The 288,358-nt window shown below is 44.5% G+C and overlaps 5 protein-coding genes, 1 long non-coding RNA gene and 1 other non-coding gene across 27 annotated transcripts; 1 reads left to right on the top strand and 6 right to left on the bottom strand.

The window, feature by feature from the left end:
- Positions 1 to 12,806: 12,806 nt before the first annotated feature.
- Positions 12,807 to 14,161, bottom strand: CITED4 (Cbp/p300 interacting transactivator with Glu/Asp rich carboxy-terminal domain 4). Its single transcript, XM_036351251.1, has one exon. The coding sequence runs from the start codon at positions 13,880 to 13,882 to the stop codon at positions 13,331 to 13,333; it is 552 nt and encodes a 183-aa protein (XP_036207144.1). The 5' UTR covers positions 13,883 to 14,161; the 3' UTR covers positions 12,807 to 13,330.
- A 12,313-nt stretch (positions 14,162 to 26,474) lies between these two features.
- LOC118677688 lies at positions 26,475 to 31,974 on the bottom strand. The gene is made up of 3 exons (XR_004974472.1): positions 31,200 to 31,974; positions 28,003 to 28,167; positions 26,475 to 27,258 (listed from the first exon to the last, which is right to left on the bottom strand). It is a non-coding gene; the product is annotated as an uncharacterized LOC118677688 (long non-coding RNA).
- Positions 31,975 to 90,640: 58,666 nt separating this feature from the next.
- Positions 90,641 to 90,764, bottom strand: LOC118678049. The gene has a single exon (XR_004974723.1). It is a non-coding gene; the product is annotated as a small nucleolar RNA SNORA11 (small nucleolar RNA).
- Positions 90,765 to 92,827: 2,063 nt separating this feature from the next.
- CTPS1 (CTP synthase 1) lies at positions 92,828 to 123,030 on the top strand. 4 transcript variants are annotated; one of them, XM_036349318.1, is made up of 20 exons: positions 92,828 to 92,964; positions 95,277 to 95,339; positions 95,558 to 95,634; positions 96,168 to 96,346; positions 98,580 to 98,750; positions 101,016 to 101,116; positions 102,009 to 102,125; positions 104,517 to 104,600; positions 105,055 to 105,135; positions 110,029 to 110,180; positions 111,246 to 111,378; positions 112,627 to 112,715; positions 113,510 to 113,604; positions 114,279 to 114,341; positions 116,225 to 116,268; positions 117,719 to 117,815; positions 118,883 to 118,938; positions 119,031 to 119,127; positions 119,683 to 119,827; positions 120,343 to 120,427. In XM_036349318.1, exons 4-20 carry the CDS (start codon positions 96,181 to 96,183, stop codon positions 120,425 to 120,427), a joined length of 1,776 nt encoding a protein of 591 aa, XP_036205211.1. In that variant the 5' UTR covers positions 92,828 to 92,964; positions 95,277 to 95,339; positions 95,558 to 95,634; positions 96,168 to 96,180. The 4 variants fall into 4 exon arrangements, with proteins under 4 accessions (XP_036205211.1, XP_036205210.1, XP_036205208.1 ...); XM_036349317.1 differs by lacking the exon at positions 95,558 to 95,634; XM_036349315.1 differs by lacking the exons at positions 95,277 to 95,339; positions 95,558 to 95,634 and adding an exon at positions 122,160 to 123,030 and having other exon boundaries at positions 92,837 to 92,964; positions 120,343 to 120,429.
- A 2,947-nt stretch (positions 123,031 to 125,977) lies between these two features.
- Positions 125,978 to 131,705, bottom strand: SLFNL1 (schlafen like 1). Its single transcript, XM_036347245.1, has 4 exons — positions 130,489 to 131,705; positions 127,473 to 127,982; positions 127,055 to 127,198; positions 125,978 to 126,402 (listed from the first exon to the last, which is right to left on the bottom strand). Exons 1-4 carry the CDS (start codon positions 130,873 to 130,875, stop codon positions 126,280 to 126,282), a joined length of 1,164 nt encoding a protein of 387 aa, XP_036203138.1. The 5' UTR covers positions 130,876 to 131,705; the 3' UTR covers positions 125,978 to 126,279.
- A 1,761-nt stretch (positions 131,706 to 133,466) lies between these two features.
- On the bottom strand, positions 133,467 to 279,799 carry SCMH1 (Scm polycomb group protein homolog 1). Of its 17 annotated transcripts, XM_036347225.1 has the most exons (17): positions 279,676 to 279,736; positions 246,219 to 246,299; positions 240,627 to 240,756; positions 231,125 to 231,193; positions 230,675 to 230,698; positions 220,969 to 221,039; positions 208,557 to 208,791; positions 192,914 to 193,002; positions 185,551 to 185,794; positions 158,145 to 158,377; positions 153,859 to 153,985; positions 150,364 to 150,564; positions 148,091 to 148,282; positions 142,476 to 142,670; positions 139,291 to 139,356; positions 135,767 to 135,909; positions 133,467 to 134,579 (listed from the first exon to the last, which is right to left on the bottom strand). In XM_036347225.1, exons 3-17 carry the CDS (start codon positions 240,637 to 240,639, stop codon positions 134,454 to 134,456), a joined length of 2,028 nt encoding a protein of 675 aa, XP_036203118.1. In that variant the 5' UTR covers positions 240,640 to 240,756; positions 246,219 to 246,299; positions 279,676 to 279,736; the 3' UTR covers positions 133,467 to 134,453. The 17 variants fall into 17 exon arrangements, with proteins under 17 accessions (XP_036203118.1, XP_036203117.1, XP_036203120.1 ...); XM_036347224.1 differs by lacking the exon at positions 240,627 to 240,756 and having other exon boundaries at positions 279,676 to 279,799; XM_036347227.1 differs by lacking the exon at positions 230,675 to 230,698.
- Positions 262,760 to 265,876, bottom strand: LOC118675076 (polyadenylate-binding protein 4). 2 transcript variants are annotated; one of them, XM_036347244.1, is made up of 2 exons: positions 263,610 to 265,876; positions 262,760 to 263,522 (listed from the first exon to the last, which is right to left on the bottom strand). In XM_036347244.1, exons 1-2 carry the CDS (start codon positions 265,013 to 265,015, stop codon positions 263,081 to 263,083), a joined length of 1,848 nt encoding a protein of 615 aa, XP_036203137.1. In that variant the 5' UTR covers positions 265,016 to 265,876; the 3' UTR covers positions 262,760 to 263,080. The 2 variants fall into 2 exon arrangements, with proteins under 2 accessions (XP_036203137.1, XP_036203136.1); XM_036347243.1 differs by having other exon boundaries at positions 262,760 to 265,876.
- Positions 279,800 to 288,358: the final 8,559 nt, after the last annotated feature.

Here is a 288,358-nt window from a genome sequence, read left to right as displayed (position 1 = left end):
CTTCTTTAAAGGCCATTTCTCTAAATTGTCACATTTTGAAGTACTGGGGGTTAGGGCTTCAATAGATGAATTTTGGGAGTCACAGTTCAGCCCATAACACCTGGAGTGGAGTTTGACCCGCCATCCTGGCCGCTGTTCTGCTGTAAACACGCAGGGCTGAGAAGCCTTTCTGTGTCTTGCTCAATCTCAGCTGGACAGACCTAAACACCTGTCTAGATATAATGGAACCAGGTGGTTTAGAAACCTGTTTCTAGCCCCACAACCTTTGCTACAACATAAGAAAAGATAAAATCATCCCAACCAAAAACTGGTGGACTACATTCTCACCGCACCCATGTTGAGCATGTGCCTAGCACTTCGTTGCAGCCAAAATAAGTCAGATCTGTCTCCACGATACATTCTTTAATGATGGTATTGGATTGTATTATTTGTCTGAAAGCCTTCTTTCCTCATCGTTACCATGGCTACCTTTGGGCAGAGTGTAATTTCCTACCTGTCTCACAATGGGTTTCCTACAGACAGACTCTGAGACAGAGCGTCACGTGCAGGTGCATTGGGGAGCGCTCTCAGGATGCTGTAAGGCTGTCAGGAAGGCAGGCCTGGCAGAGGGAGAGGGGGATCTGTAAAGTGATTTCAACTGAGGTATCTGCTGGTCTTCAGGAGCTCGGGAGCTCAGATAGCCCTGCAGAGTTGTACCAAAGTGAGGGAAGGAGGCGGGTCTTTGTTTCTATGCATCAGCTAATCACTGGCCATGGGATGACCCTGACTTTGGCAGTTCCCTATGGCCAAGCTCAGTTCCCAGACTGGTGAGTCAGCAGCTGAGATTCCCTGCGTGTGGGGAGGGGAATGGGTGCACTGGCCCTGAAGGGGACCTCTCAGAACCACAGCATCTATTCCCCACTGACTGTGGGGTTGGCCATGGGATTTGCCCTCGCCCGCGGAATGTGTGGAGAAAAGCAGTGTGCTTATTCTAAGGTAAGGTCATAAGGGGCACGGCAGGTTCTGCCAGACCTCTCGGTGCTTCCGTCCTCCAACATGAGAAGACTCAGCTGTTGTTCCTTCATCCTGGGTCCAGAATGTCGTCATGTGCAGTAGACCTGAGCCAGACGGGAAGTCAGGAGGCCAGCCGGGCCCAGCCAGCATCAGCTGGACTGCAGTTGACTTAGAGACTTAGCAGCGTGCAATCGTATTTCATTTTCTTGGCCACTGAGACTTGGGGCTTGCTTGTTTCATAGTATTATCACAGCAAGACCTGACTCACACAGCTAGTCAGGTGGATTTTACTGGAAGCAGTGGGGTCGTACATTACAAAGCAGAACATTCTTTATACCTTCCTGAAACATCTTTGTTTTTGTCCCAAATGGCTTCTCTGGCACCAGACACCTTCTCGTCTCCTCCCCCAGCCCCTTCGACTTCCTAACAGCCTCTAAAGTTGGTGGGAGATGTGAACGATTACTAGGAGGGAGCAAAAATTACTTTGGGGAGGACCCTGAGGCCTGAGCCCCAGGCTGCCCTGCCTGCTCAGAACCTGGGTGGCTCTGCCCTTTCCTTTTACCCTTACTCTCACCACACTCCTCCTCAGTTCCTGTCCTGGACCTTAATGGCTTGCCACGTCCCCTACCCAGGTGTCGCTTCAGCTCCTGGGGGGGCACGAAGCACCACCCTCTGCACATGGCTGGGCACAAAGGTGACTAACTACTGCTGGTTGGCAGGACCAGAGGAAAGCGGGGCCACCTGGGATCTCACCTCCCACCTGGGAATCCTCCTGGCACCTGTTATGTGAGCCCACAGCCACCAGGCGTCAGTAAAGACCTTGGCTTGGTGTTGTGGGCCAGCCTGGAGCCAGGCTAGCCGCCTCTCAAACTCACAAAGTCCCTGTTCACAAGGAGTAGACAGTGCATTACTGTCTAGACAGAAAATAAACAAAAAACAAGATAATTTCAGAGAGTGATACGTGCTGTGAAGAAAACAGAATGGAAGTGGGATAGTGACAGCATTGGGCGGCAACTTTACTGGAGGGTGGGATCAGGGAAGCTCAAGGAAAAGCAAAAGCTCTTATAATGGTCTGAGCTGCTGGGCTCCCAGGGTCTGGCTGTTCCAACAGCCACATTTTGCAGATGGGGAAACTGAGTCCCAGTAAGCCAGGCCAGAGCCCAGAGCTGAGCCCACGTCTCTTGATCGTTAGACTTATCCTTGGGTGACCTTCCTCCTCTCAGCTCCTTAACCTGCCTCTGTGATCTCCGGGGGAAAGGAGAAAATTTGGGGGCACTCTCAGAATGTGTGGGCAAAATAGGGACCAGAGGAGAGGGACACCTTCAGAAGTCCTAAGTGCAGACAACACAAAGCCACACTGTAGTGGCAAAGAAGTCCCACAGAGTTCTGATTTTCCCATGATGCAATCTCAATACTTCAAAAAAAAAAAATGAAGCATCAAATTCTTTTCAAAATTTTGGTTTTGATGCCTTTGCCTGTTTGAGGGGTGTGATCCTGGGAAAATCATGTCCCCTCTCTGTGGGCCTCAGTTCCCTCAGCTGCAAAATCTGAACCCAGCTTTCCTGACTCCAAAACCACTGCTCCATCCAACACCTCCCTCCCCCCAGGGAAAAAAAAGAAATTAAAAAAAATACTGCTCCATAAAAACAAAAAAAAAAAAAAAAAGGAAAAGAAAAGCAAGCACTGCTTTGTCTAGTCCTTGTGAGACCACAGGCAGCCCCCTGGGCTCCTCGGGTCTGGACCCCCTCCCTCTGCTTCCAAGCCTGTCCCTGCCACTCACCTCTGCCCTAAATATGCCCACAAGACCACCAGACACAACCACACTCGATTAGAGAATCCCAGTGACCTGAGAGGTAGGTTAGGGCTTGTTATCCTCGGTTTGCCAACCAGGAAGCAGGACTTGCTCAAGGTCACTCAGCCAGTAGCAGCAGAGCCAAGATCTGAATCAAAAGCTACATTCCGTTTCCTCTGCCCAAGGCTCTCATGCAAGATTGTGACTCCCCCACAAAAAGTTTTTTTTAAGAGCCAACAAAGTGTCAAATGAAGGGCTGATCACAATATAGCGCATTAGCTCTTTTTTTAAAAAAAAATTTTTATTGATTTTAGAGAGGATGGGAGAGGGAGAGAGAGAGAGAAATATCAATGATGAGAGAGAATCATTGATTGGCTGCTTCCTGCACGCCCCCTACTGGGGGATCGAGCCTGCAATCCAGCATGTGCCCTTGGCCTTGGAATCGAACCTGGGACCCTTCAGTCCGCAGACCGACGCTCTCTCCATTGAGCCAAACCAGCTAGGGCCACAAGAAGTTTTTATGTTGGGGAAACTAAGCTTCATTTCCCTGAAAATATATTTATGTGCATTAGCTTGGTCCAGGAGGTGTCACTTAGTGTGGTGCTGCCACCTCCTGAGCAAAGGGAGGTGTTGCACCCCATCTCTGGCTGGCACTATCTGGGCCAAACCCAGGGGTAACATCCCGCTCAAAGAAGTCCCAGACATGGGTCACTCCACCCGCAAAAACATGGAGGTCCCAAAGACGGCTTAAACAAGCCACTTACATTTGATGGCCCTTTTTCTCTTTTCCCACCTCCCGCTGATCCCTGCAGGTGGACCCACGCCCTGTTCTCCCCAGAACTGCTCTGCATTGCATGGTGGCCAAATTGAACAGCCTCTTTTCAGCCCTCATTTTACTTGACTTTTCAGCAGCATTAGACACTGCTGACCACACCTCCTTCAGGAAACACCTCCCGGGGCTTTCACAGCATCTTCTTTGCTGGTTCTCCTCCCGCCTTCCCAGATGCTCCTTCTCAGCCTCTGTCCTTCCTTCTCTTCAATGTCTGCTCCCCCAAGGTGCTGTCCTTGCCCCCTTTCATCATTCCCATGGCAACCATAGATATGCTAATAACCCCACAACATGTTTATTCTCAGTCCAGACCTCACTACTGAGTGCTTGGCCCATTTACCTGGCTTGCCTCCACCTGGACATCAACCCCAGATGACCAACATATTACTTCTGTTTTTATAATCTCTCCCATCTGCCTCACCTTGTCACCACTTATCCTAGGCCCCTCATTGCTACCTGAATCAATGTGACAGTCTTCTCCATTTCTCCAATGTCTCAAATCCATTCTACTCCCAGCAGTCAGAGTGATTTTTCCTAAACACAAATCTAATTCTTTTCCCATCCTGCTCATTACTTCATGGCTCTCCATTACCAACAGGATCAAGTTCAAGCTCCTCAACCTGCCACTCAAGGGTCATCATCTTTGATCCTTGCCTAATTCAAATATATCCTTTGCCCCTCTGAACATCCACCCTACATGCTAACCACACTGGACTTGTTGCCTTTCCCAGTCAAGCCTTATTCATTCATGCCACTTGGCCATTGCACACATTGTCACCTCCCCTGTAATTTCCTTCTTTCGTGTGCTCAAGTCCAAAGTCTACCCCCTCCATTCCATCATATGAGTGCCTAGTATGTGTCACAAACTTTGGTACATGCTTTCGCAGCAGCAGCCCATGGGTAAGTCCCATTGTTATCTCCATTTTACAGATAAAGAAACTGACACTCAAAGAAGGGAAGTGAATTACTCAAGGTGCGCATTCACAGTGATGAATGACTCATACCAATTTTTCTAAGTTACAACCGTTCTCTTTATATAGGACTCAGACCTCTGACATCTTCCCCACCCCTACCAAATACCCAGAGGCATAGGAGACTTGAGTTCTAATTTCAAGTGAGCCACTTATTACTACCACTCACTGTGGTAGAGACTGCTGATTGTCCACCAAATCCAGCCTTCCCATCTTCCATGGTATCTGAGTTGTTGATGAATTCATGGTTGCCAGCTAGAAACCATATTTCTCAGCCTCTCTTTGCAGCTAAGTGTGGTCATGTGATTAAATTCTTGTCAAGAGAATCTGAATGGAAGCTATGTGCATATTTGGTCCTAAAAATACTGGGTGTGCTCACCTCCTCATTCCCCTCTCCCTAAGAGCTGGATGCGTAGGTTCCATGACCCAACTTTCAGTCCATAGAAAGACGGTTTAAAAAGCCAACTCAGACTTTGAGCATGATGTTGGCTCATGAGGTCAGGGTCATGAATGGCAGAGCAACAAGAAGGAAGGAGTCTGGGTCTGGGTGAGACTAGAAAAAAAATACTTTTTGCTCTTTAAGACACTTTTTACATTTTCTGGTTCCCTTTGTTACAGCAGCTGAGCTAATACTTAAATATCTCTTGCTGTGTGTGCTATCCTAAGTACATTAAATATTTTAACTCAGTGAATTACTGGCTCTGTGGTAGTAGGCAAGTCACTTTACTTCTGTGAGCCTTGGTTTCCTTGCCTCTACATAACATGAAATAATAATATATTAAGTCAGATCATTGAGAGTATTAGGCAAGATACTATAAGTCAGTCCTGAATAACATACCTAGCAGACAGCTCAGGTAATTAGGACACTAGCTGAAAATTTGAAAAATTTGAGGTGAAGAAGAAGAGGAAGAGGAGGAAGAAGTAAAGCATGGCTATTTCAAAATACTCATGGAAAACTGAAGATTTTGGGGGATTTCTTACATTAATTTTATAGTTTACTATTATTTTATTTTGAATCGCATATAGGGGAACAGGCAAAGTTACCCAAATTAAATGAGGGAGAGGTGGTTCCCCAAAGGAAAATTGGGAAATCTCTCACCAGGAGAAGGGCGATTGGATCGTGGAAGGCACGAGCAGCAGTTGTCCACTTCTACCTTTGGGTCTCCCCCTGCAAGCTGAAGAGCCCCAGCCTTCTGCCACTTACAGGGGACGTGCTTTGAAGTCACCCCCCCAATCTGGACCCCTTTCTGGACACTTTTAATAGCTTTCTCAACACTGATGGTATTAACGTTGGAAACAACTATCACTTATTGGGAACTTACAGTGTGTCAGGCACTGTGCTGAGCTCGTCAGCTCATTTGATCTGACCAGTTGGGTGTGCGCGTAATGGTATACATTTTAGATTAGAATGAAAAACAGAAACAGGGGCTCAGAGTGTAAAGTGGCTTTGACAGATGTCATATGTGTAGGCTGAGGCCAGAATTTAAACCCAGGTCTGTATGACCCCCAGATCTGGGCTTGTCCTTCAACCCCTGTGGCCAGTCTATTGGCCTTGCTCTGAGTGCAGATCCCACGTAGAAGCACACTCCGCTCATGTCTCCAACTAGCTCTGATGTGAGCCAAACCATTCCTGCCCTTAATTTAAACCCAGAAGCCATGGAGGGGAAAAATAGAGAGATCTGATGACATAAAATTGTTAACTTCCAAAAGGCAAAAGGTAGCATAAACATCAAATAACCAGCAAGGGTTCGGGAGAGAATATTTGCAACATCTACAAAAGACAAAGGTTTACCATTCACAATAGAATACGAACTCTTATCAATCAATAACAAAAAGACAACCCAGTAGAAACATGGGCCTGGGCCAGGACATGGACAAGTAATTCTTAGAAGAAATATAAATAGGCAGTTAATGTCTTTATTGATAATCAAAGAAATAGAAATCTTTTTTCATTTGTAGAGGCAAAAATTGAAGACATTGCTAATGTCTAGCATAGTCAAGGGTGTGAGCCAACAGCGCTGGCAGGAAGGTGAATGAATCAGCCACTCAGAGAACTATTGGGCAGTGACTACCACAATTATATTTGCTCATGTCTTCTAATCCAGTAATTCCCCTTCTAGGAATCATTCTACAGAGCTACCCCCACAGGCGTCTAAAGGTAAATATACAAGGAAGCTTTACCCATGACAGTGGAGTTTGGGAAACAAGCTAAAGTTCCATCAATAGGAGACTGGTTAAGTAGATTATACACAATTCCGTCATTAAAAAGATTAAGGTAGAGCCACATTTACTGATGTGGGAAGATTTCCAAAATATAATGGGTGAAATAAGTCCAATTAGATAAAATAATATAATCTCATTTATGTAAAAAAAAGAGGTGTATATTATGTATATGCATATAATGTATGGTACATAATGTACACATCATATATGTATGTGTAAAAAAACTTGGGGCCCTAACTGGTTTGGCTCAGTGGATAGAGCATCAGCCTGGGGACTAACGGGTCCCACGTTCGATTCGGTCAGGGGCATGTACCTTGGTTGTGGGCACATTCCCAGTGGGGGGTGTGCAAGAGGCAGCTGATCGATGTTTCTAACTCTCGATCCCTCTCCCTTCCTCTCTGTAAAAAAATCAATAAAATATACTAAAAAAAACAACTGGGGGGGGGGGGCTCTGAAGCATGTATTTTATTTTATTATTTTTAAAAATATGTATATTTTTATTGATTTCAGAGAGGAAGGGTGAGGGAGAGAAAAATAGAAACATCAACGATGAGAGAGAATCGTTAATCAGCTGCCTCCTACATGCCCCACCCACTGGGAATTGAGCCCGCAACCCAGGCATATGGCCTGGCCGGGAATTGAACCATGGTCTCCTGGTTCATAGGTTGATGCTTAATCACTGAGCCACGCCAGTCCGGCTCAAGCATGTATTTTAAAAACAAACAAATAATAATTGGCTCATATTCTCTGTCGGCCAGAGTAGGCTGAGGTGCCAAGGGGGAGGGTCCTGCTGCCTGGATGTGCCAATTCATGGCAGAGCCCCCAGCTATAGCTGCTCACTAGGAAGAGGCAAAGGAGAAAGTCCTTCTGGACACCACCTTCTAATGAGCTGTGCAGGACTCCCTGTCCTGGCCGTACCCCTGCTCTTTGTGGCATATCTGCACCTCTCTCCATCCTGCAAATAAGAACAACCTCTTCAGAAGAGCCCTGTGTGTGGCTGAGTAGGTTGCTTCGCCTCCATAGAATGAGGCCAAAACCTACACCCAACTCCCAGAGCTACAGTGAGGATTGAAGGAGAAAGTGTGTGTCAGGCCTGCTGTCCTCACAGTGCTGGCCCACGACGTTCTTGGGAAGAGCTGTGTTTCCCTGCCCCCTCCCTCGGCCCAGCCTCACTGCCCCCCAGCACCTGTGAGGTGTGAGGGGTGAGGAATGTGGTCCTGTCTACAAAGTTTAGAGAGCTCACAAGTTCATGGTTGAACTGGGACAAGAGCTCAGAGCTCCCAACTCCAACTCAGACTCCAGCCCAGGGCCATCTGTCAGCCGCAGCTCCCAGCTCAGGGCCGGGAGCAGCCACTCGCTCTGGCGCTTTCTAACACCCACACGGAGCCCATGTAGGATGGAGGTGGGGACAAGGAGAAATCAGGTTCTATTCTCAAAACCTCACAGTCTAGGGGTAAAGACTCCTCATCAGCCCCAATATGTGATGAAATGGGCCTTTTCACAGGTGGAAAAGGGCCTGGGGAGGGCAGAGGCCCAGGAGCTGAGGCATAAGGAACACTGTGTGTCGGTGGTGGCTGGAGTGGAGGCTGGGAAGGCCCTGGAGGCTGGCGGGGACAAGGCGCTCTCCTCCTCGTCCCTGTGGTCATGTTTCCCAACAACAGCTCCTATATTTCCTGTATTTCCTCTATCTGCAGGGCACACTGCAGGCCTTGAGCCTCTTTACCTGGATGTCCTCCCCACGTTGACTCACAGCCTCCCTTTCATTACCACCAGCTCTCAGGGCTCCTCAGACCTGAGCTACTTGATGCTTAATCACTGAGCCACGCCAGTCCGGCTCAAGCATGTATTTTAAAAACAAACAGCACGTGTCTCTACATTGCACACTCCAGGCAGGCCCAGATCTCAAGTCCCAAAGCATGTGTCTGTCTCCTCTCCCCAGTTCAGTGGCCTAGGGATGGAAGGCATGGCTATTCACCGCAACTCACCCCAACCAAATAGCACTGCACTGTTTGCACTGCGCTCTCAGAAACCGGTCTCACTTGCCTCCTTGCGCACACAGCTCTGAAGTTGGGATTACTATTCCCCATTGTACAGAGGAAGAAACTGAGGCCTAAAGAGCTCAGTGACTTACTCTGTCCCCATGGCCACAAAGTGGCAAAATCCGGTCCGGGACCCTGCTCTTGTTCCACTCAGACTCAGATCCTTGGGCAGCCTCAGCTTGGGAAGGGAAAGGTCCTGGATATACTAGAGTGGGCATGTTCACCCCACTTGGAGGAGTAATTCACTGTCCGAGCCCCAATTTTCTGACTTCTGGGATGGGGATGAAACTACCTAGCAGTGCTAATTTACAGGGCTGGGTGGCGGTTAAAGGAGAGGTTGCATGAGAAAAAGCACCTACTGGGTGCTGTTAGGTCCCATCAGACCTGCAAACAGTAGGACTCAACAAATTCTGACTTAGTACTGAAATGAGCAGTAATCCTCACCCAGCATTTCTAACAGCAGGGCATAGCATTAGGCAAGAATGGATTAAGAAATTCAAGAGGATTACTTAATAATCAGCTAAATGATCTAAGTAGCCTGGGAAAAGTCTAGGACCAGACTGTTCATGTAATTTGTTCAACCAATGATTGTTGAACACTGAGCTGAGCTGGAATGGTGATGGTGATGATGACGGTGGTGGTGGTGATGGTGATGATTATAGCAGCTGCTCTCAATTATTAAGAATCTACCATGTACCAGGTACTTTATAGAGAATCTTATTATATCAACCTATAAGGTTGATATTCCCTAGAAAGCATTTATTTTTTCTAATAGGGAGGTGCTAGTTAGGACAAGGGGGAGGCAAACAAGGCAGCCACAGCACAAGTTTAAGGAGGCACTTGTTATGACTCTAATGAGACCTGCCTTACCCTAGTCCAGTGATGGCGAACCTATGACACGCGTGTCAGAGGTGACACGCGATCTCATTTTTTTGGTTGGATTTTCTTTGTTAAATGGCATTTAAATATATAAAATAAATATCAAAAATATAAGTCTTTGTTTTACTGTGGTTGCCAATATAAAAAAATTTCTATATGTGACACGGCACCAGAGTTAAGTTAGGGTTTTTCAAAATGCTGACACGCCGAGCTCAAAAGGTTCGCCATCACTGCCCTAGTCCCTAGCCCTTGCTTGTGCTGGACACTACGATGTGCCTCCCAGGCCCAAAGACCCAGCCAAGGTATGAGAGTGAGATCAACAGGACTGAGGGAGGCAGGCTGCTTTAAGGAGGTGGCCCCAGGGAAGAGGTGAGAACTACCTGTTGAATCCACAGGAAGCTGGTGTGAGTACAGGCATGCCCCGATTTATGACACTTTGCTTTCTTGCATTTCATAGATGTTACATTTTTTACAAATGGAAGGCAAGCAAAACGATTACGACTCCCTTTATTGCAGTGATCTACTGGACCTGCAGTATGCCTGTACAGTAGGAGAACCAAGGCTCAGAGGTAAGTTGACTTGCTTGAGGTCAGGCAGCTAGTACGAGCTGCTTCTGGAGCTGGACCCTGAGGCTGCCAGAATATAAGCCTCTACATCAAGCACGTCCAACTCAAAGGCTAACTAACACGGGCCAAATAGACAAGGTTTAAGTTTATGTGGGCCACAAAAACACAAAAACTTCCATTTTCAAAGAAACATAGGTTTATTTCGATAGAAACGTGCTGAATACGAAGGGCTGAAATAAATGAGTAATCGTTAACATAAAATAATAGAACATTTTAATAAAAATTAATATTTTTCTTAAACATTAACTTACCAGACACTGAATAACTGCACAAATTGATAAGCGTAACGCAAATAAACCAATTTTTCTTGTTCTCCGAAAGCGAAATATTTCCTGTTGCGCACACCAAACAAGTCAGTCCAAGACTAATGACGTGGCAACTGGCTGCTAAAATATTCACTGCTAGTGTTATGGAGAGGAATGGCTGCGTGTAAGGCGCATAAGAGCAACGAATGCAACATGATTATAGTAATCAGTCATGAGCAAACAAACGTTGTAGTTCGTTATTAATAATTATGTATAACAGGATATTGCAAAAATCAAGTTACAAAATTTTTATTAAAGCATTTCTTACATACCGTTATATTGGTTGGGCAACAAAAATATTCGTTGTGGGCTGCAAGTTTGACATGATTGCTCTACATTCTGGCAGAGTCACTTCATCCTTCCCTCCAGCTGGGAGGGTCAGAACCCTCCATAGGTCAGGGATTTGGGGATCCAGGTGGTGGGCTGCTCCAGCCTTACCTTCTCCTCTTCCACGTGTCTGCTGTCCAACTTGTCAGCCGCCCTTTTGGGAGGGGAAGGAGGTGGGAAGTCACTCAGCAGCTAGACTCCCTCTTCTACCTCCCCTCTGAACTCTAGAAAGAGGCAGATGTTGGGTTTTCATTGGAATCCCTTCCATATGGAGAGGACTTGTTCTACTCAGGCTCAAGTCAAGAGGAGAGAACACAGTTTATCAATTGCTTATCAGCCCATCCGAAAATCTGCTGCTCACTTATTGTGAGGCTTAATGCCTTGTGAAATAGCAGGTGAGGGATATTAGCCCCATTTCACTAGTGGAGAAACTGAGGCCCAGAGAGAAGAGAATCAGAACAGTGTCTAGACCAGGGCTAGATCCCGCCCCCCACCCCCACCCCCACTGCAATCCAGCCCTCCAGCTTCCGTCTGGGGTCCTGGGCAAACACTGGCCTTTGTCAGCCCAGAGCTCAGGCCAGTCCCTTTCCAGAGGCTTCTCAACCCTTCCCCCCATCCTGTCCCAGAAAGCCCCATTATCTTAGGGGAGACCTTTATTCATTTGCCAAACACTCCTGTCACCCATACCTGAACTGCTGGCTCCAGAGCTGGCGCTGGCTGGCCTCCTTCCTGCCTCAGTCTCTCTTCCAGCCTTTTTTCCTACATGTTGGAAACACCTCAGGATCTTTCCAGAGTCAACAGCAGAGGGTGGCCAGGAGCTCACAATGGTGATCAGGACTGAGGCCAAATCCTGCCAGGCCTGAGCAAGCTCCATGTCCCTCATCTGTTGTTTGGGACTGTGCCTACATCACAATGTTGCTGCAAAGCCATTAGACCTTTTTGCTTCTAGACATGCCTCCTCTGTACATGCCCTGTACTCGCATACCTCCCTGCCTTAGAACGGGCTCTTCCCTTGCATGTCACCTCCTCCAAGTCCTCAAGATGTACTCATCCCTCTGTTCACCATATCAAATGTCACCACCTCCCTAAAGCTTGAACTGACCCCATGCCCAACCAGCTGAGACCATTCCCTCCTTTGAGTTTCCCTGCTGGAATGTCCTGTTTTCTAGTCCTTATCACACTCTTGTACCAACATGAGTTGATGTCTAGACCTATCATCTCCTAGTCCTACCTGAACTGTGACCCCATAAGGGCATGTAACAGTTGGCCCAGGGACTGGAATAAAGGTAGCACCAACTTGGAGAATAACCATCACTATCATTTATTGAGGTCTGCCTAAGTGTCAGGCATGCGCTGAAGGTCTCACATTGCATTTGATCCTCATAACCACCTGAGACTGGGGCCATCTCTCCCTGAGGACAAAGCCTCAGAAATCTAAATGTATGGACAAGAGAGCACCATGGCTCAAAGCCAGGGTTTTCTGAATCCTCATGTCCCATCCACCTCCCCTCTAACCTTCTGTGCTGTCTTCTTCCAGCAACAGGTGGGGGCAGCACCACCAAGCTCCCCCTCCCAGGAGCTGGGAAATCCAACATGGGTGCCCGTGGCTTACCCTGCCATCTGGCGGTGTCAGCGTCTGCCTTCCAGATTATGACATAACAATTGCACAACTCAGATATTTTGAAAGAAACTGTCAATTTCCTCTCCTGGGCACTGCCAGGGGTTGTGGCCTCCATCCCACCCCAAGTCCCTAACAGCCTCAGGACTCTAGAAGCCAAATATAGTCAAGGGTTGGACTGATAAGGAAATGAAAATGCAAGACTGTAAAGTGACCCAGTTTTATTTTGTTTTTTGGAGGCCAGATGGGGCATCGCTCCACTCTGCAGGGGCTGTATGTACAATCTTCCCCTCCCCAAGGCGGGAGGCCCATAGACCTCAGGGCCCAGGCAGCGGGAGTAGAGGTCCCAGTAAATGCGCAGCTCCAGGGACCCAGTGACCCAAAGGAGAGAGGGGGAACCAGGCAGAGGCCTGGAATGGCTCAGATTGGGGGAGAGAGGGGGGACAGTCGAGAGGAGAGGACACAGAATCCAAGAACATGGAGTCCGAAGGGGATCCAGTGCCCTTTTTACCGATGAGGCTCCTGGTCAGAGAAGCGATGCCAAACTCTCATCCAGCAGGAGGCAGGGCGGGAGTGGCGCCAGGTGTCCCAGCCGGCGTTAACTCCGTGCACTGGCCCGCTGCCTCCACCCTCACGGAGGGTGCGTGCGAGCCCAGACGCTGGGTGAGCAGTCTGGCGGGCAGGCTCCCTTCTCCTCTCGGGCGCACCAAGGAAGCGGTGGGCCGCGCTCAGCAGCTCACAGAGCCGGCGGGCGGCCCAGACCCCAAGTCCGAGAAGCAGTCGAACTCGCTCTGGCCCAGGAAGAGCTCGGGCAGCTCGCGCACGCGGTGCAATCCGAGTTCGAGCTCCAGCGACGTCAGCGCCTCCTCGTCGATGAGTTCGGCGTCCATGCCGCCCAGGGCGTGCACGGGCGGCGGCGGGGCCGGGGATCCCGGCGCCGGCTGCAGGCCCGGGGGACATCCCGGAGCGCCGGAGGGCGCGGTCGCGCGGCCGGGGTACATCGTCGTCACGGGCTGCAGGTGCGCGCTGCCGGCGGCCGCTGGCGGCCCAGCCGCAAAGGGCTGAAAGGCAGGCGGCGGCCCGAAAGCCCCGTACGGCAGGGCCCCCGGTTGGGGCGGCGGCGGGCCCAACGGAGCCCCCCGTGGCCGCAACCCGCTGTCCAAGCCCGCGCCCGCATACGGCTGCAGCGTCCGGAGCGCCTGGGGGCCGTGGGCGGGCACGGCGGGCGGCGGTCGCTGCACCAGGCGGTAACCTTCGGCGAGCATCAGGTGGTCGGTCATGACGGCGGGCTGGCTGCCTGCGGCGACGACGGGCGGACGGTCAGCGCAGGCGGCCGCCGGACCCGGCCAGCTGTTCTATTGCAACAAGAAATCCGGGTCCCTTGCTCTCCCCGCAACCCAGCCGGACAAAAGAAAACAGAACCGGACCACTGCTCTGCCTCTGCCCGGACGCACGAACTCAGAGCTCCCGTGCGCCCGTGGCCGCAACTCGCGGCGGCGAGGAGAACGCACCGCCCAGGGGTTCACGTTCAGAGACCTCTGCGCCGCGCCGGGTCCTCCGCGCCTTATATCCAGAGGCGGGGCTGCCGCGCTCCCGCGCGCTCATTGGCTGGATGAGGCGCGCCAGGGAAGACCGCGCCACCCCTCCGGGCGGTCTCAGCACCGCCCCCGTCGGAGCTCCGCCCTTTGGACCCCCAGCCGCGCTGCAGGCCAGAAGTGCTGCTCTGTGCTGGGTGTTCAGCACCTTTCGAGGGTCTTGGCCTGAATGTCCCAGGCTCAGCCTCGGTACTAGCTGGGCCCAAGCTGACCGGACCAGAGGTGTGGGCTCCCAGCTGCAGGATCACAAACCCAATCTCCTGATTTTTCAGGTGGAAGCCCAGGCTCAGTAGCAGAAGGGGTTTCCTTGGGAATACATAGCAGAGCCTTGACAGAAGTGACACCTGAACCCAGGCCTGGTGATTGCCATCACGGCTACCTTAGCAGTGCAGGGTCCTGCGGAAGGTCAGCTGCCTTCCCCATAACCCCAGGGAGCCAGTTGCCCCTTCTCTGGCTCTCACTGTCTGTGGAAGCATGTACTGAGTTGTTATTAAAGTAATTTATGGGCATGTCTCCTTGAAGGACTAGTTCATCTTCGTGACCTCAGCACTTGGCCCAGAGCCTGGCCCAGAGCAGGCTTTTGTAAAAGTTGCGTGAATAAACAAAACGATGGAATGAATTGCAGCTCATTCTCCTGAACTTCAGTCTCTTCATCTGTAAAATGGGGACGACAGCGGCTCCAGCCCCACTGGGCTGTTGGAGGGTTCAATGAGGCCATGTATGTGCAGTGCCCAGCACAGTGCCTAATACATAGCATCTCAAATGAATGAAAAGCCGGGTGTAGTTCTGTCCCTGGAGATCTGAGAGGGGGATGTTGCACCTTTCCTACATAATATAATAATAACTGAAATGTTTAGAGTGCTTTATATTCTACAAGCTTCTTGCTGGGAGCAGGGCATGGATTATCAACCCCATTTTGCAGATAAGGAGACGGAGTTAGCACGTGAATGCCTGTGTTCTTAAAGCAGCTGGAGTCTCTCCCAGTGAGTGGCCAGGAGACAGCCTCCCTGAACCTTGCTCTCCAGTTTGCCACTCTACCCCTCCCTCAGTTGCTCCCCTTCCCTGGTAGTGGCCTTGGACTTCCTGGAACTTGGGTTTATCCAGTTGGTGCAGCGGGGAGAGCCCTAGAGTGAGAGTCCAGAGGCCCTAGTTCTAATCATATCTCCACCACCTGCAGACAGTATGACCTTTGTGTGTTGGGAGGAGGGTGTCATGTGGTTCCCAGGGCCTCAGCTTTCTGTTTAGGGAAAGGGAGATTGCAATCCCTGCCTTGTCACCCCGAGACTTTGTGAGAAGGTCACAAGTGACTATAGGTGTGATCACATTTTTTGCGAAGTGTAAAAGTTGCAAACCAGGATTGATTGTCCTGAGTCTCTCTCCAGTTAAGGCCTCCCACAGAAATTCCTAAACCTGGCCACACCTCAGACTCACCTGGGATGTATGAGAGTGGAAGGGGAGGGGGCTTTGAAAAGTACCGAATCTCTGGCCCCACCCCACCTCACTCTCCTGACTCAGACTTTCTGAGGGTATTTTGAATAATAAGAATTTATACTTTTCAACAACAAGTAACCTTGTTGTTCTGACATAGTTGGTCCACTGACACCAACATTTGGGAGCCATTATACCACTATACAGTTTTCCTTGTTTAAAAAAAGTGTGTGTGAATAATGTTAAAAAAGCTCTTTAATTTAGTCAACAAATATTTTTTTTGAACAACTGTTTTATGCCAAGCATTGATCTGTTAGTGGTTTTTAAGGTTTCAGGATCAAGTAATTCTTTGAGAATCCAATGAAAGCTACAGACATCATGGTCACAAACTATTACATAGAAATTTGACTGGTTAGTAGCTCTCTGTGGGGTCATGGGACGGCTCAGAGATTCATGGAGTCTGGGTTAAGAACCCTTCTTAGGTACTTGGGGACATATAGTTAGCAAGGATATAAAAAAAATAATTATCCACATGTTTGAAAGGTGCAGGTACTATGGAAAAAAAAGGAGAAGTAGAGTAGGGAAGAGATTGGGGGTACAGGAGGTGGGTTGCAGTATTGCACAGGATGGTCAGAGTAGGCCTCACGGAGACCGTTTGGTTTGAGCAAAGACTTGAAGGAGGAGGAGGTATTAGTCACATGGTGTTTGGGCCAGAGTGGTCCTAGCAGAGGGAACACTGGACTGTGCTTGTCAAATTGTAGTACCAAGGACCTTGTTAGAAATGGGCATTCTGGGACCCCACCCCAGAATGAATCAACTTCTGGATCAGTAGCTGGGCTGAGGCTCAGCTATCTGCGCTTTAATAAGCCCTGCAGGTGATTCTGAGTTAGAGTAACGTCTCAAGGCAGGTGTAACAGCCATGGGGGAGTGTGGCTGGAGAAGGGGGAGCTTGGAAGTGGTGGAGGTGTGTGTGTGTGTGTAGGAGGAGTGAGGAGCATCAGGAGGGGCCTTATAGGGCCCTGTAGGAACTTTGGCAGAGGAATGGCATGGTCTAAGTCAGTGGTTCTCAACCTTCTGGCCCTTTAAATATAGTTCCTCATGTTGTGACCCCAACCATAAAATTATTTTCGTTGCTACTTCATAACCGTAATGTTGCTACTGTTATGAATCATAATGGAAATTTCTGATATGCAGGATGGTCTTAGGCGACCCCTGTGAAAGGGTCGTTCCACTGCCAAAGGGGTCACGACCCACAGGTTGAGAACCACTGGCTAAGTTATGCTGTGCCAGAATTGCTCAGATTGGATCCTACCTGTTCCTAGCATTTCCGGGACTGTTTCCTTACTCAGCCTGAACTGCCCAGGCACATTCATTTCTCGGGGCTCCTGCTGTTTCCTTGCTTGGAATGCTCTTTCCCAAACATCCACATGATTCACCCCTTCCTTTGTTCAGAACTCTATCTAAAAGTCACGTCCTCAGAGCGACCTTCCCTGACCAGCCCTCTCTGTCCCTTCACCCTGCTCCGCTTTCCCTCCACCGCTGTTATTTCAAAGAATGTCTCCTCACGAGCAGCTCAGGTCCCTGAGAACAGAGGCCTTGACTGCCATGCACAAGTGTTTTGCACGGTATTTCTAAGGCATCAGAACAGTGCTGGCACATGCTAGGGACTTTACGCATCTGTTGATGAATAAATTAGGCAGAGTAGAAGTTATTATCCTTTTTGACAAAAAGCAAACCAAGGTCTTGAAAACAATTCAGGAAGTTGGCTGAGGTCACAAGGTGTGTGGTGGAGCAGGATCAAACCCAGCGTTTATAGTTCTAGGGACACAGTGCTGCCCACTGACCCAAGCTGCTTTCGCCTGGACCCAAGTCTTTATGAGCCCATTGGGTTGGCGAGGGGTGATGCCCTTGAGTCCGCCTGGCATCACTTGACAGGGCCACACTAGTGCGTGGACCAGGTGACACTGAGAGGTCCTAGGGACAGTTTTGTGCCACCGCCTGAGGATGCAGTACTTCCTGCCCCTTTCTGATGTCCAGTCCCCTTTCTTGAGGACAAACAGAAGGATCCACCCCAAGTGGCTTCTGCCTCTCCCACAGATCCTGGTTGGCAGGATCTCTTGGGTTTCACTCTTGCTGACAGGCCCATTTCCAGTAACCAATACAAAACAAGGCTCACACAGGGCTCAGCAAATACTCGTCCATGGATTGACTGGGACTGAGCAGTCAGAAGAGGTACCTGGGAAGACCTAGCTCTAGAAACTCTGAGCTGGCTCCCCAGTCCCTGGTTGAGCCTCACCTACCCTAGCAGCTTGGCAGACTTGACACTTAAACCTGGGACTTGAACCTGAGGCCCAGGCTCTGACCGGCAGGCAAAGTTTGTCTCTCTGCAGCTTTTTCTTTAGATTACAGAGGAGGCAAGAAGTTTCTACCAGATCCCTGAAGGGCCATGCCCTCCAGCAGCCCCCAGCTGATGATTTGCAGCAATGTACGTGATGCCCAGATGGCAAACGTGAGGCTACTGTCTGGATTGTAATAAGAATATTAACTAATGTTTTATTGAATATTTACTATGTACCAGCCACGGGCTGGGTGATTTACATGTATTATCTTATTTGATCCTCATAAGAAAACTGTGAGTAGTTACGTCTATCATTCCTATTTCACAGACAAGGGAAACCAGAACTCTGAGAGGGAAGTGACTTGCCCAAGGTCATGCAGCTGGGAATGGAGGAAGGGAGTGTAGTAGCCCCGCTAGTTGTTCCCAGTGTTCCCGCTCTCCTTCGTCTTTACCAGCGTGCCAGGTAAGCTCTACTTCAAGGGCTCCAGCTGCTTCCCTTGCCCAGAACACCCTCCTCTCCACCACTATATCTGCTTGGCTGATTCCCTCACCTCCTTCAAGTCTTTGCTTAAGTAGGACCTTTCTTTTATCTTGACTCTCCTATTTCATTGTAGTGGTTTCCAAAAATATCCTCAAATTCTTTCATACTCATTCTTAAACTCTCTTCTCCTTAAATGTGGGCTGGACATAGTGACTCACTTTGAACAAATGGAATATAGCAGAAGTGATAGTGTCATTTCCAAGACTAGGTCATAAAAGGTAGTGTGAGTTTCTCCTTGCTCTCTCTCTCTTGAATCATTTGCTCTGGTGAAGCGAAGACACTCAAGGATCCCTATGGAGGTGCCCACATGGCAAGAAACCAAGCCTCTTGCCAACAGCCAGTGAGAAACTAAGGCCTTTTGCCAATAGCCGTATGTGTGAGCCATCTCAGAAGCAGACTTTCCAGCCCCGGTCAAGCTTTCAGATGACCATGCACCAGCTGGCATCTGCTTTGCAACTTTGTGAGTGACCTTGAGCCAGAATGACCTAACTAAGGCATTCTTAGATTCCTGACCCACAGAAACTGAGATATAAATACTTGTTGTTTTAAGCTGCTAAGTTTTGTAGTGATTTGTTACACAGCAATAGATAACTAATACATTAATACAGCAACCGGTCTCCGTTTCATCCCCCATATGGGCCTTCCTTTGCTCTACTTTTGTTTCTTCTAAACATTTATTGTTTTCTAAGACATTAAGCAATTCACTATGTGTACTTATCTCCCTACCAATAGAATGTCAGCTCCATGAGGGCAGGGGCCTGTGCCTGTTTCATTTATTAATTTATCCCCGGCATCTAGAACAGTGCCTGACACATACCATGGTTCATTAAAAATGAGATAGTATCCACATAAGATGATTTTTATTTGGAAAAGTTAAAATGTAAGTGTAAAAAGGAATTCATGGGCCTGATAATCAGTAAAATATGGTTGCAGGAGCTCAGTAAGAATTCGAATATAGAATGACAGAAGCCTGATTGTGTTGAGGATGGCAGTGTGCTCAGACAAAGATCAGACACATTCCTGGCCAATGAGACGTGAGCCGAAGAGTTGGGAGGAGCTTCCTGGAAAGCTCTTTAAAAATAGATGGGATTATGCAGAATAAGGAAATCCACAGAGACAACACAAAGGTTGGTGGTTTCCAAGGGAGAGTGGGAGCAACTGCTTAATGGGTAAGGGCTCCTTTTGCGTGGTAAATATGGTTTGGAACTTGACAGTTGGTGGTTGCTCAACATTGACTGTGTTAAATGCCACTGAATTGTTAGTTTTTAAATGGCTAATTTTATGTTATATGAATTTCACCTCTATTGAAAACAAAAACAACAGATGGATTTGGCCAGCACTCACTTTTAGTGCTTTGCCTCTTTTCCTTTCCTGCCAAGGATGAGACTGTGATGCCTAGAGGGACAGCAGCTATTTTTTCACCATAAGAAAATAATAATAACTAACATTTCTAGAGAACAACATGTGCCGATACTGTTTTAAGCTCTTTATCAACCCACTTAACCTTTATTTATTGTATCTTCCTTATAAGGGAGGTAGTTATTCCCAATTTCTAGATGAGAGAACGGGTACAGAGAACAAAAATAATGGTACATGCTGAGGATGGCCGAGTGGGATCTGGGAGGAGCCTTGGCCCTCCATGCATCATGGCAGCCCTAGAAGGCCTACTTTGGTCTTCTTACTACTTAAACACACACACACACACACACACTTGCCCTATTTAGTTAAGTAGTTAGGTTTCTATTCCATGCATCTTGAGTTTGATTCAAAGCCAGGTGTGTGTAACTTTAGTGCAAGCGCACTTACCCATTGTGCTCTCCTCGCCTGCAAATCAGTTACCAAGTGGTCTTTGGTCCCTATGATCCCAAGATAGTGATCATCGTGGGGGTAGAAATGGGGTCTCCTTCCACGCTGAAGCCGCATTGCCCACATGGGGTCTGGCCTGTACTAAACAGCAGTGTGATGTCGGGATTAGCAGTGGGAATCAGGGAAAGGAGCTTGCATGCAGGAGAGATACATGCCCAGGAGTGACACAGACATCAAAGATGCAATGAGCCCGAGCCCGCAGGTGGAGGAAGAGGTCACGGAGGAGTGAGCCTTCTCAAATGGGCAGGATCTGGACAGATGAAGTCAGGGAAACGGGCTTTCTCGACAAAGAGCACAGCTTTGAAATGAAAGCACCAAGGCGTAACTTACGGGGTGAAGTTCAGGAATTACCAGGGAGCTGGGTGGGGCAGAATAATGATCATTTGCATCTGGGGAGGGAGAGATCAGGCCTGGGATATGAAGGCTCTTGACTATTAGTCCTCAAAAACACGGAAAAACATCTGTGCAGCGTTTCTACATCTTCTCATATCAACCCAAGAAAAAGAGAAGCCAGGAAGTGTTTCACCCATTTTACAGAAAGCAATTGAGAGAGAGGGAAGTAGATCATTTGGCTAATGTTGCATAGTGAGCAAGTGGCAAGGGTAGACTTGAACCTGGGTCTTTTAACTTCGTGTCCTACACTTGCCTGTTGCTAGTGACTGTGGGCAGGGGAGGGCCATGGGAGGGAGAATGATAGTTCTTTTTTTGGAACTTTCTCTCCTGCCAGTGGAAAGGACAGGATGGATTTGAGAGGTAAACTGCTGAGGCATGGCAGCAGACCCACTCATTCGTTCATTCATTCATTCATTCATTCATTCAACAAATAATTACTGAGCTCCTACTGTGCGCCAGGCACTTCCTGACATCATTATAATTTATAATTTCGTGACAACAGAGACAAGAACCAAGTGAAAAACAATTACAAACCGTCAAGGCTAGGAAGGAAACAAGCAAGGTGACTGGAACTCACTTTAGCAAGAGGGGTCAGAGCTGGCCTCCCAGACAGGGGGCGTTAGGTCGAACCTGATGGAGACGAGGAGCCAATTCTGTAAAGAGCAGGGGAAGATGTTCTGGGCAAGAGGCAGCATTACAAAGACTCCGGAGGGAAAGAGCTGGTGGGTTTGAGGAACGAACTAAAGGCCCTGAGGCTGGAGGTTGGTGAGCTTCGGTCAACAGTCAGACAGGTAGGCATGGGTCAGGTCATGTGGGCATTGAGGGGCTGAGTCAAGGGGTTGGATGTGTTTCAAGTGGGATGAGAAGCACCAGGAGCAGGAGGTTCGTTCCGCTTGGTGCCCTGGTCAGGATGGGAACCCCGTGACCCTGCGGAAGAGGGAGGTTAGGAGAGATGGAGACGCTCAGCCGTTACAGTGGAGTCATATTGAATAAGGATGAGTGCATCATGTTCTACAATCAGCATGTAAGGCAAAAAGCACGCATAGTCCTTAAGAATCCCTTATGGGACTTACTACATTTATATCTTTATAGTAATAGGTATTTGTATGTACTCTATAGGGTGATATACAGTATATGAAAAAGCAGACATTATATAAAAAGCACATACCCAATATATAACTTAGTATTACTCTTAAACATATAAAAGGGAGAGGTAAGGGCAAGAGCCAACTAGTGTCCATATGTGTTTGTGTGAGGTTTCCTATAATGGATGATGTCGGTGTCTCCCCTGAACCCCCTTTCCTGGCTGGCACTCCTGCCTCCCAGCTGCTGAGATGATGGCTGTTAACATTCACAGCTGCCCCCCCCCCTTTTTTTAAAAAATTATTTTTATTGATTCCAGAAAGGAAGGGAGAGAGAGAGAGAAACATCAATGATGAGAGAGAATCATCAATCAGCTGCGTCCTGCACGTCCCCCACTGGGGATCGAGCCAGCAACCCGGGCATGTGACCTTGACCAAAATCGAACCCGGGACCCTTCAGTCTGCAGGCTGAAGCTCTATCCACTGAGTCAAACCGGCTAGTCAGCCCCATTGCCAACTCTTAAAGCAGCGTGAGGGCAGGGCCAACCTTTACTCTGTGATGTGGGAAGGGCCAGGATGAGGCCCTTCTCTTGACACTTGCCCTCAGCCAGAGGGAAGCCTCCCTTCCTCCCTCCCCAGCTGCTACCAGTCCTGGGGTCAGATTGGTGAGGGCACAATAGACTAGTCCCCCTGCCTCAATGTGAGACTGATTTTGTGGGGTAAGTGGTGCTCCAGAGCTCCCCGTGGGCCAGGCTCAGACTGCACCCTCTCAACGACCCCCCTTCTCTTCCTCACTTCTTTTCTGAGAGTTCTGCATCTAGGTGCAGTGGTTCTCAACCTTCTGGCCCTTTAAATACAGTTCCTCATGTTGTGACCCAACCATAAAATTATTTTCGTTGCTACTTCATAACTGTAATGTTGCTACTGTTATGAATTGTAATGTAAATATCTGATATGCAGGATGGTCTTAGGCGACCCCTGTGAAAGGGTCGTTTGACCACCAAAGGGGTCGCGACCCACAGGTTGAGAACCGCTGGTCTAGGGCATCTGACCTGAGACCCTCCCTTGGAAGGCATGCCTTCCAGGTGCCAGGCTGTTGGTGTTTGTTGACTTATTTAATCCTCACAGTAACTCCTGGGGGCAGGGGAGGGGGGATCTGTCTGGGTCATGGCGACATTCCTTCTTTGAGAAGTCCCCCCTTCCTTACTTTACTGGTGGGGGTCCCCAGGTGTGCTCTGTGACCCACCTTTGCTAGACATAGTCCCCTGGGCCATGGACCATGCTGGGCCAGATGTTTTTTTCTCCTAAGAGTTTGAAATTGAGACGGAAAGACAGCAGCCAGACTTAATGAGGCTGGGACTGTCACACATAAACCTATGTGCGAGCCATGGGGCAGCCAACTTTTGCCACAGGCCCCAGGTAAATGGAAGAAGCCTGTCTGCAGAGGGAACAGGATGAGGCAAGGATGGCAGGCAAAGAAATGAGAAGGGAGGTAGAGGGGGAGTCCTGACTGAATTTTTGGTGGCTTTTCAAAGTGCTGTGCCAGGCTCACTTGGCCTTCTGCCCTGGAGTTTCAGGAGATGCCCTGGTCTCCTCCCGAGACTGATTTTGCTTACGCTGGCCCGAGACACAGAGTGTTGGCTAAGAAGGGGATTTTGTTCCCATTTGACAGATGATGAGAAGGATGCCCAGGAAGGGTAACTCACCAGCTCATGGGAGCACAGCCAGAAACGGATGCAGCTGAGCTCCCAGCTCACCCTGCCTTTCCAGTGCTCATGCCTGCCCTTTGGGGCCAGGGCTCTGGGCATGTGGCTGCTGCATCTCAGAGCATCCCACCTCGGGGCTGGCAGAAATTCCTTCCTTGGACTCAGGAATTCCCGAGCTCCCTCCGAAGATGGCAAGGGTGTCACCCCACCCTGCCGGCTGCTACTTCTGACCTGACATCCACAGGTATCCTGCAAACAAGTAACTTGTACCGAGCTTTGTAGCCAGGCTCCAAGGGTGGCCCGAGAGCCCTTGACCCTCCCCCTGAGGATGGCCTTGACCTTTGATTGCTGTGTAACTGCGACTCTGAGACCCTGCACATTTGAGGGAAGGGGAGTTTAGCTCGAACTGCATTTCCTCACCAGCATCACCCATCCCTTAAGATGCAAGCTGATAAACGAGTCAACGCTGAGCCCAAACCAGGCATGATTAATCATTTCCTCCTCCATGCTGCTGCTGCATCCTGTGTCTGAGTCATTTCCACATCCCTACTACCTAGCACGGTGCCTAGCACAAAATAGGCATCGGGCACATTAGCGAGTGGCACTGAATCTTACATTGCTGGATGTTGTGTCCACTCAGTCCCATGGCCAACTCTTAAAGCAGCGTGAGGGTAGTAAAGCCAACCTTTACTCTGTGATGTGGGAAGGGCCAGGAGGAGGCCGTGCAAGTGTGGGTTCTGCAGGCACTCGGGAGTCCTTGGCTTGAATCCTAACTCTGTCCCTTTGGGTTTTGAAATCTTCGGCAGGTTATTCCTCTTTTCTCTGCCTCTGTTTCCTCATCTGTAAAATGGAGGTGATCATAGTAACAACTACCTGGCCACGTCATCAGGAGAATTTCCATCACTGGCCTCACACAAAGTAGGATGTCAGTAAGTATTAGTTCTCTCCACTCAGGTCTTTCCCACAGTGCCTGGCATACGGCAGACATTCAGTAAGTGCTCGGTCACCTTCAGGCTACTCTGGACGAAGCAGCCCAGGACAAGCAACCAGCTGACTGCAACTGCATGGATGGGCCCAAGGAATACCAGCCCAGACCAGCACGATTCCAAAATCAGGAGCTAATAAGTGATTGCTGCTTTAAGCCCGAAGTTGTTTTTATTTTTTTCATTGATTTTTAGAGAGAGGAAGGAAAAGGGAGAGAGAGAAACATCAATGCAAGAGGGAAACACCCATTGGCTGCCTCCTGCATGCCCCCTATTGGGGATTAAGCCTGAAACTCGGGCATGGGCCCTGACCAGGAATTGAACCGGCAACTTTTGGTGCATGGGACGATGCCCAACCAACTGAGCCACACTGGCCAGGGCTAAGCCCTAAGTTTTGAGGTAGTTGTTACACAGCAAAAGCTTACTGAGACAAACAATGACGTTATAAGAAGGGCTGGGATGGAGCTGGTCTTTGGGAGAAACTGAAACCAGAACTCTTTCTTGTCTTTGCTTTTTTCTGAGCAATACTTTTTTTCTATGTCACAGCACACTAAATTTCTTCATGGTATAGAAAACACGGCTGTGTTTTACACCTTGCACCTTCAGCTAATGTGAAAAATGAACTCCTTTCTCTACCTCCCAGGTCTAAAATCCCCTGGGAAAAGGCTCATTGGCCCAGCTTGGGTCAGGTATTCACCAGCCCTCCCCCAGTCAACTGGGGATGGGTGGAGGAGGCAGGATCACAAAACACGTCCTAGATGACACATGCTGAGCACAGCATTGCCAAGCACTGTTTTAAGGCTTAATGTGTGTTAACTGATGTCATCCTCATAACAACAATCCTATCTGAGCTGTTATTATCTCTGCTTTGAGGTGAGGAAACTGAAAACTGAGGCACCCAGAGCTGAAGTAACATGTTACAGCCAGAAAGAAGTGTGGCCTGGAATACTATCAGGACTCCCTGCCTCTAGAGCTCTCACCCGTACCAGCCACACTCTGCTCCTGGAAGGAATCTAAGGACGGAGGGGCAGGCAGGGTGGAGGCCCTCTAAGGAAGGAACTGGATTGTTTAGCCCAGAGAAGGGAAGCCTCCAGGGGCCCTTAAATCATGCTGCCTTCAGATCTCTCAATGCCTGTCCTTGGCAATGAGAGTGCAAGGTTCTGGGTGACCCCTGAAAATGAACCCAGGGCCAGAGGGGAGTGGGTAGACATCGCCAGGTGGTGGGTTTCAGTTCAACGGAGGGAAGTTCTTCAGAGTCGGAGGTGTGTGAGGATGGTATGGGAGCCTTGGAAATGTGAGTGCCTCGTTGCCAGGAGTTGGAGGAGCCCCCTTGTGGGGTGGGGATTGTGGTTGTGGGAGTTCCTGCAGTCCCTGTCTCTGAGGGTACGTAAAGCCAGGGCAGGACAAGGAAGGAGCTCAGCGGCTGGAGGCTGGACGGGGGCAGAGGTCCCAGATCTTTGGATCAGTAAACCATCCCCTTTCAAATTTCAGGAACAGATGTAAGGTGGCCAGTTTTTTCTTTTCTAAACAGCTAGACAAACTAACCTAAAGCAACTATCAGACACTTCACCACTTCATAGAAGGAAAGTCCTTTTTTTAAATCTTTGCTCGAGAATATTTTCCCATTGATTTTTTTTTTTAGAGAGAGGGAAAGAGAGGGAAAGACAGAAAGAAACATCAATGTGAAAGAAGCACATCGATGAGTTGCCTCCTGCACTCACCCTGATCAGGGCCCTGGCCAGGGAGGAGCCTACTACCGAAGTATATGCCCTTGACTAGAATCGAATCCGGAACCCTTGGGTCTGCAGGCCGATGCTCTATCCACTGAGCAAAACCAGCTAGGGCAGGAAAGGCCATTTTTAACACCAAAAAATCCAAATGGGCAATAGCTCAGAATAAACTATTGTTTCTGTCAAGGAAGAGCAGTTGACAAGGGTACATCAACATAACAAAAAAGGTTATATTAAAAACCAATTTGGAGGCATAAAAATTAGGGCATAACATTTTGTTTTACGTGATTATGTGCTAATATGAGTAGTTTCTGTGTGTGTGTGTGTGTGTGTGTGTGTTTAATATTTAATAGCACAACCAACCAAGGATCCAGCTGTGAAGTTATCATGTTCAAGTAATGGGGTGGGCCCAGCCAGCATGGCTGAGTGGTTGAGCGTCGACCTATGAACCAGGAGGTCATGGTTCGATTCCCAGTCAGGGCACATGCCTGGGTTGCGGGCTCAGTTCCCAGTGTGGGGCAGGCAGGAAGCAGCCAATCAATGTTTCTCTCTCATCATTGATGTTCTCTCTCTCTCTCTCTTCCTCTCTGAAATAAATTTAAAAATATACATTTTTAAAAAGAAACAGGGTGAGAGAGACTCACTCTATAAACTATATAGTATATGATAAGGAGAATGCACACTTATAACACTGTCTACACATAGTAGTTAGTTGCAAAAAAAGCCATTTGGTCTTCTCGTGGCTTGTAAGCACAATGTCCCAGATTTCAGTGTACATTAGCAACTGCTAACTCCTTTGTGTAACCACGGTCTTGTTTTCAGCTTCCAGTTCCTCCACCCCAGCCTGTCATGAGTTCTGCAGTGTGTTTCTCCAGGTCATCAAGGCGACTGCTCAGGTCTCAGTTCTTCCAGCAATCCGGGCGGACATGGCCTGACATTGGTCTTGCACCTGCTGCAGGAGTGTCTGCACCACCGAGGTGAGGTCCTGCTGGGTCTTGTTTAAAATATTGATTTCTTAATTTTGGGTTGGAAAAGTGGGGGGCGTCTTATACATGGGGGCGTCTTATACACGGAAAAATACTGCATGTGAATGAGGACAGATTCTGTTATTAATGATAGTCATAGGAACTGGTGTTTGGTGAGCACTTTCCCTGTCAGGCAGCGTACATGCATTATTAGCTCACTGAATTATTACAATAGCCCTGCAAAGTGTGTGCTCTGTTGCCATTTTACAGTTGAGGAGACTAAGGCCCAGGGAGGTTAACACTCAAGGTCATACAGCAAGCAGCTGGTCAAACTGAGGTTTACACTTATGCCCGAAGGAGTGCTAAGCGTTCACTATTAACTGCTGTGTCATATTCTTTACTTGCTTCTCAAAATGTAGAGAGGAATATTGGTGGGGGTGAGGCCTGTATCTACTCATATCTCATTAGAGATCTGCTGTTTCCCAGCAGATGCAGGCTGCTGTGTGATCCTCTCCAGTTACTCTGTGAGTGTGACCTGCTTCCTTGGTGTGTAAATTCCCTGGGGGAGAGTCATGCGCCCCTTGAATGCCCAGCTTGGTGCTGTCCTGGCTGGGGACTAGGGGAGGGGGGTGCCCCCTGAGCCTGGCTGAGACTTAAGGAGCAGGGTTGGGCCAGGCAGGAAGAGGCAGCCAGGGGTTTCCTCTGGGTGGGCCAGCCTGGCTCTTGCTGGGCTAGAAGCCAGCCTCGAAAGGAATTTCCCAGCCACGTCTTACCTGTGTCTTCTTTGTGGAAGGAGCATAGCATTGGAGGACGGGCTCTGCTCTTCACTCCCCCAGAACCCGGCCAGTCAAGGGGAAAGAGGAGACCCCGCGGGGTGCCTTCATTTGGGGGGAGGAGGAAGCACTTCCTCTTAAAGCATCAAGGTCTGGTTCTTCTCTCTAAGGAAAAGAGCTCATTGGTGTCCAGGGAAGAAGGCTTGGCTTAGCTGGGTGACCACCTGCTCTTTAGCCATTGCTGTGTAATAGAAACAGAATGTGAGACACATATGAAATTGTAGATGGTCTAGAACCATGTGCGTGTGTTTTTAAAGTAAAAGAAACAAGTGAAATTAATTCTAATAACAAATTTATTTAACCCAGTATACATAAAATTGTATCACTGCAACACATAATATAAAAATTAATGAGATATTTCACATTTTTTGTATTAAGTCTTTGGAATCTGGGGTGTATTTTATACTTATGGCCCAATTGGGAGTAGCCACATATCAAGAGCTCAGTAGCCACATGTGGCCAGTGGCTACCATATCAGACAGAGGAGCTTTACACCATGGATGCTGGAGACAAAGAACCAAAAGTCTCAGAATTTCTGCAAGGACTTGGGAAGGACTTTAAGGTCATCTGGTCAAGCCCCTCACACAGAAGGAACTGACTTTCCTCAAGGAGATCCACTGCTCTCAGTAAGGCTGACGTCTGTACCTGGGAGTCCATGTCCCTGCGGCCCCTTCCCAGTGGAGATGGGTTGCTGACAGCCACTGTCAAGGTATATAACAGAGGCAAGAGGAAGACCCTGGAAGGAGGTCGTAAGTACCCTACCCTAGTAGACATCCTCCCATCTGTCCCCTTCTCCCTTTCTGGAGGGGAATGTCACAGTCTGGGCACAGGGTGGGCAGGAATCCCTATGCTAACTTCCCAAACCTGAACAGACTCGGGCCTTCTGATTCTCTTCTTTCCATATTCATTGCCGCTTAAGGTGAGCTTGGGTGCAGATAAAGGCAGGTCAGACTTCCTTGGGGAAGAAGCAGTTAAATGCCTGGGCAACCGGGGCAGGCTTCCCTGCTGCGTAGAGACAGAGGGGCAGGGGAGCTGGTGGTGTGGCCATGGGGGTGGAAGATGAAGGGGAAGGGTGACCAGGCAGAGGGTGACAGAGAGTGGGGACGAGCGAAGGAACTGGCCTCCTATTTTCCCAGGACCCTCAGCTGCCGCGACTCTTTCTCCTCCCCACATCCTAGGGTGTCCGAGTCACCATGGCCCCCCCCCCCACACACACACACAAAATCTCATGTTTTATATGTCTGCCCCCTGAGGTCCTGAGAAGACCAGCACATGGTGGGAACCCAGTGAGTGGAAGTAAGAGGGGAAGCAGAGGGCGCGTGCAGGCCAGATGGGCAGGGGAACACCGGGACCGACAAAGGGGCAGGAAGGGAACTGGTGTGGCTGGAGCACCGGCTTGCCCCGTTGTCTCCCGTATCTCATTCACGACCCCAGCAGTGGGAGACGGCATTGCTCCCAAGCTACAGGCCAGGAAGACAAGGCTCCGACAGGTCCAGTTGCGTGCTGGGGTTAATGTCCATTCTGTCTCCTTCCAAAGGATGATCTTTCTAGGTTCTCTCTGGCACGTTCTCACCTGGCTACTGCCAAGAACCCAGCAGTGACCAAGTTCTTGGCAGGCACCCCCGCCTTTGCGGAGACCTGCTTCGTTGGGCGTTCCTGGTGAAGTGGAGGGTTCCTGGAAAGGCCTCCTGTGACGGCAGGTACTACCCCACCAGGTTTGGAGGTCACCCAGTCACCACCGCACTCCCACCCCTGTGCTTCCCTCGGTCAGAATTGGAGGCAGTTCTGAGAGGTAGAGTGGCTTGCTCAAGGCCATAGAGCAAGGGGGTGGGATTGGCCACGCCTGCCCCTGGGCACTGACTCATGGCAGCTGCTGTGGGAAAGCCACCACCAGCCTTGGCTTTCCCAGCCGGGCAATGGGCAGGCTTGCTTTGACATAGCTGCCTGGGCCTGGAGCCAGGGAACTGGGGAAGAGCTGAGCATCGCGCTTGCCCTGTTCCAGTGCCAACATTCCCATGGGGCATCCCTCCCTGTGGGCAGGAGTCTTTCCAGTTCTCAGATGGGCCAGGCCAGGCTCTGGTGTGGCTCAAATCCAGCACCCAGCTCAGGTGGGGTGACAGCATCCTGGTTTGCTATCGCAGCCTTAGCACCCCAAGTCCCGCATCCTGGGAACCCCTCAGGCCTGGACAAACAATTGGTCACCCTCGTTCTGGCACCAAGTTCACAGCTGGCGCTCAGGTGAATGAACACAGTCAGCGAACGAAAGGACAATGAAAGAGCAACAGGCCGGGAGGGAGTCAGAGGGGACTGCTGTCCCCATTTCATAGATGAACGGAGGCACAGAGAGCTTAAACCTTCAGGTTGCCTGTATTTTTTAAAAATTGATTTTAGAGAGAGCGGGAAGGACAGAGAAAAACCACCGATTTGCTGTCCCACTTACTTATGCATTCGCTGACTGATTCTTATTGTCCCCTGACCAGGAATGGAACCTGGAACCTTGCTGTATCATCCCAGGGTGCTTGTGTGCCACCTCAGGCCTTTCCGCAGCACCAGGTCTCTGTACTGTCCCCTGAGCGAGGGGGCGAACAAGGGCATGGCGCGTGGGAACCTCCCCCGCCCCGAGCTTGGCCACTCGGTTCCGTACCCCCCGCCTCGCCCCACCCCCCGCTGCTCCCACCCATGCTCCCGCCCAGGAGTGGGACCGGGGACTGGTGGGCGCGGGGCGCTTGGAGAAGGTAGATGAAAGGGGCCGCGATCGCCCCGTAATTAGCCGGCGGGCTGGCTTATCAGCCATCGCGGGCTCCCGGGCTGGCTCCCCACGCGGCCGCCACCGCCTCCCGGGGCGGAGAGCGCGGCGGTTCCCACGCTCGGCGGGGCCGGGGGCGTTCTCCGCTCGGCGTGGCCGCGCTCGCCACCGCCGCGAAGGCCGGGCTATAATTATGGTAATTGCGCGGCTCCCCGCCCGCCCGCGGCAGCTCAGGACCCCCGCTGGCCCGAGCTGTCCCGGGAGGGGCCGGGGGCGCCCCAGACGCTGCCCCCACTTTTCCAGACGAGTGAGTCAGCACTCTGGGCGGCCTGAGAGAAGGGGCTCCTGGAGTGGGCTTTGTGGGGAGGTGAGGGAAGGGGAGAGAGCTAACCTTGATGGAGCACCTACTGTATTCAGGTGGCTGGCCAGGCTGTTCCATTCCTGCTCAACACTAGGGTGGTGTCTGGAGCAGATGCGAACATCTGGACCGCCCGCGGTGCCTGGCCCAAGAAGATGCTGACGATATAGAACAGCATCCTATTCCGCCCAGGGGTTTAACCAGTGGGCTTGAAGGCCCATCAGGGTTTAGTGGGCGTGCCCACCACCACACAGGGAGAACCTCCCCGCTTCCAGGCGGGAAAGGCAGGCCCCACGCAGCAAATACTGGTTTTGCTTCCTCCAGAACTTTGATTTTACTGCGCCTGGAGTCTCAACCCTAAAGCCAGTCCCTGATCCTTAGGTTCTTGGCAGCCCTAACCCCAGGTGCTTATCACTGAGACGGGCCAGGTGAAATCCTTCTGGAAAAGGCAGGTGAAAACGAAATGATTGGATTTCAAGCTCCAATCTCTCATCCTAAACCCAATCCAAACTTTAACCCTGCTCCACACCGAATTCCTAAATCAATCTCGACTTTGACCCCCTGCCCATGTCTCTAACCTTCTCCCGCGGTGACCCCCCACCATTCGTCTCATCCTTGTAGGTACCCTCCTTCTGAAAGGTCTGTGTAAGGTCTCCAGCAGCTCTTTGAGTTTCTGGGCCTTTCCACATCCTGCAGTCTCAGGTGCGGTATCCTTTTCCCAGGGCCACCTGGTAAACGGCTCTCACCTTTCAGGAGCCACGGCGAGCCCTTGGGGTTCCACGCCCTGCCCTGTGCCACCCTGTGTCCTGGCCAGGCTCTCTGAGTTCTTATGTAGGCTCTGAGTCTGCTGGGAGTAGAAATTGGAAGTAGAAACAACTAGTTGATTGTGAATGAATGAGTGAATGAGAGTGAGTCAGAGAATGGGGGAGTAAATGAAGAATGAGTGAATGAATTATTGCATATCCTCGGCCTAAATCTTTAACCCTGTCCCTAGCCTGGATGCCTTCCTGAGTAAGGAACAAGTGAAAGACTAAGGGACTCCCCCATCCTAGGTGCCCTGAGATTGTTAAGTGTGTGTGTGTGTGTGTCTATGCGCAAGTGTGTCTGTGCACTTGTGTGCATATGCATTTGCACCCAGTACTTTGAACAGACAAGCCTGAAGTGCACCCCTGGCCCCAGTGTTACCAGCTGAGTGACTTGGGCGAGTGACTTCACCTCCCTGGGCCTCTGTTTGCTGATATAAAATATAGTAACAATAATAAAGTCTGTCATAGAGAATCACCTTCCCCCAAGCCCTTGCCCGTGACAGGCTCAGTGTTCAATGCTGCAGGAATAGGAATAGAAGGAACACAATCTTTCTTTCTCCCCACCCTCCCCCAATATTTCTCTCTCTCTCTCTCATCTTTATTCTCAGTTCCTTGCTGTTATCCAGATAATTAATAAAAATCAACCATGAAAAACTGAATCCCACCCTCTCCTTTTGCTCCCAGTCCCTCTCTGTTCTGGGCACAGGTCTGAGATGGGAGGTAGGGAGTGGCTAATGCCACAGGAAGGAAATGAAAACTGGCTCAGAGGGGGAAAACCTCAAAAGAAAGAGAAATAAATTAAAAGCCCTCCCATCTCCTCCAGCCAGGGTTCAGAGTCCTCCTCCCCACCCCCCCCCCCCCCCCCCCCCCCCCCCCCAGGGAGCAGTGAGTGCAGCAGCTCAATGGAAAGGTAGGAGGTAGAGCCACAAGAAAGGGTACAGTGGGACAGCCCCCTAGATGGCAGGGGAGGCCCTGGAGTGGGGCGGGGAGGCCTCGTGGAGGATGTGAGAATCAGCTGGAGTTTGCTGCTGGACAAGTCACAGCAGAGGCAGCTGCATGTTCAAAGACACTAAGCTGTCAACAAAGGGTTCCTATTATTGCGGGAGGTGGGTGGTGGAGGTAGAAATCGGGCTGGTGAGGGTGGCTGTGGCTATTGTACTTTACCTTGTAGGTTATAGGGAGCCATTGCAGGTTTGAGCAGGGAGGGATGGTCAAATATGGGCTTTAGAAAGATCACTGACCAGCAGTGTGGAGGTCGGCATGGAGGTGGCCCTGGGCAGAAGCAGGGAGGCCAGTTGGGAAGCTAGTGGGGGAGTCTCAGTGACTTAAAATGATATTGGTGATTAGTTAGCCTTTATTGAGTGCCGACTATGTGCCAGGCACTGTTCTAACTGCTTATGTTTTAATTCATTTAATCCCCTCAACACCCATACAAAGTAGGTGCTCGCATGATCTTTTAGAAATTCCACCCATCCCCTAGACCAGTGGTTCTCAACCTGTGGGTCGCGGCCCCTTTGGCGGAACGACCCTTTCACAGGCGTCGCCTAAGACCATCCTGCATATCAGATATTTACATTACGATTCATAAGAGCAGCAACATTACAGTTATGAAGTAGCAACGAAAATAATTTTATGGTTGGGTCACAACATGAGGAACTGTATTTAAAGGGCCAGAAGGTTGAGAACCACTGCAAAGTCTCCCCCATGCAACTCCAGCCTCACCTCCCCTCTCTTGGACCTCTGCGTCTCACGGCCCACTGGCTTCTCCACTGGATGTCTAAGGGGCATCTTAACCTTCGTCTAGAAATCATTTTTCCCAAACCTGCTCCTCCCTCTGCCTTTCCCGTATCAGGAAGCAGCAATTTCATCCTTGCATTTGCTCAGGCTGAAAACGTAGCAGTCATCCCTGTGTAACCTCTCCCTCTACCACCCACCCCCAACTTCAGCTCCCTTTCTCACTCCCTACATCTAGTCTATCTGTGAATCTGATTGATTCTGACTTCAGCAGCATTCTCAACCTGACCTCTTCTCGCCTCCCCACTGCGGCCAACTGGGCCAGACCCCACTGTTTCTTGCCTGGCTTACTGCAGCGGCCCATTTCTGACTGCTGTCCCTGCCTCTATTCTTGCTCCAGCCAGTGTGACCTTAAAACATAAAGTCAGATCGAGTCTCTCCTCTGCTCAAATCTGCCTCATCTCCCTAGAGTCAAAGTCAAGGTACTCACAATAGCAGATAGATCCCTACATGATCTATCCAGTACCTCTCTCTCCAGCTCCTTATCAGACTTCCATATTTCGCCTCCATCACTCTACTCCAGCCACACTGACCTCTTTGTCAATCCTTCAAGATTCCAAGTAGCCATCCGGCTCAGAATTTTTGCTCTTGCCGTTCCCTCCCCCTGGAGTGCCGTCTCCCCAGATATCCATGTAGTTTGCTCCTTCCATTTTCTGCTCAAGTGTCACCTTATTCGTGGGACCTTCCTTAGCCCCCCTGTTTAAAATGACAACACTCCTTTCTACCCCCGTCTCACCAGAATGTCTCCAAGAGGACAGGATTTTTGTTTGTTTCGCTGCCATAAGCCCAGTGCCTAGAATATCGTAGGTGCCCAAGAAACTGTTTTCAAAACTGAATGTGGAATCCCCATTTTATAGACGAGGAAACTGAGTACTGCCCACGATTGCACACTTGTAAGCGCTTGGGCTGGGGTGATGAGACCAGCACATGGGCAGTGGCTTCAGTAAGGGTGGAGAGGAGGGATGGATGAAATGACACTACAGATGGGCCAGCGGACTGGGTCCAGAATCTATGGGCTGACTGCTGCTCCAGGGGGTGAACTTGTTATTGTGGGACCTCTTGGGGTTGACGTGAAGGTGAAATCAGTCTGGAATCGAAAACACATTGTCTATATAGTGAAAAGGATTTTTGAGAAGCTATCCCATGACCTTTTAATTCCCAGCAGCTTTTCTCTCCTTCCTCACCCTTGACACCGAGGCATCTATTGCTTCTGGAGAAGCAGGTTCAGCCGCCAACAAGAAGCTGACCCTCGGGCCTGGCTGGTGTGGCTCAGTTGGTTGGGGCATCATCCTGTGCACCAAAGGGTCGCCGGTTCAATTTCCAGTCAGGGAACATGCCCAGGTTTCTGGCTCATCCCCAGTCAGGGGCTTGTGGAAGGCAACTGATGGATGCTTCTCTCTCTCTCTCTCCTCTCTCTCTCTCTCTCCCTCTCTCTCTCTCTCTCTGTCTCTCTCTCTCTTTCTCTAAAATAAATAAAAACATATACTTAAAAAAAAAGAAGCCGAGTCTCGGCTTTGACTTACTAAATAGACATTTTGAAAGTTGAGCAGTCATAACAGTTTCAGAATCCAGAATTTCAATTTCAAGACCTACACACTCGGGAGGGATAAAGAGTTTTTCTGAACCCCCAAACTTCCTCTACACCTCAAGGCCTGGAGTCCAGCCACGTTGGAGCATGGACTTCTCACTATGAGCCCTGTGGGAGGGAAGCCATGAGGTGGGGCAGTGCCTCACATTTGTGTGTGCGGCCGAATCACCCGGAAGGCTTGTTCCAGCGTGGATGGCTAGCTGGCCCCAAGCCCAGAGTTGCTGATTCAGTAGCTCTGGGTCAGGCCTGAGAATTTGCATTTCTGACAAGTCCCCAGGTCATGCTGACCACACTTTGAATAGCCCTGACATAGGGGCTCTCAGCTACGTAGGGCAACCTTGTGGAGCCCACTCCTCCAAGATGGAGAGATGCAGAGGGGAAGGCAACATAGGACTCCTGGGACCCGGAGAGACGGGGATGTAGAAATGCTTAGGAAGATTTTGGACCAGAGGGAGCCAGGGTCCAAAAAGAGGGTGCGGAAGCTGTGGCCAGAAGCAGTCATGGGCGGTGGATGCCAGGGGACCTGCCTAGAGGACAGATGGGATGTATATACCAGAGCAGCTGTAGAGGGTGGACACCCTAGGGAAGAGACAAAGCTGGAGGCAACACTGGGACCACAGACAGCTCCCCCCGCTGGGGTTATCCAAGTCCTTCTTCCATCCTCCCCCGCTTCAGATAAATGTTGCCCAAGAGAATGACAGGGAGTGAAGAACGCTGAAAGATTGAGCATTTTATCCCCCAAAGAACCCGAATGCCCCAGGAGTGGCACAATTTAAAATTTCTTGCCAAACTGTGTTGATTAATCCCTCAGCTCCTCTGGGAGCATGGGGAAGTGGCCCATGGTTGTCACGTGATGGTTCAGAACACAGGCTGTGGAGTCATTCACTCTTTATGCAACACTGGGCAGAAGACACCCTCTTCAAACCTTAGACTCCTCTAATATAAACTGAAGATGAAACTATTCATCTTATGGGATTGAGAGGCTTAAGGCAGATGGCGCGTGCATTCGAATGCAGAGCCAGTGCCTGGCACAGGGCAAACATTTAGTAAATGGTATTTATTGTATAATTCTTTCCTCCAATTTTTCCTTCTCTCTTCCTCCTTCCTTAACCACTTACTGGCACCTACTAAACCCCTGACATAGATCTTGCCTTCTAAGAGGGAAGCAGACAGGTCAACAGGCAATTGCAAGCAGCAGGCTGGTGCGGTGTTGGGGTTGGCCCAGGGACAGGGAACCAGGGTGGGCTTCCTGGGGAGGGGGACAGAATGCTTATGTAGCTGGCTTTGTAGAAGCTGGTAACATAGCAAAAAAGGTTTTTTAAAAAATATAATCACATCTGGGAAGGAAGGAGTAAAGGTTATGAAATTTCTCCCTTAGTCAAGGTTCAGAAATATAATTCTAACGTGCAGCAGTTTATAATGGAAGACAGAAGAGCATGGCAGAATTTGGAAGTCGACAGGCTAAGTTGGGATGCAGACTCTGAGGTTTAATAAACTGTATGACCTTGGGCTCATTACTTAACCTCTCTGTGCCTCCGTTTTCCTTGCCTGTAAAATGAGATTAAAGGTATCTCATGGAAATATGGGTTTGCCTTAAGAATGAAAGGAGGCAGACTCTGTCAGGCTCCTGGCATGTAGCTATGTGCTCATTAATTCCGAGCCCAGGGCTGGAGAGTGTTGCAGAGCTGTTTGCTCTCCATTCGGCACCAAAGCAGGGCTGTCGCTTGGCACTTTGAATCATGATGAACTGATGATCACCTGTCTTCCTCCCCCTCGCCCCAAATGCTCCTTGAGGCCAGGGTCTGATTCAGACTCTATTTAGTGTGTCCTCTTTGGGGAATAGTTTGGCATTATTAGTAAAGCTGAAGACCACTTGCCTCATCATTCAGCAATTCCCTACCGTAATATTTACTTTAGAGAAACTCTCATACTGGGAGGTATGTGCAAAAATGTTCATAGCAGCCTGTTTGTAAGAGCAAAAAACTGGAACATCTCAAATACTAACCACCAGCAGACTGTGTAAATGACTGTGGTATATTCTGCAGTGAGTGATACACCCCAGCCATGAGAATAGAGGACTTACATACAGCTCATGACGTCCAGAAACCCCAGAATGATAATGCTGAACCAATAAGGCCAGTCACAGCAGAATACCTTCAGTGTGATTCCCATATACACATGGCAAATATGTGAAACTAAACCGTATATGTTTAGGGCTATACACACATAGGGGAAAATATCTATAATAATAAAAATAGCATAATATGCTAATTGGACCAGATGGCTGAACAGCAGAACAACTGTCCGGGGCTGCGAGGGAAGCCTGGGTCTGGGTGCCAGAGGTTAAGCTGATGCCGGCAGCCGGGGGGAGGAAGGCCTACTCTTGCATGAATTTCGTGCATCGGGCCTCTACTTTTTAAATAAGGGACTGACAAACACAATTGAAGATAGTGGTTTCCTTATCCTAAAGGAGGGAGAGCCCAGAGCAGAAGGACACACAGGTGACATGAGGGTAGCTGGGCTGGGGGAGGGGTGCAGGAGTCACCTCAGTTTCTCTCATCTTTATAACATGCACGCATATTATAAAAAATATTTTTCCATACTTACCTAATATGTAATAGAACAGTGTGAAACCTCAACTAAGAAGCTTTGCGGTGGCGGGTGGGGCGGTGGCACTGGGCGAGGGAAGATGCAAGTGGCTCAGAGCACAGAAGGAGCCGCTTGGGTCTGTAGAACTTTGGGTCTATAAGATCTGCCTTACAAGGAAGAGCGGGGGATGTTTCTTTGAAGATGACCCTTCCCTTTGCTATAATTCCTTTATCCATTATTGTCATGGAACTCTCAGATTTCCCTTCCCAAGACCCTGGATCCAGAAAAATGGAGGGCCCTAGGTCAGGGAGAGAAGGAAAAGGGTGTCCTCCCTGAGAAGAGGCTTCTGAGTTTTCCATCCGGGTCCTGTGGCTTTCCCTGCTTTCTGGCTGTGACAGGGCTGTTGGGAAGAGTTAAGGAGATAAGCCTTGCAGTGGCCCAGTGGAGTGCCTGGTGCACAGTGGGTGGGTGCTCAATAAATGTCAGTTCAGAAAAAGGAACTGTGCCTTTGCACGATTCCCTGCTGTCTCTGCTCCCAGCAGCATGAAGGGGAAGTGATTGCTGCTTTATGACCCCAGAATCCGGAGGGAGCATGGTAGGAATGCGTAAGCAGGGAGCAGCTGAAAGTGCAGGTCTTTAATTTCAGAAACCCCTGCTCTTGCTGGTTATGGGGCCCAGTCAGATCTCCTTCACACTGAGCCTCAAATTCATCAATGATAAAATGGGGGGAGCAATGCCTGCTCCTCACAGGGAAGCCTTGAGGGATGAAAATGTCCACAAAGTGCTGAGGACAGTGCCAGCTCAGGCAGAGGCTCATCAAAGAGTGCCCCACCCCTTCCCTCACTCCAGGCTGGAGAGATGGAGCCCAGAAGTTTCTCAGTTAGAACCAATGAGGAGGCTCAAGAATTGACCCTTGAACCTGTAACTGGAACCCAAGTTTTGCTGCCTGCTGCCACAAAACCAAACTCATGAGGCAGATGCTGGTGAAAAAGGAAAGTGGTTTATTCAAGTGCCAGTCGCCTGAGGAGAGGGGGGACTCTTGTTGGAAAGCCCATCTCAACATTTCAGTGCAGGCAGAGGTTTGATTTTTTTTTAATGTTGTATGTGTTGTTGTTGTTGTTTTTTAATTAATTTCAGAGAGGGGTAAGGAAAGGGAGAGGGAGATAGAAACATTAATGAGAGTGAAACATTGATTGGCTGCCTCTGCATGCCCCCTACTGGGGATGGAGCCTGCAACCTGGGCATGTGCCCTGACCAGGAATGGAACCAGCAACCTTCTGGTGCATGGAATGACACTCTAACCAACTGAGCCACACTAGCTGGGTCCAGGCAGAGATTTCTATAAGAAGGGAGACGGCAGAACAAGGTCCATTTCGAAAAAGACCTTGAAATCAGTCAAGGGGTGGTCTGGTGTGCATCACCCTGGTCTTTCTCATCCTGGTTCTACATCATCCTGGTTCTATGGTTGAAGGTCAGCAAACCTCCGGGAACTGGGATGACTGAAGGTCAGAGTCTGTATCTTCTGAAGTTAGTGCTTAAGATTCTTATATAAACACTAGAGGCCTGCTGTATGAAATTCATGCACGGGGGTGGGGGGAGAGGTCCCTCAGACCGGCCTGCACCCTCTCCAATCTTGGACCCCTCGGGGGATGTCTGACTGCCTCTTGCAATCTGGGACTGCTGGTTCCTAACTGTTCACCTGCCTGCCTGCCTCATCGCCCCTAACCCCTCTGTCTGCCTGCCTGATTGCCCCTAACCATCTCTGCCTGCCTGCCTTATCGCCCCTAACTGCTCCCCTGCTGGCCTGATCACCCCTAACAGCCTATGCCTTGCCCCACACCCAGGACCCAGAATTCCCTCCTCTGGCCAGTCGCAGGCACCTGGGACCCTGGCTTCCCTCCCTCTGGCCGACCCTAGGCATCCAGGACCTGGGCTGGCTTCACCTGGGCCGGCTTCACCTGGGCCAGCTGCAGTCACAGGGGACCGTGGGCAGGAGGCTTTGCCCAGGCTGCAGCTGCAGGCGCCCAGGACTGCGGGGCAGGTGGCTTGTCCCTCTCCCAGGCTGCAGCCTGGCTGGTCCCTATTCTTCTCTCATGAGCTCATTTGTGCCTGGCTGGTTGCCATTCCTCTCTCCCCAGTGTTGAGTATCTGAGCCGTTAGAGCAGCGGTTTTCAACCTGTGGGTCGTGACCCCTTTGGGGGTCAAATGACCCTTTCACAGGGGTTGCCTAAGACAATCAGAAAACACATATATAATTACATATTGTTTTTGTGATTAATCACTATGCTTTAATTATGTTCAATTTGTAACAATGAAAATACATCCTGCATATCAGATATTTACATTATGATTCATAACAGTAGCAAAATTACAGTTATGAAGTAGCAACGAAAATAATCTTATGGTTGGGGGTCACCACAACAGGAGGAACTGTATTAAAGGGTCGCAGCATTAGGAAGGTTGAGAACCGCTGCGTTAGAGCATGACAGCATGAGGGCGTGACGACCATTGGCATATTAGCTCTTTATTATATAGGATGCTGTTCATCTACAACCTGCATATTAGTCAGAGTCAGTATCTACAGAAACAATGTCAGAAGAATGGTGGACTGGGTTACAATTCCCACTGTTACAAACCTTCCTCTCTCTTCCTTCAACACCATCCATTCTCATTTCAGCTCCCCTTTCACCTTCTCTCATTCTTTATCTTGTCCTTCCTCCCTAGCTTCTCCTGTTTGGTGGCTGTGGGGGACATACTTTTGTCCTCGAGTAGGTCATACTGGTGCACCAGCTTAATGACATTATGCAAATAAGACTCAGTAGGCAGGAAGTAGCAGACACCCTAAACCCCCCTGGTAAGATACATGCTTGCTGGAGGTAGGAGATCAATGCCACAGAATTTTAGGGACCGGTACCTCAGTGATATTTCTGGAGGTCTAGAGGTCTAGGGCATGTCATGTTGTCTCCTCCAAAATAAAAGGCAAGTTGCTATATTATTAGCCCAGTACTAAAAGAGAAGCATGGATTTGGAGGCATGGAGTTCCATATTTGGGTGTGTTATTCCTACCCATTTACCAAGTTACCCACAAGGCTTCTATTTGGAGAAGGGCCCAGAGAAAGAAGATTCTAGGTGGTACAGGCTGCAGGCAGGCAGCTCAGTCAGTTGGGCCTTTTGACCCAGGAGAAGCAACCGTGCTCAATTAGATGGGTGTGTTAGGATGTTGTATGAAACTTGTGGCAAGCCCTGGATAGATGACTCATGGGGAAGGCCCTTGGTTGTTGTGTGTTGCTGTTTTTTTTAAAGCAGCTTTACTGAGGTTTAATATACACATGCAATAAACTGCATGTGTTTAAAGTATAGAAATTTATATTATGATATATACCTGTGAAGCCATCACCATAATGAACATATTCATTGCTCCCAAAAGATTCCTTGTGTCCTTCTGTAATCCCTCCCTCCAACCATTTTCCCCTGTCCTCAGGCAACCACCAATCTGATCTCCATTTTTGAGACATTTATGTAAATACTAGAGGCCTGGTGCACAAAATTAATGAACTGGTTGGGGGGGGGGGTGTCCCTCAGCCTGGCCTGTGCCCTCTTGCAGCCTGGGAGCCCTTGGGGAATTGGCCTGAGCCATCAGTCGGACATCCTTAGTGTTACCGCGGAGGCAGGAGAGGCTCCTGCCACTGCCACTGCGTTCCCCAGCCGTGAGCCCAGGTTCTGGCTGAGCAGCACTCCCTCAGTTGGAGCACACTGACCACCAAGGGGCAGCTTCTGCATTGAGCGTCTGCCCCCTGGTGGTCAATGCATGCCATAGCAACCGGTCGGTCCATGGTTCAGTTGATTTGCATATTAGCCTTTTAATATGGTAGGATAATCATGCAATAAGTACTCTTTATGTGTGGGTGTTTTCATTCAGCATAATTGTGTTGAGGTTTATTCATCTGGTTGCATCTATCAATAACTCATTCTTTCTTTTTATTGCTGAGTAGTATGCTCTGTGTGGACATGCCACAGTTTGTTTATCCACTTATCTGTTGATGGACAGTTGGGTTTCCAGCTTTTGACTATTACAAATGAAGCTACTGTGAACATTCATATACAAGTCACTGCATGGATATATGCTTTCACTTCTCTCAAGTATATCCCTAGGATGGGAATGACCAAGTCATGTGTATGTTTAAGTTTTTAAGAAACTGCCAAACTGTTTTCCAAAGTGGCTGTACCATTTTATATCCCCACCAGCGATGGATGAGAGTTCCAGCTCCTCCACATCCTCACCAACCTTAGTATGGTTAGTTTTTTTCGCTTTAGTCACTCTAATAGACATGTAATGGCATCTCTTTTTCATTTCCCTAATGACTAATGATGTTAAGGATCCTATTACATGCTTATTTGCAATTCATATGTCTTCTTTGGTGAAGTGTCTACTCAAATATTTCCCCCAGTTTTTAATTGGGTTACTTGTTTTCTAATTATTAAGTTTTGACTTCTTTATATATTTTGAGTAAAAGTCCTTTATAAAATATATCATTTGCAAATATTTTCTCCCAGATTGTCTTTTATTTCCTTTAACAATATCTTTCAAAAAGCAGACATTTTTAATTTTTTTTATGAATTCCAATTGATTCTTTTTCTTTTATGGAAGATTTTTGTGTATGTGTGTTTTTTAACATATAGATGAGCAGTTGTCCCAGGACCATTTGTTAAAAAGACTATATTTTCTCCACAGAGATGCCTGTGTACCTTTGTAAAAAATCAGTTGTACTTACGTGCATATTTCAGGACTCACAGTTCTGCTCTATTGATGTATTTCTCTGTCTTTGCACCAATATCACAATCTTGATTACTGTAGCTTACTCTACTCCAAACAAAGGCATAACTGATGAGAACAGAGAAATATTTGTCTAGATATATGTGTGGGTTCTCTTTTTTTTTCAAATAAGCATACTTGCCAAGAAAGAATTTTTATTTTCCTTGGAAAGGGAAAGGTTCATGTCCACTTCCTAGGCTCTACTTCTTTTCCAGCTCTAGGTGCTTTCTGGTTAGGGCTGAGGGAGACATGACTAAGGTCTCCCATCTTCTAGGTTGAGTCAACCCTCTGCACTGACCGGTGTGCACTTTTTAATACTTAATTTTTTTAAAATTAATAATCATGTGTCAAGGCTCATGCTGGGTACTTTACATAACAAATTGCTATCATGTCTACCATATACTGAGCACTTTTTACCACGTGCCTGATATTGTGTGAAACATTTTTTTCAATGTCATAATTTTTTACAGGAATTTCTTGGATTATATAACTCAATTGTCTAGGGATTATAAAGCATCTGGCACAGTTTGATCAGGCTATGCACTAAACATTTTGCATCCTTCATTTGAGCCTTGCATCAATCAGTTAAAACAGGCTTTATTAGCCCCACTTTAGTGTTGAAAACGCTGAGGCTTTTAGAAATCATGTCACGTTCCAAAGGTCATCAGCCAGTAGGTGGAAGAGCCAAGAGGAGTTGGCTCCAGGTCCACACTGTCCTGCTTTCTAGTTTGTGAAAATAAGGAAGTGAGGCTCAGGGAGGTTCAATAACTTGCCCAAAGTCATATAGGTAGTAAGTGAGCGATAAATGGGGGTCAGAACCCAGGCCTGCCTGGCTCTCTGGGGGCCAGCGCCAGCTCCCCCTGTGCTTCTCTCAAAACTGGTTTCCTTCCTCTCTCTCAGATGGGTGTTCCAGGCGGGTCTTCTCAGAGAGTCTGTGTTACCTTACCCGACCTATACCTGTACCTACTCATGATTCTTGTCCTAATTCAAATGTTTAGGAGTGGTTCCCTCTGAGGCTGGTGCCTACCTCTGGTCAGTTAGCTGGACAAGAAGGGGCTGCACTACACAGAACAAATATGGGCCCAGGATCCCTCTGGGTTGGAGTCAAATAGGGACCTGTGGCCTGAGCAGGTGCCCAAGAAGGAACCCACTTCCTGCTTGCCTACTCTGGGGCCTCAGAGAAGGCCAGTCGGGTCACCTTTCTGCCCAGTCATTCTCAGTGCCAGACTTCTTCAGTGTAAACTCCTCCATCTGGGATGCCAGTGCCTCTGGAAACTTCAGAAGATTCTAGAAGAGTCTAGTGAAGAGTGTGTAACTCACACTTTTGGGGCTGTTTGGCTCCTGGGGACTTGCTTACTTATTTTTCTTAGAGATGTTTTACAGATCAATCCCAAAGGATTTCCTGACCTGCCTCCTGAGTCACTGCTCAGCCTCAGAAACATGACAGATAAACATGTTTCACCAGCTACCTCTCCCACTGATTCCATCTAGTCTCCAGGTTTTCCTCCCCTGGATGTGTGTGGCTCTTTGAATCATAGATGCCCAGAATGTCAGGGGTGGAAGATCACTGTGTCCAAAAGCTGTCCACTTCTTGGATGCAGAAACTGAAATGCACAGAGGAGAGCTGAATGGACACAGTGGTGGTGTGAGAGAGGGTTTTAGGTGATACATGGGCAACTATGTTGCTGTCATTGATATATTTAATTAAACTATTGCTTAGGCTGAGGCTAAATGAATTTAAGTAAAATAGTCAAATAAAGAAAAAAGATGAAGTAAATAAGCTTACAGGTTGTATTGGATAAGGCAAATGACATAAGTAGTATGGGAATGAGTGAAACTTAGGAAACAGTACATTGATGGATGAGTGAGTGAGTGAACGAGTGGATGAATAAATGAAGAAATAATGGGCAAGTAGACATTTCAGGTTTCATTTTTTTTATGGACTCAGAATTATTTCCCAGTCCTTGCATTTCAAGTCAGAGACTCATCAGGGCCTACAAAACGGGCCCAGCTTCCGCAAGCACTTCTCCTTAGAACAAGAACTGTTTACCATGCTGTTCTCATTTTCCAGGTCAGCAAATCCTAGCCTCAGAAGCCACGATGTGTACCTTTTAAGGTAAATGTCCTGAGGTCTGATTTCCCAGCTTCCTTTGGGCCCTTGTCCCTAATCTTACAGAGTGGAGGGTCTTGAGAGACCAGACCGGGTCTTTGGCTTCCTGTGGAGATCTTCAAATGCAGCGCTTCTTCTTGGTAAAACTCTGGACCCACGCCAAGACTGAGTAATAGAGGGGAAACCACCCTGGATGGACGTTGAACAGGCCTAAGGAACCTTGGGCAAGTCCCTTTCCTCCAGCACTGGGCTTCAGATGCTTCCTCTGATAAACGGTTTTAACCCCACCCTATCAGTATGTTCATCCAAAAAACATCTACCGAACTCCCACCACATTCCCGGCATTTTCTTGGCATGCAGACAGATACTAGTAAATAGAGGAATTGGACCAAGTGCCTGGAAGAACCCACACTCGGGTGGGGTAGGGGAGAAGGCACATATGACATAATTACAGATACGTCTGGTGTAGGTGACATGGACAGTCCCATCAGATACAGGATCCCCAGAGTGTGTCAATCCAGGGAGAGGAATATGTGAATGACTTGTGAGGTCACAGGGCTGCACCCAGAAAGGTGTTGGTCCTTGAAGGTAAGTTCAGCCTTTGGCCCAGCTTCAGATCCTTCTTCCATCCCACAGCAAACCTGGTGAACGTGGGTTTCAGAACCAAGCAGGCCCAGGCTTCAATCCTGAGCAGATGCCAACTAGAGAAAGTAGCTTCGTTCTCTGGGCCTGGGTTTTCTTCTTTATCAAAGGAGAATGGTGCCCCCAACCTCCCCAGGACTTATGAGGGCTCCAGAAGATAACACAAGTATAATGTCGAGAGCTTGACGCAAGGCTTGGCACGTAGTGTGTGGTTCTAACATCCAGGCAGGAGGTGGAAGAGCTGGACATCTGCCCCCCTCTGGGAACACACCCACCTCTTGCTTCATTGGCTGAGGGCCTTCTGCCCCAAGAGGTCGTGGCCCAGGCCTTTCTTGACCCTATGAATGCGATGGCAGGCTTTCTTCCTCCCAGGCCAGAGCCCTTCCCATTAAGCCTCTCTGCTCTCCTGATCTGGTCATGAACTTGGTACATGCCTGAGACAGGGAGGAGACCTGCGGGGCTGCGGCCCTGGGACTCTTCGGGTGAAAGCGTGCCAGGGCAGCAGATTTCTTCTCTTCCCAGCACTGGAGCTGCCCTCTCTTGCCCAACAACATGCCCAGGACAAGGTGATGTCCTTCTTCCCTTCTTGGAGGCAGGACTGAGTGGCTTCCTAGAAGAAGGCAGGCGGGGACCAGCCCAGCATCAGACGCACCCAGGGGAAGGAGGAGAAAACCTGGCTGGGGAGAGAGCCCTGGGGCAGCAGTGGGAGAGCAGGTTTGCTCGCATTGTTGGCAGGCCTCGGGATTCCAAAGCACGATCTGTTTTTGTCACTGTCAGCCAATCACTTACTCTGCCAAGGCCACAGTGTACCAGGCTTTTCAGACCGCCAAGCCCTTCCATCTGCAGTTCTCATTCTTCTCATGCCGAGAGATGGGTTATTACTGGCTCTGTTTCACAGATGAAGAAATTGAGGTCTCAGGAGAAAGAGTCACATGCACAAACCAGAAGGGCTGATGGCAAGGAATTAACCTTCCATTGAGGACCTGCTGTGAGTCAGGCCTTTCTGTACAAGCATCATTCTTCCTTCCAGTAGCCCCGCAAGGTGCCCTGGTGGTATTGTCCCCACTTACAGAGGAGCGGACCCAAACCCAAGCTGGTGAAGAGTCAAGATGTGAGCCTAGATCTCTCTGGCTCCACACCCCACTGTGCTGATCTCTCTTCCATGTTAAAGACAGGAAGCCGAGACTCAGAAAGGTTCAAGCTGGGTCCATCAGCAAGTGGCAAAGCTAATTTTCAACCCAGTCTCACTCCAGAGCTCCCGCCTTTCCCACTAAGCTACATTGTCTCAAGAATAATTTTTTTATGGAGCAGCTGGCTACTAACAAATGACCACAAATCTGTCTCAAAGACATAAAGACCCAGAACAGAAAGGGCCACAAATTATTATTACCGTTATCATGAACACTATTATTAATCACGAACATTGCAAGGTCAGCATTTACCCTGTATGGCTCAGACATGCAGAAATAAAACTTAATTTCTTCTGCAGCTCAACTCAATTCAACTTGATCATAGCTTCCCTTCCCCCAACTTTATTTCTGGGTGAAAGTTCATTCTCTTCACAACCAGAAGTGCTGATCCTGCATTTTCTTTTGTTATAAAGGACATTTTGGGGACAATTGGTAAAATCCGAAGCAAGTCTATAGCTTAGATAATAGTACACATATGAATTCCTCAATTTTAATTTGTACGGTGGTTAGGTAGGAAAACATCCTTGTTTTTAGGAAATCCACGTTGATGTATTTAGGGGTAAAGGGACATCGTATCTGCAACTTTGAAATAGTTCAGAAAAAATATACATGGCTTTCAGGAAAACCACTCACACATGCAGAAGAATGAAGCAAATGTAGTAAAGTGTTAGCATTTGGAGAATTTAGATGAAGGGTATCAGAATTCTTTGCACCATTTTTGAAACTTTTCTGAAATGATGTCAAAAGCAAAAAAAATTTTAAAGAAGAAAATGTACTCTTGTCTAAAAAAATAGTCAAATCAGGTTCCGTACTCCCTATTAGGATGGCCCTGTCTCTTGGCAGTGCCTGCACCCCAGCCCTCAGGATGGCATCTGGTAGTGGAGGAGCCTTCGATGACACCCAAAGCCTTGGGCCTAGGTTTCTGGGCTTGATGGCCCTGCTGGCTGCCTTGCCCTCTTGGGTCTTTGGTGTTACTTCCCTCCCCATTGCTTCTCTGCTGGTGTAACTGGTCCAGCCTGGCTTTGGGCCTGAGCATGTGTCACTCCAGCGTGTGACTCTGTAGTCATGTCCCCTGTGTCGAGGCTGTGCAGTCCCATGACCCTAAGCCTTTTACAACTGATGCCTCAGCAGGGCATAGATAGGCCCCACTGGAAGCTTCTGATGCTGACCACGGCCCACAGTGGCCTTGGGAAACCAGGCCCTCATACATATGCGTCAGGCTCATCAGGAAAATCAAATATCACTCTGGTTGTTTTAAGAGGGAAATTTAATATAAGGAATTAGCTGCACAGTATTCAACAAGTGGAAAAGCAAACAGTGAGATATCAGAGGTACTAACTTCAGGTAACAGAGACCATCTCTGGGGAGTGGAGGACAAGGGAAGAAGCTGGAGTTATTAGAACCTAGAAACTGGGACCCAGACCCTCTAGGAAGGCACACCTGTGCCTGGTGCTGGTATAACTGAGGGGCCACCACGAGGCTGGTCTGGGAATGTGGAGAAAACCTGGAAACTGGACCCAGTTGCTACTGGAACCAATGGCCCCTGCCAGGGAGAAGGGCTGTTGCGAGGTGATGCTAACAGACAATAACAGAGAGCGGCAAGCTCTTTCTTCCTCATCTAGCCTTGGACTTTCTGTGCCCCCTATCCACAGAAATGGCTGTGGAAACAGCTGGCAAAACAGAAACGGCGGACAGAGTGTCAGCCCCAGCATCACAGAACAGAATAGGAAATACAGTCAATAATAGTGTAATGACTATGTATTGTGCTGGGTGGGTATTGGAAATATCAGGGGGTCACTTTGTAAAGTATATGGTTGTCTAACCACTATGCTGTCCACCTGAAAGTAATACAAAATAATATTGAATGTCAACTGTCATTGAGAAAATACACAAAACAGAATATAGCGGGGTGGGTGGGGCTGAGGGCTAGCAGTTTCACAGCTGGCACTGGGGGAGGGTGGGGGACGGGGTTCAGCTGAAGAGTGAACACCAGGTTCTCTCCTCCCCTGGATACACGTTGCTGCCACTGCACCCCCATTGCCAGGCGGCGTCTCCGGTGCCCGTGAAGAGGCACGGGCCCGTGCTCTGGGGTATCTGCTTCCATGGGTGTTCACCCCGGGCAGGCCCCGGACGCGGATCCCAAGCTCTGCCCTCTTTTCTCTGTTTCAGCCCTGGCCAAGTTCCTTGTCTGACGCGAGAAACTGCTTACTCTACGACTTCAGCAAAACTCATTCTCTAGGTCATCAAATTTTATGGCAAGTTTCTTATTAAAGTTTATTTAAAGAGAAGATTTTAGAATTCTGGAAAATTTCTTTTCTCTCCGATATATGTTGGCTCTTGGAATTGAATGTCTGACTCTTCAAAACAGTCTTGCTTTGGACTCTCTCAAGAGTCCAGTTGGACTTCAGTGCTGAACAATGACTTCTTTATCCTCGGCTGTGCTCCACCGCCTCCTCTGCCGATGGGTGAAGGGCCACCCAGCAGCGAGAAACATTTGAGGGAAGAAAAAACCTCCCGATATTATCCTGCACCAAGAATGCGAATTGAGCACTGACTGTGTGCTTGGTGCCTGCTAAGCTCGGCAGCTCTCACCGTATTTGTCCTCACAACAGCCTGAGAGGAAAGTACAAAGGTCCCTGCGGCAGCCTGGGCCTCTCTCCATGGTGCCACCAATTCCATCCTTTCCGCTTTTGGAAAACTGAGGCCTCAGGGGGGCCATGCAAACCAGAAAGGAATGCAAGCAATGGAACAGTCTAGCACTGGGAAGTCACTGAACCTCACTCTATTTTCATTCTTTAAAAATATGTTTTTTTTTTATTTTAGAGAGGAAGGGAGAGGGAGAGAGAGAGGGAGAGGGAGAGGGAGAGAGAGAGAGAGAGAGAGAGAGAGAGAGAGAGAGAGAGAGAGAGAGAGAAACATCGATGTGAGGGAGAAACATTGATCAGTTGCCTCCTGCACCCGCCCCAACCGGGGATCAAACCCACAATCTGGGTATGTGCCCTGACTGGGAACAGAACCAGCGACTTTTTAGTGCATAGGGACAACACTCAAATAACTGAGCCACACTGGCCAGGGCTGAACTTCACTTTCTACAAAGTACAATGTCATAAAGATTGGAGATAATAGATGGGAAATTTGGGGCCCAGTGCCTGGAAAATAATGGGTATTTGATAACTGTTGATACTATGAATGATGATGATGATGATGAACCTGTATTGACTGTTACTATGTCAGGCACAGGGCTAAGCACTTTGCGTGTGTGAATTATTTTGATCCCCGTAATCAATCTTTATCCACACGGGAACACGCTCCTCCTCCCACCCAGCCCCACTGGTCTTTCTCACCAGGCACCCACCCCTGGGGCCGGGCTCTGAGTGTGAATAATGCTGCCCAGGAGAGCGCGTCCTTGCACTGGGCTGCATGTTCACTGGGGTGGTCGGAACCTCTCCCCCACCCACAGCTTTTCGTTAGCGTCGTTGTGGTTTCTTTCATTCAGCGCTTGGCACGTTGGGTAAACTTCAGTTCCCCACCTTTCTAAGAACATTTTTGTTTGTTGCAGTGAGAGATTTGAAGGCTTTGTGATTTCCTTCTTCTTTTGGCTTTGTTATTTTTTTATACCATTATTTGAAAATTCTTTTAGATTTACAAACGAGTTGTAAAAATGGTACCGAGAGTTCACCCAGCTTCCCTTCGTGTTACGTAAGGTTTCATAACCGCAGCACTTTCATCAAAATGAAAACTTTGACGCTGGCACATCACTGTGAACTACAGACTTCATTTGGATCTCACCAGTTGTTATTTCTTTAAATATATTTTTATTAATTTCAGAGAGGAGGGGAGAGGGAGAGAGAGATAGAAACATCCACGATGAGAGAAAATCATTGATCAGCTGCCTCCTGCACGCCCCACACTGGGGATCCAGCCCGCACCCCGGGCATGTGCCCTCACGGAGAATTGAACTGTGACCTCCTGGTACATAGATCTATGCTCAACCACTGAGCCACACCAACCGGGCTGGATCTCGCCAGTGTTTCCGCAAATGTCCTTTTTCTGTTCCAGGATAAATATCGCATCCCATGTTGCCATCATGTCTCCTCAGTCTCCTTTGTTCTGTGGCAGTTTCGCAGTCTCTCTTTGGTTTTTCATGGCTGTGGCTTTTGAAGAGTCCTGGTTAGCTGATCTGTAGATTGTTCCTGAGGCTTTGTCCGATGTTGCTCGTGAGTAGACTGGGGTTATGGAACTGGGGGAGGAAAACCACGCGAGTGAGGCGGCCTTCTCCTCGTGTCATGTCTGGGAGTAGGTGCCATCAGCATGCCTTGTTCCTGGTGATGTGAGTCCGGCCTGGGGCTCCACTATAAAGTGGCTATTTTTCCTTCTTCCATGTACTCGAGGAGCAAGTCACTAAGTCCATTCCAAGTAGAAGAGAATTAAGCTTCACTTCCCAGAGCAAGGAGTATCAAAGAATTTCTGGACATCTGTTAAAAGCACAATTAATATTCTGAAGAAGATACTTTGAGGCTAGGCAAATATTCTATTTATCCTTAAATTTTCACCCACTCTTTTAGCATTCATCAGTGGATCTTGCCTGCAGCAACGACTAATGTGTTATAGAACAATTTTTATTTATTTTATTATATTTGAGGGGGGTGGTGTGTGTGTGTGTGTGTGTGTTATTTTCTGCAAAGAGCTTTATTGTTGCCATTTGGTCCAATGCATGGGAGAGGGCTCCAGGTGGTTAAAAGAATGGCTAGTGGTTTCTGGGAGAGGCTTAGGCAAAAGCCAGACACCAGGGGAACGCAGAGGGGCCCCTCAAAGGCCTCTGGGCTCCAAAGGCTCCTAGTCCAGCTTGAGGGTGAACCTTTCAAAGAGATACTTGCCCAGCCTGGGGGCCGGCCAGCCTGCGGAGGTGAGTCAGGTGTTGCCCATCTTCTTCACGAGTTTCACCTGCTCATCCAGGAGGTGGTTCTCCAGGAGGTCACAGAGCTGAGGGTCTGTGTGGGTAGAACCCAGGGCTTGCAGCTCCACAAAGGCCTGGTTCAGGTTCCTCTCCAAGGCCAGGGCGACTTCCATGGCGTCCTGAGCTTTGCCTACTCACCTTGGGGAGGCTTCAGCACGTCCTGGGAGAGAATGTGGCCACGAGCTGGTTTTGCATCTTTAAGAGACGCTCATCACTGTGCTTCTTCTCCACCAGCTTGCAAAGAATTGGCCCAGGGACAGGTAGGTGTGGCAGGCCCGCGGATGCAGGTTGCTAGGTGGCTACGGCAGCCTCCACCTGTGTGGAATAGTTCTGACGAATTTGGGCACTTGCTTGTTTGGCAATAAGGAGCGAAAGGTAGAGAAAGCAGAGTGTGTTGGCTGGTCGCAGAGGTGGTTCCGAAGTGGTGACTGGAAAAGACGGCGGAGGGTGGTCGGAGGCTGGAAGAAGGGGTGTCCCGGGGTTTGTTCCATCCACACACTGTTGAAGCAAGAGACAGAATTGGGACCGCCAAGGGCACCATCTAGAACACTTTTTAACGCAAAAGATACCGCGGTGTTCATTGTTTGAGAACATCGATAATGTCAATAAGCTTTTGTGAAATCAGCGTTTGTATGGTCTGAACCACAGTACAATCAACAGGGCCTCAATGGATCTTAAACCTATTGTATTCAAGGCTGATTTAGAGCTGGCACACCCCCCACCCTCACATTGGCTCTGATTTTTTTATTGAAATACTGGTGCCCTCACTGGTAAGTAGTTCTTGCTGCACCCTCTCCAAATTCCTCCCCTCCCCAAGTCTTTGGAAACCTCTCCTGCTGTCTCCACAGTTAAAAACAAAACAAAATTCTCCAGGCAGTTCAGTTATGAGCACATGGCAAAGGTCTGTCACAATCTCGCTGCCAGGGAAGGGTCTCCAGCAGGCCAGTTCCAAGATGCGGTCCTAGAAGCAGCACTTTCTGGGGAAAGAGAATGTCTACAATGACTACTGTTAGATTAGCAAGGAAAAGAGAACACTGCGCACTTACCAGTCAGGTGAGAGCATCGGCTTTGGGAATTGGCTTGGGGACAGTTTGCTTATTTAACACTATCCAGCTGCTGAAGAGTTAATACTTGGCTCAGGACTGGAGCCTCCTGTGCCCCCCCACCCCAGCGTGGGGGTAGGTGCCTTCCATTCTGATGGTCAGCCCTGTGCTGGGCAGATAGTTAAGTCCTGTGAATAGTATCCAAGTGTTCTGTATAACACAAGGCATCCTACATAATAAAAGGCTAATATGCAAATTGTCCCCTTGCCCGGGAGTTCAACCAAGGGGCAGGGCGGGCTGGCCAACCTCCTGCATCTCCTCCCCTGGGCTGGCCCGGTCAGGGCGGGCCGGCTGTACCCCACCCATGCATGAATTCGTGCACCCAGCCTCTAATCCTATATAAAAAGAGCTAATATGCAAATGGTTGTCACGCCCTCAAGCCCTCGAGCCCTCGCGCCCTCGAGCCAGGACCAGGGGACCTGAAGCTGCCCCCCCCCCGCCCAGCAGGACTTGACGGGGGTGGGGCCGGCTGGGTCTGGATCTCGTGCAATTTCGAGGAGTGCGTGGGTGGGCGGGGACTTGACTCTGGGTCCTGTGGTGCACCCCAGACTCTGACAGGAGGAGATTTTCATATACATTTTACTAATTTTCTTTTATCTCTGACACTTCTATTATAGAGAAAGGGCAAATAGCAATATTAAAATATTTCCTCTAATTAATTCCCTTTTAATGTGTATGAATTTCGTGCACCAGCCACTAGTATTAAATAATCAGCCTACAGTTTGGTTCAGGTACAATTCGATTGGCTCAGAGAAAGCAGGCGTTGGAGCCAGAAAGAGCTGGTTTTGGAAACCGGTATCCAGTACAAGTTCTGGAACAATCTGTTTTGGGGCAAGTCGCTGAACCTAACTTTACAGAAAGTAGGTGGGGATGCTGTGAGGATTTGAAATAATGGAGGGGAAGTTTTTAGCACAGTGTCTGGAAAATAATTGGTATTGGATTAATGATACTGCTATTAATTCTGATGATAAATATTGATTGGTCTATACTACATCAGGCACGGACCTCAACATATTACCTGTATTATTAATTTTAATCTTCACAATAACTCGGTGAGTTAGATGCCATTAGTCTCACCCCCAGTTTACAGATGATGAAATCGAGGCTCAGAGAATTCAAGTAATACAGTTTAAATTCACAGAATGTTGGTGGAGCGGAGATTCAAACCCAGGCAGCCTGGCATCAATGCGTCTATGATAAGCCTACAGTACACATGGGTGCCCAGTAATTCTTTGCAATAACCCTAAAGCCTTCTAGAATTCTAGAATTCTGCAGCCCACAGGTTGGAAGCTCTTGCCATAGACCAAACAGACCTTTGGCTTCTTACGAAACATTTCTGACATCAGCAGGGTTTGGTACTTATTTTTATAACTTTGTGGCAAGAGGAAGACAGATAAAACAAAAGAGATTCACACAGTTATCCAGAAACAAACAGTGAATGTCATAAGTCACTCGGCGAGCAGAGCAACAGTTCAGAGCAGTCACTGGATATTACACTCCCCCCCCCCAAATACTCTCAGGTCCCCCCATTCGAGAGCCACTGCCCAGTCACCCACTCTTTTAGATTTCACAAAACGTCCCCAAACTCTGAAGGTAACAAACCAAGTGCAAAATGAGAAAACAGGGCTTCTCTTTAATAGAAGGTGAAAGTGGGGGTGGCCTGCAGAGAATTCCTTTTTCTGCTTTAGAAGAGAAGGTGCCCCAATTCCCTCCTGTCTCCCCTCTAAGGGTGAGGTAGGATGAAAGGTGTTTCCTCCACAGCCCACTTCCCTCCACCTCCTCCAGCGAACTGCTGTGAAATCTGAGCTCTGGCCCTGCTGAGGGGCAATCCAAGTCCTGTGGTTTAAAAGGAGCTGCCCAAACGTGAGGGGCCTGGGATTGAGGACCAAGTGGCTCACTCGGACAGTGGATGCCCTGGGACACTTAGAGATGCAGCCCAAGAGGTGACTGGGCCCTGCATGATGTGGGGGGTGGGGGTGGCGCCCACATGCACTGCTGGGAGCAGGGTCAGGGGAGCCACTGCCGTGAGGGGTGCAGCGTGAGCGCCACATAGGGAAGAGGTGCCGCGTGGCAGTGACAGTGACTGCCTACGGACTCTTGTCCCCATCTCAGGAGTGAGAGTGAAGCAGGCCCACTGCGCTTGGATTTGAGGGGGCCTGGCTGTTCTTGAATGACCCAAAGTGCTCAGAGCAGCGGGGGAGGCATTGCCCACAAAGACGTCTGGACTTTCTGCTAGTCCTGTTGAGGGTGTTCAAGACAGTTTAAATTCAATTTGGATTTTAAAAAATTTAAAACACCTTATGAGTTATTTCCTAGTTACAAAAGTGTAACCATAGCCTCCCGCCGAACTTCCCTCCATGGGACAGTGACTGCTGGAATGGGGACTTGGCAAGTCTCCTGATCACCCCATCACCCATCCATGCTCACTTCCCCAGGAACCCACAAAGCCCCTTTGTGTGTGGTGAGCTGCGGCCTGGGAGGTTGGAAGGGCCTGGCTGGTGCTGTGATAGGAGGTAGAAGAGAGAGAGAGAGAGAGAGAGAGAGAAAGCGAGAGAGAGAGAGAGAGAGAGAGAGAGAGAGAGAGAGAGAGAGAGAGAGAGGAAGCCGTCACTCCGCTACTGAGCTGGGGCCAGGGAGAACAGGGCTGGGAGGAAGAGCAGCCTGCCATCAAATGCTCCAGTCTCAGGGAAGAGCAGTATCACCTTGGAGGATCGCTAATGAGACTCAACAGACTTTCATTATTCATTGTGTTTCGAGACAAAAGATCTTTCTGTTCCTGCTTTATGCCGAACCATTTTTAAATTACCTGGAGATGGAAACTAGTTTTGAGAGCCCGAAGAACAGTCTCTGTTGGCAACGTGCGCCCACCCTTAAGGAGGGCGTAGCACTTTAGCCAAGACCCCAGAAGCTGATCCAAGTACATCATAAAGCCTTAGGGAGTAAAGCCGATTTCACGGAAGAATTCACTGGAAGATGGGAGACAGGGTTATATTGCACACCGCAGAGCGGAAGTTAACAAATGTGCTGGTTGGACTCTTCTGTTCTCTCTGCCCAGAATTTCCTTCTTGGCTGCCAGCCCCCCACCCCCTATTGCCCCCTTGCCTCAGGCTTCACCCAACTCCCTGGTTAGCTCTTCCCACCACCCCCTGCCTCCTGGGCAGAGCAATGCAGAGACCACCAGGCTCATCCCGCCTCGCAAACGCCCCTCCCTCTGAACGGAATAGCTCTGGGGAGCCTTAGCATCTGCTCTCCTTGGCTTTGACTGCGGGAGATGTAAAGAAATAACGTTTCTCTCTTATGAAGATTTTCTCTTTAACCCCCACCCCCTTTTACATTATTAAGCACAAACATCACTGTCCTCTCCCAAATCACCATATATGAACTCGGAGTCTCTAGAGGTTGGAGGAGGAGGACCGTGGAGAATGAGACAAGGCTGAAGAATTAATTGATATCCTCTTGCCTAGTGAGACACCCCTCCCTGCCCCCCCCCCCCCCCCCCCCGCCCAACATGCAGCAGGTGCTCCAACGGGTGGGCTCCTGGCTTTGGTCTGGTGACCTGGGTTCAGCCTTGGGCTCATTCAGCTGTGACCCAGGACTGACTTCCGATCAGGTGTCAACAAATGCACGCCACCTCGCTTCCCTGCCTCAGTTTCCTCATTTGTAAAAGGGAGGCAGTAATCCCTTTCCTGTCTACTTCTCAAGGTTGCAGTGAGGATCAGAAGAGTTAATGGATGGGAGGGCACCAAGGAAGCAGAAAGAAAGAAAATCCTCTCCTGAGCTCTCAGTACTATAGCTTTTGGCAAAATTGTGGGGAAGGCAAATGAGCCTTTGGATGTTACCACCTCTCTCCCCTCTTTCTTCCCTCCTTGAGTCATTTTCCCTTTGTTTGCTCAGGTCCTGCCTGCTCTTCCCGCACATGAGGATCCTTTCTGGGTAAAGGGTCAGCGGCTATTTACACCTGAATGGAAATTTCAACCCATATTCCCTCCACCAGCCTCTGGCGTTAACCCTGGCCTCCCACTGTGGTGTGAAGGCTGTGAGTGCACCAATGGCAGGTTCCTGGGCCATGCTCTGGGGTTTGGGTTCTGTGGGTTTGGGTCAGAGCCTAGAAATCTGCCTCTCATATGAGCGATCCCGGAGATTCTGGATCAGGTGCTGTGCTTGTGGAACACAGAAGAGCACTGATTCCTAGAGTTAGGGACTTTAGGGAGAGTTGGGGGAGGTGTTTCAGGGTGGGAGGGGATCCTACTGATCTCACACCAAGGCAGAGGCCCCCAGTCCTCCCAGGGCAGGTCTCCTGCAGTCATCACAGAAAGACATTGCTTTTTCTTTTTTTAAAAAAAATATACTTTATTGATCTTTTACAGAGAGGAAGGGAGAGGGATAGAGAGTTAGAAACATCGATGAGAGAGAAACATCGATCAGCTGCCTCCTGCGCACCCCTCACTGGGGATGTGCCCGCAACCAAAGTACATGCCCTTGACCAGAATCGAACCTGGGACCCTTCAGTCCGTACGCCGACGCTCTATCCACTGAGCCAAACCGGTCAGGGCAAGACATTGATTTTTCAAGAAGAATAGCCATCATTGCCATTGTTACAAAGCCTTTTAATCCCAGCCCACGCTCCCCACATCTTGAGAAGTCAGGCAGTACAGTTCCTAGTTCTCGGGGACAAAGCTGAGGCCTCCAGAGGCTGGGTGATGGGTCTCACCCCCCATGATTAGAGCAGATGAGAGCTCGGGGAGACTGCCCCCTGGCCCGTTCATGGGCCTGTATATGCATCACTGCCTGTTAACTCCTCCTGGGCCCCTCCTTCACCTCAGCCCCGTGGCAGGAAGTGGTGGTGGTGGGGTCTTCCCTGAGCCTCACTTCCTTTCTCTAATTGTCACTGAATAATGTCATGTCTACTTCCTCAATATCTAGAACCTTCTCCATCCCCATCCACCACCAAAGTCCTGGCCCAGAGGCCAGCTCCACTCCTCTGGGTCCCCTTCAGTGGCGTGGCAAGCACCAAACAGGGTGTCTTCCTAGCTATAGTCACCCCTTCTTGGGCAACGTGGCTAACAGTGTCTAGTCTAATGTGGCCCAGTCCTCTAGCATAAATGATTGGTACAGAGGTGGGTCCCTGGCCTGGAAGACCAAGTGGAGAGGAGGAAAACCAGATAGGAGCTGAGAGGAGCTGAAGCAAGGGAGACAGAGAATGAAGGTACATCCAGGAGCACTGAGGACTGGGAATTGACCAGTGCACTTGGCAACGTGGAGGTCACTGCTCACCTGACCAGGGCAGAGTCAGAGGCATGGTGGATGCAGAGGCCTGTTGGGAGGGAACGGACTAGTGGCAGCCAGGGTGGCTCACTTTGTGGACTGAAGGGCAGGAGAACAGCACAAATAATGGGACTCCATAAAGAAGTGGGACCAAAGCGGTTTGTTTGTTTGTTTGTTGAAAATCAGAGAATTAATAGCTTGTTTGTATGCTTATGAGAATGAGCGGTCAAGGGGGAAGAAGGGGGAAGAACTGATGACTCTGGAGGGAAGTGGGGGGTGGGGGGTGGGGGTGTAGGGGGGATGGGGGGGCTGCTGGAGGGATGTGCCGGTGGAGGCAAGGGGGTGGGGTCTGACGTCCACATGGGTAGAGGCTGGGTTTTGTGGGAGCTCAGATGTTTCATCCCCAGGAAGGGGAAGGCAGGCAAAGAACATGAGCACAGATGCAGAAGGGGTGATGTGTGGGTGTGGCTGGCTCTTCTGTTAGCTTCTGTGTCCACAGGGTACTAGGAGGCAAGTGAGGTGGGAAAGAGGGCTGAGATTTGAGGATTCAGAAGAAGGTAGGAAATAGCCAGCTGGGAGAGTGGCTATTCCAGGGATGCACTGAAGCAGTGCCAGGCACACCAGGGCCCATTTGGGGCGAGCAAACGTGAATGGGTGTCAGCATGGGTGAGCCACCCTCAGGTACTTCTATCTCCTCTTCGCCTTCCCCAGAAGGGCCCCATCCTCTGGGGAGGCAGAGGAGGAAACCACCTGGGCAGGTGCATCTGTAGTAGGTCGAAACCCAGGTAAAGATCACCTTGGCCACCTTCAGCTCATCCTCCCAGAACTCTCAATGGGCCCTGCTGGCCTATACCGTAAGCCTCCCTACCCCTAACCCCTCATCCATCCTATGTCGCACCCCAAGTCTGAGCCAAGTCTGCTCCCTGGGGCTGGATTTTGGCACACTGGCAGTGAAACAGTCTGCCTGGGGAGGTAGCCCACCCCCTCTTCCTGGAGGTGGCAGTTTGTAGGGTGCATGGCGAAGGGCAGATTTGGGATTAGGGAGGAGCTGCATTAGTTGACCTCGGAGTCTGAAGATCTTTGTTTCACTCCTGGCTCAGACAGCCTGCGGCTGGATGACATCAGTCAAGTTCATTCACGACTCTGAGCCTCCGTTTTCCTCATCTGTACAATGGGGACGGTGACCTGACCTAACTCAGAAGGCAGCCGCAGGTATTCAGTGAGTTCACACTCCCCAAGTGCCCGGCACCATGAGCTCTCACTAGCGGTGACTGCTGTGTCCTCCCGAGCCTATGAGATTTCAGTCCGAAATGAATGGCCAGTGTAGGAGGAAGGAGCATTGCTCAGAGACGGGGAATGTGTGGGTGGAGCAAGGAGAGAAGATACGGCTGCAGAGGTGGCCGTCTGCGCACTGCGCCAATAAAGGTGAGAAGCCTTTCCCCAAGCAGTGGGCCTTCAGTGGGGCGCAGGTCTGCGTGCACCCCACTCTGCCACTTGGCCAAGGCTCATCCTCTCTGCGGGCTCCTCAGGGACAGTCATCCTCTGGGGATGGAGCCCACAGGCGGGAATCCAACGGGCAACCTTTTGGTGCACAGGATGACGCCCAACCTACTGAGCCACACCGGCCAGGGCTCAGTCTTCTGCTCTTGATCCAATCAATGTTCTTGTCACAAAACCTGCAGGTGAAGGTGGGCCTGGATGTTCTCTGGAGTGGCAGCCCCCACCCCTCCCCGCTTTTTATTTTAAGACACCAAGAGCCTTGGGCGGGGCTACCCCCGGGCAGAACAATGTCCGGGCAGCCCCGCTCAGGACTCGGTGTTCCCACCTTGCCTGCCCAGGTCCCTGGCCAGTGTGCCTGGCTGAGCTCCCCAGGCAGCAGGCAAACAAGGCTCTATTGATTCTGGGTCGCGGCTGGAAGAATGCTCCTTTGTTGAGCTCCGTGCCCTCCTCCTCCCTGTGTCCTTGCCCACAGGAGAGGCTTTCAGGTAGGAAGTGGCTTCACCGCAGCTCCTTCCCCAGGACCTCAGAGGGAAACCGGGGGGGGGGGGGGGGGGGGGGGGCAGAACAGCACCCCAGCCCCCGGGGGAGGCCTCCATGTCCTCCCTCTCCTGTCTCTTCTTGGTCACTCCCAAGCTCTCTCCACCTTTCCCATCCTCCTCTCATTGCTCAGGGGAGGTCCAGTCCCAGGCCTCTCAGTGTGAAAATCCTCTCTACCTTTTTTTTTTTTTAAATATAGATTTTTATTGATTTCAGAGAGGAAGGGAGAGGGAGAGAGGGATAGAAACATAGAAGCCTGGACTCGCCACTGTTGAGCCATCCACTTACTTTATCCCTATTTGTTGAGCATATACTATGTGCTGCCATCGCTCTAGGAACTGGGGGTGTTCCAGCAAATGAGACAGAGTCTTCTCCCTCAAGGGTCGTACAGTCTCTTTGGGGTAGACAGACAATAAACATGTGCACAAATGACTAAAAAATACAGCATCGAAAATCATGACAGGTGCTCCGAAGAAAATCACACAGATGAAGGGGGATGAGAATGTGTGTGTAACAGGGAAGCAACCACAGGGGCGGGGGCGAACACTCTGAGAGCTGAGGTCACAGAGGAAGAGTTTACATCTGCGAAGTGTGATGGGAGGGTTCGCTCAGCCAATGTGTCCTGCTCAGTCTGACCTCCAGGCTTTGTCCTGCAGGACCTTCTACCTGAAATGACCTCCCCAAGCTTTTCTCAGTTATACTTGGATATTAGGACTCAAGGCCAGTCCACCATCACTCTGAAGCCTTCCTTGTTTTCTCCAGGCCGCGGGTATCTTTCCTGTTAAGTTTCTAAGACGTTACCTCTGGTCTTGGGTTTAATTGCCTGTACTGTTCAAGCTCAGATTCTCAAACATTTCCTCAGCACCCACTCTGTGCTTCACATGGGTGCCTCCTCCAATCCTCACCTACCAAACCCAAGAGGTTATATTATGCCCAGTTTTCACAGATGGGTAAACAGAGGCTCAGAGAGATTCAGCAACTTATCTGTGGCTTCCCATTTTACAGACACAGGAACTGAGACTCAGACGGGTAAAGCGACTTGTCTGAGGTCACGGAGCTGATACATGCCAACAGTCAAACCCCAACCTCAGCTTGGGTTTGAGGGACCTCAAAGTCCTTGATCTCCACCTCTGTAAACAAATTCTGCCACCAGGTGCTTGGGAGACCTGTCAGTGGGCAGGTGAGGAAGGCGTAGTTGGGGCTTCTCAGAGAGAAGCACTGCAACCAAGGATGTTCAGGGCCTTGCCATCCTGGCTCTGCCTCCTCCTAGCTGTGTGTCCTTGTTCATGTTGCTTACCCTCTCTGTGCCTTAATTTCCTCAGCTGTAACATGGGATGATGCTAAGTCCTCCCTCTCCCACCTGGCATGAGAAAGAAGCGTGCTGATGTTTGTGAACATGTTTTGAGGCCAGGAAACCTTCTGTGTATTATTACTCATTCCCCTGACTTCTAGGATGAGTAAACAGTGGGAGAGTGGAGAGCAGCACTGGGGGAGGGGAGAGAGGAAAGCGTTGGGTGGGGCTTTCTCTGGGTAGAGAGAAGAAGGTGAATTCTTGCCCAGCCAACCTCACATGACCAGAGGAACCTGCTAACTAGGTCACCTTGCAGTAGGAAAGAGCTATTCCGGGATCTGCCTGCCACCTCCCAGAGCAGGAGCTGAGAGCTGGGCTATTTCAGGGGTGGCACAGAAAGCTCACCTAATGGCTCTCTCTTGGATCCCAGCCATGCCTTTGTGCCTTGGGCCTTGAGAGGCCAGGTGGCCCTGATGGGCATTGTGCTGGTACCTTCTGCATGACTGCCCTAGGGTAGGTGGTGGCAACCTGTGACCATCACAGCACAACCTTCCCCACCCCCTGGAAACCACCCTCCCAGGGGCTGTGAGTAAGAACAGCAGGACACTAGACTCGCATTTCCCAGCCTGGCGGTGAGTCTCAGCGCTTGACTACAATAGCCCCGCGACACTGGGCAGCTCACTTGACCATTCTGGGCCTGGGCTTGTCCACCCGTAAAACAGAGGCCATGGTGCTGACATCTAGGACAGCTTTGGGGATTAATAACACAAAGCACCAAGCACAGGGTCTGACCAGAGGAAGTGCTTGATAAATAGTTTTTCCTCATTGAGCTGCAGGGGTTTTCCATGCTACAGTGATGACTGCGGGAAGGACGGCAAACTGCTTAGCGGGCCTGAAGCAGGCTGTGTGTTGTGGTGTGGGAGGCGGAAGGAGGGAGAGATTACGCTGGAGAAGTTGGGCTTTTGAGGTTATGGCCTGATGAACACCATAAAAAGAAGAATCCTTTCGGAAGGAACTTGGGGCTTTGAGGTCAATGACTGTCCTACGTGAGAATACTCAGCTCTGGGCAGTGGGTCCGTGCCCTGAGCTGCAGATGCCCCATTCTCAAAATGGGGGAGGAGACACTTCCTATGCTGGGGCAAGGATCAAATGCAAAGCCTTTAGCACAGTGCTTGGCACCTAGAAACGCTATTGTTATCTCGTTTTTTGTTTGTTTGTTAATCCTCACCTGAGGATAGTTTTTCTATTGATTTTTAGAGACAGTAGAAGGGAGCAATAGGAAGAGAAAGAGAAATATTGACACGAGAGTGACAGATGAATTGCTCAGGGATCGAACCTGCAACCCAGGTATGTGTCCTTGACCAGGAATCGAACCTGTAATCCTTCGGTATGCCAGCTGGAGCTCTAACCACTGAGCACACTGGCCAGGGCTATTGTTATCTCATTTACATGTCACATCAACCCCACGAGAAAAGTGTTATTATCCCCCATTTTATTGATGAGGAAACGAAGGCAGAGACCGGTTAAGTAACTGTCCCAGTTCTCACTGTTAGAAAGCAGTCTGACTCTAGGATTGGCACTTTTCCCCACTCCCCTTGCATGGCATATAGCAAGGGCTGGATAAAGTATATATATATATATATATATATATATATATATATATATATATATATACAGAGATACGTATACTTGACAAGTGCCATGGCACAGTTACATATCAGTGGTCAGTAATGGCACCTGTTGCCGTTGTAATTGTTATTCACATCATGACCATGGCTCAGAATTTAATTAGAAGTTATAAAGCTTAAAAGTGGCTAGTGAAGGTGGAGGGTGATCTAAGATATTAAAAAAAAGACAACAATCCCATTTTCAAGGGAATTATTAAAAAATATGGAGTAATAAAAACTAGTCATAATGTTGCAGCATTCTCTGGAATTCCAAAAAATAAAAAAATGTATATATATCCAACAGTAAGAGCATGGTTATGTAAATGATGGTTGCTCTCACTGGTGGAAAATTACACACCTATTTAAAACAATGCTAATATGCCATAGAAGATATTTATTATGCAATTACTATTAAAGGGGAAAGGCTGGATATAAAATTCCATTTCTACTCTAATTATGCCTCTATTAAAGGATCCAGTGCACATAGAGAAGAACTGAGGGGGGATATGCAGTCAGTGTGTTAAATGCTGGGATTAAGGGTTTCCCTTTTTGTAATCGGCTTAATAATTCAGTCATAATTTATTGAACACTTACTAAGTGCCAGTCACCGTGTTCGGCATGGTAATTAGTGTGAATTATATTAGACTGCAGGAAGGCTTGAAAAGAAAAGAGGTCTTATTGCCTCTCCAAATATTCTGGGAGTAAGCAGTTCAGAGTTGATGTGGCAATTTCAGGGTGTCAGGGACCCCAAACCTTCTGTCTGGTGGCTCTGCCGTTCCTAGAGAAGTTGCCTTTTCCCATGCTGTCGGATAGGGCACACCACCATTGCCATCCGCAGTGTGGCCAGCAGCACGAGGACGGGGAGGGAAGGGCATGCTCCTTCCCAGGAAAGATATGACTGGAAGCTGCCCACACCACCTCCATTCTTAGGCACTGGTCAGAACTTTGTCACCTGGTGACTCCTAGCTGCCAGGTAGACTGGCATGTCATTTCTTTGGGTGGCCATGAGTCTAGCTAAAAATTCTAGCTAATGGGGAAGAAAGGAGGACAGCGCCTGGGGGGCCTCTGCTACCGCATGACCAGCTAATGAAGAGCCCACTGTCCAGTGAAAGAGAAATGCATGTTAAGAGATGATTACCAGCCCAGCCGGCATGGCTCAGTGGTTGGGCCTTGACCTGTGAACCAGGAGGTCACGGTTCAATTCCCAGGCAGGCTACATGGCCAGGTTTCAGGCTCACTCCCCAGTGTGGGGCATGCAGAAGGCAGCTGATTAATGTTTCTCTCTCATCGATGTTTCTCTCTTTCTCCCTCTCCCTGAAATCAATTTTAAAAAGAAATTTTAAAAGAATATATTAATTTTTTTTAAAAAAACCTTCCAACTGCTTCCCATCAATCCTTGAAAAATGATAAAAAATAATAAAAATACTTCTTCTGGTTATGAAGCCTCCAGGATGTGTCCCCTGTCTGGCTGTCTCCCTTCACTGACTGGTTCTCCAACCAAACTTGGCTTCTCCTCCCCAAATATGCCAACTTTGTTCCCATCTCAGGGCCTTTGCACTTGCTGTTCCCTCTGTCTGGATGCTCTGTTCCCCCTGGTTTTCAGATGGTTAGTTCCCTCTCATCATTCAAGTCTTAGCTAAAACATTACCTCCTTAGAGAATTCTTTCCCAACCACCCATCAAAAGCAGCCACCCAGTCGCTGCATAAAATCCTCTTTTAACTTTGCACTAATTACTGGCTGCTAGTTTTCTTGTTTGTACATTTAGTGCCTAGATGGCCACTAGAATATAATTGCCATGGGAATGGTGGTCTTTTCTATCTTTTTCATTGCTGCCTCCTGCTCCTAGAACAGGTGCTTAATCGATACTAATTGAATGAATGAATCAGCAAGTTAGTGAAAGAATGAGTGAATGAATTTACTGAAACTCACCCAGGGCTAGGCCTGAGCTGGCTCCTGGCTCCTGCAGAAGACACGGTTCTTGACCCCTGAGATCTCACCATCTAATACACAGGTTGGTACTGAACCTCCTGAACCAGAGAGTGGAGTGGTTATAGCATGGGCCATGAAACCAGACAGCGTGGGATCAAATCATGGCTCTGGTCCATAACGGCTGTGGTCTGTAACACACGCAGGAAGGTTTTTAGAGGAACTTACCACATGCTCAGTAAATGCTAGTCATTGTCATTATCACGCAGGCCATATAAAAACACAGAACAGTACACCTTAAGGCACTAGGAAACCACTTTATGTATTAATGTGTTCCTGGAGCCCTCCTTGCAGGCCTTTGGAAGTGAGCATGAGAAGGGGCAGTGTGTCTGGGAGCCTTCATTCTCCCAACAACTCTCTGGGGTAAGTACTATTAGAGCTATTTTATAGATGAGAGAACTGAGGCTCAGGCGGCGAAATGATCCGTACCATGTAACACAGCTAGTAGGTGGCAGGACCAAGAACTATAGCCATGTATGACTAGCATCATTGTTCCCCCCACACACACACACACACACTTGCCCTCTCACCATTCTGCTCTGGAGGCCCGGGCTCCAGCCCTGAGCCTGTGGGCTTACATGGGTGGCAGCAAAACAGAGTGGGCAGGAGCTGGGCTGTTGGTGTAGATGGTCCTGATCCCAATCTGAACCTGGCGAGATGTGGGACAAGGCTCTGTATTGGGAAAATGGGGACTATAGAAGTTTCTGCCTCCCAGACAACAGATGGCAGCTGTCAGGACAGCGCCTGGCAAAGGGTGGGCGGGTGGTAAAGCTTTGTTGACTGAATGCATTGCCGACTTGGTGTAAGGGTGGAATGATGAGGCTGGTGTGTCAGCTATATGATAGTCAGTTCTAAAATTCCATAACGGAGGGCCAGAGGCAGGACTCTATAAGGCAGCACCTGTGTGGATAAAAACTCAGAGCTGGGAGGAACAACAGCAGTTGTCTTGTGGAGACGTGAGGTAGCCAAGGCCCAGAGAGGGGGCCTGAGCTGGCCAGTCACCCAGCGGGTTGGTGGTAGAGAGCTCCAGGGTTTAGGTCCTGCAGGGACCTCTGTAGGGTTGTAAGATGAACTGCACATGTATATGTAAAGTGCTAGCACGGTGGCTGGAACAGGGTAAGTCGACAATAAATGTCAGTTCCCTCTTTCTTCATAGTCATTCCCCACATGGACATAGGAAGCAACCTCCTACCCCTCAGCTGCGGTTGGGTCACCACCCTGCTTAAAAATCTCCTACTTTTCCATTGGCATCTAAGACACCCTAAGCCATTCCACCCGCCTGCTTTTCTGCCACCTCTCCATAACTAATGTGCTGTCAAGTTAATAAACGAGTCTACAGCCCTTTTTGGAAATGCTGCACATATAACCTTGTCTTGCAGACCAATGCACTTTAACAGATCCAGGGTTCTGAGAAAGCCTGCAGGAAAGAAATCTGTTTCACCTTGTTCAATCCAGAATTTTCCAAGTGAGTTAGACTGTGGAGCCCTATTAGCCTCCCACAGAACATGCTTTTGTTTCCTGAACACCCTCGGCAATTTCCTGCCTGCCTGCTCTGGGTAGGTTAGTATGACTTCCCATAAAGCCCTTCCTCCCAGCACATGTTTACTCACCCAGAGGCCCCGACAGGAGACCTCTCCTTGGTCTGGTGGAGTGAGCCCCTCCTCTGGGCTTTCTCAGGTCTGTGCACAGTCGCCTACCCTCCCTCTCCCACCCCAACACTTTGGATATCCCTGCCAGGCTGCCAGCTCCCACCCTCCCTCCCGGTGTCCCCCTCCCTGCTTCCTTTTCCCCTGCCCATGAACTATCTGTTCTCAGAAAGTCATCAAAAAGCATCTCCTCTAAGAACCTTTTCTGTATACCCTAGGCAAAAACATTTCTCTTAAATAAAGAGCTTCCCAGACAAGGAAAAGTTAAAAGAGTTGTTGAAACCACAATTTCAATAAATGTTAAAGGGTTTTCTTTAAGAAGAAGAAGAAAAAAAAACAGAAAAAAAACACCAGAGGGACATAGTATAAGGAATAAAATGGCAATAAACATGTACCTATCAATAGTCACTTTAGATGTACTAGTAAATGGCTTAAATGCTCCAATAAAAAGACATAGAGTAGCTGAATAGATACTGCACATGGGCCTATATATATTCTTTATACAAGAGACCCATCTCAGTACAAAAGACACACAGAGACTAAAGGTAACGGGATGCAAAAAGATATTTCATGCAAATGGAAATGAAAAAAACTGGAATAGCAATACTTATAACTGACAAAATAGATTTTTAAAACAAAGGCTGCTAGTATAAGAAGAGACAAAGAAGAACACTACATAATGATAAGGGGATCATTCCAACAAGAGGATATAACCCTTGTAAACATTTATGTACCCAACATAGGAGCACCTAAATACATAAAGCAAATCTTGATGGACATAAAGGGACTGACAGTAATACAGTCATAGTAGGGGATTTTAACATCCCATTGACACCAATGGATAGATCTTCCAAACAGAAAATTAACAAGGAAATAGTGGCCTTAAATGACACACTAGACCAGATGGATTTAATTGATATCTTCAGAGCATTTCACCTCAAAGCAGCAAAATAGACATTCTTTTCAAGTGCACATAGAACATTTTCTCAGATAAACCACATTAGGACACAAAACAAGTCTCAATAAATTTTAGAAGATTGAAGTCATATCAAGCATCTTCTCTGACCATCTATCCTAATAAAAGGATAATATGCTAATTAGACCAGGAGACCTTCTGGACGTCCTTCTGGATAAAGCCATGGTGGCAGGGCCAGGGCAGAGGTGGTTAGGGGTGATCAGGCCGGCGGGGGCAGGCGGGGGGACCAGTTGGGAGTGATCAGGCCGGCGGGGAGGGGGCTGTTGGGGGCGAGCAGACCAGCAGGCAGAGTGTTAGGGGCGATCAGGCAGGCAGGCAGGTGAGTGGTTAGGAGCCAGCAGTCCCAGATTGCAAGAGGGCTGTCCAACTGCCGGTTTAGGCCCAGTCCCTGTGGACAGTCGGACATCCCCCGAGGGATCCCAGATTGGAGAGGGTGCAGGCTGAGCTGAGGGACACCTCCCCCCTGCTGTGCATGAATTTTGTGCACCGGGCCACTAGTAATGGTATAAAACTATAAATCACTCACAAGAAAAAAACTGGGGGAAAAGTGGAAGCTAAATAACATGTTATTAAACAATGAATGGGTTAACAATGAGATTAAGGAAGAAATCAAAGATATCTTGAAACAAATGGAAATGAGAACACAACAACCCAAAACCTATGGGACACAGTGAAAGCAATTATAAGAGGAAAATTCATAGCACTACAGACCTATCTCTAGAAACAAGAAAAATCTCATTGATTTTACTCTAAAAGGAACTGGAAAAAAGAACAACAAACAAAGCCCAAAGTGAGTAGAAGAAAGGAAATAATAAAGATCAGAGCAGAAATAAATGAAATAGAGTCTAAAAAAACAATACAAAAGATCAATAAAACCAAGAGCTGGTTCTTTGAAAAGGTAAACAAGACTGACAAACCTTTAACCAGACTCATCAAGAAAAAAGAGACAGGTCACAAATAAATAAAATCAGAAATGAAAGAGAAGTAACAACTGGCACCACAGAAATACAAAAGACTGTAAAAAAAAAAATATTACAAACTATATGCCAACAAATTGGACAATCTGGACAAAATGGATAAATCTCTAGAAACATACAATTTTCCAAAACTAACTCCGGAAGAATCAGAAAACCTGTATAGACCAATTACAACTAATGGAATTAAAGCAGTAATCCAAAAACTCCCAACAAACAAGTCCTACACCTGATAGCTTCGCAGGTGAATTTTATCAAACATTCAAAGAACTAACACCTAACCTTCTCAAACTATTCCAAAAAATTCAAGAGGAGGGAAGACTCCCATGCTCATTTTACAAGGCCAACATTATCATAATTTCAAAACCAGATGAAGATACTGCAAAGAAAGAAAATTATAGCCAAGATTCTTGGACATAGACACTAAAATTCTCCTGGTCACCGACAATGTTTCACATATCTTCACACTTACCAGCTGTGTGCGTTTCTTCCTCTCTAAAATATTGTGCTTATACTTTTTGTCCACTTTTCTTTCATTTTCAAAAGCTTGCTTTCTTACTGGTTTATAGACATTCTTTAGATACTCTTTTAAATTTTTATTTATTGATTTTAGAGAAAGACAGGAAGAGTCGGGGAAGGAGACAGACACACACAGAGAGAGAAACATCAATTTGTTGTTCCACTTATTTATACATTCATTGGTTGATTCTTGTATGTGCCCTGACCAGAGATCAAACCTGCAACTTTGGTATATCATGACAATGCTCTAACCAACTGAGCTACCCAGCTGGGGCCTACACCCTTCATATTAATCCTTCATTGCTTATGTGTATTGAGATTTTTTCCCCTCCTACTTCATTGTTTGTCTTTTTACTTTCTTTAAGGTGTTATTTTGTTGAACATAAGTTCTTAATTATAATACAGTCAAGTTTATCAACCTTTAATTTTATAGTAAACTAGAGGCCCAGTGCACGAATTCATGCATGGATGAGATCCCTCAGCCTGGCCGGCGATTGAGGCCTATGGGGGGAGGAGGGGGGGATGTGGGCTGGCTGGCAGGGGGGAGGGGCCACAGGAGGTTGGCCAGCTGTGGGGAGGTGCCACAGGAGGTTGGCTATGGGAGCACACTGACCACCAGGGAGCAGCTCCTGTGTTGAGCATCTGCCCCCAGGTGATCAGTGCATGTCATAGTGACTGGTCAACTGGTTATTATGGTCATAATGGTTGCTTAGGCTTTTATATATATAGACTAGAGGCCCGGTGCACAAATTTGTGCACAGGTGGGGTCCCTTGGCCTGGCTGGCGATCAAGGCCTATTGGGGGGCCGGCCGGCCAGGGGTAGGGGCCTTGAGAGGTTGGCTGTGGGAACACACTGATCACCAGGGAGCAGCTCCTGCATTGAGTGTCTGCCACTAGTGGTCAGTGCACATCATAGTGACTAGTTGACTGGTCGTTCCAGTGGTTTGGTTGGAACGGTTGCTTAGACTTTTATATCTATAGATGTCTTTGGGGCCTTATTTAAGAAATCTTTCTCTATTCCAACCCCCAAACGATACTTACCTATATGTTCTACCAAGCATTTTAATGTTTTATTTTTGAAATTTAAGTCCATAATTCATGTAGAGCTGATCTTTGTATATGTTGTGAAGTAATTTTTCCCAGCTCTATTACTTGGACATCTTTTCTTTCTTCACCATGATATACCACCTTTGCTATGTACATGTGTGGGTCTACCTCTGGGTGTCGCTATTCCTTCTCCTAGGTCAATTTGTTTGTCCCGAGGTCAATATGACACAGTCTTTATAGGGCAGCTTCATAGTGAGTCCTCATTTCTGGTGGGGCAAGTCCCTCCTCCTTGCTCTTCTTAGAAGTACCTGGTACACAGCAGGGCACTAGCTCTGCTCTTTCTAAATGAGTGGCTTCAGGAATATCAATTTCCCTTTTGAATCTTGGGTTTCTGTGTATAAACCAAGGGTTCTATGATGCTACCTAATAAAGGTGATCTGAGGATCAGGTAAAACTAAATATGAGAAAAGATCTCAGCACACTGCCTGCTTGTTGACCTTGAGTGTTCATGAGATGGAGTCCAGAGAAGTTAACTGACATGCTCAAGGTCACACAACTAGATTGACCCCATGCTGCCTTCTCCACTGCCAGGATCCAAAGATAATTTCTAGATAAGTTAGTCTCAGTTTTTTTAAAAATATATTTTTGTCCTCTCTCTTAAAAAAAAAAAAAATCAATTTCCGAAAGCTCATGGCATACCATAGTTCCCAATGACCCCATCTGCTTTGGCTCTTTCTTATCTGATGGGAACTGAGTGGCTTGGATAAGGGTCCCTCAACAATGTTGGAGAGGAAGCCAGGTTTATTTAAAATCCAACTTCTTTTGGCCCTGTTACCACTAGCCTTGACTGAACCATGGCTCAGGGGCATCTGAAAGCAACCAGGTCTGGGCATGGGTTCTAGGAGCGTCCCTGGCTGACAGTGAACTGCCCTTGGAACTCAGGAATTGTGGAGCTGCAGTGGCCTTGAGGATTAATCGCTAAAACCCGTCCGTATTGTTCCCACTGTCTCTAGCATGGAGTGGGTGCTCAGTAAATATTTGTTGAATAAGAAAATGCACATGTTCAGAGAGATGAAGAGTCACATTGAGTCGACAGTTTGACCACATTCTAAAGACTTAAAGCCAGAGAAAAAGTGTGTCGTTTACTGGCAAATTTGGTAAAGTCTTACAGAGAGAAAGGTTTGAAAAAGTTATTAGTGTATTAAAAGTTACAATAATTAAAGTGTATAACTGGCTCAAAAACTGATAAAGGGATAAATGGAGTAAAATAAAATCCACAAATAGACCTAAGGATATAAGGAAATTTGGTGTATTATAAGGGTAGCATTTCACATATGTGAGGGGAAAAGACATATTAGGAGAATTGATGGGCCATGTGGAAAAAGAATCTAGCTGTGTCCCTAACTCATTGCATAATACTCATGAAAATAAATTCCAGATGGATCAAATACGTATAGATTTTTTAAAAACATAAAAATACCAGAAGAAAATATCAGAGAATATTTGTTTCCATAATAATGGAGTGGAGAAAAATATTTTTAGAACATGACACAAATCCCAGAAGTTATCAAGGAAAAAATGAACAGATCTGACTACATACATATTTTAAAACTTCTATAGGAAAAAAATAACCATACACACAAAGCAAATGTCAAACACAAAACTGAAGAAAATATTGAGTTCCTTTCCATATGACAAATGAGGGCTAAGAACCTGATATGCAAAGAACTCACACAAATCAACTTTAAAAAAAAAAAAAAAAAGACAAAGGGAGAAAGGTAAGAAAGAAAAATATGAGTAGGAAAAATATGCAAATAACATGGGAATATACATTTTACAGAAAATGACATTCAGATGGCCAATAAACATGCAAGGAGATAGATGCTTGACTCCACAGAAAAACAGATCCTAATGAAAAGAACAAGGTGGTAATATTTTTCATGTATCAGATTTTGGGCCCTAGCCGGTTTGGCTCAGCGGACAGATCATTGGCCTGCAGACCAAAGGGTCCCGGGTTCAGTTCTGGTCAAGGGCACGTACTTGGTTGCAAGCTCCTCCCCAGCCCAGGCCCTGGTGAGGGCTCATGCAGGAGGCAACCAATTGATGTGTTTCTCTTACATTGATGTTTCTCTCTCTGTCTTTCCCTCTCTGTTTCACTCTCCCTAAAAATCAATGAAAAAATATCCTCAAGTGAGAATTAACAACAACAAAAATCTATATATATAAAAGGCTAATATGCAAAGTGTTCTCTCAGGAGTTCCACTGGGAGACTGGAAGTTTGATCGCTTGCTATGATGTGCGCTGACCACCAGGTGGCGGTGTGGAATGAAGGAAGGCCCTGGCCAGCAGCTGGAAGGCCCTGATCGGCCCTGATTGCTGGCCAGGCCTAGGGACCCTACCTGTGCACGAATTTCATGCACCAGGCCTCTAGTAATAATACTACTACTACTAATAATAATAATAATAAAATTTTTTAAAAAAGGTTTTGGGGCGGAGTGTCCATAGGCTTTCTGTCACTGGGCAAATGCAAATTGGGTACATTACTTTGGGAAAGAAGTTTATCAATTTCTACCAAGACTTTATATTTATGTGTCCTTTGATGTAATCAATTCCACCTTTGAGAATTTATTTTATAGAAACACTGGCAAGAATGAGCAAAGATAAATATACAGGAAATTCTTTGCAGCATTGTTTGTAGTAACAAAAGACTAGAAATGCATGTGTATCAGCAGAAGATTAAGGAATTCATGGTGTGTCCATAGTATACAGCTAATAAAGAATGAGACAGATCTATCCATACTTGCCAACATGGGAAGATGCCCACAATTCAATGCTCTATTTTGAATAGCATATATATTATCTATACCTATAATATTATTATATAGATGTAATGTATATTTAAATGTTATATTTTTATTTATATTTTAAAATGATCTTTAACACCCTCCATATGTATTTGTATATAAAACACACACACACACACACACACACACACACGATTATATGTGATTAAATATAGTGGAAATTTATACACCTAAGTGTTAGTGTTAACAGTGATTTAGATTGAGAGAAAGGTTGAAATGCACATTTTATTTCCCTCTCAATTAAAATGTTTTCTATGAGCCCATATGACTGTTGTGGCAATTTTAAAAATCACTTTTATTAAGAACATTGTCACTGCCTTTTTGTGTTTGTGGGCTGGTTGCTGAAGTCTGCCTCTGAAGATAGCCAGCTACTGACACAGGGTTTCTGGGGAACGCGTTCCCCTCTCCTGCCTATCACAGACTTCCCACCATGAACCCGGCTTCCTTTTGGAGCTCCAGTTTGCAAGGGCAGCCCTGTTTCCTGAGAGAGCGAGAGGCCACTTGTGTTTTCTGAGGCGTATGCCCCAAGTGCAGTCTGGGCGAACCCTTAGCATTAAGCTACCTTGTTCGTTTGCTCTTTCACAGCGTGGTAATAGCAGCCTTTCTTCCAGAAACAGACTGTGAGCTCCCCGGAGCAGACATCAGGTCTAACTGTTGTCTGTATTCCTAGGAGCCAACAGAGAAAATGTTACTTAACCTAATTCATTAACACAAACACAGACTAAGAGAACTCACCTACCAGGCAGATGGTGAAGCCTGGCTATAAAACTGGCACGAGGAAGTGAGAAAAGAGATTCGCAGTAAGCCATGGCGGGAGGGCAGAGGGAGGAAGGGCAGGTACCACACACTGTCTTTCGAGAAAGGGAGGAGGCAGCCAGCACCCTTTAAGCACTTCGGGTAGGGCGAATGGGGCATGAAGCTTGTCCATCTTAGGAACAGAGGGCAGAGAGGTGGGTAGAGGTGGAGTGGGAGGTGGGACAGGCTCTACTATTTTCTATCCTGCAAAGCCAGTGGGTGAGGATATAATTGTTGTTGCTGCTGATGACATCAGCGTGAAAACTGCCTGTGGTGGAGATAGCTCAATAAAAGCGTGTGGAAGCAACATGTTATAGCCCGTGGGAAATGGAAAGGCTGGCAGGAAGTGCCTATTTGTCTTTGTCTCCCCAATGCCCAGGGCCTGGCACAGAGCAGACGCTTGAGCAGGATGGAAACAAGGGAGGGCAGCAGCGAGAGGGGGGAAGGAGCAGAAGGGGATGCTGACCCAAGGACCAATGTGACTTCTTTTCTAGTTTCATGATACCAGGGGATGCTTGAGGGGGTCCTGGACAGCTGCCCCTCCTGGGGCTTCCATATTCTTATATAGACAGAGAGAGGGTTGAACTAGCTCAGGGGCTCTGACCTGGAGTCCCAGAACCCCGGGGAACTCCCAAGACAGAAATGGGTACCATGAGTTATTTTGGTACTTCTAAATGTATAGCAGGAGTTGTGCATTTTCTCAGAATAAGACTGTATGTGCTGACAGGCCAGGGATCTTTTTGGGGGGCTGGAAACAGGAAAGCATTTGGATCAAGCCTGTTTGCAGGAGGGCTGGCCTGGGTTAGATCACACCTAGTTGGGTCTTTGGCCAAGTGACTAGCCTTTCTTGATCATTGGTTTCCTCTTTAGTGAAATGGGGGTAATAACAGTACCCCAATCAGAGGCCGATGGTAGAGACTGTATGAGCTAGCACACATGAAATGCTTGGCACCCAGCCTGGCCCAAAGTCAGCCCTTGGCAAATGGTAGTTACTATCATTATTAATTCAGGGTAGGAAGTCTGGACCTCTTGTGCTAGTCAGAATCTCTGTACCTATAGATATTGATTAATAAATAGTAGGAAATGAATGAATTATTTAGGACAGCTTTTTCGAAGGCAACATCTTTCAAAACATGAGACCCCTTGGAGAGAAATCAGGAGTGTACATAATGGGACAAAGAGTAAGCCCCTTTGTGTAAGCTCCCTTCCAGCTAGAAACTAATAAGAGACTAAACTCTCCCTCTCAGGACCTTGACATCATTGTTCTCTCAGTTTGGAATGCCTTTCTCCACTCCCCAACACCCACTATATGACTGACTCCTATGACACCTCCCCCACGTGGTCCTTGCTCCTCTGAGTGGGGGCCCCTCTGCAGCACACTGGACCCACTCCTTTGAAGGCGCTCGCTGCATTGTGCAGTGCTTTCTTAGACCAGTGATTCTCAACCTTGGCCATTCATCAGAATCAAACCAAGGGCTTGTTAAAACAGAGGTTGCTGGTCCCCACCTGGATCCAGAGCGTCTGACTCAGTAAGTCTGGAATGGGTGCCCAGAATCTGCATTGCTCGCATGTTCACAGTAGTTTCTGATACTGACTGATACTGCTGGCCCCACGGGTCGCATTTTAAGAACCTCTGGTTTAGACCAAGTGTTCTCAAACATCAAGGAGCTGATCTGCTTGTTTTCCACTGTCCCTACCTCAGTTTCAGTTATTATTACATGGAAAGTCAAAGTCAAATAACAAGAATCAATACAAAAGATATCCCAGGGCCTTGTGTGCTAACAGCCAGACAGTGGTGCTGACCTGGCTGGAAGCCTGTCTGGTGTTGAACGCAGCAGGAGGTGAGGTGCTCAGGAAGAGATCAGGCAAGGCAGGAGGCCCTTGTCCTAGGTCATAGCGCCCTCTGGTGCCAACAGCTCAGGTCTGCACATGCTGCTGTGAGTGATAGGTGACAAGAGGGGTGGGTGGGTTTTTCCCTCTTGACCTTGTCCGTGTCACTGTCAGAGGTAACTTGCTAAAACCCAGCTCTGACCATACTCGCCTTTGTCCATCCCCCAAGTTAACCCCCATCCATGGCTCTCCATTGCCTTCTGGATAAAGCTAAACATTCAAAGTCCTTTGCTGTCTGCCCTTTCCACCACCACACACACAAATAGGTAATGGGAAAAGTAGGTTTACAGTTGTTTATATGGAAAATAATACAATAATTAATAATGATACAAGAATAAACTGTGTTTAGCCTATTCAGAACTGTAAACCTACTTTTGCCCCACCCTGTACACTTGTCCCTCAGTTGTCTGCTGCTCTCCTCAGGAACCCTCTGTTTTATTCACACAGACAGGCCATGGGCTTTTTGCCTTCCCACATGCTATTGCCACTTTTTCACTGCAAGAAAATTACTCTTTCTTTAAAGTCAAATGTGTCCTCTTCCATGAAGCCTTCCTGGACTCTCCCAGGCAGAAGTGATTATTGGTAGAGCCGTGGGCACAGACCACTGCAGTGATTTCACAGTGCATGTAAATACTAGTTTGTGGAGGTCTGGGTACTTGAGAACATGAGTAATCTGGGGGCTCAAGACTCAGCTTTGGTGTATCAATAGATGCTTATGAATTTTAAAGAGCTGTTTTTCTGCCTCCAAATGGGGGCTCCAGTAGGCTGAGGACAGCCACGACCCTCCCCACCCCCCAAGCCATGGGGACTATATATTGAAAGCCAAAGAATACAAAGTTGGGGACCACACACAGTGAGAGGTAAGGGGGATCTGGGTGGAGCAGTAACATTATCTGTTATCTATATACTAGATGCCTGGTGCACGAAATTTGTGCAATGGGGAGGGGGTGTCCCTCAGCCCAGCCTGCACCCTCTCCAATCTGGGACCCCTCAGGGGATATCCAACTGTCGGACATCCCTCTCACAATATGGGACTGCTGGCTCCCAACCGCCTGCCTGATTGCCCCTAACTGCTTCTGCCTGCCAGCCTGATCACCCCCTAACTACTCCCCTGCCAGCCTGATCGACACCTAACTGCTCCCCTGCCAGCCCAATTGCCCCCAACTCCCCTCCCCTGCCAGCCCAGTCACCCCCAATTGCCCTCCCCTGCTGGCCTGGTTGCCCCCAACTGCCCTCCCCTGCCGGCCATCTTGTGGTTGTGGGCGCTGCCATCTTTGAGGGCGGGGCAGTCAATTAGCATATTCCCTCCTTATTGGCTCTGGGTGCCGCCGTCGTTGCAATGGCGTGAGGGTCAATTAGCATATTCCCTCTTTATTAGATAGGATATAAAAGCCTAAGTGACCAAATAACTGAAAGATCGATCAACAGGTTGCTATGATGTGCACTGACCACCCGGGGGCAGACACTCAATGCAAGAGCTGCCCCCTAATGGTCAGTGTGCTCCCACAGCCAACCTTCTGTGGTCCCTCCCCCGGCTAGCCTCCCCCTCACTCCCTCGGCCGGGATTGCCAGCCAGCCTGAGGGACCCCACCTGTGCACTCCTCTAGTAATCAATAAGACTGAAGAACAGATGCCAAGGGGAAAAATTATGAGATGAGATCCAAGTCAGCTGAGACTAAAATAGGTAAACCAATATCTGATTTTGCTCAAGGAGTCAATGTACCAAGCTAAAAAAAAACCTACATTTGCCAACCTTCCTTGCATCTAGGGGTAGCCAGTTTTAGACATTGAGATGTATATAAGTCCATTGGAGACTTCTAAGAAAGCATTGATTTCCTGATGGAAGTATTGCCTCTTCCTCCTTGCTGCTCCCTTCTTACCAGGACTATGAGCCTGAGGCTGGAGGTAAAGCAGCCACCTTGTAACCATGAGGCCACAAAGAGGCAAATGTGAGAATAAAAGGGTTCATGCTAAGGATGACGGAGCAGAAAGACAGAAGGTCAGCATGTCTCTATCGAAATAAACCTACGTTTCTATGAAAAAAATAAATAAAATAAAAAAGAAAGACAGAAGGAGCCTGAGACTCCTTTAATGTAGTAGAGCGGCTGCACCAGCCTGGGATACCTATCACCAGACTTCTTTTTTTGAAGGGTAGTAAGTCCCTACCTGATGTAGTCATTGACTTTCTATTAAACGCAGCCGGGCACCATCCCTAACTGATACTCCCTCCAAACCTACCTTTATAAAGTAAGAGCACCTATTTCTACGCAAAGGCACTGAGCGTTTCTATGCTTTGCCCATTTTTACTTGGGAGCCAAAAAGAATCCACAGTGGGCCCTGGAATCTTAGTGTCTGAGAATTCCTGCCGTATTAAACCTGCAGTTTAACTTTAGCATAGAATCCTACCCGACCACAGAACACGTGCTGTCTTGGAATCCCCATTTCTACTAGTTATGACAGAGCTTTCCAGCTGGTGTGCCGCGAATGGGCCACAGGCATGTTGACCTAATCCACCGCTCAGAAGCTTACTGTCGCTGAAAATATATATGAACACGTAGGTGGTTCCCTCGATAAAGTTCCTGAATTTGGTAAAAATTGTTTATGTGGCTGAGATTGTATACGAAGCATCTGGGGCTGGAAAGGCTCTGTCATGCCACGCTCCCCAAAATGCCCATCAAATCATCTCAAATGGTCTGATTATGATGCTCCTCATGGTTTCTTTCGCATCTGCAACATTTTATTTGGCAAGTATAGTATATAAAATATTGATGTTTCTTTAACTTAATTTTCTCTTGTTTTCCACATTTTTATAACAGAACTATGGGTATTATTACTGTTTCATGTTGTGTTTCTATTTTGAAAATAATCAATTTTATTAACTTTTTCAGTTATTATTTTTTGATTGAATGGGTATTGATTTTTTACTGCTACTGTTTAACACAGTTTGATTCTTGATGAAATTTCAGAATGAATTATTGTTTGCTTTTAAAAATGAGAAACTGTTGCCGAAACCGGTTTGGCTCAGTGGATAGAGCGTCAGCCTGCGGACTGAAAGGTTCCAGGTTCGATTCCGGTCAAGGGCATGTACCTGGGTTGCGGGCATATCCCCAGTAGGAGATGTGCAGGAGGCAGCTGATCGATGTTTCTCTCTCATCGATGTTTCTAACTCTCTATCTCTCTCCCTTCCTCTCTGTAAAAAAAAAATCAATAAAATATATAAAAAAAAAAAAAATGAGAAACTGTTTCTAACGTCAGATATATGCCTATTCTGATCAGCAATTGTGGTCTACGTTTTAAGTTATCCAATAGCAGTGAGTGCATAGGTCCACAAAAGGATGCACACAAGCCAGTGTATAGCAGCTTTATTTATAATAGCCCCAAACTAGAAACCACCCAAATGTTCATCAACAGACGAATGAATTGTGATATATGCACACAATGGACTATTAGTTGGCAATGAAAGGAAACAGGCTACAGCTACATACAACAACAAGGATGAATTTCTCAAACATGAAGCTGAATGAAAAAGATACCATACTGTCTGATTTCATTTATGCAAAGGCCTCGAATGCTTGGTTCAAGGGGATATCATGTTAATTCTCGGGGAAACTGATAGGGAGCATTCTTCATCATTTTCAATGACGCACCGATATCTGGTCCTCCTGGAATTTTACATTCTTCATGTATGGAGCATGAGCCCAGACCGCCATACCTAAGCAATGACAGACTCTGGACTGAACACGTTATATTTTTCCAGAATTGTAAAGGATCGCACCTTGGCCTGCTGCAGTGCATTATTGTGCACAGGATGCAGGCAAATTCATCCTTTGCTTTGATTGTGCATCTTTCCTTCATAAAATTCACCTCTTTAAATATAATATGAACTAGTCTAAGTTGTCATTGTTTGATACGTGTGGCTGGCCAAGCTTTGTATTTTTCTTCAAGCTTAATTCCAAGATTACATGAAGCCTAATTTCTAAGCCAGTGCAATACTATGATCACTGCTGTAAAAAACAAACAAACAAACAAACAAAAACACATAAAAATAAAAAACAAAACCACCTCACACGCTAATCAGTCTCACAGCATATAAAAATATAATTTCTAGGAATGTTTCTTTATAAGAGGAGGAAGTATAAAATAACAATACTTTTTTTTTTTTTAAAGAAGTCCATCTCTGCTTACACCTAACTGAAAACCATTCAGCTCCTGCAGGGCAATATTGATCTTTGGTAAATGTCTGTCACTGCAAAACAAGAAACAACGTTCTTTTATGAGCTCAAGAAACTGGTTGCAAGGTCCTGAACTTAATAGTCAAAGTCAAAATATCTTGCCTACTTTCAGAATCACTCATTTTACCAGCCGGCATGAAAATTATCAACACTAAGTTTGGGGCTGAAAACTAGAAAAGTTGCCACTCACAATTTTACAGACACATTGAAGGCATCTCAGATGACATAGAAACAAAGCTAATCTGGAAGCTCCAGGAAGCTTTTGTCCCAGGCTACGACGAATGACGACGAATGACTCGACAGCCCTCAGTAGCTATGGTCCTTTAGAAGCACCAGCAGAATTCTCAGACCCAGTGAGGGGGAACAGTCAGAGGTCACCGAGCACCTGCAACTGACTAAGATATGTGACGACACTGGGTATTGTGTAGTCTCTTGGCTGGGGGGGGGGGGGGGGGCGGGGTGTGCTGCAACAATAACAGGAGGTGAAGGCTTTTTATTCACAGGTTCCTCCCCAAAACTCTGAGACTTGAGCAGCATGTTCTTTCATTCCCTGAAACTTATCATATGCAAAGATGTCCTTGAAGATATGAATTCCACAATGAATGATATCATCAAAATGGTGAATTAAACCCCAAGCTTAGCCCTGAATGGCTTCAGCCTTATGTGAAATAGGACAATAAAACTAATTTCTGCTCTTTTCATACATTAATGGGTTGATTCTCTAAAGAAGAGTCTTGTCAAGAGTTTGTGAACTTAAAACATAATAAAAACACAATTTGAAAATTATGAATCAGTATCACTTTGCAATTCTTTTTTTTTTTTTTAAGAATAGTAAAAAAATCTGACCTAACTGACATTTTTGAGTCTCAGAATGAACTTGATAAAAATTTGTAAAACTCCTGCAAGTATGTTTGTGCAGTAATGAGTTAACTCAGAAGGCCTGGGTTGCAGAAACCCTGCACATTCCAAAGATCTTCAAGATTAGCCCTTGACCTTTGAGCCCTGGGAATGTCCTGCCCTATGAAAGAGCTTTTGTATCCCCGAGTCCTTGGACCAAGCTGCATCAGTTCGACCTCTGGGGAGCTGGAGATTTAGTGACCAAAGCCAGTCATGTGGGTGCTGTATCCCTATGTGACTGACAGCGAATTGAAAAACCCGGACATCGAGGCGAGGTGAGCTTTGCTGATGGGCAACCCTTTGCCCATATTTTCACACATCGCTGGTGGGAGAGTTAGGTTCTCTGCTGGGGGAGAATGACTAGCAGTCTTGCCTGGTCTCACCCAAGCACTTTTCCCTTTACTGATTTTAATCTGTAACCTTTCACTGTAATACACCACAACCCGAGTACACCAGCTCTTCTGAGTCGTGAGGCCTTCTAGCAAATCATGGAGACTGAGCCCTGACAGGTTTGGCTCAGTGGATAGAGCATCGGCCTGCAGACTGAAGGGTCCCAGGTTCGATTCTGGTCAAGGGCATGTACCTTGGTTGCGGGCACATCCCCGGTAGGGGGCGTGCAGGAGGCAGCTGATCAATGTTTCTCTCTCATCGATGTTTCTAACTCTCTATCTCTCTCCCTTCCTCTCTGTAAAAAAATCAATAAAATATATTTTTTTAAAAAATCATGGAGACTGAGAGCGGTCTTGGGGACCCTCAGGAAAATATTAATATGTGCTAACTAACCACATTTATGAATTCAAAGAAAATGTTGTACATTTGGGAGGAGTGAAATTACAAATGGATAACTAGTGAACTAAGTTGGAGTTATAATTTGAAACCTAGAGAAAAAAGTATTAAGGCTCATAAAGCAAAGTCTGTGTATGTTGGAAGAAAATTTCATCATAATCTTAAAATGACTTGCCGGGGTCCAACCCCAGCAGGTCCAGGGGTTCCCAAAGGCGTAGACGGAGTCGGCGAAGAAGGAAGGACACGGAGACAGTGTTCAGTTGATCAGCAGCCTAGCCAGGATCTCCAGCCAGGATCTCCAGCCAAGTTCTGGTCTGGATCTCCAGCGAAGTTCTGCTGCTCTTTATTGTCTTGTTACATCCGTATTTATCCCAGTTGATTTTAATCCTGTCAATTTCTATTACAAAGGTTAAGGCGTTTCTTATCTCCATTCCAGGGAGTAAAGATTATGTAGCTTAAGCATGATTGTTTGTAGTGATTAACTACCCGCCTGGCACTTAGTTAAGGAGTTTCATCCCCTCCCTGACTTCAGGGAAAAATTCCTACCTGGGGAAACAACCTTTCTCGGAGAGGTGACCTTGGTTAAAACACACAGCGCTAAGGGGAGCAAACATATTAAGAACAGTATGCCATATATGCCAGGTCCCTTGAAACAGCAAGCATGGACCGGCTCCCGGCAATGACTGACTTGAACAAACTGCCATTATATTCTAAAGCCCTTTATATTATGACATGAAATTTCAACTTTATATTTTTTATATTAAAAAGCAGAACTTAGATTTGGAGAACAATTGTATCATTAGAGTAATAATCCAAAGGCTCCTAATTCTATTAAGAGCAAGAAACCAGTTTCTGACAGTTGAAGGAAAAAAATGATAGCTATCACTGCCATTCACAGCATCTATTTATGGAAAGCTTCTGTCGACAGTGAACTTGAAGAGAGCATGATCAGAAAACATAATCAGGAATTTTGTAGCCATTCCAAATGTAGAATCTGTTACAAAAAGCAAGTCATGTCTCATAAAAAATCTGAAAAGATGTTATTTGAAAGTTTTATTCTAATTCAATATTTACTATTTTGCTAAATACTTTGTATTTTATTTCTTTTCATGATTATGTCCTATCGAGAAAATGCAAATAGGATTTTTACCCAGTCCTCTACAGACATTCCCAAATCTCAACTTTACTCTAATAGGCCTATCAATTCTGTCATTTTCTACATGTCTCATGAGGCGAAAAGCGTTGAGAAGTACTGAGTTAAAAGAATTTGATTGAGCCCTAGCTGGTTTGGCTCAGTGGATAGAGCGTCGGCCTGCAGACTGAAGGGTCCCAGTCAAGGGCACATGCCCAGGTTGTGATCCCTGTGGGGGTTGTGTAGGAGGCAGCCGATCAGTGATTCTCTCTCATCATTGATGCTTCTATCTCTCCCTCTTCCTTACTTTCTGAAATAAATAAAATATTTTAAAAAATAGTTTGATAGCTGTAAAAGGATTCAAAATAATGGTGGCTTAAAAATACAGAATTGTATTTCCCCCCTCAGGTAACAATCTAAGGGGGATGATGTGACAGCTCCTTGGCTCATCCCCTGAAGGCATTCCCACCAGCAAGACGGCAAAAGAAACCACCATCTCTCCACTTCTCACATGTCATTGCTGCGCTCAACATGTGTTCATTGTTAGCTATTCCCGCCCCTCCCCTGTCCGCCTCTTGACTGAAGGCTTTCAGAGCAGGGAGCAGCTTTCATTTGCCACAGCCATGGTGGAGCCAGGCAGACGTGGGTCACAACCCCATCCCTGCTGGTTACAAGCTGGGGATTGGAGCAGGTACTTATGCTTCCAAAGCCTCAGTTTCCTCCTGGGTAAAATGGGGAAAGGAAGCGAACCACCCTCCCAGGGCTGTGTGTGACTGAAATGAGGAGGCAGGTAACGCACTCCGTCCTGGGCCTGGCATATAGCAAGGGCTGATGGCCCTCTGGATTCTTCTGCATCCCTGCTACCCCACATGGAGCCTGGGTGGGGGTAGGGTGGGGAAGGGGCCTACATCAGTGTCGATGGAGATGAACTGCACTGAACTGGGCTCTGGGAAGGACGTCCATTCTGCTGCAAGGAAGCTGCCCTGTGTGCACAGCAGGCCCTGGCAGCCACGAAAAGCACTCGGTGAGGATTTTCAGGAACTGACAGTTGGAAGTCAGCGTAATTGCCCTGGAGGACTAAGAACATGGGGAGTGTGGTGACAGCATCTGCTATACCAGATGACACCATTTTTACACTCTTAGGGAAAATGCTCTGGGTAGACCCTAATTTTTTTCTGGGATGGGGAGGGAGTGTTATCAGAGTGGGCAGTGGCAAGCAGAGAGAGTCATTATCCTCCAGGCCTTGGATGAGAGCCAGGGGGACTCTGGTTATTCCCCCGAATCTATTCTCCATCTCATCGGTAGTAATAAGAGTTTACCTGGGCAGATGGCCATCCTACTAGAGATCACATTTCCCAGGCTCCCCTGCCACCAAGAGGTGGCCCCTCTGCCTCAGTCCTGACCAGTGGGATGTGTCAGCAGGAGTATGGGTAACTTCTACACTGTTTGCTGAAAAGGAAGTTGCTTTTCCTTATCTCCTTTTTCTCCCCATACCTGCAGGGATGGGAACAGAGATGTGGCAGGAGGCCAGCCTTGAGCACATGGATGAGGACAAAGGCCTGTGGGGAGGCAGAGCGACACAATGGAGGAACCCTGGGTCCCTGGGTGGATGGCCTGTCAGCCATGTCCACTCCCCCTAAGGCTGTTACATAAGTGAGGAATAAATATTTATCTTGTTTCAGCTAGTGCATGTTTGGGTCTCTGTCATGGCGGCTGAGCTTGCTGTAGGCCCGAGGCGAGGTGGTCTCTGGTTAAGGCAAGAGAGCGCACCCTGGCACTTAGGAGCATTCAAACTAGTCACACAACTGGCTGGGGAGGGGGCCTCTGAAGAGAAGCAGGTGTCCACACTGGAATGAGTGAACTCTGCTGGAATAAGACAGGCTGAGGGGCCAAGGGCAGACCTCAGGCCAGTTCAGGGAGAAGGAGGCAGCAGAGGCAGGCTGGGCTCGAGGTAGAAGAAACAGAATCTTCACAGTAAAATCAGTTCCTCTTCTGCTAGAAAAAAAAGACCTAGACTCCCTGCAGCCCCAGCGGGAGTGTGAGCAGGGGCAAGGCTTAGCCTGGACGTGGCCGCGGGCATGCGGGTTGCCAACCAGAATGGGAAGCCCAGGGTCTGAAAGAGAATGAAAGGCAAATAGCAGATCCGCAATTTAAAGGGATTAGAAATGTATGAAGTGACAAGTACGAGTGGAAGAGCAGAGGGTGTTTTAGTGGGGGAGGCAGTCGGCCGGAGGAACAGACACCGAAGCTGCAGCAGCAGAAGCAACACAGAACTCCCTTCTCCCAGCAGCCGCCCAGGTGTGAGCACCCCGGTCTGGCACTCCTTGGTGCGGGTGGCTGGCTTCCTTCTGGCTTGTTGCTCCCCTGCACTCATTGTTCCAAGTTTTACTATGGACTTGGTTGAACTGAAACTTATTTCCTGGAGGTCCTTGCCCCATAGAGTTCCTGTGAGAGAGGGGGAGTTGACAGTGAAGCAGTGGCCACTGTCCTCTGAATGGGGATATGGTGACAGGCGGATGCAGAAGCGCTTGGTGGGTTCCAACTTGTCCTCCGTCCACATCCAGCTCCTCTTCCCAATGCTGGCCCTGCTGGCCACAGTGGCCCCAGGCACACCTCACTGAAGTGGAAGCTGCACAGCCTCCCGGAGGCCTCTGCACAGGCTCTCCCTTCCCAGGGCCAACACGCTGGCTTCTCAGCTCTCAGCAAGTTCCAAGGTGTCTGCCTTTAACCGTTTTTCCAAGGGTTTGTTACTGACTCCTCTGATCTCCCTTCTCCCTCTCCAGATCTCCCCTTTCTTGGTTCGTCCTTTTGCTGTGCAAAGTCTAATTCCTGTAATAAACCCCTCATGCCATCAGGGTAAATCAAGCCAGTTCTGTTTTCCCCACTGCCGACTTGGGCTTTGCCTTTTCTTGTTTGCTCAGTTTTCATTCATTGGTCTAATTTCTTACTTCCAAAATTCTTTCTCCTGTCACCTGTCCTGTTCCCCTGCTTTTATGGTTTTATGTATTTTTAAATGCATTTTTTTCTTTTAGCAGTAGACAGCTTTCTATTCTCTCCTTTTTTTAAAAAAAATTTAAATTTATTGGGGTGACATTGGTTAATAAGATCATATAGGTTTCAAGTGTACATTTCTATGGTACATGATCTGTGTATTGCATTGTTTGCACATCACCCACAGTCAAATAATCTTTCATCACATATATTTGGCCCCCTGGTACCTTTTATTGTAGTTTAGGTGAGGTTTCAGTGGGGAGGGAAAGTTTGATGTGCTTGTTCAATCTTCCACCGTAACCCAGAAGTCTTCTCACCACCGTGGGCTTCCTCCACGTGGAATAAACGGCAGTTTCCTAGATGGATGAGCTCCTCCTGTCTCTATGGCTCAGCACAGGCTCTCCTTCCCGCCAGCCCCCTCCTGTCCTCCACCTCGGCCAGCCTGGCCCCTCCCAGTCCTAGAGACACTGCTCTGGGAAGCTGTTCTTGGCTACCTGGCTGGGTTAGTTGTCCCTCTTGGGGGTTCCAAGGCACCTCACTACTTTCCCCAATACTATAGTGACCTCAGTAGACAGCACCTGTCACATGGGAGATGCCAAAAGGTACTTTGTAAATAAACTGGTGAACTAGATGCCCATTTTGCCGACTTCTTTGCCTTGTTTACATAATGAGAAGCAAAGGAAAAGATTTGTTTCCCTAAAAAGGAAGTGGATCTGGCCTGAAGGAGGGGCAGGGGAGGCAGGTACACTTTAAAGGAGACAAACAGAATGTAGTGAATCTTAAGATTCTTGAAAAAAATGAAACACTTTAGTAGATGACCTATTATTTGCAGTTTTGCTTTAAAAAGAACCCTGAGAAAACTAATGAATGGTGTTGGAAGTCAGAGTAGTGGATACGCTTGGGGGAGTGGCAACTGGGAGGGGAATGAGGGGCTTGTGGGTGCTGGCATGTTCTGTTTCCTGGTCTGGATGTGCATTACATGGGTGTGGTCAGGTATGTAAAATTTCATCAACTTGCACAGTGATGTTTTTTACACTTTGATGTTTCTATGTCATACTTCGATGTTTTCTCTCTCATCGATGTTTCTAACTCTCTATCTCTCTCTTTTCCTCTCTGTAAAAACTCAATAAAATATATTTTTAAAAAATCATTTACAAAATATAAGTAAATAATAATTTTTAAAAAGCAAGCCCTAAACTTTTTTCTCCAGGATAACATCACCTTCACTCATCCTCGTTAACCTTTCCAGTTCTTTAAACCCACAAACAGATGGGTGTTTTCCCCACATCCCCTTGAGCTCAAACTCGTTAAATACATGTTGAAAACAGGCATTTTGAAAGGTTGAATCATTTTTAAAAACTCTCATCATGTACAACAGAAATGGAAGTGCTGATTACATAAACTTGGTAGTTGCTGGATATCCTATGAGTCCTTATTGTCCCCCAGGTTTTAAAAGGTACCTTTCAAGCAATCGTGGCACTAATGGCAGGGGTATGAGATGTTCTTAGAGACAGAAATACATCTCAGAGAGATCTTAGATACAGATGTCTGGAGCCTGGCCCCAGAGTTTGAAATTATAACTATTGAGTTCTGTATATACATATTATAGTTCCACTGAGTGTCTCCTGGATGCAAATCTTTCTAAATTTCTCAATCTCCTGACTGTCCATCCACTTTGCATCACTCAGTTATGTCACTCAACTCCGTGGCAGCTGGGAGAATGCTAGTCGCCCAGAGGGAGCCTGGACAATATGGACACACTGACCCGTCAGTGATCCTCAGTCCACGAATCACCCCGGGGAAACATTGCCTGGAAACCCTGGAGACACTTGGGCTATTGAGATGAGCAGACGAAAGGATTGCTCTCTTGGTGTCTTCGACCAACTGAAGTACAACATTTGACTTTCTTGCAGGATCACTCATTTGTCTTGGTCAGATAGGTGGGGAAAAAGCCAGATCGTGAAGAAGTAAAAAGTCACAAGGTAATTTCATAGTCTCGATTCAGTTCATCCCCTATTTCCTGAGGGCTTGCCATGTGCCAAGCACCGTGCCAGGCACTGTGGACAGAACGCTCTGCCTCTGGAAGGGTGCAGAGGCCCCTTGCTTAGGAGAAAGTGGTGAGAGCATGTCTTGAAGCTCTGGTCGTGTAAGGAGCACTGTTTTTAGGTGAGGATATGTTTGAGGACGTTCTTGAGGGCCTATGGAAGTTTGGGGAAGGCGTCACCATCCCTTCTTGCATTTACTGGAGCCAAAAAGAGGCAGTTTTCTCCCTCAATCTAGACAGAAACAAGTCCAGATAATCTCAATATAACGTGGTAAGTGAGGGGACAGATGAATAAAGAGAGGGCCCTATAGATCAACGAGCATGAGAGGCCAGAGGGGTTCTCACAGGTGAGAATACTGGAAATGGGTCCCGTTTGCCATGTTTTCTGAACCCAAAAGTCAAAACATATGATCTGAAAAGCGTTGCTTTTTCTCTGTTAATTGCCTGCTGATGGGCTAGCCTGTGTGTTACTGGAAATTGCCTGCCTAAGGGCTATGGGTGTATGGTTTGGGATCCACCCATAGCATAGCCCTTAGGCAGGGATGTTCCAGTGACACACAGACTATTCTTATCAATAAGGATTTACATGAGTAAAGGTGGGGAGGTTGCTTCAGTTACCATTATCTGGATTAACAGAGGTGGTGCACAGCTCTGACCTTTGCTAGGGCTTCAAAGGTCACCAGCCTTCCGGTTCTCTGTCTACACCTCTGCCAGTGAAGACAATAGGCGGTTTCCCACATCGTTACAAGTCTGGAATACATGGTGATGTTAGTTATGATATATTCATGAACTAAGCATTTATTGTTATGCTTGCATAATAACATGTCTTTTTAAAGTGTTTTGTTCCTTCCCATTTATGACATTTCCCCTACATGTGTTATTGAGGCACTAGTGTATGATTATACCAAATAGTCATATATACCAGTAATACATGGTATCGTATGCCTATATGAGACAGGTGTCTCTATCAGATTATTCTGGCATGCCAGTGAAGGGCATTAATTAATTCTGCTCATTTGATTGTTAAAGGCCTTTGAATTTAACTTGAAGCTCAGAATAGCTTTATTCCATGTATCTCCCAGAGAGTGTAATATTGAGTTCACTGTCCCTCAAAATCTACCCAGCACTCAAGCCAGAGAACAACCTTCAGAGAGGAACGCTGGAAGATGCTTTATCATTTATCCTGAACAAGCCAGGTCTTCAGATGGCTTCCCCCCCACACGACATGCCACTGGCATTGCTTTGGTTCTCTGCAGAACCACGTTGCCTGAGCTGTACTTTGTAGCTCTGCCATCAGCCTTTGTTGACAATCATAAGGAACAGCCCTGTGCCCGTTGCCTGTGTGTCTGCTGTATGGATGTTATTGAGACCATTCATCTTTACGTGATAAAACCTGTGTCCTCTCCATGAAGACTCACAAGAGAAATTAATTTTTCATCTCAGTGGCAAGAACAAAGGTCTTTTTAATTCATTCAGTAAACATTTACTGAGCATCTACTACTTGCAGGCCATGTGAGATGTTGTGGATATACTAACAAATGAAACAGTCTGGTAGGGAACACAGACATCAAATAACCAATTAGCCCATTCATTATTATAGTTTTGATAAGTGCTAACAAGGAAAAATAGTAGGTGGAGCTTAGGGGTGCCAGTAGGGGACTTAGGGGGTCAGTGAAAGGTTATTAAAGGAAGTGGTATTTCTCCTGAGCAATCTCGTAATTTTCTACTTAACCATACTTATCCTCTTCCTTTTGGCTGCTGGGAAGTTAAAAGTCAAATTTTGGACTCATCTCTTAAAAGGGTATAGGATTTGAGGTCTAATTTAATTTCTGGATTCATTTATTTGTGGAACAAATGTTTATCACATGCCTACTGTGCACTGAGGCTAGCTAGGCACTGAGCAAGCAACAGTACATCAGAAAAGCAGGTCCCAGGCCTCACAAGAGGGCACTTTGGACAAGGAAAGGAACTATTAAAACTCAAGTTGTACCTGCGATGCTTGGGGAAATGAGCTCAAGAGAGAGGGAAGAAATTGGAGACAGAAAGAGCAAACAACACTTTCTAGGAGTTGTGCCTAAAAGGGGCACAGAAAAATGGGGTAGCCAGAGAATGATGTAGTCAAGAGAAGGGTTTTAAGATGGGGGAAACTGCATCATGCTACTGATCTGGTAGAGCGGGAAGCGGCATTGATGCCGGAGGGGAGACCTAGAGTGACATCCTTGAGTTGAGGGGATATGGCACTTGAAGTGACCACTAGGAGCACAGTTTGCCCGCTATAGTTGGTCCACAGTGCAGGGAGGAAGGCAGAGCTTGTGTACACAGATAAAAGATTGATGGATACAGTGGTGAGAGCTCAAGGAAGTTCTCCTGGTGGCTTCTCTCTCTCTCTCTCTCTCTCTCTCTCTCTCTCTCTCTCTCTCTTTCTCTCTCTCTCTTTCTTCAGTGAAATAGGAAGCAAGACCATCAGCTGAGAGAGAGTATGGGGGAGGGGATGGCAGAGGTTTGAGGAAGAAGGGAGTGTCCAGGGGTCATCTAGAAGAGCAGCTGAGTAAACAGCTCACTTTTAAAATCTCCTACAGGATCTTCATTACCTCAGCAAGTATGCTGTCAGTGTCCATCATGCCCCAGGCACTTTGATAAACACCAAATACTTCTTAAAAGAATGCGTGGCCGTACACTTCAAACACGTCGCAAGCACGTGTTAGATTTGAAGCTGAGTGCAGTTTGGGCAGCTTGGCAGGGCGGGAGCAGGGTGATCCAGATTTGGAAAGAGTCATACGCTCTCTTTTTTTAAAATCCATTTGTTTGAGTGATTCTCTCTCTCTCTCTCTTTTTTTTTGTAATGTATAGGGCGGAATGTCACAGGAGGCCGTAGTGTGCGGCCCCGTGAGGAGTAAGCCCAAGTGGCTGTTGGGTGAGCTGTACACAGAGGCCACTCTTCAGGCGCTCTGCTCTCTCCACACCCAATGAGTGACTCTCTTGAAATACAAATCTGATCATATCACACCTTAAAAAAAACAAAAACTCTTTAATGAAGATAGAAAAGAACTTGTGACAAATTGCTTCGGAGGAAGAAAACAGGAATACTCGGGTACAGAGGTGAGAGACTTACTTTTTAAGTGTTTAAAGAAAAAAAATTAACCATGTGCATGTAATTCACTACTCAAAAGAAAAACAAAACCCCCTCCTCAAAAGTTTCTTGGTTTTCCACTGCTCTTAGGAGGAAAAAAATCCTTAACTTGGTCTAGAATGCTCTACATGATATAGCCCTGCCCCCTCTCCAGCCTGATCTCACGTTAATCTCTCCCTTTGCCGCTCTCCAGCGCAGTTACTGGCCTTCCGATTCAGCTGTGCTAGGCTCCTCTGGGCTTCAGGACCTTTCTTTCTACAGGCTTTTCTTCCGGCCTCACTCATTCTTACCCTGATCTCTTCCCTCCCTTTCTTTTGCCAGTAAACTTCAGGTCTCAATTCTAAAGACACTTTTTTTTCATGTGTTAATGTAAGAAACATTCAAACCCGTAAAAAATTTTTGTGAGTTTATTTGAGCCAAACTGTCGAACAATTGTCAGAAAGAAGAATCTCAATGAAAATGGTGGTTTCCACCTATTTTTATAAATTACCACCAAAGGCCTTAGCCGGTTTGGCTTAGTGGATAGAGTGTGGACCTGCGAACTAAAGGGTCCTGAGTTTGATTCCAGTCAGAGGCACGTGCCAGGTTGTGGGCTACATGCCCAGTAGGGGCATGCAGGAGGCAGCTAATCAATGATTCCCTATCATCATTGATGTTTCTATCCCTCTCCCTTCCTCTCTGAAGTCAATAAAAAATATATATTAAAAATAAATTCCCATCAAAGGAGATATAAGTGGGTTACATGAAATCCATTGGTGATAGGTTAAGGAGATGGGAGAAAGCAAATGGGGGGGAAACCTCTGAGATTAGATAAAAAGTAAAATGATAGACATTTTATATGCTTCTTTAAAAAATTTTTTTTAATTGATTTCAGAGAGGAAAGGAGAGAGAGAAGAAACATCAATGATGACAGAGAATCATTGAACAGGTGGCTCCTGCACGACCCACACTGGGGATGGAGCCTGCAGGACCTGGAATTGAATCCTGACCTCCTGGTTCACAGGTGCAACACTCAGCCACTGAGCCACACCTGCAGGGCAACACATGCTTCTTTTACATGGGTGGGCACAGGATAGTTAATAATTAACCCGGTAACAATAACAATGAGGGAATTTGTGGTCTCCTTGCCCTGGTGTCCTGACGCATTGGTTGTACCCGGAAGGGTCCGGAAAAGGGGAAATTACAAGTTACCCTGACATTCCAAAGGTATGCTATCATGGATGCAAAAAGACAATAGGTTCAGTTAAGATCAAAGCTGATCTTTGTCAGAGAAGATACTGGCCTAGGACATGGCTACCCATCATAGACTGCTTTTTAATTTAAAATTTTAATTTAAAATCAGACCATCCTTTGTGGTTACGTGAGGTCTCTGAGTTTGCAAGGCCCCCATGCTGCCTTCCCTAAGTTAGTCAGGTTAGCTCGTGGCTCCTTTTTGCCCACAGAGGGAAGACTTTCCCCGCCTGCATCCCCAACCCCCACCAGACTCGGTCAGCCCCCCATCCCCCTCCCAACGCTCACTTCCCTGGCATGCACTGCAGCGGCAGCCACTTATGAAAATGGTGAAGTGTAATTCGCTGGTCAGTGGGCTTCACTACATCGTCAGACCCAGGACAGGGTCCCTGGGAGCCCAGCATAGGGCGTGGCTCAGCGCGTGCTCAGGGAGCGTTAGCCGGATGACAGGACGCAGGACCGGCCACCGCCAGGGATGATGTGGGGGAGAGGGGGCTGGTGAGGACGGAGCGTGCCCAGTCTGCAATAGCGACTTCTCCAGCGTCAGCAGGTGGAGGGCCCTGGGGACCAGCCCGCAGGGTGGGCAGGCGAGCGAGTCCGCCCTGCGCCTGCGCACCCCGGCTCCACCCTGGGGAGGGTCCGTCCGCCCGCCCCGCCCCCCGCCTGTGCGTGCGCACCGCCTAGGGCCCGCCTCCGTGAAGGACTGCCGGGCGCATGCGGCCGGGCTGCTTCACTGGCTGCCGGGCCCAGCACGCTCGTCGCCCTCCCCGCTCTCCGCCGCCTGGAGGATCTGAAGCGGCCCTCAGGTAGGCTGGCCCCGGAGACCCCGGGGAGCTGTTCTCCGTGTGGAAACCCGCGGCGCGAGCTGAGCCGCGCGGGACAGCCTCGCCGCCGGGTGACGGGCACCGCTCGCACCAATCAGGGGTGACGCGGGGCGCCGGCCTGCCCAATGGGTTGCGTGCCTAACGGGAGTGGGGCGGGCGGCCGGACCGGCTAGGAGCCGGCTCCCGCGCGCGGGGCCGCGTGGCCGGGCGCCGCTGGGGAGACGGGCCGCAGTGGGCGGGGGGGCAGCGGGAAAGGCCACGGCGTCGCGTGGCGAGGCCCAGCCGCGGGAGGCCGGGGGTGGCGCGGGGACGGAGAGGGCCGTTGAGCGCGGGAGCCCGCGGATGCCGCGCCTTTCGGACGGCCGGGGGCCACGTCTCTCCGGCCTCGAGGCGCGGCCGTCCCTTCGCTGGGAGGGGGGTTAAGGTCCGAGACACGCCGGTCGCGGCGGGAAGGGTTCCGCGGCCGGGCTGCCTCCCCCCGCCCCCACCCCCCCGTCGCGCCCCGAGTGCGGTGGCGGAAGGGGCCTTGGAGCCCGCCGGGCCTGACAGCCTCCCGGTGCTGTTCGCTGCAGCCCCGCCGCCGGCCGCCTCCCTTCCCGGCCGCCCGGGGTGGCGATGTGGCATTTCCAAGTGAAGTCCCCGTGTCTGCGTGGCGCATTGTCGTCTACACGCGTTATGACTTGAATCTTCAGCAGTGACACCAGCGACGTGGAGATGGTCACCCCATTTCACAGATGCAAGGACTCGGGCTCCAGGCGGCCTAAGTGACTTGACAGCTCTCATCTCCGAACACAGTGGTGGAGCTGGAACTGGCTCTCGCGGCATTTAACAACAAAAGAAGCTTTTTCTCTCTCCCATCTTTGTTGAATTCCTGTGATGCATCGTGGTTTTTGTTACTCCTTAGCTTAGAGACCTTCCGGTGTCTCCATCACCTGCAGAATAAAGTTCAGATTGGACATTCACGTTTTCCCATGATGGGGCCCCTTGCCTGCCCTCCCGCTGTCTCCCCCTCCTAGCCCTTCTCTCTGTCGGCCCCGCCTGTTTTCTGTGGGCAGCCTTCACCTTCCTGTGCACTGTTCGCCTTCCCCTGCTTCAAGCCACGCAGTCAGACTTTGAGGCCCGTTGCAAGTGTCTCGGGTCAGCAAAGCTGGAGCATCTGGGTCCCTCCCTGGGATTTCTCCTTCCTTCCAGATGGGTCAGGGCACTTCGCCCTGGTGGTGTCACTGGAAGCTTTCTGCTCTCTGCCCCCTCCATCCCCTTCGCATGCTGTCCCTCTGCTCTCACCATCACTGGATTACTCATTTCTTTATACATGTTTTGTCTCTAACTGGACTGCCAGCCGCTGGAGGTATGGGCCCAGATCTGACGGATGGTGGTCCCCAGTGTCTGGCTCAGGAGCACTTACATGCTCACAGTACTGGGTAGTCCAGGACTGCCAGCCCCCACCTGGTTTTGAGCACATGGAATATTTATTGCCGGTAACGGTGGGAGACGGCAAGAATCACCCCTAAAGAGAGGGGTTACCTTTTACAGTAAAACGGGCGATTCAGATCTAAATGGTGAGATGAGTCGCCTTCCTCTGTAACCCACTCTGAGTGGCTGAGGAATTTCTAAGAACATCCAAATTTAGTAAGACCAGGCATGGTCTCTGGGATAAACCTGGCCGGGGCATATCTAAAATATAACCAAGTCTGATTCATGTGTCAGGAAGGAACTGTTTTACTTTAAGGGAACAGTCAGAGAAGTGTTTCCCCCACATAGGGACATGGGGTCGAATAAGTTTGGGGAAACTGCATGCTGTATACTCCTTTTTTTGGAGGTCACCTTAAATGTCACCTTATTAAAGGCTCCCAGAGGTCTTGCATTGAAGAAACCAATTGACTGTTTAGCCAGCATCCCAGCATTTCTCTTATTTATCTGTCTCTAAAGCCCTTTTTGGGAACCCCGTGTGCATTTTGTAGAAACCCAGAGCATGCTATTGGAAATGTTACAGAAGAGGATAGAGCAGGACATGGTCACGGGGTCTTCTGTCTGTCTTGGGTCTTCTGTCTGTCTTCTGTCGGGGGGAAGACATTCTAAGCATTCTCATCTTCTTGCCAAGTGTGTCTTGCTTTGGGGAAGAGCAGGTGGGAGATTGTTCCAAGCAGAACTCCTGGTTCCTTGTTCCTTTCTTAGCTTATTTTTATTATAATTTGGCTTCACATGATGTGTTCCCAGAGAAGGACCTGACTTGGCCAAAGCAAGCATCTCTTTTTCTCCTTGGTGATTGTGTTTCTCATTTTGATCACATTTAGGTTTGTTGACCAAATGATGTTTCTGGACCTTTGAAGCTGTGGGCCAGTGGTAAATGCCCCCTGGTGAGCCTGTCACTGTCTCCTCCACTTCTTGTCTGTGCTGCTGTACATCTATCCATCCCTTTTATCTCTTGGACTCTGTTTCTTCCAGACACTGCCACAACTGTCTGGTTCTTTGAATTTAATCTAATCTGCCCTCTCTTTGAGTCCTCCGCCCATTATGTGCTTCACACTGGTTTATTATCTGCTGCCCCTTTCCTCCAATACATAAAACGCTCCAGGTCATAGCTGGGAGAGATGGCTGGCAAGGACCAAGTTATTACACTGCAGAAGAGAGCTACCTTTAAAAGATTTTCAGGTTTCACTGCAACTTCTTCTAAATGTTAAAGTTCATTCCTTTTATTCTGTCTTCCGTAACCTAGAGGAGCTGTGTTTTCTTGGGGCTACATTGTCGTTTAGCCAGAGAGACTATTTCTTTTATGGGAAATCAGAGTGCTCATCCAAGGATGAAATTGCTTTCCCCATGTAGGGAAAATAATGAGGTACCTGCCTGGTATTCCATTGTCTGGTGGTGATGTCAGCCAGCATTTGAGGCGTAGTTTTATCAATAGCTTAAAGTTATTATTATTTTTTATTAGGTTAACTCTAAGGGTTGTTGTCAAAGCTTTAAAAAAAAATAGGTACATTATTTGATTAGCAGTTGCTTTTCAATTCATATTTGACTGAAGCCATTAAGTGACCCAAAAACAACAAAACAACTTTCAGAAGTCATGTGACAGACAGGGAAACCTAGGCTCCAAGAGGGTTATAACTAGTCAGTGGCAGAGCTGGTATTTGAACCTTAGTTTATTTTGTTGAGATATAGTTAACCTGTAATTTTTCCTTCTCCAGGTCAAACAGTAAAATGAAGTACATTCTAGTTACTGGTGGTGTTATATCAGGAATTGGAAAAGGAATCATCGCCAGCAGTGTGGGCACAATACTGAAGTCATGTGGTTTACATGTAACTTCAATTAAAATTGACCCGTACATTAATATTGATGCAGGAACATTCTCTCCTTACGAGCATGGTAAGCACAGTGCATTTTTCTTTCTTTTTTCTTTTATTTATTTTTTGTTAATTCTCACCTGAGGATATTTTTCCATTGATTTTTAGGGAGTGGAAGGGAGGGGGAGAGACAGAGAGAGAGAAACATCAGTGTGAGAGAGACACACATCAAGTGGTTGCCTCCCACTTGTGCCCGGCCAGAACCGGGGATCAGGCATGCAACTGATCAGAATTGAACCCAGGACCTTTAGTCTGCAGGCCGACTCTATCCACTGAGCCAAATGGGCTAGGGCCCTTTTTTCTTTTTAAAAATAACTGTGTAGTGCGTAGAAGAAATGTCAGTCGGCCCTAGGAAATTGTGTGTATTTTGCATAACATAACTTCCATTTCTTGCCTTCTAAAAAGGTCCTTAGAGTAGCAGAATGACACTTTTCTCACCTAGTCAGAGAGGAAGGAGAAATCTTAATATGCTATGTAGAAATTAGAGTGTAGAGGTTTCTGTTACAGAAATAATAGAAATTATCTTTCTGGCAGCTGAGTGAAAATCTGTCACTTCGATTGAAAATAGGTAATCTGTTGACATAACTTCCTTTAAATATTTGAGAACAGGGGTGTATATTTATTTTTGCTGGACCCAAGCTTTACAAATAGGATGTATGGAAAGATAATAAAGAAATAGAGTTTTCCCTGGTATAAGAAAGATCTTGATAATAGCAAGCACCTTCCAAGATGGAGGTAACTGAGCCCTACAAGTTGCGTGTTCCTATGATGGAGGTGTCCATTCAAACAGGCTGATGGACCACTTTGCAGGGATTTCGGCAACAATTAAATGCTGGAGCTTCTGTTTTGCTAACAGAGTTTGGATAATATAAACGAGCATCTTTTGAGGTGAGTGAAAAGTTGAAATTGTTAAAGGAGGATAGGAGAGTACCTACCAACTGTGATACCTGATTGACTAAAGTACCTAAAAGATTAATTGCTTAAAACTGGGGAGAGATGTACTAATAGAACATACTTCCTAAGTTTTTAAATTCTGTTTTCATATTCCTACGTTCTAAGCCTGTCTAATAAGGAGGGGATATGCTAATTGACCATCACACCCTCACAAGATGACGGTACCCACAGCCAATCAAGAGGGAATATACTAATTGACTGCCACACTCTCACAAGATGGCAGTGCCTAGTCCCCTCAGCCCTGCCTCATCCAGCCTCAGTCACCTCAGCCCCACAGGGGAGGGCAGTTGGAGGCGATCAGGCCGGCAGGGGAGGGCAGTTGGGGACAATCATGCCGGCAGGGGAGCAATTAGACGTCGATCAGGCCAGCAGGGGAGGGGTTAGGGGGCTATCAGGCTGGCAGACGGAGTTGTTAGGGGCAGTCAGGCAGGCAGGCAAGTGATTAGGAGCCAGCAGTCCCAGGTTGTGAGAGGGATGTCCCAGATTGGAGAGGGTGCAGGCTGGGCTGAGGGACACCCCCACCCCCGTGCATGAATTTCCTGCACTGAGCCTCTAGTGTTGAGATAAACATTTGTAAGGGTGAGTGTCACCAGGGCAAAATCTATGTGTAATAAATAGCAATAGGAAAAGATGGACATAAGGGGCAATATTTCCTACAGAATTCCTGAGCAGAGGATAAGCCCTCTCTGAGGGGGAAAATAAGACATTTTTTTCCTTTCCTGTGTTTGAGCTTATCTCTTATTATGATGGTAGGAACAAACCAACCATTCTGGGCAAAATTGCTAGAATGAGGAATGAATGTGAAACAAAGGGATGGGAAACACTTTCAGTTTCACAACTTTGTTTAGGACTAAAGTGTAGCCCAGAGCTGGCTTTTAGAATCAACGACCTTAACATATACAGTATATGTCTTGTTTAAGCCTTGAATCAAGTCATGCTTTTATCACATTTCAAATCTTGCTTTGCTCAAGTATTAGAATTTGTTGAAAACAACAGATGCCATTCTAACTGTAAAGTCTCATATGTCCACAGCCCTTTGGGCTATAATTTTCTTCAATTCCATGCTATTTCAGAACTATCTGATTCAGACTCAGTTTGTTGACAGACTGGAGTGTGAAGTTACCTTTTGGAGAATGGTCGGTGATTTTATGTGTGCGTCCTATTTAGTTACCTAGAAGTAAATTTCTTTGCTTTGCGTATAGGTAACTTTGTTCTAGTTGAGTGTTTATGTTTTGGTATGCAAGTTGTGCCATGGCATGTGTATTTTTCATTACCCTAAACATCTTCACTGTTTACTGCAGGTGAGGTTTTTGTACTGGATGATGGTGGAGAAGTTGACCTTGACCTGGGTAACTATGAGCGTTTCCTTGACATCCGCCTCACGAAGGATAACAATCTGACCACCGGGAAGATATACCAATATGTCATTAACAAGGAGCGCAAAGGGGATTACCTGGGGAAAACCGTCCAAGGTAATCCTGGATTTGCCTTCAAAGTTTAAAAATCTTAACCATTTGAATTTCTTTTGTGTATTGTTATTGAAATATGCCGCCAGTTGACTCAAACAATAACTTGAAGAAGCCATCACTGCTCTGTGCACAGCACTGAAGCTGTCAGTCTGGTGGTGTGATTTGAGTCCAGAGAGCTGTTGTCTTTATACAGTACAGTGATGAGTGTGAAGTGATGAAGGCAACTAGGTTAGGGCAGTAAGCCTGACTGTGTGTGTGGGGGGGCGGGGGGGGGTGTTGTGTCTATGTATAGGTAGTGATAGGGAAAAGGCATGCATCATGTGCATTGGTTTTAGGCTCCTCATCAGTGCAAATGGGCTAGGGGAGTCTGATAAGTGGGCCTCAGTCCTCTTGAGCTATCACCAGCCCAGTTTCACTTGTATCTGTTTGCTGTCTTGGGGTTTGCATGGTGGTTCATTTGAGAAAAGTGCTGGTTTGAAAAAGGTAGGGTTGGAAAACCCTGACCTAGTATAATGACATACAAACTTTTGGGGCCGATAAAAAGTGGCTTTCACCTGGGTTAGGAGAATAGATCTGCTTTTGGCTTCAGGCTTTCCTGGACTGAAAACCAAAGGTCCCTCTGACAATGAGCAACTCTAGACCAGATTCTAGCCTAATCGGGTCCTGTTTACACCTTAGCTCTGCCACTTACCAGCTTTATGAACATAGGTGTGTTACTTAACCTCTCAGATCTGGTTTCCTTTTCTGTAAAATGAAGATAATAACAGTATCTACTTCTCCGGGATGTTAGGAGGATTAAAGGAGCTAAGTCAGTAAAGTGTTTCTTTTGAGTTCCTGACACTGTACACAAAGGGGCCAATTTGGAATTATAATGACCTTGATTATACAGTTCGTTTTTCTAGGCTCCAGTGTATTTGTCCATTTATTCATTCCTTCATCAAATATGTTGTGAATGCTCACTGCAGGTAGTCAGACCTCCCTGGTGCTGGGAATACTTGATGAAGAAGATCAAAGAGGCCATTGCCCTTGTGGAGGTTACACACAGATGGAATGAGGTGTCTGTTAGGAGCTGTGATGGAAGAAGAGTGAAGAGAGATTGAGAAAGTGGTGGGGAGAGCCAGTTGGACAGGTGCTCAGGGAAAGCCTCCAAGGAGAGGATGTGTGAGCTGAGAGGCTAGCCATGGGAGGAATAGAAGGTGGAGGGTGCATGTCATGTACCAAGCTGCAAGGCTGCAGAGGGCTTGACCAGGGAAATGAGGAGCTGTTAAGGCTGAGCACAGGACCCAGGGGGATGGTGAGAGGTGGGGGCTGCAGCAAGGTCATATGGGGCCTACTGGGCCCCAGCCTGGAGTTTGGATTTTACTCAGAGCATAAATTCAGGGAGTGGTGAACTCTGATTGGCATTTTTAAAAGATCACTTTAGCTGCTGTGTATGGAATAATGAATATCCTTGTGCTTGAGGCACTGCTGGCTCTATATATAGCAAGTTAAACAGTAATCTCTGCCCCTTAGGAATTTGTTATCAGAATCTGACAGTTATGATTTTAAAGTTTTTAGCAATAGCTGGCATTTATTGAGCACTGACATGCTAGACATTCTGCTTAGCATTTTACCAGTGCTGTGTCATGTAATTTGCACGGCTTTATGAAGGAGAAGCTATTATCTCCAGTTCATGGAGAGGGAAATTGAGCTTAAGAATAGTTAAGTAATTTGCCCAAAGATCCACCCCTAATGAGAGGTGGAACTGAGACATGAATCCAGACATTCTGAGCCCAGAGGTTGTGCTTGTGACTACTCTGCTCCACTGTACTGTCTCGCAGTGGATTGTCTCCCCTCTGGGAATCTGGAAACATAATGGGACAGGGTCCTGGTTTCTCTTGTTCCTTGACAAGCACCCAGGTTGACTTGCCCACCTTCAGCGGTAAGCAGTGGGGCAGCCACGTGGTCTGCCGTGTGGCTGTGCAGCCAGGGTAGACCGGCTCAGGGGCAAGAACTCCGATGTGGGTCAGGACGCCACTCTCAACCCTACTGTCCTCGAGTGTCTCCAGCCACCACTGGGCAGTCTGGAAAGAAGGCTGTTGGGAGTGGGAGCAGGAGCCCAAAGGTTTTTTTTAAGGTCATTTAAGGGTGCTCTCAAAAAATATTTTTGTGATCCCTTTGCCTCTCTGTGAAGGCAAAGAGTGCAGCCATTTGTTGTTAAAGGTAAAGTGTGTCTTCCTCATCTATGCTGATGGAAAAGTGTGAGTCCCACTTTTTTCTCCTTCTCAGTTGTCCCTCACATCACAGACGCAATCCAGGAGTGGGTAATGAGACAGGCATTAATACCTGTGGATGAAGATGGCCTGGAACCTCAAGTGTGTGTTATCGAGGTGTGTATAAGTCTTTCCTAAACCCTGTGATTCCTGAGTAGGTGGCCAAGTGTACCTGTTCACCTCCTTAGTCAGCCATCAGCAGCGAAGCCCTTGACCCTCCTAACTGTGATGTGGCAGGTGGGGCCATAGCAACAGTCATGTGGATCGGCTATGCAGTCAAAACTGATACCTTGTCCGAGCAATTCTCCTTTTTCAGCATTTATACATCTATGTGGTGTGGACTCTGACACATTGTGTTTCTCTGAATGAATGATGTGTTTCTCCTTTGGTTTCAGTTTCTGTATTCCTGCTTTGCTTATCCTAGCTGTTGGATCTCTGTTCCTGCAAAATTAAGAGACTCGAAAGTTCCAGCAGCTAGTTTGTAACTGATACTTAAAAAAAAAAAAAAATTATATATATATATATATATACACACACATATATTTGTTTATTTCAGAGAGGAAGGGAGAGGGAGAGAGAGATAGAAGCATCAATGATGAGAGAGAATCATTGATCAGCTGCCTCCTGCACGCCCCATTGGGGATTGAGTCCGCAACCTGGGCATGTGCCCTGACCGGGAATCAAACTGTGACTTCCTGGCTCATAGGTAGATGCTCAACCATGTGGGCTAGGCTGCAAATGATGCTTTTTAATACAAAAGTTTTTTGTGGATAAGTGGATAAGATTTAGGTTGCTCTGTGACTCTCTTACAAATAAAATTCCTAGTACATCTTTCGCCTGCCCTTTTTCTTGAAATGATGTGGAAAGATCCATGATAATCTTGGGGAATGGTAAGCCCATCCAAAAAAAGTAATCTTTTAGCACAAAGAAATACCTAATTACTGTCAGAAAACTAACCCACAGGAGGGAGGTTTAGTACTTAACCTCTAAAATAACTTTGTTTCTCTAGCTCGGTGGAACAGTGGGAGATATAGAAAGCATGCCATTTATTGAGGCCTTCCGTCAGTTCCAATTCAAGGTCAAAAAAGAGAACTTTTGTAATATTCACGTCAGCCTAGTTCCTCAGGTAAGTCATTCAAAACTTGGAGGTGATGGAGAGGAGGGAGAAAAGAATGATTTTCACTCCTTTTCTGTTTTAAATATTTGAGCTGTAGGAAGCAGAAAATAAAAACTTCTTTGTGAATTTTAAGTTACGATCATACTTTCTGAAAAGATCCAGTGGAAAACATTTGGGAAAATAATCAGGGACGTTGCAGTTAAAGCTGGTGAATTCAACATGTCCGTTTGTCTTTAACCACATGGTGAAGCCCATGACAATTATGGTAAAGGGAATTTTTATATAGACAAAAATTCACAAAGATAAATACTGAGAGAGGAGTCAACAGTAACAAAAATTAGGAAGGCAGAAAGCAGGTAGACATGTGGAAACTGACTTAACAGACCTGGGAGAGCTGGATCCTAAGCCTGCATCAGGAAAAGAGAGAAGTAATCCAGTTTGCCCTCCAGAGGCTCAGGAATGGGCAGCATCCGGTACCTCTGGGAGTGGGAATAAGGGTGAGGCTTATAATTGCTGTTCCAGAAGCAGTAAAACCTCTTGGGGGTCTAACTGCTTCTGGAAGGCAGTTGTGAGCCCCACCCTTCCCTAATGTGCACAGTGGGGCACTAGCCCCGCCCCCACCTTGGCAGAAGACTGGAGGTTTCTTTCTTTGAAGAGAGATTCTGAATGAGCAGACACTAGCGATATTTGAGGGCAGTAATACTGAACTAAAGGAAGTGTAATTTGATGCTCTTGAGACACCCTATCTTATTCTTCCACTTGGTTCCCAGAAACATCACAGCCAGGCTTGGACCTTCCATATAGGAGATTGTAAGATTCTTCCTGGGGTGTATGACCAGCCCAGGAGAAAACACACTGCCCTCAGAGGCTCCCCAGTGAAACAGGCCAGCCAGTTCCCAGGGAGGACCTGGTGGACAAGTCCATGCACTCTCACGGAACTTCCACTTAGCTTTTAAATATGAGCTGGGAGCAAGTGATCACCAGACATTTGTAGAAAGTATCTAACATGCAAGAGATCATACAATAGGAAAAAAAGAAAATTAGAGGAAATTAAAGCTCTGCAGGGAGCAGGAAACTTTAAAACAATCTGTCATTAATATCCTTAGAATTAAAGGGAAATAACCTGCATCTCTTTGACAAAGCTGGATACCCAAGAAGGGAATATTCAGAGAATAGAAAATTCTTGGGGATTAAAAATTGGATAGCAGAACTGAAAAATTTAAGAGAAAGAAAGTTGATGAAATACCCTGGGAAGTAGAACAGAAAGATCAAAAAGAGAGAAAAACCAAGAAAGTTGAGGAATGGTCCAGGAGTTTTAACATCCAAATAATAGGATATTCCAAAAAATAATAAATGGAGAGGGAACGAGTCTGAACCAGGGGCCCATAAGCTATGCCCACAGGTCAAATCAACCCAGCCTGTTTTGAAAATTGTATGGAAATATGACCACACCCTTATGTTTATGTATTGTCCATGCTGCTTTTGTATTAAAAGAGCAAAGTTGAGTAGTTGTGACAGAATGCATGGCCAACAAAACCTAAAATATTTATCTGGCCCTTTATAGAAAAAAAATTTTTGCTGTAAACAATTCAAGGAAATTTCCAGACATGAGTTTTTAGATTGAAAGGGCCCACTGAATGCCTAGCATATTGAATGAAAAATGAACCACACCAAGGCACATCCTTGTGAAATTTCAGAATAATGGGGAAGAAATTATAAAGGGCTCTAAAGAGAAACATCAAAAATCAGTATGGCATTCAACTTTTCACCAGCAATACTGGAAGCTAAAAGTGAAGCTGTTTCCTAATAAATTCTTGGGAAAATGATTTTCAACTTAGAATTCTATACCCAGCAAATGTATCTGTTAAGTGTGAGAGGAGAATAAAGATAATTTAGTACATAGAAAACTCAGCATACCAACAAAACAAAACAGAAAGCCACACAGAAAAACAAACATTTGGACCAGAAAGGAAAAGTATGGCACACGGCTTAACGGTGGACAGTATTTAACTACTTTCAAAAGTCATAAACACTGATGAGGGATCGTGAGGTGGGGGGCTGCAGGCTCAGAATGGTTGCATGTGTAGAATGTAACAAGGAAATCAATAAAAAATGCCTCAAACTATAAGTCAGGAGTCAGCAATAAAGCATACTAAAGGGATCAGTTAAAAGAGTGAAAGAGTGGCTGGCTGTCTCTAGGCTTTGGCACCACTGGTCTTTAGGACAAACTTTGTAGAGCTGTTTGACTCTAAAATATGTGATGTGTAACTTTTACACACACAAAAATGAAATGAAGGATCAAATAATCTATTTCCCCATTAAGAAGGGGGTTTCCGGAAAAAGTCAGACTTGAAAATTCCTACCATAGAGCAAGTAACATTTTTTTCTTTTGTAAAATAGCCCAGTTCAACAGGGGAACAGAAGACTAAACCCACCCAGAATAGTGTTCGGGAACTCAGAGGCCTTGGGCTTTCTCCAGATCTGGTAAGAGTTCCTTATTTCTTGGTTTCAGCATGATCTTGTGTGTCTCATTAAAATCTCTTCCGTGGCACCCAATCCCTTTGTTTTCTTGGCATGCTTTTAGTTGATGGTGGAGAAGTAGGTCTGGTTCTTTGAACTGGGGCTGTAGTTTACAAATATTTCCTTATCTGGCATGTATGTGGTCGTGTCTTATTTCTGCCCTCAGCGAGTCATTTATTCTCTCTTCCCTCCTCACCAAGAACATTGAGGAAACCCCATTTGCCTCTTGTAGTTAATAATCGTATCTGTTTTTCCAGTTTGGGATTTAGGAATTTTAAGTTTGCAAACAGGTAATATTGTCATAATATGCACACATTGTGCTAGGAGTTAGCTTAACAGTGATATTTATTTTCATTTCAATTAGGAGAAAGCCCAGCTTTGTAATCCATTCTAATTATCTTGCTTTCTTTACTACCAGGTTGTGTGCAGGTGTGCAAATCCTCTCGACACATCAGTGAAAGAGAAAATATCTATGTTCTGCCATGTTGAACCTGAACAGGCGAGTAGAAACTCCATCTTCACGTGAATCATTTTTTGCTTCTGATTATCCTGAAGTCTCTTAACCGGTCTCATAAGGCTTATTGTCAGTTTAGGATTTGAGACCACAGACTTCCCTGGAAGAACTGAAACCATTGGCTCTGTGACTCCATGATCCTGTCTTGTGGTTCCCCAATGTACTTTTCCTCTCCTACCTCTCCTCTCCCCACTTCTTGTACTACCTTCTGCAGCCATGCCGAATGGTGTCCGTGCCCCCGGCCCCGCTCTTGGCCTCACAATCCTCCTATTCATTTTCTTCCTTTGGGGCCCAGCTAGGACACAGTATTATCGGAGCAGCTTTACCTGTCAAACCATCTCACTCTTGAACCTCAGTTTGATCTTTGGGCTCACAGGTGCTGATGGTGAGCTCTTATACTGCCCTTTTATGTGTGTCTGTGTGTTTCCCTTAACAGACTTTGAGCTTCTTGAGGGCAGGGCTCACCTTATTCAACTTTATATTCCTGGTGCCTGGTGTCTACGGTGTTGTAGGCTCTAAACATATTTTAGTCTTTTCTGTTATCTGTGCTACAAGGGTACCTATGGTACAGGAAATTCAAAATTTTGGAACTGTAATATGTCTAAGTATGGTGCATGGTATAGAAATTCTAGTGGTGATTAGTTGAGACTGTGGCATTGGTCAGGTTTGGCTGAAAGAGAGTTTATGGATTTGAAGGATTTTATGATTAAGTTATAGATGCTTTGTTTTGCTGCTAGATTATTTGAAGGTCAGGAGACAGAGAGGGGAGAATGAAGCAGCAGGGTTAAAATAAGGAAAATCCATTTATAAGACTACCAGGAGTGTGGATTTGAATATAAAAATATTAAATGCCCTCTCAAAGGGATTCATAACACATATGTGTAAGAGTAATTTCATTGTTATGAATAGCCACTTTTTTTGTTTGTTAATCCTCACTCGAGGATATTTTTTCCGTTGATTTTTTAGAGAGAGTGGAAGGGAGGGGGAGACAGAGAGAGAGAAACATCATTGTGAGAAAGAAACATGGATTGTTTACTTCTCACATGCAGCCCGACCAGGGCCGGGGATCGAGCCTGCATTCAAGGTATGTGCCCTTGACTGGAATGGAACCTGGGACCCTTCAGTCCAGGGGCCGACATTCTAACCACTGAACCAAACCGGCTCGGGCATAAACAGCCTTTTTATCATGTATTTCAATTATTATTAATTTGGGTTTTTTTGCTATTTGGGAAGCACTGATTCAGGTAGAAACCCAAACATTGTTCTAATTAGTGGGTGAATGCAAGAGGTTTCTATGAGAAAGAAAAACAGAATAATTATATGAATAGAAGGAAGGAATTCCTGTTGGTGTTAATAAGTCCAAGAAGGAATTTCTGTAGCTGCAGATTAGCTAAATTACTCTTTAGCTATGCATGGTGGTGCTAATTTAAACAATACCTAAAGTCTGGTAGTCAAAATGTGTTTTCTTGTTAGCTTTGCAAACAATTGTTTGGAACACAATGTTGGTTTGGCTCAGTCCAGAGGTTATTTAAACATCCTAAAGGTTTGAGGAGTAAGACATACAAGGCAGTTCCTTTGGGATGGCAGATCTGACTCCATTTTGAAGTGGCTATGTTTGTCAAAGTAAGAATGTCCAAACCTGCAGAAAAATTTTATGAGTTTGTTGTAGTTTACTAGAGGCCCGGTGCATAAAATTTGTGCACTGGAAGGGTGGGGTGGGGGGGCGTCCCTCAGCCTGGCCTGCGCCCTCTTGCAGCCCGGGACCCCAGGGTATTGGGCCTAAGCCGGCAGGAGGACATCCCTCTTGCAGTCCAGGATCCCTCTCGCGGTCTGGGACCCCTCGCTCCTTACCGCCCGCCTGCTCGCTGCTACTTAGCACTGCTGTGGAGGCGGGAGAGGCTCCTGCCACCACTGCTTTGCTCACCAGTCGTGAGCCCAGCTTCTGGCTGAGCGGAGCTCCCCCTGTGGGAGTGCACTGACCACCAGGGGCAACTCCTGCATTGAGTGTCTGCCCCCTGGTGGTCAGTGCACATCATAGTGACCTGTTGTTCCCACAAGTCGTTCCACTGTTCAGTTGATTTGCATATTAGGGTTTTAATATAGGATTTGACCCATAACAGAGGTCACACCTGGAAGCAAGATCTCAACAGACTGCGAAAAATGTTTCTGCACTTCTTCAACTATTTTAGACATTTCTATCCTAGCAAATGAATAATTCAACTCAGTAATAGAATAGGTTGTCATTAAAATTATTCACTCTAAAAATGTGACTATATCTATATTTAAATTTGAATTTGAAATCTTATGCCTGTTTTTTAAATTGTGTTGCTTATCTTATTGTTAGGAGTTCTTTATATATTCTGAACTTTTACCAGATATGATTTGCACATTTTTTCTCCTAGTTTGTGGCTTATCTTTTCATTTTCTTAATGGTATCTTTTGAAGCACACAAAGCTTTTACATTTATATGAACTCCATTTTTTTTCCTTATAGATTGTACTTTTGGTATAATATTTAAGCACTCTGTTTAACCAAGGTCATAAAGATTTTCTTCTATGTTTTCTTAAAAATTTTTACAATTTTAGGTTTATGTTTAGGTCTAGGATTCATTGTGAGTTAACTTTTATATATAACAACTTTTCAATAAAAGTTGAGAGTCATCTTTTTGCCTATATCCAGTTCTAGTTCCATTTGTTGACAGGACTTATCTTTCAATAGTCTACATCAGTGATGGCGAACCTATGACATACGTGTCAGAGGTGACACGTGAACTCATTTTTTTGGTTGATTTTTCTTTGTTAAATGGCATTTAAATATATAAAATAAGTATCAGAAATATAAATCTTTGTTTTACTATGGTTGCAAATATCAAAAAATTTCTGTATGTGACACGGCACCAGAGTTAAGTTAGGGTTTTTCAAAATGCTGACACGCCAAGCTCAAAAGGTTCGCCATCACTGGTCTATATAATAACAGCCTAATATGCTAAAAGTCCAGTCGTCCAGTCACCATTAGCATATCAAAGCATAATATGTTAATGATATTCTAAGGTTGCTCAACCGCTCGCTATTACGTGCAATGACCACCAGGGGGCAGACAATCAACTGGTCGACCAGTTGCTATGACGTGCACTGGCTACCAGGGGGCAGACGCTCTGACTGGTAGGTTATCTTGCTGCTGGGGTCTGGCCAATTGGGATTGAGTGAGATGGGCCAGACACACCCTGGAGCCCTCCCGTGGTTTCTCTCTGGCTGGCCAACCTACCGTTCCCCTCCCCGGCCCCGATCGTGCACCGGTGGCGTCCTTCAGCCTGGCCTGCACCCTCTCGCAATTTGGAACCCCTCGGGGTATGTCGGAGAGCTGGTTTCGGCCCAATCCTGCAGGCTAGGCTGAGGAACCCCACTGGTGCATGAATTCGTGCACCAGGCCTCTAATATTGTATAATTTTCTTTTTAGATTTGTTTATCTTTGTAAAGACTTTATGTTTATTCACAGATATTTATAATTTACTATGAATGGCATATTTAAAAAAATTGTATTTCCTGATTAGATATATCCATGTGTAGGAAACCTTGCTGACTTCTGCCCATTGATTTCAAGGCAAGCTAACATTAATTAAATTCTGTTAGTTCTGATTGTTTACGTATACATTTTCTTGTGTTTTTTTTTATGGATTAAACAATAATATTGTATACAGTTAGTGATAATTGTTTCTTTATTTTTTAGTTCATACACATTTTTTTTTTAAAATATATTTTATTGATTTTTTGCAGAGAGGAAGGGAGAGAGATAGAGAGTTAGAAACATTGATCAGCTGCCTCCTGCACATCCCCCACTGGGGAAGTGCCCGCAATCCAGGTACATGCCCTTGACCGGAATCGAACCCGGGACCTTTCAGTCCGCAGGCCGACGCTCTATCCACTGAGCCAAACCGGTTTCGGCAGTTCATACACATTTTTTAAAATCTAATTGTAATGGCTAATATCTCTAGTACATCACTGAATAGAAATAGTGATATGGCCTGTTTTGCCTTGTTCCAGACTTTTGCATTAGTATTAATAGCAAACTAAATGATGTTAGCTCTGGGTTTTTTATATTTTCCATAAAATTTCTAATTTACCAATAATTTTTATTATGAATAGGTTTTGAATTATTATTAAACCTGCATCCACCGAGGTATTCTTTCCCTCTCCTTTAATCTGTTCATGTATTGAATCCCACTGTTAAATTTTCTAGTGTGGTGATTCTGAAACTCAGCATTAAAAAATACTGATGTTCCTCCTACTTCCAGAGATGGTGTGGAGTGCAGCGGGCTTAAGGATTTTTAAAAGCTCCCCCACGTGGTTCCATAGCCAAATTTGAGAACCACTGTTCTGGTGACAAATCCTTCTGAACATGACTTTCTTTTTTAAACAACATTTGTAGTTTAGTTTGTGTTGTTTTTTTAAAGATATTTGTATCCACCCAGCTACTGTGGCTCAGTGGTTGAGCATCGATTTAGGAACCAGGAGGTCACTTTGATTCTGGGTCAGGGCACATGTTGTTGTTGTGGGTTCGATTCCCAGTAGGAGGCATGGAGGCAGCTGACCAATGATTCTCTCTCATCATTGATGTTTTCATCTCTCCCTTTCCCTTCCACTCTGAAATCAATAAAAATAAATTATGAAAAATATATTTGTGTCCATGTTTATAAGAAATTAGTCACTATTTTTAATTCTTCTTGAGTTAATTGGTTTTGGTAATTTATATCTTTCTAAAAAATGGCCCTTTTTTCTCTCAGATTTAGTTATTTTCTCAAGGTCAGGTAGCTAGCAGGAGCTGTCAGCCCAGTTGGTTTTTGCTTGTTTTGTAAAATAGCCTTTGCTGCTTTTTAAACAGGTGATCTGTGTCCACGATGTCTCGTCCATCTACCGAGTCCCCTTGTTATTAGAGGAGCAGGGGGTTGTAGATTATTTTCTTCGAAGACTTGACCTTCCTATCGAGAGGCAGCCACGAAGAATGCTGATGAAGTGGAAAGAGATGGCTGACAGGTTTGCTTCATAAGAAGGAGCTGGGAATTCTAGCCTATTTCTTTTTTTTTAGGGGCTCGGGGAATTCAGCTCTTACTTGTGCTATCAACTCAAGTTAGAAAAGGTCATAAATGGTAAGGAGCATTAAGAAAGGCTCTCAGCCTTCATGTAGTTGTGTCATGGACAAGGAAGTCCTGGGGGACTTGGCCTAGGCCCCAGGTCGCAAGTGAGTTCAGATTACACACTGACACCCTTGTCTCTGGTCGACTAGACACTCAACAGGGACCTGGTGGCAGCGGGTTAGCACACGTACCCGAGGCCCACACCGATGACCGGCGAGGCTGGAACACTCCTGGGCAGCATCCCAGCTGTCTGAGCTGGGCTTGGGAACATGTCGCTCACCCCGCACCAGAAGAGGGTCAGCAGGGAAGTCCGTCTTCTGCTGCCACGCTGAGAACTCCCCGCTCCTCCCGAGGCGGTGTGGTGCTCACTTCTCACGCCCCGCCCAGAGCACTGGTGTAGTAAGCACGTGGGAGGGGAGCCACTCGTCCCACTGCTGTGATATTTTCATTTTGACATTTTCCCTTTCAGGTTTTGTCCATTTACATGCACATCTTCTTGTAGCTACAAAAATGGCACACAGTTTTAGGACTTTTTCATAAAATACAAATATTTTTGCTCTGTTGCTGATTACATTTTATAATGTAATGAATATGGACTATTGTGTGCATGTCTATAATATATTTGCCTATACCCTTCATCACACATTAACCCTTGTGAAGTGTTGGTCCATTTTTTTGTCCTTTGGGATTTTAATTTTTTATAAAACAATGTGTGTGAGATTTTTGAAGCCATCTCTTTGTAAAGGCTTCTAAAATCCCATTTTCTTAAAAAGTCAGCCACATTGATCTGAAAATTGTTTGCTCTTTACTGCTGGGTACATAGGACTCAGATAATAGCTGCTTCCGGAAAGTTCTTCCCAGACTTGTTTTTCTCTTTCAAAAGGAATTTAGGTCTCATGGTCATATGTACGTGGTCATATGTACATTCTAAATATTTTGTGGTTTCTTGACCTCTGATTGGTAGATACGACCGCTTGCTGGAGACCTGCTCTATTGCCCTTGTGGGCAAGTACACTAAGTTCTCAGACTCCTATGCCTCTGTCATTAAAGCCCTGGAGCATTCCGCACTGGCCATCAACCACAAGTTGGACATCAAGGTGAGGAGGGTGGCGCTGTGCAGCGAGGCATGACCAGGGAGGCTGTCTGCAGTCCATAGATGCTGTGTATCTGCTTTATATTTTTGAAGCTCAGAATTTATTTTTAGGATTAAAAAGATTTATGGTGGGCCCCTGGCTTTGAGAGAACAGTAGAGCATTTTCAGGAAATAATGAAGGAAGAGGTAGTCAGAGTAGAAGCTGAGAGACAGTGAATGCTTGGATCTGAATATCAAGCAACCAAGTAAAATTGCCCCAAGGGAATGGGGGTACCCTGGCTGGCCAGAGGCACTTTGCACAATTGCTGGTACCAGTTACCGCGTCTGTGAAGTGGAAATGCTGATATCCACCACATAGAGCTGGGAGGTTTCTCCAAAATATGTGTCTAGTTGCTGAGTCAGTGCTTGGAACGGGGGCAGCACCCAGTAAATAGTAGTTACCTGCTCTGCTCTGCAACGCGGTGGGCAGAAGCCGAGCGGTGGACTGTCAGGCATGGCCCCTGCTTGTCTCCTTGAGGCGGTAGAGTGTCGGGGTCCATGGATTCCAGAGCCACAGAGCCAGGGCTCAGATTCTGGCTCCCTCGCTTACAAGATGTGTGACTCCAGGCAAGTTACTGAACCCTCTTTGTGCCTCAGTTTCCTCTCCTTTAACAGGGGATAGTGATAGTACCTTCCTCATAGGACTATTATAAGAATTAAATGAGTTCATTTAAAGTGCTTAGTACTGTGCCTGGCATAGAGGAAGTACTGTTTGTTAGCTCTTTTGGAAAATCTTGCACCTGTCCCTTTTATACGTTTCCCCAGCATCACAGCCCCCCAGCTGGAGCAGGTGTCCTCACCAGCGACACGGGGGTTTGCCTGTTTCTCCAGGTGTTTCCCAGGGTGACAGTTTGCTTTGTGCTGGTGAACAGATTCCTGTAGAACGACCTATTCCATGTGCTTACAGAATTATGGGATTTCATTACACTGCCTGACTTACATTTGCTAGTTCTTTGCATCACTCATTTGTTCTGTCCACGTGGAGCTAGTCTGTGCCTCTCCTGTGTTAGATGGCGGAGGTGAAAGGTGACTAGAAAGTCAGGGAGGTCTCGTAGGTGTGATTGGGAGGATTTGAAAGTAAAGTATCATTTTAAAACTACTTTAAAATTGAGAAAGATGGGGCATTGATAATACTGTTCAGAAATGATGAAAGATCAGTTCACGGCTCTGGCATCATGAGCCTGCTTCTTTTCTCCTGTCTGACCGCGCCCAGTACATCGATTCCACGGACTTGGAGCCGAGCACCTTGCAGGAGGAGCCTGTGCGCTACCACGAGGCCTGGCAGAAGCTCTGCAGCGCTCAGTGAGTAGCTCTGCCCTTGGCTTTCAGGGGTCTTGGGTTGCGTCTGTGGGAAAAGTGCTGTCCTTTCGTGTGCTGGTGGTAAATCTGCTTGTTTAAATGTCTTTAATTATTGAAGAGACTGCATACCGGATGATGTAAACCTTACCAAAATACAGCTCCTCCGTGTCGTTGGAGCTGAAGAGAACTTGTTCTAGTTTTATTGCATCTGTTGGTGAAGCTTAACTTAAAGATTTTCATCCAGAAGATATGATTAGTATCTGTTGGTAGAGTCTTGTAAGTAGTTTGTTTTCAGCAGCTGCTATTGATAATCATAAAACATGAGCAAGAATTTCTAGTTCACCAGGAGAATTGAATGTTACGGGGCCATGTAGCTATGGTTGAGACCCCCGTCAGTGTGGCACTCAGGCTGACCAGGAAAGGTCCCTTCCTGTTTGGGGAGCACAGTAAGCCCAGAGGGGGAACTGTATTTATATGAATACAGATTAAAAATTAGGAAAGAGGCTGTGCCTGGGACAAATACTGTGTGGTAGCAGTATTACAGCTTGGTATGCCATATTTTTTACTTGTTGGCACTTAGTACCGTCACTGAGAAAAGTCTGTGGTTTTGTGTGTGTTTTCTAAGTTCTTAGTGTTTCCATTCAGCTCGTTGGCAGCCTGAAATCACAGACATAGCCCAGTAGCAAAGTGTATGGGTAACTTCATGGCTTCTGTGTCTTGGAAGTGGCCCGTGGGTGGTCACTGCAAGCTGGACTGGTGGGAGGGGTCACCCTGCTGTGCTCTCTTCTCTTGAACAGCGGAGTGCTGGTTCCAGGGGGATTTGGTGTTCGAGGGACGGAAGGGAAAATCCAAGCTATCTCCTGGGCTCGGAAGCAGAAGAAGCCTTTTCTGGGTAAGAAGCAGAAAAGAGCACAAGGAAGGTGCCTGTAGCCTGAAAGTGAAAAGGGATCTCCAGACCCAAACACAGGTGCCATCTTTCCAGATAGTAACTCAAGTCCAAGACTCTTTGGTTCTGTGTGGGAGAAATTCAAACCCTCCTTTAAAATGAGAAGTTAAACTTGTGAGTTTCATGTAGATGTCATGGAACTTTCCAAAGAATGAAGTGTCAGTTAGGAAATCTTGTTTATTTACTGACCTTGGCTTTAGGCAGGACGTGGGGAACTGTGTCCCATCCTCACTTGAGGCACCAGTTGACTATTGACTAAGTAAGCGAAGTGATCTGGGATGCTTCCTCGTGCTGTAAATTTCAGGAATTTTCAACGTGACCAATTATAAGTGGGAACTGAGTAAAAGTGGGGAGGAAAACTTGATTTTTCAAAGTACTGAATAAAATATTGGAATTGAATAACTTCTGAAACCTGGAGTCTTTACATACACTCAGGTCCAGTTTTTAGAATCCGATGCAGATACAGCATAGCAGGGGGGCTTGCTCATAGCAGGAAGTTGAGAGAGTTTGTGGTTGGAATGCTGTGTACAAGCAGGACACAGCCCCAGGCAGGCTGTGGGAAATGTGGGAATGTCACCTTTTCCATGGAGCTTCATTCCTGTTTCTCTCCCACCTGCAAGGCGTGTGCTTAGGAATGCAGTTGGCAGTGGTTGAATTTTCAAGAAATGTGCTGGGATGGCAAGGTAAGTGTCTGCTTAAAAACTTTTTACATCCCTGGAGGGCACAAAGCCTGGTGCCTGTTGGGTCACTGGGAGCCGTGGAGAAGGACAGGCCGCCTGGGCTCTCAGCACCTCTTGGGGTGCATTAATGAGGATGTTTATTGAGGGAAAGCAGGGCCTCCTCCAAGCGAAACCCCAGGAAGGAGGGAGCCCAGCTGAGCAAGCTCTCTGTCCCAGCACTTCCTGTTCTGGAGATCCTCACACTTTATCACCATGGCCATCGCCCTGACCTAGTGTCCAATGAGAGAACTCTGGCCTCTGTGAGGCTGTGCAGTTTTTATGAACTTGAGCTGGTTAGACCAGGGCTCCATCTGACTTTATCATTTATTATGGGTGCTTCTAGGCACATTCCTTAGCCTTTTGGGGCCTCTGTTACTACTATAAAGTGGGTTAATAATGATATCCACTTCACATGGCTATAACTAGTAAATGAAGTTATACGTTAATAGTCTCAGCACAGGGCCTGGCAAATGGGAAATAATCATGTCAGCTCTGTGCCTGGCTAAGGGTATCACTGTGTCCAGACCATCCCCAAACTGGTGGCTTCCAACACAGTGGTTTATTTCCCAGTATTGTGTGAAGTGACTGGTTTCCTCTCCGTGCAGTGTGGCTGAGATCGCCCTGCCCTGCCCTCAGCTCTGCCCAGCAGGGACATCGCAAAGGTCTCTCCCCGTGGCAGCTTATCAGTCACTAATTCAAGCCGAGCTTCCTCACGGCATGGAGACAGACTGGCTTCCACAATGACAAGCCGACTGTGCAAGCCCCTGTCAAGCTTGCTGATGTCTGTGGCCAAGCCCAGAGTCGTGGGGGGGTGGGGGGGTGGAGGAGAACAACCTCGCGATGTGAATACTGGGGGTGTGGTTCATTGGGGCCACCCTTGGGAGAGTCTGCCACAACTCCAGCTGACAGATACTAGGTTTTCAGAAAGACTTTATGAGTTCTAAGAAAAATAAAGCAACGTGAAGGAATGAACAAGTGGTCTGGCTTTACAAAGTACTTGTGGTTCTTCTGTGGCCAGCTCGCTGTTAGCAGGCTGATCTCAGTTCACATTTCTTCTGAGCTAAGGGGATGGTGGCTCATTTTTGTAGGGAGCGTGCCCTTAGGTTCTGGCTTCTGAGCTGGTGGGCACTGTCTTACCCCCCACCGCCCTAGAGCTGGCCCTCTGGGCACCGTCAACCCTCCTGCCACCACTGGGCTTCCCAGGTGGATGAGTGACCTGGTGAGGAGCTGTCCTTGAGTTGAGTCCTGGCCTTGGTTTGGCCCCAGCAGGGGCAGATGCCCTGCATATTCAATAGAACGAACAGACACACAGAACCAGGAGCTCGGTGCGTTTCCTTTTAGTCTTTAGTGGTTTGGTTGTGGTTAGATGGTAAGTTCAGTAAAGGATAGAAAGGTTACTTGGGTTTTGAAATCAGCTAATTTCTGATTTAGCTATTGAGTGAGGCAGTTGAGTAGGGCCTGATATAAGATGCTGAGCACGAAAGAGATAGTACTTGCCCATCTTGGAAAGAGACAGTCTGAAACGAAAAGTGAAAAAAAAGTTGAGATTACAGTATAGGAACCTCATAAGGATGTGTTATCTAAATAAGGATTATTTATGTCATTGGTTTCCACGTCCCCATTTTGTACAGCTTTGACCTCCTCCAGAGGGTTACAGATGTAATGCAAAAAATGCATTTGTGTGTTTATTTTATAACTTTGAAATGCTGTCCCTAGTTTTTGTTCTAATCACTGAATGACTTTAAACTGAAGAGGGATATTGTGATTCAGAGCTTAGGAATCAAACTTTTAAAAAATCAGATTTGCTTGTGATTATTTTCATAACACAAATGTTTTTTATTTTTCAGATGCCAATTCTACAGAGTTTAACCCCAATACCAGTCATCCTGTGGTAAGTCCAGTGTTTGCGTCTCACCAGGGCCTACATGGTGCGGAAGGGACACTGATGGAAGATGATGTTTAGAGACAGGAAATGAGACCACTTAGGTCCATCCCAAAGGGCCCTGAGGTCCTGCCTTTCAGACCCACTGGAGAGGAAGGATTTTCTTTTTCATTGTGTGATTTCTCACTGCTCTTCCATTTTGCCACAAAAGGTTTTAAGGACAGGGACCACTCTAGCCAATTAGGGGGGACAGGGGTCCTGATTAAAATAATTCTCCATCCCCACTCCCCTTAGCTCCCAGGGGGGCTTTATAATAATACTGATATGAGCCCTGACCGGTTTGGGTCAGTGGCTAGAGCGTCGGCCTGCAGACTGAAGGGTCCCGGGTTTGATTCCAGTCAAGGGCATGTACCTTGGTTGCGGGCACATCCCCAGTGGGGGGTGTGCAGGAGGCAGCTGGTCGATGTTTCTCTCTCATCGATGTTTCTAACTCTTTATCTCTCTCCCTTCCTCTCTGTAAAAAATCAATAAAATCTATTTTTTTAAAAATGATACTGATATGAAACACTTATGGGCACTTATTATTGTGCTAGGCATTGTTCACTGCTTTATACAGGGGTGGGCAAAAGTAAGTTTACAGTTGCTCGCGTGAAAAAATCTGTAATACAAGAGTAATAATATAAAAATAAACTTTCACAACTGTAAACCCATTTTTGCCCACCCCTGTATATTGATTCACTTAATTCCCAACAACCCTGGGAGATGGGCATATTATTAAAGAACTTCTGGAATTCAGTACTGATTTGTGTAATGGTGACCAGAGCCCTTTGAGACGCATACTCGTGTGACATCTCCTACCAGAGGAGCGTGGCTCGGGGGCGAGGGACAGTGCCATCCTTGTCTGAATCCCTAGCCCCAGGCACAGGCCTGCAAAGCTCTTGATCTCAAGGCACTTCCACAGCATCCGTATATGCTTGTTGACCTGAACTTGAACTTTGCTAACACTAAGACCTCAGGAGGAGAAAAACAAAGGTTTTGAAATGTGGTGAGGGTGGAGGAGGAGCACGGGACTGAGCGGTGCACTGACTGTCGGGGCTCGGTGAACCCTAGACGAGCACCCTTGCCTCTGACAGCTCATCGGTCTCGTGGAGCGGGAGGGAGCGTGTGATAACATACCTGTCTGCTGTACTTGGGCTGTTAGTCCTCGTGAGAACTGCTGCAGCCCAGCAGCACTTGGGTCCACAGTGCTGGGCGTGGGAATGGCTCATGAGGGCAGCGGGAGGATTCAGCCCCCACCCAGTGAAGGTTAGAATGATTACTGGGGGCGTTTCTCCCTGTGACAAACGCCTCTTAGCAGGAACAGCTGGGGAGTTGGAGCCTCCAGGCTCATGTCACTCAGTGCGGCGGTCTGTCTAACGGAAGCAGAGTTTGGAGAGTGTGCTTGTTTTTCATCCTCCAGGTCATAGACATGCCAGAGCACAATCCTGGGCAGATGGGTGGCACCATGCGGCTGGGCAAGAGGAGAACCCTGTTTCAGACCAAGAACTCCGTCATGAGTAAGCGCTGCCCACTGGCGGCCTTCGGCTCAGCACCTACAGGACGTGTGCCTTGGGGTGGCGGGGGGGGGGGGGGGGGGAGCCGGGGGCTGGGCTTTGGAGCTTTTGATTCTGTTCTTGCTTTAGAAGTTCCTTTCCTTTCCCAGTCATGCACTTCTAGGATCCACTGAAGCAGGCAAAGCCACGGTGTGGGTCTTAGGAAGGTCCCAGGCAGTGCAGCCAGGACCAGGGGGGTCTTGGGTGTGGACGAGTCACCAGAATGAGGCAGTTAGGTGAAATCCACTGTAACCTCTTCCTTTCCTATATTGTGAGGTTGAACCATGTGGAATTGTTGTCCCACAAAAATGGCCGTTTCATAAAGTTCAATCTAAATAGATTTAATTCTAAAAGTACTAGCAGGTGCTAAAGATTTAGGGAAAATTTGGGGAGGAAAATATTTAAGACAGTGAAGATGTATTTCCTGTCCACTGGGACAGGGACTGCACGTGTGAGCAGAGGCAGCTCCGTGTCTGGGGACTCAGCAGCGCAGAGTCTGAGTCACTCGAGTGGGTGACCCTTCAGCCCCCTCCCTAACGTGCTGGGACTCGGGGCTCCTCCTGGCAGCCGCGTGGGTTTGCAAAGCGGCACTTGCAGGTGCAGCGCTTGCGGGTAGCCAGCGGGGCTGCGGAGCTTTGACAGCTGTGAGTTAACCGCGCAGTGCTGGCCCCACGGTCACCTGTGCAGCTCCTCAGACATCTCTCAGGGCTTCGGACGTTCGGGGCCTCCTGATTCGTCTTCCAAGGTAGTTTGCTCAGGTGCGAGGGTGGTGGTGAAAGTCTGTTTCTGTTCCAGTTTGTCTCCATGTGGTCGGAATGTCAGAGCCCAAACTCAGCCTAAATTGCTGCTGTGAGCGGGTGGCTTAGGTGGCAGGGGAATCAGAAATAACCTTCAAAAGGCCCAGGTGATAAAAGGCATGGATGATAAAAGTGGAAAGCAGGGTGTGGTTGTGAATAGATTTCGTGTGTGTGTGAAATCAGAATTCTCTACATCCGCATGGTTCTGGTTTTGGTTACTTGTTTTCTTGCCAGGGAAACTCTACGGAGATTCAGATTACTTGGAAGAGAGGCACCGCCACAGATTTGAGGTGAGGAATTGAGTTTTGTGACTTTTAAATTTTTCTCCTTTCTGTTGCTTTGGAGACAGTAAGCTGAGAAATTAGTCTTCATTCTTCAACAGGTGAATCCAGTCTTGAAAAAGTGTTTGGAGGAGCAAGGCTTAAAGTTTGTTGGCCAAGATGTTGGAGGAGAGAGAATGGAAATTGTGGAGTTGGAAGGTGAGTACTTGGGGTGCTGTATCTAATGGAAAACAGTACGGTTTTCTTGGCACGTGGGGAAACACAAACATGTTAGCTGCTACCCTTGACCTAACAGAATAGGAAGCAGCACTGTCTTGGGAGGTGGGGGTCTTGGCGACGGAGGTGCCTGGAGCCCAGGGACACGGGGCCCATGGGGCGGCTCTGTGCCAGGGCCTCCTGCAGGCAGCCATTCCAGCTCTGGCCTCGGTGCCTCCTCCTCCCGGATGGGAGCTTGGACTCGGTCCTTGGGCCCCCTCTAATCTAGTGTGACCTGTGACTCAACCCTTCAGATGTCTGGGGAGCCAGGGACAGGACCTGGAGAGGAGGTGCCTTCAGCCAGGAGGCTGACACGGGCAGGGGAGAGGGCATCTACTCCCATGTCTTGTGGGTACTTTAACCCGGGTTCCAATCAAGATGCTGTTTCAAATAATTGTAGGGTCTGTGCACATGTGAAACATTTAACAAGATTTTGTCTCTAATACATGTGATGTGCACATGCATGATGAAGCTGTTTCTTGCATGTTTCTGTTTCAGATCATCCCTTTTTTGTTGGCGTTCAGTACCACCCTGAGTTCCTGTCCAGACCCATCAAGCCGTCCCCGCCGTACTTTGGCCTCCTCCTGGCCTCCGTGGGGCGGCTCCCGCATTACCTCCAGAAGGGCTGCAGGCTCTCGCCCAGGTCGGGTCACCTTCCTCGGCCCTCAGTGGTCACTGGTTCCACGCAGCAGCATCACCCCCTGATGATAAGCCGAGCCCAGGAGCCGGGCTGGGGGCTCCTTCTCACAGGGACCTGCGGTGACCTTGTCCCTGGGTTTTCTCAGGCTGCCTGTGTGCCGCCCATGACCTACCCCAGCACTGCCGAGTCCCCCACCTGTAGCATCGGGGTTCCAGGATTCCAGTCCAAGTAGGACCCTATGGTCCAGGGGGACGGTGATTTTTCCCCGGGTGTCGGCTGCAGTTGTTGGCCGCTGTGCACCTTAATCCAGAACCAGTTGGTCACCCTGGGTTGGGGCCTACGGTATCGTGACTGCAGCAGAGTTCAAATGTGTACCTTTGTAACTAGAAGCTCTGCAGCTGAATATGTGATGCAGTAGAGTCCTTCTGGCGTGTCCGATGGGCTCCGTGCTTACAGAAGCAGGGAAGCGAGTTGAGTTTTTGGCGGGAGATGATGAGTAAACCGTCTGAATTCTACAGGGACACCTACAGTGACAGAAGCGGAAGCAGCTCCCCTGACTCTGAGATCACCGAATTGAAGTTTCCATCCATAAATCATGACTGATGGTAATGTATGTGCTATTTTTAAGCTTTAGGTTTTTATTGTTTGTTTTTGTAATGGTGATAACACTAGAATTATTAGAATATCATGAGTTTAGTGTTAAAATTTTTTTTTTTTAACTTTTTTTTAAATATATTTTATTGATTTTTTACAGAGAGGAAGGGAGAGAGATAGAGAGTTAGAAACATCGATGAGAGAGAAACATCGATCAGCTGCCTCCTGCACATCTCCCACTGGGGATATGCCCGCAACCCAGGTACATGCCCTTGACCGGAATCGAACCTGGGACCTTTCAGTCCGCAGGCCGACGCTCTATCCACTGAGCCAAACCGGTTTCGGCTGTGTTAAAATTTTTATCTGCCAGAGAATGAAAATGGTATGGTCAGCGTGGGCATCAAGTGGGTGAGACCCCTCCAAGTACTGCTCTGCCCCAGTACGTGCAGTTACACACCTGCTCTGCCCCAGTACGTGCAGTTACACACCCGCTCTGCCCAAGTACATGCAGTTACACACCTGCTCTAACCAAGTACGTGCAGTTACACACCTGCTCTACCCAAGTACGTGCAGTTACACACCTGCTCTGGGGACTCCAGTGGGGGACACCAGTCACTGAGCAGTTGTCTCCTTATGGATTGCTACATTCAGGTGCTAATCTGACTAAATCTGGGAGGACAGGATTCTTAGCCTTCGATATTTCATGTTTCCATAAACTTGGAGGTCTTGAAGGAGGTGACAGATGATGTGACAACATGGTAATTGTCATTTTTGCAGAGCCTCATGCCTTCATCAGGAAATGCTATAATATTGATATATGTGATACCTTTATGTTGATTGCTGCTTATTCTGGAAATCCCTTAAAATCCAAATAATTATTGAGCGAACTTTGAATGTTTGTCTTTGTAGTGACAGGACTTGTCAGTATATAAAGTATCGTAGATGTGGGCACTGCCATAAAGTGTATGAAGTCCTGCTAAGATTACTGAGCAAACTGTCAGCAAATATAGGCCGCTGCTGACGGTACCAGAGGGGGTTAGGGTGTCAGTCAGGAATCCGGGGTCTAAAGGAGAACAGGGATGTGGCCTGGTCCCATGGAGCAGGGGTTCCCATCACAGATAAGATGAGCAGCTGAGCTCCTGCACCCTTGCCCTCAGTAGCAGTGGGCCCCTGCACCGCGCAGACCTGGTCGAGGGGGCACACGGCTGTTGCCGTCTGCCTTGGTTGATTAGCCACCTGAATGAGGTGGGCCAGGAGAGAAGTAGGCTTGTGCTGGGGGGAGATGGTGGTTGCTTTCTCTGCTGGGTGAGCGTGTAGCCCAGATGGCCTGGCCGGTGCTCTCTGGCGGACAGTGTGCTGAGGCTGACAGGCTAAAAACTGCCCCGGGAGAAAGGAGACTGGAACAGGAAAGGGTAGATCTTTGGTCAGTTACATGGCATTCTAACTGCGCCCTCAGTGGAGAGCTCAGTCCGTGGCACTGTTAGCGGCTGGATGCTCTGAAAAGAGTGCTCGTATTGGGGCAGGTGTAGAGGTCCCTGTAAGATCTTAAAAGCGTGTGGTTCTATAGGAATGATCCATTTAGCTGTAATTATTCATGTCAGGCTCCTACCACGGACTTCCATGAAAAACAGACATAGGTGACATAGCAGCTGACTCCAAATTCTGACTTTTCTACTTTAACAATGCATACGTCATGTAATTGCTAATTGTCTTTTTTTGTTGTTTTTTTTTTGGTAAGCAGGGGTGATTCTTCAAGAGAGCCTTCAGACTTCGGGAGTTTACAGCTTGATTTTACACTCGGCTTTTGACACTTCCTTTAAATTATGTTTTTATTAAGAATATTTTATTATGGGGAAGGGTATTGGGAAGACTGTGACCTGCATGTCCCATCATGTGTATCGGCTCCTGCACGGTGGCTGCCTGGTGTTGACACTCTCCTTTTCAGCCCCATCCTCAGACGGGAGGCGGGACATCCGGGCAGGAGCGGTGACAGGGCGGCTGGAGTGCCCGCCAAGCCCCTCGTTTCTGCAGCCACCTGCGTCGCTGTGGATTTGCGTGTGTGGCCTCTCGCTTCCCCGGGGAGGCCTAGACCATTCTCAAGAGTGCCGCATGCGCTTGGTGCGCCCGGAGGGTAATCTTAGCTAATGCTTACACCCTTGGTGCTGGTGACCTGCGGGTGCTACCAAGAGCAGTGAAACCAGAAACGAAGCCTTGGCACTGCCCCGCCTGGGGACTATCAGTGCCAACTGTGGCTGGGACTCGCTGTCCAAGGGACAGTCAGTTTGATGTCACATGAACGGCAGGAAGTCTGTGTCTCTCTGCAGCGTGATTTGAGAATCCCTGTCCTCTGGCTGGGCGTCTCCTGGGGCTGGGAAGCGCTCCTTGCATCAAGGGGTCACTCAAAAAAGAACAGAGCCTCTAAGACCCTCTCACATATCAACAGCTTTGCTTGAGGGACTTCTTCCTTCGGGATGGTGTTACTGCAGTTGAAAGGCAATATGAAAATCTATTTTCTTTACATGACGTAACAATGGGCACAGCTGTGTGCCCCTTATATTCTGGCTGGACTTGGTGTAAACTCTAACTTAAGAAATAAATAATGCGGAACAAGAGATGTGCTTTGTTTGTCATGCTCTTCATGTACTGGCACATGGGAAGTGTCTGCTGCCAGGCATGCCTGTGTGCCTCCCGTCACCTGAGCACCCGTCCCAGGCTGTCCTCCAGGGGAGCAGTCTTTGTGGATGACCTGATAGTTTAAAAACTCAGAAAGGAGCCCTTCTTTGTAATAGGGTCCAGAACTTCCCCAAAGACTTCAAATTTAGATTCTCAGCATTGAAAAATAGAAATTCCAAGTAGCATGGGTGCCACGTGCGCCGTTCGAGCTTGAGAAGGGCGAGTAGGCGTGTTGTTTATGGAAGCTCTCCCTCTGCTGAGCAGGGACCTGGCAGACTGCTTTGTCCCCTGCAGGTCATCCTGCCCCCCTAGCCCAGAGACCGGCTCCTGGGTGGTTTTCCTTCAAAGTAAGACTTAGCAATACTGAATTCCTGCTCCTTGCAATATGTTGGTGAAACTGGCACCCACCCTCTGGCTGCTGAGCACACCTGCTCACAAGCTGTCTCCTCCACAGAGTGAGATCCAGAAAAGAGGTGGGTTCCTTGCCCAGCCAGCATGGCTCAGTGGTTGGGCATTGACCTATGAACCAGGAGGTCATGGTTCAATTCCCAGTCAGGGCACATGCTCGGGTTGCAGGCTCCATCGCAAGTGTGGGGTGTGCCGGGGGTAGCCCATTGATGATTCTCATCATTGATGTTTCTTTCTCCCTCTCCCTTCCTCTCTGAAATCAATCCTATATAATTAAGAGGTAATATGCAAATTGAGTATCACACCCTCACAAGATGGCTGCCTACGACCAGGCTGGCAGGGGGGTTAATGAGGGACGACCAAACAACAGCAGGCTGCATGGGGCAACCAGGCTGGGGGGGTGGGGGGAGGAAGGGGCTGTGAGGGGCAAGCAGGCCGGCAGTTGGGGGCAAACAGGGCAGCAGGGGGGCATTTGAGCACAACCAGGCCAGCAAGGGGATGGGGGGCAGTTAAGGGTGACCAGGCTGGTGGGGGGGGGTGCAGTTGGGGGCAATCAGGCCAGCAGGGGGGCAGTTGAGGGCAATTAGGCTGCGGGGGCAGTTAGCGACCAGGCCGGCAGGGGGGGGGGGGGACAGTTGGGGGTGATCAGGAAGGCAGGCAGGTGAGCGATTAGGAGCCAGTGGTCCAGGATTGTGAGAGGGATGTCCAACGGCCGGTTTAGGCCCGAACGGCAGTCAGACATCCCCCAAGGCGTCCCGGATTGGAGAGGGTTCGGGCTGGGCTGAGGGGACCCTCCTGTGCGTGAATTCTGTGCTCTGGCCTGTAGTGAGTACACGTCTGAAGAAGTGGGCTCCTTTTCAGTCTTCCACTCGCTATCCAAGGCCGTCGTCGCTGAGGCCAGAAGCTGGTGTCCCTCGGACCCAGAGCAGCCTGGCTGCCTCATCTCTGTTCCTCATGGGCCAGAGTAAATGTCTCCCCTCACAGATGTCTTCATACTCATCTCGTACTTCGAATGTGGCTGATTGGGGGGGTTGTAACCTCTTTTCCTAGCCAGTGGTTCCATATAAAAGCCATTCCCAAAACAGGGTTCTGACATGCCCGCTGGTGACAGCGCTCCCTGGAACAGTGAGGACTCGGGGGGCTGGGTATGAGGTTTGCAAACACTCGCAGTGGTTAGAAGTTCCTGCCTCTCCTATAAGAGCACCTCAGTTAGGAGCTGGCCACTTGCATAGCCTTTCTAGAAAAGGACCCGGATGCCTTCCCAGGGCTCGTGCAGCCTGAGCAGCCCTGCCACCCGGCTTGGCAGATGAGGCCGAAGCCGAGAAATGCCCAGGCGGGCGGGCTTCTGTGCCGGTGTTCAGTACAGAAGCTTTTGGGGGAGGAAACCTGGCCAAGCTTCTCTGGTGTCCTTCAAACCCAGTGACCGGGGCCGATTTTTAGCTGCCCAGAGCAGCTTGGCTACAACGTGACTTAACCTGCCTTTGCAGAAATCGGCTCTTTCCCAATAAGCATCTCAGGATCGTGATGCCTGGGCTAGCATCTTGCATGTGAGCAGGGAAAGGGTGGCAGTGCGGGTGAGGGGGTGTCATTTAAAATAGGGGAGGAAATGAGTCGAGCAGCTGTCTGGGGGAGGAGCATTTCAGGCAGGGGAGGCAGCCAGTGCAAAGGCCCTGAGACAAGTAGTGAAAGGTGGTCAGTGTTGCTGGAATGCACGAGCAAGGGGAGGAGGCGGAGTTGAAGGCAGATGGGTCAGGAGGTCAGGGAGAGCTGTGTAGAGTAGACCATGGTTTGGGCTTTGCTCTCAATATAATGGGGAGCCCTTGAAGGGCTTTGAGCCCAGACCTGTCCTGGTCAGACGCTGGCTTTATAGCCTCTGGCTCTGCTGGTTTGGGGCGGGGGAGTGGGGGAGCAGGGGTGTTGCGGGGGGGCAATGACTGAGCAGGACTCCCAGTGGCTGGGGGTGCTTGGAACAGAAGCCAGGCCCTTTTTGTGCAGGTGCCTGTGTGCTGGAGAAATGGTACCTGAGGATGACCAGTGCACTGCTACTATCTGAGAGGTAGCACTCCCTGCAAGGTACCCGGCCATTAGAGCAGGGCTGGACTGGAACATGACCATTTGGGCTCCTCCCCACATCTCTGTGTGGGAGGAGGCCGGGGCTGGCGTGGCCTCCTGGACAGAGGGTGACTAGGCATGTGACTCATGACTCAGCTACACCCAACTGGCTGGCCAGATGTTCTAGGAATAATCATTCTTGCTCCAGGTCCCTGTAATTTACTGAAGCGCAATGAGAACCACAGTTCCAGCATGCCAAGGCTGGGGGCTGCCTACTTGCTCTGTAACCTAGGTGCCTTGCCATCAGCAGAGGGGATTTCCCAAGGTAAAAAGTTCCTTTCTGACCCTGTCTAGCCAACTGGAGTCAACAGACCGCAGCCTGGGCAAGATGAGCATCTTAGGGACAGGGACAGGGACAGCCCCTTCTAGCCCAGCCCCAGGATAGCCTGGCCAAGTTTTTACAGGTTCTTTCTGAAGGTGAGGTTCCTCAGGGCTCATGCTAAGAGCAATTTATTAGCTACACAGCCCGGAGTCTGCTCAGGATTGAAGCCACGTGGGACCAGCCTGTGTATGCAATGCTGCTGAAGGAGCAAGGAAGCCTGGTGCTCCCGTCCCCCTCTGAGCAGCCAGATGGGTTTATTGGGAGGTCTTTGGCTCAAATAGGCAATCCCTGTATCTCCCAGGGTGAATGCCAGCTTCATCCCTGCGCTCGCCTGCCCACAGGGCCCTCACAGGACGCAGCAGGTGCAGGAGATGGGCCTGTGCTGCTGCAGCTGCTGCTGGAGCTGCTCCTTCTCGGCCGTCAGCAGCTTCACCCTCTCCTCCAGCTTGCTCAGCTCTGCTGCCCACTTCTGAGGAGACATCGTAGAAACCGCTGTCTAAGCTGACATCATCTCAGGTCCACACACACTCCTCCCAGGGTTGAACTGATGGAGGAGGGCAAGGCCCAGAGAGCCTGGCAGGAGCGGGGGGGCCTGCTCAAGGCCTCTGGCACCGGATTGGCACTGCTAGGTGGGGAAGCCTGGTCCCCAGGCCACGCAGACACCCCTGATGGAGTCAGACCTGGGTCTTGAGGGAAGCTGAGCATCCCAAGCCCTGGGATGACCTGTCCCCTGCAGCCTCCTCGAGTACCAGAGGCAGCTCAGGTGGCAGCCCCTCCTCCCGCAATGTCCTCTCTCTCCACCTTCCTCTGCTTTTCTGCCACCTGATGTTTCCCTCTTGAAAAGGCTTTTGCTTGGGACTATGTCCAGCACTCCCTGCCCCTTATCTTGAGGGCCTCCCCCAAAATGTATACAGCCCTCGGGGTTGTCTTAAAACTTCTCAATATTCTACTCTGCTGAATCCCCCAGCCACTCAAAGGTGGAATATGGCAGGTGGTAGGGATATTTCAATTCAGCCCCTCGGGCACACTCACAGGGCAATGGAGCATCAAGGGAAACCTGAGGGCTTGCCCAGGACTGCTCAGCTTGGCCCCCATCCCACCTGACCAGCCTCTCCACTTACCTGTCTGCACCACTCCTGGATGGCGTGGACGGCCAGCGGGCCCTGGATGCTCCCCTCACGGCGCAGGAACACCTCCCCTTGGTCTGTCTCATAGAGCTGGGGCTCCGCCTGGGCCTTCGGGGCGTGCACGCTCAGGCGGATCACCTGGCCAAGGTCAACAACAGCTCTGGGATGCTGCATGGGAGAGTGTGCAGCCCAAATCCCGCCCTGCTTGGTCCTGACTTTCGGCTCCTGGGGACAGTCTGTGGGGCTGTCGCAGGGCTAGTCCAAGTCTCTTTTCTCATCACCATTTCCCGACTCCCCTTTGAGCCACCTCCTGCCCAGCACTGCTCAGCAGAGTGGATGTGGGCCATCACGTGTATGGTGATGAAATGACAGATGACAACAGCCCCAGAGACCTTCCTGTCCCGCAGCTCACCTTGAGGGGCATGCGGCTGGCGGAGGTGGTGACCACTGGGATGAAAGTGAGCGTGTAGGCGTCAGGGAAGACCTGCGGCCTGAAGCCCTGCAGGACAGAGTCCACCAGCAGACGCACGCGGTCCTCCTCGTGGTGGCTGCAGCGGATGCCCCGCACGAGCCCGCTGTCCTCCACGCCCACCAACAGGCTGCCGCCCTCGCTGTTGAGGAAGGCGCACATGTAGCGCCGCAGGTGGTGCTTGAAGGCCAGGCTCAGGTACTCGCCGCCGCCCCTCTTGAACTCCATGTTGCGCGTCTCACTACCCAGGAAGGCGCCCTGGAAAAGCCGCTCCTGGCCCTGGATCTCCTGGTGCACGATGGCGCTGTCTGAGCGCGTGCAGCTGGGCTGGTGCATGGAACTAGGCCACCCCAGGGTCTGGGCCGGCGGGGCGTTGGTGTGCCTGGCAGGTGGGCGGCTGGAGCCCGGGCTGGGTCCGGGGCTGGGGCCAGGGCTCGGGCCTCTGTTCTCCTCCTGCTGGTGTGGAGCAAGAATCCCTGAGCAGGGCAGCAAGAGGGACAGGCTTCCAGAACTCCCACCTCCACCACCCTGGGGCCCAGCCCACTGAGGAAGTCCCGTGTTCCTCCCAGGCAGAGGGATCTAATTCTGCTCAAGGTCCTGCAGCCCATGAGGGAAAGGCTGCTGGATCAAGGTTTGGAACCAGCCACTGGTTCTTGCCGGCTGGGCTGCTCTCTTCCCAGGTGGACTGTGAGATGCATGGTGGGTAAGAAGAGCTCTCCTGCTGGAAGCTGGGACAGCTGTGGGCCAATCTCTTCCCACTTGGCTGGGACAGACCTCTGAGGCCCAGGACTGGGTCACCAGGAGATACCTCAGATCCCATGTGACAGCTTCAGGTCTCTGAACTGAGACCCCACCCCCTTCCTGATCTTCCTGAAACCCTAGCTGATCACTTTCTAGACCACTCATTCCTCCTGAACGTCAACTTTCCTCAGGCCCTCCGTAGTTCCCTTCCGTGCTTTCTGCTCTGTCCGGGGCTCTGGAAATGAGCCCATGGCCACTCCCTGCCTGCTAGGCTCTGGAAGAGGCCTCCAGCCCCGGGAGCTCAGTGTGGGCTGGGGCATAGCGATGAGGGGCATGTCCCTATCCGCCCTGCAGTGCCCAGAAAAGACAGGTGTATCACAAATGTGAGAAACTGTTATACAAACACGCAATCAGGCTCTGATCTTGAAGTGCAAGTCACAGAGCTGTTTAGTTCTGCAGCATTTTAAACACAGAGGCATTTTCACCCCAAAAGGAAAGGTAAACCAGGATCACCTGTCTCATGGAGTGACCTGCGTGGCCTCAGTGAGGCGAGTATTCCCTCATGTTCCCTGTAGAAGCCAACCTTTCAGTCCCACTGACTGGGTCTCACCGCCCTGGGTGGCCTGGCCCCTGCCCTCTTTCTTCCTTTGTTCTTTCTGCAGCTTCAGCCTGAGCTCCAGGGACATCGCCTGGCCTGCCTTCTGCCTATGGCATTCCCCTCACCATCCTGTTCCTTTGTATGTGCCATGTTCCTCTGCCTGGAATGCCAGCCCCACTCCCTAAATCCCAGCCCGGCTTTCACTTCCCCTGCTAATTTGTCCCCAGAAAGCAATGAGAGCCCTCCTGTGTCCCCCCACAGTTACGGAGGCCACCATGCAGCTTCCTCAGCCGTGTCTGGCTCTGTTCATAGATAGAGGGCTCCCTGCTTTACAGCCTGGCATAGAGCGGCTGCTGGTGTTTGTCAACTGAGGTGGTCCAAGGAGGAAATGAGGACCCCCTTGGGACCTGAGGCTGGGCCGGCCCGGCTCCAGAGGCGGGGATGCAGAGGACCCAGGGAGGAGTCCCGCACATCCGCCTTTCTACACATGCTTCTGGCTGGAAGCACACTGTCCCTTTGGGAGTGAGCTGGCAGCGCCCACTGCAGGCCAGTTTTTTGGGTAGCAGTCCCCAAGTTTGCAGATTTGTCCCCAGTTTCTCAAAGATACCCCTCCACCTATGGATGGTGCTGGGGTCCAACCCCAGCAGGTCCAGGGGTTCCCAAAGGCGTAGACGGAGTCAGCGAAGAAGGAATGACACGGAGGCAGCGTTCAGTTGATCAGCAGCCTAGCCAGGATCTCCAGCCAGGATCTCCAGCCAAGTTCTGGTCTGGATCTCCAGCGAAGTTCTGGTTAGGATCTCCAGCCAGGTTCTGTGTCCATGTTCTCTTCCTAGGTTCTCTTGCTAGGTTCTCCAGCCAGGTTCTCCAGCCAGGTTCTGTCTCCAGCCAGGTTCAGTCACCAGGTTCTAGTCAGGTTCTCTTGCCAATTTCTGTAGTCAGGTTCAGTCCAGGATCTTTTGCCATGTTCTCTCGCTAGGTTCTGTCTCTAGGTTCTGAGGCCAGTTTCTGTCCAGGATCTTTTGCCATGTTCTCTCCAGCGAAGTTCTTCTGTCTCTAGAGAACGTTCTGTGTAGGTTCTGTGCCTAGGTTCTGTCTCTCTTGGTTCTCTCTTCTAAGTTCTGTGTTCTAAGTTCTGTGTTCTAAGTTCTGTGTTCTAAGTTCTGTGTTCTAAGTTCTGTATTCTAAGTTCTGACTCTTGCTGTCTTATTACATCTGTATTTATACCAGTTGATTCAATCCTATCAATCTCTATTACAAAGGTTAGGGCGTTTCTTATCTCCATTCCAGGGAGTAAAGATTATGTAGCTTAAGCATGATTGTTCGTAGTTAAAGTGATTAATTACCCACCTGGCACTAGTTAAGAGGTTTTATTCCCTCCCTAACTTCAGGGGAAAATCCCTACCTGGGGAAACAACCTTTCTCAGAGACCTTGGTTAAAACACATAGTGCCAAGAAGGTGAGCAAACATATTAAGAACAGTATGCCATATATGCCAGGTCCCTTGAAACAGCAAGGATGGACCGGCTCCCGGCAGGATGGCAGTGCAGGCCATCCATACCCAGACCCCTGGGTCAGGCTCTGGGGCTTGTAGCCTGGTGGCTCCAGGAAAGACTCACTTACCTCTCTGTGGTGTGTGGGCTCACGGCCGTCTCCCAACACCAGCTCCTTCCCACGGGCCACCAGCTCCTTGATGATCTGGTGCTCCTCCAAGGCTGTTTGCAGGCGGCAGCGGAGGGAGGCCAGGGTGTCCTCAGGGGTGGCCACCTGCACCAGGGCATAGGCCTTCCGCGGCCGCCTCACCACCTCGATGTGCTCCCGCGCCACTGGCAGCTCCAGCCGCTCCAGGGTGTCTCGGAGCAGGCAGGCGAGCACCGGCACTGAGAACTGGGAGTTCAGGTGGCCCACGTAGAGCATATGCGTGCTGGGAGCCCCCTCCAGGCCTGAGTCCTCAGGCAGGGACTCTTCTGTGGGGAGCTCCTGCAGGGACTGCTTGCCTGGGGGCTCCATGAGGGGCTCCTGCACCAGTTTGTGCTGATCTCTTCCTGGGGGCCCCTGGAGGGGTCTCCCTCAGAAGGGCTTCTGGGATTCCTTACTGCTGGCTGCTCTTCCCAGGGCCTTGGGCTCTTAGCTTGGCCCAGGGCCTCCAGGGGACCAAAGAGATGCCAAAGCTCCTGGGAGGTTCACAGATGGGCAGGGGCTGGGAAGGGCCAGAATGAGAGTGAGGGCAGTGGGCTAGCAGGAAGGGGCCTGCCAGCCACCCCAGGCCTGGGACAGGAAAGAGGAGAGTCAGACAGGCCTGGGCCAGAGAACAGAGCATGAGAGCCTGCCCCTCCAGTCCAGAGGGGAAGACAGGGGATATGCCCAAAGAGGGACGGAGGGAACCAGGACTCAGGTCTCTGAGGCCTGACTGTGGCCCCACTGCTGCTTCTGCTTGCCTAGTCTGAACCTGGTGTGAGCCCAGAATGGCTCTGAAATGGTCAGGGCTGGGTCAGAGGGTTTTAGAGCAGAGGTTTTATGCTTTGGGCATGCTGATGAAAGCTATGGCCTCTCCCCAGAAGAATGGGCTTTGCATATATGTATATGTATAACTTGAGAAGGCTCATGGACCCTTCTTAAGAACTAGTCTAGACTGAGCCCTCCGTTTTTGGTTCAGAGAGCATAAGTGGGGAGGGACAGAATGAGGGTCAGAGCTGGGGGCCTACCCGCCCTCCCACCTCCCGCCAGGCCAGGGACCTCAATCCTGAGCTGTGCACACACCAGCCCCTCCACTTACCCGCCCACACCCAGCTTCTGGTCAGTGTGGCAGGTACCACCAGCCTGCATCTTTTCAGATTGGATCCTTGAAGTTGTCAGGGCCTGGGGGCCACCAAGGCTGGGGTGGGGGCATTCAGGACCAACAGGAATAGAAGGACAAGGGAGGCCTATGACCCTCATGTCCTTGCTCTTCCTGGGAGGTAGTGGCCTGAGCTCCCACAGCTCCCTGATCCCTGGCCAGCGGCTCCCTAGGGCACTTGGGGGCTTGGCATGGGGTGGCAGCAAGAACCAAGGCTGCAGGAAGTGGGCGGGGCCCGTGCAACTACCTCTGTGATCTCATGAGGGCCAATAATGCCTTCTTGGCCAGCCTCAGGCACTGGGCAGGCAAGGGTGGGAAGTCCCTCAGGAGGATGCTATCCCCCAACCCCACCTCCACCCCCACTCTCTGTAACCATACACCAGCTTGGCCCCAAGCCTCCCTCAGGCAGCTCCCAGAACCCAGGAGCTGAAGATGTACTTCCTTCCTCTGTGATGTCTCTCTAGGCCAGCGGTTCTGAACCTGTGGGTCGCGACCCCTTTGGCGGTCGAAGGACCCTTTCACAGGGGTCGCCTAAGACCATCCTGCATATCAGATATTTACATTACGATTCATAACAGTAGCAATATTACAGTTATGAAGTAGCAACAAAAATAATTCTATGGTTGGGTCACAACATGAGGAACTGTATTTAAAGGACCAGAAGGTTGAGAACCACTGCTCTAGGCCCTAGTGCCATGCAGGTCCCATGGTGCCCTCCATCCCCCCTTCAGTCATCAATCCCAGGCTCCAATTGGGCTCAGCTACCTCCAGGGTGGGTCAGAGCTCGCACAGTTGGGTCCAGGGCTCCCTGACACCAGGCCCTTTTCTATGCCGGAGGTACAGGAGAGCCCTGAACAATAGGCCAAGTTACTTATGGGGAGAACCCCAATGAGCAGCACAGCCTACCAGACCCCAATGTCCAGGCGTCTGTGGAAAACTGTGCCTACTCTGGCTTGGTAGCCCTGACCCTCTGCCGCTTTGAGGAGACCATGGTTAGGAGCCTACAGTGGCCGAGTGGAAGGGCATTCTAAGTTCATCAGGATGTCAGAACCAGTCACTGGCGAGAGCTGGCAAGTACGCCCTTCCCCTCAGAAGTCTCCTTACCCACTCTCCCCGACCCCTCCCCGACCACCCCCCAGGCAATGCTGACCCAGAGCGAATGGCTGGACTAGCTGGAACCTCAGTGTGGCCCTGAAGTCAGGTTACCTGGCTTCAAATGCCTACGTTAACACTTCCTGGCTGTGATCTGAGCTTCTCTTTCCTCACCTACAAAATGGGTTTGTTGTGAAGGTTAAATGAGCTCATTCTAACTCATGTAGAGCAGTGTGTGGGGCACACAGTGACACTCGGGTTATACGGAACTGTGCTGCTGCCCCTACACCTTCTCTGCCATCCCGTGAGAAACAGGGAGGTGTGGCCCTGGCCTTGAGCACCTGCTCCGGCCCGATTAGTCTGCACCTCTCCTTGCCCGAGGATGTGGATGAGCCCAGCCACTGAGGCTCCTGGGAGCTGCTAACCTTAAGTGTTCTTCCAGCTCGGGCTTGAGGAGCTGCTGTGCGCACTGCTGTCTTGCTGGCATGCAGTGCTGGGACCCCAGGGGACACCTGGCTAATCTGTTTGTTAGGAATTTGCTGGAATTAGAAGAACTCAGGGATCATCCTGTCCAAGCTCCTCATTTTATATGTGAGGAAACTAAGACGATGAGGGAGGACTGACCTGCCTACTGGAAAACAGTGATTTGGCTGTTGATTGAAAAGACACTGGCATCTATATTGCTTTTTATTTATAAACAAGTCAACATAAAATAGTCCAGAGGGTAGCAGGACAGCTGTGCTGACCTGCTTGCGAAGGAAGCATGTAGACAGCGGAGTGGGTGCAGCCAGACTCCAGCCTAGAGACCCTTACCTCTCACCACCCTAGGGACTTCTTGGCCTAAAATCATTGGCCCGACCTTCTGCGGCAGCAGTTCTGGCCAGAGCAAGGAGCTGTGCTGGGTCAGTGTGGGCAGGGACTCCCATTCCCATGGATGAGGCTGGGCGATGGGCCCAATAAGGAAGAGAGAGGAAGGTGACAGGACCCTCTCCACCCAACACTGAGCGATGTGGTCAAGGCTTTATGGGTCTGTCTGTCCCAAAGAGAAAGTGCCCTGAGATTATGTCCTCTGTGAAGGGGCCACACCTCTCTAGGACCAGGGCAGGGCAGTCTTTCTCCTCCTGAAACCCCATGTTTGGAGTGAGGAGTAGGAACTGAAGGGCTTGCCCAAGTGCCAGAAACAATAAATAACAATACAAAATGAACTTTTTTTTTTTTAAAAAAAGGTAGAGGTTTGCACCATGAGTTTGGAATCTGGGTATCTCGTAGGAGAAAGCAGGAGCTGTGGCAGTGGGTACCACATCAGACCCAGCAAGTGGTAAGGGGACTGGGCACGAGTGTCAGTTCAGGGCCCCATCTTCTGAGGCCTCAGGGGTCCTCCCCTTTGTCATCACATGGCAGGTGTTCAGTCTAAACTTCTGAGGCCGGCCAGACTTGGGAAATAAATAGAGGGGGCCTCAGAACAGTGCCAGCCCTGGGCCCCACACTCCCCCTCCTCAGCCCTTCATGGAAGGACATGGAGGGAAGCAGTGGGGGCTCTGCATAGCCTCCTGCAGTCCTGAGGTGTGCTGAATGCCACCAACCACCGGGAGCTGGCTGCTGGTTGGAGAATGCTGCCCCGTCTGCTCCACCCCTCAGTTGTCAGGCCGTGTCTTCCTGCTCAGAACTTGCCCTGCTTCAGCCGGTCAATGTGGTAGGAGAGCTTGAGCGCGGGCCCCAGCTTCAGCCCCATGTACTTCATCATGACGTCACTGCGCAGCAGGAGCAGGGCCTTGCCGTCTATCTCCTGTAGGGCATGGGAGAGGCGCTATCAGAGGCCTGGTTGGTCTGACCACCCCAGGGAAGTACAGCCACATGGAGTCCAGTGGACCTGCTGTGACACTAAAGCCTCCCTTGTCTCCCACCTTTTGTCTCCTACCCTCCCTTCCCCACAAACAGCTATTGCTGAGCCCACCTGCTAAGCTCTTCACATGTTTGTACCAGTTTCCTTTCTCTGTTGAACCCTCCCAGATCTCTGAGTCCAGCTCAGTTCCATTTCCTCTAGGAAGCCTCCTGGTCAGTGTATATGACCTTGTTATTGAGTCCTCTTCCTTCCTAAGAGGCAGGGACCATCTGTGTGAGCTAGACACACAGCAGGCCTGAGCTAAGAGCGCCCTCCAAACCCACCTGGCATGGGAAATTTAAATGACCAATGAAGAAAGCAGTTCTGTTCTGAGTGCTCAGAGGGGAGAACTGCACCAAGCAGCAGGGGAAATGGCCTTGTGACCCAAATCAGAAGAATGGTCAATGCGGAGATTAGGAGTAGTCCCTGGCCACAGGGCCAACTGGTCACTTGAAGAGATGTGTGAGAGGCTAGGACAGTGATGGCGAACCTATGACACGCGTGTCACCTCATTTTTTTGGTTGATTTTTCTTTGTTAAATGGCATTTAAATATATAAAATAAATATCAAAAATATAAGTCTTTGTTTTGCTATGGCTGCAAATATCAAAACATTTCTATATGTGACATGGCAGCAGAGTTAAGTTAGGGTTTTTCAAAATGCTGACACGCTGAGCTCAAAAGGTTCGCCATCACTGGCCTAGGAGAAGACGAGGGCCTGATGAGGGTGGAGAGCTGGGGACCACTTGGCAAGGGACCCTTTAACTTGGGCCAAGGCCCCTGACTCTCAGGCCAAGGCTGGCAGATGAGAGAGCAGCGTTCCTAGGAAGAGGAGGGCCTGTCCCTGCTGCGGAGCCCACAGGGCGCACACCCAGCAGGAATGTGGCTGCATCAGACCCCACACCAGCGCGGTGGGCTGAACTCAGTGCCCAGTGAGGGTTGGTTGAGACCCAAGATCCTGACCCCAAGTTTGTGTGGTCTCCTGAGCTGTTTCAAGGGACCTGGAACAAATGTAGAGCCCATGCCCTACAGAGTCTGCGGCTACAGAAGCAATACTCCCAGTGAACCCGAGAGATCAGCAGGGGCACCTACGTGTTTACGAAAAAGGTCAGCGTGGGGTCCAAGCTGAGGATCAGCTTCCCGAACAAACTGCATCACATCCTCGACTGTCCATAAGGAGGGGTCCCGGCCACTCACTCGAGAGGCATCCCGGCTTTCCAGGTATCGGTCCGACCCTGCAGGACAGAGGGACAGCTGGCATCATGGGTGGGAACTGGTTTGAACTCCCACCACACTCCTTGGCGTGTCCTGTTTTCACTCTATGGGCGAACTAACAGCAGAGGGACCAGAGGCAGCAGAGGGAGGGCGGGTTTCCATAAAGGGTCTTTGTGAGTTAAATCTTTGTTCTTTAAGGGTAGATCTGATTTTGAAAATAGAATGTTACACAGAGGCTGTGACTCCTCCTGGGCTAGAGTCGGGTAAATGAGGTGATGGGCTTACTTAGGTTCGGTGGGGCTGGGGGGTGAAACTGCTTTTGCCGTGGTTCTGGCAACCATTACTGAGGGACCTGGGAACTGGGCAAGAACAGAGCCCAATTCCTGGGTCTAGAGAGAAAAAAGTGGAGGATAAAGCCCTGGGGAAGAGCTGACCTCCCTATAGCTAATGCACAGAGGCAGACAGTTTTGCTTTGGCTTCCAGAAGCCTCAGCGTTACTTTAGTGCCCCGCTTGGAGCTTGTATCTCAATTGTGGCTCAATCGCCACTTCCCTGTGGGAGTTGGGATCTCTATTCTGGTCATCACCTGCCACAGATCTCTGGTACATGGCATCCCTCTTCCTGGAATGTGTCCCTCGTCTCCCTTCAATTTCTTTTCTTTGGCAAACCCCAACTTAGCAAGGGATGGCTTCAAGGACCAGCTCCTCTGTGAAACTTTTCTGGTGTAATATGGAAATAACTGGCCTCACAAAGCATTTTGTGTATCCCTGGTTACAGCTTAACCGCTACACACTTCTCCCATCACATCGCCTAATAATCTATTATCGGGAAAGCAGTCAAAGCAGCCTTTAAAAAGAAATTGGATGATGTCAGTCCCTAGAAACCCCATGCAGTGGCCTCCCCTCACACCTGACAGGACATCTCAACTCCTTGGCCTTGCAGTTGCTCCATCACCTGGCCCTTCCTCCTTCTGACCTCACGTCTCAGGCCCAGCCCCATCTTTCCCTCACAATAATCCAGACAAGCCAGTTTTCTTGCTGCTACTTGAACAGGCTATGCTCTTATTCTTTGACCTGTAATTTCCTTTGTCTGAAATGCTCTTTTTCCAGATCTTTGCATACCCAATTCCTCTTCAACATTCAGGTCTCATCTCAAATACCAATTCCTCAGAGTGGCTTTCCCTGATCTCCTAGTAAAAGCACTCCATTCCCCATTGTCACTCTCAACCCCATTAACTCTGGAGTTTTTGTTTTTTCTTTCCAGCACATATGACTACCTAAAATAATTTTATGCATCAATGTCTTCTATTTTCTCCCCTGCTATGTCCTTATGGTATTGTGATTTATAATATGAAACATACATATTTGGTCTTAATACCCATTTATGGCACAGAACTTTTAAAATTCTTTGAATTTCCCAAGTGGTGAGATAAATAAAGATTATTTATGATGAGCCCCTTTCATTATGAGTATGTCAATGAGATGACTTTTGGAAAGACCCTAAAGATGGGAGTTGCTTGCCAGAAGAACCAACCAGGTGACTAGAGATTTGGACCTTTCAGCCCCACCTCCAAACTCCTGGGGAAGGGAGAGGCTGGAGATCGAGTTCAATCACTAATAGCCAATGGTTTAATCAGTCGTGCCTCTGTGATGAAGCTTGGGGCTGGGCACTGAGCAGACCAGGGGAGAAGTGTGCTGGATTAGAGCCACAGAAATTCCGATGGCTTTTTAGAGGTGGCAGTAGACAGGAAGTTGGATAGAACTCTCTATAGCCAGCCACTTCTCCCTACCCTGAAAGTCTACTGTGATGCTAAGACAGAAACAAACTCAGAGATTATGGAGAGCAGAACGGAGATATACAACTGAGTGTCCAATTCCTCTACCCAGGGAAGCTAGAAATCACTCACACACACAGTATTATTCATGCATACATATATATTATAAACACATACATATTCACATATGTAATACTATTATACTAGAGGCCCAGTGCAAGCATTCGTGCACTGGGTGGGGGGTCCCTCAGCCTGGCCTGCACCCTCTCGCAGTCCGAGACCTCAGGGGATGTCTGCCTAAGCCGGCAGTAAGACATTCCTCTCGCAGTCCGGGGCTCTTGCAGTCCAGGACCCCTTGCCCCTTACCGCCTGCCTGCAGCAGAGGCAGGAGAGGCTCCCGCCACTGCGGCTACACTCACCAGCCATGAGCCCGGCTTCTGGCTGAGCAGCACTCCCCCTGTGGGAGCGCACTGCCACCAGGGGGCAGCTCCTCCATGTCATAGAGACCAGTCATTTCACCATTTGGTCTATTTGCATATTAGGGTTTTATTATATAGGATATTATGTGTTTGTCAGCCTATTCCTGTTAGAATGTATACTCTACGGAGATGAAGACATTTGAGCAAAGAACTTGAGGCAGAGAGTGATGAGTATATTTAGGGTTGAGCAGGGAGGCAATGGGCCAGAGCAGAGTGAATGAGGAGAAGTAGCAGGAGGTAACATCTCAGAGGCGTGTATGTGTGTGCTGGGCAGGGGAGCAGTGGTGAGGTAACAAAAGACCTTGTATGACACTGGCTTTTCTGAGTGACATGAGTTGAGTTTGAGCACAGGAGTGACATGAACCAATTTATAACTAAAAGAATCCCTCTCATAGTCTATGTTGATAACAGGTGTTAGGGGCAAGGACAAGTGAAGGAGACCAGTGTAAATGAGTCTCCTATGACAGCCCAGACAAGAGATGACTGGCATGCACCAGGCGGTAGTGGTGAGTGTGGTGAAGAGAGGTCTGACATATGAACATTATAAAGAACTCCCACCACTGTCCACTCATTTTCCCTTTAAAACAGCTCCTGAAGGAATTATCATCATCTTCAGTTTAGAGAACTGAGGCTCAGAGAAGAGAAGGGACTTGCCCAAGACCACACAGGCAGGAAGGAGATGAGTTAGGGCCCTGTCTCGATCTTTCCTAGTCTCAATTTTTCAGATAGACTATATCAAGGTTCTCTCCCTCCACCCAATGGGTAGAGCTGGTGGTTACTCCTCAAAGAAGGGAGAGGGTCTCAATCTGAGAATGACTAAGGCAGGTGAGGCACCTCCACAGAGGCCAGACTAACAAACAGATGCCCAATCATCCTGGGTCATGAAATAAGAGGGGATAGACTTGACATCCATTAAATATGAGAGAAACAATTTTAGGGCCAACTGAATGGAATCCTTTCATAGCCTTATTGGGTTCTTCAAGATCAGAAGCAATCTGGACCATGACCTGGCCAACAGACTCAATGTATTCCAAAGGAAGAGTAAAGATGCCTGGGGACAACAGTGACATCTGAGGCCAGTGCCACATGAGGCACGTCTAACGGAAACAGGGCCTTGGAGAAGATCACAGCAAAGGAATGCCCTCCTACCTGGGGAATGAGTTAGTTTCCAAAACGATCCCATATCCCTGCTTCCATCAGATCCTTTTAACACTCCTGTGGAAAGACCAGGTGGATGTCACCATCTCCATTTTGCATATGGGGAACATGAAGATGTGCAAGGTGAGATGACTTACCCAAAGCTCAAGGCAGGGCTCTACTTCAGAGCTTCTCATGCTCCACTTTGCTGCCTCACTGGGGGAGGGGCATCCCAGGCTTCTTCCCCTGTCAGCCTTCCTGAAAACTCTCTCCTGAGGTCACCTCTTTCCATTGCAAGCCTTGTTAATGGAGTCTCCTTATTCTTTTACAGCCCACACATTCCTGGGCTGTGAAAGCATAAGGCCTTTTGTGGGAAACACCAAAGGCCCAGCTGTGGGGTGTGAAGGTGGATCTCCTGTATCCCCATTGCTACTTTTAGACCATCCTCCTATGAAAGCTCATGTTCTTCAGAGGGCACACTGTCGTCTATAAATCTCAGCGTTTCTACCTCTTGTTAAATGAAGACTTTTTGGTATTTAGCTCACTGCCTTCTATTCCCCCCCAATTCCTGCCATAATTTTCAGAGGCAATCAGCAATCTATTCAACTTCCTTGCTTCTGCCAGTGACTTTCACATCTACTCTATTTCAAATACCGATTGCCAAATTCACTGTCTGGTTTTTGCCATCACTTGGAACAATTTTAAACATCACTTCAGAATTTTAAACATGCCACTTTCTGACCTCAACCCTGTCTTCCCAACTGTCTTGTGACTTATGTACATTATAACCTTGACATAACAAGATCATCAACACATCAATCTTACAATTCCCCATCCTTCAGCCTTCTCTTAGCCTTGCTTCTTCCCCACCCTGCCCAGATCCAGTGTGGATTTAAACTCCTCTCCCTCCAGCTCCTCGATTCCTTTATATGCTTCCTCACTCCCTGCCCCCTCTTGTCCTACTAGCTTGACATAAACATAAAACCTTAATTCTCAAACTCTTTTCTCACCCCACATCTAGGTTTCTAAGAGCCACAGAAGAAAACTATAGTTCTTGCAAACTTCCAAATTAGTCTGCAAGCTCAGCTGGGCCTTTGGTGTTCCCCACAAACAATTCCCTTCCCCTTCATCCATTTCCTCCGTCTTCTTTATGACCAATTCAATCTTTCAGCACTCCTAAGCCTTCCTTACTCAGCCCTCTCTCCATTTACTCATGGCCACAATCTTCCCTCCAGGGTCAGAGAACAAGGTGTGCCTCCTTCTGGTTTAAGAGCTATCTGCCTGTGCCCTGGATCCCTAACCCTTCCTACAACTCTCAAGGCCTTACTTTTTCCTCTTTCCCATATTCTTAATTTCTTCTCCTTGGAAGGCTCAAGTTGTCTACTAATAAGCATGCCCAGTGTGCTTCCACTCTAGAAGACCTTCTTTGAAAGGTCATCATCTTTCTTTTTTTCAACAAACTCTCCGTGATATTCCTACCCACTGCAATCTGCCCTCACTACCCTTCACCAACACTGAAGCTACACATCCAGTAGATATTTCTCCGTCCTTATTTTACTGAACCTTTGCTGTGCTCTCCTTAAAACATTCCCTGTTGCCCTGGCTGCCACAATATTGAAGTCTTCTGTTTTTCCTATTTGACTACTCCTTTGTCTCCTGGGTGGGATCTTCTTCTTGTTTCTATCTCCTATACTTCGTTGGTCCCCAGGACTCCGTCATGGTTAACTGTTTTCATTCTACACATACTCCTGGGAAATGGGTGCCATTCACCCTACAGCTTCAACTATACTATCTATGTGTTGATGACTCCCAAATATTTAACTTCAGCTCAGTCCTCTTCCCTGAGAATCAGATCTAAATAGCCACCGCCTTCTAAATATCACCTAGATCCGTGGTTGGCAAACCGTGGCTTGTGAGCCACATGCAGCTCTTTGGCCCCTTGAGTGTGGCTCTTCCACAAAATACCATGTGCGGGCACGCACATACAGTGCGATTGAAACTTTGCGACCCATGCGCAGAAGTCAGTATTTTGTGGAAGAGTCGGTATTTTGTGGAATAGCCACACCAAGGGGCCAAAGAGCCGCATGTGGCTCGCGAGCCGCGGTTTGCTGACCACTGACCTAGATGATGCATGGGCTCCCTACCCTTCTTTCTCTTCTAGGCACCAACGTTAATCCAGCCACCTCATCTCGAAACCTGGAAGACATTCCCACTCCCTTCTTCCTCACAATCCTCAAATTTGACTAAATTTACCTGGTGAATAGTTTCAAACCTAGTCTCTCTTCTACAAACCTTCTACCACTGCCCTAATCTAGGCCTTCATCACTTCTGGTCTGGCTCAAGCCCATAACCTTGTAACTGGTCTCTCTAGTCTTGTCACTCCTCTAATCCATTCTCAATATAGTAGTTAATGATCTACTGAAAAGAAACTTTTTTAGGTCTTACTTCTAATTAAAAGCCTTCGATAACTTCGCATTGCCTATAAGATCAACTCCAAACTCTTCAATGTGGCATTTAGGGTCCTCTGTGGCTCTGTGGTATAAGCCTGACCTTCCCAGGCTTTTCTCTGTGAAGTCCCAGCATTCTCCTTTGTTTCAGCAACACCAAACAGCATGTGGTTCCTGGCATACTCTGCGCTAGCTCTTTCCCTTTGCCCTTGTTCATGCTGTGCTCTTGCTGGAAAGCTCTCCCTCCCCTACCATTCCTGATAGGGCCATTCATACAGTCACCCTTCAAGTCTCAGAAAGGGCATCACTTCCTCAAGGAAGCTTCCCCTGGACATCTAGCTTGCATTAGGTGTTCCTTTCTGCAGTTTTTATACTAATAGAGAATATCTCTGTAATTGCACTAAGATGTTGTTTTACAATTACCTATTTCAGTATCTCTTCCACAATACTATGAGCTCCTTGAGAATAAGAAGTGACCAATTTTTGCATCCCCATGCCAAACAGTATTCAAATAAGTGGCCATTGAAGGACTGAATGAATTCTTCCCTGTCCCTTTGGCTCTATGTTTTAGTTACCATTATTCTCAAGCCAATCCCAGAGCTTCAGTTGCCTCCCAGGTGCCTCACCAGGCACAACCACCAGACAGAGCGAAACAGAGCCAAGTCCTTTCTAGCCTCCCAGAGGTCAGGAAGGAATAAAGAAAGGAAAGAATGAGGGAAGGCAGGAGGGCCAGCATTCTGGTAAGCTTACCCCTGGAGCACAGTCTACGCATAGCTGAGGCAGCACTCAGTGAGAGGCCACAGGATGGAAGCAAAGGCCGGTACCCAGGGGTTCGAAGATTTTGGGAAGTGCTGACAAGGTTGGTGGGTTTCAAGGTGGAGTCCATTGAGTCTGAGTGTGGCTCCAAGGACCGGGCCAGACTATTCCCTAGTACAAAGGTTTCACCTGGAAAACAGTAAAAATCAGAGTTAGAGCAGGGAATAGTCCACAAGGACTGCTGCAGCACTGGCTCCCAGGTACCTGTCTGGATGGAGCAAAAGGCAGCAAAACAGGAAGTCCTAGGCCAGGGGTGGGCAACCTTTTTGTGAGTGCATGCCAAAACCAGCAAAATCTCTGACTCAAAATTTTTCTGCGTGCCAACCCTAATTTTTTGAGAACATGTTATGCCTACTTGATATCTCTTAAGGTGTACGTATGTGAAGAACCTTGAAGAAATAATAAAAATTCATTCGAGCGACAAAAACACAGTATATGATGATGAAAAATACATTTATTTTTTAATGTATACATGTACACTGATAGTCCGACAGAAAACTTTATGACTCCGCTTGATATTATCAGTGGGACTTTTGCTGCTGCATCACTGATGACAGAGATTTTACATCCGGTTTATATTTCGTGACCTTCAGAGATATGCACGAGCTACTACTTTCATCCGTGTGGCTACTCCTATTACTAGACTTAATAAAATTCATCACTGAGAACAAAGATTCACAAGCGTATGTGGATGAAACCAAAACACTGGTCGGATCTAGGAAGGCAGGGAGAGTTAAGGCAGAGGCATAGAAATTGCTCTTCCCCTCTCTCGTCAATCCATGTCTATGGTCTTTAAGATAACTTGTTATGTAAAATTATTTATTTATCTAAGATGCACCTACACTGAATTTATCTGAAAAATAAAGAAGTCGATATTAAGAAAAAAACTGTAAATGGAAGATTATAAGAGAGGGTTTCGCGTGCCAGCAAAAGTTACTGACGTGCCATGTTTGGCACGTGTGCCAGGGGTTGCCCACCCATGTCCTAGGCTGGATCTCAGGAGGCCTGTGTACCAGTCACCATCCTGGCTCTCACTAGGTGGTCTGAGTCAAGCCCAGTGCCTCTCTCTGGACTTGGATCTCCTTAGAGATACTTCCTCTTAGACTAGATGGTCTTTGAGGTTTCTTCTGCTTTTTCTAGATAAGGAGAACCTTAAAAAAATAGGAAGAGGCTGCCTGCCTTACACATAGCTGCTAGAGCTGCGAACAGGGTGCTGGAGAAGAGATACATTTGCTTAGGTGAGGGTACTTCAGAAGCCTACTCTCAGCCAGCCGTTTACCTCATAAATGCTTCTTGATGCCTGGCTAAAGGCCTGTCTGCAAAGGACCTGCTCCTATGCCCTCCACCCCCTTCATATTTGCCTTGTTCTGCAGAAACATTCCAAGGACGCTGGAAGGTACAGTGGTGAGAATGTGGGCACAAGACCAGAATCTGGGTTAGAATTTGACTCTGCCCTCTGCAGGCAAGGTGTTTCCCTCAGGACCTCGGTCTCCTTATTTATAACACAGGAAGTCCCTTTCTTCCAAGGGGCTCGTAAATATCAAAAGGAAGTGGCTATGGAAACCTTTGTAAAGGGAACCTCAGCCTGACATTTCTATGCCTAGGCCATGGCCCAACACCAGGCTGCAGCCCCTAAGCATTGCACTGCAGAACCTGAAGCAGATTCTGCCTCATCACTGGGTTCTAGACATCAAAACAGCTCCTTGGCCCTGGCCACAGCATTCTCTGCTTATGGTGAGGGGTGGGGATGGGTGGGTGTCTCAGGTATTGGATCATATCACTGTCCTTTGTGGTTCTTCTCAGAATTCTGGTGTTTAGATAATGCTTGGGATTCATTTCGGCCCTCTGATAAATATTAAATTCAAGCTCATTGTTTGGCATACAATAAGACCTCTGTGGCAGATGGTTTGGGATTTTAGAACTGCTTTCCGCTACTTACCTAAAATTTCTTGGTAACCATGGGCTTAATGTCAAATCTAGCATGAGACATATTTCACCCTTATCTCAGGGAATTTACCTAATGAAGCCTTTCCCTAGAAATGATTCTGAAGAGAGAAGTCTCTGAGGCCCCAGAATACCTAAACCATATCCACTCCCATTCTGCAGGTGAGGTTCCAGATTCCTATTTTCCAGGAGAGATGACTACAGCATTGTCCTGCCTTGAGGCAAGGACAGGAACCCAATCCAGAAAACAAGGCCTGAGTACTGTGCCTGAGCTCCTGCCTTTTACTAGGTGTGTCATCCTCAATAAGTTGTCTTCTCTGAGCACCAATTTCTTCATCTGCAAAATGGAAAAACCACCCTTTGTCATGCTGAGAACATCAAATGAGGAAATGGAATGGGATGAACTTTACAAAGGCTGAAGTTGTTATGTTATTCTTCAGAGTTAAGAGTGGCAAACCTACGTTCTCTGCAATAGCTCAAGAAAAGGATAAAGTGGAATTTCTGCATTTATCAGCAGGACAACCTCGCCTTTCTAGTCCTCATTTTACTCAGTGAATACTGGAGATGATACCACCTGCCTCACAAGAGCTAACAGATGTGAAACATAATTATGACGACAATGCCTGTGGCTTACCAGATGCTGATGCACATCAGTAAGTGTCTTTTCCTCTCAGCAATGCTAAGAGTGATAACTGAAATCTGAATTTAGGGGCCTGAAAATCTGGACTGGTGGTACTGGACTAGGAAAGGCCATAAAATCTTATCCTAATGAGATGCAGTGGAAAAAGTCATTCCTGAGGCTCTGGGAGGTTCTACTAAAGGCTGATCTGGGAGGCCCTGGCTGACCTCACTAGGATAATGCCAGGGACGGCAATGCTTTCAGGCCTGGGGGCTTCCTGAGAGAGGCCAAGGAAATAGGGCTCTGGGTCTCATCCCAGTTTCTATCAAAACAGCTCTGGTTTTAACTTCAATGCACCAGAGTTTCATATCATGTTAACTTTGCAAAAAAAGGAGTTCTACTGCTAAAACAAAGCAAACTTTGAAACCTCTGGCCCAGGGATCAGAATTTGAGGCTGGAAGACTTGAGTTCTATTTCTAGCACAATCATTAGTCAACAATCACTGCCTTTTTCCTGGGATTCAATTTACCCACCTGTAAAATGGAGATGAAAACCCTGAACCTCATAAGGTCAATGTCAATTAAATTTGCTGTGATATGCTGGAGACAAGAGAACCATCAGCATGAGAGGGAGTTCATTCAACAACATTTGGTTGAGTACTCTTTGTTTGCAAGCCACTATCCTAGGGATGGGGTTATGCAAAGGTAAACAGACAGATAAGGATCTTGCCCTTATGCATTTATTTTTAGTGAGTGGCAGATCTTCTCTGAGTATCATATTGCAAGGCTGACCTTAAAAACCAGAGTTCCCAGCGGAGGGTGACCAGAATACTGGTGAGAAGCAAAAAAGAAAAAACCTGGGAATGTAGAATCTGGAGAACAGTCAGAGGAGACAAAAACTCTAAAGGCAATCATGGGATGGGAAGAGGACTGGGAAGACAGGGAATGCAACAGTTGCCAGGTATTAAAAGAAGACAGACTTCAGCTATAAAGAGAGGCATTTTCACAATCAGAGGGTCTAACAGTAAGACTGATAGCCAAAGGTGACAGTGAGCAACTTAGCATTAGGAGTATTTAAGCAGAAGTCATAAGTGAAGGAGCACAGAGGAGTCAGAAATCTAGATGATGCTCTGACTTGCCTGAGCAGAGTTAAAATGCTCATTTCAGGAAAGCAATTAAAAACTAGGGTGAGAGCAGCTAAGTGGCTGGGAACCCACCATGAGAACCAGAGGTTAGAGAGCACAGAGGGTGCAAAGTTGACTGAATCTGTCTGAAAATGAGGGAAGGAAAGGGGGACAGCCAATGGAGGAAAGTGATAACCCTAGTATTATTGGTCTCTTTGGTGAGGGGATAAGGAAAAGAGGTTAAAGCTTGCTTCCTCTTATCTGAGTCAGTTGAATCAGAGAGATGCAAACTGGAACAGAATACCCAGGAAAGGTCATGCCCATAATACCAAATCACCTTGGGGACTGCAGTCCATGATATGCACCGCTACTAGTCTCTGCATGCTGCTACCAGGATATTTCTCTTAGTTCTTAACAACCATATTCCATTAAGGAATTCGGAGTTGCTATTTCTTCGAGAAATCTGTCTTTAGACTAGCAGCTACACTCATGGACATGCTACTCCCTTTCATGTATCTGCTCTTCCAGAATCCCAGATGGGCCTTACTTTCATAACTGAAGTACAACTTAGAGTTCCTGATTGCCAATAGCTGGGGACATTTCACAGCCTGCCTCTGTCTGCACTAACTTCACCATGCTCAGCCCAGACTCCCAGTGGGACACTCTAACTCTAGGTGAGAATGCCTTTTTCTGTTCTCAGAGATTCTGATGCTGAAAGAACACAATTTAGAGCAGGTTAGGTAAGAAAAAGGATCAATGACGGGGTCACAAATATGTCTGTGCAGACCAGATGGCCTGGTCCCCACAAGCAATATTTGAAAGTCAGTATGTTTTTATAAGTTATGTAAGCAGTACTCATTTGGATGCAAAAATAAAGGGGGGGGGCGGGTGGTGGCTGGGGCTGAGTGAGTAGTCACTTCCCTGAGCACATTCTTTAGAAGTGGCACTTTATCAGAAGTGATTCTGCTAAGATAAAAATAAAAAGACTACTAGGGAAGGCAGTGTGAGGACAAGACTGGTATAGAAGGTCAGAAGGGGGCACCTCTCAGATTTATATGCTCCCCCATCAACAGACAGCACAGCTCTGAAGCTAACAGCACCACCTCTCCACTCCTCGGGCCAGGACAAAGTCCACAGGGCTTCTTTAAAGGCCTTTCCTCCCTCTCTCAACAATGACCTACCTCGCTACGTTTAGGGCCGAGCTTTCCTTCCCTCCCTGTCGTCTGTGTCCCGGGCTCCAGATTAGAGATGCCGCGTTCCATTCACTCTTTAACCTCTCTCGGAAGTGCTTAGTCACTGATCCGGCCACGTGGCATCCGCTTTCCCGTTGTGGGTCTGGTATGTTAACTAAGAAAGTTATTTTCCAGCCTAGTTAGAAACAGCAGGAACTTGAATTGACTTGCTAGACTGGCAGTGCTGGAGGAGTTAGGGCTACATGCCAAAGGAAGGAGTGGATGGCCAATCACCAGGGAGCACATTTCTCAATCTGTAGCTTGAGGCTAAACCTTCCTGCTGGCAAGGGAGATCTATGGTAGGCCTTTGCTGCCAGACTCACACTGGGAGCCGTACTGTGACTCCACATGCAGTTTGGAGCTCAGAAGAGGATTCGTGAACCACCTTTTTTCAGGGACAAAACCAGAGGAAAGGAAGTTCATTCTAGAGAGAGGGGACAAAATCCTGAAGAGAGAGTAAAGATGAGAGGAGACCAAAAAGTCCCAGATGGGGTAAAGGTTAAGGACAGAAAACCAGGCTTCTGGATAGTAGGTGCCAGGCTAGCAGGTCAGAGGGCTGATCCCAGGCCCTCCCTAGAGCTGCTACTAGCCCTGCCCCCTTTCTTAGCCCAGGCCCCATCCCAGCTCCTACCTGGTAGGTACCTGTCGTGGCTGTGGCTGTACTCTGTGTTGGTGAGTGACAAGTGAGTCTGTGTAAAAGGCTGGTTGCCAAACAGATTGTCACTGTGAAGGTTGTGGCAGAGTTTCTCCAGGAAGCGGAGAACGTAGGTGATGCTGTTGACTGCTGGGAGGTTGAGGGTGTGCTGTTCTCGATCAAACACGGCTGTGAAGTGAAGTAAACAGGGCTGAGCATGTCAGGCCGGCAGTTCAGTGCAGTGCTGGGCAGGCCAGCCCACAGCGTGTCTCAGGCTTACCTGGTTACACAAAGGCAATCACTGCCCACGTTTCTTTCTTTCTTCCCTCCCTCCCTCCCTCCCTCCCTCCCTCCCTCCTCCCTCCCTCCCTCTCTCCCTGCCCTCCCTCCAGGGTTTGTTTTTTGCCTCCAACTCCAAAGGGCTTGCAGTAATGGGAGTGGCCAGGCCAAATCTGTTGCACCCGGGGCTCTGGAAGGATTTTACTCAACTTGTGAAAACAACTGTGAACATAATTCTATCTGCTCCATTAGTTGGCTGGGCCTCATCCAGGAAATCTGTTCATTTAGGGTGCTATTTCCGTAAGAACTGCCCAAGAACAGAGGATCTGGGCAGAAGAGGAGAATAAAGCCATTGCCAGCAATGGTTTGCGCGCACAATCCGATCTGTATAAGAGCACTAGAATTTCAGCAACATTTGGAACTATGCCATGCTTCGTTTTATTTTACTCTCTATTTCTATTCAAAAAGTGTCTGTCTAGTCTTTAAAAAGCTAAAGGCCTCTGTATTTGTCTCTGAGAACAGCAGGAAATGTGGGGTGGGGGGTGGTGTGTGTGTGTGTGTGTGATAGACCATTCTCAGAAACCAATTTTGGGGCAGAGAAAGAATCCTATAGGTGTAGGTGATTGCCCTAAAGAGAGGCAGTGAACCTGTGAACCAGTGGGTCACAGTTCGGTTCCAGGTTGGGTCATGTGCCCGGGTTGCAGGCTTGATCCCCAGTGGGAGGTGTGCGGGAGCCAGTCAATGATTCTCTCTCATCATTGATATTTCTCTCTCTCTCCTTCTCCTTTCCTCGCTGAAATCAATAAAAATATATTTAAAAGAGAAAGAGAGAAAGAGAGAGAGAGAGAGAGAGAGAGAGAGAGAGAGAGAGAGAGAGAGAGAGGCAGTGAAGAAGCTGGGTCCCTGCAGACAGCTGCACAAAAGCAAAGGAGAGATTAGGGCGTGGCCTCTGCCTCAGAAGGAAAGGAAAGTTTGATTTACTATGCAGTTCTCAGCCTTCTGCAACAATGCCTTCCTGGCCTGCGCCATCCTCTTCTCAGGCAATTACTCTCGTCTGGCTCTGACACTACCCTGTACATATTTCTCTGCTATAACACCTCTCACAGTGAGATATTCTTCCTTTCCCACCAGAGCAGAGTCTGAGCCTGTCATCTTCCTTTCTCCCCTTCCCCCGCCAGTGTCTGGAAATAATCTCTGACATATAGTAAGGGCTCAATAAATGTTTGCTGAAAGAATACAGTTGGATTATTCATGGGGTTTTCCATGTCAACTGCTTCCTGAGGTTGGATATTGCAATTCATTAGAAGGAAGGGGCAGGAGACTATGGAGGAGCACACAGTTCAGACTGAAAGGCTTTAGGTCAAGTCTTCATAGGTTTGGTGGGTAAAGAATAGGGTTTTGGACTTAAGAGAACTGAAAGAGAACAGGGGCACAGCAGAAAAAGTAACTATTCTCAATGAAAACAACAAAACACTGTGCAGCTGACTCAGATCTCACAGCGGGAAAGAAAGAGGGGATGACTCCTCTCTGCCCTGGCAGTCAACTCCCTCCAATCAGGGCTGGCTCTGAACTGGGAAGCTAAGGAGTTAAAAGAATGAGAGAAGACAATATGGTTCCCTCATGCCAGGTGGGAGGCCGAGGCAGTCTAGAGAAACTCCCCTGTTGCCACAGGATAGTCCCCTTTTGATTCTTCTATCTCCCAGGATACCTTTGAAACAACACACATATGTTTTCTATATGGAGAGGCAAAGCAGGCCCACAGTGGAGGCATCTGTTTAGAGGCTCAGTTAAGGCTCTAAACAGAGTCTGTGTGGGTATTCTACTTGGCAGAGGTGTGCATAATGCTCAGAGGAACTCTGGGCATTTAAAGTGAGGACTCTCTGAGGAAGGGATACCTTCATATTTCTCCCGAGCCTTCAGGTGTGAAGTGGGAATCAGGATGCCTTGTTAGAAATTAGCCAATTGAGAAGGTCTTGCCCAGGGGAGCTTACCTGAGATAGTCTCACCACCGTGGCCCTGCTTGAGGAAGCTGAAGACAGTTTTCTGGTGATAAGCACAGTCGATGCAAGCCTGGACAGCCTGCTGCAACACCACAGAGGCTCGGGCTGGCCCAAAATGGTCAGGGAGCTGCTGGACCTTCTTCTTATCTAAGTGGGGGCCTGTGCTGCCATTCTTGTTCAAGTAAATACAAACTGCAGGAGACAAAGAATGAAATTTAAAAAGCTTAAAGAGTCTACGGGGTGGAGAAGTTGGACAACAGTGCTCTCTTCTGTCTTTTGTACCCTGGACTCTGGTCCTGAGCAGGTTTCCCAGCTGCTAAGCTGGTGACACACTGTGGGAGGGGGAAGAGGGTGGCTGTGCCAAGCTGCTGCCAGCCCAAATTGCATGACCCAAGGCTCTGGGAACATAGCCTGCTGGAAGAACAGCCTGACCAAAAGCCAAGGCATGGAACTTGCACTTTGCTTTTTGTGCACTGAAAAAAAAATTTAAACAATTTCCCAGATATGTGTCCTTTCATTTTTGGTACTTGGTTGCTCACATATTCTTTGTGTATCTTACCTTGTATGTTTAAGGAATTGTGGGATTATGGAAATATAAAAAAAAGTGTGTTCAGCCTTGGACTTAGAATGGTCACACCGTTGGTCACTTGCCTTGTTTTCTGTTCTGGGCCTTGGAGTCCCCTTTTTATCTTCTATATCAACATTCAGGTCCAAGAAAGTAGTAAAAAGTTTTTAAAAAAGGAATAAAGAAAAATATGAAAATGGCTTGAGGGTGCCATCCAGATATTTGTTTCAGTAGTTTCTCCTGTCAAGATAGCTGGGCACTCCCCTAACTGCAACCCTCCACCTGGCACCATTGGGGGAAGGGCACACGAAAGGGCAGTCCTAAACAGAATTGCTTCCTTGGTCTCCCGAAGGACTCCGGAAGCCTGCTCAGCTATGACACTCGCCCTGCTGATTTTCCTTCCAGGCTTCCATTTCAGTAGGGATACTCTTTCTCACACGGTCATGACTCACTAACTGAAGGAGTTGGAGGGCAAAACGTCTCTCTTTTTATTAAAGGCAAACAGGGTAAATGCAGTAGCTGTGTGGGCTGTGGATGAAAGGCTGCCCTTTTGGGCCTCATGTTTTCCATCAGTGAAATGAGGGGCTGAGCCAGATGCCCTTCCTGGGACTCTTTCACTTTATCATTCTAAGGGGAAGCAAGAAGGAGAGAATAACATGGGAAATAGAAAGGCAGAGAAATGATATGGAAGGTGAGAGGTGAAAATAAAGAAAGGAAAAAAGGAGAAATAAGATGAATTAAATATTTAACTATGTTTTCTCATAAAACCCACTAAAATGAGCCAGATAACAGAGAGAAAACAACATACAATTTCAGAAGCTGGAAAGCAGACCTAAGAAAGCTAAATCCTTAACCAAGAGTGGTCAATGGTGAGAACCAAGCTGTTTCATCTTATAATTCACAAAAGGCCCAAGATTGGGCCGGTGTCTCTGGAGGTGGATAGATCTAATAATTGAAGGATTGGTTGAAGTCTGTTAAGAAGTGGGACTTCCATGTCAAAACATGACTCTTTTGCTGAAAACAAAATAAATAAAAATGTAAGAACTCAGAGATAAGAATAAAAATAAATGAAACCTTATAAGAATATTCATAGCAACTTAGTCATACCAGTTCTAAACCCAAATGTCCATAAACAAGAGAGTAGATATAAAAATTGTATATTCACTTATTGAAATACCATTTGGCTATAAAAAAACACAAACTATTGATAGAGAGCTTCTCACAAACATTATTTTGAGAGAAATAAACCAGATGGAAAAGAGTATACTATATGTAATATATCAATTTATATTAAGTTCCAGGACAGAAAAATCTAATCTACAGTGATAAAAATGAGAGTGAAGACTGTAAGGAGGCATGAGGTGACTTCTGGGGAGAGGAGAATGGGCAGAAATGACTTTTAACTCAATTGGGGTAGTTCATGGATGCTTATACTGATTATAACTCATCAAATTTTACACTTAAGATTTGTATATTTCACTGTATGGCAACTCCATCTAATTAAGAAACACAAAGAAAAATGTAATCAGCCCAGTAATGATTAAAAAAAGAAATTCTACATGGATTAAAGAGTGAAATATAAAAGACAGACAATGAAACCCTTAGAAGAATGTGGCAGTTTTAAAACATGGCCCCAAAATTCTTTGACATTCCTTAATATCAATCTCTGTGATATTTGACCAACAGATATAGTGGAAATGACACTGCCAGTTTCTGAGCTTAGGGCTTAAAAAACTAGCAGTTTCCACTTCCTGTTTCTTAGAACATTCACTTCTGGAACCCAACTACCATGTGTGAGGAGGCAAAGCCACCCTCTGGTGAGGTCCATGTGGACAGAAACCAACAGGCAGAACCAACTGTCAGCATGTGGTGGAAGTGATCCTCCAGCCCTGGTCAGCCTGCCACAGCTGACACTGCATGGAACAGAGACAAGCTGCTGCCACTCAGCCCTACCCACCTTGTTTTCAGCCATCAAGTTTTGTGGAGGTTTGTTATGTAGCACAAGATTATTGGAACAGAATGTAGTATCTGAAATAGGGTGCTCAGTAACAAAAGCCTGGCACCCATGACACTGACTCTGGGACTGGGCAGCAGAAAGAAGCACAAAGGGCCACAAAGAGAGTGTTGAGAAGGCCGTCAATGAAGACTTAAAGTGAGAAAAATCTTATTGGAAGATGGAGGACAGGGGACACTTACTAGGTAGTGTGGAAAGTTAGCACTGTCACTTGAAGTAATATAGAAATAGGAAATGTACCTGATAAATTCAATAAATAGCTAAGGTGATTTTACTCCCTGTGATAAGAGTGCAAAATGAGAGGAATCAGCTTAAAACAAACACACAAACAACCTAATGTAAAACATAAAAAAGTCCAGGACTTGCAGAGTTCACAAATAAAATTGCTTCTCATTCACAGTCTCTCCTTAAGAAAAACAACCCTAAATTGAGAAAGGGTCAAATCCAGAATGGGGAAGAAAATCTCTTGTTACAATGTCAGAATGATTTTAAATCTATGCTCCATAGACTCTCTCAGACCAAAAGGCCCTACAACAACCCAGAATAGACTATTCAAGAACTATGGGACAGCCCTGGCCAGTGTGTTAAGTGGTTAGAGAGTTGGCTCACGCACAGAAGGGTCTCAGGTTCGATTCCCAGTCAAGGGCATGTACCTGGGTTGCAGGAAGAGACATTCTCATAGTTTTGTTTTTTTGTGGCTATTGACAAACTGATGTAAAGTTTCTTTGTTTTTTGACAGGATCGAGGTTTCCACGAAACTATTTCAGATGCCAAAGATAAATTTTTTTATAAAAAGATCTTATTTAGGTTTATAAATGGACAGGGAGCTAATTATTGGTGCAAGACTAGAAAGTACAGACACAGAGACCTAGGGCTTGTTGCAGCTAGTACTACGATCTGCTCTTACCTGTGGGGGCCTGCATGGCTGAGCTGGGGATGGTTGCAGCATCTTGGGGTACAGTGCTGGTGTCCGGTTCAGGGGTGCTGGTTGTTGGTGAGGTGGGTGGTGGGTTCAGCAAAGTCCGAGGTTTTCTCTGTCAAAATGGATGGGGGAAAATTTGCTACCCATGATAGGTAACTTGTCTTCTTATTCCTCTATTCTAGTACTTAATTCACCCATGAAACAAAAATACATTTGTAGATGGGACTGTGTTTTATCTTTCTTTCCCCACACAACATCTTGTCCAAAGCTGTACATGCTTAGTAAATATTTTCTGAATTGATGCACAAGATTCTGGGTTTCTGTATGGCCAGAGCTTAATTCACTCTCTTTTATACTAGATTCAATATTATGATTTGAAGTTCTAGGTTATTAATTGTGCAGACAAAAGCAAAAAAATACTGTGGCTTAAGTCTACTTTGACATTATTTTGTACTTTCTCTTTCTTGAAAAATGGAAATGTCCCTTCCCCTAACTCTACAAATTATTATCCTCTGCCTACCTCTTATGCTCATTACCTGCCATGTATTATCTTTGACCTTACACTCTAATAATCTCTAACTATAATACTTCTCTAAAAACCATACCTGGTCCACATCTTTATACTAATAAACCATCCCTTCTGTTTGAAATATCCTTTCTTTTTTTTATCTGACAAATAACTAGATTTTCTATAGTTATTGTCTCTTTTGTGCTATCTCTGCCCTTTGTATTGCTGCACTTGTCACATGTATTGTCATTATATACTTACTAGAGGCCTGGTGCACAAAAATTTGTGCACTCGGGGGGCTGCTGTTAGGGTCAATTTGCATATTACCCTTTTATTATATGCCTGGTCCATGGGTGGGGGCTGGCTGGTTTGCCCTGAAGGGTGTCCCAGATCAGGGTGGGGGTCCCGCTGGGGTGCCTGGCCAGCCTGGGTGAGGGGCTCAGGGCCGTTTTCAAGCTGGCCACTACCCCTTCAGGGTGGGGGTCCCTGCTGGGGTGCCTGGCCAGCCTGGGTGAGAGGCTGAAGGCTGTTTGCAGGCTGGTCAAGCCCCCCAGCAGGGACCCTCACCCCATGAGGGTGTGGCCAGCCTGGGTGAGGGGCTGATGGCTGTTGGCAAGCTGGCCACAGCCCCTTCAGGGTAGGGGGTCCCCACTGGGGTGCCTGGCCAGCCTGGGTGAGGGGCTGATGGCTGTTTGCAGGCTACCAAGTCCCCCAGTGGGGACCCTCATCCCATGATGGTGTGGCCAGCCTGAGTGAGGGGCTGATGGCTGTTTGCAGGCTGGCCACAGCCCCCAGCCACCCAAGCTCCCAGTGGAGGCTGGCTGGAAGCAGGTATTTGGGATTTATTTATCTTCTATAATTGAAACTTTGTTGCCTTTAGCGGAGGCCACAGCCGGCCAGGGCAGGCAGGAAGCTTGGCTTGCTCCATCGCCAGGGCAACCAAGCCTCCTGCTTGCTCCAGCTCCATGGCTGCTGGCCACCATCTTGGTTGGGTTAATTTGCATATAGCTGCTCTGACTGGCTGGTGGGCGTGGCTTGGGGTTGTAGCAAAGGTATGGTCAATTTGCATGTTTCTCTTTTATTAGATTAGATATACTGCTGTACCCGATTAGCCTGGAGTTCCCTGAGAGTCTGATTTGGAGTACCATTCCTAGCATGATACTTGGCATATAAGTGTCAATACTGTTTTTCAATGAAGCATACAGTATAGAATACCAATGATGGGGGAAGTAATAATGATTTGAGAGATGCCTAGCATCTCCCCTATGTGGTCAGGGAAGTCTGGGGGAGAAGGATTTTTCCAAGACAAAGTTTTCTAAAAGCCTTTCTGAATGCAAGGGAAACATATTCATCACTGAGGTCCAGAAATCCCTTTTGCTAAATGTCATGTAGGGTACACTACTGGGGGGTGTATAAACCTTTCTGCCTTCTAGGAGTGCTATTATTTAAAGAGACAGCACCAATGACAGCAAGTATATACTATAAGATGGCCTTGCCTGTGAAAGGAATCACACAAACACTTATGAAAGCATACGTGGGATATGGACAACCCCTCATAGTTTTGATATTGCTAAAAGTGTAAATCCAAATACTAGTAAACAATGAGTTGGGGTAGAAAGGTTCAACTTCACTGAGTTGGTAGTAGGACTTCCTGGGGTCCCTGAAGGAACAGTCCTGCCTGGTAAGTAATTGTAGAAGAAACCAGAAAAATGGAGGGCATTATTATTATTTGAGGTGTTATTACATACATAATATCTATTCATATATTACCTCATCTCCATTTTATGGGGCTCACAGCCTTACTCAAAGTCACACATGTGGTAACAAGTATGCCTGGTTTCAAAGCCTCTAGTCACAAGACCACTTTGATTCACAAAGGAATATAAAGGTTATGGGTTGAATGGAAAGGATATACACTTTTAGCAGTAGGTAAAACGGACAGGAAGGGGAATTAGGGAGTCAAATGCCAGGCCATTGAAATACAGGATGAGATGAGAATTACTGTTTTCAAGAGGTTTGAAAGAAAGAGGACTCTGGCTACTATATTTGGGACTGCCTAAGGAAACAGAGCAGAGGCAATCATAGTCATAGTTCTTAGGTTCTGAAGGATCTTAAACGTCATTTAATCAACCTTCCATCCCAGTATTTCTATTTCCTTGTCTCTGAAAACACCCCTTCCATACAGTCAACCACTCCCTGATGAAATACCTCTAATGATAGGGCATCACTACTTCTATTTTGGAATAGATTTAACTATAGATTTTTAGTTAAATTTCCTTTATCCTGAGACAAAACCTGTCTGCTTGAGCTTCTGCTTATTTGGTTCTGATTCTGTCTTTGGAACCTCACAGACAAGTTTTCTCTCTCTTTAATTTGACTATCCTAAAAATGCCTTCACATCATCAAAAGCACAGCTTCTCTGGCCTTATAATCCTAGGGTCTTCAGCCTCCTCCAAACATGAGAATGAGAAGAGAGTTATGGAGACAAAAATGAATCAGGACATGGGGTAGGGGTTAATGGTAGTAGGTCAGGAACACTACGTGTTACATACAAAGATCAGGATGTGACATCAAGAATTCAAAGCCAATAAATAAGAAACAATCTCAATTGGAACATCATCACTCAAACCATCCATCCATCCATCCATCCGTCCGTCCGTCCGTCCGTCCGTCCGTCCATCCATCCATCCTGCATATACTGAACATCTCTCAAGAGACTGAGATATAAGGCACTACAAGAAAAAGAGAGAAGAAATAGATTAGGTTCTCGACCTTAAGGAGCTTACATTCTAGAAGGACCAAAGTCAGCTGGAGGTAAACAAACAAACAAACAAACAAACAAAAACCTAGGGAAGAACTTATGAGATTGGAATGGAGTTCCCAGGAAGATTGGGTATCATCTCCATAGTGGAAGTCAGGTAGTTTGCTGCAGAGAAATCCTGAAAGGTAGGGAGGGAGTGGAGAAGGTGATGCCAAAGGAAGCCCTAGAGAAGAAGCTGAGGAACTTTCATATCAGTGGTTTCCCTAGGGAAGATATGCATGAAGAACTGGTCATGCATAGTGAACAGTGCTCAGTGAAGCTTGACTCAGGAATCTTTTCCTACACTAAAGGTAAGTGTTATCTCCCTCAAGAAATGCAAGAGACTGAATATATGGTAGGGCAGCAGTGACCTTGAAACTAGAAGATCTTGAGACCCATCTCTGTTTATTAGCTACGTGACGCTAGAGAAGTCATATTGTATCTCTAAGTATCAATTTACTTTACTCTTAAATAACATTAACACTACTCATCTCCTAGAGTTTTGTGAAGATTATGTGATATATAATGGTGTCTGATATACAGCCTGATACTTAGTAGGTATTCAATAATTTCCTTTAAAAAGAGACAAAAATTTTAAGAATAGAAAAAATACATTTATGAAGTCAATTTACTCTCTCTGTTTATCAACCTGGGCATCCACTTTGGGTAGGTTAATGATCAGGAGCAGGGCTTCCATCTATGGCAGACAGAGACCAGAATTCCCTTGAATATGAGTAACTTTCAAAGTCAAAATTTGTTTGTTATCCATACTGTCCTATATGTAATATAACCTAATCCCAGGTAAATAGCTAAATAGGGATTACAACTTTAGTAAATTCCTCTTAAAAGTATACACAAGGTGAAGAATAGGGCCAGACACGCCCCTTTCCAGGAAGGATGGATATGGATGAGTTATCCCTTTATAGTCCTTTATTCTCTTCTGGAAAAACCACGTTTACCTACCTTACTGCCAGGTTTGGGACCCCTCTTCTTTGGGAATTTCAAAGGTTCAGCTGACTTGGATGGGGTAGCGATGGGATGGGGAATTAGAGGCTTGGGTGTCCGACCCCGCTTCTTTCCTGTTTTACGCCCCCTCTGCCCTGGTTGATGCTCCAAGTCAGTTTTGGTGCTGCTGTGGATGCTGGGCTTCTCAGTGTTCACATCAGATGCAGGGTAGGGACTCTTTGGAATCACAACTGTAAGAAAAAAACTCAATTCTATCACCCCTTCCTCCCACCTGTATTCCCATCCCAGCTGGAAGGGAAAAAAAGACTTGTTACTTCCACTTGGGTAGTTTTATCCCCAAAAGCTAGTTTCCTGGCATCTGACCTAAATATTAGAAAATCTCAGAAGAGAACTGAAGTTAAATTGGCTAGAATTGGAAGTTAATTATTTCTGGTATATGCAGTAGAAAAATATTAAAAATTTCTCCCCAAGGCATATAAACAGAACCATAGACTCAGAGACAGAAAGCCTACAACCCTTTCATGCTAAGAATGAAGATCAGAGGTTCAGAAGAGGAAATGATGCCTTCCCCAGGTTACAACATAAGTTGGGATGAGGACTTATCTTTTGAAAGTAGGCTCTTCAACCAAATCAGGGATTTTCTACATCAATTTTCTCAATGTTTTAGTGTGATTATTATAGTGAGGAGTAGTGAAACACTCCTCATAGAAATATACTCCTTATAGAAACACTCCTTATAGAAATATAATCCATCTGATAGCATCTCTTCTTACCTTAAACATTTTTGCTCCATATTACCTTTAAGGCAAAGTCCAAATTCTTTATCCTGATATCCAAGGACTTCTGTGACTTTGCCCCTGCCTTCTCTCCAGTTATGTCTGATGTCACTTCCTGTAAACTTTCCCCATGTTCTCTAGACCCACTGTTTTCTGAATGCCAAGTCATTTGTATATGTTGAGTTCTCTATTCTTCCTGGTCAGACATACATCAATTTTCAGTTTCCAACACTCACCTCCTTAATGAGGCCTTATTTGACTACATCCCAACTAAGTTAGTGCCCCCTCTCCCAAAGCATTCTGTAGACATCTATGTTAGAGTACTTTCAATTTTGCTACAATCATTCATCTTCTCCTTAAATAGATAATTCTTCAAGATATCGAATTCTTCCACAAATATTTCTTGAGCACCTACTATAGGTTATTCGTTCTTCTAAACCCTGGGGATAGAACAATGCACAAAACATAGTTTCCATCTTACAGAGCTTACCTTCTAGTCGGGGAGACAGAAAATAAACTAATAAATATAAAATATATTGTTATGTAAGTGCTATGGTCAAAACTAAAGCAAGGTAATGAGACAGAAGGGTGAGGAAAGTCCTCTCTGAAGAGATGACATTTGGAGAGCGCCCAAATGAAATAAAGGCAAAACCTTATGAAGATCTGAGGAAAGAGCCTTACATGTAGAGAGTATATAACAAGTGCAAAGATTCTGAGATGGGAACATGTTAGCGTGTTTGAGAATTGGAAAGGTTAGTATATAGTTGGAACTGAGTGAGCAAAGGGGAGAGTGGAGGGGGGAATAGGTTAGAAAGGGAGTAGTGATAAGATCATGTGGGACTTTGTAGACTGAAAAAGTGAACCTAAACTTATTCTAAGAATGAAGGGAAGCAACTGGAGGATTCTGAGCACAGGAGTGACAGAATATACTTAAAAGGAACACTGGCTGCTCAGGGAGGGGGTGGGGCAGGATAAGAACTAGAGAGACTAGTTAAAAAACTCATTATAGTGAATAAGTAGAAGGTAATGTTTCTAGGTAGAATGTAACAGATTGTGACAGTGCACTGTTGCTGATGCAACAACTTGTAAAAGTCAGATAAATTATTGTAAATAACACTGCAGAACTGTAGAAATTATGAAGATTAGATGAACTGGAATTCCAGACCTAGGTGGGAAGGGCTTCTGAGGTATCTGACACTGTTTTCTTTCCTGAGGGCATATGCCAATTTGGGGCATGAATTTTGGATCAAGATTGGCCTATGAGAGGAGCTTGATTGGAGGAAAGAGAAATCAGAGAGGTTGCTGTGACAGATGAAAACTTGAGAAGCTCCATGTGTGAGTTCTGAGCCTGTATACTAGAGACACGAAGCAAGGATGAGAGTTTCTAAGATGTAAAATAAAATCTCCCATAATCTCAAGGTTTTAGGAGACAAGGTCCCACTAGAAGGAGGAGCTCTATCTCAAACACATAGTTGAGTTGATTTTTGCAAGATTTTAAAATTTTAAGAAAAGTGAGAGGTCAAAGAAGTAAGCTCTAAATTTCTCAAGGGTATGGCAAGTTCTTGTAGTTTTTCAGGGGTAAGGAGATGGAGATCTATTAAGTTCTTAATCAAGAACCTAAGAAGGCCCATATCCAAGGAACAGGGATATTTTCACTGAGTACAGAACTCTAAGTTGGCTGTTTATATATTTTAGTCAATCTAGAGTTCTATACCCAGTAAAAATATCCTCCAAAATTGAAGGTGAAATAACATTTTAAGACAAATCAAAGCTGAAAGAATTTGTCACCAGCAGACCTAACCTACAAAAAGTAAAAATAAAATTCTTCAGGCTGAAGGAAAGTAATCCCAAATCGAAGGATGGAACTTCAGGAAGGAATAAGAGCATAAGAAAGGGTAAGTATGTGTGTAGATACAAAAATACTATTGATTCTTTTTTAAAAAAATATTTTTATTGATTTCAGGGAGGAAGAAAGAAGGAGAGAGAGATAGAAACATCAATGATGAGAGAGAATCACTGATTGGCTGCCTCCTGCATGCCCCTCACTGGGGATCAAGCCGGCAACCCAGGCATGTGCCCTTGACCAGAATCGAACCTGGGACCTTTCAGTCCACAGGCTGATGCTCTATCCACTGAGCTAAACCAGGCAGGGCTACTATTGATTCTTTGAACAAGAATTAATATATATATACACTAGAGGCCTGGCACATGAAGTTTGTGTGCAGGTATGGTCCCTAGGCCTGGCCTGCGATCAGGGCCATCGTCCTCAGCTGCCCGCAGCCGGCTCCACTCCCCGTTGCCACCCACCCCCGGTTCCCCGCTCACCATCGGATGATCGGTGCCTGATGGCTGGGGGAAAAGACTGAGAGGTCAGCTATTCCCGCCCACTCGCCGGCCCCAGCCCCGCCCCCGCTGTGGGTGGCCATGAGGTGATTGGAGCCTGCCAGCCAAGGAAAGGGACTAAGAGGTGGTCAGTGTGCCTCATAGTGACTGGTCCAACGGTTGTTCTGCCATTAGGCTCAATTTGCATATTACCCTTTTATTATATAGGAGATATATATATATATAATGACAGCAATAGTACAAAAGAAGAAAGTGGAGGTTAAAGGGATCCAAACTTTGTTAAGAATTTTGCATTATTTGGGGAGTGCTTAGAACACACATTTAAGGTTGACTTTTTTTTATTTTTAAAATATATTTTATTGATTTTTTACATAGAGGAAGGGAGAGAGATAGTTAGAAACATCAATGAGAGAGAAACATCAATCAGCTGCCTCCTGCACATCTCCTACTGGGGATGTGCCTGCAACCCAGGTACATGCCCTTCACCGGAATCGAACCTGGGACCTTTCAGTCCACAGGCCGACGCTCTATCCACTGAGCCAAACCAGTTTCGGCTAAGGTTGACTTTAATAAGTCCAGGATACATATTGGCATAGAGTAACTAATTAAAGACTTACACAAGAATGTATCACTAAAAGCCAAGGAGAGAAATATGGAATAATAAAACATGATTGATTAATCCAAAAGAAGGCAAGAAAGAAGGAATAAAGAAATGAGAAATAACTGAGACAAAGAGAAAAAAACCAAAATGCAAAATGACAGACTTAAATCCAAATAATTACATTAAATACAAGTTGATTAAGTAAAACAATAGGAAATAATTAACATGCCAAACCAACAAAACTCCATAACCTAATTATATGTGTTTATAAGAGGACACTGAAATATAAGGACCCTTGAAATATGACATAGGAATATAAAAACAAACAGATGGAAAAATATATACCCTGTAAACATTAACCAAAAGAGAGCTCATGTGGCTAAGATAATCTTTAAGGCAAGAAGTATGATGACTAAAAAGGGGTATTTCATCAAGATAAAATATAGTTACGTGCTACTTTACAATGGGGATATTTCTGAGAAATGTGTCGTTAGGCGATTTCATTGTTGTGCGAAATCACAGAGGTATTTACACAGACCTAAATGGTATGGCCTAGGACACACCTAGGCTATATGGTATAGCCTATTGCTTCTGGGCTACAAACCTATAAGTAACTAACACAATGATATTTGTATGTCTAAACATATCTAAAAAATGAGTAATGCACTGTGTTATGATGTTACGAAGGCTATGACATCACTACGTGACAGGAATTTTTCAGCTCCATTATAGCCTTATGGGACCACCTTTGAATATGCAATCTGTTGTTGGTTTAAAACATCATTATGTGGCTCATGACTGTAGTCAATTCAGAAGGAAGCTATAATAACCCTAAATGTCTATGTACATAATAACACAAAATATATAAAGCAAAAGTTTAGAGAACTAAAGAGAGAAATAGAAAATTCCCTAATTATGACTTGGAGATTTTAACCTCTCAGTATCTGATAGGTCAAGAAATTGAAAAAAAATCAATAAGGATAGAAACGATTTGAATAATACAATTAACCAACTAATAATATAAATAAATAACCAACCAACCAGACACATATAGGACACTACACCCAATAAATGTAAAATGTACATTCCTTTCATTGCTTATGGAATATGTGGGGCAAAAAAGCAATCCTCAATAAAGTTCAAAGAATTGAAATAATACAGAATATTTTCTTCTAACCACAGTAAAAATTAAATAGAAATCAAAACCAGAAGATTAATAAGACCAAAATGCTAAGAAATTAACAGACATATACTTGTAAATAACTCATATATCCAATAAATTAAAATGTCAAAAAAATTTTTGACACTTAAAATTCATAAACATATGACAGATCCAAATGTGTGAGATTTACGGAAAGCAGTGCTCAGAAATAATTTTATAGCTTTAAATGTTTATATTAGAAGAGAAGAAAGGTTAAATATCAATGATCTAATCTATTTCAAAACTAGAAAAAGAATAGCAAATTAAATTAAAAGAAACTAAATATAAGAAATAAGTCAATGAGGACTGAATAAGTCAATGAAAAAAAAAAGCAGACATATAATAAAGAAAATTTAAAAAGTCAAAGATTGGTTCTTTGAAATGATAATCCTTCAAGAAACCTGATTAAGAAATAAAGAAAACACAATTGCCCTCTCTGGTTTGGCTCAATGGATAAAGCGTCGGCTTTCGGACTGAAGGGTCACAGGTTCAGTTCTGGTCAGGGGCACGTGCCCAAGTTGTGGGCTCAATCCCCCATTGGCGGTGTGCAGGAGGCAGCCAATTGCAGATTCTCTCTCATCATTGATGTTTCTATCTCTCTCTCTCTTCTCCCTTCCTCTCTGAAATCAATAAAAATATATGGGGAAAAACTAATCTATGAACATCCAGAATAAAAGAGATCATTCAGCCCAACAAGTTTGGCTCAGCGGACAGAGCTTCGGCCTGCAGACTGAAGGGTCCCAGGTTCGATTCTGGTCAAGGGCATGGCATGTACCTTGGTTGCGGGCATATCCCCAGTAGGGGTTGTGTAGGAGGCAGCTGATCGATGTTTCTCTCTCATCGATGTTTCTAACTCTCCTTCTCCCTTCCTCTCTGTAAAAAATCAATAAAATATATCCTATCTAATAAAAGAGAAACATGGTAATTAGCGTACGACCGCTACCCTTCCATTGGCTAATCAGGGAGATATGCAAATTAACTGCCAGCCAAGATGGCGGCCGGCAGCCAGGCAGCTGGAAGCGAACATGAGGTTTGCTTGCTTCAGTGATGGAGGACTCCAAGGAACCCCGCCTGCCTTGCCGGCCTCTGAGCTTGCAGTTTGAAACATTGTAACAAATATAGAAGCTAAACAAAACCCCAGAAACCTGCTTTCAGCGAGCTGGAATCTCAGAGCTGGAGTTATACATTGTTTCGATTATAGAACACAAACAAACCAGATAGCTGCTTTCAGCAGCAGAGGCCTCAGAGCTGGAGCCAGAGCTAAAGCTGGCCCAGAATAAAAAAAGAAAAGAAAAAAAGGAGCAGTTGGGAGCTTCAGTCACCGGCCAGCCTGAAAACAGCCCTCAGCCCCTCACCCAGACTGGCCAGGCACCCCAGTGGGGACCCCCACCCTGAAGGGTGTGTGACCAGCTGCAAACAGTCATCATCCCCTCATCCAGGCTGGCCAGGCACCCCAGTGGGGACCCCCACCCTGATCCAGGACACCCTTCAGGGCAACCAGCCAGCCCCACCCATGTACCAGGCCTCTATCCTATATAGTAAAAGGGTAATATGCCTCCCAGCGCCGGGATCAGTGGAGCCGTGAGGCCTCCTAGCACCGGGATCAGCGTGACAGGGGGCAGCACCCAAACCCCCTGATCACCCTGCAGCTCTGTGTGTGACAGGGGGCGGGGCCACAACCTCCCTATCCGGCCTGCTCTGTTCGTGACAGGGGAAGGAGCCCCAACCCTCTGATCAGCCCTGCTCTGTGCCTGATAGGGGGGATCTCCCCAACACCCTGATCGCCCTGCAGCTCTGTGTGTGACAGGGTGCGGTGCCCCAACCCCCTGATCGGCCCTGCTCTGTGTGTGACAGGGTGTGACGCCCCAACCCCCCCCCATGGGCCCTGCTCTGTGTGTGACGGGGTAGAGCCATAACCTCCCCATTGGCCCTGCCCTGAGTGTGAGAGTGGCGGCGCCCCAACCCCCTGATCGGCCCTGCTCTGTGGGTGATAGAGGGTGGCGCCCCAACCCCCTGATCCACCCTGCTCTGTGTGTGACAGGGGGCGATGCCCCAACTCCCCTATCGGCCCTACTCTGTGAGTGACAGGGGGGAGCTCCCCAACCCCCTGATGGGCCCTGCTCTCTGCGTGACAGGGGGTGGCGCTGCAACCTCCCCATCGACCCTGCCTTGAGTGTGACAGGGGGCGGTGCCCCAACCCCCCAATCGGCCCTACCCTGAGCATGACTGAGGGTGGCATCGCAACCTCCCAATCTGCCCTGCTCTGTGCATGACAGGGGTGGTGCCCCAACTCCCCAATCGGCCCTGCTCTGAGCCCGACCGGGGGCTGCACCTAGGGATTGGGCCTGCCCTCTGCCACCAGGGAGCAGGCCTAAGCCAGCAGGGTGTTATCTCCTGAGGGGTCCCAGACTGCGAGAGGGCACAGGCCGGGCTGAGGCACCCCCCTCTTCTCCCCCCGAGTGCACAAATTTTTGTGCACCGGGCCTCTAGTATATATATAAAAAGAGATCCTTCAGACATTAAAAAAATTAATTAATTAATTAATTTTATAAATACATTTGAAATTTTACATTAAATGGCCAGCCTCCTTGAAAAAATACAATTAATACCAAAACCAGGTAAAGACAACACAAAGAAAGAGAATTACAGGCCAATATTCCTCATGAGCATAGATGCCAAAATCCTCACCAAAATTCTAGCAAATCGGATCCAGCATTACATCAGAAAGATCATACACCATTACCAAGTAGGATTTAACCAAGGGATGCAAAGATGGTACAATATCTTCAAATCAATAAACGTGATACATCACATAAACAAACTGAGAGATGAAAATCACATAGTCATATAAATTGATGCAGAAAAAGCATTTGACAAAATCTAACACCCTTTCTTTCTTTCAAATATATTTTTATTGATTTCAGAGAGGAAGGGAGAGGAGAGAGAGATAGAAACATCAATGATGAGAGAGAATCATTGATCGGATGCCTCCTGCATGCTCCCAACTGGGGATCAAGCCTGCAACTGGGGCATATGCCCTTGACTGGAATCGAAACTGGGACCCTTCAGTCTGCAGTCTGACACTCTATCCACTGAGCCAAACCAACTAGGGCTCCAACACCCTTTCTTGATAAAAACCTTCAGCAAAGTGGGAATAGAGGGATCATGCCTCAACATAATAAAAGCTTTATACCACAAACTTACAGCCAACATCATACTCAATGGGCCAAAACTAAAACCATTTCACCTAAGAACAGGAACAAGACAAGGATGCCCACTTTCACCACACCTGTTCGAAATAGTACTGGAAGTGCTAGCCATAGCAATTAGACAAGAAGAAATAAAAGGTATCCAAATTGGAAAAGAAGATGTAAAACGGTCATTATTCACAGATGACATGATACATGGAAAACCCTAAAGACTACATCAAAAAATTATTAGACTTAATAAATGAATTCGGCAATGTAGCAGGATACAAAATTAATGCCAAGAAATCTATGGCATTTTTATACACCAATAGTGAACTTACAGAGAGATTAAAGAAAGAATCCCATTTACCACACTGCACCAAAAAATTAAGGTACCTAGGAATAAACTTAACTAAGGAGGTAAAAGATCTGTACTCAGAAAACTACAGGACGTTGAAAGAAGAGATAGAGGAAGACATAAACAGATGGAAAAACATACCGTGTTCATAGATTGGTAGAATCAACATCATTAAAATGTCCATACTACCCAAAGCAATCTATAGATTCAATGCACTCCCCATTAAAATGTCAACGGCATATTTCACAGACCTAGAATGAACTCTCCAAAAAATTCATCTGGAATAAAAAAAGACCCTGAATAGCTGTAGCAACCCTGAAAAGAAGGACAAAGTAGGAGGGATCTCAATACCAGATATCAAGCTCTATTACAAAGCCACTGTTCTCAAAACTGCCTGGTACTGGCACCAGAATAGACCAATGGAATAGAAATAGAGAACCTAGAAATTGACTCAAACCACTATGCTCAATTAATATTTGACAAAGGAGGCAAGAGCATACAATGGAGTCAAGACAGTATCTTCAAATGGTGTTAGGAAAATTGGACAGATACATGCAAAAAAATGAAACTAGACCACCAACTTACACTATACACAAAAATAAACTCAAAATGGATAAAGGACTTAAATGTAAGACAGGAAACCATAAAAATCTTAGAGGAATCCACAGGCAGCAAAATCTCAGGCATACTAGTATGCTGAAGCAATATCTTCACCGATACAGCTCCTAGGGCAATGGAAACTAAAGAGAAAATAAACAAATGGGACTACATCAAAATAAAAAGCTTTTGAAAGAAACCATCAACAAAACAAGAAAGTACACTGCATGGGAGAACATATTTGCCAATGTTATCTTCATTAAGGGTTTAATCTCCAACATTTACAGGGAACTCATACAACTTAACAAAAGGAAGATAAACAACCCAATCAAAAAAATGGGCAACAGACCTAAATAGATACTTTTTGAAAGAAGACATAAGGAAGGCCAAGAGACATATGAAAACATGCTCAAAGTCACTAATCATCCGAGAGATGCAAATCAAAACGACAATGAGGTACCATCTCACACCTGTCAGAATGGCTATCATTAACAAATCAACAAAAGAACAAGTGCTGGCGAGGATGCAGAGAAAAAGGAACCCTCATGCACTGTTGGTGGGAATGCAGACTGGTGCAGACAATGTGGAGAACAGTATGGAGTTTCCTCAAAAAACTAAAAATGGAACTCCCACTTGACCCAGTGATCCCACTTCTAGGAACATATCCCAAGAAACTAGAAACACGAATCAGAAAGGATACATGCACCCTATGTTCATAGCAGCGCAATTTACAATAGCTAAGATTTGGAAACAGCCTAAGTGCTCATCAGCAAATGAATGGATTAAAAAACTGTGGTACATCTACACAATGGAATACTACGCTGCTGTTAAAAGGAAGGAACTCCTACCATTTGCAACAGCATGGATGGACCTGGAGAGCACTATGCTAAGTGAAATAAGTCAGTCAGAGAAAGATAAATATCACATGATCTCACTCGTTTGTGGAATATAATGAACAACATAAACTGATGAACAAAAACAGATCCAAAGACAGAGAAGCATCGATCAAACCGTCAAACCTCAGAGGGAAGGTAGGGGATGGTGGGGGTAAGAGGGAGAGATCAACCAAAGGACTTGTATGCATACATATAAGCCTAACCAATGGACACAGAGGGGTTGAGGGCATGAGTGGGCGTGGGTAGGTGGGTGGGGCAATGGGGGGATAAGGACACATATGTACTACCTTAATCAAGAAAAAAAAGAGGAGAAACCAAGATGGCGGCATAGGTTAACGCCGGAGAGTGCTGCCTCGAACAACCACTTCAAAAAACAACTAAAAGACGGAACGGACATCATCCAGAACCACAGGAAGGCTGGCTGAGTGGAAATTCTACAACTAGGAGGAAAGAGAATATCATACCCAGACTCAGAGGAGGTGCAGTGCTGAAGTGAAATACTCAGGTGCGGAGTGCATGAGGAGCGGGCTGGAGGTGGAGGGCGCGGTTGTTGTTTTCAATCGGGAGGGCTTTTCAGACTCTGAGCTCCAGATCCGGGCGAGTCTCTAGGGACCCAGACTCAAATGGGACAAGCGGGACTGTCTGGCTTCGGTCGGAACTCGAAGGCAGCTTTCTCTCCGAGGTTTGCAGCGGTTGCTGGGACTCTGTGAGGCAGAGCCCCTAGGGACGGAACTGAGAGCAGCCATAACTGCTCGCTCCAGCCCGCCCTGTAGATCCCTGGGGACCCGCCCCGCCCAAGCCCTGTGCAGAGCCATTTGCCGGATAGCCTCAGGCAAACGCTAGATTAGCACCGCCCAAGAGATCCAGCACAGAAGCTCTCCCACTGCAGACACAGCGGACTCTCATAGCCAGTTAACCTGGAGGTCAAATCACCCCCACTATTGCCGACAACAATCAAGGCTTAACTACAACAAGACTGCGCCCAAAGACCACTAGGGGGTGCACCAAGAAAGCATAAAAAATGCGGAGACAAAGAAACAGGACAAAACTGTCAATGGAGGATATTGAGTTCAGAACCACACTTTTAAGGTCTCTTAAGAACTGTTTAGAAGCCGCCGATAAATGTAGTGAGATCCTCAAGAAATCTAATGAGACCCTCAATGTTATGATAAAGAACCAACTAGAAATTAAGCATACACGGACTGAAATAACGAATACCATACAGACTCCCAACAGCAGACCAGAGGAGCGCAAGAATCAAGGCAAAGATTTGAAATGCGAAGAAGCAAAAAATACCCAACCAGAAAAGCAAAATGAAAAAAGAATTCAAAAATACGAAGATAGTGTAAGGAGGCTCTGGGACAGCTTCAAGCGTACCAACATCAGAATTATAGGGGTGCCAGAAGATGAGAGAGAGCAAGATATTGAAAACCTATTTGAAGAAATAATGACAGAAAACTTCCCCCACCTGGTGAAAGAAATAGACTTACAGGTCCAGGAAGCGCAGAGAACCCCAAACAAAAGGAATCCAAAGAGGACCACACCAAGACACATCATCATTAAAATGCCAAGAGCAAAAGACAAAGAGAGAATCTTAAAAGCAGCAAGAGAAAGAAACTCAGTTACCTACAAGGGAATACCCATACGACTGTCAGCTGATTTCTCAACAGAAACTTTGCAGGCCAGAAGGGAATGGCAAGAAATATTCAAAGTGATGAATACCAAGAACCTACAACCAAGATTACTTTATCCAGCAAAGCTATCATTCAGAACTGAAGGTCAGATAAAGAGCTTCACAGATAAGGAAAAGCTAAAGGAGTTCATCACCACCAAACCAGTATTATATGAAATGCTGAAAGGTATCCTTTAAGAAGAGGAAGAAGAAGAAAAAGGTAAAGATACAAATTATGAACAACAAACATGCATCTATCAACAAGTGAATCTAAGAATCAAGTGAATAAATAATCTGGTGATCATAATAGAATCAGGGACATAGAAAGGGAATGGACTGACTATTCCTGGGGGGGAAAGGGGTGTGGGAGATGCGGGAAGAGACTGGACAAAAATCGTGCACCTATGGATGAGGACAGTGGGTGGGGAGTGAGGGCGGAGGGTGGGGCGGGAACTGGGAGGAGGGGAGTTATGGGGGGAAAAAAGAGGAACAAATGTAATAATCTGAACAATAAAGATTTAATTAAAAAAAATAAAATAAAAATTAAAAAAAAGAAAAAAGAAAACTAAATAGTAAATGGATATAAAAAGCAGAATATGAAAAGCTCTATAAATAATTCACAAATTGAAATTGCAATTAAAAAACCTTTCTGCATATAAAATCCCAGGCACAGATGGCTTCACTGGTGAATTCTAGCAAACGTTTAAAGAAGAAATCTTAACAAATTGTACAAAACCTCTTTAGACAGAGGAAGAGGTAATGCTACCCAACTCATTTTATGAGGCCAACTTAACCCTGGCACCAAAACATGACAAAGATATTACAAGAAAATAAAGCTACAGACTAATATCCTTATGATTATAGATTCAAAATCCTTAACAAAATATTAGCAACTTGAATACAGCAATATATTAGAGGACAACATATCATGACTAAATGGGGTTTATCCCAGGAATACAAAGGTGTTTAATAATAGAAAAAAATGAACTCACTACAGTAACAAAATAAAGAAGAAAACATATATTATCTCAATAAATGCCAAAAAAGCTTTTGACAAAATTCAACACCCATTTATGATAAAAATTATCAGCAAACTAGGAATAAAAGGAAATTTCTTTATAGAAAAGGGCATCTATTAAAAAAAATCTAGCCGAAACCGGTTTGGCTCAGTGGATAGAGCGTCGGCCTGCGGACTGAGGGGTCCCGGGTTCGATTCCGGTCAGGGGCATGTACCTGGGTTGCGGGCACATCCCCAGTGGGAGATGTGCAGGAGGCAGCTGATCGATGTTTCTCTCTCATCGATGTTTCTAGCTCTCTGTCTCTCTCCCTTCCTCTCTGTAAAAAATCAATAAAATATATTAAAAAAAAAATCTATAGCCAAGAGCAAAGTGAATGGTGAAATATTGAAGGCTTTCTTTACTGAATTATGGAACAAAACAAAAAAAATACCCACTATCACCACTTCTATTCAACATTGCATTGGAAGCCAACATAATAAGAAAAAGAAATAAAAGCTACAAACGTAGTAGTATTTGTACATAACAATATTTTTTACATAAACTGCACCCCTCCCATCTATAAAATCTATTAAATACAATTCAATATACAAAAATCTAAATATTTCATCTTGATATGATCGTAAACAGGGTTTTTCCTTTTGTTACATCCTTCATCTGGCTATTATTGTTTGTGTATGTGACAGCTATTGAGTTGTGCATATTAGCTATATACCTTGTTACATTACTAAATTCTTTCACTGTTCAAGCTAGCTTTATCACAGATTCTCTAGAGATATATAATTTGAGCCACATCTGAATACTTCATTAAAATTTTCTAGTGGTCACATTTAAAAAAGTAAAAAGAAACATAAAAAATTAATTTTAATAGTATTTTTTACTTAATTAATAATTATCTCTAGCCCTTACCTATCAGATCATAAGAATCTGTCTAAAACACAAACACAATAAAATACCCACTCCAATGGTTAAAACACTTCACTGATTTCTTTCTGGTAAGTCCCTCTGAACAGGCACTGCTTATTATATTATTCTTTGTCTGACTTTAATTTTCTGATATATGCCCTGTGTTTTGAATTTCAGAATCTTTTTTTCCTTAGCTTGTGCCTTGTACTTGGTAGTCTAGGCATCCTTCAGCAAATCTGCAAAAGCCTTCCCCAACTTTCCCTCTTTTCACCTATTTAATTTGTATGGTATTATTTTGAACTTTACTTCTGGGTAACTCTTAAAAAAGATAATCTATATTATCAATATTAATGTGGAGCTAAAAAAATTTAATACTTCTTTTTTGTTTTGATGCCATTGTGGGTTAGTTCTTGCCAAGTCAGTTAAGTTGTTAATATTATTTTATTTTATTTATGTTATGTTAACATAATTCTACACACACACACACACACACGAAAAAAGTGTGGTGATGCACTGTCACTAAAAAGTACATGTAACTAATAAGAGGCGCCATAAGCCCCATATCCAAATAGACTTCCAGGTGTTATAAAGCAGAGACAGACTACCAGTAACTATACCAGGTGTGTAACAAAGGACAGAGAAACCTGCACATACTCAAAATATCCTGAGGTGAGGTAGGGGGTCCTACCCAGTGCCCCTAGACGGCTTTCCAATCCCTTTTATTTCCATGAAAATTAAATTTCCTAGGAATATCTCAATTGGCATAGTTGGTTGTACACCCACATATACTGGTGGCCTTACTCAGTTAGGAATGCCTTTCTCTGTGAGAGCTATAGTATTATATTTTCTATGGCTGAACAGCTGGTAGTGACTGGCCTAGAAAACTGACTGACTTCTCTTGTCCAGATGTACTATCTCCCACTCTTGATCCTTCTCATTCTACATGCAATACACATTTCAAACTCATCCCAATCCTGACAGGTAAAAAAGGGCCCTGGAATTTCTGGTAGATTTCACTATGCATTTCCAAAATCACTGATGGAAACTCTTCCCATAAGAATTACATTTCAGACGAGAACCAAGATGGCGGCATAGGTTAATGCCGGAGTTTGCTGCTTTGAACAACTACTTCAAAAGTGAAACCAAAAAACGGAAGGGACATCACCCAGAACCACAGGAACGCTGGCTGAGTGGAAGTCCTACAACTAGGAGGAAAGAGAAATGCATACGGACACTCAGAGAAGGCGCAGTGCTGAAGTCAAATTCTGAGGTGCGGAGTGCGCAAGCGGGCTGGCGGCGGAGGGCGCGGTTGGCGTTTTCAATCGGGAGGGAGTCGCAGACTCTGAGCTCCAGATCCGGGCGAGTCTTTAGGGACCCAGACTCAAACGGGAGAAGCGGGACTGTCTTGGCTTCGGTCAGAGCGAGTGCAGCTTTCTCTCTGAGCTTTGCAGTGGGTGCTGGGACTCAGAGAGGCAGAGCCCCTGGGGACAGGACTGAGAGCCGCCATAACTGCTCTCTCCGGCCCACCCTGTTGATCCTGTTCGACCCGCCCGCCCAAGCCCTGCACAGAGGCTTTTGCCGGATAGCCTCAGGCAAAGGCTAGATTAGCACCTCCCTAGAGGACAGAAGTTCTCTCACTGCTGACACAGCTGATTCTCATAGCCACTTGGCCTGGAGGTCAAACCCTCCCTGGAATTAGCTACAACAATCAAGATTTAACTATAAGACTGCGAACAAAGACCACTAGGGGGTGCACCAAGAAAGCATAACAAAATGCGGAGACAAAGAAACAGGACAAAATTGTCAATGGAAGATATAGAGTTCAGAACCACACTTTTAAGGTCTCTCAAGAACTGTTTAGAAGCCGCCGATAAACTTAATGAGATCTACAAGAAAACTAATAAGACCCTCGATCTTATATTGGGGAACCAACTAGAAATTAAGCATACACGGACTGAAATAACGAATATTATACAGACTCCCGACAGCAGACCAGAGGAGCGCAAGAATCAAGTCAATGATTTGAAATGCGAGGAAGCAAAAAACACCCAACCGGAAAAGCAAAATGAAAAAAGAATCCAAAAATGCGAGCATAGTATAAGGAGCCTCTGGGACAGCTTCAAGCGTACCAACATCAGAATTATAGGGGTGCCAGAAGATGAGAGAGAGCAAGATATTGAAAACCTATTTGAAGAAATAATGACAGAAAACTTCCCCCACCTGGTGAAAGAAATGGACTTACAGGTCCAAGAAGCGCGGAGAACCCCAAACAAAAGGAATCCAAAGAGGACCACACCAAGACACATCATAATTAAAATGCCAAGAGCAAAAGATAAAGAGAGAATCTTAAAAACAGCAAGAGAAAGAAACTCAGTTACCTACAAGGGAATACCCATACGACTGTCAGCTGATTTCTCAACAGAAACTTTGCAGGCCAGAAGGGAGTGGCAAGAAATATTCAAAGTGATGAATACCAAGAACCTACAACCAAGATTACTTTATCCAGCAAAGCTATCATTCAGAATTGAAGGTCAGATAAAGAGCTTCACAGATAAGGGAAAGCTAAAGGAGTTCATCACCACCAAACCAGGATTATATGAAATGCTGAAAGGTATCCTTTAAGAAGAGGAAGAGGAAGTAAAAGATAAAGATACTAATTATGAACAACAAATATGCATCTATCAACAAGTGAATCTAAGAATCAAGTGAATAAATAATCTGATGAACAGAATGAACTGGTGATTATAATAGAATCAGGGACATAGAAAGGGAATGGACTGACTATTCCTGGGGGGGAAAGGGGTGTGGGAGATGCGGGAAGAGACTGGACAAAAATCGTGCACCTATGGATGAGGACAGTGGGTGGGGAGTGAGGGCGGAGGGTGGGGCGGGAACTGGGAGGAGGGGAGTTATGGGGGGGAAAAAAAAGAGGAACAAATGTAATAATCTGAACAATAAAGATTTAATTAAAAAAAAAAAGAATTACATTTCACAATTCTCAAAGTACTTTAACATTCATTATCTTACTCAATATTCCTCACAATTATCTCAGACTTATTTACCTAATGGTTATCTCTAAACTTCCTTTGAGGCATAGAAAAGTGAAGTGTGTTACAGTAGAAAGAACATGAATTCTGAAGTCAGAAATCCATGGAGCTGGGTTCAGGTCCTTGAAAATCACTTAACTTCTTTGAATGATGGGTTATTATGATGTTTAACATATTTTATGACCTACATTCTTTTCCACGGAAAGTTCTAATAAAACTGGCTGTACAGTATACTGCAATTATTGACTATGTGAATGTAAATGAATTCATCCCTAAGGCAGGCTTCCATGTTTCTACATATCAGGTGCTATATAATTGCTACTGATTTGAATGAAGAAAAGTTATGGGGAAAGAGGGGGGATCCTCTTATTTGATGAAACCTTTTACTGAGGAAAATATTTGGTTTATCACTACCTGGGTATTATGATAAAAGAGAGATCATAAAAGCACTTTCCAAATCTTGTGAATTACCATTCCTACCCCTAAGTAGCAACATACAAAAACTACCAGAAAATCCCCTTACCTAACATAGTCATCATGCCCAGAAGTTCAACTTGTGCTGAGACTAAATAAGGGGTAACATTAAGCATGTACTGTGACCATTGAGAATATAAACATAGAAAAAATACAACCCTTATCTTCAATAGTTAGGTCACAGTGTAATTCCTTTCTAAGGGAACTGAGAGTGCCTCCATTCTACACTAGTTAGGCCATCGCTGATGTGCAGAGTTCACTCTAGGCACAACACTGTAAGTTGAAATGGATCAAGAAGAGAGTCCAAGCTGACGAGGAGCTTATAAACGATCCAATCTCGGAAATATCTAAAGAAAAAAGATCTGGAGGAACAAGAGTATCAAGAGCTATCTAAAAAGGTTTCATATGAAACAAGAAACAAATTTGAGCCCTGGCTGGGTGTTTTTCTGAGCACTAAAAGTTTGCCGGTTGGATTTCAGGTCAGGGCACATGCCTGGGTTGCCAGCTCCATCCGCAGTAGGGGGCATACAGGAGGTAGTGGATCAATGTTTCACTCTCAAATCTGTGTTTCTCTTTCTTTCTCTCCCTTCCTAACAATCAATAAAAAATCAAAAGAGCTCTAGCTGGTTTTGGCTCAGTGGACAGAACATCAGCCTGAGGGCTGAAGGGTCCCGGGTTTGATTCCAGTCAAGGGCACATGCCCAGATGGTGGGCTCAATCCCCAGTGGGGAGCATGCAGGAGGCAGCTAATCAATCGGTGATATTCTCTCTCTCTCTCTCTCTCTCTCCGTTCTTTTCAATAAAAATATATTTAAAAAAATTAAAAGACAAAAACAAAATTTGAGCTAATGGAAAGATACTGGGGGAAAGCAGATTTCAGCTCAAAATAAAAAAAGAAAAAGAATATTTTTAGCCATTAAGGCTATCATAAGCAGAAGGAAGGTGCTCCTTTGAGAGGTTATAATCTCCCTGGCTCTGGAAGAATTTGAGGGATAGATGAGGTTTGTTTTTTTTAAAAATATATATTTTATTGATTTTTTACAGAGAAGAAGGGAGAGGGATAGAGAGTTAGAAACATCGATGAGAGAGATCGATCAGCTGCCTCCTGCATGCCCCCCACCGGGGATGTGCCCGCAACCAAGGCACATGCCCTTGACTGGAACCGAACCTGGGACCCCCTCAGTCCGCAGGCCGACGCTCTATCCACTGAGACAAACCAGTTCGGCAGATGAGGTTTTTTTAGGGGATGGTCTTAAGGTGAGTCCTGAGTTAGGTGGGAGATTGAATTTGATGACTTCTGACCCTGAGATTCCAACATTCTATGGCTTTTTACCTTCCTGAAATCTCATATTTAATATTAATTAAAACTGGCTGAATCTTAACCAAAATAACTTCTAGATGGGATATAACATAGTAAAGGGTGACGCTGAAATCTTTACATATTGGGAAGATGTTAAGCTCATGTTGGTAGATAGAAGTTTTCCAAAATTGTAATTTTTGCCTGAAAGTTTAAATTTATCACTCACAACAAATGTTTATAGGTTGTCTTCCTTGAAGTGCCCAGCTCACTTAATTTTGGAGAAAGTGTCTGCCAAATATCCAAGTCAGTTGTTTTTTTAAGTAAAGATGATGTTCCATGAAAAAAAAGTGGCACTTTAGCTTGCAAATGCCAACTCAAATAATCAATGGTGGTTGCCAGAGGGAAGGGAGTGGGGGTGAAGGGGGTCCTAATATATGATGACAGAGAAGATTTGATTTTGGATGGTGGGCACATGGTGCAATATACAGATCTTGTAACATAGAAACCCACAACTGAAACCTATAAGTTCCACCCCAATAAATTTAATAAATATATTTTAAAAAATAATCAAACAAGTTCTTTTTCGAGACAATCGTTACACTTGGATATGTGAAAGATAAAACTGAACTCCAGAGGTTAAAAGACTTGCCAAAGAACACATAGCCAACGCTAGGATTTGAATCTGGATTTTTTGGTCTCCAAAGTCCATGCTCTTTCCACTATATTACCCTGAAAGCAATTACAAAACAAGAACATATCCTCGAGTAAAGAAAGGAAGATAAAGAACCAAACATGTCTAATTTATAATAATGAAGGACATCAGGGTATTGCTGATTTCTAGGTTTCTCCAATAATCCTTAGTTAGGAATTTTAGTTGTCCAAAAGAATTCATTATCAGCTCTCTCCTCTCTGCAGCATGAATACTGTATATGGAACTGGAAACAGATTCATAAAATGTAAGTAAGCCCAGCGTGTGTGTGTGTGTGTGTGTGTGTGTGTGTGTGTGTGTGTGTGTATGTATCTGCACAACATAGAACATAAACCACGGAAAGGAAAAAAAGAACATGGGGAAACCCATTTAGTTTATCAGTTTCTGGCCTGGGATCTTGTTTTCATTCACAGCAGTGTATCATTGGTCTTGGCATAGTAATTTAGAGGATGTGTTCTTTATTAGCTTTGCTCAACTTGGCTGGGTTTAGCTATGTGCTGCCAGCTGGGCTGATGCCAAGGCTGAAACTCCATTCCCTTAAATTCCAGCTCATTTAATAAAGCATGGGTTGCCTTCTGCTCCTATCTAACTCAGTTAACACTTGCAGTTCTCTACATCTAGCTCCTTCTTTCCCTCTTGACCCTTATTCCTATGGCATGAATAGAGCATCTCTGCAATTATAAAGACATTTCGTGTTTTCCTGGGGTTTTCTTAGGCTGATAAATCTATACAGACTGGGGAAAAACAGAAGGATAATAAAACCATGCATGATGGGGCCATAAGCCAACTTCAAAAACCTCAAATTACTGAAACTCAAAGGAGTGACTGACTTTAGCTGTCTAGGGCAATAGCTAAGAGGATTCAAGAGCAATTTTAGCAAGTGGAGGGCTATGTCTTCTCAGATGCCTAAGCTACTCAGGGAGGTGGCATGAAAGCACATTGTGAGGAAGCACCTGCTAATCAGCCACAGTCAAATGAACACAGTCAGCTTTCTGTAGTATAAGACAATGAATCTTAAAATCTTACCAACTCCTGCCTTTTTGCCAAATCACCCACCCTTATAATCTTGTTTTTCTTTGCTTTAAGGGTTTGCCAAGTTTCCCTCATCTTCTTGATATACATGAATATTTGTTTTGTATTTCTTCTAGTCATTATTGATATACAGAAATTCTCATTTGTAACTGTATCTAGAGACCCAGTGCATGAATTCATGCACCAGTGGGGTCCCTCGGCCTGGCCTGCGGGATCATGCCAAAACCAGCTCTCCGACATCCCCCGAGGGGTCCCGTATTGCGAGAGGGCACAGGCCAGGCAGGGGGACCCCACTGGTGCATGATTGGGGCCGGGGAGGGACGTGGGAGGTTGGCCAGCCAGAGAGGGACTGCAGGAGGGCTCCAGGGCGTGTCCAGCCCGTTTTGCTCAGTCCCAATTGGCTGGACTCCAGCAGCAAGCTAACCTACAGGTCAGAGTGTCTGCCCCCTGGTGGTCAGTGCACATCAGAGCAAGCGGTTGAGTGGCCTTACCATATCATTAGCATATTACACTTTGATTGGCTGAACTGACGACCGAACGACCGGACACTTGGCATATTAGGCTTTTATTATATAGGATATTTCCTAAAAAATTATACACTTATTTAAAATGGAGGACTTTGCAAGTTGATGTGTATTGGTACTGGCGTAAAGTTGGTGTTATAATAAGAGCTTGTCAAAGAAAACTACATGGATCTAAGTATTCCCAAGAAAGCAGCAGGTGTGGTAGGTCAAATATATGAACTGCCTAAGTTACTCCTCGCTATTCCAGGAAGTTTGAGAGATGCCAACTGTTTTGTTACACATGCCAAAAAATTGCTACCATTCTCAGGTATCTGTGGTTAGTGAAGGCAGGAAAGAGAACTGTAAACCCTAAAAGGTCAGCTTAGGAAAGCTGGAAGGGAGGCATGGAACAGGATTTTTCTGTCCCTTGGGAAGATATAATTAGAATCAGTAAGAGAACCCAGATTGCCTGTTTCATAATCTAGTGCCACTCATTTTAATTTCTCATATTCCTATTTCTATTTGTGTACAACAAGCATACAATATGAAGAAAACCAGTTATGGGAGTTCTGGTTCACTGTACAAACCTCATCTCATATAGTTTTCCTGACCAAAATAGAGTACTTAAAATGCCTCTGTGTGGGTAGTTCCCTTTTCCTAGGACAGTGGTCGGCAAACTCATTAGTCAACAAAGCCAAATATCAACAGTACTTCTTCAAAATAGACTCGCCCAGGCCGAAAACCGACTTCTGTGCATGGGCCACGAAGTTTCAATTGCACTGTATGTGCATGCCCGCGTAGTATTTTGTGGAAGAGCCACACTCAGGGGGCCAAAGAGCCGCATGTGGCTCGCAAACCATAGTTTGCCGACCACGGTCCTAGGATGTCTAGGCATCCTAATTCAGATAAAACTAACATATAGTAGACATCCACTATGTGCTACATGGTGCTATGCATTTGTACACCCATTTTTTATTTAAATCACTCAATCCATCTGGAAGGGAGGCACTTCTTTATCACTTACACTGAGCCTAACACTGCTAACACAAGGTTGCACTACAATTGTTGGATAGATGAATAAAGGCCCGAGTTTCCAGGTGTGGTTAGAGTACAAGGCCAGAACGGAAATAAGGACAGAGATAGTAGTGTGTGTGTATGTGGGGGGAGGGGGGGGGGCTGGAACTAATATATCTGAGAGGGTAAAAGGAAAAGTAGCCAAGTGGCTGCCCTTGTTAAAGCACCAAAGAATTTATTTCACTTATTTCCCAATGTGCCCACACTTTTTTTCACATGGTCAGTGAAACACATCTTCTCAGGAGACAAGAGGGGAATATTGGGTGCCAGAGTTTCCTGTAGACAGGACACTGTCCTGCTCACTGTCGCCTAGTAGAAAAAGCAGTTGGGTGGAAGGGAAGGGGACAGTCCAGGTGTAGAGGTGCACAAATGTTTAGTGACAGAGAGGTGGGTGAATGTGGGCTTGGAAATGAGCCTCTCTGATATGAGTGCCCCTTGCCACTCTTATTTTTGGCTACAAGGTTTCCATCATTTCAAAAATAAAGCATTAGTTTAAATAATTTAACCTGTTATTAAAACTGCAGTAGCATTCTCACTTTTATAATTAAGTGAATATTAGCTTTAGGTGATAATGAATAGAAATGAAATCAGAAAATATAGCATGGTATATTTCACTTAGCAATTATTATTGAATAACCATGTCCCAAATGCTAGGAATATAAATATGAAGTTAGTAAACTAGTTTTATTTAATAAGGATGCAGGTAGAAATAAATCCTAACTTCCTAGACATAGCAGAAAGAAGAATTTTAGCTCCCATATTAATGCTTATATTGAAAAACTAACATTATTTTACATGTTACAGTGGTAGCTACTTGCTAAGTAAATAGTTGTGATGGGTATTAAAATAAACTTTAAGAACTCACATTTTGGCTTCTTTATTCAAAGAATATGTCCCTCAATCTTATCCATGTCACTACAATGCCACTGCCTCTATTCTCTTTCTCACCTGGAATACTAGAACAGCCTGTTAACTCAGATCTCTGCCTTCAGCTTCTGGAAGCCACCCATCATTTCACTGCTACAAGAATGGTTCTTCTAAAACACAAATTTGACCTGCAAGTCCACTAATTAAAGCCCATTCAATGCCTCTCATTGTTCTTGGGGTCAAGACCTAGATCCTTAAAATGATATACAGGGAAGCTGTGCATTTCCTGTGCCTTCCTCCCCAGGCTTATCTCTTTCCACTCCCCTCCTTACACCCTACAAGCTAGTCATTTAAACTTTTTTGAGTTCTTCAACTGCATTTAAAAAAAAACCTCAGGCCTCCACTCATCTGTTCTCTCTGCTAGCTAGAACTTTCTTTCCCTCTCCGTTCTTCAGGTTTCAGTTTAGATACTTCATTTGGAAGCCTTCCCTAACCTTCAGCTTCCAATCCTTCAATTTAGGTTTAGGGGCCCTTTTGAACTTTATTACCATAAAGTTGCAATTCTCTGTCTAGATGCTCACAAAACTGTAAACTCTAAAGGCAGAATCCCCATCAAATGATCCAATGACCAGCCCTTAGTCGTGACTTATTAGAACTTGACTTGTTAGAACTTGAATGGCTGGCTGGCTGAGGAAAATCAGACAGTCCATCAGTTAACCTACGTGCTGGAACCTACAGGTTAGCCCTGGTTGTGTTATTCTAGCCTCTACCTTTGTTTTTTCTTGCGTAGATTTGGATTATGGTTTAACTAACCCTCTTCCTGACCCAGAATCCCAAAGTGTTAAAGTGTGTGTGTTTTTTATGTAGTTTTACAATAGGAAGAGACCATCCATAATATAAAGGAAACACATTTTATATGTTTCATCACAGGAAAAAAAGGAAGAGACATTCTGACATTTGTTTTTAAGCATCAAATTCTTAACTCTCCAGACCAGGGTAATAATCCTGCACATCAACCACAGCCATGAGTCAGATTTTGTTTTCTCTCTGTACAATGCCACAGGTAAAAAGGGTAGACTGAAGGGTAAACGAGGCCTGGCTGACCATTTACTCTAACAGGTATGCTCAGCACTTCTATTGGATTCCTACATTTGTGACAGCATATAGAAAGCAGCCAGACCAAGCTCACACTATATAAAGTCACAAAAGTCTGATGTATAATCCAGAATGCGATAGATTTATAATAAAAATATAAGTATGAAGTAGCTTGCATCTCATGTTCTCTTACTGTTGTAAAATTACTTAGGAAGCTAAACTAAAATATGAAACTGGCTTGCCCAGCTTGAAATCAGAGCAAGGGATGTTAAGTGGATTATTATGAGAGCTAAAGGCCTAATTAGCATTAATGACTATGCCAAATGCACTGAACTTTGTATTTGGTTTCTTAAATTTAAAAAGTAATGCATAGCTCTGTTTTCAATTTGAAGTCACAGAAACAAAAAGTGATGAGTTAAGAAAATAAAAAAGGTTCTGCCTTTTATAACTAAACTAGAGGCCTGGTGCACAAAAATTTGTGCACTCGGGGGGGAGGGGGGGGGGTCCCTCAGCCTGGCCTGTGCCCTCTCGCAGTCTAGGACCCCTTGGGAGATTAACGCCCTGCTGGCTTAGGCCTGCTCCTGGGTGGCAGAGGGCAGGTCCAATCCCTAGGTGCAGCCCCTGGTCGGGCTCAGAGCAGGGCCGATTGGGGAGTTGGGGCGCTGCCCCGTCATGCACAGAGCAGGGCGGATTGGGAGGTTGCGATGCCACCCTCAGTCACACTCAGGGTAGGACCGATTGGGGGGTTGGGGCACCACCCCGTCACACTCAAGGCAGGGTTGATGGGGAGGTTGCGGTGCCACCCCCTGTCACGCACAGAGCAGGGCCAATCCAGGGGTTGGGGAGCTCCGTCCTGTCATTCACAGAGTAGGGCCGATAGGGGAGTTGGGGTACAGCCCCCTGTCACACACAGAGCAGGGCCGATCAGGGGGTGGGGGTGCTGCCACTCTCACACTCGGGGCAGAGCCGATGGGGAGGTTATGGCTCTACCCCGTCACACACAGAGCAGGGCCCGTGGGGGGGCGGGTTGGGGCGCCGCACCCTGTCACACACAGAGCCGCAGGGCGATCAGGGGGTTGGGGAGCTCCCCCCGTATCAGGCACAGAGCAGGGCGGATAGGGAGGTTGTGGCCCCGCCCCCTGTCACACACAGAGCCGCAGGGTGATCAGGGGGTTTGGGCGCTGCCCCCTGTCACGCTGATCCCGGTGCTGGGAGGCCTTGTGGCTCCGCTGATCCCGGCGCTGGGAGGCATATTACCCTTTTACTATATAGGATAGAGGCCTGGTACATGGGTGGGGCTGGCTGGTTTGCCCTGAAGGGTGTCCTGGATCAGGGTGGGGGTCCCCACTGGGGTGCCTGGCCAGCCTGGGTGAGGGGATTATGGCTGTTTACAGCTGGTCACACACCCTTCAGGGTGGGGGTCCCCACTGGGGTGCCTGGCCAGTCTGGGTGAGGGGCTGAGGGCTGAAGCTCCCAACTGCTCCTTTTTTTCTTTTTTTTTTTAATTCTAGGCCAGCTTTAGCTCTGGCTCCAGCTCTGAGGCCTCTGCTGCTGAAAGCACGTATCTGGTTTGCTTGGGTTCTATAATTGAAACAATGTATAACTCCAGCTCTGAGATCCCAGCTCGCTGAAAGCAGGTTTCTGGGGTTTTGTTTAGCTTCTATATTTGTTGTTACAATGTTTCAAACTGCAAGCTCAGAGGCCGGCAAGGCAGGCGGGGTTCCTTGGAGTCCTCCATCACTGAAGCAAGCAAACCTCATGTTCGCTTCCAGCTGCCTGGCTGCCGGCCGCCATCTTGGCTGGCAGTTAATTTGCATATCTCCCTGATTAGCCAATGGGAAAGGTAGCGGTCGTACGCTAATTACCATGTTTCTCTTTTATTCGATAGGATACCCTGGATTAGTTGCAAACTTGGTATTTGCTATCCATCAAGGTTGGCTTGGCCCCAGGAGTTTAGGAGCTAAAAAGGATCTGGCTTAGCAAAGGAGAAACAGCTGGCATGCAGGAGTCCTCTTAGCGGGGCAGAGCCCTCTATGGATAGAGGGCAGAACTAGGTGGTAGATAAGGTGAGGGATCTGAAATCAAGTAGGAGATGGTCACAGGTGTCACTGTTACTCATCCCCAAGATCAGAAAACTATACAGCATTACAGAGGTGGAGGAGCCCTTAGGGATCATCTAGTTCAGGGGTAGGGGACCTTTTTTCTATCAAGGGCCATTTGGATATTTATAACATTATTTGATTAATATAACTCACTTAAATTTATGTTGCTATGAAAAAAGCTCCTAGATTTATTGAATTTCGAGTCCCGCCTGGGGTTGCCTTGGCAGGGCCAGACCAAATGATTTTGCAGGCCTTATACGGCCTTAGTGCAGACTGGACATTACCCACCCGATCTAGTTCAACCTCTCACATTTTGGAATCATTTGCTCTAATCCTAGTTGGGATTAGACCCAAGTTCAATGCTCTGACACTGCTTCTTTCTTATTTCATATCAGAAATCTGGAAGCCAAAATCCAGTCTCAAATGAAGCTTTAAGGAGAGCCCAGAGGAGAATGGGGAGAGTAGAAGAGAGATGTGTGAAGGCAATATGGCTCAAAGTGACGGCCCTGACAGCTGGTCCTACTGAAAGATCTCCAAAGCCTGCCCCTCTAGACTGGGATATCAACAAAATCAAGTCACTTAATCCTCTGAACTTTGCTTTTCTCATAAATAAAATATATCTGAAAATAATTATTTCTAGTTCAGAATTACCAGGAAGATAACATGAAATAACGTGTTTAAAAGAATATTAAATGTTGGTATTTTTTCCTACTTACTGCAAGCAAGAAACAATCTCATTACTTTCCATTTTTTTCACATTTACACACTAATGACCAGAAGGTAAAAAAGAAGGAAGTGACGGTACGACTAGAGAGAGAACAGGCTTACACATACAAAAAACATCTTGTTTTGTGAAATGAATTGAGTAACCACATTTTTTCCACATTGTATCACTTGCTCCTTAGCCAGGACACTGAGATGGCTGAAGTTCTGCTATTTCTGAAAGTTACATTACAGAACCTACTGAGGGTCTGGGGTGGAGAAGGAGGGAGTGTTGGAGGAAACAACCTGGCACTGGAATGATGACTGAAGGACATGGTATGAAAATGCCAATTGGAAGGTCTTTCTCTACCTTCTGAGCCTGGTCATCTCTGTTAAAAATCTAAGGTCTCCAGAGATACACAGAATTGGAGAGGAAAACAGTCAGCAAATTCCTCTGGAGGCAGCAACCACATAGTGAGTCATGTTGCTTATCAGCATGGTGTGTAGTCAGAAAGGAATGCATGTCCAGCAATTCTTGGACACAAAGACTCAGCTCTTCTGGCTCCTGAGAACTGCCTAACTGCTGTAAGAGATTTATTGATCAACATAACAGAGTTCTCTAGGCAAGAAAGAAAATAAACCTAACTGAATATAGCCCGGATCAATAAGGCTTATCCTGTTTTAGTCTCAAGTAAACAAAAATGGCTCCACTACCACTTCCAAGGCACTTCTCTTCTTGCTGCTTCCACGCCTACTTTCATTTGACATTTTATTCCTATTGCTAATTACTCTCAGGTAGACTTTGTGTTTTTTGTTTGTTTGTTTTTTTTTACCTCTGCCTACGGTGAGGTTTAGTGGTGGAGAAACACTAACCATGAGAGATCTAGGTAATCTCCATCATCAATTTGGGTCCTGATTTCAAGAGCTCAAAGATGGGCCTTTACCTTTAGTGCCAGGAGGCTGTAGGTTGTCTCCAGTCAAGGAACACCAGCCTACAGGGAAGATGTCCCGGGAGTCGAAGCGGCACCAGTAGTCAAAGGCCCCTCGCCACCCATCAAAAGTGACAAGCACCTCTGAGCCCCGCACCTCCCCTATAGTGGCTGGGCAAATGAAATGAGGGTTCTTCCTGTCCACAGCTTCTAGCTTCATTCCCATTTTGAAGAAGTTGTGGGAAGGCGATGGTGGTTCCTAGATGAGAAACAGAAATATATAGACCTAGACACAAAGAGAGAGGCTATGTACGCCAAAAGGCTGCTACCTCATTTGGATGATTAAAAAGGGACTGCTATGTAAGATTTAAAATGAAGATTTAGTCTTCCTTTAAATGAATTTCAAAAAATACCAAATATTTGTAACCCTAACACTGTGACATTTTGCTTCAGTATTTTTTAAGAAAGTAAAATGTAACAGGTAAAGTTGAACCCCCTTTTGTGCCCTTCCCCTATCACACTCCCCATGCATGTACATATCTATTTACATATTTTAAATTTTATATAAATGGTATTAACTGTACATATTCTATAAGTTGTTGTTTTGTTCAACATGTTTTTGAAATTTATCCAGTTCATTTTAACTGCTAATAAACCAAGATATTATATGTATATATCACAATTTATTTATTCTTTTGATGGACATTTAAGGTTTTTCCAGCTGTTCAAAAGGTTTTTAAAAAAATATATTTTCTTATTTTTATTGATTTCAGAGAGGAAGGGAGAGGGAGAGATAGAAACATCAATGATGAGAGAGAATCATTGATTGGCTGCCTCTTGCACACCCACTACTGGGGATCAAGCCCAAAACCCAGGCATGTGCCCTTAACTGGATCGAACCTGGGACCCTTCAGTCTGCAGACTGATGCTCTATCCATTGAGCCAAACCAGCCAGGCTGTTCAAAAGTTTTAATGACCATTCTTGCACTTGTTCCTTTGTACACATGTGGGAAGGTTTCTTTAGGATATATAACTAGGAGTAAAACTGCATTATAGGATAAATATACACGTCTTCTACTTTATTAAATATTGCTAAATTGCCTTCCAAAGTGGTTTTAACATTGTATATTCTCTCTAGCAGTCTTCTCTTCTCTCCTCTTCTCTCTCTCTCTCTCTCTCTCTCTCTCTCTCTCTCTCATGCTAATTCACAATGTTATTGCTTAAAGTTCACAAAGAAGTGTTGTACATTCTATTCTGTTACCTTGGCTTTACTGTTTGATCCTACACCAATAACAGTCTCATTAAATGGATATCTAGAAGAAAAAATTCCCCATATTTTGTCATTCTTCAATATTGTTTTGGCTATTCTTTCTCCTTGCTCTTTTTATGTTTAGTTTTTAACTTTTATTGTTGACACTATTGCAGATGTCTCCCATTTGCCCCCTCTTTGCTCTCTGGCCCTCACCACATTGTTGTCTGTGTCCGTGGGCTATGCACATACCAGTTGTACCGGTTAATAATTCGGATTTTGTAATCAAAGAAAACATAATAATTTCAAGAGAAACATCAAAAGTGCTTTATTCAAAGTAATGTCCATCGCTAGCTACACATTTCTGTATCTTTCAGGTAATTTGTGGATACCGTCCCAATAGAACTTTTCTTGTTTTGAGGCAAATCATTCAGAGACCCAATTTTCCACTTCTTTGTACGTTTTGAAGTACTGCTCAGAAAGTGCGTGTGCCATCGATCAGAATAAGTGGTAATCTGAAGGAGAACGTCTGGTGAATACAGTGGATGGGTTAATACTTCCCAGGCAAGATCTTTTAACATGTCTTTAACTGGTTTTGAAGTGTGTGAATGTGCGTCATCATGAAGCAAAATTACTTTGCTGTGTCTTCTGGAACATTCTGGTGGTTTCACGATCAAAGTGTGGTTCAAATTGATTATTTGTTGTCGGTAGCGATCAGTATTAACAGTTTCACCTGGTTTTAGAAGCTCATAATACCACACCTTCCTGATCCCACCAAACACAGACACTGTCTTCTTTCCGAAGCGATTTGGCCTTGCAGTCGATGTTGATGGTTGACCTGGATCAAGCCATGATTTTGTGCATTTGGGATTCTCAAAATAAATCCACTTTTCATTGCCAGTCACAATTGGATGCAAAAAAGATTTTCTTTTGTGCCGTTGAAGCAACATTTTACTGATGACTTTTCAGTTTTCCATTTGTCTTTTATTCAGTTGATGTGGCACCCATTTTCCTTCTTTTAAAATCTTTCTCATTGCTTGTAAATGATCGGAAATTGTTTGCTGAGCAACATTTAATCTTTCTGCAAGTTGTTTTTGAGTTTGACATGCATCTTCATCCAATAATGCTTGTAATTGTTGGTCTTCAAAATTTTTTGGTTGACCTGGACGTTCTTTGTCTTTCACATTGAAATCGTCACTTTTAAAGCATTTAAACCAGCGTTCACAAGTATCTTGAGATGGAGCATGTTCACTATAAGCTTCCTGAAGTATACGATAACTTTCAGCAGCACTTTTCTTTAAAATAAAGTAATGAATTATAACTTCCCACAAATGCTCTTTTTTTTTTGGCATGAAATTCGACATTTTTAAGTGTAAAAATATCTATGATGTTAACACCTTCAGCAAATTTGACATATGAAGTTTTGAAGCTTGCTGTTAATACAACAAAATAGCATCCATATCAAACTGCACATATATCAACATATGTGTAATTCCAGCTATTGAAAAAAATCCGCATTATGAACCGGTACACCTAGTATATGTTCTCTGGCTCTTCTCTTCACCTTTTGTATAAATTTTAGAATCAGCTTTTCAAGTTCCACACAAAAACCCTATTTGGATTTTGACTGGAATCCCAATGAATTTATAGATTAACTTGGGAAAAAGTAACTTTTGTATATATAATATTGAACCCTCCCATCTATGATCATGATAGCATTTTCCATTGGTTAAGTATTCTTTAATATAGATTTCTTCTTTAATATACATTTTTAAATTTACTCTATAAAAACTCTTGCTTTTTACTAACATTTTCTAGATGCATTGTAACTTTATTGCTATAATAAATTATATCTTTTTACATTTTTATTTTCAAACCAATTGTTAAGAATGCAACTGATTTTTATAAATTGATCAACTAATTTAATTCAGATTAGCTTATGATGACTGATATGCCAATTTTTTTGTCTGCTTAATTTATCAATTATTCAGAGATATGTATTAAATGAGCCACTAGTGATTGTGGGTTTTCCAATTTTTCCATGTAATTGTGTCAATTTTTGCTTTATATACTTTGAGGCTGTGTTCTTTAGGAGCATACATATGTATAACTTTCATTTTCGTGGTAAACTGTACTTTTTTTTGGTTTTGTTTTGTTAATCCTCACTAGAGGATTTTTCCCATTGCTTTTCAGAGAGTGTGGAAAGAAGGAGGGAGGCAGGGAGCAGGGTAGAGAGGTAGAGAGAGGTAGAGAGAGAGAGAGAGAGAGGGACAGAGACAGAGACATCCAATGGTTGCCTGCTGCATGAGCCCAGACCAGGATTGAGAAGAGAACCCGCAACGCAGGTATATGTCCCGTGCCCTTGACAGGGAATCAAACCTGAGATTCTTTGGTGTGTGGACCGATGCTCCATCCACTGAGAATCACCGGCCATGGCTGAACTGCACTTTTAAAAAATCATCAGATAATGACCTCTAAATGCTTTTTAGACTCAAAGTCTTTGTCTAATTTCAGTATAGTTACACCAACTTTTTAAAAATATATATTTTTATTGATTTTTATAGAGAAAGGGAGAAGGAGAAAGAGAGAAACATCTTTGATTGGCTGCCTACTGCATGCCCCCCACTGGGGATCAAGCCTGCAACCAGAAGAGTGCCTTGACTGGTAATCAAACTGGCAACCTTTCTGAACACAGGATGACACCCAACTGAGCCACACTGGCCAGGGCAACACCAACTTTATTTTGATAATGATTGCCTGGTATATCTTTTATATTCTTCTACTTTCAACATTTTGGGGCATATTTTATCAGGATCTTTTGTAAATAGTATGTAGATTTAAAAATAATCTAATCTGTTAGACTAAATTGATGAGTTTAAGCTCATTTCTTGTGATAACTGATATATTTAAATTTATTGTATTTCCTAGAGTTCTATTTTACTTGATTTTTAAGTTTCTTTTTTCCCTTTACAATTGACTGAATTTTCTTCCCTTCCCCGCCTCATTGATTCAGATGTTAACCATTCTATTTATAATCTTTCAGTGGATCTCCTTAAGACTATAACTGTATAGTTGACATAAGTCAGTCTAAAACTCATCTTTATCTCTAGTCACATTATAAAAACCTTAGAATATTTTAATTACTCCTGAGTTAACAGTGTTTGATAATTTAGTTTCACATTGTTATGCTGAGAATTAATCACTTTTGTTATTATAATTGGTTTTAAATAATTATAGGCAATGCTTTATTAGCTTTGCCCACATGTTACCCAGTCTTTTCTCACCACTATTTCTTGCATCTCATTTCTTCCTTTCTGGGTTCAATGATCTTCCTGAAATATATTCTTCAGTTGTTCTTTCAGCAGATATGTTGGCATCTACTTACATTAGTTTGTTTGAAAATGTCTTCATTTTATATTCATTCTGAAATAATACTCTAACTAGATATAAAACTCTAGATGGACAACTATTTTTCCTAAGAACTTTGGAGATATTATCCTATTATCTTTGTTTTGAACTGCTGCTGTCAAGAAATGTGCTGTCAGCCTAACTGCAATCCTTTTGAAGGAATTCTGTGTGAGTACTTGCTCAGATCTTTTCTTTTGACTTTAGTTATACCATTTTTTTAATGGTTCTGAATCTTTACTGTTGAAAGTATTACATAGGTTCTCCTTTCCCCCCCATAAACCTCTTATACCATGATGTTTTAAGCTGTATATTTGCCTTTACTATACACTCTGGAAAATTCCGTCATTATCTTTGCAAATATTGGTTCTTTTCTATACTTTCTAGTTACTATTTCTGGATTGCATATTCAACATTAATGGACCTTCTAATATTATTGTTTTTGTCTCTTCTCTTTAATATTTCCATTTCTTTATTTGTGCTGCATTCTGAGGAAATTCCTTATATGTCTTTCAGTTAATTCTCTTTTATTTATGTCTATGTTGCTTATATACCTATAATTAACTTTCACTTTTAATGGTTAAGTTTCATTTACAGATGTTCAATTTTTTTTCTCAAATCTGTCTTTGAAAAATAGGATTTTATACTTTTATCATTTAAAAAAGTTCCTCTCTTTGCCCTGGCCAATGTATACAGTGGTTAGAGCATTGGCCCATGCTCCAAAGTTATCAAGGGTATACCTGGGTTGCAGGTTTGAACCCCAAACTGGTCAGGAGGATGTGGGAGGTAACCAATTGATGTGTCTCTCTCACATAGATGTTTCTCTTTCTCTCGCCCTCCTCTCCCACTTCCTTCACCTCCTCTCTCCCTTCCACTTTCTCTGAAAAACCAATGGAAAAAAATATCCTCAGGTGAGGATTAACAACAACCACAAAATAATAAAATTTTCTTCTTTTTATTCTTTAATCATTTTCAAAAATTTAATTTATAATCTCTATCTATCTGATATTTCTATTCTGAAAGTCCTTGGAGTTATAGTCGTACTGTCTGTTGTGTCTACTAATGTCCCACCATGTTGGATTTATTTTGAGAGCTCTGTAATTCTGAAGGGAGTACTCATCTTCACTGGTACTTCACTTTAGGAACTTCTATGACATCTGGGTTGAAAGCAACCAAACTCTCTAGAGAGGTTTTGGGTTTGCTTCTGCTGGGCACTCAGAAATATCTCCATACAACTCTGGAGTTTCTAGACAATACAGGTACCATATCTGAACCCTGGATTTCCATGAGGGAAAGACTGTTTTATCAAGGAGATGACTCCATTCCTGCCCCTACCCAGAGCCCAGGCAGAGACTCTCCTCATCAATGTAACAGTCTTTCACTAAGGAGTAAACATTTGAAGTATTTGATCTGGTTTTATATATGCAGTCTCGGGTCCATTCCTGGCTTGCTTGGGCCCAAGGCCTCATCTTCTATCCTACTGTGGCTGGTAAAAGACAAGATTATTGGAAAGCTCCTTAAAATACCTGCAGGTTTAGTGCATGCACTTAACACTCTAGTTTTCCTCCTTCATTTTAGCCTCTGGAGAGTTTTCTTTCTTTTTTATTCTCACCTGAGGATATTTTCCCATTGATTTTTAGAGAGAGTGGAAGAGAGAGGGAAAGACGGAGAGAAATATCAGTGTGAGAGAACACATCGATTGGTTGCCTTCTGCACATGCCCTGACCAGAGCCCGGGCCAGAGAGGAGCCTGCAACTGAGGTACATGCTCTAGACCAGAATCAAACCTGGGACCCTTTGGTCCGTAGGCCAATGCTCTATCCACTGAGCCAAACCAGCTAGGGCGAGTTTTCTTCCTTTTTAGTAAGCTCAACAAAGCATTTAAAAGGATAGTTGTTGCCCCCACCAAAAATTTTGAGTTATTCTGTAGTGAAAGGTTTTTAAGTTGCCCAGTACACTATATGTATATATATTCTGGAAGCCAGAGTGCTTTAGGGTTTAGACTTTAATAGCAGCACAGGCAACACTAATTCAGTTTCCTTTATAACTCTAACCTCATTAAAGATAAAGAATTCAACTGAGAGCAGACTGAGTGCCTCATCCCTGGAGAAATAAGGAAAAATGAATATGGGTTATTGATCCTTATTCCACCACTTACTAGCCATATGATCTTGGGCAAGTTCCTTATTCAAAAGTATTTGTTTCCTTAACTACTAAGTGGAAATAATATCTGTTTCAGAAAGTTAAGTGTGGGTATTAAGTGAGATAGTGTATATAAACTCCAAACATACTATAAGCACTCAAAAATTGTCTCTTTTCTTTCTCTGTTTAGTATAAGAACTTTATGGAACTCCAAGATTTATAACAAGAACAGCTCCTTTAGATTTATATCACATTTTATATACTTTACTAGTAAACACATTTTAACTTAATTATCCTGTAAGTTAGAATCCCACTTTATACATGAAATCAAAAGGACATAGGTTATTGGTAGAGCTGGGACCCAAAAACCAATAATCATAATTTATAGTCTATATTTATAATTAGCCTCTGGGGATAATTGCTGCTTCATAAGGTACTAAACAATCCTTCTGCTGAATTAGTTTCTGAGAAGGCATCCTCAGGCCATAAGTATAATGTAGATAGCAGAGGCTAAGTAATTGAAAGAATATAAGCATATGACCTTAAGCAATTTAGAGTTGGTGATATCTGAGGGACACCATACCTTGTGGAAAATCCTGACGGGAGCCATTTCAGCTCCATTTAGTGTCTTCAAAAGGAACATGGGCCAAGAGGAGGCATTCAACCGAAATCCTGCAGCAAACATAATAGGCAACAGATAAAAAATATGTTTCAAAGGAAATGGCAATATCAAGTTTTCCCTTTGGAATCCAGCTAGTCTATGTTACAGAATCATAGACTGTTAGGAAAGGACTTAAAAGTTATAGAGGAAATGCCTCATCAGGCAGATGAGAAAATGAGGCACATAGAGGGAATGTAACTTGCCCAAGTGTAATGTTGCAAAGCAAGTAGTGGAACAAAGTCCCCAACCAAGTGGCCTGACTCCAAGACAAGTATTACAGATTCATAGCACCTAAAAAGTTTTCCTTGAAAAATCTAAAATAGATGTGAGATAAAATTAACAAATCCTTAGAAATGGTCTAGACAGTAGAGTGTGAAAGTTCTTCTTAATCATCTCTTAAGAAGAAACCAAGTATGTCAACTGATAAACCCAATATATAAGTAAATCTTTTTAGTTTATTTCAATATAAACTAACTCACTATTTTTCTCTTTCTCTCATTCTTTGGTGTGTGCGCTCTCTCACTTCTCTTTCACACACATACACACCAAGTACAAAACACTTCTTGATCTTCAATTTTACTTAACCAACGAAGGATCAGGCAATGAAGATGAAAGGGATCATCCTGTCCAAAGATATTCATTTTACAAAAAAAGGAAAAAGCCTAGAGAAGCTAATTGTCCATTGTCATTCAGTAAGGAAAAGTCAATAAGAATGTACCATTTAATTAATTAATTATAAAAAGAAGATCATTATTATAGTTAGGTCTTCCAATTAGTGGAAAGAAGTTCCAAGTACTTCTTTCAATTTGGCTTCAACTCTCTCCTGAGATACCGAAATCTAGTGCTTTTTTCATAGCCTCCCAATCTACCTCAGTTTTCCCATTTCTGACAAAAGAACAGGGGCTGCACCAAAGCTGCAGAGCTGGAAATTACAATAGAATCTGATATTTTTGAACTCTTTATTGTGGGTCAGACATCGTGCCAATCACTTTCCACTGACCATCTAATCCTCAAGACAACCCAGTGAGGTAGATATTATCTTCATTTTATAGATGAGGAAAGATATATAAACTGATTAAGATTTCTAAGTGAGCAAATGACAAAGATAGAATTGAAACCCAGACAATCTGACCCTTGAGCCCACACTATACTCTTAACCACTATGTTCAACAGTGTATAGATAAAATGAAAAAGGAAGAATCAGCTTTTGGGATTAAAATTAAATTATTGGTGAAGAAGCAAGAAGGGAGAAGAAAATAGAACTAATAAGATTTACCACCCTATATCTTTTAAACTTTTAGTCTCAAAGCTGGCTAGGCTAAGCCAAGCTTCTAAGGCCGGAAGATAACTTGGGGTAGCTCAATTACACCAACAATGGCGACAGCAATATGGATGCTCCTATCACTTAATCTAAAACTACCATCACTTTTTTGGCTTGTCTAGCTTCCCTCCCTGCCCCCGCCCCTCCTTTTGGAAAAAAATCCCATCCTAATTCTATGTAATTTGTTGAGAATGTCTGTCACATGGCTCTCTCTGCCTAACTGTGGAATGGAAAATAATGCCATTCAAGAGCATTAGATTCCCCGAGACCAGGGTTGGGGAACATCCAGCCCACAAAAACATTTGGTCTGGCCTTGCCAAGGTAACCACAGGCGGGACTTGAAGTTCAGTAAATCTAGGAGCTTTTTTTCATAGCAGCATAAATTTATATTAAGGGAATTATATTAAGGGAATTATGTTATAAATATCCAAATGGCCCTTGGCAGCAAAATGGTTCCCCATCCCTGCCCTAGACCAAGAGTGTGCATGTATTTACCAAGCTGGGTCAACTGTTTTCTGATATGATATGCATATTGGAGGAGAGTCTTTCTCCAAGATCATGGCTAGAGAGAGTTTGTAGATTTGGCATTGCTACATGGAGAACAGAACTGAGAATAAAGCCAAGGTAGAGCAAATGATGGAGAGACATGAGAGTGTTTAAAGCCCCGTGTTCAGACATATTCAATACCAGGCCTTAGACTTCTCCATTATATGAGCCTATAATTCCTGTCCCCTCCTTTCACTTGGTTCGAGTTGGGTTTTTCACTCATAGCCCAAAGAATCTTGACTACTACTCTTCCTTTATCATGGTTAAAAGAAAAAAATTTAAATTTCTGAAGAAATTCAAGTTCAGGCCCAGTCTATGTGTGGGGAAAACAACCTCAGTGGGTTATAATACATGTAAAGGACTTAAAATTCTGCCTGGTATATACTAAATGTTAGACAAATGCTGTCTATTATTTATAATATTATAGATTAAAAGACTGAGGTCAGAGAAATTAAGTAAAATATCTAAGGTTATAATTTTAATAAATACAATATTCAAGAGACAGGATTTAAACCCAACTCCTCTGTCTCCAGAGCCTTCATTATTAAACCTCACATTAATATCTTCAAATATTTCATCACTCAATTTTTCCATACTATCTCTCTAGGTAAAAATAATTGAAGTCATAAGTTTGTGAAAGCAGGAAGAAGAAAAATGACAATTTGAAGGTCTCAAATTAAACAATGGCCTGGGTACTTGCAAGGTGGGTACCTCAGTGCCTGATCATTTCATAATCCCCTCTTTTCTCTTGTCAAATAATGACTGCCAATTTACATGCCCAGCCTAAACCTCATGCTCGTATTTCCAACTGCTTTATTCTATAACTCTACCTGAAATCCAAAAGTGCTTGAATTTTTATTTTTTTATCCTCACCTGAGGATATTTTTTCCATTGATTTTTAGAGAGTGGAAGGGAGAGGGAGAGACAAGAGAGAAACGCCAAAGTGAGAGAGACGCATCAATTGATTGCCTCCCGCATGCCCCTGATGAGAGCCCGGAGCCTACAACCGAGGTATGTGGCCTTGACTAGAATCAAACCCGGGACCCTTTAGTCTACAGACCAACACTCTATCCACTAAGCCAAACCGGCTAAGGCAAAAACAGAACCCTTGACTTTGCTACTCCCTCCAAACTTGTTTTCTTCCTCGTCCTCTCATCTCATCTCATCTCATTTCAGTTAATGCACTACTTATTAAACCCAGGTGCTCAGACCAAAAAGCCTACACTAAGTCACTCTTGATTCCTCCCTTGCTATTACCTCTCAAATACAGTTAATTAGCAAGTCTTGATGGCTCTTTCATCTCATGTAACCTAAATCAAATAGTTTCTCACCATTATATATTCTCACACACTACTAATCACCCTAACTTAAGTCACAGAGTTTGCATAGACTACTGCAAGAGCTTTGTAACAGACTCCCCGCTTCCACTTTTGCATCCTACTGTGTTTTCCACTTAGCAGCCAGAATGTTTTATGTATTTTAAAATATAAATCAGATCACACTTTTATGCTCACATCCCATAATACAAAATAAATCTAAACTATGTATGTATGTTAACAAGATTTACATAATCTGGAACTTGCTTACTTCTTATAACTCATTTCCTATCACTCCTCTGTCCTCCACGCACTGGCCTTTCTATTCCTCAAACATACCAAGCTTCATCCCTCTGCCATGAAAACCCTTCCCTTTCCTCAAATCTGTAACAATTAGTAGCTGCTGAAATCTCAACTCCTCAGAGAGGCATTCCTAGACTACCCTCTCTAAAATAGACTTCTAAATCCCACTCCCTTCTATTTATCCTTAACTCTTATCATTGCCTGAATTTTTCTTTATTTTCCCTTGTAATGTGTATGCATTTTCCAACTGGAATATAAGCTCAATAAGAGTTTTATTGAACAAAGAAGAAAATCTCCACTTATTACATGGGTGCCAGGAATTGATGAATGCTATAAAAATCACGTGTGGCAGAGTTTATTAATGATCTGGCAGGTGAGGCTATGGAAACTCAAGGTTAAAAGTAAAGGTAAAGCAACTTATCAGTAGCCACGTAACTAAGCTAGTAAGTGGCTGAGTGAATTTCACAAAGCCAGGTCTCTAATTCTAAACCTAGGCATGCTGCAAGTGTTATATGCTTACCTTAAAAACACTGACATGGAACCAGTTATAAAAGCTTCCAGGTGCTCACCAGATGGTGAGGCTACTAAATATGTTAGGGTCCAGCTGTTCAAACTTAACAGCGTCTTCTTGAAGCTCTGGACTTAAATGCAGAGCAACAGGTCCAGAATCTAATAATAGTTCATGCCCTCTGGTGGCAGGTAAGAGAACAGCACTCATACCAGAAACCACCTGTTATGGGCCCTACTCTCCACCCCACCACTGTCCTATATAATAATTCTAAGCTTCGTGAAGTTATTAGACATATGGCTGTCAAGATGATTCCATGACACTCCCAACTCATTCTCTCCTCCCAGAGGAGTTTTACATACATGTACATATAAAAATACATGTACAGAAATATGTCACTCACTGTACAACCTCGAACAACTCATTTCTCTTTTCTTATTTCTGTATTTGTCAGAGGAAAATACTGAGTTAAAGCAGTGCTTCCAAACTGAGGTTTGGTGACCTATCTCCATGCTACCCCAAGGCTGAGAGAAACAAGAAGTGGAACTGGGAGATGTTGAATAAACTGTCTTTTCTTAGGAGGAAGTGATTGTACTTGGGAAGGATTGTTAAGGTTCCTTTACCTCTGATAGGACTCTATCACCATTTCGCTGCTACATTCCCATATACAGATTCAAACACAAGTTAATTCAGGTTAATTTCATTGGAGGTGGGGGTTGTGACTAATCTTGAGATAGTCATAGGTATAGATGGTCTGGCATTACCCAATGCTAGGGGTTTTGCTGCAGACAAAAAGAAGTTCAGTAAATATTGTAAAAATTAACTTTATAAATAAGCATTTAAGCCACCATGGTTAAGTTACTTCACTCTAAAATTTTGTTTTTGTCCCTCCACCCTCTACATTTCTATAAAGAGTTCAAATTTCTATGACCAGAAAATGAGATATGCATCTTAAAAATTCCCTTTTCTATTGACAAGCCCTGGAGACTACTTAGCAAATGAGAAGGCTGATCAGTGACAGAAACATACAAAGGGTTCAAGTCAATGTACCACAAATACACCAGAGCACGTGATCAAGTTTGCTGAGCAGGGAGTTTGTACTAGGATCCTGACATACTTGGCTAGTGGTCTCACAGAGGCCAGTTTCTGCTTTAAATCAACGACTATCAAACTTGGACACTGGGATCCCCCGGGGAGCACTAAAGAATACATCAGAATCACCCCTAGGCATTCTGATTTAATTGCTCTAAGGCCTACATACTGAATTCCCCAATTGATTCTAACTGGCAGCCAAGTTTGAGAACTAGTGATCCAGACGGGTCTAATTAGAAGAAACAATCATACTCTTGAGCAGTAAAAGAGATCAGTAAGGCAAGAGTACGTGAGGAAAAGGTTGGCAGCACTGAGATAACTTCACCGGTGAATCATTCTACCTTCCCATTTTCGCCCCTAGAGAACTCTGCAAGAGAGTAATGATTGTTCCTATGTGAACAGAACACACGCACACGTACACGCAAACGCACGCACGCACACACACACCATACAAGACTTTAATGGAGAAGAATGCTCTTCTAGAACAATGCTTCCCAAATATAGACAGACCAATTGCATTAGAATCTCGGGAGAGCCATTTACCATGCAGAATCCCAAGCCCCATTACCTAGAGATTCTGATTCAGCAACTCTGGGGAGAGGTCCAGAGGAGGCCTGGGGAACATGAACACACACACATATATATGTATAGTTACATACATAATTTATTCAAAACTTTTTATTTTGAAAAATTTTAAACCTAGAGAAAAATAGCAAAACCAGTATATGAACAACTATGCATCTTTCACCTAGATTCAATAACTAACATTTCACCACATTTTGTTTCCATATATCTACACACACTTTTTCCTTTGGACTATGTGAAAGTTAGAGACATCATGAGACTTCACCCCAAATACGTCAGTACATTTGTCCTCAGAACAAAGACATTCTCCTTTTAACGCTGCAATATTACCATACCCAAGAACTTTAATATTCTTATGTTCCCCAAAATGTTTATAACTGTTTTTTTTAAATATAGGGTCCAATAAAGAATCACATATTGCATTTGGTTGTCATGTTTCTTTAGACACCATCAATGTACAATAGCCTTGTTCTTTTGTTTTTCATGAAGAGTCTGGGCTAATTATTTTACCGAATATCCCACAATTTGGAATTTTTCGGATGGTTTCCTTACAATTACGTTGATGCTAAACAGTTTTAACATAGACACTATACAAGTAAAGTTGAGTACTTTTTACTTCAAGAGGCACATAGTATCAATTTGTCAAATTATTGATGATACTAAATTTGATCAGTTAAGTTGCAGATTTCCTCACAGCAATTCCCCTTTGTAGTTAATAGGCCATCAGAGGGAAGAACTTTGAGATTATGTGAATATCATATTTTCCAATAAGATTTTTTACCCTCTGGTCTCAACATTGATTATCCTTCCCTGAATAAATTAAAATAATTTTCTACCATTCCATCTATATTTTATTAGCTGGTATTCTGTAAAGATGATGTTTCCCTGCAACTCTTTAAAAAAATTTTTTTTTTTTTAATTTCAGAGAGGAAGGGAGAGGGAGAGATAGAAACATCAATGATGAGAGAGAATTACTGACTGCCTCCTACACGCCCCCACTGGGAATCGAGCCCACAACTCAGGCATGTGCCCTTAACCAGAATAGAACCTGGGACCCTTCAGCCCACAGGCTGACACTCTATCCACTGAGCCAAACTGGCTAGGGGTGCAACTCTTGATATTTTTATGTATCACTGGGACCCATGAATGCTATTACCACTGTTCTTTTATTTTTGTTCTTTTTGATACTCATATTGTTTCAATTTTGGTTAGTAAGAACTCCTTCAAGTTGGCTCCTGTGTCCTTTTGATATGTCCTCATCATTCTTTGAGACTTCTCTCCTGTCTGACATAAAATGTTCCAGAATCATCTTATATTTTCTTGCCGGAAGCCAGTCCATCCTTGCTGCTTGACACAGTCGCTGCAGGATAGAAACATCTGCACAGCATATGTTTCAAGGGACCTGGCGTATATAGCATACTGTTCTTACTATGTTTGCTCCCCTTAGCGCTGTGTGTTTTAACCAAGGTCACCTCTCCGAGAAAGGTTGTTTCCCCAGGTAGGGATTTTTCCCTGAAGTTAGGGAGGAGATGAAACTCCTTAACTAATAAGTGCCAGGCGGGTAGTTAATCACTTTAACTACAAACAATCATGCTTAAACTACATAATCTTTACTTCCTGGAATGGAGATAAGAAACGCCCTAACCTTTGTAATAGAAATTGACAGGATTAAAATCAACTGGTATAAATACGGATGTAACAAAACAATAAACGGCAGGAGATCCAGACCAGAACTTGGCTGGAGATCCTGGCTGGAGATCCTGGCTAGGCTGCTGATCAACTGAACACTGTCTCCGTGTCCTTCCTTCTTCGCCGACTCCGTCTACGCCTTTGGGAACCCCTGGACCTGCTGGGGTTGGACCCCATCATTTTCTCTTCTGCTCAGCCTTAGAATCAGCCATTTCTCCAAAAATCTTGATTCCTTTTAGTAGAGAATGTGATTTAGAAACCAAGGTATGCTATTGCTTCTGAGGTATCATTGCTTCTAGGCCTTTTCAATAAACAAAACTTGGGGGGGGGGAATATATATATATATATATATATATATATATATATATATATATATATATATGGGACATGCAGGTTATTATTATTATATTAGCTTTATTAACTCAAAAGAATGTCACAATGGCACAGTAATCCTACTTTTGCCCAGCCCTGTACATGAATGATTTGAATTGAAGGTATCTTAACTTTAAAGTTAAGAGTTCATACAGATAACTCCAATTCAAATTCTATATTGCAAGGTTATTCATCTCCCATTCTATATTTGTATCTTATTTACTCATTTGCTCTATGTTTAATACATAAAAACCCATTAACATTAAGAAAAAGTCAGAATTTCTTTGCAGTTCCACTTTTTCTTTAAAATATGCCCCATTAAAAGTATACTGAGAAGATTCTGTGTTCAGGTTATTTGAATTAATTCTTTTTTCAATGTGATTATCATATCCACAGTTCAGTTTGTTGTCAATTTTAGAATATGCTTCGTTCATTTTTTTAAATTTAATTTTATTAAGTAAAACATTTACATTTCAAAAATCAAAAGAATATAAAGGGGTATTCTCAGAGAAGTTTCATTCTCCTTCCTGTAATTTTTACTGTTTTCTCATTCCCAATAAGTTGTGACCTTTTCATTATTTTCTGGTGTAACATTCCAGTGTTTTTTAATAAAACTATGTCTGTAAAAATATAATTTCCTGCATGTTATACATGTGTATGTGTGTATATGCTTTCCCTTTCTCAAAAACAAATGGTATTAAGTACATTTACACTGTTGTGCAACCATGACCACCATCCATTTCCAGTATTTTTTCATCTTCCCCACCCGAAACTCTATACCTATTAAACAATAACTCCCACCTTCCTCCCAGCTCCTGGCAACCACCAAGTTATTTTCTGTTTCTGTGAATTTCTCAATTTTAAGTGGAATTATATACTATTTGTCCTTTGTGACTGGCTTGAAATACTTAGCAAAATGTCTTCAAGGTTCATCCACACTATAGCATGTGTCAGGATTTCCTTCTCTTAAAGGCTGAATAATATTCCACTGTATGTATATAGCACATTTTGTTTATTCATTCTTTTGCTGAGGAACACTTGGGTTTCTCTGACTTTTTGGTTATTGTGAATAATACAGCTAAACATAGGTATAAAAATATCTGCTTGAGTCCTGCTTTCATTATTTTGCCTATATACCCTAAAGTGGAATTTGTGGATCATATGGTAATTCTATTTTTAAATTTTTGAGGAACTGCTATGTTTTCCATACTGGCAGCACCATTTTACACTCCCATTAGCAATACACAGAGTTCCAATTTCTTCACATCTTCACCAACATTTGTTACTCTCTACTTATTTGATAATAGGCAACAATCCTAATGGGTGTGAAATGGTTTTTTTTTTTTTCATTGTGGTTTTGATTTGATTTTCCGCATTAGAGATTTGAACATCATTTTAAAATTTTATTTTTATGGAACTTATTGGGCTGGCATTGGTTGATAAAATTATATAGGTTTCAAGTGTAAAATTCTATAATACATTGTCTATATATGGTATTGTGTTCACCACCAAAAGTCAAATCTCCTTCTATTACCATTTATCTTCCCTCATCCTCCTTTCCCTCTTGTAATCACTATACTGTTGTCTGTGTCTTTGAGGTGTTTTATTATTTTTTTTACTTAATCCCTTCACTTTTTTCACCTGGCCCCCCAAGCACCCTCCCCTCTGACAGTTGTCAGTCTGTTCTCTGTATTTATGACTCTGTTTCTATTTTGTTCATTAGATTCCACATATAAGTGCAATCACATGGTATTTTTCTTTCTCTGACTTATTTCACTTAGCATAATACTCTTCAGGTCCATTCATGCTCTTGCAAAAAGGAAGATTTCCTTCTTTTTTTTATGGCTTAGTATTCCATTGTGTAAAATTTACCACAGCTTTTTTTCCCTTAAATATATATTTTTATTGATTTCAGAGGGGAAGGGAGAGAAAGAGATAGAAACATCAATGATGTGAGGGTATCATTGATTGGCTGCCTCCTGCATACCCCCAACTGGGGATCAAGCCCGCAACCCAAGAATGTGCCCTTGACCGTAATCGAACCCGGGACCCTTCAGTCTGCAGGCCTATGCTCTATCCACTGAGCCAAACCAGCTAAGGCTACCACAGCTTTTTTTATACACTCATCTACTCCCAAAAAAACCCACTTTACTCTGCCATGATGAATTGTTTTAATATGTTGAATTCTAATTCCTAATATTGTATTTAAAATTTTTATAACAACATTCATACATGACTCTGTGTGTGTGTTGTATGTGCTGAAATCAAGTTTAGATATCAAAGTTCTACCTGCCTCATAAAAAGTATTTGGATGTCTCCCTACTTTTTATTTTATTTTATTTTGATTTTTTAATATATTTTTATTAATTTCAGAGAGGAAAGGAGATAGAAACATCAATGATGACAGAGAATCATTGATTGCCTGCCTCTTGCATGCCCCCTACTGGGGATTGAGCCCACAATCCGGGAATGTGCCCTTGACCAGAACTGAACCCGGGACCCTTCAGTTCAAAGGCTCATGCTCTATCCATTGAGCCAAAACAGCATGGGGCTACTTTTTTAAAAAATTGATTTGAGAGACAGAGTGAGAGAAAAGAAAGGGGGAGGGAAAGAGAGAGAGACAATGATTTGTTGTTCCACTTATTCATGCATTCATTGGTTGATTCTTGTATGTACCCTGACTGAGAATTGAACCTGCAACCCTGGCTTATGGGAATGATCAACTGAGCCAAGTACCCTGGAATTGGGTCTTCAATTGAGATTATTTTGTCGTTTTTCAATTTTTTCCTGATTTTGGAAAATTCTATTTTCACATCTTTTATGTGATGTCCATTGTGCATTTCTAGTTTGACTTTTAAAATTTGTGATTCAGTGTATTTCCTATCTGTCAATACTTGATTAATTGAATTTGAGTTGGTGTACAACAACTTTCCTCTGGTGAGTCACTGATTTTGGCAGTAGGATTTTCAGTAATTAAAATGGTTTTACCTTCTTTTTTTTCCATATAGAAACTTTTTACAGATGTTGACTGCTGTTTACTAATCATTTGAAATGTCTTATATTTTTCGGGACCAGCAAAAACAGGAGGTTCTGTTTTGGCAGGGATCTTGAGTATTTCTGTTGGCATAGTGAAATATAGTTTCTTTAGTAGAAGAGCCTATTTGGGTTGGGATGGGAGGTTTGGTGTATCTTTTGATTTTATGATTCTCTTTTGTTTCTGTATAAATTGCTACTCCTTGCTTCCTTCTTTTCCTTCAGAATTATGTGTCCTTTCCTACCAAAAGTAGTTATCTTCCCAAGACTGCTATCTCTAGTTCTTTACACTTTCAATTCACTCTCTTCCTTCTGATTCCCCAATAGCCAATGCTCTAATCCAGCGGTTCTCAACCTGTGAATCGCAACCCCCTTTAGGGGTCGAATGACCCTTTCACAGGGGTCGCCTAAGACCATCGGAAAACACATATATAATTACATATTGTTTCGTGATTAATCACTATGCTTTAATTATGTTCAATTTGTAACAATGAAAATACATCCTGTATATCAGATATTCACATTACGATTCATAACAGTAGCAAAATTACAGTAATGAAGTAGCAATGAAATAATTTTATGGGTGGGGGTCACCACAACATGAGGAACTGTATTAAAGGGTCACGGCATTAGGAAGGTTGAGAACCACTGCTCTAATCCAATAGGTCTTAGCTGTGTTCTCAGTATTTCCCACTCTGAATGGGACTACTAGTATATTTCTCTGGCGGTGATTTTAGCTATGTTAAACCCACATTGTCCTCTTTTTTATGCACTTCCCACCTATATAAAACACTTCATTTTGGTATGGATCTGTTACTGGCTATACTGGTTTCAGATCTTTTATCTATGTAGATTAACATGTAATTGAAACTTGTGATATTCTTGACTCCTACTTATGTTTAGACATGAGTTATGGGTGGTTTGATTTACTCTCCTATTTGATCTGCACATTTCTGGAGAATTTATGGAAATATTTTTATTTTGATGATCAGCACTATCCCTGGGACCTTATATTTTTAATAGCCTCTCAAGATACTTCAAAATAGTGATTCATAAAGTAGGTTGAGAACAATCCAGTACCACGCAGTTATAAAGAGGATTGAAGTATGTCTCCAAACTACTAAGAAGTCATTTTAGGACATATCAAATGAAAGAAGCAAAGTTGAGAAAAGTATGCATAAAATGCTGTCCTTTATATAAGAGGGTGGAGGTTACATATCTATGTGTGTACACCCTCATGCACACACGGATATATTTGTTTATACTTTTTAAAATGGAATTTAAACCATAAAAGTCAAAGAAACTGGTTACCTATGGCAGAGGAAAGAAATAGGATGATGGGGATTTCTCTGAATATACTTTGTTTTATAGATTTGACTTTAAGAACAATGTATATCGTTTATGTATTTATAAAGCAACATTTTTAAAAAATATTTTTTTATTGATGTCAGAGAGGAAGGGAGAGGGAGAGATAGAAACATCAATGATGAGAGAGATTCACTGATCAGCTTCCTCCTGCATGTCCCACACTGGGGATTGAGCCCATAACCCAGGCATGTGCACCAATACTCAACCACTGAGCCACACCAGCCAGGCTAAAAAAACGATCTTTAAAAATTAAACAAGTGAATCTAAGTTTATATCAAATTGGTGGCATGGCCACCCAGAGGGAAACTAATGCAAATGACCTTATAACATCATTAGAGGCCTGGTGCACGAATTCATGCACCAGTGTGGTCCCTCAGCCTGGCCTGCGGGATCGGGCTGAAACCAGCTCTCCGACATCCCCTGAGGGGTCCTGGATTGCTAGAGGGCGCAGGCCAGGCCAAGGGACCCCACTGGTGCACTATCAGGGCCAGGGAGGGACATGGGAGGTTGGCCAGATGGGGAGGGACCACAGGAGAGCTCCAGGGCGTGTCCGGCCCATCTTGCTCAGTCCTGATCGGCCAGACCCCAGCAGCAAGCTAACCTACTGGTTGGCGCATCTTCCCCCTGGTGGTTAGTGCACGTCATAGCAACTGGTCGACCAGTCGACGATCTGTCCCCTGGTGGTCAGTGCAGTGAATGTCATAGCGACTGGTCAACTGTCTGCCCCCTGGTGGTTAGTGCACGTCATTGCAAGCGGTTGAGCGGCCTTAGCATATCATTAGCATATTATGCTTTGATTGGTAGAACGGACGACAGGACACTTAGCATATTAGGCTTTTATTATATAGGATTAGACTTTCTTGAGGGTAAGAAAAAAATTTGTAAAAAACTCAAACATTATTTAGGTCTCATAATGGTGGCAAGTGTTGGTATTGCTATTCTGAGACTCATATATATGTATTATAGGATAAAACAAATGATTTTTAGTGACATGGAAAACTAGAGTTTTGGGATGGTACAAAGGCAATACAGATTTAAGAGACTGAAGATAAAATCAGTAAAAACACCATTGTCCTGAATTTTAGTAGGAAGTATTCATATAAACTAATGATTTTTTATCCTAATAAAAAAGATGCTCCTACCTCTCAATACCAAAAAGACCTAGAAAGAATGATCAACTCAATAGCACTGAGCAATCTAGTGCTTAGATTATAGTCTCTAAATACCACCTCCCACTAAAAGGAGCCTAGGCACCTAAAAGAAATAGCCAATTCTTTATTTGGGCCAAGAAATGTATAAGATGAGCAAGGAACATTTTAAATTCCAAAAATCAAAGAGAGCTATCAAATAATAAAGAGTCAGGAGACAACCTGATGAAGCTTTTATGAGGCCAAAGATGGGATACTTCAAGAATCAATAAAAACAATTAGTGCAATGAAGTGAAACATATCAAATATGTATGAATCCTTGAGTTAATGATACTAAACAGCAACAACAAACCCTCTTTAAATATTTTTTGGAGAATGTTAGTAAAGCAATTCATTATTTTGAAAATTGGTAAAGAAAATAATCAAGCATTTAAACCATCTTTCTTACATGAATTATGCCTAAGGATAACCAAGTAGTTGATGAAAGTTTATTTTAATAGGTATAGTCCACTTAATTTATATGGATGGAATGAATGGTAAAATTACAATTCCCCATTTTGCAAGCATGATAAATTGACAAATTTAACCAGAGGTCAGCAAACTATAGCCAGCAGGCAATGCCACCCGTTTTGTAACTAGTGTTACTGGAACACAGCTTGCCCGTCTGTTTATGTATTGTCTATGGCTGCTTTGGCATTACAAAGGTAAAGTTAAGTAGCTGCAATAGAGAATCTAAGGCCCCATAAAGCCAGTAATATTTACTATCTGACCCGTTAAAAAAATTTGGGAAGCCCAGATCTAGACCACAAGCAGTAATGACTACTACATTATAAAAATGAGGACTATCAGACCAAAGAGCTTCCTAATAGAAGTAAACACCACCATCTATAAAATATTCATAGGAAAAAAAACTGAACCTGAACATGATCAAGCTTCTAGATCTAGCTACCAATTTCTAGGAAAGAGGATAGAGAAACATGTTAAATGATACTATAGAGATACAATCAGCAAAATCTAATTATGGAAAATTTTGAAGAAAAATGACTTAGATTTTTCAACACATAAATTTCCAGAAAAAAACTGAGAGAAGGAGAACCCAAAGATTAAAAGAGGCTTAAGGGACATATCAATCAACTGCAATATGTGGATCTTATTTGAATCCTGATTCAAAGAAACTATAATGTATGTGTGTGTGTGTGTGTGTGTGTGAGAGAGAGAGAGAGAGAGAGAGAGAAAGAGAACAGAGAAAATTTAAACACTGAGTAAAAAATTTGTTGATATTAAAAAGTATTAATTTATGTGATGTTATAATTGTGTTTAAAATTATTGTTTATGAGAGATACAGATTAAATATTTAATGACAAATACTATGGGTGATTGAGCAGAAGGCAGGGAGTGTGTAAAGATACAGATAAAACAAGATGGACTTTGTTGATAAATATCAAGGATAAAGGATACATGGATATTCACAGTGCTATTCTTTCTACCTTTGTATACATTTGAAATTTTACATTATAAATAATTTTTTTAATAGGGGAAAATGCTAAATAACCACCTGGGGAGCGCTTTCAAACAATACATATTCTCTTATGCTCAATTAATGTAGCACGACCTCCCGATGGGAACATAGCCCTTACATACAAAACCCATAACCCATCTCTCTCTATCCTCCACTGAGACTCACTGCAATCATGATTCATAGTAACTACAAAGATGGGCTAAATCTCTCAGTTATATTAAGACAAAAGAAGAAAAAGATGAATCTGATCTTTAGGAGAAAAATCTAGTGAGGTTATTAGTTTAAGTGAAATAATACATTTTACTGAATAATTAAAAGTGAGAAAATCCCAGGACCAAATGAGAATTTAGGGAAAAGGAGATAAGGGACCCTTCTAATAGTCATCCTTTCTATTGGGAGATTTTCCTTTCACCTCTTGTTATTATTGTAGGATTTGTTAAAAGCTCTATGGTTTTTTGAAGCAGATTAAATGGCAAGACCTCCTTCCATTCTGTCTATCGTTTAAATGGGAATTGACAAGGAAGGATGAAGGGTGTGGTTTTTTGTTAGCAAAAGAAGAGTTTGAGAGATGCTTGAATATTATAAGTTAATGTAGAGATGGAGATGTCCAGATTTTACAGCTCATTTTATTTAAGGTGAGCCTTTTCTTTTGGACCATATGAAAAAGAAGAGGCAGGCAGGGGACCCTAGGCTTTCCCATAATGGGATGTATAATTTTGGGAAGATAATTAATTGGTTAAAGAGGACTTGGGTCTAATTACTCACCCAGAGGGGGCTGCAGCATACCCCCATTCTTCTCACAGTTCCCAATAGGCTGGATTTCAGTTGAGTCAACCAGCCGCCAGAAGTCATTCTTGTTGTCGCTGCCATCAAGGCGAAGGCGGAGGCGAGCTCCTGTTAGTCCAACTACTGTAGCGATACAGGTAGATGTGGTGTTCCTGGGATCCTGTGCCTCTAATTTCATGCTGATCTTGAACTCGTTGCTTGGAGGTGTGTAAGACTGAGGAGAACAAGCCATGGGGATTAGGCAGACTAAGGTAAGTGGCATTTTCAGTAAGGATGTTAGATGGAACCTGAAAATTCATGCCTTGGACTCAAAGTGGTTACAGCTTGACCAGGGACAAACCACTGTGAATTATTCCCTAATACTTAGGAAGATTTACATACAAAAGAAACACTAGAAGGTAAGAAAGGGAAAAAATTACTTTCCACTGAAGCATCAAATATTGACTCACACCAGTAAGAAAAGGACAAGAGTGCCTCAAATGGTCCTTACTTAATACTCTCTCATCTTATTTTCTCCAACTCTCTAATTCTCTAGGTATTCATGTTTTCTTTTTAGAAATCATCCAATTTACCTATTATATACTAAGTGTCTCTTCATGAAGTGGTATAGTATATATTGCTTTGTAAATCCAGCAGACTACTTTACACAGACTACTATTGGGGGGAGGTGTCAATTTTTTTCTTATTTTGACATTGATATATAAATCAATTTATATCTTTAAAAGCAATTTTAAGTTATAATTCATATAAAATATACACTTTGGTAAATCTTGACATATGAATACATCCATGATGCCATATACATATATATATATACCTTTGAAACCATCACCACAATCAAGATGATGAACATGGACATGTTCTCGCATGTCTCTTTATAGTCCTTCTGTCTAGCCCTTCCCAGACCCGTTTCCAGACAAATACTGATCTACTTTCACTGTAGATTGAGTTATATTTTCTAGTCTTCAATGGAATTATAGAGAATATACTCTTTGTTTTTTTGTCCAGCTTCTTTCACTCAGCGTAACAATTCTGATATTCATCCATATTGTTAAATGTACCAATAATTCATTTTTGTTTTTGTTTTTTAAAGACTTTCTTTTAGAGCAGCTTTCGGTTCACAACAAAACTGAGAGGAAGATACAGAGATTTCCCATATACACCCTATCTCCACACATGAACAGCCTCTCCTATTACCGGCATCCCCCACCACAGTGGTACATTTGTTACAATTGATGAACCTACATTGATACATCATAATCTCTCAAAGCACACAGTTGACAGGAGGGTTCTCTCTTGGTGTTGTACACTGGGTTTGGACAAAGGTATAATGACATTTATCTATCATTATAGTATCATACTAAATAGTTTCACTGGCCAAAAAGTCCTCAGTGATCTGCATATTCATCCTTCCTCCACTCAACCACTGGCAACTACTGATCTTTTCATCACTGTCTCTTTTCTAGAATGTATGTAGCCTTTTTAGATAGGCTTCTTTTCTTTTGTAATAAGCATTTAAGTTTCCTTTATGTCTTTTCATGGCTTGATAGCTAATTTCCTTTTAGGGGCGAATAACACTCCTTTGTCTGGCTATACCACAGTTTATTCATTCATCTACTGAAGGCATCTTTCAAGTTTTGGCAATTATGAATAAAGCTGCAATAAACATCCATTTTCAGGTTTTTGTATGGTCAAACATTTTCAGTTCCTTTGGGTAAACACAAAGGAATGGAATTGCTGTATCATATGGTAACAGTACCTTTAGTTTTCTAAGAAATCACCAATATGTCTTACAAAATAACTGTACCTTTTGCATTCCCACAAGCAATGAGTGAGAATTACTGTTGCTCCATATCCTTGCAAGCACATGGCAGTGTCAGTATTCTGGATTTTGACCACTCTAATAGGTATGTAGTGGTATTTAATTTGCACTTAAAACATTTTTTTCACATTTTTTAAATCATCTGCATTATCTTTTTTTGGTGGTATCTAAGATCTTTGGCTCATTTTTAAATTAAGTTGTTGGTTTTCTTACTGTTGAGTTTTTAAGTGTTCTTTGTATATTTTGTATAACAGTCTGTTAGCAGATGTGTCTTTTGTACATTATTTTCTCCCAACCTGTGGCTTGTCTTCTCATTCTCTTGATCTTTCACAGAGCAGAAACTTTTAATATTTTTTAAAATATATATTTTACTGATTTTTTTACAGAGAGGAAGGGAGAGGGATAGAGAGGTAGAAACATCAATGAGAAACATCGATCAGCTGCCTCCTGCACACCTCCTACTGGGGATGTGCCCGCAACCAAAGTACATGCCCCTGACCGGAATCGAATCTGGGACCCTTCAGTCCGCAGGCCGATGCTCCATCCACTGAGCCAAACCAGTTAGGGCAGAAACTTTTAATATTAATGAAGTCCAGCTTATCAATTATTTCTTTCATGGATCATGCCTTTGGTGTTGTATCTAAAAAGTCATCACCATACCCAAGGTCTTCTTGTTTTTCCTCTTATGTTATTTTCTGAGAGTTGTATAGTTTTAAGTGTTACATTTAGGTCTGAGGTTTATTTTGACTTAATTTTTGTGAAGGGAGTAAGGTCTGTGTCTAGATTCATTTTTTGCCTGTGGCTTTCCAGTTGTTTCAGTACCATTTGTTAAAAAGACTATCTTTGCTCTACTGTATTGCCTTTGCTCATTTTTCAAAGATCAGTTGACTATATTTATGTGGGATTATTTTGGAGCTCTCTATTCTGTTTCATTGATCTATTTATCTATTCTCTTATCAATACCACACTATCTTGATTACTGTAGCGATACAGTAATTCTTGAATTTGGGTAGTGTCAGTCTTCAAACTTTGTTGTTGTTCTTCAATTTTGTGTTGGCTCTTCTGTATCTTTTGCCACTCCATATAAACTTTAGAATTCGTTTGTCAATATCCACAAAATAACTTGCTGAAATTTTGATTAAGCTTGCATTGAATCTATAGATCAAGTTGGGAAGAACCGACATTTTGAACAATATTGAGTCTTCCTTTTCTTGGTCACGAACTCTCTATTTTTAAGTTTTTTTATTTCATTTATCTAAGTTCTAAAGTTTTCCTCAGATAATTTTTATACGTATTTTGTTAGATTTATACCTAAGTATTTCATTTTTGAGGTGCTCATATAAATGATATTGTTTTAAATTTCAAATTACACTTTTTAATTGCTGGTATATAGAAAAGTGATTGACTCATATATTAACCTTGTATTGGCAACTGTACTATAATTGCTTATTAGTTCTAGGAATTTTTTTTGTCAATTCTTTTAGATTTTCTACATAAGCAATCATGTCATCTATAAACAAACAGTTTTATTTCTTCCTTCCCAATTTGTATACCCTTTATTTCCTTTTCTTATTTTATTGCAATAGCTAGGATTTCCAGGATGATGTTGAAAAGAAGTGGTGAGAGGGACATCCTTGCCTTCTTTCGGATGTTAGTGGGAAAGCTAGTTTTTATTTTTATTTTATTTTTTATTTTTTTTTAAATTCATTGCATAAAGTATTACAAAGGGTATTACATATGTGTCCATTTTATCCCCCCGCCCTAGACGGTCCCCTAGCCTCCCCTATCCCCCAGTGTCTTATGTCCATTGGTTATGCTTATATGCATGCATACAAGTCCTTTAGTTGATCTCTTTCTTACCCCCCTACCTCCTGCCCCCCAACCCTCCCTGGCCTTCCTGCTGCAGTTTGACAATCTGTTTGAGGCAGCTCTGCCTCTGTATCTATTATTGTTCAAAAGTTTATAATGGTCTCTATTATCCATGAATGAGTGAGATCATGTGGTATTTTTCCTTCATTGACTGGCTTATTTCACTTAGCATAATGCTCTCCAGTTCCATCCATGACGTTGCAAATGGTAAGAGTTCCTTCCTTTTTAGAGCAGCACAGTATTCCATCGTGTAGATGTACCACAGTTTTCTAATCCATTCATCTACTGATGGGCACTTAGGCTGTTTCCAGATCTTAGCTATGGTGAATTGTGCTGCTATGAACATAGGGGTAAAAGCTAGTTTTTAACCATTGTGATCTTGGCTACAGGTTTTTAAAATATAGATAGTAACATTCAGCATAACTATTATGATATTCACCCATATTGTTGAATGGAATCAATAATCCATTTCTTTTTGTTTCTGAGTAGTATATCATGTTGATGGACATTTGGTGTGTTTCCAGTTTTTCACTATTACAAATAAGTCTCTTTATGAACATCCACACATATGAATATACTTACTATATTTCCATACATATTTCAGGAATATAGTAAAGTGGAATGGATGAATCATATGATAGGTATAACTCACATACCAGAATATTTAACTTTTTACAGTATATAATTCAGTGGTTTTTAATATATTCACAGAGGCAAACATCACTCCACCTAAATTTAGAACATTTTCATCATGACCACAATAGAAACCCCATATCCATTAGCCTTCTCTCCCCATTCTCCCCTCAGGCAATCCCCTGAAAACCATCAATCTACTTTCTGTTTCTTTTTAATATTTCTTAATTGATTTCAGAAAGGGAGAGGGAGAGAGAGAAACATCAGTGATGAGAGAGAATCATTGATCAGTTGCCTCCTGCCCATCCCCTATGGGGTTCGAGCCTGAAACCTGGGCCTGTGACCTGACTGGGAATTGAACTGTGACTTCCTGGTTCATAGATCAATGTTTAACCATTGAGCCACACTGGATGGGCTACTTTCTGTTTCTATGGATTCATCTATTCTGGAGATTAATATAAGTGGAATTTCATATGTGAATAGCTCCTTTCTTCACTTAGTGAATTGTTTACAAGGTTAACCTGGAGTGTTTATCAGTACTTCATTTATTTTCATTGCTGAATAACATCTACACTAATAAAAGAGAAAAATGGTAATTGGCGTACGGCGATACCGTTTTCATTGGCTAATCAGGGCTATATGCAAATTAACTGCCAACTAAGATTGGCAGTTAACTGCCAACTAAGATTGGCAGTTAACTGCCAACAAGATGGCGGCTAATTTGCATATGTAGGCACAATGCAGGGAGGAGAAAGGGAAAGCCGGAAGAAGCCCCCTGCCACTGACAGTGATCTGAAACCCAGGGGGGAGCTAAGAGCTAAGATCTGAAACCCTGGGGCCGCCTTTGCCCTGCCCCCCAGCCATGATCGGAGAATCAGGCACCTTTGCCGCCCTGGCCAGTGATAGCAGGAAGTAGGGGTGGAGCCAGCGATGGGAGCTGGGCACGGTCGAAGCTGGCAGTCCCAGGAGCTAGGGGTCCCTTGCCTGGGCCTAAAGCGAAGCCCATGATCGTGGGGCCGCTGCAGCTGTGGGTCCCCGCTGCCCGGGCCGGACGCCTAGGCCAGAGGCGTTAGGCCTGGGCAGGGGCAGAGCCTGCAACTGCAGGGAGCTGGGGGTCCCCTGCCCAGGCCTGACACCTCTGCCGGAGGCCTCAGGCCTGGTCAAGGGGCCGATCCGGTGATTGGTGATCGGAGGGTGATGAGGGTCAACTCCTCTGGCTGAGGCATCAGGCCTGGGTGGGGGGCGGAGCCGGGGATTGGGGGGATATGATGGTCCCCTTGCCCAGGCCTGAAGCCTGGGTCAGAGGCGTCAGGCTTGGGCGGGGGGTGGAGCCAGTGATGGGGGGAGATGGGAGTCCCCTGTCAAGGCATGATTCCTGGGCCAGAGGCCTCAGGCCTGGGCGGGGGCCAGAGCCAGTGATCGGGGGGGAGATGGGGGTCCCCTGTCCAAGCCTGACACCTCTGGCCTCAGGCCTGGGCAAGGGGCCGATCAGGCGATCGGAGGGTGATGAGGGTCAACGCCTGAGGGCTCCCAGTATGTGAGAGGGGGCAGGCTGGGCTGAGGGACACTCTCCCCCCGCCCACACACATCCAGTGCACGAATTTCGTGCACTGGGCCCCTAGTTCTATTATATAAATATACAATTTTGCTTATCCATTCATCAGTTGATAAACATTTGGATTGTTTCCTCTTTTTAACTATTAGGTATAATAATGCCTTGAACATTTGTGTATAAGTTTTTGTGGGGTCATATGTTTTGATTTCTCTCTCTTGGGTACATACCTAAATGTGAGACTGATGGGTCATGAGGCAATTCTATTTTGAGTAAATTTCAAACTGTTTTCTAAAGTGCCTACAGCATTTTACAATCTCACCACCTACATATAAGGGTTCCAATTTCTCTACATCCTCAGCAACACCTGTTTTTGTCTGCCTTTTTTATTTCAGCTACCCTAGTAGATGTGAAGTGGTATCTCATTACAATTTTGATTTGTATTTCCTTAATGATGTTAAGCATCTTTTACATGCTTGTTGGCTATTTGTAAATATATGGAGAAAAACCTATTCAAATTCTTTGCCCATTTAAATCTTGAATTATTTAACTGGTGAGGTGGTAAGAGTTCTTCATATCTTCCAGATTCAAGTTCCTTATTAGATACATGATTTGTAAATATTATCTCCCATTGTATGGGTTGTCTTTTCACTTTCTTGATGGTGGAAGCACGAAAGCAGTTAATTTTGTCTATCAAGTTTCACCTCTATTGTTTGTAGTTTTAGTGCCATATCTAAGAAATCATTGCCTAGTCCAAGATTTACTCCTGTTTTTTTCTAAGAGTGTCATAGTTTTATCTCTTACATTCAGGTCTATCATCCACTTGGAGTCAATTTTCATAAATGGTGTGGAGGATGGGTCCAACTTCATTCTTTTGTACATGAATATCCAGTTGTCCCCATATTAGTTGTTGAAAATATCACTGAACTGTCTTGGCATCTTTGTCCAAATCAATTGAACTAAATGCATGGGTTTATTTCTGTACTCTCAAATCTAATCCACTAATCTATATGTCTATCTTTATGTCAGTACCACAGTGTCTTAAGTACTGTTGATTTGTAGTAAGTTTTGAAACCAGGAAATAGAAATCATCTACCTTTGTTCTCTTTTTTCCCATAATTGGCTATTCTGCGTCCTTTGTAATTCTATGTGAATTTTAGAGTCAACTTGTCAACTTCTACAAAGTAGGCATATGGGATTTTAATAAGAAGTACATCAAATCAATAGATCAATTTGGAGAGTATTACTGTCAGCTATGTGGTTTGTCAATATTTTCTCCAAGTCTATGGCTTATATTTTCATTCTCTTATCAATATCTTTTAAAGAGCAGAAGTTCTTAATTTTGACAAAGTCTACTTTATGAATTTTTAATGGATCATGCTTTTGGTAAGCTGTTTTCTAAAGTTTTCTTTATATAAGTGTCACATATTGTTAGTTCATTCATAAATTTTAATTTTTATGAATATTAATTTTTAATATTCATAAATATTAATTCATAAATATTAATTTTTGCTGCTATTGTAAATGGATATTTCTCTTTCATTATAACTTTATTGAGTTACTCTTCACCACTAAGTAAAATGTTGGCTTTAGTACTGAGGTATAAATACTTTGCAAGTTAAGAATGTATTATTCAATTCCTAGTTAAATTAGTGATTTTTATTTTTGTTCAATAGTATGTTAAAGTTTTCTGCCAAATTATTTTCCAAAGAAACTGAAACATTTTACATTTTCACCAGTAGTTTATGAAAATCCTACTTGCTCCATAACCTTGCCACTATTAGGTATGGTCAGTCTTCCCACATATTTTCTTCGGTTTTTGTTCTAATTTTTCAGTATGGATCCCTTTTATTTCTTTTATTTGGCTTGGTCTCATTGGTAGTACAATGCTGAATAGAAATAGCAAGAAAAAAACATCCTTGTCTTGTTCCTGACCTTAAGAAAAAAGCATTTTATGTGATGTTATCTGTAGGTTTTTCATAGATGTCCTTTGGGGCTTAGGATTTTTAAAAATTCCTTCTATTTGTTGTTTGCTGAGAGTTTTTATTAATGGACACTGAATTTTGTCAAATGCTTTCTTTGCATCTATTTAGATAATCTTATTTCCTTCATAGTGTGTTCATGTGGTCAATTACACTGATTGATTTCCAAATGTTAAATCAACCTTGATTCTTGAAACTAAACTCCAGTTGTCATGAATTATTTTTATGTATTGTTTGATTCAATTTCCTAAAATTTTGTTTAGAATTTGTACATGTATTTTTATGTGGGATGTAACACTGTAGTTTTCTTTTCCATCAATGTTGGCCTGGTTTTGGTATCAGAATAACGCTTGCCTTATAGAATGAGAAAAAAGGTATTCCCTTCTTGTAAACATTCTAGAAGAGTCAATGTAGAATTTGCATTATTTTTTCCCTTAAATGTTTGAAACAATTCATTGGTGAAGTCATCTAGGCTTGGAATTTACTAAAAACTTAGTTCTGTGGCAAAAATAGTGCTATTCATATTTCCTAAGTGAGCTTTTGGTACTTTTTGTCATTCATGAAATTATCCATTTCACTTAAATCTTGGGTTATTTAACTGGTGAGGTGGTTAAGAGTAAAATTTGTCTATCAAGTTTCACCTCAATAGAGGTGAAATTTAAAGGCATAAGTTTGTTCATAGTATTCCTTTAATATCTCTTTAATATCTCTAGGCTCAATAATGATGTTACCGCTTTTAGTTTGATGTTAGTAATTTATGTTTTCTCTCTTTTCATTCTTGATCAGCTGGCCAGAAGTTTACCTCATTGCAAAGAATCAGCTATAGGTTTCAATGATATTTTTCTATTATATTTCTGGTTTTTATTTGATTGATTTAAGCTCTACTCCTGATTTTATGCTCTGTTTTTTTTTCTTTGCTTAATTTGGGGTTATTCATTTTTCCTAGTTTTTTAAAGTAGGAGCTACATGAAAAACTTTTCTTCTTTTCTAATGTAAATGTTTAGTGCTATAAATTTCTCCCTAAAAACTACTTTGGCATCATACCACAATTTCTTAAATGTTCTCCTTTCATTTTCATTTAACTGAAAATACTTTCTAATGTTCCTAAATACCTTTATAGGTATTTAGAAATGTGATACTTAGTTTCCAAATATTTGGAGATCTTCCAGATAACCTTCTGCTATTCATTTTTAATTTATTTCCAATGTATCAGAGACTATATTTCATATTATTTAAATCCTTTTAAATTTATCAAACCTTATTGTACAGTCCAGGAAATGGTCTAACCTAGTAAATGTTCTGCATGCACTTGAAAAGAATGCATATTCTATTGTCGTTAGAGAGTATCAATCAGGTCAGGTTGGCTGGTAGTGCTGTTTGAATCTTCTATACAGATACTTGCTTATTTTCTGTCTACTTGTTTTCTAATCATAGAAAGGGTATTAAAAAAGTCTGACTGCAGATAAATCTTATTTTTTGCTTCACCTAAGGAATTTGACCCCTTAGCACACCATAAAATACCTTCTTTATCCCTGGTAATATTCTTTGCTCTGATATATACTTTCATATTAATATGGTCAATGTCAGCATGGTATATCATTTTCCTTTCAGCCTATTTGTGCCTTTCTTTTTAAAGTGTAGTTTCTTGCAAGCAGTATATAATTGTGTTGCTTTCTATTTAATGTGACAAGGTTAGCCTTTTAATTGGGGCATTTAGACCTTTCATAATCACTCTGATTACTGATATGGTTGGATTTAAATCCACTATATTGCTATTTGTTTTCTATTATTTTAGTGGTTGCTTTGGGGTTTATAGTAAACACATTTAACTTATCAGCCTATCTTATTATATTTTACTACTTCATGTATATGAATCTTATCAATATTATACTTAGGATTTCTCTTGGCATTTAAATTATTATCATACATTTTATTTATACAAATTTTAATTATCTTTACAATGCAATATTATTGTTGTTTATACAATTATCTTTTATAGAGATTTAAATAATAATAAAAAGCATCTTATGTCTTTACTTTTATAATTATAATTTCCAGTGATTTTCTTTCCTTTGTGTAGATCTATAATTTCACCTAGTATCATTTTTCTTCTGCTTGATGGACTTCCTTTAATATTTCTTATAGTGGGTTTCCTGGTAAATTCCTTCAGCTTCTGTATGTCTGAAAATACCTTTATTTTGCCTTTGCTTTTTGGAAGATCTTTTTGCTGAATATAGAATTCTAGGTTGACAGTTTTTTCTTCTGATACGTTAAAGATGTTACTCAACTTCCTTCTTGCTTGCACTGTTTCTAACGAGAAAATATGTCATTCATATCTTAGTTCCCCTGTATGCAAAGTATTTTTTTTGTAGCTGCTTTTAAGATGTTCTCTTATCACTGATTTTAAGCATTTATGATATGCCTTAGTGTAGTTGTCTTCTTTCTTTACTTTTTTCTTTCTTTTTTTAGTCATTGAACTTCTTAGATCTGTGGATTTATAATTCTCATAAATTTTTGAAAGTTTTTAGCCATTATATCTCCAAATATTTTCCTGTCCCATTCTATCCTTTGAGCATTAAAATTACACGGTCTATAAAGTTATTACATAAACTTGGAAATCATCCTATGGCTCACTAATGTTCTTTACATCTTTTCAAGTTTCTTTTGTGTGTATGTGTGTGTGTATGTGTTTCATTCTCAATTTTTATTGCTATATCTCCAAGTCTACCAATATTTTCTCCTGACATTAATATCCAATGTATTTTTATTTTGTACACAGTAGTTCAATATGAGTCTGTAAATATCTTCCATATTCTCTGCTAAACTTTTGAACATAACTGTTTTAATGTTTCTGCCTGCTATTCTAAGATCTGCATAGATTCTAAGTCAGTTTATTGATTATTCTGCTCATTATTGGTTATATTTTCCAGCCTCTTTACATACCTGTTTGATCAGATACCAGACACTGTGAATTTTACCTGTTGGGTACTCGATATATATTTCTTATTGTTGACATTATTACAGATGTCTCCCATCCCCCTGCTGCCTGCCTTGGGGTGCTAGATATTTTTGCATTCCCTTCTTGTGCTTTGTTCCTAGATGCAACTAAGTTACTTGGAAATAATTTGATCATTTTGAGTCTTGCTTTATGATTTGCTTGGCAGGCTCAGAACAGTGCTCACTTTAAGGCTAAATATTTACCACTACTGAGCAAATTTTCCTGAATATTCAACCCAATGCCACGTGAACTGAGTTTTTCCAGACTAGTTCGTAGGACCAGGTACTATTTTTAGCCTAGTGTGAGAGTGCTAGGCTCTATTCCATTTAAACCTTTCAGATGGTTTTTCCCTTGGCTTTGGGTAGTTTCCTCACATGTACATACTGAAACAGTAGTACTTTGCTGAATACTTGAAGGAAGATTTCTGCACATCTTCGTTGTTTGCTTTCTGCACAGCTCTGTTCTCTCTGGCAATGTGTCCTGAAAATTCTAGCCACCTTGGTTTCCCTGGACTCTCAGTTCCATATCCTCAAATTACGGAGTACTGGGCTCAATCTTGGGCCACCTTCCCTGGGCCATGGTCTCAAAACTCTCTTAAGATAGTAAGCTGGGAAATCATAAGGGGCTCCATCTTCCAGAGATCACTGTGGTTGGTTGCTTGATTTTCAGTTACTTGAAAATCAATTTAATATATTTTGTATTTTTAAAAATTATTTTAGATGGTAGCATGAATTTAGCCCCTACTATTTCAATGAGCAGAAGCCCTGAATTGTACTTTTATTTGGAGCATAGATAAAATTCAAACTCAAAGTAAAATGTTGACAGTTTGAGGAAATAATCATTAGTACCAGAGGAAGAGAGATATAAATTGCTGTTTAGCAGCAGTACAGTCTTTGCTTATCAGCCTTATCATGTAAAGATATAGTTAATATCATCTATGCGTTGTGTGAGGCACTTAATTCTATATGGGAAGCTCTGAATGGCCTCTGATGAGCTCCTCAAACACTCCCCCTACCCTGATGGGACTCAGTGCCAGTATTTTTATGAAAAGAAATGATTGTGGCAGGGATGTTGAGTACAGAGAAACAAATACTGCTCTACTTTTAAGAACTGTCTAAGGCAGCGGTCACCAACCTTTCAGACCTCACAGACTACCAGTAGTCCACGGACCACTGGTTGGTGACCGCTGCTCCAAAGGTTTCCTTAAACCAGCGGTCACCAACCTTTCGGACCTCATGGAACAACAGTGGTCCACGGACCAAGGGCTATAACTATGTATTCTTTCTGTCTGATTAAATAGCAATAGTAAAAATTAGTTATTGTTTTAGATGAAGGAAAAGGTATTATTTGGAATGAAGTTGAGGAGAATGTCTGCTGCCAAAACTCATAGTGAGTTTTGAGTTGCATTCTCCCCATAGTTTATTCTAGGGCCTTCAGGTGAGAAGCCCATGGCTCCCACCTCATGTTTTGCTTGTCTAAGGATCAGAAAAAGTCTACTTGCCTCCCACCTACTAAGGATGTTGAGAATCAATTACCTGCTTGAAGCAATGAACAGGCGCTGGGACTGAACATGTTTCTTTTAGGTATTTGTCCCAGGTAAAATGACCTGTAAAGGAAATAGAAATCTCTATCACAGTCAACTTCCTAAAAAATGCTTTCAGGATGTAATCTACACTAAACATTAAGCGATTTTCAGACTGGTTTGGAGCACAACAAAACTTACTTTTCCCTGATTGGGTTCAAAGTAATATTAGGGTGAGGAATCTAGGTGACCTGAGTGGATCATTTTAGATGAATGTTTTTAAATCATGTCTAAAGATGACCAGAGAGGTTTTTCATGTTAGTTCCTAAAGTGATCCAAAATGTCACAGCAAGATATACCAGTGTCTCAAAGAAGTGCTCAGGAAGCTCATGGAAAACAGAACAGGTGAAAAATGGATGAGAAGATTCCTTTTGAATAACCTGATTCCTGAAAAAGTCACTTATTGCCATCAGATGATAGCATTTAACACCCAATATGGTTGGATCCCATTTCAGAAAACACACACCCCAAAAAAACAAAAACAAAAAACAAATATATATATATACACACACACACACACACACACACACTAGAGGCCCGGTGCACAAAAATTTGTGCACTCGGGGGGGAGGGGGTCACTCAGCCCGGCCTGTGCCCTCTTGTAGTCTGGGACCCCTCGGGGGATAACCACCTGCTGGCTTAGGCCCACTCCCCGGGGGATTGGGCCTAAGCTGGCAGTCAGACATCCCTCTGGCAGTCCGGGAGCCCCCAGGGGATGCCCACTTGCCAGCGGGGAGCAGGCCTAAGCTGCAGTCGGACGTCCTTAGTGCTGCTGAGGAGGTGAGAGAGGCTCCTATCACCACCGCTGTACTGGCAGCCATCAGCCTGGTTTGTGACTGAGCAGAGCTCCCCCTGTGGGAGCGCACTGACCACCAGGGAGCAGCTCCTGCATTAAGCGTCTGCCCCCTGGTGGTAAGTGTGTGTCATAGTGACCAGTCATTCCCAGTCGTTCTGCTGTTAGGGTCAATTTGCATATTACCCTTTTTTTTATATAGGATAGAGGCCTGGTGCATGGGTGGGGGCCGGCTGGTTTGCCCTGAAGGGTGTCCCGGATCAGGGTGGAGGTCCCACTGGGGTGCCTGACCAGGCTGGGTGAGGGGCTGAGGGCCGTTTTCAGACTGGCCACACCCCCTTCAGGGTGGGGGTCCCTGCTGGAGTGCCTGGCCAGCCTGGGTGAGGGGCTGATGGCTGTTTGCAGGCTGCCAAAGCCCCCCAGCAGGGACCCCATGAGGGTGTGGCCAGCCTGGTTGAGGGGCTGATGGCTGTTTGCAGGCTGGCCACAGCCCCTTCAAGGTGGGGGTCCCCGCTGGGGTGCCTGGCCAGCCTGGGTGAGGGGCTGAGGGCCATTTTCAGGCTGGCCACAGCCCCTTCAGGGTGGGGGGTCCTGCTGGGGTGCCTGGCCAGTCTGGGTGAGGGGCCGATGGCTGTTTGCAGGCTGGTCACAGCCCCTTCAGTGTGGGGGTTCCTGCTGGGGTGCCTGGTCAGTCTGGGTGAAGGGCTGATGGCTGTTTGCAAGCTGGCCACAGCTCCTTCAGGGTGGTGGTCCCACCTGGGGTGCCTGGCCAGCCTGGGTGAGGGGCTGATGGCTGTTTGCAGGCTGGCCACAGCCCCCAGCCACCCAAGCTCCCAGTGGATGCAGGCTGGAAGCAGGTATCTGGGATTTATTTATCTTCTATATTTGAAATTTTGTTGCCTTCAGCGGAGGCCAGAGCTGGTCAGGGTAGGCGGGAAGCTTGGCTTCCTCCATTGCCGGGGCAACCAAGCCTCCTGCTTGCTCCAGCTCCTTGGCTGCTGGCCACCATCTTGGTTGGGTTAATTTGCATATAGTTGCTCTGATTGGCTGGTGGGCGTGGCTTGGGAATAGCAAAGGTACAGTCCATTTGCATGCTCTATCTATCTATCTATCTATCTATCTCTGGGAACATAAGGTAAGAGCATTTGAGGGCATGAAAAGCCAAAATGAGTGAGATTATACTTGAATCCTCAGTCTAAAAATTGGGTTTTTCTCTCCCACTCCCAACCCACTCCCAACCCTGGCAATGTTGCATTGCTCTGAGGTATAATATGACAAAGATCTGGTAATTTAGAGAAAACTAGGTCCTGGGTAGTATTTCTTATTATAGTAACTAAAAAATAAGTTGGGGGTAGGGGTGTCCACCAAATCTCCTAGCCTGTTGAAGTGGCCTTAGAGCTTCTCAAAGTTTAAAGAACACTGAATTAAGGAAACAATCTTTAAAGTGACACTATCCTGGGGCCAGGGAAACATTTTAAGGGACAGACTACTATTGAATATATATCTTATTGGATCACAAAAGATTACCAAGTTCTTTATTAAAGGTTAAACCAGTTACCAATCTCCCCCTAATACCCACCTAGAGGAGACCCCATGATGGAGCAGAGAAGGTCCCAGAGACTCTCACAAGCTAAAACACTGTAGCAAACCAGCATTTCTTGAAGTTTCCTCTGCAGTGGAGCAGCACAGGGCCCCTTTGGGCCATGCAAAAAGCACTAGATGCTGGGAATAAAAATGAGTCACTGAATGATAAAATCTAAATCACTTCAAAGGTGATGCCAAGACTATATATTCTATTGACTCCCTTTCCCACCACCATTAACCAAGCCAAATAGATTTGGCCAGAAATCACAGTCAGTTCTAAGCCATTTCATGAACTGGCCAATGATTAATCATCATGAAGAGACAGTTAGTCCATAGGGTAAATGAGATGGATTATTTTCTGGAGTCAAGATTTAAAGAGATCAGAATTTAATAGAGTTTGCTCTTAGCTGAGATGGCCCTAACACAAGGACTGAATACATTTTATCACCATTTGCTGTTAGAAAAAGGAAACATTACAAATTATTATTCCATTCTTACAAAGCATTAAGTCAAATAATGAGTCTTGGATAGCCAGCCACCTCTAACTATGGAACACTTAAAATATGGTTAGCGTGAATGAGGTATTAAATTTTATTTAATTTTAATTAATTTAAATTTAAATATCTACATGTGCTAACAGCTACTATACTAGGCAATGCAGGTTTAGAGGTTTGGTCAGTTCTGGGTAATTGATCGTATTAGCTTGAGTTCTAACCAAAAGCACCCAAGAGACTTTGGTTTTAAGAATTATGGCAGCATCAGGGATACCAAAATAATTAGGGTATCAATTACCATTCTCTATTATACATATCAATTATGGTAATCAATCCCTGTTTATAGGCAAGAAACCTCATATCTACCCCCATTTAAGGAACACCCTATTACCAATAGAATGAAAAGAAATTTCTTTGTTAAAAGTAGTTTACTCATTGTGAAGGCTGACTGGCTTGAACCATGCCTAGATTAGTATTTTTCTTATATTTGACTGCTTAGGCTATTTAAGACTTAGTCCCCTATTATCAAGTAAAATGCAAAATAAGTTAATTTGTAAGAATATTTGAGTATCTCCTGTAACACCCATAATGGAGACAAACATCATGTCTACCACATCTTCAAACACTAAAATAACCACAAAAGAAATAGGACAGACATAGCTGGTTTGGCTCAGTGAGTAGAGCGTTGGTCTGTGGACTGAAGGGTCCCGGGTTCGATTCTGGTCAAGGGCACATGCCCAGGTTGCAAGCTCGGTCCCCAGTGGGGGGCATGCAAGAGGCAGCCAATCAATGACTCATCATTGATGTTTCTCGCTCTCAAATTAATAAAAATAAATTAAAAAAATAAAAAGAAATAGGACAGGCAGCCAAGTATACATCAGGGGTTGGCAAACTTTCTGTAAAGAATCAGATAGTAAACATTTTATGCTGTGTGGGTCATACAGTCTCTGCCACAAATACTCAACTCTGCCAAGTAGTATGAAAATAGCTATACACAATATGTAAATGAATAAGCATGACTGTGTTCCACTAAAATTTTATAGGCAGTGGGTTAGATTTGACCTGCTTGCCACCCCTTGATACATCATTGATTGCTAAATGTTGCTTATCATCAGAATCGCCTGAATAATTTTTCTCATTTCTTTAAACAGAGTTCTGGGCCCCATCTTCAGAGGATCCTATCTTCAATAGGCTCTGAGAGGTGTGAGAATCTGTACTTTCAAAGGCTCATTAGATTACTATGATCAACATCTGTGTTTATAAACTATGAGTATAGTTGAAAAAATGTGATATTGAGAGTCAGAAGATGTCAGTTAAAGTCTTGTTTCTACAAATAATTATCTTGGATAAATTACTTAATCTTTCCAAGCATCAGTATGTTCACCTAAAGATAGAGAAAACACCTATCTCACAAGATTGTACATATACTCATTCATTCAACAAATATTTATTTAACTTCCAAGTGCAAAAGCACTGTATTAATTGTTAAGGGAACAAGACAGACATGGTTCCTAAGTTCATGGAGCTTGCAGTTTAGAGATAAGCAGAGATAATAAATAAATAATAACACAAATAATCTGCTATAATTACAATAAATTTAAGCTAATGAAGTAGTAGTTTGCCTTGTGAATGCAAAACAAGGAAATATAATCCATACTTGGGGTCAAGAATTATTGTGAAGCCCTGGCTGGTGGAGTTCAGCAGTTAAAGTGTTGGCCTGAACACCAAAGAGTTGCAGGTTTGATTCCCAGTTAAGGGCACATACCTGGGCTGCAGGTTCAATCCCCAACCAAGGTTGAGGCACGTGCGGGAGGCAACCAATCAAGTGTCTCTTTCACATCGACATTTCTCTCTCTCTCTCCCTCTCCCTCTTTCCTTCTCTCTCTCCCTCTCTCCCTCTTCCCCCCATGCCCCCCGCTCTAAGGATCAATGGAAAAAATATCCTCGGGTGAGGATTAAAAATAAAAAGAATTATTGTGAAGATTATTAACTAATGTCAAGTATAATTGTTTCAATTATTTATTCAACTGATTTTTGAGTATCCTCTATGTGTTGAATTCTAAGTGCTGGAATAAAACAGGAGGCACCTGTCCTCATGGAATTTACATTATGGTACATGATGAGACACAATGAATACATAAACAAAAAAGGTCATAAGTGATAAGAACCTGAAGGAAATAAAATAATGTGATATGACAGAGACTAGGAATTACCTTAGATGGTGAAGTTATGGACAGAGCTCTACAGAGGAAACATTTGAGCCAAGACCTTACAGATGGAAAAAGCCAGCCATCTAATTTATATTACTGAATATAATACTAATGAAAATGTTTTATAAACTGTACACACACACGATAGTTACATCTATTATTAGGAAACTAGAGGCCTGGTGCATGAAATTCATGCACAGGAGGTGGGTGGGGCGGGTCCCTCAGCCCAGCCTGCACCCTTTCCAATCCAGGACCCCTCAGGGGATGTCCGACTGCTGGTTTAGGCCCAATCACTGCGGCAGTCGGACATCCCTCTCACAATCTGGGACTGCTGGCTCCTAACTGCTCACCTGCCTGATCACCCCTAACCACTCTGCATGCCTGCCTGATGCCCCTAACTGCTCCCCTGCCTACCTGATCGCCCCTAACCTCTCTGCCTGCCAGCCTGATAGCCTCTAACCCAGGGGTGGGCAAACTTTTTGACTCGAGGGCCACAATGGGTTCTTAAACTGGACCGGAGGGCTGGAACAAAAGCATGGATGGAGTGTTTGTGTGAACTAATATAAATTCAAAGTAAACATCATTAGATAAAAGGGTACAGTCTTTTTTTTCTTTTTTAGTTTTATTCATTTCAAACGGGCCGGATCCGGCCCGCGGGCTGTAGTTTGCCCACGGCTGCTATAACCACTTCTGCCTGCCGGCCTGATTGCCCCTAACCACTTCTGCCTGCCAGCTTGGTTGCCCCTAACTGCCCTCCCCTGATGGCCTGGTCACCCCTAACTGCCTCTGCCTCGGCCCCCACCACCGTGACTTTGCCCAGAAGGATGTCCAGATGGATGTCTGGAAGACACCTGGTCTAATTAGCATATTACCCTTTTATTAGTATAAATAATATCCCCCAAAATGTAAAGTACAAGAGATCCACTTAATTGAATTTGTGAATCCCTTTCTCTAATAGTTATTCATTCAACAAATATTTATTGAACACCTACTATATGCCAAACCTGGTTCTGGGCACTGGTGATATATACATAACAAAGAACAAAGCAGACAAAGTCTCTGCCCACAAGAAGCTTACATTCTAAGGGGGAAGAGAGGCAATAAATAAACAAATAATATATATCAGTTGGTACCAAGGGTAACACAGATACTAGATAATAATTACATAATTCCTTGACCTTTTCAAATAAAGAAATAATAAAGCAAAGTAAGAGGAAAAGAGAGTGCCAAGAATGTGTTGGCAATTTAGATAGGATGGTCAAGAAAGGAATCTTGATGAAGTGATAGAAAAATTAAGACCTAAAAGGTTCCTCCAGCCTCTCCAATACTATAATGATGAGAAACTCATTATTTGCTATTGTTTAATGGTACAAATGGATAGACTTTAACTTTTTAAAAAATTTATCTTTATTGTTGATAGTATTACAGATGGACACAGACAACAGACTTTTTTATAGTCAGCCAAAGTCTGCCTTCTTGTAACTCATAGTCTTTAAGACTAGAAATTCTACTCCAAGATTACTGTCTGAAAAGTGTTCCACTGTTTATATGTATCATAATTTACATAATTTAACAGCAGTATTTGTTGAATAGTACTGATGGTCATTTAAGTGTTTTCTACTTTTTGATGAGTATCTGTCTTTGTGCATACATCTTTTACCATTTTTAAGATTAATTCCTCAGGGTAAATTCCTAAAAGTGATATTAATGAACAAAGACTATGCATGTTTTATAATACAATTCTTGCCAATGGTACATGAGACTATGTCCCTTGCAAAAACTGTTTTAACCATTTCCATAATTTTGATAAATTTTAGTGAGGAAAAAAAGAAAATACACATGCTTTTATTTGCAATTCTTTGATTACTAATAAAGTTAAAGATCTTTTTAGGCTTATTAGTCAATACTTATTTTATTTTGCCATTTTCACTGAGGTATTCTGTTTATTCAAGATTCTAAGAGTTCTTAGTATATTAATGATATCAGTCCTTTGTCTATCATATATGTTGAAGACATCTGTCTTAGTCCAGGGGTGGGCAATCCCTGGAATGCGTGCCAAACATGGCATGCCAGTAACTTTTGCTGGCACGCGAAACCCTCTCTTATAATCTTCCATTTACAATTTTTTTCTTAATATTGACTTTTTTATTTTTCAGATAAATTCAGTGTAGGTGCATCTTAGATAAATAATTTTACATAACATGTATACATTAAAAATAAATGTATTTTTCATCATCATATACTGTGCTTTTGTCGCTCGAATGAATTTTATTATTTCTTCAAGGTTCTTAACATACATACACCTTAAGAGAGATCAAGTAGGCGTAACATGTTCTCAAAAAATTAGGGTTGGCACGCAGAAGAATTTTGAGTCAGAGATTTTGCTGGTTTTGGCACGCACTCACAAAAAGGTTGCCCACCCCTGTCTCAGTCTCTGATAGGATTTGCCCTTATATTCCTCAACCTTTTTTTTTTTAATGGCTTCTAGTTTTCATATCATACTTTCCTTACTTCAATATAATAAAGTATTAACCCATGTTTTCTTCTAGGATTTCTCAGGTTTCTTTTTTTTTTTTAACATTTAAATGTTTTATCTCTTTGGAATTTACTCTGTGAGACAAATGAGGTAAACATGGAGCTTTTTTTTCATTTTTATTCAATAAGTGTGCTTTAACATCATTTATTGAATAAATCATTTTGTCCACTGATTTACAATGTTACACTGATCATATGTTAATTTCTTATATATACTTGGATCTATTTCTGGACTCTATATTCTGTTCCTCCCATCAGTCTATTCCAGCACCTAGAATACCTTGTTTCATGTAATTTCATAATCAATTTAAGTATCTGATAGAGCAAGTTCTTTTCAAAGTCATACCCTCAATCCTATGTATTCTTGGCACTTTCATATGGTTAATAAGTTGTGGCACATCCAGCATTAATAAAACCCAGTTATTCTAAAATGTCCAAAGCTAAATTTCTGAGATACATAGTTCATTCTCAAAAACACTGTTCATAAGATTTTTAGATCAATAGCTTGATATCTGTTAATTTATCATCTAAAGATAAAACACCAAACAAAAAAAATAATTTCTGGCTTTACCTGTCTTCCCAGGTAAAGAAATCCATCCATATCCCTGTCTCCTATAACATCATATTCACACCTTTATTTTCATGCTCATCACATTTTATCGTAATTACTTATGTAAGGATAGGGGCTATCTTTTATTAATTTTTTTAAATCATCACTGTTTAACAAAGTACCTGGAACTTAATAAAGGCTAAATGAAAGTTGAGTGAATGAAAAGAAGCAAGCAAATAATAGTCCTTCTCTTTTCTGGACTAGTAAATTCACACCTGGGATAGTTGCTGAATAGCATTAAAATAATAATCCTCCAACACTGAAAAGTATTTAAGATGTTTTCACATCCATTTAGCTTATGTAACATTCTTAACAACCCTGTTAAGCAGGCAGGATGGATTATTATCCCTGTTTGACAAGTCTAAAAACTAAGGATCACAGTCACAAAGTTTCTAAGAGGTAGAGTTGGCTTTCAAAGAACCCAGAAGTTCTGGCTCCTAGTCTAGTGTTCTACTACTTTATGTTATCTTTATCAGTGGGCAGTGAAAGTAATGTTATTAAAAGAAAAGGTGGAGGGAGCAAATAGACAATAACAGAGCTGAACAAATGAAGTAGCAGTAACAAAATATATAAAAATACTTGAATAAAAATTGATAAAGACGCCGAAACCAGTTTGGCTCAGTGGATAGAGCGTCGGCCTGCGGACTGAAGGGTCCCAGGTTCGATTCCGGTCAAGGGCATGTACCTGGGTTGCGGGCACATCCCTGGTAGGAGATGTGCAGGAGGCAGCTGATCGATGTTTCTCTCTCATCGATGTTTCTAACTATCTCTCTCCCTTCCTCTCTGTAAAAAATCAATAAAATATATATTAAAAAAAACTGATAAAGACATCAGGCTATCAATATACATGTAACATGTAGAAAAATTTTAAAGAACTCTAAGAAGTTAAGACTGATGTTTATACAGGAACCTTGAAAGCTGATAGAGAAATACCAATATCAATATTTCTCAAATCCTACTCCTAAAGTATACTATGCAGGGATGAAAACCAAATGCAATATTAGCCTGACTCTTGTTATTTGATATTTTAATATTTTAGTTTTTATTTAGTTAAAAATTTAGAAAATCCTTAGGTTTCATTTCAGTTCAATATCTCTCATAAATAATTTCTTTGGGGAAAATCCCACCAAATTCTTATTTATGGATGGTTGGGGTTTGTTTTAGTTCTGGATTTAGTAAATTATGAGGTTACTTCCAGTTTGGTTCAGTTCCCATGCTCCTTGTAATTAAATCCTACCCTCTTCGTTTTTGTTAGCTTGGTCTGTGGCCTCCTGATAAAGAGGGTTTGACAAAGCAGCAGAGATGAATTACATGGGCTCATTCTGTAGATAAGAGCACAGGATCCACTAGTTTTAGACAGACACATGGAATTCTTTTCCTAGTTATAATCTAATCATTGGTTTAGTAACAGAAACACAAGAAAAATATCTTACCTAACTCCAGGATGTCAGTAGCTTCTATTAAAGAAAAAAATGTTACAGCATAAGTCATCATGACAAACATCCCAAAATGATAGAAAGGTGAAGATCGGGGGGTAAAACGAGGGCTTGAGAGTTCCAACTCTCTCATTTTAAAAGACATTAAGTTTAGTAGTAATAGTTGTAGAAGTACTGGTATACCACCCAAGCCTCTTAAAAACTATGGAAGTCCAGAGAAGCTAACCAACTATGCCTAAAGCCATGGAGCTAATTTGGGATTATCTGTACTTAGAATCTAAAATTCCTGATTTCCAGTTCAAAACAAAGCATATTGCTTTTGACAGATACCTCTATAAATGACAATATTGGCTTTTGTTTTAACCAGTGAATATTTTGTACACTCAAAGGTTTTATGGTGAGAGATGCCAGATAAGTCTTCCATGATAAACAGAATATTTTTCTTACCTTGATATTGGGATGCAGACTCCAACAGATGACCATATTTGTGTTTTCTAACATCGTTCCAGTCTATTTCTGTGGGAAATAAAAAAAGAAGTCATGTGCAAAGAAAATATAAGATTCAATACTTCTCCAATTGAGGAGTATGTATTAATACTAATGTAACATGTAGAAAAATTTTAAAGAACTCTAAGAAGTTAAGACTGATGTTTATACAGGAACCTTCTGTATTCTGATAAAGTACTTCTGAGACTCTATTCTAAGGAAATAATTCAAGATACAGAAAAAAATGTTTTTATTTTAAAAGCTTCCGTAATGTTTATAAATAACAAAAAAGGGGGGAAAGAAATACATAAATGTTGAAAAGAGAAGGCTAATTAAGTTATTCCAATACATTCACTTGACAATGTATTTTGCAGCTCTTAAACTTTTACAAAGGCAAAACAATAAAACAGGAAAATGTTTAGGTTATAATGTTATCTGTTAAAATATGGGATAAAATTATATTCATGGAATAATAACAATTATGTAAGAAATGACAAAAAACACCCCTGTTATGAGCTAATTTGTGTCCCTCCAAAATTCATGTTGAAATCCTCCCTAGTATCTCAATGTGACCATTTGGAGTGTCTTTAAGCAGGTAATTAACTTAAAATTAGGTCATTAGGGTGGGCCCTAATCCAATATGCCGGACATCCATATAAGAAGAGAAAATTCAGACAGAGACTGGGACAAAGAAAAGATGATGTAAAGACACAGGGATTTTTTTTTTTCCAAATACATTTTATTGATCTTTTACAGAGAGGAAGGAAGAGGGATAGAGAGTTAGAAACATAGATCACCTGCCTCCCGCACACCTCCTACTGGGGATGTGCCCACAACCAAGGTACATGCCCTTGACCGGAATCAAACCTAGGTCATTTCAGTCCACAGGCTGGTGCTCTATCCACTGAGCCAAACCGCTTAGGACTTGTATGCATGCATATAAGCAAAACCAATGGACACAAGACACTGGGGGGGGGGGGTGAGGGAATGTGCCAAGGGTGGGGTGGGGGGGTAGGGGAGGCCAGGGGAAGGTCAATGGGGCAAAAAAGAAAAAAAAAAGGAGACATATTAGTACTAGCTGTAATACTTTAAACAATAAAATAAAATTAAAAAAAAAAAAAGAAGACATAGGGAGAAGACAGACATCTATAAGCCAAGGAGAGAGAACTCAGAAAGAAAATGACGTCCGAAACCTTGATCTTGGACTTCCAGCTTCCAGGACTGTGAGAAAATAAATTTGTATTGTTTAAATCACCCTATCTGTAGTCTTTTCCCCCTTTCTATTTTCTAATCTCATATATTTTAAATTTTTCTATAAAGAGGATACATAACTTATATAATGGAAATACATTTTCCTTGTATGAAAATTTAGATTCGTCTACTGACCATCTACCACTTTCTCACCATTAATCACCCATCACGTTTTCACTTCTCTTCCTACCCAGCTCAAATTCCATGATCTCTCATTAAAATCACTTCCTGCAAACACTCTGGACCCCCTCCAAGCCTCAATCCTAACTGGTTTAAGCCACTTATCCACCTATACCATGCCTATCCCAACAGTTCATTACTGAAGAAAAACAAATGCAAGTTTACTGGTCTCACTTTAAACTCATGGCCATAACTCTCAAATGCTACTTGACACCATCTGCAAATCACACCACATTCTCTACTAAGTTTGCTTTTCTACTTTGCAAAAAACAAATTCATATGCCCTTCTCTCTCCTCATACTCCAAATATTCCCTCCCTCACCTTTGCCCTTAGGAGAGTGCATTAATTCAGGGTTCATTGAGAAAACAACAAAAAGGGATAGGAACCTTCTACATAGTGCTCATTTCAGAAAGGTACACATCTTATTTAGTGGTATACTAGTATCCCCATTGCATAGTATAGTAGTAGGTTCTCAGTTAACATTTGGTGAATGAATGAAGCTACTCATTCAGCATTCTTTTTTTTTATTAATTATATCTTTATTGTTCAGATTATTACATTTGTTCCTCTTTTTTCCCCCCCATAACTCCCCTCCACCCAGTTCCCACCCCACCCTCCTCCCTCACTCCCCACCCACTGTCCTCATCCATAGGTGCACGATTTTTGTCCAGTCTCTTCCCGCATCCCCCTCACCCCTTTCCCCGCCCAAGAATAGTCAGTCCACTCCCGTTCTATGCCCCTGATTCTATTATAATCACCAGTTCATTCTGTTCATCAGATTATTCACTTGATTTTCAGATTCACTTGTTGATAGATGTGTATTTGTTGTTCATAATTTGTATCTTTACCTTTTTCTTCTTCTTCCTCTTCTTAAAGGATACCTTTCAGCATTTCATATAATACTGGTTTGGTGGTGATGAACTCCTTTAGCTTTTTCTTATCTGTGAAGCTCTTTATCTGACCTTCTATTCTGAATGATAGCTTTGCTGGATAAAGTAATCTTGGTTGTAGGTTCTTGGCATTCATCACTTTGAATATTTCTTGCCACTCCCTTCTGGCCTGCAAAGTTTCTGTTGAGAAGTCAGCTGACAGTCGTATGGGTACTCCCTTGTAGGTAACTGACTTTCTTTCTCTTGTTGCTTTTAAGATTCTCTCTTTGTCTTTTGCTCTTGGCATTTTAATTATGATGTGTCTTGGTGTGGTCCTCTTTGGATTCCTTTTGTTTGGGGTTCTCTGCGCTTCCTGGACTTGTAAGTCTATTTCTTTCACCAGGTAGGGGAAGTTTTCTGTCATGATTTCTTCAAATAGGTTTTCAATATCTTGCTCTCTCTCACCTTCTGGTACCCCTATAATTCTGATGTTGGTATGCTTGAAGCTGTCCCAGAGGCTCCTTACACTATCTTCGTATTTTTGAATTCTTTTTTCATTTTGCTTTTCCAGTTGGGTGTTTTTTGCTTCTTCGTATTTCAAATCGTTGACTTGATTCTTGCGATCCTCTAGTCTGCTATTGGGAGTCTGTATAATATTCTTTATTTCAGTCAGTGTATGCTTAATTTCTAGTTGGTCCTTTATCACAACCTCGAGGGTCTCATTAGATTTCTTGTAGGTCTCATTACGTTTATCGGCAGTTTCTAGAAAATTCTTGAAAAACCTTAAAAGTGTGGTTTTGAACTCTATATCCAGTAGTTTGCTTTCCTCCATTTCTGTCATTTGTGTCCTTTTTCTTTGTCTCTGCATTTTTTATGCTTCCCTGTGTTGATAAAGTGGTTTTCTGTGCTAAGTGTCCTCTAGGGCCCAGTGGTTCAGCCTCCCCAATGAGGAGGACACTCTTGGTGCACCCCCTTGTGGTCTTTGTGCACAGTCTTGTTGTAGTTAAGCCTTGATTGTTGTAGGTATCACTGGGAGGAATTGACCTCCAGGCCAATTGGCTGTGAGAATCAGCTGTGTCTGCAGTGGGAGAACTTCTGTGCTGGAGACACCCCTCCGGGGCAAGACTTGCTTCAATGGGGCTTTGGTGCTCACTGAGTCTGCCCCCTGAGTGTGTCCTTTATGGTTCCACGGAGCTGCAAACTGGATGGTCCCACTCTGACCTCTGGGTACACTGGCTCCTGGATCTCTAGGGAGGTGCTAATCTAGCCTTTGCCTGAGGCTATCCAGCAAAAGCCTTCGTGCAGGGCTTGGGCAGGGCGGGGCTAGCAGTTATGGCTGCTCTCAGAGGCCCAGCTTCTCAGTGTCTCGGCAATCGCTGCAAACCCCTCCGAGAGAATGCTGCCCTCGAGTTTTGACCGTTGCTAGACAGTCCCGCTTCTCCCATATGAGTCTGGGTCCCCAGAGACTCGCCCGGAACTGGAGCTCAGAGCCTGAGACTCCCTCCCGATTGAAAACGACAACCGCGCCCTCAGCCGCCAGCCTGCTCCGCGTGCGCCTCTGTACCTTAGTATTTTACTTCCGCACTGCACCTCCTCTGAGTCTCGGTATGCTTTTCTCTTTCCTTCTAGTTGTAGAATTTCCACTCAGCCAGCCTTCCTGTGGTTCTGGATGATGTCCGTTCCATCTTTTAGTTGTATTTTTGAAGTGGTTGTTCGAGGCAGCAAACTCCGGTGTTTAGCTATGCCGCCATCTTGGTTTTCCTCATCATTCTTTCTGCTGTTTTCCTGTTGCCTTGGATAAAGTGTCCTTGTTTTTATTAAAAGTCAACCCTCAATTCTTGCTCCAAATCTCATTTCTTTTCCTCCTCTTAGGGCTTTATAAATACTGCCCTTCTAATAGATCATTTGCATCAGCATTCTTACTACTCCTTCACCTATCAAAACAAATAAACACAAAAATCCAACAAACACCACCTCTTAATCTGACATATCTCTTTCCTGCTATGTCCTTCAATTTTTCTCTCCTTCATAGGAAAACTTATTTTATTTTTTTCCAATGAAAATGAAATGTTTTAATTATTCCAATTAAAATCCAACAAATATGGTTGGATTATATTTTAAAAAACAAAACATGCTATTTACAAGAGATAAACCTCAAATATAAAAAAGGGAACAACAAAAGAATATACGAAAAAAATACTGCCAACAAAAATGAGTTGAAGTAGTTTATTAGGATCAGATAAAGTAAGCTTTAAAGCAAAATATTTCACTAGGTATAAAGAGGTATATTTCTTTTTTTTCTTTAAACAATAAAAAAGGGGAAAAAAGGAAAACTTATTTTAAGAGTTGTCTATAATCACTGCCTTCTTACTTTCTTACATTATCGCCTCATTCAAATAGGGTTTTTCTGCTCACTACTCTAGTAAGATAACTCCCAAATTCCTATTTCCAGCACTGACCTCTTCTTGGAATTCCAGACTTAATATTCAATTACCTATAGACCATCTCTACATGGTTATCAATCAGATATTTCAAACTGAACAGATTGAAACAGTGTGGCTAAAACAAAATGGCCTATCTTGCCAACCTGTTCCTCTTTTTGTCTTCCCCAAACCAGTAAGTGCCATCTCTATCACCTAGTTGCTTAAGCCAAATATCCTTGAAATTATCCTTGATGCCTCTATTTCCTTTACACGCACATCCAGTCCATCAGTAAGTTCTGTTGGCCCTTATCCCAAATCCATCCACTGCTCTTAATCATCATTCACACTGTAGTTCAAGTCACCATTACCTCCGCCCTGAAAAATTACAACAGCCTGCTAACTTGTTTTCCTTTTTCTACTCTTGCCCTACTCCAACATATTCTCCACACAGGAGTTAAAGTGAGCATCCTTTTAAAACATAAAATGTCATTTATCTGCTTGAGGACCTCCAACATCTTCACACTGAGTTAAGGATACCTTACAAAGCTTTGCTGGATCTGGCTCCTGTCACTCCTCTGGTCTTATGTGTTATGACTTTTCCCTTTTCAACCACATTCTAGTCGAAGTGGTCAGTGTTCCACTCCAAGTATGTGCCTTCACTCCTGGTTTGAGGTCCCCTGTCTTTCCAGTAATTTGCCATGTCTGTTCTCCTCTAAATAATTATTAAAATTTATGAAGTTTATCAGGCTTAAAAATTGCTGACAGAGACAAAAGATATTAGGGTATCATAACTGAATTTATGTTTAAAGTTTTTCACAATTATTTTTATAATTAGAAGGAATGTATTCTTAAAAATTATATACCAATATATAGTGCATTTATTTATACAATTTTTCAGTACTATATGACTTAAGATGAGCTACCAGTATATGTAAAACTGCTTCATGAAGCCACAATAAATAGAAATGAGGTTGCAAGATCATTAATAAAACAGTATTTCAAAGTGACTAATGCAGTTTAGAAGAAATAAAAGACAAAAAACAAAAGCCAGACTCAATAGTGAAGAAAAATGAACAAAATGACTTTAACTCAGTTGAAAGTTACCAAATAAAGTTCAATTCAAAATAATGAAAAAAGAAATTCTGAGAATAGTTGAAACTCCTGGCACAAACTAGTGGGACCTAGAAAGCAGCACACAAAGAAGAAAAGGAGAGAAAACAAACTACTTTACAAAATGCTTAATTTTAAAGCATCATCATAAATTACTCAATGGATTAGATAACTGTCCCTCTATCAATTCCTAAATGAACAGAATACAGCACCTGATAGAATTCCATATATTAAAAAAGGAGCTAGTGCCCAGCCAGTGTGGCTCAGTGATTGAGCATCGACCTATGAACCAGGAGGCCATGGTTTGATTTCCGGTCAAGGCACATCCAATCCATCAGTGAGTTCTGTTGGCTCGGTCCCCAGAGAGGGGCATGCAGGAGGCAGCTGATCAATTATTCTCTGTCATCATTGATGTTTCTCTCTCTCTCTCTCTCCTCCCTTCTTCTCTGAAATCAATAAAAAATATATTTTAAAAAAATTTTAAAAAGGAACTAGTCATATAACTTTTCAAGTATTCTAAGAATAATGGCCATGTTTCAGAGTATATGTAGTTACTATTTTTAAATAACTAGTTTTGTTTTATTTCCTTTTCCCAGGCAGGGTTTTTCTTCTCTGGTAGTCCTTTTCCCAGTTAACAGTAACAATTCAGAAACCTGAAATCCTTTTTAATTGTCTGAACTCCCTGGCCTTCTAAATCAACTAGGTTATCAAATTATATCAGTTTGCCGAAACCGGTTTGGCTCAGTGGATAGAGCGTCGGCCTGCGGACTGAAAGGTCCCAGGTTCGATTCCGGTCAAGGGCATGTACCTGGGTTGCGGGCACATCCCCAGTAGGGGGTGTGCAGGAAGCGGCTGATCGATGTTTCTCTCCCATCGATGTTTCTAACTCTCTATCTCTCTCTCTTCCTCTCTGTAAAAAATCAATAAAATATATATTTTAAAAAAAAATTATATCAGTTCTACCTCTAAGATGGCCATCTCCTCTGCTCCTAATCTGAGTTAAGTTTGCATTATCTCTCACCTTGACCAATAAAAGCAGTTACTTAATTCCTGTTTGATCTCACTGCCTTTCTTTCCATACTTTGGTATTAATTTTCTAAAATACGGATAGGATAAAACTTGTCACTACCTCATTTAAAAGCCTTCAAAGATCAAGTCCTAAACTCTATCTAAACATAACAAACATGCCAAAGCCGGTTTGGCTCAGTGGATAGAGCGTCGGCCTGCGGACTGAAGGGTCCCAGGTTCGATTCCGGTCAAGGGCATGTACCTGGATTGCGGGCACATCCCCGGTAGGAGATGTGCAGGAGGCAGCTGATCGATGTTTCTAACTTTCTATCTCTCTCCCTTCCTCTCTGTAAAAAATCAATAGAATATATTTAAAAAATAAATAAATAAACATAACAAACATGTTATACTGTTTCATATCTCCGGACTTTTCCCTCTTTCTCTATTTGAAAGAGTCCTATTTATTTATCATGGTCAAGGACAACTGTTATTTTGCAATAGTTTTCTGCTAACATCCCCAAGCAGAGTACAGGAACAGCTCTACCTCCTATTTCTATGCCTATCACAGAGTATCAGAACTAAATATTACTAAGCTAGTCAATATTGCTGAGACTTGGCACAAATCAACCACTCAAAAAAAGAAAAAAAAAGTTTGTCTTTTTAACCAAACTCAGAAATAGTTACACAATGAGAGAAAAATTATATGTATTAAGAAGTCAATATTTAAATGCATGCTTTCATAAAAACAATTTTGACATTGAGACTGATACTTAGATACAGACATCTATAACAAGGCACTTGTCCTTTAACCTATAAGAGGAAGAAAAATACATATTGGACAATGCCATGCTGGACAACTGAAGTTCAGTGTGGCTGAAGCAAAAGGGAGCATGATAAGAGAAGTAAAATATAGTTAGTATCAGTGGCTATATTTTTTACTATAATGGAGAATGCAGATCTACAAGAATCAAGAAGTCAATGGGCAGAGAAGCAGAGGTGAGGGATGGAGGAGAGAATATACCTATGGCCTATGGGACCTTGGTTCTCAAGGCCCATATACACCCTTGCTTTACACATGGCTTTGGTTGTTCAACCTCCTTAGTGATTAAAAGAATTATAACTATTTCAGATGTAGAGACAAAAGAAAAGACTTTAGAGAAAATATGATTTTAGTGTCAAGTGAAAGAGCAAGCTTGACTTAATATCGGACAAATCATCCACCTTACAAACTATGCTTAAACATACAGAGATTTTAGCTTTAAATATTTCAGAGAAGGTTCTTAGTTTTCACAAATCTCAAATTTTACTAGAATTTAAACTCTGAATTTTATAAGATATCTGTCTATTTAATTCAACTAATGTTATTAAAAATATCATTATAAAATGGTAAGAATGTATACCTTCCAGAAATGGCTATAAGTTTTAAGGACATCCTATACAATAAAAGCCTAATATGCAAATTGTTCCCTTGGGTGGTCATTCGACTGAGAGTTCGACTGCTTGCTATGATGTGCACTGACCGCCAGGGGGCAGCGCGAAACATGGTGGGCATTGGCGACGTGGCGCTGGCAGTGGGTGGCAGTGGAGGTGCTGCTGGCCCTGATGGGCCCCGATGAGAGTGGGACCACAGCGGGATGGTGGAGCAGGTGAGTGGGAGGCGCCAGGCCAAGGTGGGTGTGAGTGAGGGCCCAATTGCCCTGCTGATCGCCCCGCAGATGGTGACCAGCAGGGGCAGCGGGGGAGGGGCTGCCGCCCGGCTCCCAGGCACTGAGGGAGCCAGGCAGAGGGCCTGGCTCTGATCGATCACCCAGCTCCGATCGGTCACCCCACAGGTGAGATGGTGGAGCAGGTGAGGGGGTGGTGCCAGGCCAAGGCTGGGTACCAGGCAGGGCTGCAGGGCTGCGGGGCTGGGGGCACAAGCTGGGGCTGAGAGGCTGAGGGCGCGAGCTGGGGCCCGATCTCCACAGACCACCCCGAGGGACCCCACCCGTGCATGAACTCATGCACCAGGTCTCTAGTTTAAGTAAAATAACATAATGCAAAGTTTCTAGCATGGTATCACAGAGAAAAAATTCATTAAATAGGTTTTCTTTCTTTCCCCTCTTAATAATAATCTCTAGTGTAGTTGAACCATTACAGAAATATTTTTAAGTATTTAAATAAAAAGCAAAACTTCCACCCAGCTGGCATGGCTCAGTGGTTGAACGCTGCCCTATGAACCAGGAGGTCACCATTCAATTCCAGGACAGGGTACATGCCAAGGTTGCAAGCTCGATCCCCAGTGGGGGGCATGCAGGAGGCAGCCGATTAATGATTCTCTCTCATCATTGCTGTTTCTATCTTTCTCTCCCTCTCCCTTCCTCTCTGAAATCAATACAAATATATATAAAAATAAATAACATTGAATGTCAACTATAATTGAAAATTAAAAAAAAAAAAGCAAAACTTCCAACCTCCTTTCATGACCTGGAAAATTCATGCTAATGACAAAAATGACATCATGGCTAACAGAAAAGGATAGTGAATAATCTAACTAGTAGTGAGAAATTATCTAAATTCAGTCCTTGCTAAGGCTCTTAATCCCTCTTACCTCCAAGACAGGAGGGTAAAAAGATACTTACCACTAGGCTGCATAGTCAATGAACTAAAAACTGGACAAGGTGTTAAGAAGTTTGGGATTTATCCCTGGATTCACCAATACCTTCCTCTGACCTCTGACAAGTCAGTTTCTCTGTACGTTAATTTCTCCATCTGTAAAGTTGGGGTGGGAAAGGAGGAGACATTTATTACCCTGTAAAGTACTGAGACTTTTAGTTATTAACAAAATAGGCTACATTATTAAAAAAGTAGGACAGACACAATTTTTTTGCTTATTAGACGATCTCAGTGTTAGAAAGTACCTTATAGTAAGTGCCACAGGTTTAATTTATCTAAGCCTCAATATCTGCAGAGATAAAGAATATAGATACTTGCTACATTTGTTTCCATGAAAATGTATAATCCTATATAATAAAAGCCTAGGTGGTGTCAGTTGTGATGTCATCACAGGATGGCCGCCACAAGATGGCCGGCAGGGGAGGTCAGTTGGGGGCGAACAGGCCAGCAGTTGTGGGCAATCGGGCCGGCAGGGGAGGGCAGTTGGGGGTGAACAGGAGGGCAGTTGTGGGCAATCGGGCCGGCAGGGGAGGGCAGTTGGGGGTGACCAGGCCGGCAGGGGAGGGCAGTTGGGGGGGACTAGGCCTGCGGGGGAGGGTAGCTGGGGGCAATGAGGCCTGCGGGGGAGGGTAGTTGGGGGCAACCAGGCCTGTGGGGGATGGCAGTTGGGTGCGACCAGGCCGGCAGAGAAGGGCAATTGGGGGTGACCAGGCCAGCAGGGGAGGGCTGTTGGGGCCATCAGGCCAGCAGGGGAGGGCAGTTGGGGATGATCAGGCCAGCAGAGAAGCAGTTAGGCATCAATTAGGCCAGCAGGGGATTGGTTAGGGGGCAAACAGGCTGGCAGGCAGAAGAGGATAGGGGCAATCAGGCAGGCAGGCAGGCGAGCGGTTAGGAGCCAGCGGCCCGGATTGTGAGAGGGATGTCCGACTGCCAGTTTAGGCCCGATCCCTATGGGGAGGTCTGTTTGACCTCCCAGATTGGAGAGGATGCAGGCCAGGCTGAATTTTGTGCATCGGGCCTCTAGTATAAATATAATTTCCAATTAATCGAAAGATATTCAAACACCATTAACATGATGTAATGAACTGATCTGTGTTCCCATGAAATTCATATGTTAAAGTTCTAATCTCCAATGTGACTGTATATGGAGATAGGGCTTTTAAGGAAATAACTAAAGGTAAATGAGGTCATAGGGGTGGAGCTCTAATCTGACAGGACTGGTGTCATAAGAAGAGAAAGAGATACCAGAGATCTCTCTCTCTCTCCTTCCTCCTTCGCTCCCTCCACAAAGACATTCAGAGAAAAAGGCCAGATGAGGACACCTATCTATAAGTCAAAGAGAGATGCCTCACCAGAAACCAGCCCTGCAAACACCTTGACCTTGAACTTCTAGCCTTAGGAACTGTGAGAAAATAAATTTCTGCTGTTTCAGCCACCCAGCCTGTGGTATTTTGTTATGGTAGCCCTCCCTGTCTAATACACATGGTCATAGGACAAATGAGGCTGTAGTAATTCTCTGAGAGTACTTCATACAACAGTCGTCAGTTTTCAAGATGCTCTAAAGAATCTTTAATCTTTTTTATACAAAATAAAAACAAAACAAAATATTGAACTGAAAGTTAAATTTATTTATTTTTTATTCATCTTCACTTAAGGATTATTTTTTCCATTGATTGTTTTAGAGAGAGTGGAAGGAAAGGGAAGGGAGAGAGAGAGAAACATTGATGTGAGAGAGACACATCAATTGGTTGTCTCCTGCATACAGCCCTGACTGGGGCCAGGGATCAAACCTGCAACCCAGGTATATGCCACACCGGCCAGAGCTTGAAGTTATAATTTTATCCTGTTTTGAATATCAACTTTATTTTTCCTTAAAGTACTTAGGCAAATAATTAATTGTACTGAGCCTCAGTTTTTTAATCAGTAAAACAGGAATACAATCTTAATGCTACTTGCTTCACTAAGTTGTTGTGAAGAACAAATGAAAAAATGACTTTAAAAGTGCATAATACAAAGTGCAAAATACAGATAATAGAGATTATTCAGGAAAAGCTTGCTGTTTACTACCTTTCTCAGAGAGAAAACTCAGAATCTGAATAATATAATGTACTTACAAAAAGGACATTAGAACCTCCTCTTACTAGTTAGCCCCTAAGGATTCTAATACTCACAATATTAGGACAAACACAATTTTTGACTGGGACCTTTAAAAATTATGGTAATGTGATCTACTTGGGGGAAGTGAAAAAGCCTCTTGTTTAATTCAAAATACAGTAATGACACTAAGGGGCTGGAGTAAGAAGAGTAACCTGGGTCCGCTGATGTCCAGAGCCCTGAAACATTAAGACAGGAGTCTTTGCAACATCCTAGAAAATATAACCTCTTTTGATTTCTGAGAAGAGTGCAGGATCAGAGACTAGGGCAGGGGTGGGCAAACTTTTTGACTCGAGGGTCACAATGGGTTCTTAAACTGGACCAGAGGGCCAGAACAAAAGCATGGATGGAGTGTTTGTGTGAACTAATATAAATTCAAAGTAAACATCATTACATAAAAGGGTACGGTCTTTTTTTTTTTAGTTTTATTCATTTCAAACGGGCCGGATCCGGCCTGCGGGCCGTAGTTTGCCCACGGCTGGACTAGGGACATCTAAAGCAGTGCTGTCCAAAAGAACTGTCAGTGATAATGAATATGTTCTACATCTGTATTGTCTAATGAGTAGCCATTAGGTGGCTATTCAGCACCTAAATGTGCCTAGAATTACTGAAAAGCTGCATTTTTTAATTATATTTAATTTTAATTAAATTTAAATACATGCATGTTCAGTGGCTACTATATTGAACAGTGCAGATCTAGAGAATGTAAAGATTCTAGTATTAGAAACCTTTGAGATAAAGATATATATATAACAGAAAAATCTACAAGGCTATGGAAGCATCCTTTTGAAATGTGACAAAACAATTACAATAGGTCATACCTTGAAGCAAGAAAAAAATTCTTCATATATTGTGATATTAAGAAGAAAATCAGCCCTAGCTAGCTTGGCTCAGTGGATAGAGCATCAGCCTGAAGACTGAAGGGTCCCAGGTTTGATTCCAGACAAGGACACATGCCAGGTTGTGGGCTTGATCCTCAGTAAGGATCAAGGAGCATGCAGGAAACAGCCGATCAATGATTCTCTCTCATCATTGATGCTTCTATCTCTCTTTCCCTCTCCCTTCCTCTCTGAAATCAATTAAAAAAAAAAAAAAAAAAAAGAGGAAAACAAGGAAAAAAAATCAGCCCAGCCAGTGTGGCTCAGTGGTTGAGCATTGATCTATGAACCAGGAGGTCATGGTTTGATTCCTGGTCAGGGCACATGCCCCGGGTTTTGGGCTCGATCCCCAGGGTGGGGAGTGCATAAGGCAGCTGATCGATGATTCTCTCTCATCACTGATGTTTCCATCTCTCTTTCTCCCTCTCCCTTCCTCTCTGAAATCAACAAAAATATATTAAAAACAGAAAAAGTCAGTTGTAAATTATCTCTTGTATATTAAAGTAGCAATAATAATTATTATTAGCATTATATAGCTCATTTTTAAGTGTTTACTATGTGCCAGATATTGTGCTAAGTATTTCAGTAAGACCATCCTCCCCTGTTTGATACCACTTAGTATGGTATCATTATTCATTTTTACAAATAAGGAAATGATACCAGGGAGGTTGATTAACTTTCTGAAAGTTCACAGTCAGAAGAAAAGGCAGAATTTGAACAAAAACTATGCTCTTAACAGCACCGTCTTTCTCCTCGAAATAAATAAACAAATGAAAAAGAAACCTTACAAATGCTTCTAACACAAAATAGCCCAGCATGGGAAGAACTGCAACCAGATGTGAATGTGGATCTTCTACCCATTTTACTACAGTAAAAACTGAAGTTTGATCCGGACACTGAATAAGATTAGATATAGTCTGGGATTTAATAAGGTAAAATTAAGTTAAACATCACATCCTCTGATGTTCATAGGAACTATGTTTTAAATTATTCATAGAGCTTGGAAAATAATGCAGGCTTTATGTGCTAGTACATGCACATACCAATGAGAGACAAGGTGAGGAAGGGAAAGGAGGAAGAGAACTGGGAAGGAAGAATGTTTCCCCCAGAAATGTAAGCTGAAAAGTAGGAAAAAGAAGAATCAAATGTACTTCTGAAAACCCATTATGACAAGATAGAAGTCTTTCAGTGTTAGATAACAGTTGTGGTTTTAATAAACCACAATCCTAAGCCGATATGCACAGAAATCAAATTGAAATGTTGAGAGCAGAACAAACTGTCCCACTGTGGTCATGGATGACAAGCTACGGGGAGGCAGGAGATAAGACAGAGGACTGGTCTGGGATGTGCCACTAATCAGCCACTCTCTGATTAGCAAGTATTCCTAGTGCCTCTCACCTGATCCTCTGCCTCCAGCTTTCCATTTATTTTGCTCCATTCATAGATGAGTGTGATGAGATGGTAATATTCCTCTGGGATGACCCACCAGAAGAGGGGCGGGGGGAGGCAAGCTAGGCAATCACATTTGCCAAGAAAGCAATAAATCCTGTCTTGTGCATCAGCAGATGTGAACAAAGAAGATGGAGCAAATCTCTCCTTGGTGACTGTCCCTCCCCCACTCTCTGTGTAGCAATTATGCATCTCTGCAGTGCAGAGAGAACCTCTAGAGAACATCAATATTTCCTTTAACAAGCAAAGCAGCTAACAAGGAGCGGCTAATGAAAATGCAGAGAAGCCATACTCTCTTTGTTGCTTCTTGAACAAGATTATTGGCATCAATGGTGCCACATCATACTTCCTGGAAATGCATAGTGTGTTAGGACAAAAGCCAGTAGTTTATTATAGATGTAAAAGAAAAGGGTAAGGTACAGAGATAAGTGACAGGAACTGATTGAGATGAGAATAGAAAAGTAGGTAGGCAGCAACTTGTGAAGAGCCTTGTTTGCTAAACTAAGACAATGGCATATTACATACTGAAGCGTTTTATGTCATCCTAAAGATCATGTTAGACATTCAATATCAAGGTATATTGAATTATTAATGGTATTTTACATCTATAAAGGGACTTTAACTTTTTTCACAGACTTTTACATACATTATTTCCAATGTTCATACAGTTTCCATACTTACATGTTTACTAAATTCTGATACTGATTATGAACTTATGATGTGAGAAGGGTAGGATTTAGAGGCAAAAGATCTAGGACTATATCTTGCCACTCATAGTAATACAATTTTGAATAGTCTCATAACCCTTCATTGTTTCCATGAAATAAGAATAGCAATAGTACCCACTTCATAAGATTACTGTAAAGACTGTATGAAATAATTCTGAAGAGCACTTTGCAAACTATAAAGAGCTGCATAAATAACATGCAGGACTTGTCAAAATTGCAGGATAAATTGGCAAGAAAGGGTGAGATTCTTTTATTCGCTCTAGTTGTTTTTTTTATGACACATCCATTAATACACAGCCTAATAGAGGGTAACTCTCTATTTCTTTTATGTATAAATGCAGGTTCTGACCTTTTCGAGGATCTGATTTTTGCATGGTACCATCAGCTAAACCAAATAGGGAATCGTTTTCCTTTAGTAAGATGGAGAAATCTAGAAGCAAAAGATAGAAAATATTAGAAATGTGAACAAACTACCGTAGACCAAAGAAGACAGACAGTGAAATTAGGTTTTTATCAGAGGAAACGAGCAGTCTGGACACCCAGACATAGTTTCCCAAGGGCAACAATATGGTTAGGTTTCCAATTTCCAGGATCCTTCCCTCAGCTTTGTGGATTCAGAATCCTAATTATGTTACAAATAGAAAAGAATCTTGACAGATTTATAGGCCATTAAACAATAATGGGTAAACTGAAATGTTCATTTATTAATTTACTGTGAGAAATATGACAGCCACATGAACTAAAATATTATACACTGAAAACTACAAAACACTAAAATAAAGTTAAAGAATCTATAATAATAAAAGCATAATATGCAAATTGACCAAATGGCTGAACAGCAGGACCACCATCCAGACGACCACACTATGACACGCACTGGCCCCAGGCCAGCCAAGGCAGATGCGATGCAATTGGTCAGGGGGCCCCGCAATTGCCTCATGATTGCCCTGCAGAGGGAGGCCCAGGCCACCAGCTGGCGGGGCAATTGATCATGGAGCTCCGTGATTGCCCCAAAGAGGGAGGCCCAGGCCACCAATAGGCGGGCTGCGGTGGGTGGGTGGGTGGGGCTTCCCTCTGTGGGGCCATCGATCAAGGAGCCCTGGCCGGGTGGGCGGGCCCTCCCCTCCCTCTGCAGGGTGATGGATCTCGGTGCTCCTGGACTGTGAGAGGGTGCAGGCTGGGCTGAGGGACCCTCCCTCTGCAAGTGCATGAATTTCATGCACTGGGCCTCTAGTACATAAGTAAATGGAAAGACATCTGTGTTCATAAATTGGAAGACTAATATTGTTAAGATAACAATAATACCCAAAGTGATCTACAAACTCAATGCAATCCCTTTTAAAAATCCCAATGACGTTTTTTGTAGAAATATAAAAAACCATCCTAAAATTCACATGGACTTTCAAAGGATCCCAAATACCTTAAACAATCTTGAAAATAAAGATAGAACTTGGAAGATTCACAATTCCTGATTTCAAAACTTATTACAAAGCTACAGTAATAAAAAACAGTATGATCTGGGCATAAGGACAGACATATAGACAAATGGAATAGAACAGAGGACCCAGAAAAAAAGTCTAACATATATGGTCAAATGATTTTCTACAAAGGTGTCAAGACCATTCATAGGAAAAAGATACTCATTTCAACAAATGATGCTGGGAAACCTGATACTCACATGCAAAAAAAATGAAGTAGAATGTTTTCCTTAAACCTTATACAAAAATTAACTCAAAATGCATCAAAGACCTAAACATTAGAGCTAAAATTATAAAACTCTTAGGAGGAAACATAAGGGGAAATCTTCATGGATTTGCAATGATTCTTGGATATGACATCTAAAGCAGAGGCAAACCCTCTAATACACTGAATTTCATTAAAATGAAAAACATTGTGTATCAAAGGACACTATCATGAGAGTGAAAAGACAACCTACAGGATGGGAGAAAATATTGGCAGATCATATATCTGATAAGGGATTAATATCAATTTAGAATATATACAAGAACTCCTATTGCCCAGCCAGTGTGGCTAAGTGGTTGGGCATCAACCTATGAACCTGGAGGTTATGGTTTGATTCCTGGTCACGGCACCTGCCCAGGTTGTGGGCGGTGTTCAGGAGGTGGCCCATTGATGATTCTCTCTCATAATTGATGTATCTATCTCTCTCTCCCTCTCCCTTCCTTTCTCTGAAATAAATAAAAACGTATTTTTAACAATTAAAAAAAAATAGAACTCTATAATTCAACAACAAAAACCCTCAAACAACCCAATTAAAAAAACGGGCAAGGGAACTGAACAGACATTTCTCCATTTATCTATACAGATGGTCAATAAGCATACAAAAAGATACTCAACATCATTAATTATTAGGGAAATGTAAATCAAAATTACAATGAGATACCACTTTACTAATGTCCATTAGGATGGCTATTATGAAAAAAATAATAATAAGTGTTGGTGAGGATGTGGAGAAACTAAAACTCTTGCAAATTGCTAATGGGAATAAAAAATGGTGCAGCTGTGGAAAATCTCAGAGAGTTGAACAAAGAATTACCAAATGATCTAGCAACTCCACTCTCAGGCATATACTTAAAATAAGGGATTAATATCAAGGACTGACGCTGCTATGACACTGTCCACTAATATTCATAGCAGCATTATTCACAATAGCCAAAGGGAAGAAATGATTCAAGTGTCCATCAATAAATGAAAAGATAAACAAATGTGGCATATTCATACAATGGAATATTACTCAGCCATAAAAAGGAATGAAATTCTAATACTTGCTATAACATGGATGAATCTTAAAAACATTATGCTAAGTGAAATGAGCCAAAATCAAAGGGATAAATATTGTACAATTGCACTTATATTTGGTAACTAGAATAGGGAAATTCATAGAGGTTTGGTAGGGTGGGTAATGAAGAGTTATGATTTAATAGGTTCAGAGTTTCTGTTGGGATGATGATGAAGTTCCAAAAATGGATAGTAGTAAATGCTACATAACACTGAAATGTACTTAATGAATTAAAATGGTAAGTTTTATGGCATGTATATTTTACCACACACACAGAGAAATTAAACAGGCAACAGGTGAATCTGCATCAGTCCTATTTTGACAGTCCTATTCAACCAATTCGTAACAGGAATACAAAAAGGTTCACAGGGACTTTCAAGTAATTAAGTATTAGAGTCATAGCATTTCCTTTCCTGAATAATCTTAGATGTAACCTATCAATTTTCTCTCTGACCTTCCATTTAGCATGTTTCCAGGCTATCTTTTGATAGACATATCCTTTCATTGGCTAATGTGGCTATCTGTATATAGCAAGTGGTACAGATAGGTTTTGGATTTGAATATTAACTCTGTCACTAGCTATGTAAACTTGGACAAGTTACTGTCTCTGGGCCTCAATGTATATATCTTTAAAGTGGAAATAATAGTGTCTACTGCAAAGGGTCTCTGAGGGTTAAATGGCATTATCTATTTTAATGAGTTAATATAAATAAACTAGAGGCCCGGTGCACAAAAATTTGTGCCCTCGGGGGGGAGGGGGGGTCCCTCAGCCCGTCCTGTGCCCTCTCGAAGTCTGGGACCCCATGGGAGATAACGCCCTGCTGGCTTAGGCCTGCTCCCGGGTGGCAGAGGGCAGGCCCAATCCCTAGGTGCAGCCCCTGGTCGGGTACAGAGCAGGGCCGATTGGGGAGTTGGGGCGCCGCCCCGTCATGCACAGAGCAGGGCGGATTGGGAGGTTGCGATGCCACCCTCAGTCACGCTCAGGGTAGGGCCAATTGGGGGGTTGGGGCACCGTCCCCTGTCACACTCAAGGCAGGGTCGATGGGGAGGTTGCAGCGCCACCCCGTCACGCACAGAGCAGGGCCAATCAGGGGGTTGGGGCACCGCCCTCTATCACCCACAGAGCAGGGCCGAGCAGGGGATTGGGGCGCCGCCACTCTCACACTCAGGGCAGGGCCGATGGGGAGGTTATGGCTCTACCCCATCACACACAGAGCAGGGCCCGTGGGGGGGGGGGGGATTGGGGAGCTCCCCCCTATCAGGCACAGAGCAGGGCTGCTCAGGGGGTTGGGGCCCCGCCGCCTGTCACACAGAGCCGCAGGGCGATCAGTGGGTTTGGGCGCTGCCCCCTGTCATGCTGATCCCGGTGCAGGGAGGCATATTACCCTTTTACTATATAGGGTAGAGGCCTGGTGCATGGGTGGGGCCGGCTGGTTTGCCCTGAAGGGTGTCCTGGATCAGGGTGGGGGTCCCCACTGGGGTGCCTGGCCAGTCTGGGTGAGGGGCTGAGGGCTGTTTTCAGGCTGGGAGTGACTGAAGTTCCTAACTGCTCCTTTTATTCTTTTTATTCTGGGCCAGCTTTAACTTGATGCTTGGCTCCAGCTCTTAGGCCTCCCGCGGCTGAAAGTAGGTTTCTGGCCTTTGCTTACAATGTTGAGAATCTGCTGGCTGAAGTCCGGCGGTATTTGTTACAATGTTTCTTAAACTGCCCGCTCAGAGGACTGCAGCCGCAGGCGGGGAACGTTGGTTTCCTCCAACAATCCTCCGTCACTGAGGCAACCAAGCCTCATGTTAGTTTCAACCTGCCTGGCTGCCGGCCGCCATCTTGGCTGACAGTTAATTTGCATATCTTGCTGATTAGCCAATGAAAAGGGTAGCGGTCGTATGCCAATTACTATGTTTTTCTTTTATTAGTGTAGATATCTGATAGGGAGTACTTCCCCACCTCCCTAACTTTTTGTCATATTACTGATTACTGAGAAGTCAGTCAGTTCTCTGTATATTGGCTGTATTGGCATCCATACAATCATCACCACAGTTCTCTGTAGTTTAGAGGGTCTTGCTAATATCTGTATCAGAAACCTTCTCTCAAAAGACCAAAAGCAAATGCAGATAAATTCATTTCTGCCTACCTGACAGACCTCTCCTTACAGGATTCCATCCTCCCTGAGGACAGAGACTGTCAGGCTTATTTTATATCCCAAACATTACCTAGCAGAAAAAATAAGTCTCAGTTTTTTTAAATTGAATTTTCAACAATTCTAAGTTTTTACAACTGAATCTTACATAAATTCCCAAGTATGCAAGTTCTATTTCTATACTTGTAGAATAAAAACAATAAGGTAAAACCAATAAGTATGATTCTCTTTCAGTGATAAGAACCTATGTAAAATCTAAAAGGTGTTAGGTTTGACAGTTACCATTTCAAAGCCTGCTACACTATAACTGGCTTGCATTAAAAGTGCCAGAAATAAAAGAGCAAATCCAACATCCCACCATGAAAACATTCAATATTAAAGTAGATATAAGACAAAATTACATTATACAAATTAGAAAAATATCAATTTAATCTCCACTTAAAAAGCAGAACATCAAATCACATAATGATCAGAGGAGAGCATCAAATAAAAATTCATATTCCTGATTTACTCCTAAATCACACTGGTCAGACATTCAATTTCACCTTGCCTGATTAACCTAAACTCTTTCAACAACACCAATTAGGATTACCATCAGTATAAATATGCTGGATATAAAACTGGGATTAGGAGACAAGAGAACCATAACAAAGAAACTGAAAGGTTACAAGGAAAGGAGGCTAAGATCACTTTTCTAAATAAACTTTCATATTGTTAATTTAATGAACCATCATAGAAGAAGGGAACCAACTATGTGCTAGGTTCTGTGCTAAGCACTTTAAAATAAAGTATAATACCCATAATGAAAAGTACACAAATCCTAAGTATAGAGCTCAACAAACTTTTACAATGTGTCTCCAAACCAAGAAAGAGATCATTACTAGCACCTGAAGTACTCCTTTTGCTTCCTCTCTGAGTCATTACTCTACCCAAGAGTAAACAATGCCTTGATTTCTATCATTGTAGATTAGTTTTGCCTGTTTTGAATGCTATAAAAATAAAATTACATCACATGTACTATATTTTATGTACACTTTCTTCCACTCAACATTTTGTTTGTGAGATTTATTCATGGTGCTCCTACTAGGCATTTTTATCTTTATTAACTGATTTAAAGCACCCAATAATTCTGACATTTTTAGGTTAAAAAAAAAAAAGCCAAGGTTCTGATATTAAATAAGATTAAGGTATCCAGGGTCACTTGGCTACTAAATGGAAAGGCTAAAGTTAAAGATGGTCTCATTTCAAAATCCATGCTCTTTTAGGTTCCATTATGCTTGCCTAATATATAGTTTAAAAACAACAAGAAGTCAATCCCTTCCCTAGTTTACTTATCATAGGCCATATATGTGTAAAGAGGCTTGGCAAATAGTTACTATGCAAATGTAAGAAATTATTATTAGCATAAAGAAGGAGCTACCCAGAGCAATGGTTTTCAAATCTTTGTTTTATTGTGGATCCACAAACTTAATTCCTGGTATTTTTATAACAATATGCATTCCTGAAAAACCTTATATTCTGTAAAAAATATCTACTAAAAATGGGCTTGTGGGAAAAGGAAAATTAGAAATAGACTACTAAAAGCCCATGGAACTTTGTATCCTTTACACACACACACAAACACACACACACACTATAAGGGTCTGAGTCATTAAGAAAAGGTCAAATTAGACTCAACAAACTAAATTAAAAAGAAAGGGGGGGGGAAGAAAGGGTACAATCCATTTTAGAATACTTTCCACCTAAAATAATTTTTAAAATAAAGTTTTAATGTATATTGAATAAATTAAACATGTAGCTATTCAGAACATTAAGCTTCTAAAAGTGACTTATTTCCCCAAGGTTTCCTAGAGTGAAGATTTGAGTGCATGTCACCATCTACAGACAGGAGTTACTTAATAAAAGCTTTTCATGGTGACAAAATTAAAATCTGAGGTCAGACTCATATGGCTTTGGGGACCCATAAGAGACTATTAACTCATTTATCACTTTTTAAAATCGGTTCATACTGCCCAAGCAGCCCTTTAAAAGATGTCTATGCTACATGGTACCAGCAATCTCAAGACCAACTTTATTCTATTAGAGTCTAATACAGGGGTGGGCAAACTTTTTGACTCGAGGGCCACAATGGGTTCTTAAAGTGGACCAGAGGGCCGGAACAAAAGCATGGATGGAGTGTTTGTGTGAACTAATATAAATTCAAAGTAAACATCATTACATGAAAGGGTACGGTCTTTTTTTTTTTTTAGTTTTATTCATTTCAAACGGGCGGGATCTGGCCCGCGGGCCGTAGTTTGCCCACGGCTGGTCTAATAGGACCGAGTCCCATTTTTATATCCTTAGAAAACTACCTCCTTAGACATAGAGCCCTGAACTAGATTAAATCCTCCCCTGCTTAGGCCATGGAGACATTTGAGACCATTATGTTTTCTATGTACCAAGAATCTGAGAGGTAACTTAGACCTAAACTTTGTCTGGTTCATTCTTTGTCACTGAGTAGTCACCCTCTTCAGGGCTTCAAATTCTTCACCTGAAAACTAGGAGGTTAGAACTCAATAGTGCTTTCTCAGGAAGGTCTTGCCTCTGTTTCCTCATCATCCACTTCTACAAATATCTGATTTTATAGCTTCACAGAAAAATAAGGAAAATTATTGAAATAAGGAAAATTTATCATATCAGCTGTCTTCCTGTGAGCTACTCAGGCAATTACCCTGACACCCATTTCTGTTTGGGAAACTCTGAGACTACCTTTCTTCATCTATAGCAGTGGTTCTCAACCTTCTGGCCCTTGAAATACAGTTCCTCATGTTGTGACCCAACCATAAAATTATTTTCATTGCTACTTCGTAACTGTAATGTTGCTACTCTTATGAATTGTAATGTAAATATCTGATATGCAGGATGGTCTTAGGCAACCCCTGTGAAAGGGTCGTTCGACCGCCAAAGGGGTCGCAACCCACAGGTTGAGAACTGCTGATCTATACTAATAAAAGGGTAATATGCTAATTAGATTGGACATCTTCCAGACATCTTCCACAATTCCTCCTGGACAAAGCCATGGTGGCAGGGGCTGAGGCAGAGGTGGTTAGGGGTGATCAGGCCAGCAGCGGGGAGCAGTTAGGGGGCGATCAGGCCGGCAGGGGAGGGCAGTTAGGGGGCGATCAGGCCGGCAGGGGAGGGGAGTTAGGGGGCGCTCAGGCCGGCAGGGAGGAGTAGTTAAGGGGCGATCAGGCTGGCAGGCAGAGGCGGTTAGGGGTGATCAGGCTGGCAGGGGAGCAGTTAGGGGCATCAGGCCGGCAGGCAGAGGTAGTTAGGGGCAATCAGGCAGGCAGGCAGGCAAACTGTTAGGAGCCAGCGGTCCCAGATTGCGAGAGGGTGCAGGCTGGACTGAGGGATCCCCCCACCCGCATGCACAAATTTCATGCACTGGGCCTCTATCTAGATAATAAAAGCCTAAGTGACTGGTTATGGCAGAACCTGTCGCTATAATGCTCACTGACCACCAGGGGGCAGATGCTCAACGCAGGAGCTGCCCCTTGGTGGTCAGTGTGCTCCCATGGGGGAGCACCACTCAGCCAGAAGCCAGCTCACAGCTGATGAGCGCAGTGGCAGGAGCTTTTCCCACCTCTGCAGCAGCACTAAGGAGCAGAGAACTAAGTGGTAAGGAGCAGCAAGCAGGAGGGTGGTAAGGAACGAGGGCTTAAGGTAACAGTCAGACATCCCCGAGGGGTCCTGGACTGCAAGATGGTGCAGGCCAGGTTGAGGGATCCCCCTCCCCAGTGCACAAATTTCATGCACCGGGCCTCTAGTTATAACAATAAGACAAAAAGTCCATCCAGTGAAATGTCTATGTGAATCCAAAATAGTATAGCAATCTAAGGAAAGAACTCACTTTTCTAGAAAACTTACTTGACTGAGAGGGCATGGAATAATTTTTGACTGGTATTAGCTAGGGCATATCATAGATTTAAAAAAAAAAAGCTATTTGTGGGTGATACAGAAAGAATATATAATAAGCATTCCAAACAGCTAAGGCAGAAGAGTGGCACTATTTGTTAAGAGTTACTCAGTATTTACTAGGAATCTTTTCTGTGTTAACTGCTGAGAATAATGCCTCTTTAAACAAGTCAGATAACCTTTGTACGCATATAATCATGGAAAGAGCAGGAACCACGAAGCACGAGAAGAAAAGAAAAATGTCCAGTTTCACTTCAGAGATAAAACTTTATGGCTGCATGGCTTTTTGAGGTTGTTGTTTTTTTAATCCCAGAAATTTAGCTTTTAGGGAATAAAACACCTTTTACCTTCCTCAGCTTTTAACCCAGCAATTTATCCCTGAATTAAAATCTACTTTAATTCTTCTTCATTTTACTTCTGTGGGATTCACTGGACAGGATTAGTGGTAGACTTTTTTTCAGAGAACAATTTTATATGGCAGTACTAGTTCAGAGAACTCCAGATATTTACTTCATCAAAATCATTGATAGGTGTCTAACCTGTGCAATACTCTTTAACATAGAGCAGTTAATTCATAACTTTTTTCCCACCCTGACATATCTGAAGAATACAAAACACTTTATCAGTGAAGGCAGGCTCATTAAAGGCAATGATTTTAAGCAAGAGGGTAGGAGTAGAATGAATTTGATGGGAAAGGAGCCTCCACTGGGTGAAGGTTTTTTGGATTCTCCAGGGGTATTTGTGTAATTAGAAAAAGTATCTCCCCCAGGCCATATGCTTCTTCCATTGCCCTTCCCCAAGCCTCATGCTCCAGAGCAGTGTCCTCCAACAGAAATATAATTTGAGCCACGTATGTCAGTTTAAGTTTTCTAGTAGTCACGTTTTAAAAAGTTAAAAAATGTGAATATTTTAAGTATTCATTTTAATTAACACAATATATTTAAATATTATCATGTTAGCCAGCAATCATAAAAACCAATGAATTCTTTATATTTCTTATAATGTCTTCAAAATCTGATGTGTATTTACAGTTATAGTTTATCTCAATTCAGATGCTAAATTTTTATTAGAAATTCTTGACCTGTATTCAAATTTCATAAAATTTACAGTTGGAAAAGATTCATATACTAAGTTATTCAAAACATACTTAAAATTTTTTCTGTATCAGAGATGTTTTTAAATTTAATTAAAATTAAATAAGATTTACAATTTAGTACTTCAGCTACACTAAACACGTGGTTATTATGTTAGACAATCCATATCTAGAGGAAATAAATAATAAAATTAAATATTAAGTACTTACTATGTGTCAAGCTTTGTTCTCAGTACTTTACTTGTACTAAATTGTTCAATTCTCACAACCCAGTAAGCTAGGTAATATTATTATCTTCATTTTACTGATGAGGAAACCAGAGCAGGAAGATACCTTATAATTTGCACAAAGTTACACAGTTAGTATATTAGTAAATGGTGGAGCTTGGATTCCAAGCAAGGTAATTTGGCCTATTTCTTGTTTCTGAGGCTTAGAGTTTTTCCAGGAAAGCTGGGCTATCCTTCCTATATAATAAAAGGCTATTATGCAAACTGACCAAATGGAGGTACAACCAGTCGCTAGGACATGCACTGACCACCAGGGGGCAGATGCTCAACACAGGAGTTGCCTCCTGGTGGTCAGTGTGTTCCCACAGGGGGAGTGCTGCTCAGCCAAAAGCCAGGCTCATGGCTGGTGAGCACAGCAGCGGTGGCAGGAGCCTCTCCCTTCTCCTCGGCTACGCTAAGGAGCAGTGAGCTCAGTGGTGAGGAGCAGTGAGCAGGCGGGCAGTAAGGAGCGAGGGGTCCCAGAATGCGAGAGGGATCCCGGACTGTGAGAGGGTGCAGGCCAGGCTGAGGGACCCCCTCCACCCCCCGAGTGCACGAATTTTGTGCACTGGGCCTCTAGTTTCATATACCCGAGTTATGAATAAACATAATCTTTGGCCTATGTTTCGTTAGAGGTTCTCACCATTGGCTGATTGTCTCCATTATATGTCCTATCTTGATTATATGTTAACGTAAATTAGATCATGTCACTCCCCTGCTTAAAATCTCAAGACTCCCCATAGCACTTAAAATTAAATCCCAGTACCTCATCCTGACCCACATAATTGTACATGATCTGATCCCGGCCTCTACTAACTTTTCTCCTACCACTCTCATTCATTTTGCTCAAGCCAAGCAGGCCTTCTCTGCTCCTGATGCAGGCCAAGCTCCTTACCTACTGCTTTAGGGCTTTATACTACCTGGAATGTTCCACCTCATATTCATATAGCTGGCTTATTATTATTGAAGTCTCAGCTTAAATGCCATCTTCCCAGATAACCCTTCCCTGACCACTCAATCTAGAGTAGTCACCCAGACTCTATCATATCACTCTTAATTCTCCACAGCAGTTAGCACCATTTAATATGCTCCTTATCTATTTACTAGAGGCCCAGTGCACAAAAGTTGTGCACTCCAGGGGGGGGGCGGGGGGATGGGGAGGGTCCTTCAGCCCAGCTGCACCCTCTCGCAGTCCGGGACCCCTCAGCAGACATCCCTCTCACAGTCCGGGATCCCTCTTGCAGTCCGGGACCCCTTGCTCCTTACCGCACACCTGCTTGCTGCTCCTTACTGCTCAGCTCACTGCTCCTTAGCACAGCCGAGGAGGAGGGAGAGGCTCCTGCCATCTCTGCTGTGCTTGCCAGCTGTGAGCCCAGCTTCCCTGTGGGAGCGTACTGACCACCAGGAGGCAGCTCCTGCGTTGAGCATCTGCCTCCCTGGTGGTCAGAGCATGTCATAGTGACTGGTTGTTCCACCATTTGGTCTATTTGCATATTAGCCTTTTATTACATAGGAAGAATTTGTCTCTTCTACTGGGGCCTCATCAGTGTTATTTATTAAGCACTATATCCCACTACTTGGAATAGTGCCTGGTATTGAGGAGGTACTCAATAAGTATTTTTGAATGAAATGAATGAAGGCTAATCATTAAAAAAAAAAAAGGCATGCAATTAAAAATTATATGACCAGAGCACAATGACTACTTTTTGAATTTAAAGAATAGTATTTTCACCCTGGCCAGTATGGCTCAGTTGGTTGAGCATTGTTCTGTGCACTGTAAGGGTTGCAGGTTCAATTACCAGTCACAACACATGGCCAGGTTGCAGGCTTGATCCCTGGTAAGGGTGCATGCGGGAGGCAGCGGATTGATGTTTCTTTCTCTCTCTCCCTTAAATAAAAAAAAACTTATTTTTAAAACAGGAATAACATTTTGGGTGTTTGAATATAAACTCAGATGATTTCTAAGAGAGAAAATTTGTGGAAAATCTCTTAAAATGAAACAAAACAAGCTGGAGCCTTTAGTATCTGTAAGTCACTCTATAATTTGACAGGATCAAGGTAATGAGAGGATGAAAGTAGTTAAGAGACATAATCATGAATATAATTTGGTTTTTCAAAGACTTCTGAATACAGTCCTCACAGCATATTAAGGAAATACACAAAACATAATGGCAAATTCTATTTGATTAAAAGTCACTAAAAATATGAGATTTTAAAAATATGAGAAAGTACCCAGCTTCTTAGCAGCACTGGAAAATAGGGAAGAGTACTATCAAATAACCAGAAACTTTGAAGAATTTCTGTAATATATAATCTAAATAGAACTATATAATGGAGAAAATCAATCAATTGCTGAGAGACTCTAACCAAACATAGGTAAAGGATTGTATTTACTCCTAAGGCATTCTAAATAGATGAGCTGTCCTGGGGAAACACCCAAGCTAAGAAACAAGAAATGGGAGTTGATGGAAAGTATTGAAATACCTGAGATTTTAAGACCTGTGCATCTCTCTCTAATCAAACAAAGCTTCTAGCTGCACTGTTTGCCACTAGGCACAAAATGTACAGTAGTATTACTTTTTATTAATTTTAAAAGGAGAAAAAGACAAGGACTACCATAAAGAACCTACTCTAAATGTGAAATTGAAAAAAAATTAGCTGATGGCATTCTCAGGAAAATGCAATAGGATGAATTAAGGTTAGAAATGAAGGTAGGAACACAAATAGTACAAAAAGATCAAAATAATGAACAACGTGGTAAATAAAATTCTTCATAGGAACAGAGCAATGTAAATAGAAAAGCTATTTAATTATAAATATTTGAAATGCATTTGTACTCCTGGCCTCCAAATTAATTTAAATATCTTTTAGAAAAGTCCTAAAAAATCACCAGAGAAATTTCAATACAGCTAGGTAGGTAGAGGGATACATAAATAGATATGCAATATTTACAAGTAATGGTAAAATTTAGATGGTGAACATAAGGTTTTCCATTGCAAAATCCTTTTCATTTTGTTATATGTTTGACATTTTTCACAAGTAAAAAAACAACTTTCAAATATCTCAGAGAAGATGCTGAATCAAAGCTCAAACTTGGGCAACATTGGACAACAGTGAAAAAGTGGGTAGGCTAGAGCGAAGAGACTAAAGGCAAGAATGTTGGTTTGGTTTGTGTTTTTTTTAGCACTTTTACATATATGACCATTTCATCAAGAATCTGACAGGATCAAGGTAATGAGAGGATGAAAGTAGTTAAGAGATAATATCTCAATAGTGCCTGGTATTGAGGAGGCACTCAATAAGTATTTTTGAATGAAATGAATGAAGACTAATCATTAAAAAAAAAAAAGGCATGCAATTCAAAAATTATATGACCAGAGCACAATGACTACTTTTTGAATTTAAAGAATAGTATTTTCACCCTGGCCAGTATGGCTCAGTTGGTTGAGCATTGAAAGGCAAGTGATATTATCTCCACTACACACACACCCACACACACACACACACACACACACACACATATCACCCCTAAGGCTCTGAGAGTACCTTAACTAAGTTATACTGACATCAGTGAATAGTAAACCTGGGATCAAAATATGTATGTAGGTTTAAAAATCTTCATAAAATCTAATCTATCTTTATCATTGATTTTCCACAAGTATCTAAGAAAGTGACTCTATCTCAGCTTTACTTGGAGAAGCACTTTCAATAACAAAAACATATGAAATATACTTTATAAAACGTTTTTAAAAAATGTTTTTATTGATTTTAGAGAGAGGAAGGGAGAGGGAGAGAGAGAGTCATTGATCTGCTGCCTTCTGCACACCCCTCACTGGGGATGGAGCCTGCAATGGAGCATATGCTCCGATCAGGAATTGAACCAGTGACCTTTTGGTGCATGGGAAAACATATTTTTACAATATACTGTACAAATATAAATGACTTCTAGTTTCACTCCTTTATAATTTTCAAAGTTAACTGACTTACATATTATTTTATTTGTATTTGTTATATGTATACATCTTTACAGTTCTTTTAGCACTATAATTCCCTTGAAATTAGAATTCTGATCTGAATCATTACTACAGTCTTTGTAATAGCACCTTGGATAGTAGTTTAATGAATGTTCACATACAGAAAGAATGTGATCCTCACAGTAAATATGCAAGATGGCTAGGAAATCTACTCATGTTATCCTTATTAAGCACTTGAAACAGAAGTAGAGTAAACTCTGATGCTATTTCTCAGCTAAAAAGCTCATTTGTTGAGCTAAGGCTCTGGTCTTTTCCTATTACACTACTGACTCAAAAAAGATACTAAGCCTAATTCTCCAACTGAGAGTCTGGCAGGGTAGCCAAAGGAAAATACTTTAGTTATGTTATTTTTTTAAATGTTTGGAAAACCCTAAAATATGGATCTTCATGTGAATATAAAATATTTGTAACCTTTCGGCTTTCTTTTTGTTTTACTGGGACGGTGGTAGAAGGAAAATAAAAGTGCGTCTTAAAAATCCTACACTTGGGCCCTGGTGATGTGGCTCAGTTGGCTGGGCATTATCCCATGCACTGAAAGGTTGCTGGTTCTATTCCTGGTCAGGGCATATGCCTGGGTTGTGGGTTTGATTCCAGGTTATGGGCTCAATCCCCGGTAGAGGGTGTGCAGGAGGCAGCTGGTGGATGTTTCACTCTCACATCAATGTTTTTTTCTCTCTCTTCCTCTCCCTTCCTCTCTAAAAATCAATAAAAAATCATTTAAAAAAATCCTATACTTGGTCATAAGTTACTTAAAATGCAATAAAAACATAAGTTACAAATACAACATCTAAGATTTATACTTAGCTCATGGGAGCGATTCCACTTATATATGTTACTTCATATGATTTTCCATAACATCCAGTATGAGATTATCCCCATTTCACTGATAAGAAAACTTAAAGAGTTAGTTTAGAGAGTTAGTGGGTGATTGAACTAGGATTTTAAACAATCTAGGTCATGCTCTTTACAGTATATTATATTGTTACTTGCTTGCACAAAACTAATCAATAGTCTTCTGATTGATCTCTTTTTACTTCCATTCCACCATATATATGACAACCAGAATAACTTCTAAAATAAAAAGTCAATCATATTGACTCTCTGTTTAATATCTTTCCATAGATTCATGTAGCCCATAGAATGAAATCCACCAAAGTCCTTGGCATTGCTATACCTTTCAAAACCTAAATCCTTTAAGATTTGGCCCTTGACTACTTATTTCTCCAGCCTCATCTACCTATTTTTTCCTTCTCTTTACCTTCCTCCCCTAAGTTATTCTAAATGATCTATAGTCCCTCAACTCATCTATAATGAAGTCCCTTTTCCCATTACACACTCAATTTGTCAAATTACCACTGATCCTTCAAAATTTAACTCAGAAATCAGTGTATCTACTTTTCCTCAGCCTTCTTAGCACTTTTCCCTAATAATAATTTCTTCTGTGCTATATATTTTTTTTTTAATATATATTTTTATTGATTTTTTACAGAGGGAAAGGGAGAGGGATAGAGAGTTAGAAATATCGATGAGAGAGAAACATTGATCAGCTGCCTCCTGCACACTCCCCACTGGGGATGTGCCCGCAACCAAGGTACATGCCCTTGACCGGAATCGAACCTAGGACCCTTGAGTCCGCAGCCGACGCTCAATCCGCTGAGCCAAACCGGTTAGGCTTCTGTGCTATATTGATATCTGGTTTAAACTTAAAGCATTTAAATACTGTATTGTTTATATGCCTCTACAGTCTATTTGACAATGAGGCCCTAATGGATATCTTATTCATCTTTATATCCCTAGGGTCTAATACACTGTCTGATGATAATAGGCATCAGATAAATGTTAATTAAGCTGAATTCAAGTACAATTAGAAAGTACACAAGTATTAAAAAAAACAAGAATTTCAATTTTGCAAAATACAAATGTTTCGAAGGGGGGAAAGAGCCTGAAATCCTTTAACTGAACTGTGTATAACAATGGCAGTTGTCCTGAAGGTCCCTGCTAGCACTTTGTGCCCCAGCTGGGCCTCCAGAAGGTTCATTACTTTCATATTACCACTGTGGCAATTTATTAATGAGCTCAGAGTAAGCAAGATAAATTGAAATGACAGCCCTGGCAACTAACATCTCTTATTTATCACTAGAGCTAGTCTCTCACTAGCAGTGCCATAGATAAAACAATATTTATATAGTATCTTCTAAGAGATACTGCCAATACTGTGACTGCCACTACTGTGACTGGCACTAAGGGAAATCTAAAAAAGTACAGATCCTCATTAGGATAGGCAAAGAATGTGGTCTTTAAAAATAACTCAAAACTGAAAATCACAGATGTCCATTAGAAGTAATGATAAAGGACTCACGTAATCCATTATTTATGGGTTAAATGCCTATCCAGGAATTAAATGAAGTGCCACTGGAGCTCTTCTTGCTTCACCTGGATGCAGGAGGTATTACAACATATGCATGGAATGGAAACTGAGAACCAGTAGTAGGCATTCTAGAAGAAGGAAGGTCTATAAAACTAAAGCTCTACTCCTCCAAAAGTTTTTTTTTTTTTTTTTTTTTTTTTTTTTTTTTTTTTTTTTTTTTTTTTTTTTTTTTTTTGGAGTTTTTTCTTTATTGAGAAACTTAAAGACTTGGATACATCAAATAAAACCAATTTCTGGGGAAAGATCAAAACCCACAACAGGAAAAAAAAAAAAAAAAGTTAACACTGTCTGAGCCGTAGCAGAACCCAGAGAATATATTCTTTTAATTGAAAAATTCTAGGTGCTTCATAATTGACCTTTTGATACAAAATGACCTATTAAATTTGCAATTTGTGGTTCTTAGTGTTGAGGTCCATAGGACAAGCTAGGAAGTCTTCAAACCTTGAGCTGAATTTCATGAGGGGTTATTTGGCTTTTGAATCGTTTTTTCCTTGCCTAAGAGGTAGCAGCAGCAACAGTGCCCACCTTCTGGGCAGCTTCTTTCTTGGCATGATGAGCCTGTAGAACTGCCACAGCTTCATCCACCTTGGAGCGGAGAGACTCGGGGGACTCCAGCATGTGCAGCAGCTCGGAGTTGTCGATCTCTAGAAGCATTCCCGTAATCTTTCCAGCCAGGTTCGAATGCATGGTTTGGATGAGAGGGAACAAACGTTCGCCCAGCATCTGCTTCTGTTCCTGGGGGGGTGCTGCGGCCAGCATGGAGGCGGTCAGGGGCTCCTGCCCCTGCACATGGACCGCAGGCTGGGGTGCCTGCAGAGGTGGTATGGCAGGGTGAGGGCTGCGGACACTGGAGGCATACTTGTAAGGTGCAACAGCCCGAGGAGCAGCAGCAGCCACAGCAGCGCGAGGTGCTAAGTTCTGCACAGCTGTGGGAACACCTCCAGACTGGCAGCTGTCAGTCAGCCCTTGCTGGGCGGCACCAGCCCCACCAAAGTCCATAGCCAAGCGGTCCGGGCACTCAGACCCAGTTGGAGCCAGGTGGCGAAGAGTTGGACGAGGCCCAGACTGGCGTATAGCACTTGGCATTCCTTGGAAGCCTTGAGGTCTCCCACCTTGCTGCCAGCGTGGATTAGGTCTCATCTGTGCTAACTGGTTAGGTGTGTAATATGGAGGCCTTCCCTGAGCCTGTGGAACGGCTGGCACAAAATAGCCACCAGCTGCAGGCTGGAACTGATTTAAGATGGCATTGGCAGGGAGTGCTCTCATTCCGGCCACCCGCTGCATATACTGGTTCGTCAGGTGAGCCTTTCGCTCTTCCTTCCTCTGGGCCAAGGCGACATACAGTGGCTTGGAGCCCACAATGCGTCCATTCATCTCAGTGACTGCTTTGGTAGCCTCTTCAGGAGATGAGAAGCAGACAAAGCCAAACCCTTTGCTTCTCCCATCCTCCAGCATTACCTTAGCACTGGTGATGGATCCGAAAGGAGAAAACTCTTTCCTTAACTTCTCATCATCAATGGTGTCATCCAAGTTCTTAATGTAGAGATTCACCCCCTGATATCGACTAATTCTCTCTTGCTTCAGTTGTTCAAATTTCCGTTTTAACTCAGCCTGCCGTTCCACTTTCTTCTGTGCACGGCCTACAAAAATGACTTTCCCACTGATTTCTTTTCCATTCATCTCTTCCACAGCCTTATTGGCATCCTCGTGTTTTTCGTAACTCACGAAGCCAAAGCCTTTGGATTTCCCAGTGGGATCTCTCATCACCTTGACACTTAAGGTCTTACCAAACTGGCTGAACAGCTCTTTCAGACTCTCATCATCCACCTCTTCCCCAAAGTTTTTGATATACACATTAGTGAACTCCTTGGCTTTGGCCCCAAGCTCGGCTTCCCGCTCTTTTCGAGACTTGAATCTGCCCACAAACACTTTGCGGTCGTTGAGGAGCATGCCGTTCATCTTCTCGATGGCCTTGTCTGCAGCCTCTTGGGTCTCGAAGTGAACGAAGGCATAACCCTTAGAGCCATTCTCGTCACACACCACCTTGCAGGACAGAATGTTTCCAAACGCAGAAAAAGTATCATAAAGTGCCTTGTTATCTATAGATTTGTCCAAGTTCTTGATGAAGACGTTTCCCACACCCGATTTTCTCAAAGAGGGATCCCTTTGAGACCACATGATGCGGATTGGCTTTCCCTTAATCACATCAAAGTTCATAGTATCCAAGGCCCGCTCAGCGTCGGCCGGCTGCTGGAAGTTGACGTAGGCATAGCCCAGGGAGCGGCGGGTGATCATGTCGCGGCAGACCCGGATGGACAGCACAGGCCCCGCAGGGCTGAACTTTTCATACAGCATGGCCTCGGTGACGTCCGAGTGCAGGTCGCCCACGTACAGGGAGGCCATGGGGTAGCTGCTGGCGGCAGCGTTCATCTCCCCAGCCCCCACGACCCCAAGCCCCGCCAGGACTCCTTACGAGGACCGCACCGGACAAAAGGGGATCTTCCCGGAGCGGGGCCCGCGCCGCGGCTCACAGGTGGCAGCGCTGGCGTAGGCTCGGCGGCGGGAGGCACCGAGCAGGTCGGGGGCGGCTGGCTCGCTCGCTCGCGACTGCGGGGCCGCAGACAAAAGGCTCTCAAAAAACAATATGGCCCTCCCGGGGAGTTTGTAATCTCCAGCTCCCAATTTCCAAAATAGATGTGTTAATAAAAGGGGGACTTCCCTCCCAATTACAAAGATTCTCCAGGAGCCAGGCAAGCGGCGCCCACGCGGCCTCCGGGGTACGCGTTTCTCGTTAAATATAGGCCTCGGGCGGCTGGCGGTTTAAGATTACAGCAGCCGGGGACGAGGGATGCAAAATATTTGTCGGTGTCGGCGCGGCAAGCCTGGGGGGCCGAGCGCGCAGCCGCCTTCACGCCGGGCCGCGAAGGGCAGCGCGGACACGTGGTGCGCGGGGCGGACGGCGCGGGGGGCGGGGGCGCGGGGCTGCCACGCGGCGCGGGCGGCGGCGGCGGCGGCGGCGCGGAGGCGCGTGGACGCGGGCGGCTCACCACCGGACCGACAGACAGGGACCGACGGACGCCCAGGTGCGGCGGCGGCGGCGGGCAGGCCGGAAGCGTGCACAAGTGACTTCCCCGCGGGTTCTCCGAGGAGGATTCGCTTTTTCTTTCTCTCTTTTATTTTTCTTTTTTTTTCAGATTTTAGAGCGTTTTCGAGTTTTTTTTTATCTTTTTCTCTTTTTTTTCCTTCAGGCTACTGAGCCCGAAAGCGGGAGAAGCTGCGGCGACCCGGGGCGGAGAGAAAAGTTTTTTTTTTTTAAATATATTTTTATTGATTTCAGAGAGGAAGGGAGAGGGAGAGAGAGAGAGAGAGAGATAGAAACATCAATGATGAGAGGGAGAAACTAAGATGGCGGCATAGGGAAACACCGAAATTGCTGCCTCCTACAACAACTTCAAAACACAATAAACAGACAAAACGGACATCATCCAGAACTCACAGGAAGGCTGGCGGAGTGGACATTCTACAACTAGAAGGAAGGAGAAAAGCACATTGAGGGTCAGGAGCTGCGGAAGTAAAGTGCAAAGGTACGGAGGCTCGAGAGTGCGCGGAAAGGGGCTGGTACCTGAGGACGCAGCTGTCTTTTTGAATCGGGAGGGAGTCACAAGCTCCCGACTGCTCTGAACTCCGGTTCCGGGAAGTCTCTGGGGACCCAGGACTTATACGGGGAGAAACTGGACTGTCTGGCAGTGGGCAGAACTCGGAACTCGAGGGCGGCTTTCCCTCAGAGGTGCTTGCAGCAACTGGATTGTCAGGACACTGAGACACTCTCGGCCCCTTAGGGCAGGGCTGAAAATCCGCCATAGTTCCTCGATCCGCCCTTTGATTCCCTGAGACCCCACCCCACCCAGGCTGCGGCAGAGGCTTTTGCATATGAATGCTCTGGCCCTTTGCAACCTGAAAATTACCTAACAAATTGCAGCTGGGCCACAGACCCAGAACTTCCAAGAGAAGGCCCAAGGTCCCACAGCAGCTTGCATTGCTTCACAGCTGGGCCTCATCAGGGCATCTCCAAACTCCAAAAAAAGGAAGGGGAATCTGCAGTTCTCTTCATAGCTCCTGCTGGGTAACCTCCAAGAGCCAGTGTACCCAGTGGTCAGAGGGGGACCATCCGGATTACAACTCCTCAGATCCATAAGGGACACACCCAGGGGGCAGACTCAGTGAGCACCAAAGCCCCATTGAAGCAAGTCTTGCCCCAGAAGGGTGTCTTCAGCACAGAAGTTCTCCCACTGCAGACACAGCCGATTCTCACTGCCAATTGGCCTGGAGGTCAATTCCTCCCAGTGATCCTACAACAATCAAGGCTTAACTACAACAAGACTGTGCACAAAGCCTACAAGGGGGTGCACCAAGAGTGTCCACCTCAGGTAACTGGGGAGGCTGAGCCACTGGGCCCTACAGGACACCTAGCACACAAAACCACTCTACCAACACAGGGAAGCATAAAAAATGCGGAGACAAAGAAACAGGTCACAAATGACAGAAATGGAGGAAAGCAAACGACTGGATATAGAGTTCAAAACCACGTTTATAAGGTTTTTCAAGAATTTTATGGAAACCGCCGATAAATTTAGTGAGACCCTCAAGAAATCTAGTGAGACCCTCGAGGATATGAAAAAGGACCAACTAGAAATTAAGCATACACTGACTGAAATAAAGAATAATATACAGAGATCCAACAGCAGACAAGAGGATCCCAAGAATCAAGTCAAAGATTTGAAATACAAAGAAACAAAAAATACCCAACCGAAAAAGAAAAAAGAAAAAAGATTCCAAAAATATGAAGATAGTGTAAGGAGCCTGTGGGACAACTTCAAGCATACCAACATCAGAATTATAGGGATACCAGAAGAAGAGAGAGGGCAAGATATTGAAAACCTATTGCCGGGGTCCAACCCCAGCAGGTCCAGGGGTCCCCAAAGGTGTGGACGGAGTCGGCGAAGAAGGAAGGGCACGGAGACAGTGTTCAGTTGATCAGCAGCCTAGCCAGGATCTCCAGCCAGGATCTCCAGCCAAGTTCTGGTCTGGATCTCCAGCGAAGTTCTGCTTAGGATCTCCAGCCAGGTTCTGTGTCCATGTTGTCTTGCTAGGTTCTCCAGCCAGGTTCTGTCCAGGTTCTCCAGCCAGGTTCAGTAACCAGGTTCTAGTCAGGTTCTTTTGCCAATTTCTGTAGTCAGGTTCAGTCCAGGATCTTTTGCCATGTTCTCTCGCTAGGTTCTGTCTCTAGGTTCTGAGGCCAGTTTCTGTCCAGGATCTTTTGCCATGTTCTCTCCAGCGAAGTTCTTCTGTCTCCAGAGAATGTTCTGTGTAGGTTCTGTGCCTAGGTTCTGTCTCTCAGTTCTGTGTTCTAAGTTCTGTGTTCTAAGTTCTGTGTTCTAAGTTCTGTGTTCTAAGTTCTGTCTCTTGCTGTCTTATTACATCTGTATTTATACCAGTTGATTCAATCCTATCAATCTCTATTACAAAGGTTAGGGCGTTTCTTATCTCCATTCCAGGGAGTAAAGATTATGTAGCTTAAGCATGATTGTTCGTAGTTAAAGTGATTAATTACCCACCTGGCACTTAGTTAAGAGGTTTTATTCCCTCCCTAACTTCAGGGGAAAATCCATACTTGGGGAAACAACCTTTCTCAGAGACCTTGGTTAAAACACATAGTGCCAAGAAGGTGAGCAAACATTTTAAGGACAGTATGCCATATATGCCAGGTCCCTTGAAACAGCAAGGATGGATCGGCTCCCGGCAACCTATTTGAAGAAATCATGACAGAAAACCTCCCCTACCTGGTGAAAGAAATAGACTTACAAGTCCAGGAAGCGCAGAGAACCCCAAACAAAAGGAACCCAAAGAGGACCACACCAAGACACATCATAATTAAAATGCCAAGAGCAAAAGACAAAGAGAGAATCTTAAAAGCAGCAAGAGAAAGAAACTCAGTTACCTACAAGGGAGTACCCATACGACTGTCAGCTGATTTCTCAACAGAAACCATGCAGGCCAGAAGAGAGTGGCAAGAAATATTCAAAGTGATGAATGCCAAGAACCTACAACCAAGATTACTTTATCCAGCAAAGCTATCATTCAGAATTGAAGGTCAGATAAAGAGCTTCACAGATAAGAAAAAGCTAAAGGAGTTCATCACCACCAAACCAGCATTATATGAAATGCTGAAAGGTATTCTTTAAGAAGAGGAAGAAGAAAAAGGAACTCTTACCATTTGCCACAGCATGGATGGAACTGGAGAGCAGATAAATACCACATGATCTCACTCATTTGTGGAATATAATGAACAACATAAACTGATGAACAAGGACTGATCCAGAGATGGAGAGGCATTGATTGGATTGTCGGGCCTTGGAGGGAAGGTAGGGGAGGGTGGGGGTAAGGGGGAAAGATCAACCAAAGGACTTATATGCAAGCATATAGGCCTAACCAATGGACATGGACAACGGGGGGGGGGCGGGGTGAGGGCATGAGCGAGTGGGGGGTAGGGGGTAACGTGGGGATAAGGACACATATGTAATATCTTAATCAATAAAAAATATATTTAAACAACAAAAAAAGAGAAACATCAATGATGAGAGAATCATTGATCAGCTGCCTCCTGGAGGCCCCCTACTGGGGATCAAGCCTACAACCCCGGCATGTGCCCTTGACTGGAATCGAACCTGGGATCTTTCAGTCCACAGGCCGACGCTCTATCCACTGAGCCAAACCAGTTAGGATTCCAAAAGTTTTTGAAGGCCCCTTGGTACCAAGGATCCCTACCAATGATTTAAGGCTACTCTCCTGAGATAAAGGCAAATCATAAGTTGTAAACTTTGTAGTGCAACTAGACACAAATATGATTTAAAAGAAGAAAGAGAAATGGTATGAAATCCTAGCGATATAGATACCACATACACTCACCATCTTTCACTAATGACTATAGTACCTCCAGGTTAACACCCGTTTTTGGCTTCTTAGGGCTGGCATTAACAAAGTACCATATATTGGATGCAATAAACAGAAATTTATGCTCTCACAGTTCTAGAGGCTAGAAGTCTGAAATAAAAGTGTTGCAGGGTCATGTTCTCTCTGAAGTCTGCAGGAAAAGATCCTTCCTTGCCTCTTTCAGCTTCTGGTAGCCCCAGGAAACTAATACAGATTTTGGTACTGATGAGTGCTGCTCTAACAAAAACTTAAAAATGAGGAAGTAGCTTTGGATCTGAATAATAAGTAGAGGATTGATAGAGAAAACCTAGACTGCACTGAAGAGATGGTAGGCAGAAATATGAACACTAAAGGTGCTTCTAAGTGAGCCTTTAAAAGGAAATGATGTCCGGTCAAGGGCATGTACCTGGGTTGCGGGCACGTCCCCAGTGGGGGATGTGCGGGAGGCAGCTGATCGATGTTTCTAACTCTCTGTCTCTCTCCCTTCCTCTCTGTGGAAAATCAATAAAATATATTTAAAAAAAATAAAAGGAAATGATGAACATGTTATTAGATACTGGAAGAAAGACACTTCTTGTAACAGCGGCAAAAAACTTGTCTGAATTGTGTTCAGCCATTGAGTGAACTTGTATGTGATGAACTTAAGATATTTAGTTGAGGAAATTCTAAGAAAATTGTTTACATTGTGATCTACTTTTTCCTTGGTGCTTATAGTAAAATATGAGAAGAGATAAACTGTTAAGTAAAAAGGACCCAGCACTTGGTGATTTGGAAAATTCTCTGCCTATCCAGACAGACAGCGTGCTCTGAAGACAGGGCCAAGGGTGTGGCTGGACAATCATTTGTCTGACTCATGGATATAATCAACCACTACAGAAGTTAGAAATAGATATGGGTATATACACATGGTTACCCAGGAAAAATCAAAATAGAGATATGGTTATATATACATGATTACCCAGGAAAGATCTGCAGAGGACCCTCTTGTCAAATGGTTTGGGCCCCATGAATTATATGAGAGACTGACAAGGTTTTTGAGAATTTCATACCAGCGGAAGTGCTTCCAGCCTGGACTGAAAGGGAGAGAGAAGAAAACAAAATAAAGGAAGAATAACACCAAGGGCAGCACCACAGATGACTGAACCACTGGGATCCTCTTGAGCTAAAAGGGTGGGGCTGTCCCAGCAGGACAGAGGACAGAGCATCCAGACAGGATTATCCCAAGCCTTGCAATTAAACGGAATTTGCCCCATGTGTGGAATTTGCTTTGGACTAGCAACCATTTTATTCCTTCCATTTTCTCTCTTTCCTAACGGAAATAACTTTCCTATTCCTGTGCTACCATTATACCTTGGAAGCAGATAAGTTGTTTTCTAGGTTTCACAGATCCACAAATGGAGAAGAATTTTCCCCTCATATAGACCATACCAGAGTTCCACCCATACCTTATTTAGATTATTTAGAACAGCGGTTCTCAACCTGTGGGTCACGACCCCTTTGGCGGTCAAACGACCCTTTCACAGGGGTCGCCTAAGATCATCCTGCATATCAGATATTTACATTACGATTCATAACAGTAGCAACATTACAGTTATGAAGTAGCAACAAAAATAATTTTATGGTTGGGTCACACATGAGGAACTATATTTAAAGGGCCAGAAGGTTGAGAACCACTGATTTAGAAGATGAGATTTTTGAGTTAATTACATTTACATGAGATTCTGGACCTTAATGTTAGACTACGTTAAGACCTTGGGGAATGTTGGGATAAAGTAAATGACTTTTGCACATGGGAAGGACCATGAATGAATTGAGGGGACAGGGCAAAGGGTAGACTGGTATGTGTTGATCTGTGTTCCCCAAACGGTATACTCTTGAAACCTGTGAATGTCCTAGATGGTGATGTGCTCTGATTCCATGGAGAGAGAGGACAAGGAAGCTTTGGGTTCGGGACTCTCCCAGACTTCACCCTTTGTGTTTCTTCTTTTGGCTGTTCCTGATTTGTATCCTTTATAATAAACCTGTATGGCACTTTCTTGAGTTCTTTGAGTTGTTCTAGTGAATTATTAAGCCCACGGGGTGGGGGTGGGTGTGTGTGTGGGAGGTATAAGAACCCTTCAGACTTGTAGTTATGGCATGTTATACAGAGTTGGTATGCTTTAGGTATATTCTGGAGTAAGACATATATGTATAAACAAACAAACAAACAGAAGATGCTGGTTGTTACTTTTATAGTGGATAAATTCTAAAGCAATTTCATGTGCCTTTGTTTTTTTCAGGTACTAAATACATGCCTGATATATAGCAGCCACTCAAATATTTGATGATTCTCCCATCAGATTTCTTGAACCAAGAGTCTAGAGAATCAAATTCCAGTTTTTATGACTCTCTACAAATTTTCCCTTCTTTGGGCCTCAGTTTCTTCACTGAATAATTGACCTAATAGTCACAGAACCTGAGAGTTGTAAGAAATTTTAGTGATTACCTACTGTAGCTCCCACTTGCCTAAATCACAGAACCAGTGAATGGCAGACGAGAACTTGAATTTGGATTCAATCACTAAGCCATAATTCTTTCCACATATCATGCTGCTAATAAGGTCTCTTTCACCTTATTACCTATGAAATATTGGAGATGGAAATACTGATCTTTAGAATATCATCCAATCCTGAAAATACACTAACAACAGCCTAAGTTCTATCTTTATTAAACAGAAGACATAGAATAAACAAAATTATCAATATTAACCCTAGTTACATTTTAGAGAAATGATAATATAGACAGCAGAGGATTAAAATCCTTTCAAATGCTTAAAAATAGAGAGGCTCTATTTGAATAGTTTCCCTGACTCCATCTTCTCCATAATTAAATGGAATGATAACTGGCCCACAGAACTGGTAGATTGAATTACTACTATTCGGAGCTATCCACTTATCTACTATCTTGGTATCCCTTACTGTACCTCAGAGCACAATGATTTATTGTTGCTGTTGTTATCCAATGGTCTTTTTATAGTATTCTTACTTTATCTGCCTAGAAACTTTCACGCTATTCCTTTCTTTTTGAAACTTAATAACTGCTATTTCTTTGACATTCAAAACACCACTTTCTGAAATAATAAACATGCTTCCCTAAATAATAATGCATGTTAAGTTTTATAAATGTGTTCTGCTGTGGGGAGCCGGCATGGCCATGGCATACTCAGCCTAGGGCGCCTTATGGGCCATGCCAGCTCAGCCTGGTTCAGTGACCCTGAGTGGGGGTGGTGAAAGGCTTAGAAAAGACAGACATGAGAATGAAAGCTGGGTCTCGGTGGGACACTGCCCCTGTGGACAGCGCCAGCACCCACAAGCCGTGTCTTTATTTTATAGCAGATGCCACGAGGCAAAGTAGGGGCATGATCAAGTTGTTTACATCATTCTCGTGGGTTTCAGTCCTACTTCACTACATGCACCTGAACTCTATCACTCAGGCACGTGGGGCCACGTGTTCGGATTATAGGTTCAAGCTTACACCTATAGCTGTTGGCTAATTGTGCTGGGAAGGCTCTGCCCTCCAAGCTGGACTTGCACGTGGCCACGAGAGGACTGTGCGCTCTCATTAGTCCAAGGCTTGAACCTGTCTAAAACACTGTAACCGCGCCCCATATTCTGCCATTTGCTTTATTCACGCAACTTTTATTTGTGATATTCACCCAAGTTACTATATAGGTCTAGTTTATGTATTTTCATTATTGTATGCATTTCTATTAGGTAAATACATCGTAATATTTTCATTATTTTATTGACAGACATTTGGACTAGTTTGAATTTTCTGCTATAATAGTGTTGTATGAATATTTTTTAAAGATTTGAAATTGGCCCTAACCGGTTTGGCTCAGTGGATAGAGCGTCGGCCTTTGGACTGAAAGGTCCCAGGTTGGATTCCGGTCAAGGGCATGTACCTAGGTTGCGTGCACATCCCCAGTAGGGGGCATGCAGGAGGCAGCTGGTCGATGTTTCTAACTCTCTATCCCTCTCCCTTCCTCTCTGTAAAAAATCAATAAAATATATATAAAAAAAAAAAAAGATTTGAAATTGATTTTGAGAGAGAGAGAGAGAGAGAGAGAGAAACACTGAAGTGAGAGTGAAACATTGCAACCTGGGCATATGCCCTGACCAGAAATTTAACTGCAACTTTTCGGTGCATAAGACGATACCCAACCAACTGAGCCACATTGGCCAGGGCTGATGAATAATTTTGTATGTCTCTTTACACATATATTGGAGACTAATTTAATCTGGTTTGGAGACTTTCCAGAAGTCCCTAGAGGCACCTGAAGATAAGACAGAACATCAAAAAATTAGGGTTGGAAGTCTAACATTCTAAACCAGTGATGGCGAACCTTTTGAGCTCGGTGTGCCAGCATTTTGAAAAACCCTAACTTAACTCTGGTGCCGTGTCACATATAGAAATTTTTTGATATTTGCAACCATAGTAAAACAAAGACTTATATTTTTGATATTTATTTTATATATTTAAATGCCATTTAACAAAGAAAAATCAACCAAAAAAATGAGTTCACGTGTCACCTCTGACACGCATGTCATAGGTTCGCCATCACTGTTCTAAACCCTCTAAGACAAATGGTTGTCTGTTCTCCACTCAAATATCTCCAAGAACAAGTATGCTGGCTCTCATGTTTTCTATAACACTTTACAAGATATAAAGACTAAAATAGCCTTTATTCATGTTTGAATATCCCAGAGGAAATTCAATGTAAGTATGAATAAAAGCAATTATAATAAATAAGAAACCACTTAGAGATGTGCCTATAATACATCAATGAGCAACAGACAGTGATTAAAATGAATATACAATATGTACATACTTTAATTTTAAAAGCTAACAAGCTATTATGTAACACATAATACAGAAGGGGAAAAAATAATGCTGCAGCCTTTATATGCTTCAAAATTTAAGGAGCCCTGGCTAGTGTGGCTCAGTTGATTGAAGCATTGTCCCATACACCAGAAGGTGGTGGGTTCGATTCCCAGGAATTAAGGATCAGAGAAGCAAAGTGACCAGCCCTGGGTTCTTTAATAAGAAACCCAGGCTTCTTTACAAATCTAAGTCACTATGGTAGTATAAAAAAAGAACTTGAAATCAGAGCATCTTTAGTCACTTTCTACCAGTGAGATCTTTTATGTTTCTTAACTCCACTAAGCCTATCTACCAAACAAGGTTAATGCAAAGATTAAACTACAAAACAAATCTTAGCACTTATTTTTAAAAAAATATTTTTATTGATTTCAGAGAGGAAAGGAGAGGGAGAGAGGGATAGAAACATCAATGATGAGAGAATCATTGATTGGCTGCCTCCTGCACCCCCATATTGGTGATCGAGCCTGCAACCCAGGCATGTGCCCTTGGCTGGAATCGAACCTGGGACCCTTCAGTCTGCAAGCCAACACTCTATCTACTGAGCCAAACCAGCTAGGGTTCTTTTTTTAAATAATATATATTATTATTGATTTCAGAGAGGAAGGGAGAGGGAGAGAGAGATGGAAACATCAATGAGAATCATTGATTGGCTGCCTCCTGCAAGCCCCACACTGGGGATCGAGCCTGCAACCCAGGCATGTGCCCTGACCAGGAATTGAACCGTGACCTCCACGTTTTTAGGTCAATGTTCAACCACTGAAACACGCTGGCCAGGCTTAGCACTTATGTTTTTAACCTAAACTTGGCCTACATAGAAACATTTCTGAATGTGAAATGTCTTCCTTGGTTTTAATCAATGCTTAAAAATTTTACAGTTAGGAAACAGGTAGTGAGAGAGGATGTGCTATCTATACCTCCCTAGTATATCTAGAAACAAGTCCAAACTCCATAGTTTCAGGTCTTTAATACGATGGCCCCAGCCCATCTCCTTAGCCACATTTCTCACAACTAAGTTACACAAATACAATACTCAAACCTATGGCAACTAACATTTTTTAACAAACATATCTTATACTTTCCCTACTTGGTATCTTCACCTAAATCATTAAATCTATTGAAATTTGTTCTCCAAGACCCAAATGAAATTCATCTTGAGTGTGATGTCTAACCTTGTTTCCAAATGTTGAAAATGATGGCTCCCTCCTCTGAATTCCTATATCACTTTGCTTTTATCTCCCGTACTTATTGCCTTATAATTTAGGTTGAGCATGAAAAAAATCTTTCTCCCAGCAGAGGTGAAGTCCCCTAAAGGTAGTTGGAAGAGAACTAACATTTTAACAAAGCACCAACTGCTTCTCTAGTAATTACGCACACACACACATTATTTTTATAATTTTTGTGACATCCTATGAAGTAGCAATTTATTTTTTAAAGATGAGGACACTGAAAGTCGCAGAGGTTAAACAATTTGCTTATAGTCCTAAGGCCAGTAAGTGACATAGTCCAGATCAGGGGTCCTCAAACTACAGCCCACGGGCCACATGCAAATACAAATATTGTATTTGTTCCCATTTTGTTTTTTTACTTCAAAATAAGATATGTGCAGTGTGCATAGGAATTTGTTCATAGTTTTTTTTTTAAACTATAGTCCGGCCCTCCAACGGTCTGAGGGACAGTGAACTGACCCCCTGTTTAAAAAGTTTGAGGACCCCTGGTCCAGATAGATCTGATTGTTTCCTATCTACCCACTGATCATCAGTAAAAAAACCTCCATTGCCTTTGCCATTAAGTATTGGCAGAAAAGATTTGACATAGAGTATTTGCCCTCCTATTTTCCAAGATCAAGAAGAGACTCTTCAGAGCAAACAGAGTGATTAACATGAGTCCCAAATAAAGATGAAGAGATCAGAAGTCTGCTTCCAGGAAAGAAAAGTAAAAACAAAAACAAAAAAAACACACCACTTTATTCTTCCACTCTTGTGTTTAAAAACTCCTCCTCCTTTGAGGTTTATGCCATCTGGCTATACCACTACCCTTCTCATCTGTTATCTACCACCCTCTCAATGAATCACCTATATTCACTGCACCTGGGTCACAATATTCTCTCTTCCCCACATTCTAGTCTAGCATCTTAAATCACTTCACAATCCACACAGAAGACTCATTTAATAAAAGAGCCTCAGAGTTCCTTGTCATACTCAGCTTCACTGACCTTCACCTCTGCTGTACTTCAGCTACCCACACAGAGACCTATAACAGCTCCATATCAGACAATTTAGCTCCAATATTCCACTTTCTGACCAAAACCTCATTTTTTTCTAACTTACTTCCACCACATTTATTCATTGACATAACTCAAGAACTCACAAAATCTTCAAGTCCAAAAGTAAATTCATCATCCAGTTTCCTGTCTCAGTTAATGTCACCACTACCCACCTAGTCACCCTGACAAAAACCTGGGTAATCGTGCTGGACTCCTCACTCTGTCATCTGCATATCCAATCAGTCATAAAGCCTCCATTCCTTTCTCCTCATCCCTGTGACCACATTTCAAAGATGTTATTCAACCATGTCTGATAAAAACCTTTCAGTGATTTAAAAAATATCCCTCACTAAATTAATTTCAAGATACTCATTCATACAAACTCTACCATGATATGGTCTCTGCCTGTATTTCTAGCCTCACAATTTACCACTTACGTCTTCACTGTTATACTCTTAGCAGTCCCAAACTGCTTGTGATTATCCATGCAAGCTATTCCTTTTCTCACATTGATGACTTTCCTCAAGCTGTTTTCTCTGTTTGAAGCACACGTTTCATTCATCTTTGCCTGACTTACTCCTACTTAACATTTAAGATTTGGGTCAGGTATCATCTGTTCCCAAAGTCTTCCCCAAAGTCTTGGGCTAGCACTCTAACCTTGAGCACTATATGCGTAGCTCTTACCTCTTATTCTGATTTGACCTATTTTAGCATTTAGCACTAAGATTGGAAACGTATCTTATTCTTATTTGCAGATCCAGCTAAACACAATACATGGCATAGTGCCTGACACAACAGTAGATGCATAAATGTAAAGGTTAGAACACGTTCAACTTAAATTTTCAGTGGGATATTCACACCAGTTCTTTCTCATAGTTTTTAGGATTTCCTACTACTAACTCCAAGTCCTTTGAAGGGAAGGAACCAGAGCCTTTCCTGGGTCTGTACAGTTATGTACAGAATGATGTTAAACAAATTTTCATCCAACCTACATGCCAGAAATCAAAAGTTGACAGGTATACTACAAACTTCAAAACCACTAAACAACTTTAAAAATGAACACGTATGAATAAGGATAAAGAACCAATTCTGACTGCTGGTATGTACTTGTCTATGTTATGGAAACAGCAAAACGTTGCTTAGAACTAGAACGGGGTCCCAGATACAAGAACTTGGCATTTTATCTACAAGGCCATCACAGCTCTTCTGAGCTTAAAAATTACTAACCAACAGGCATGCTTAAGCAGGAGTTTTAGACCTTGGTAAAAGACCCTTTTTGAAAACTTAACCCCATACCAAGGCTAAGTAATGAAAAAGCAAGTAAAAATCAACGCTGGTCAGTGAGCAACAAAAAACCTTTTTCATAGTCATTTTGGGCCTTCTGCTGGCAGTTAGAAATAGAGCATAAAGTTCAATATAATAAAGCATTTCCCTTTCCAACTAAATATTCAATTGCAGTTCGGCACCAACTAGGTTTCAATCCTTTTTCAGAGTAAAAAAATTAAACTCTTCTATTTGCATGGTGCATTGCGACACTTTGATGTACATTAGCTCATTTAATAAAGTATTTATAGACATTTAAAAAATGAGGGAAAACCCAACATTTCCCACAAAATAGAATGTCTTTAATTTGTTTGAACAAACAGTACTAGATGTCCCCCCCCCTTTTTTTAAGATCAAAACAGCACAGAAATGAGGAAGGAACTAGAGCATTTTTATTTAAACAGGTCAACCCTTGGCGCCAAGGAGCTTCTTGGAGAAACTTAACACTTGCTCATCCACATTAAGAAGCCCTCCTTCAAAGGGGATATCGGCAAACTGCAGATCGTTCAGAGGAGGGGTCCGAGCACCACAACGTCTAATAACCGCGTGAAGGAACTGGAATGAGTGAGGACATGAGTCCAGGAATATGACTGTTATCTCCAGGTATCTTGCAGAGTGTCCGCAAGGAAAAGGGTTTCCTTGGGGAGAGACTCGTTTCCCATCACTGGAGGAAGTGTAAAAACAGGTGGGTCGAAATAACACGGCAGGGTTTGGGATTTTTCAAAGCTACGTGGGCATGGGATGGGAGAAAGGGACCCCAGATGACCTTTCACTTCCCGTCCAGTCTGGAGGTGTTCTGGGCTTCGGCCATCTCCTGGAAACGCTGTCATTCCTCTCAGGGCTGGCCCACAGCACTGGCAGGTGTCCGGCCCTCCGGCACCTTGCTCACCTGGGTGCCCAGCGCCCCACCCCTACCCCCTGGTCGGCGGCACGAAACTTACACTCCCCGCCCGCGTCCAGCGCCACGGTGAGTTGTCGGCGCAGCTCCCGCCGCGGGACCAGCCGGGAGGACGCGGCGGACAGCTCCGGGCCCCTCGCACCGCCGACCTCGGTCCTCGGCCCGGGCCGGACCCGGACCCGGACCCGGACCCGGACCCACAGCATCTCTCGGCTCTGGCGTCCGCGCGCACCCACAGACGCGGCGCGCAGACTGACAACCGCTCTGACTCCCCGCGCTCGGCTCAAAGCCGACCCCAGCCCCTCGGGCCTGGGCAGCGCGGCTCTCGCACCCACCGCCCCGCGATGCCGAACCTCCAAAGGTCCCTCTGTCCTTGGGTTCCCCGGGCCGGGACCCCCTGCTGCGTCAGGCCGCCGGCGGGACACGGGGACCCGCCGGCCCGGCCGCAGATGCAGAACCGGCCACCGGACTCCGGGCCGCGCTGACGAGGTGGGCAAGGGCCGCGACCGCGCTCGGACCACCGACAGGCCGACCGGCCCCGACAGACACAGCCAGACAGCCGGGTCCGGAGGGGCGGGAGCCGAGGGCCGGCAGGTCCCGCCGCCGCCTCCCCGCCCAAGCCGGCCCTGGTCCCCTAGGCCCCTCAGGCAGCGGGCTGTCCCGGCTGGCGGAGGCGGCCGCCGAGGCGCTTACCTGCGGACGCGGGGCCGCACGGGCCGCTCACTCCCTTCCCGCCGCCATGTTTCCCCTGCGCAGGGAGCGACGGAGGACGCGAGAGGGGCGGGTGGGGGCGGCTCCGAGGGCGGCCGGCGGGCGAGCGGTTGGGGGCTCGATCCGGGCAGCGGCGCTGAGGGGGCGGGCGGGGCTGCCTGGGGGCGGGGCGGCGGCTTCCAGGCCCCGCCCCTCCCCGCGCGCCGCGAGGTGGCGTGCGCCTGGGCCGTTAGGCGCGCGCGCGGCGGGGGCGGTGGGGGCGGGGCGCTGCGGGGAGGGCGCCGCGGGGCGGCCGGTCCCAGCCAGCGCTGGCGGCCTCTCGCCTTCCGCCCGGGGTCCCCGGTTCCGGCCTTTGACCCACTGTCCTCGCGGCGCCTCCACTAGGGTAGACCCAGCCCTGAAGAGAGCGAGGGACTCGGGTTCAAGTCCCGGCGCCGCGGGCCCCCCTCCCCGAGGCCACGCGTGGGCCCAGGGGGGAGACGACAGAAACCGAGAGCGGCCGGGTCTCGGCCCCACTGGCCGGCTGACGGGAGGCGCCGCCTCGCTCAGGACCAGCTGCCTGAGGGGTGACCTTGGGCGCGGAACCTCGCACCTCCACCCGGGCCCTCACCTCTGACGAGGCCGCACTTAACCCAGGGCATGGGGGAGGGGGGAGGATAGAATAAGTCCATGCTCGTCAAGCCCCCGGAACCGCGCGGGGATCTAGAAAGTAAATGCCCAGTAAGGATGAGCCCCGCGGTCTTCCATGTCTTTCATAAGCGCACACGGTCGTTTTTGGGCCCGTAGCACCCCTTGCTGCACTTTCCTGGGTGACGGCCCCCTGCACCCCGGGTTGGCCCTGTTTCCGCGGCGAGGAAACCAGCGTGGGAGGTGAAGCTACTTGCCCAGGACCCCCCAGCCGAGGGGGCTCGCCTCCAGCCCCGCGGACCTGCGAGCCGAGCTCTGCCTGCAGGGAGGGGCCTCCGGCTGTTCGGGCGGCCAGAGGGGGCCACCCCGGGTCAGACAGATCCACCCACCTCAGCTCTCCAGCGAGTCTGCAAGGGGGAGCTGACTTCAGGCAGAGGAAGGGGTGTTTGCAAAGGCATGGAGGCCGGATACCGGCTGGTTGGCTGCTGTGACCGGTGGAGAGGGGTAGAGGAGGCACTAGGAGGGGATGCTGCTGAAGATAAGCAGGGAAAAGGCAGCCGGAACGTGGAGGTCCTTGTATGTCTAGGATGACATTGAGTGCCCTGTATGTCTAACTTAGAAATTGTTCTGTAGGCCCGTGGTTTTCATAGTGTGGCCCCAGAACCCCTGGTATCCCTGCATTCCTTCCAGGAGTCAGCGAGCTCAAAATTAATGTTTTAACAATGTTAAACATGTGCCTCATTTTCCGGCCTCATTCTCTCACTAATGTAAGTGAGGTTTTCCACAGAATATAGGACATAAGATATTGCAACAGATTAAATGCAGGAATGGATAGTAGAATCCAGCTGTCTTTTGTAAAGCCAGGTGTTAAAGAGCTTTACACAAATGTATGACACCACTCTTCTCATTAATATTTTATTTTATGAAACACTAGAGGCCCTGTGCACAGATTCGTGCACTGGTGAGGACCTTCGGCCTGGCCTGCTGGGATTGGGCCAAAACCAGCTCTCCGACATCCCCTGAGGGGTCCCGGGTTTTGAGAGGTGGTTCTCCGGTGATGCACCCTGGAATCAGGCTCACTCCTCTCTGGTTCCAGGTGCATCACCAGAGAACTGCCACTGCCAAGTGACAGCAGCTGGCAGTTCTTGCATTGGGCGTCTGCCCCCTGGTGGTCAGTGAGCATCATAGTTACTGGCCAGTCGGCTAGTCACTTAGGCTTTTATATATATAGATATTTTCATTAAAGTGCATTTATGATAACATCAATGGGTTTATTTATTGTAAATTTTAAACGAATTAATAAAGTTTTAGAAATTTCTCAGTTTTAATTTTTAAAAAAATATATTTTTATTGATTTCAGAGATGAAGGGAGAGAGGGAGAGAAACATCAATGATGAGAGAGAATCATTCATTGGTCAGCTGCCTCCTGTAAGCCCCCTACTGGGAATCGAGCCTGAAACCCAGGCATGTGCCCTTGGCCAGAGTTGAACCCAGGACTCTTCAGTCCACAGGCCAGTGCTCTATCCACTTAGCCAAACTGGCTAGAGCAGTTTTAATTTCTGATATGGTAAATATTGATAGAAGTAACTAAGTGCACATAAAAAAGCTCTTCGGGGTCCTCAGTTTTTAAGAATGGAAAGATGTCTGGAGACCAACAGGTTTCTGAATACCTGGCAGGGGTGGGGAACCTTTTTTCTGCCAGGAGCCATTTGGATATTTACTAGTATAACATCATTCTCAGGCCATACAAAATTATCAACTTAAAAATTAGCCTGTTATATTTGGTCAAACAATTAACTCACCCCTAATGCTTTGACAGGGCCAGACCAAATGATTTCTCAGGCTGGATGTCCCCCCACCCCTGTTGAAAATAAGTAGCTATTGAAGTTTTAAGTTGGGGAGTGACTTAAGCAGAAAGAACTTTCAAGATCCAAGTCAGGCCTTGAGGGTTGCATTCACAAGGCACAGGGATTGCAGGCAGAATTAAGGGATTCTTAAAATTTTAGCTATCCAATTTTAACTAGCTACCCCACAGAAAGCACAAATGACAATCACAACACTCTGTAATCTTTGGAGGGTTGAGATAGTAGACACTTTTTGTTATCCATAGTAGATTCAACTGTTGAGCCTGAAAATATAGGCTTTTTCTCAGAAACAAGCAGGAAAGTGCAGGGCTGGTGAACAGCAGAGCTAGGACCCAGCTGACCCTGGATATTTTATTCCTAATTTTGTATCACCTCACCATCTGACAGGTGATGGGCTGATAAAGCACGAAGGTGGGTGTTTTATTCCTTTATTTCCATTCATTCCTGTGTAGTGAGGATTATACTTTGTTGTGGATGCTGTCACTCTTTCTGACCCTAGCACACTGTTACCTCTCCTCATTGCCCATTTTCTGAGAACCAGTCAAGTCCAGGCAAACGAGAGGAAAGGAAGAGGTTGCCAATAATAGGGTGAGTGGGTGTGGGAATCCTGGCAGAGGTCCTCAAAGCTACCCAGCCCAGAGTATCCTTCACATACTTCTAGGGCTCTCCAGGCATTGAGAAGGAAAAGAGTTGTATCAACACCTCTGCTGTCTGGAAAACTGCCTTTGAAGAGCAGTTCCCCCAAAGTGCTGAGTATCTGTTCCTTTCACATTAACAAAAAAAGGTGTCCATAGCAGATGAAAGCACTTTTTATTAAACTTGAAAACAACATGAGGTTTTATAAATGAAGCACAAGAAAAAATGATGCAGTCAAGAGATGGGGGTAAACGAGATGTATGAGGCTGCTGCTGGTGTAACAGCATATTATTTTATGGCAATTTTTTATAAGTAGCAAGAGTATACTCTAAAATAAGAAATATAGTATAGTAAATACATAAACCAGTAACAGTCATTTATTATTATTATCTAGTATATACTTATATAATTATATATGCTATGCTTTTATACACCTGGCAACAAGTAGGTTTGTTTACACCAGCATCATCACAAACACATGAGTAATGCCTATGTTTCGACAGCTATAAAATCACTAAGCAATAGGATTTTTTTTTAGTTTCATTATAATCTTACTAGTGGCCTGGTGTTTGAATTCTTGCACATTGAAAGGAAATTAATTAGAAGAAATATTTAAATATCACTATTCACCCTTTCTCTATAATAGACTTGCCACCCAAATTCACAATCGACAAATGACAGATCGAAACACGTGTGTGATTGGCACCAGCGAGAGCTTTATATGTATAGACTACAGGCCCAGTGTACAAAATTTGTGCATGGAGGGAGGTCCCCTCAGCCCAGACTGCACCCTCTCCAATCCAGGACCCCTTGAGGGATGGACTGGGCCTAAACTGGCAGTCAGACATCCCTCTCACAATCCTGGACTGCTGGCTCCTAATTGCTCACCTGCCTGCCTGCTTGGTTGCCCCCAACTGCCCTCCCCTGCCTGCCAGGTTGCCCCCAACTGCCCCCTCCCTGCCAGCCTGGTCACCTCTTCCTGCGCTCCCTGCTGGCCTGGTTGCTCCCAACTGCCCCCCTCTGCCAGCCTGGTCACCCCCAACTGCCCCCCCCACTGGCCTAGTCGCCCCTCACTGCCCCCCCCGCCAGCCTAATTTCTCCCAACTGTCCCCCATGCTGGCCTGGTCACCCCCAATTGCACTACCCCCCCACCGGCCTGGTCGACCCTAACTGCCCCCCCCTGCTGGCCTGGTCGCCCTCAACTTCCCCCCTTCCGGCCTGGTCCCCCCATGCAGCCTGCTTGTTCAGTTGTTTGGTCATCCCTCACTAACCCCCTTGCTGGCCTGGTCATAGGCAGCCATCTTGTGAGGGTGTGAGGGTTAATTTGCATATCACCTCTTTATTATATAGGATAAGCTTGCTTAATTAGACCTGCTTTCTGATGTTGCTAAACTTTTTCCAGCCCAGTGAAGCACCCCAACTTCTCTTTCAGGTCATTGTCAGCAACACAGCAGTAAATATCAACACGAAGCAGATTATTATTGTAGATCACGCAGGGAGAACAAAGGGTAAAATATTTAACTGCAGCAGTGTTTGACTATATTCTGCGCAGTGAGAAAACCTGAAGTCATTTTCAAGGTCCACCATTTCTTCTTTTCAGTTGGATCAAGTTTCTAAGCTTTCTAAATCTCCGTTTTCTTGCTAATGAAAAGAAAATAGGATTCCACTGAGTCTCCTATCTACCTACTCCAGGACTTCTGTGAGGATCAAATGAGATGAGGCATGGGAAAATGCTTCACAGACATTTGGTTAACATGCAAAATGTTTGCACCTGGCTGTAAAGCAAGTTGTGCTCCTGGGCTGAAGAAACTGCAAGGAGGCTAGTGGCCACTAGGGAGATGCATTGGGGATTTTGATATGTATGCTAGTGGCCGCTGGGCATTGCTACATGATGTCATTACCCAGCGCCCACAGCAACCATTTTGGGCTGGGCTGGGCTGGGCTGTGGGCTGCATTTTGTGCCATGGGGTCTCAGCAGCATAGGCTGTGATTTGGTGGAGTGTTACTCCAGGGTGGTGGTGGGGCCTGTGTCCCACTTGGGGGAAGCTAAGTGTTGGTTTGTGGGTGCCAGGTCCACGGTGCTGTTTCTTTGTGCTTGTCATGGTAGCTCCTGCATTGAGCGTCTGTCCCCTGGTGGTCAGTGCACATCATAGCGACCGGTTGGATGGTTGGACACTTAGCATATTCATCTTTTATATGTATAGATGGGACCACTGGTGTATATTTGGTCCCTTGTTGATCAAAACGTCGTTATGTGGTACATGACTGCAAAGGTTTTATTGGAATTCAGCCAGGCCTTCTATGGCTGTTTTTGTGCTACAGTGTGCCTTATATTTTTCAAAGCCTATATAATATTTGTCTTATGGCAACACACAAAAAATTTGCTAACCCCTCATCTAGAGCTACATGAAATAACATGAAAATATCTTAGAAACACATTGAACAAAAATAATAAGCGGTATGATGCCACATATAACACTTAAAAATAAGCAAAACAATACCAATTTTGTGTAGGGACACATGTACACATGTAATAAAAGTATAAAGACATTCATGGAAACATGGCTCCCTCCATCTCATCAACAGAGAATCTTTCTCACATTAAATCCCCCTCACTTTTTGAATCTCTCAAATATCCCTGTCTTCAACCAGTCAGAAAAAAAAAAAATCAGCTTTTAAGACATTTATAAGTAGGATCAGGTCCACCCAGATTAACTCCCTACTTAAGGGCAACTGTGCCATATAACAAACTAATCATAGAAGTAAAATTAATCATATTCACTGTCCCAGGGATTAGGCAGGATGTGTACACCAATGGCCAGGAATCTTGGGAGTCATCTTAGAATTCTGCCTACTATACCCAGTGAGAAATTGTCTTTTAAACATTTCTCTACGAATTCCTATGGCAGTTTGTTCAGTAACTCTCTCTATGGCACAATATGCATTATATTGTCAGTGTTAGATTGGATTCGTTTTAAAACTTTCCTATGCTGAAAATTTCTTGAGACAGGAACCTTGTTCACACCTGTAGCTCCAATGTTTCAGGCATCACATGAAAAAGATATTCCTACATGTTTGTTGAAACAATAAAAAAGTGTACAAATTGTCTTCTGGAGCCCTGCATCTTTTTTAGATCCAGTTCAAAACTCTGACACTTCTTAGGGAGAATGACTTGCTCCCTCCTCTGTGCTATCACCTCTGTATGAAATGTATCACATTGTAGTGTCTTAAGTTAGACTAGGGTAGTTCTTTACTTTGATTCATCCCACTTAGCATCCCAGGGCACAGCACATCATAGATTTCATTAATTGCTAATGTTTGAATTTTTAAAGAGATGAAAGGGGTTTAAAAAGGAAAAGGCAGATGGAGAGTGGATTTGGGCTATGACCAGACCCTTGAAAAGGGTCATGGATGGGGGGGAAGTCAATAAGTACAGAGGCAATGGAGAGGGAAGAAAATAGGCAAATTGGTCAGGATGTAATTTTTTTTAAAGAAGGATGCTAACAAAAACAAACTAACAAAAAGCCTCAGGCCTGCTGTTTTATACATTACATTAAGGAATGCATCTGGAAGAATCCTCCACAAGGGACAGCAAGAAAAAGTGGTTATTCTGGGGCTGACAATCAAGGGAACAGAATTTTACTTTGTCATGCTAGTGGGTAGACAGTGACTCCAAGGAGAGCTGGTGAAGGAAAAGGAAAATATGTCTGTCGGTGCTTAAAGAAAGTGGGGGGAGGGGCACTAAAACCCATAAGAGCCCTTAACCTTCTTGTTGATTTGCATGTTTTCCTTTCTTGCTCACCTTCTTCTTATTGGCCTTTCTGACTTCTTTTTTGCTTCAAGGCTGCCTAAGATCATTAAATATGCAGTTTGACCAGACTTCATCTCTATACTGTTTGGAATCAGAAGAATAGTTGGAAATTTTCTGATCTGATTCACCAGGAACTCTCTACCTCCTAGAAACAATTAGGAGGGTGGGATAACAGCCGACTGCTAAAGCTAGATGTGGGCTCATTACCACCAATACACCAGGATGAAGCTGGATAACCTAAAGATGACAGGATGGTTGTAGTTCTTCCCAAGCGATGGTCAAAAGGCAGGTTCTTTTAGACTTGCCCTTTGAACACCTTGCTCACAGCCATATGTTTACTGGGGAGCTGGCCATCTGGTCGGTTACTGAGTGCTCCCAGGGCAAGACCCTTGGGAGAGACATCAAAATGGCACAGCACTTTCCCTCAAGGAGCTTACAATCTCATGAGGAAAAGGACAATACATGGCAGAAAGTTGTAAGTGCCACAGGGAAATGTAAGCAAAATGTGGTGGTGTTTAGAAGAGATTGAGGAAGGGCCTTATAAAGAAGACGGCATTTTAGGTGGACCTTGAGTTGTAGGAAAGTTGGAAGTGGAGGAGGGAGTATTAGGGCAGTGGTCGGCAAACTCATTAGTCAACAGAGCCAAATATCAACAGTACAACGATTGAAATTTCTTTCTTTTTTTTTAAAAAAAAAAATATATTTTATTGAGTTTTTACAGAGAGGAAAGGAGAGAGATAGAGAGTTAGAAACATCGATGAGAGAGAAACATCGATCAGCTGCCTCCTGCACATCTCCTACTGGGGATATGCCCGCAACCCAGGTACATGCCCTTGACCGGAATCGAACCTGGGACCTTTCAGTCCGCAGGCCGAAGCTCTATCCACCGAGCCAAACTGGTTTCGGCTGAAATTTCTTTTGAGAGTCAAATTTTTTAAACTTAAACTATATAGGTAGGTACATTGTTATTAACTTAATTAGGGCACTCCTAAGGCTTAGGAAGAGCCACACTCAAGGGGCCAAAGAGCCGCATGTGGCTCGCGAGCCGCAGTTTGCCGACCATGGCTCCAGAAGATTGGAAGTTTCTCTATGTTCTTTAAAGGCTCAGCACCTCACACTATACCTGGGACATAATGGTGCTCAGTTAATATTTGTGGAGTAAATGTGTACAGTGGGGCTCTCTCAGCTCCAGGTCACGGACCAAAGAGGCAACCTCTGCATTGTCTACTTGAACTGCCAGGGCCTCGACTGGACTGGCTGCTCAGATTCTGATGGTGTAAGGGCTTTGCATAGGAGTGCTAAGCCTCAGACCTCACTGTTTATCTAAGGCACTTCTGCTCTTGTTCCTCTTGTAAAATACCAAATAAAAATAGTTCCAGGAATCTGTGTGGCTGAGAAATTCCAGGCTCTGTCTGAGCTTCGAGATGAAGGCTATTATTGTTAGGAAGTTGGTCATTAATCCAACCTGCCTTTTCTCTGTGCTGTGGTTCTACACCCTTCTAAGGGCACTGGTTCTTGTTGTCCTCATTTGCCCTTAAGTCTGTCACTAGCTGATAACTGGGAAAGAAAAAACTTGACCACAGTTGATGTGAAAATGATCTAAAAGATATTAGTTGGCTACAAGCTCACTATGTGCTCTGGGCTTGTGACTTTAAGTTAACTTACACTTAGAGTGCCAGATGGCTAGTATCCTCATTTATAAGATGGGAGAAATAACGCCTACATA

This window comes from Myotis myotis, unplaced genomic scaffold, assembly GCF_014108235.1.
Source record: "Myotis myotis isolate mMyoMyo1 unplaced genomic scaffold, mMyoMyo1.p scaffold_m19_p_2, whole genome shotgun sequence".
In the NCBI taxonomy this organism is placed as follows: Eukaryota; Metazoa; Chordata; class Mammalia; order Chiroptera; family Vespertilionidae; genus Myotis; species Myotis myotis.
This window is presented reverse-complemented; position numbering and strand designations above follow the sequence as displayed.

What these genes read in the sequence shown, in the direction of transcription:
- CITED4 (XM_036351251.1), bottom strand. Translation starts at nt 13,882, where the DNA reads ATGACCGACCACCTGATGCTCGCCGAAGGTTACCGCCTGGTGCAGCGA.
- CTPS1 (XM_036349315.1), top strand. Translation starts at nt 92,873, where the DNA reads ATGCGGCCGGGCTGCTTCACTGGCTGCCGGGCCCAGCACGCTCGTCGC. An exon ending in CAGAAGCTCTGCAGCGCTCA is followed by an intron (nt 112,716 to 113,509) that starts GTGAGTAGCTCT and finishes TCTCTTGAACAG; the next exon opens with CGGAGTGCTGGTTCCAGGGG. An exon ending in GCAGAAGAAGCCTTTTCTGG is followed by an intron (nt 113,605 to 114,278) that starts GTAAGAAGCAGA and finishes CCCACCTGCAAG; the next exon opens with GCGTGTGCTTAGGAATGCAG.
- SLFNL1 (XM_036347245.1), bottom strand. Translation starts at nt 130,875, where the DNA reads ATGGAGCCCCCAGGCAAGCAGTCCCTGCAGGAGCTCCCCACAGAAGAG. An exon ending in CCAGCCGCATGCCCCTCAAG is followed by an intron (nt 127,199 to 127,472) that starts GTGAGCTGCGGG and finishes GACCTTGGCCAG; the next exon opens with GTGATCCGCCTGAGCGTGCA. An exon ending in TCCAGGAGTGGTGCAGACAG is followed by an intron (nt 126,403 to 127,054) that starts GTAAGTGGAGAG and finishes ATGTCTCCTCAG; the next exon opens with AAGTGGGCAGCAGAGCTGAG.
- SCMH1 (XM_036347224.1), bottom strand. Translation starts at nt 246,243, where the DNA reads ATGCAAAAATCAGATCCTCGAAAAG. An exon ending in AAAATCAGATCCTCGAAAAG is followed by an intron (nt 231,194 to 246,218) that starts GTCAGAACCTGC and finishes TATTTCCCACAG; the next exon opens with AAATAGACTGGAACGATGTT. An exon ending in CCACGACAGGTACCTACCAG is followed by an intron (nt 142,671 to 148,090) that starts GTAGGAGCTGGG and finishes ACTGTTTTCCAG; the next exon opens with GTGAAACCTTTGTACTAGGG.
- LOC118675076 (XM_036347243.1), bottom strand. Translation starts at nt 265,015, where the DNA reads ATGAACGCTGCCGCCAGCAGCTACCCCATGGCCTCCCTGTACGTGGGC.